Source organism: Hetaerina americana, unplaced genomic scaffold (assembly GCF_022747635.1).
Source record: "Hetaerina americana unplaced genomic scaffold, ioHetAmer1.1.p SCAF_10, whole genome shotgun sequence".
Taxonomy (NCBI): domain Eukaryota; kingdom Metazoa; phylum Arthropoda; class Insecta; order Odonata; family Calopterygidae; genus Hetaerina; species Hetaerina americana.
The window spans coordinates 20,471,023-20,759,380 of record NW_027286070.1 but is presented as its reverse complement, the minus strand read 5'-3'; the positions used below and the strand labels follow the sequence as shown (position 1 = coordinate 20,759,380).

Below are 288,358 nucleotides of genomic sequence, written 5' to 3'. Positions count from 1 at the left end.
CCAAACTTGACCTTTGCCACCAGGAAAATCGCCTAATTGCAACTTAATTCTTAAACAATTAATCCCAAATTAGCTCTCCTTCAAGACCCAAGACCCAACATTGGTATTCTCTTGGTCCTTTGGTACAATGGTGTTTCTTTTCGACTTCGTAATATTTACGTAGTGGTCAAATGTACCGGTCGGTCGCTGGGCCACTCGAGAGGCTCTTGGATTCACCGAGCCACCTAGTTTGGTTTTGAAATGTAAGGGGAAATTTCACACAGAACTTTAACATTGGATTTCACAAGGGTCACACCCAGGATTTGAAACTGGTACCTTGTAGGTCATAGCATTTTTGTATGAAGGATTTGGTTTATTTTAACGACTATTATGAAACGATTTACGGATGGAATAACCATGAATTCGGCCATTAAACAATAAACCAGCCGTAAATAACTTGAAGGCGGCGGTGAAGGTTGAGCTTATCAAACTCGGGTCCTGCGGTCAGGAGCCGACCTCTTTATCCATTCATTTACATCTACATCAATACCCTGCGAGCCACCAAAAAGGTGTGTGGCAGCCATTAGATCACCTTGCCTCATAAATTTAAAAGTCTATTTCATATTAACTTCATTAGAATATTTACCATTTTTTTCTTTCCTATAATAAGGGTCAGCGTATTTTATGGAATGATATAAATTGTATGCATGTGTATATATATATTATATGCTCTATACCTAAAAAACACACATTTCTGTATGCATACATACATACACACACACTACCAGCAAACCGATCGTTTTCGTATGTAATTTTTTTCTATTCAAACAGTGGTTGTTCCATTACGTTGCTAACTTCTCAAGAAAACTGGCCGCAATGATCTATCATGAATGAATATAGTGAATGATTCCCTAGCTAATCACTCCTTAAATGGCTTAAAGATCCATTCCTTACGTATTTATATCGACAATAATTCTGCATAATTAATTATTACCATTTTAACAGAACAGACCCTGCATTCGTCGCGCAATGCATTGATAGATACACTTAATAGATGCATTCCCTTAATAATTGGTTTTATTACGTAGAAATTGAGCAATTGAGGAACGAGTGTTATCATGAAAACGAGCAAGACTGCTTCTCTATCCATTCGGAAGGAAAATTTACAGATTTCCCCCAACCCTTCGATCCCTCCGCATGATAAAAAATGTATAATTTCTATATTTTAAGGCGAAACATTTATTATCCCTCGATCAGCATTACTTTACTTCGGCAATTCAAAAAAATAAATAGAAGTTTCCATGGTGCCTTAAATTTGTGCAGTTTTGGGAGCGGGAGAGAATGGGCAAGTAGGACGTGGGATAAGACGGAGAGGGAGAAGAGGAAATGAACGGGGAGGGAAGGGGAGAGCGACGAAAGGCACCGAAGAAGGGAGACGTAGGAGGGGAAGGGGGGTTACGGGCGGGCGGATGGGGAGAAGAGGGCTCGCCGGTTGGTTTGGCGGTTGAAGGCGAGAAATACGATTGTGGGTGGCGGTGCTGCGGCTGGAATGAGTTAAGGGTCACCCACCCCTTGCTCCTCCACCTCTCTCGCTCCCCTTAGTTCCTCTCCTCTTATACTATTCTCCTTCCCCTCCGCCGCCCGTCTCCTCAACCCTCCTCTTCCCTCTAACAATCCCCCTCCATTCTCCTTCCTACTCCTCCCCTCTTCCTCAGAGGGCAGTGAGGGTCAGGAGGTAAGCAAGTTGCGCTCAACCGTCCCACTATCTTATTTTTTCTCCATCTCTCTCCCTTCCTCCTCTCTCCTTTCTTATATTTCCCCGTGCGGCCGTAAAAAAATCATCGGGATCGAGGCCTTCCTTCGGGTAAATCACAAGTTTCAATCTCATCCGGAAAAATATTTCTCTCCTGCAAAAAAAAATAACGAAGGAAGACCGCGGTTACTCGGATCCTTTTCTTCGTTTGCCCTCGGATTTATTTAAAGATATGGGAGGTCACGGGCGTCGGGCAAAGTGGAGGAAGTGGCTGTGCGTAGGAGTCCATTTTAAAAATTTCCATCGTAAAAATTACTGGAGTTATTCTATGCAGCAGGAGCATATGCGTTGTATCTCTTATAATGGGTCATCGGAATTATTTTCTTTTTCTTTGGACTTCCAAATGTATTTCGAAGATATTTCCGCATTTGATTTGTTATTATATACTGTGCCATGCGCATGGAAGTAGGGGCGTGGTAGTTTAGGGGCTAGAGCATTGAACTATACGGAGGACCAGGTTCGATTCCAAGAAACGTCTCTGGACACCCTCAGCAATTCACCTAAGCTTTATGGTTTTATCTGGTGGCAAATCTTCCTGGGAAACCATAGCCGGCACAGGAATAGGGATTGGCCCCCCTACCCTGATGTGTGAATTTCACGTGAGGTTGGGTTTGGTACTAGCTCCACCATCACCTATCGAACGTATCTTCGGGTTGATAATTGTAGTTTGTGGTGTTTGGATTTTTAAAAGTAAATAAGAGCAAAGGTGGTCTCTTTTTAAGTGGAGAGATAAAGATATTTTCATTTCATACAGAATTTTCATTTAAAATTTCTAATCCATGTTTTCTCCCATTTCTTTTAATCACTTTCTTCTTTGGCATATTCGTTCTTTCACACATTTTTGAGGAATGAGCTAATCATAACGTTTGTATCCAAATATGAGTGGTATTAACTTCTACAGTAATTCAATTAAGCACATTTTAAATTTTTTTGATCAAATGATCTCCGAAAAGTCAGTGCAGTGTACATGAATAATTTGCGCAAATCTTATATTTACCAATATGCAGTTTCTTGGATGAAACTTGAAAATGGTTGAAGAGTCACGCCAGATGATCCAGGCGTTTCGAATTGTGAGAGGAGACTTTATTCTTTAAAACCGTTGCTATGAAATTTTGATTGCAAAACATAACACGAGCATATAACCTTTTACTATTTCGTAAATAACGTTGTTAGATTAAGAGAAAATCACATCAAGTGATATCTTATATACTACAATAATACAATGCTCCAACAGAGCAGCGATTTTCCACGTCGAAGAGCTGCTGATTACGGGCTACTCTCTCTGGTGTTAGCGTAGAATAACGTCGGTTATTCGGAAAAATGGTTCATGTTAATTTAATTTGTGAACGTTCACGTTCATGATGAATAAACGTAAAAATGATGATTCGTATTTGGTACATTGAATCGGTAATATCGGCATTCCGGAACTCTCCAAGTATTTTGGAATAAATCTATCGGATATACAGGTATCGTATTTGTATTTCTCTTGATGGGGAAGATGCATAAGGCAAGCGGTCAACCGTGTTAAAATGCTTGGATTAATTTAAACTAGTCGTTTTTTTAATAAATATAAACATTTAGTAAAAGTTATATTCTTTCGTTGTTTACATGTCATTTAACATTATTTGAGCTACGTTAGTTCGTTCTGAGAAATAGTGAATGGTTAATATTATTAGTCCTGATTCGAATGTATATCACAGTGAAGATAATTGTAAAGCATTTTAACATTTAATCTATCGTTATTATTTGAAGATATTCATTTTGTATGTGAAAAGCAAATATTACACTGAAATATTCCTTCATAATTGGAAATATATTTTTCAAATATTGCAATACGGTGAACTAAATTTAATGTGTCTCGTAGCGCATAAATTCTCTGTGTTATTAGGCGCCTCCATATTTCTTATCTCATTTAACTGGCCTAATTTTTTTCATTTTAACTGCTCTGGTATATATCGGTTCTGCTATATCCAGTTAGAAGCTCAAATGTAAAACCTACTGCAGGCTCAGTACGCCAGCAGTAAATGAATCAAGTCCTGGGTGGGGCAAGTGGTTTTTTTTCATCGCCTCCGCTTCTCCGTACTAAAAAAGTGGAAAAAATAACATGCAATAGTCCGATTTTAAAAGTTTCGAATGCACACGCACCTATATGGTAATTTATCGTTTTTCTTGATTTTTTTAGAATTGCACATTATTCATTTAGGAATAAATTCAATGGTTATACTATCCTAAAATTACTTCTTTTTAACATACACCAATATTAGTCACATATCAACTAATGCAAAAGGCTTCGGTACTATTTTTTGGCGTTATAAAAAATAAAATAAATAAGCTAATTAGAAAAGACATTAATCTTATTGATAGAACGAATGGCCAAAATGCAACTTAAATAAAGCTCAAATAAGTATCCAGTGTTTGTATTTATCTTCCGTATACATAAATATAATATATATATGTATTTATTTATATATTTATACAAATGTATATTTTAAAACATATAAATAAAGAAAGGACACTCCATTTGTAGTTTTGACGTTTCGACGACTTGACTGTCGTCATCAGAATGGCGTTCTTAGGGAAGAGCGGAGAGGATATGTGCGGAGAAAGAGTGAGGGAAGTGGAGGTTAGGGACCAATAGAAAATGTACAAGGGGGTAGGAGGGGATATGTAGGCAGCTATTGGATGCCGATTCAGTGGACTCCGTTCAGTCCGGGGGGTTTAAATGACTGGGAAACCCAGATATGCGCTATCTCGTGGGTTCTCTCCTCTATGCTGCTTGCAGATTTGGGAAGGGTTTCAATCACCGAAACGGAGAGACAGTCATCGAAAGATCGGTTGAGGAAAGTAATGTGAGTAGGGATGGGATAATTAAGGAAGGTGGGATATTTGGTGTAATAGCGGTGGTTATTCATGTGGATGGAAAGGGTGGTCGTGCATTCGCCCACGTAGAAGGCAGGGTAGAAGTTACAGGAGAGTGGATATATAATATTTTTTGAGGTTCAGGTGGGGTCATGTAGGGAGTTGGTAATAAGGGAGGTAAGGGGTCCTAGAAGGTGTCAAGCATTTGCAGCGTGGACGGTTGCATGGTGCGGACAGGGGTGGGGGAGAGACGGGGGTGCTCGCAGGTGGTTTTGTCGACTTAAAGATGTCTCGCAAGTTTAATGGGCGTTCAAACGATCGGAGGGACAATGTGGGAATAAAAGTAATGTGGACTGACTGTTATTCATAATTGGTAAGAGTTCACGGATTAAATGTTTAATTTTGTGGGTTCCGGGATAGAAAGTGGTGATAAGGTTAGGGCATTTTGGACGGTTGGGTTTGGGGAGGGGAGTGTATTGGGTTGATGGTTTGAGAATTTTACTGTTCAGTAGTTTTTCGGGGTACCTACATTTTCGGAGAGAGTCATGTGGCTGGTCCATGTATTTCTGTCGGGAGGGGATGTTGCTACAGAGACGAAAGCCACGGACTGAGAGTAGTGAGAAGGGGATGGCGCGTTTTGTATGAGATGGGTGGCAGCAATTGAAATTAAAACATTGTTGGTTATTGATCGGTTTAATGTGGACAGAGGCGTAAAACGTATTGTTATGGAGGTGATTTCGATATATATATATATATATATATATATGCATACATAAATATGTATGCATATGCATATATTTTCTCATTCAGCTGAGCAACAGAGGTGTAAATGTAGTGAAAATTGTCTTGCAAGTGAACAATATTGAATTCTCTTATCAATATTCATTTCATTTTGACTAAATGATTCTTTTTCTGGAGCGGATCCATCGAGTAGTGGAATTTTCCTTGAAACTCATTACACACTTTGTTGGCGAATGAGTAAGTCCTTAAAACGTAGGTAATGTCCACAAGTTTATCTATTAATTAGTCAAACAAATATCAACATTCTTAAATTATCTTTTCTGGTCACTCACCTCCAGTTGACCCATACACACTCGTGATATAGTTAGAGCCATTGATGCACGGTAACACTTCAGTAGTTTTTCGGGGTACCTACATTTTCGGAGAGAGTCATGTGGCTGGTCCATGTATTTCTGTCGGGAGGGGATGTTGCTACAGAGACGAAAGCCACGGACTGAGAGTAGTGAGAAGGGGATGGCGCGTTTTGTATGAGATGGGTGGCAGCAATTGAAATTAAAACATTGTTGGTTATTGATCGGTTTAATGTGGACAGAGGCGTAAAACGTATTGTTATGGAGGTGATTTCGATATATATATATATATATATGCATACATAAATATGTATGCATATGCATATATTTTCTCATTCAGCTGAGCAACAGAGGTGTAAATGTAGTGAAAATTGTCTTGCAAGTGAACAATATTGAATTCTCTTATCAATATTCATTTCATTTTGACTAAATGATTCTTTTTCTGGAGCGGATCCATCGAGTAGTGGAATTTTCCTTGAAACTCATTACACACTTTGTTGGCGAATGAGTAAGTCCTTAAAACGTAGGTAATGTCCACAAGTTTATCTATTAATTAGTCAAACAAATATCAACATTCTTAAATTATCTTTTCTGGTCACTCACCTCCAGTTGACCCATACACACTCGTGATATAGTTAGAGCCATTGATGCACGGTAACACTTCAAAAATATATTTTAATTTCAAAATCCGCTTACATGAAATCAAATTAGGTGATCACGAACTCAATGGCCCATTTTAAGGAATTTTGCTTCTTTCCGCGCCGAGATTAGGGTTGGGGTAATAAACTTGGGTTTGTGCTAGAATCCCGATGATATATTTTCTGCAGTTATTCACCTTCGTGATGATTTCTAGTTCTCTAGCCTTTCTAGGCATGGACCAAACGTAATTAAACTCGATTTTATGGATCATAAAAACGCAGTCCTCAAATAGAAGACTCACTTCATGGGTAAGGCTTACTTTGCATCACCTTACCTCTTACTGCTGCTGGGCGTCGATTAAAAATTCGTCGGCAGTGCGATAGCCAGGGCGACGGCGTACTATTTTTTCTATGTACTGAAATCGATCGGATAGATGTCCGACATATTTTATTCTGGCAAATTTATTTTACAGAATCCATACAGCAAAGGGCGATATCTTTTCTTCGGATGTTTCGATTTCATTAGCAAAATAATTTGGTAAAAAATCTGATTTTTAATTGTGAAATTTTTAAATATAATATAGATGTTCAATAATCCAACCAAAACAACTGTCTTCATAAAGAATATTTCATAAAAATGCGCATTTCTTTGAAGAACTTAACAGCTTTTCCGTTTCTTCATACTTTCGTAAAAATTTACTTTCATTACTAACATTCGGTTGTACCTCTTTCTAAACTTAATTGGACTCTTATATAGAAATATTATTCAGTTTTATATAATTATTAAGTGATCTACCGGTTAAGGCTGGTTTTGGATGGACACAACAAACAAATAAATATTTTGTGACTCCTAGCAAAACGAAATCAAGCAGCCAACTTTAAATCAAGTCCCTCTTCATCTCTGTGTACTTATTTTCATAATATTTTTGGTTAAATCACTAAACTAAATGGCTATCTTCTGGTCATGAAAACAATTTACCCTACTTATGACCCGTTTGCTATGGACATGTGAATAAGTGCCCGTATGCTTGAGAGTGAGGGATAGTTGAGGAAAACTCAGATCATGTTGGTTGATCTGAGCTCTACAATGGCATTTTTAACGTAAATTTCGTGGCGTTTGGAATCGAATTAATTAGAAATCGCAGCTATATTGCAAAAGTGTTAAAACTTCATTTGTCGTAGTCTTGGCTATGTTTTACTTTCTATGGTTTTACGATAACAATTACCGTGATTGATATGATCACGGCTGTTATTTTTACACCAGAACTAGTCCAATGCGAATGAGTCAAGCCCTCCCGAAACGAACCCACCCACTCAGATTCTTTTAATGGGATGGATGACCGCCGCAACCGACCGGTCTGTTCTCCGGGGTGATAGTTTACGATTTCAGTATGGAAGGCATTTTGACCATTAACGAGAAACCTGTACGCCTAATTATTTGCGCGTTAATACATTATTTTTTCATCCATTCCATTACCTTCATTTGTATTATCGAAATTTAGTCCTTCAACCTTTAAAAGACGTGAAACAAACCCGTTCGAAACCCGTCCTCAATGGATTCGAATGACCGTGGTCAATGTCCCGCCAGATTTGTGTGCATACAAAAACACTCTCCCTTAGGAAGATCTTGAAAACCGAATATTTCAAACATTGTGTCGTGTTTGGTAAAACTTCCACCGATCGAACTATGATTCCGTCATCATGTGCGGGCTCAGTAGTTTGAACACCAATATCCTTATACACCTGTAGATGACGTTTCATTGTATATAAGGAATACCATTTCTTTAAAGTTAGGACTTCCAACTAAAATCATATAACTGTAAAATTATGCGTCAGTTTACACTGCTCAATATTTATGTAGCTCATTTTAATTTGATTTCATTTAGAATCACTTAGACTACTTAAAATTATGAATTATTTTCATAAAACTATTCGTTAATGAATTAAATTGAGTTGGAAAACTTGAAATCTGCCACTGCTTTAACATAAGCGAAGATAAAACCACGGTGTTTAATACCACCTTCCGTATACGTTTTCAGATTTAGTATTTTTGCAAAGAAGACAGTGTACCAATCGTTCAGTAGCCTAAGGAAGCCCTTAAAGGCATTATAAATTTTTGAGAGTATTTTGGACCGGCAAATGCGTATTTTCTCGATAAACTGCTTAAATTTTAAAATCCTTTACTGTCTTAAAAATTGATATTCCTAGTAATATGAAAACTGAAGAAGTAAAACCAAACACATGATGACCTTTCCATTGAAGAGTACATGTGCAAAAGACAACGCGAATTGAATTAACTGAGGTGAGAACTTTTTCATCAATCTTTGATCAGTTACGAAACTATTGCCTCTCATTTTCAAGTCATAAATATAAACTATTTTAACTCCTATCATTTCCAGTTCTTAGAAATTCCGAAGTGTTTGCTATACGAGAGCAGGGTGTAAAGATGATTTTCTCATCGCCACCTACAAACTATATTGATGAATAGATATTGTGATGGTCTGATTTATATTTTTCACAAATTAATCATTTAAAATGTCGGTAATTTCATATTATAACGTAGTGGTACGTAAAAGTATTTAAAGGAGAACGTTGGGCAGGCGTGGTAGCCGGAGGAAAAGGATACGGATGTTGGACAATATGAAGGGAGTTAAAATTTATGCGTAATTGATGAAGGATTTTTTGCAGTGTGGGTTATACAGTAGTGAGTCCCTTGTTAGCCAAAGCTAAAAAATATATAAAGTGTTAATTCCATTTTCATCCAAAACCTACCTTAAACGATAGGCTACCAAATAATAATAGTGATGATACGATGTTTACTATTTTGTCTTAAAAGAAACCCCAGATTGGTTTAAATAGTTAATGCCACAAGTATATTTCCCAGCTATAATCACATGAGGAATTGTTATAATTTATCAGATGCTGACACAAACGAGCATATGGGCCAGCATTTTTAGACAAATAGGTGTCACCTGGTCCGCAAAAGATTCAGGTCAAGATGAATTGTTTTTGCACTCTGATATTTCTGAATTTATTCGAACATCAGAGGATAACTCTCAGAATAACTGTCGCTGTATATCCCACAGTTTTCTAATGATCCTTCTCGTTGAGGTATATATTATGAAAGAATTTTCATAATCATGGAGTAATTTATTTGATGAAATCAGTTGATACTTTCAAATGTCATAAACATAATTTCAATACGTTTACTAAAGTCGATATTTGTATACCCATATCCGTTGAATTATTTTAATTTCACTAAATTTGAAATGGGAATAATTTTTACCTTTTTGTACATATAATGCCATTGTACGATGGTTTCAATTGCATTGAATGAGTAACAAAACGAAAATGGGAATTCGATTCGAGACGAGTGACGCCAGCTAAGAGAATCCAAAATATATTTGCTTTATCTTAATTCTTAAGATATATATTTTCATGAAAAGGTGACGTAAGACATCAAGTTTTGCAAGAACATAATTGCATTTCCTGTTGGCGTTCCTTAAAATCTCATTTTATGTTAATTGTGTTTCCCAATTTCTCGTGTATTTGCGATGGTTCTTCAGCTTATTATGGTGAACATATAAAAGAAAGCATCCTACCTGTATAAATTACCAGAGGTATTTCCTCCAAGTATTTAGTACAGTAAAGATTTAATTAGATTTTAATATTTCTTTCATATTTCCATTAATCAGTCGGCGAAGAACTACTATCGAATAGCTCTTCGACCAACTTAAAAATTTCAATGCAACAATTTCAGAGTTTAAGAATCATTCGTCTTGACCGGGATTTTGCGGTCAAAGCGATTTAAAACCCGGATCCCTCGATACCCGGCCGAGTGCTTTAGCCAGTTAAGCTATTGAGACATCCTCCTAATCTCTGAAATTTTTAACGCTGGTTTTAACCTCGTAGACTGTGGCGCGTCGCGCACGACTACGAATGCCTGTGGCATTGTATGTACGATATTTCGTCACAACATATTGTTTCTTTAAAGCCCCCAAATAGAGGAAGTGCATGCTAAAAGGCTAAAATATTTTGGACTTTACTAGCTTTAAGTACGGTTTCTTACATCGCTATGAAGGTCACCCATCAGTTTCCATCCAAGCATCAAGGTCATGTGCTGAGCAGGGAAATTTACTAGGCATCATTATAGCTGATGTTTGGATAAAGGTAATGTTGGGCTATGCAAATGAAGGGAACAATAGTATCCATCTCGTTACTGTGTATTTGCCTAGATACATTACACTGGTGCAATATTTTCAGAAATACCCTCCCTCTTCCCCAATAATCCACTGTAATCAGAGACTTATAGCAAGGGGACAACTATCTTTTGTGATCTCATGACTATCGCTCTCAATTTCATATAAACCGTGAACATTTATTTGAGATAACACGCACAATATCCTCCTGAAAAACATATCTGTCTGTAGTCGAATTCCTTTATTTAGTTACCGAGTTTATCACGACGTCTTGTGCCACGAACGTTTTGAAGTATTTTTTAATGAAACGGCCACGAAGATTAGAGGTTACACTCAGCTTTTATACATTTCGTATTCCACCGGTTCCGGCGCCTCAGAAATAAAGTGATATCCCCGAACATGCTTTGATCGCGCACCAGGAGATTTTCCGCCGACCTATAAAACTTGGCAAGACTGAAAGAGGCCATCGGTGAAGTCGGTGTAGCAAGGCAATGTCAGCTCCTACCATCTCACGTCACACCGGTTAAATTTAAAAATTTAGGAAGAGAGAGCCAGTTCTCTCTCAATGCCACCTTTGGTATACCGGAACCTCTTATGTGTCCAGTAAATCTCATGCGTTGGTCTTTAACCGACGTAGGTGAGTCTATGATTCCTATATGAATCCAGAATCCTCAGGTTTGGAAAAGAACCTTCATATCCAATTAGTCATCCCGCCTGCTGATTAAGAATATAAAGATCATTAAATAAGCACAGGTCACAGATATATAAAATAATAATAAGGGAAACATAGCAATACAAACACTTTGAATACTAACCAAATTTGATTTTCTGATATAGTATCACATTTTTCTTGTACTATAATGGGAATACTTCTCTATAATTTCTCTTTCCGTCAAATAGGTTTAATGGGTTGGTCAGGCGAAGAATTATATAGGAGATGCTCGAATTTGTTTTTACGTTGCGCGATCTTGTACAATTTTTCTCAGCTCAATGGTCAATGAAATCTAGTGAAATTTCTGTTAAGTTAATTTTAGCGTAAAATTACCGTTTTTAATGCCTTCATCATGGGTCTTTGGTGCTATATCAATGAATTCCAGAGCCTCGCAAAAATAAAATACTTGCCAAAATTCGGTGCTTCGCTTAATTATATCCAGAATACCACTGCCATTTATTATTCGACGGTTTTCAATAACAAATTTTATATTTTGGGACCTTTTGAAAGCGTATTAATTAATTAGGTCTGAAAAACTGGCAATCTTAATTAAAAATATTTAGATGAACTCAGCTTTGAACTCCAAACTTTAATCAGAAATATTGGTATTTATACACGAAATTATGTTGGAACAACAATGGAGCATAAACCATATAAAGAGAAGATCCTTAAAAATACACTTTGATGACAAAATATAAGTTCATTATCCTTTCACGTAAAACTAATCAGCAATTCAATTCTCACTTTGAAAAGATTATACTTCATGGCTGTTTGTTTTATTTTAGTTTAGTTTATGTACCTTTTACTCATTCTTATGTACTCATAAAATTTGTAATTTAAATGATATGTGATGACCATAAATTTTCGAGCTATTACTTAAACGTATGATCTATCCAGTAGAGCTAGTTTATTCTTAAACGAATTTCAATTTTAGTATTGAGGACATACTCTTTAATTTAATTTTGGTGAAGTATGCTGAGCGTTGCTGATGACTTAGAGGTAAAATCTCCTTCGCAAATATCATTTCATAAAAATTTAACTTCATGGTGGTTGCGTAGCACATAAAAAATTTGATTCGCCGATAAATTCCGGCCAAAATTATTTCCAAATTTTTATCTCCCCTGATTGCTTTTAAGCGCATGTTATTTTCTAGAAGTTTCAATAACTAAATCCTGAAGCCTGAGTTCTCAGAAGGTAAAGTAAACGTTTTAATTGGGTCTCAAATGAGCCTGATCCCTTTGCTGGCGGGCGCAGTGCGATATATCCTTTTCAAATGGCACATCAAAGATTGATTTTTGTTGAGAGAAGGAAAGGTATATGTCTTTTTGTGCGCAGTTTTTATTGTATATAAATACTAATGCACGTGCCGGAGTTTACTCATCACGGTAGCGGAAATTGTAACGAACAAGGTAAGTTCTTCATCTGAAATAAAGGGAAAATTATCATAGAGTATTTTGGCTATTATGACGATAACGTTTGCTAGGCATTTTTCTTCTACGCAAATAATAGGACTATATTTTATTAGTCTTTTTGGGGACAAGTCAAACAGTGAATGCCATAACATATAGAGGCTCGGTTTGTAGAAGTCGAATCATCGATCGTAAGTTTCAAGTAAGTTGCGGACTTGGCAAAACTTTTTTCTTGAGCAACCCAACCACTCCAGAATTCTTCGTATGTTTATATCTCCTGCTCCTTACCCGCCTATTCCGTTTCAACCACCGTTGGATCAACTCGTTTTTTTTCTTTACTTTTACCGTGGTCGATAGCCAAACCCAATATTCAGGCAAAAAGCAAACGTTCTCGATGGAAATAAAAACTCGGTAGGAGAGACCCTGGGGGAAGTTATCGTTCCTCTGGCGACCACATCGCAGCCGATGCGGACTAATACGTACGGGCGTGGGTTGGGTGTCGAAGACAGATTTTCAACCGCCGGGGTCAGCGCGCGGTATGGACCCTGGGATTATCTCTTTTCAAGTTTTTTTTGCGATTTCCTCGCACTCACGCCAAATTCAGTTCACCTGTGCACGTTGCCGTGAGGCGGTGGTGGGGAATCAACGTTGGTGTGCATTTGGAGCGAGATTACGGAGAGTAAAAAACAGAAAAGAAAAACGAAGAGGGAAGAGGATCGAAAATTGCGGTGGCATTAATGCTCCACGCCAGGGGTCGGAAATTTATTCGGACGAACGAGAGAGCGCATGCAGCTTTTTTTTCAAAGAAAGCATCTTCAATGTCGGGAACCCAGGGTGTGATTGATCGGTACGAATATTTTTCCCCTCGATTACGGTGGGTGCCGTTCAGTCGGTTATATTTTGTAGCAAAGGTATGACCCAGTTCTTTCGCTCCTCTTTATTGTTGCTTCCCCCTTCCAACTTGGTTTCACATTGAGAAATTATAGTGTAGCAATTTTAAGTGTTGCTTAATTCATCAAAGTTTGAAGTATTTATGAGAATTTGGCAGTTTTCTTCAACAAGCGAATACTGTTCAGCATGTCCTGCTTATTTGATTAATTCAGGAATTTGTTCATCGTAGAGATTTATTCTTAGTTCAGCAAGTAATCTATCATAGAATAATGACTGGAAATGAATTATAGAGTAGCACCTTTACTGATAGTTTTAGATGTGTCTACGTTTTGTGAGAAAAAGTGACCCTATATGTAATGCTTATGAAATTAATCTTAACTCAATTGTAAATACAAAAAATATGTAAATCTAAGCTCTATCGACTTAAAGAAGTGCATGAGGAGATATTATTTGATCTACAGTTAAAAATAAGTGGCTCTTCGTTTTATTAATGGTGTGGCGTATCAATACGTGCCAAATGAATTTGATCGTATTACTGAACTTTGTTTGATTTAAACGGAAATATATTACACTCAGATATGGTAAGCGAATGCTTAATGTTACTGCTTATTCTGGCTATTCACTGTGAACATTATATCATGTTGGTTGAACTCAACTCCAAAATTTCCTGAACTTCATGGGTAATATGGCATTTTGATACAGCTTTATTATCACTTTCGTTTTCAGTCTAACTTTCATAAAATGAGAGAAACCCAAGTAAAATTTTAATTGAGCCTCAATACTATTGAACATCAATTTGCCAAAATTAAACTTTCATTTCACCACGCTGAGGTACGAGTCAAGTCCATTTAACGATCGGTTATGATGCCGATAAAAAAAAGGTAAGTAGTGGATCGACTGCCCTCAACCAGCCGTTCAACCTTGGACCACAATAAAACGAGGCCCGAATACGCATTTCGGTAAGTTAAGCACCAACCTGTTATAGAAAACCGCATTGGCCGATTTGTGCTCAGCCTGCCGTATCCCAAAACTCAAAAAAAGAAATTCGTTGTAGCTTCAGATTTCCGCCAAAATCCCACACCGCTGCAACTGTTTCTCATTTTTATCCACCTTTTTAAATTTAGCGGTTTCTCTTGGCGTCGTTGGAAGTTTTTCAATGACGTTATAGCACCTTCATAACAGTTACGATATTATGCTCAACTCACTTTGAGCTTTTTCAGGTCACTTGGCTTGGTTCCGATGTTTTTTCAACAACCGCATATTCTTACCCCCCTCTCCAAAAAAAGGAAAAATGTATGGAATGTTAACACGAGGTATTTCCAGTATATGGATCGGAATTTTGATTCTCAATGGCAGATTTTTTTTAGGTTCAGTAAGGAACCTGGGCGTAACGTTTATCGTGAAAGGCAACAGATGAAATATTAACGGTTTCTGTGACTCCTTTTCACAGCACAAAAGAATTGCTAGTGGTTTGCAGTAAAAGGTACTGTTCACTTTATTGGCCTGTATAGGATACATGTATCAATTTGTGTTGAAAATATACTTTACGAAATATGGCACTTAAATAAATATTTCTTTCTTGGAGTGAGCTGGTGAATTTATGTACTTAAAAGTGAACTTCTTATACGAGATTATAACATCCCCTTGGAAATTCGACTTAAATGATGGCAGTGAATTATTATGGTATATTTTTATTGTATTAATCTAATGATTAATAATAGAGTTTTTTCTTGAATGCGGTAAAATTATTTCAAATGAAATTGTACTAAATACAACAGCTTCTTGGCTAACAATGGTTTTTATGATCAGCATGCCTTCTTACCATGCCTACATCACTCTTCTAACTCTAGATTTTTATATTTCCTTCAATTCATCTAAAACCCTATTATTTTCCCCTCTTCTTCGTTTACATACTTTAACTCCCTTCTATCAATCACGTCAGAATGGATACCTTAGTAAAAATTATTACTTGCAAACACCCATGAGTTTTTGTGCAAAACATTTTATAATTATTTAATTTCTAAGTACTTAACTGTTTTAGTTGGTGGAAAAAATGGAAGGACAAGATGGTTCGATTCGGACAGATTGAACGCTCGAGAATGAAGAGCAAGATGAGCGACCAAGTAAACCACCTAGGGGATGGTGAAAAATATTTAAACAGGCCAAGAACTGTTGACAGCTTTATTGTTAAGATGTAAGTAATTGGTTCAATATTTTTATTCATTAAATGCATGAAATATCGGATTTTTGCTTTTGATATACTGAATTAATACTTTTTACCCTGAATCATTGCAACTCAAATAATCTCCAAAACTCACATCATCATACTCTTTTTTCATGTCAAAAGTCTTGAATTAATTTTAATATAAACAGCATACTGTTTTCTATCACGAAATATTATATGAATATTTTTTAAGCTTGGGAAAAGTTACATTTTATCACAATAAGGATTTTCTTAACCATATTTATCAATTGATTTAAATTTTACCATTACGAACAAGCAGATCATATAGGTGGTTATCGGTTTCATGCGACGGAGGTATTGATGAAATAAAAAGGAGATATTTTACGTGTCCTATATTAATTCATATTTCATATTAAGAAAGAAAACATGGATTCTGTGGGACGTGCGTGCGGGAGAGAAAGTGCGTATATTTTGAATGAAACATGGTCAATGACGATGATAATCGGGGTACAGATTTTTCAGTATAAGTTTCATCAAATGGTGTAAAAGCTTAACTGTTTTCCCCTAATGTATTTTTCCCAATACATATTTTAGGGAAACATATGGTGGAATGTGTGCAATGCGTGAATATCTTGTCATAAACTCAATTCTCTCAACAGTAGAAACAAATTGCAGAGATTTTTTATGATTAATAATTCTTGTGACTTTAACTAATGCCTTTCCCCCGTTTTAATCCGATTCGGTTTAGTTTCCTTATTTTTATCATTGGCAATTAAACCTGCGATTGATTTGACTCAGCTCCCCTTTCATCGACCAAGATATTCCGCCCTAGTTGCTTGTCTTATATGCTGGCATTGTTTGTATCGTTGATTTCAGAAGGGACCTTACTGAGTTCTGAGTGAGTGCTAAAATGATTCTTGTACACTATATAGTGCCAGGACTATCAAAAACTTACGCTAAACCAACAGAGGACTACTATTACTTCAAAGGTGTGTAACTGAAGGAAATTAAATTCACATAAAAAGCATGTAACAGGTAATATTTAAGTAATTTGACCTTCAGCACAGATATGATAATTATTACTAACCATGAAAAATAAAAAATATTTTTAGAAATGACGCCACGCTGAGCATTATGGCGCTTCAAGCTTAGTATGTAGAGATTATTGGCTGGAAACCACGAAAACCTCCACCTTCCCAAGCCTTGGCTCTCGCTTCATCTACTGAACAAGACTATAAATTAAGGCGTTTAATTGCCACGAGCCAGCCCGGTTGATATGGCAAAAAAATGCATTGCCTGTGTATTCAAAAGTGAGGAATATGCAATAGTGATGCTTCCTTTATTTTTAATGATGGCATTTGTTTAGGAATAAAACGCATATCAAGTAAGGTGTTGGAAAATAGCATTTGATTTATATATGTATTAAAGATAGAGGCATTTAAATGTTTTTTATATACTAAGTATCATACTTTGAGCCATGAATATTAGTAGATGCATACCGTAGTGATTGGAAAAAAAACATTTTCCTATTCATCTCGTGACTAAGAGCTTGAATGAAGATTTTATTTCAGTTCAGCCAAATATTTAAATTTACTGTATCCAAGCAAATTTACCTCATCCATCCATACACATCTACTCGTCCATGAGTCATTGGTAAAACATGTGAGGCCTAAGAATTCGACTCATTTTAATCGTTCAGTTAAAAAAATCATGAATAGAAAATTAAGAAAAATGATGAATAAACTACAAAATTCATATATATTATTTTTTTTAATCAAAATGAAATAGTACGCTAATGAACGGAGTATTAATCCGAAGGCGTTTTAGGTAGGCGAAGTTAGAGATTTCCCCGAATTTAGCTCTAATATGTACGTATGAAATGCACTCATTGAAGGTAGTTGCTGGGGACTAACCTGCTCCACAATTCGGTCTCCTTGGAAGAAAATAAAAAAACTGCATTCCTTGGATTGTGTATTCGTAAGCCCAAAGAACCGAAAATTGAACATAGGACCTTGAGTGAGCAATCGCAAGTACAAATATCTGCATGCATAACCATAAACAGGAACATTTCCAATTTCCTTTATAACCATAATGATAACCCCAACAAACTAAAATTGATTCAACTTTTCAAAAGCATTAAACTCGCTATGCACCAATTATGCCTCATATTAAATTAATATGAATGGATTTGTTGGAATGCTTTTTGAGATGTTTTAGCATTTACGATAAAAATATCATCACTCACTTATTTGGTAAAAATTGATGTAAACATTACAGACTAACCATTTTAATTCAGTTTTCATGCAAGCTGGAGCATATTGGTGCTAACTCTGTAAGAATAATTTAGTTTTTAAATGTGAATTTCAGTAGTGTGTATTGCTTACTATTTGACTCGTCATTCAAAGTTTTGTAGTTATTATTATTATTTTATTACACTTTCCTGTGATTTCATTTAATAATAATTACCGTTGGAATTTTCCAGACAAATTCATTGCTATTCCGTGAATTAATTCTAAAGTAAAATCAATTCGAATTCTAGGTAAGCATGTATATTCTGCCACGCAAAATGTCACTGGTGCATTTTCTCCGAATGGTGAGTTATTCCGATTTTGCCTTTTAATCCCTTATACCATTTAAAACCAAAATGTAATTTTTTCGCCGACTCCAAGCCATAGATAATAAAAAACAGTTTTTTCCTCCAGCCTCTATTCAATAGCTTTCTCTTGCGTGTTCTCGTTTTTCCTTCGTAACACTATTTGGAGAAAGGCCCAAGCCCATGACGTTGTCACATTCTTAAGCGGACGGATTAGGTCCTCGGAAAGGAGTCGAGAGAGTTGCCGTATATTCGCGAAGTCGAAACATAAACAAGGAGACTTCAACGCGTGTATCGAAAAGGTATACCACTTAAATGGAGACTTTAACGTCTGAAGAGTCTGGGAAGAGAGGCTTAGATATACCGCGTGCTTGTCTGTGTGCGTGTGAAGCTGTGTGCGTGTGAAGCTGTGTGCGTGCGTATATATGGTTGTTTACACGGACCAGTCGGGAGGTGTGGATTGGTGTGTGTTGAGTCGGGACCCACGATCTTTTTCGGTGGGTGCGTGACCTCGATGGAGACGCTATGCCTTTTCGTGAGAGAGTGATAGCCACTAATCATCTTACCGAGTACTTCCATCTTTTTCTTTCTCATTGCCGCTCCATTCTCCGTTTCCCTTGACCTTTATTCTTGTTCCACTACAATCAGCGGGGATAAAGGTAGGCGCGTAGGCAAAGGTATGCGAGGGAGATGGATAGGAGAAAAATGTGAAAGATATCCTCTTAAACAGATTGCCCTACTCTCGCAACGCAAGCGAGGAAGAAAGTGCGCCTTCATCAGTCATTGTAACTCCATCGATAGGGAGAGATTTCAAAAACGGGAATCGGTATAGAGGAATGGAGAAATAACTGGAGTAATTACGGCGCTATTCTTACCCCGCGACCAAGGATATGGTTTACGTATTATACTAGTTTACCTTTATAAGTTTTTCCTAGTAAACTTGGGATGAGTTTATCTACTTAGCCATGAAGAACCTAAAATAATGTGAATACATATTTTGTAAATTTGATTAATAAAGGTATGTTAAAAAAATGTTCCATATTTTTAGTGAATGAGATTTTAGTTACATAAAATAGGCGGTTTTTGAATCCCATGATTGAATTGCAATTTGGTGATAACTCATATTACTATTGCGAAGCCGTGGGTCAAAAGTGGCCAGCGTACCAAGTGGTCAGCGTACCTAGGCATCGTTCGAAAGTGGGTAGAGGGATCCTCGTGGTTCTTGTATTTCCATGTATTTTAGAAGCACGATGATAGCCGGAACTTATTGAGGCCACCTTGTGGTGGGAGGATCAGTGGGGCAGTGGAATGGGCATGGACCAGGGTGAAGAAATTGAAGGCGGAGAAGGGATACCGCCGCGTCGTGGGCGTAGCGGGATCAAGTGCGTGAGAGAGATAACGAGGAGAAATTGATTTGATTGGTGAGTTCGCATTAGCTCTCGTTGGTGAGGTTACGACGAGAGGCAAGAGATCCTCTCTCGCTCCAAACTCTTTCGTCCTTTCCATCTTCAGCCAACGAACCACCTACCCCTGTTTCCAAGCATCCGTGCGCGATGTCCAACTCATTATTTTCAACGCTCCGTTAACGAAACTACTTGCTCTCACAATCATTTTCTTGTTCCAGTGCCCGCTTGTGTTTTTTTTCAAATATAGTGCCAATAAAGTAGCAGCGACTTCTGTTCTTCTCAAACGGGAAAGAAAATTTCATATATTCCAATCTTCCAAGAGTGCACCTGCTGTAAATACTTCGTCTCTTTCTTGAAAGCAATTTTCGGTGACTCCGTTCTCCCTAAAAAAAACTCCCAGGAAGATACAACATCCATTCTGCCCATTAAATGGGATAGAGAATACATTAATACTTAGACATGAGAAAGGAGAATATTTACTTTGAATATGACCCTGCTTCACAACGCCGTCAACAGAAACGTATTCATAGGTTCGGAATATTCCGTTCGGCTTAAAAAACAGGGCTGATGCGTAAATAAGATGTTCATATAGAGGTAATTTAAGGATCACCTTAGATGATTGTAGTGCGTTAATGCATTTGTAGTGAATGTCAAAAATTAGGAATAATTGTATACTTTCTACTGAAAAAATTTTCTTCATTAACAGGAAATTCCAAGAGGTAGCTATTGAATGCTATTATACGATGATGATTTTGATATGTATTTATACATTAACTCTTTTCACCATATCCTATCGATGCCTCTCTTTACTCGTGTTAGGTATGTTGATATATTACACTGGGAATGTCTCATCTTAATATATCAATTTAATATTACCAGCCGTAATATACCAGGCTTGGGGATGATCCCAGTAACTAAGTACTTTGACCTTTCTATGCCTAACTTAGCACGGAACTAAATATTTTAAATAAATAACCACTAATTTCATTAAATGATCTAAGTAAATATTAAATGTTGTGTCATCCTTCATTCCGACCAACATTTCTAGTCCTTTTTTCTTAACTTCCTCCACATTTTCGCAATTATTCTTACATTTCCCCTATATCACATAATTCAACATTCAAACGCCCTTCAACATTCAACCAATCAAAACGCCCTGAATACACTTCTGCATACTTTTTTTCGTATAGAGTTTTTCTGCATAGGGTTTTTCTCATGCCTCTCTTACCATTTCCTCGCCGAAAGTATGCTTCATAAAACACGGGCGATGGAGGACAGTTCTGTCTTCTTCCTCATCCTGATCAATGCTATGCGATAACTGCACTTGTGCAGTCTGAAATATTCGCGGGCATTTCCCCTAGTTTATCGTACATTATTGTCGTAATTTTCTATATATTCAAATAAAGGATGGAGAGCTGCTAAACCTCTCTTAAGAAAAATTCAAAGTACAGCTAACTTTTAAAGAAAAATATTTAAGCCATGCCACAATGTATAATAAAATGGGCCTGAATAAAAGATTTGGACTAATTCATATATTTATCAATCACACTCTTAAGAGTAGTTGAATGTAGATCTGTTATTTTGGCTTTCTCATTGAATTTTCAAACACTGTTAGGGGAAATGAGCCAATGTGAGTATTTTATCGGAGAAACTAGTACGAGAGTACCTCCAGATCCGAAGAGGTAAAGATTGACCTAGGCCCTTAACGTCTCTCTTACGAGCCTGCAGCATAAAAAATTCCTTTTCCATTTTTGGACTTATTACGCTTCCATGACAGGGAAACGATGCGTCTGAAGGCTTTTAGAAAGGAACAGGGACTTCTGATTTTACTCCCGATATCATTAGAGGTTCAATATATCTGGATTATTTTTACTACCATCAGTAAACCGTTCAAGATAGGTAGGTCTTTGATGGTCATTTATCCATTATTATTCATGGTAGTCTTTGGACAGTTTATGGTAGGTTTTGGACGAACCCTTCGGGCAAAGTAAGAGAAATAATGCTCCATCCCCGATGGATTTAATTCTATCTTCAATTAAACGGTTCGTTTTCCCAATGAAATCTAAGCCAACGCTCGTGAGGATTATGTTACTTGACTTCATCACTATCTTGGAAAAATAACTTAGGCGGTTTCCTGCTCCCTTCCCCAAAAGTGTTTTTAATGTGATACAATCACTAACATTCCCGACCCGCCGGGGTCAGGCACCTTTGCAGCCTCTTCACTGAGGAACAGACGCTGCGTGGAATGCCGCTCACCTGGTGCCAGCCCTTCGATCTAGGTAACCCTACCAGGGCCAATTATATTTGCTTCCTGCCGGCACAATTCTTAGATTATAGAGCATACAAACCCTCCAACTACGTACTGTTTGTATTCCATGAGGTTCTCGGATTCACATATCAATAATTATCATATTTTTATATTAATTTGCGCGTTACGATGGACCGACAAACCTTTGGTTTACTACCAATTTCTATGTAAAAATTTGATATTTGTATTTTAAAATGATTTATCAAATTATACTTGATTTAATTTGTCAATTTGCCGTAAATTTATTGGGATTATTGAATACGTTAATTACATTTTTGAGATATTATTTTCTGGCGAGGCATGAAATCACCGAACAAGAGGAATGAGACGTTTTAGATTATTTATGAATAGCTGCACATAAGCACATTAAGATCCATTTCCTTGTTTTCAGGTTAGGTTAAAAAAGTAACTGTAGGTTTTACGTAACTTAAGTAGGGAAAACGTTTTTTCAATCACTATTGCCTGAAATGTCTGTTTTCCAAGAGTTGATGTTCTTCATTTCGATGCATAATGAAAAAGGCTTGAGCTTTTAAATTTTAGAAGAACTTGATAACATATTTGAAGAGTAAAACAGTTGAAAATGCAATATTGTTTCACTTTTTTGAAAATATGCTTAAAATGTAGTCCAAAGTTAAATTAATGGATCACCTTGGGATTTATAACACATATGTTGAAGAATTTTCGCGGAAATTGATTTCAGCCGTGTAGTTAAAGGGCATTTGAAGCTTATTTAAATCGCTCCGAGTCTTTAAGAAAGGGCAGAGAGCGAAGAGATGAATCATTCTAGGGGGGCATACTTAAAGAATGTGATTGTTTCAACGGTTCTTTCTTATTCGGAGTGATCCTCTGGCAGGAATTAGGAAAATTTAGGGATGCCGATTTTCCGAGCGCACATCAAAGCAGGCAAAAAACTGGAGAGTGCTTTACAGTTACATGGCCATTTTGATCCTTGAGAAGAATTTCACACGCCATAAGATCGTTTACGGTGAAACGTAAGAAAAAAGGCCGATTCAAAATTTCCTAAAGAAGAATTGAACTATTTACAGCAGTAAACAAGTTATCTGAAAAGCAAGAGGAAGGCTAAGCTAAAAGTTAAAATGAGAGGGTAAAATTTAAGGCAGGTAAAACCATTGATCTTTTTTGGAAGTGTTTCGGGCCAAGATGGGGATCCAAGTAGAGGGGACGGAGGATGAAAAATTACGTTAGATAAATAAGATTTCAAAAGGTAGAGGGCATTGGTGACAGGGACGTTGAGTAAGAATGTTAAGAAAAAATATGTAAAATGTTTAGTGTGGGGCATGTTTTGGTACCATGCGCGAACATAGACGTTGAAACAAGATGGTGCTAATTGGAGTATTTGGAGTTTTGGGGGGTGGAGAAAGGATAGAAAAGCTAAAAATAGACGGTAAAGAAAACAAAAGAAGAAGTACGTATTGATTATTTTGGGGGAGTTTAGAGGGTTGGGATAAACCTTATGGAGGGAGGAAAGATCGATACAGAGAATTTTACGTAAAGGACGATGAAATGTCAAAACCTGTAATATAGGGAAGGACATTAAGCAAACAACGAAGAAGTAGGAATGGGATAGGCATGTCAGACGGAATGTAAGGGCATGGAATATAAGCGGCAATAATATTGATGTGATCACCCATCAGAGGCGATCAGTGGAGTTATAAGTGTAAACAAAATATTTAATCAGATACAAGCATTAAAATCCTGCAGGTTGGAAGTGGCTTATAGTAAAAATTAGGTTTTTATATAGAAATGGATTTTAAGGATAGTGAATGAATGTTTGTATGTTTCATTACTTAGAAAGAGCCAGGTTCCTCAATACGGGTGAACGGGGAGGAGAAAAATGTGCATTGTGTGTTTGAAAAAGGAAGAACAGCATCTCCAACGGAGTGCAGTAAGTATAGTCTCAAAGGGATGGAGTAGGGTAAATAAGTCAGCGCGAGTCGTGGTGAGGGTCTAAGAGGAAGCCGGACGCTGCTGAAAGCTTTTGAGGGAGCAGATTTGGTACATATGCAGTGATGATGGTCTTCTGCGAAGGGAAACGGGTCTCACGCCTCCCAGCGGTGGAATTTCGAAAAAGGCCTCGGCTAGGTGTGTCTGTAGGTAGAAGAACGGGTTCAGAAACTGGATCACTTTTGCTCCTACCGGAGAATGTAAAAAAATGCATTTTTTTACAAATCTAGAAAATAGTTCTGATACCCTGAGAAATTTAGAAATTAATACTTTATATTGGTAGTATTTTATTATTACTAAGGAATTGGTAAAGGAGGTATTCTAATGGCTGGCGGCAGGTGCGAAATTAGATTGAGAGTTCATAAAATCAGTTTAATTTACGGATGATTAAGCTTTGATTAGCCGGCCAACCATGGGACTACTCGTGCTAGGGACTACATGGGCTAGGGAACTAATGTAAGAAATACAATGATTATGAAGTTTTCGAAGGGAATAAATGCTAAGCAAAACTTAAAAAATGGAGGACAAAACCAGATAGAAGAGCTTATCTCTCTTGGGAGTGTTCTAGACCAAGATGTTCAAAGCTCTACAGGAACTAGAAGGATAATTTCGTTAGGCAAATAAGTAAAATATGGAGTGTGTTTTCTACGCATCGGGAACGTTTTTATTGAAACAAGTTAAGCGTAGAATAGAGGCTTTCACGATGTGAGTTTGGAGTAGGATAGGAGAGGTAAAATGAACGTAAACGAAGACAGACTAAGGCGTAGTAGGCATTGTATGGAAGGAAAGGGGATTGTTGAAAGAAATTCATAAAAAGCAGAAAAGGTGTATATAAAGCATTTGGATTGGCGATGAAATATATAAAACTGTGATAGATGGGACAGCGTTAGATGAGCGCGGTAGGGAGAGGAAAATAATGGGCTAGTCGGACGAAATTATGGGGCATAGAATGCATTTAGAATTATAGAATGTTCTATTACGTTTTGGGGCATCATTTTGTTTCTTATTAGGCAAGGCCAAGAAATTCAGGAGTTTTAAGTGTTGATCAAACCAAAACCCGCCTTGAATGGTAGACTTAAGAAGCAGAAACGGTAGACTGCAACCTACCTTGAAAGGTAGACTACCAAATAACAGTAATATTGTGTTGGCAAAACCATTCCTATGCTTAGAGAAAACTGGCCAATAAAGAGACGATTTGTAAAAAAAACTATACAACTAATATGCTAAAATATAGCACCCGCTAAAGAGGACAAAACTGCGCCCACCCGTTCTCAAGTTATTGCATTACTTTGATAGAGGTCAATCAGGGTGCCATTACCTGTCTAGATGGGTAGATTTTTATACGACTTAATTCATAATAATTGTCGTATTCATTATGTATTCATATTTTTCACGAGTCAGGCGTGATGAAATATTTATACTTCGAACATATCTCAGCGACTATTTGATTTTAATCGTACGCAGCCGCATGGAGATCCCTTACGTCACTTGTTTTATTGCTTAACTTCGGTGTTAATTTTTTTCCTCGATTACAGGCTATGTGCAGAGCGAAAACGATTGTTTTAGAAGTTAGCTCATCGCAGGTCCAGCGGTAAAACGGAAAGAGAAAACATGTCCCTTAGTAGCTGCTTAGGCTCCCGGATCGGTTTGCAGTTGACTCCGAGGTTTTTCCGTGTTGATCGATTGAATCGACCCAAGAGATTCCCAAAAACCTTGAGAGAGTCTTGCATTACATCAGACGTGACTATCGTCAAATAGTGCTCTATCTTAATCCAAAACGTGACGATTAATTAAATGGATATGTACATACATTCTGGGGCAATGCCGCATTTAATATATTGGAACTGAGTTTACCGCAATGAATCCCTCGGATGTCGTTGTGAAATTCAAGCTCTTCTTAAAATTAAAATACTGTATCCATCCTCTCAAGTTACGAGCAACAATGGATGGGAATTCCAGCGTGAAGCGTGGGAAATTTTCTGAAGTTTTCTCTGGCCCTTGAGGGTTTTCACTGCCTGTGTCGCTGACAAGGGCGCTATCTTCCTCGACTAATCCGCGAAATTGAAACGTCCATAGCTGACTCATATTTCTCCTTGCGTGCTGGAGTTGACTTGGCTCAGTTTCATATGACTGAAAGCCTGACAGTATCGCAGCCCACTCAGTTGGCGACTTATTCTATCGCTAAAATGTCCCCCAACGCTCGGTAGTTGAGCATCTGCGGGATTTTACGAACCGGTATCGATAGTTCAAACTTAATTTGTGATAGCGAGAAGCTTTTATATTGATTTTATTCTCTCTCAAGGGGTTGGGTATTACTCCTTCCTCTTTGTGAAGTCAAGGGGGAGATAGTTGGTGACAGGGACTTTTGAGCAGGGTGTTAAGAAAAGACTCGTTAAAATCTTGACATGGAGCGTGGTTTTTGTTGAGTGAGTAGGAAATTCTAAGAAGACCGAAAAGTGGATGCAGGATATCCTGAGCGTTAATCGGATACTGAAAATGGTAATATAGGGGAGAATTCTGGGAAAGGGAAGTAGAGGAAGGAACAGAATAGGAATTTTGTTTGGAATTGTGGGAGGTAGAAAGTATGCAGAGTTTAAGGATGAGTATAAAATGCAGTGTAGAGTGTAAATGTATTTTCTGTAATATTGGTTTCGGCTTAGGAGTAGAGTGGTGTGTAGTTCCAGGGTTCATAAAAAACCTTTTCCAAGCCGGAAATTTCACCATTAAAAAAAAATTTACCTGAAAGGTTTATAGCAGGACCCTGATAATCATGTTTTAATAATAAAATCGAAAATAAATTGCATGTATGTTTCTGGATCCTGGCGTTTTCTTGGGAGTAGCCAACATCTTATCGATGATTCAACTCCCAGTTAAGGATCTATTTTTGCGCTCATGATCTGCTCGATTCCGCCTTCCCCACCTCTACTGTGTTCGTCCTTTATAGATGTTCCAATGCCTTTTCCTTATCTATTTCCATTTGAATGAATAATTGTTCACCATACGGCGGGGTTTCGCGTTTGAACGTGTGTATATATATATATATATATATATATATATATATATATATATATATATATATATATATATATATATATACACACGAGGGTCATCCGTAAAGTAGTACCCGTTCGTGAAATAAAGACACAAAAGTAAATATTAACAAACATAAAAAATTTTATTTGAAAGAGGATACTTTAAACTACTTCTCAACATAATCTCCAAGCAAATTAAGGCATTTGTCATAACGTGTGACAAGTTTCTGTATTCCTGCTGCATAGTCCTTCGCTGCCAGCTCATTGAGATACGCGAGGGACCCATCTTGCACAAATTTTTGCATAATGCAGATGGTGTTTAACAATTTCATGAACAATTGTTCGAGAAACATTGGGAAAATGCTCACAGATGTCATCAATTGTGACGCGCCGATCGTTCCTCACGAATTCGTCAACTGAGCTCACCAGTTGGTCTGTAATGACAGACGGTCTCCCCGAACGCTCATCGTCGTGTGTGTTCCCCCTCCCCATGTTGAAGTTGCGACACCACCGCCGAACAGACGACTCGTCCATTACATTGTCTCCATACACCTCCTTTAATTGGCGATGAATATCACATGGGCGAACGTTTCTTGCATTGAGGAATTTAATCACTGCCCTCACTTCACAACTGGCGGCGTTCTAAATTTTTTTAAACATTGTAAACAATCACAGAAACAACACAGGCAATGCTAGCGTCACGCAACTTGGCTCAGAGAAGGCAGACAAGCCACTGAAGCTATCTGACCTCGTCCAGCGGCTACTCGCGTCGTCAGCACTTCATGCGGCACGAACGGGTACTACTTTCCGGATGACCCTCGTGTATATATATATATATATATATTAGTATATATATATATTAGTATATATATATATATATATTAGTATATATATATATATATATATAGATCCTTATTATTATTAAGTAATCTACCGGTTAAGGTAGATTTTTGGATGGACACAGCTACTAAATAAAACATTTTGTGACTCCTAACAAAACAAAAAATCCAGAATCCTACTCTATATCAGGTCCCTCTTCATCTCTGAGTACTTTCTTATTCCCTTCATCCCGTCCAACATCCGTATCCTGTTCCTTCAGTTTCCTCTTTGCCTAACATTCTCCTATTAGAGTCTTCAACATCCCACTGCCGATCAATACGCCCTTCATCCACTTTTCCTGCCTCCACAGGATTACTCCCAACAAACCCCTCTCTTCGCCCACCATACCAAGTACTTCCTCGTTTGTTTTCTTCTCTGTCCATTTCACCTTCTCCATTCTTCTCCACACCCACATTTCAAAAGCCTCCAGTCTACGTCTATCCTCCTGCTTCAATGACCATATTTCCGCTCCGTACACAGCTACGCTCCATATCAATGTTTTTACGAGTCTTTTCTTAATATCCTTGCTCAGCGTCCCTGTCATCAACTCCCTCCTCCTTGTGAAAGCCTCTTTGCCTAGCGCAATTCTTCTCCTTACGTCCCTACTACTTTGACCGTGTTGGTCCAAAACACTACCGATATACGTAAAACGTTCTACCTGCTCTAGTTTTTGCCCTCCTATTTTAATGTTTAGCTTAGACTTTTTCTTTCTAGAAAATCGCATAACCTTTGTTTTATTAATTGATTCTCATCTCATACCTGTCGCACTGAATTTCCAATGCACTAAGCAATGCTTGCAGCCCCTTGGCTGACTGACAGACTAAAGCTTGATCATCAGCAAACCTAACTGATTTTACGAATTTCCCTCCGACTTTCATTCCTACCTCCAGTTCTTCCCATGCCTCTTTAATCATTTCCTCTGCATACAGGTTGAACAGCAACGGTGATAATGGGCAACCCTGCCTTACAACTCTTCCTAACACTGCCCATCCGGACTCCCCGTTCCCCATTCGTACCTGAGCAGTCTGAGACATGTACAGGTTGCGGATTAGCCTCCTTTCCCTCCAATCTATTCCTATTTTCTTCAATATACTCATTAATGTTTCCCAATTCACTCTATAAAACGCTTTTTCGAAATCTACGAAACAGGCAAATGCCTCCTGGTTGTATTCTATATTCCTCTCGATTAATAATCTCATTACTGCAATGGTATCACGCGTACCTCTCCCCTTCCTAAACCCAAACTGATCATCCCCTTAGTAATCATTCGCCCTACTCTCTATCCTCTTGTTTATGATCCTGAGAACAATTTTAGCTGCGTGGGATATCAAACGTATTGTCCTGTAGTCCTCACATGATGCAGCCTTTACCTTTTTTGGAATAGGAACTAAAACTGATCTCACAAAGTCTTCCGGCCAGATTCCTTCCTCATAGATACTATGAATCAGCCCATGTAGCCTCTTCCTCCCACATTTTCCTAAACATTTCAACAGTTCCGCAGGGATGTTATCCACTCCCACGGCCTTATTTAGTTTCATCTCCCTTAATGCCCTTTCTATCTTATCGTCGAGTATGCCTGGACCTAAGCTATCCTCCTCTAAGTCATGTTCCTTTTCTATGTCTAACTTTGTTGGTCTAAGTTCTTTACTATACAGTTTTTCTATATATTCCTTCCATCTCTCTTGGATCTTTCCTGCGTCAACAATGACCTTACCCGCCTTATCTCTAACTGCTATCATAGATCTTTCTTTCTTACTTTCCGATAAAGATTTTACTTTGCTCTATAGCGCACCAATTTCACCCTTCCTCTGCAAACTTTCCATATCCTCACACTGCGTCTTCCACCATGCTTGTTTTGCTTTATTTCTTGCCCGCCTCAATTTATTGTTTAATTCTTTGCATTTCATTTTACCTAACTCTCTGTTTACATTCTTCCATTTTCTCCGCTCATCCATCTTTGTAATCATCTCATCCGTGATCCATAGTTTCCTAGTCCTTTTAGCGTTAACGGTTCCAATAGTGTCTTTTGCGGCTTTCGATAACCCTTTCTTAATACTTTCTTATTTTTCTTCGATAGTGCTTAGCTCTTTACCATCCTCCATGATTTCTTCTGCCGCTTTTTGGTACTCCTTCCTTTTCAAACCATTTAATGCTTCTACATTCCATTTTCTAACCCGCCGCCCCTGCACACAGGTGGATAGAGAGTCCGAGTGAGCAGGTTTGGGAAACTGAGTAAAATGGAGATGTCCATTATCACCTGTTCTTTTCAACATATAGTGTCTAGAGAGAATGGAGAAAGAAGCATGGGAAGAACTGATGGTTGGATTGTAAATTGATGGGACATTAATAAAATAAAATAGGCATTCGGATGAAGAAGCTGTTTGCCAGTCAGACAAGGGTTTACAAACGTTGCTGAGCACATTAGAAAGCTAGGGCGATAGGCAGGGGTATGTCAACTCTATGAGGAAACATTGCTAAGACGCACTCCATTGCATTTAATTACGTCTTAAAAATCAGACATTTTCTCAGACGTTACTTGGTGGAAGTCTTTCATAACAAATGAAGGAAGACTAACTTAGCAGATTACACTGGACTCTTAACTTTCCGCGACCATGGTTTCGTTGACGATGATGTGCCGTGCGGCGAAAACATCGACGTGGAATATAGTAAGTCCAATGGAATCTGCAAATTTATTCTTCCTTCATTTACTCTTAAAAATCAATTAACCTAATTAATGATACTTTGCATAAAATTAAGCATTTTCCGTTGTCTTTTTGCGGCAAAATGAAGGATTTTTTAAAAAAATGCATGTATATGACTGGAACATGATATTATTTTTACGGCTCAAATAATTACCTCAAAGCCATCTCAATTAATAGTAGTATTAAGAAGATCCCAAGTTATTATTCATTCCTAGAAAGTGCGCCATTGGAAATTTGTGAAATCATTCGTGTAAAATCGAACTGAATGGCTACAAAACAGGAAGCTGTGCTACTAGCAAGATCGTCTGAATCTTTTGCGTGGGAATTTTTTTACGAAAATGCAATGTCGAATTATTAAATCGTGGATGTGGATGTGGATACTCCATGTGAGTAGTCAGTTACTCTTCGATTTAATTCGAAGAGCACTTGAAATATCGAGAGAAAGTTTTCCCAAGTGGAAAGGGTAAGTTGTGGAAAGGAAATCGGATGAGAAGTGAATGGATTAGAGGCGACGGCTACATAAATGGCTTGGGAATAAAAAGGGTGGGAATACACGTAATTTGGCGAGATGTAAGTTTGATGAGGAAGGATGGCTCGACGAGCGAATGAAGGTTTCATGAAATCAAAGATTAAGATGTTAGTCGATTAGTCACGGATGAATTAGATAGAAGCGAACGAATAGTTATTACTCCTCCGCTCAGCGACTTGGAATCACGTCCTCTTGCCTTTACCGTCCTCTTGCCTTTGCGAAAACCATGAAGGCAGCAAAATATTAAAATGATTACATCTTACGTATTTCCCACCCGCGAAGGTAATATTAAGTCCCATACGTTAGGCTGTACATTATATTTCGGTGTAATGTTAATTTCTTCTAAGCTTATATCTAGGGAAGCTATGGTAATTTCCAGATTTTTTCACGCATCTTCGGTCACCGAGGAGTGACAAAGGTTTATGATGCCGACATTTACAGAGTGGAAAACAAAAAAAATATTTCCTGAGAAGGTTTAGAGTAATTGCAAGAACTCGTTTCTAACTCGTATAAATTTTATTCCTTAATCTTGTTATCTTCAAGTTTAGCTTAAATTACAAATGTGCTCACTAAGCCACGGTTGTTGATTTCACCGCGTGTTGAAATTAAATTAAAATGGATATACTCGTACGTATTACTACTATTATTATTACATTACACTATTATATTCACTACATATATTATTACATACGCATACTAGTTCCTTTTTCCCACTGATAAATGGTGAATCTTGTACAAAACGAAAGTGGAATAATAACGTTACTGGATTGATGCTTCGCAGCGTTCCATAAAAGCGAATAATTCGGAGAAAAGTGGTTTGGGATAAATCCGGCGATTAATTTTAACTCTATTTTGAGCGCTTTTATTTATTTCCGCTGGAAAATTGTTGGCTCGGCATTTAACGGTTACTCTAACAAGTCATGTAATTGAAACATTGAAGGAGACTGATTGATATCATCGGCATTTTCATTCGGAAAACCTTGTACTAAAAAAAGACAAATTAATTATTTTGACATCTGAAATAGCCGGATATTGAATTCTATATATTTTCTATAACTACATTTAAAGTTCGCTTAAAACCGAGAAAAGGTACATTTACAAAAATTGAGAGGTAGTCTCAAATTATATTCCTTGAATCCGTAGATAATCCAATGGTGTTATTCTATCTGCACCCAAGCAATGTTTTGCAGCTCTCGCTAAGCAGCAACGCCAAGTATATCGATAACGTGCTGTTGAAAGAAAATACAGCAAATGAAAGTTGAGATAATGGAATCATGATTCCAAGAAATTAGTCTACAATGGTATGAAACAGATGGTATGTCACAACATGTATTAATGATTCGGCACATTCTTTTCAGTGGTGATCTCTCACGTGCATTTAATTTCACACTGTTGAACGTAAACCCAAGAGGCATTGTGAGTGAGGGTGACGTCTAGGTATTTAATTGAGTCTACGCAGCTTTCACTTCCCTAAAAACGGCATGATAAACGGTTTCGCCAGCCATTTTAGGTAAATATTAAAACTAGAGTTAATAATTAATAAATTTACATTATTTAAGGGATCATTTTATGAGTCTGAAGGAGTCGAATGCCAGCAGGACTTCTGGTGATCCAGAGTGTACGTTAGTGCCCGTTAGGACCAAAACTCGCCGAGTGGGAAGATCCATGTAGATGAAATAGGCGGATAGTTTTGGGAAATGAAGAGAGGATCGATTGCCGAATGGCTAAGTAGATAACGGGTCGTCGGACGTCAGGATGGAGGGTGAGATTAAGTGTGGGGTTGCCAAACATGGGAATCAGAGGAGGTAGTGATGGAGTAGAAACGGTTTTTTGTACCTTGGACATTGGAGTCTAATTTCTTGTGGCGTTCCGGTGGTGTACTCCATCCTTTACTTGAGAAATTTAACGGTTCATTAGATTTCTTACGGATCTCCATTTTTAATTTTAGTCAATTCTGTGTTTAAATTAATATTTCCGACAAACTACGCATAAAGCTTTCTTTTAATGCTAGTAAAACACTTAGAGAAAATGGAATATCTGAGTTAAATAAAAATGTAAATTTACGCAGTCCATTTGCGCTTTATTTTTTATCAATATCAATGCGATATTTTACAATAGTGTTTACACTTTTAGCTATTCGCACCGGACTACGAATCCGCTGACCCTCATGACAATTGACATCACACCCAAGGTTTCCACTTACGCTCGGGGCTTAGATGCTGCGTTGTAACTCCTACAGTAATACACGAGTACAAGTATTTTTATTAATCGATTTCTAGGTGGATTATAGTTCTACACGTCAGCGGGTCATCATGAAAGCCAAATTATAGCGTTCCTGATACTTCTTTCATTTTAAGGAGGTTACATCTAGAAGTAAATTATATACCATTTGAGTAAATTTCCCTCTATTTGTAGCCCTAAGTGTGTTCTATTAAATGGCAATTATAAAATAAGATTTTCTTGAGCTAAAGTCCATTGAAGTTGGCATCGAAAATGCCCAATATTCACGTCCTTATGGCAAAGGAGGGCTAACACCAAAAGAGTAATGGATCAATGGTGCATAAATGCAGGTATGTTTTCACGAAATCGCGATGCAATATGCACAATGTTGAATTGTTAACATAACAGTACCTACTCGCTTTCTTTTTGATGATATTTATTATTATTATTATTTACACAATTACGTTGCAATTAGGCAAATTTCCTGGTGGCAACGGTCAGGTTAGGTCAAAGATAACTACTAACAACGAAAATTACATACGAACACATAAAAACAGATAAGAGACAAAATATTTTTACATAATGACACTTCCACATCACATACAAACAAACTTCCACATCACATACAAAATGCCGTCCACATCACATACAAACAATATTTTCAAAACTACAGTGAAGTTTATTACCCAGTGGCTACTTTACATTTCAACTTAAAACTTCTAAAATTGGATGGAAAGGGCTCAAACAAACCTCCAGGCAGCTGGTTCCAATCAATAATGGTTCTATTTAAAAAAGAGTATTTTTTCTTATTGGTTTTTTGAGTCCTTATTTTTATTTTGTATTAGATATAATAGCGCCGGCAAAATCCGCCAAGTGCGTATTCTTCTTAAAATAACTAAATTTTGCGAGATGTTTTCTCTATTCAGTTTATAAATATTAGAAATGAGAAACTGGTTATCATTTTTAGAAATTTTAATATCTTTATTAATGCGAAATGCTTACAGCCAAAGAGTATTTTAAAATTCTGCCATGGCCTATTGCAATGCAATTATTCCTCTCTACCCACCGAATCGGCAACATCACCACGAGGAAATCTTGTATTTCCCAAAGGGAACTTAACCTGTTCGGGTCTCAGTGATCCGTGTCCCATGCCGCAACTCGGGTGTCATAGGATATAGCAACCAACATGTTCCCTAAGGGTATCAGAGCTCCTCACCGCTCATTACGCACAGCTTTAGCAGTCGATTACCCTTAAATTTCTTGAGTGTAGCCGAGCAGCATCATAATCTTAAGGCGTCCTTAATGCGACATATTCTTTCTTTTAAAACCTGCGGAGAAGCAGAGGGGTGGTGGAGAGCGGTAGAACTTACTTGGTTGCGTTTTCCCACACGTGAAATGCACCGATTATGGCATCTCGGTTGCCCCAGCAGCATTTTAAGCTTCCGGAGAAGCGGAACGTTGGGAGGGGCGTACGAAAATAATCGCTTCTCGCCTCGCCGAGGAATGTCCATAAAATTCACGGAAACGGTCCCACGATTATCGGAAAACCGAGAGAAGCAGCCTATTTCATGGGCACGCACCGCTGCAGCGGTCTGTTGTCCCTGCCTCCGGCTTTGGGAATAAATTTCCTTCCCTCGGAAATTTTATGACAAAATAATTCAGTTTTCCCTTTTCCGCGTAAGAATGAGGTGGAGAGGGCCACGTAGCGGTTTCATTTGATTTCCTTGTTCTGCTCCTTATGGATTATTGCGAACCATTGTAGTGGTTAAAATGGAGAAGTAAAAAAAAAGCTTCAGCTCCGTCCCCATCATATCATTCACAATATAGCCAACTGAACACGTCTTGTTTCCACTCTCATTTCACATGTGATTACTGCATTTTCTGAGTATCTCAGCCCAAGTGCCGAAGGAAATCTATAATCTTCCGAATCTTCAGCTGTGAAATCATCAGTTAATTACTTCGGTTCTCGTTAATACAGATAATACGTGCGTGTCTATGGAGCCGTAGCCCAACTAGTAAAGCATTCAGAATTTTCAATGAATTATTTATTTGTTGTAATAAGCAAAGAAACAGTAGTAATGGTGGGAAAAGAGACAAGGTCGTTGGCAAAATCATAAGAAGGCAGGAATGGTTTCCTTGTGAAGGTTTCCGCAGGGTGCAGTTGATGAAGATCCCGGTCTTCCGGGATTTACTCCGCGTCGGTTCATATTGCTGTGACCATAGTTTCGCTGGCTTTGCAGGAGTCGTCACTTCTGACCTGAAGACGCCGACAGCAACATCGGCGAAACTGTTGTATAGCAGAAATATAGACCGACGCGGGGTAATTCCCGAAAGACTTGGATCTTCTAGGCAGGAATGGTGGTTGCAGGACATTTTGATTAGCGATAAATTGTTGAAGACTCTAATAAAGAGGGTTGAACGTAGATGGACAAGGTAGGGGAAGGTAAATTATATGCACTTTGGAAGGCATGAAAGGAGTTACAGTGTACGGGGAGTTGAAGAAGGGCTTATTGTAGTGCAGGGTGGTAGATGTCTCTTGTTTGGTGGGGCCATGAAAGGTAGGCGTTAAATCATCCATAGCCTATCTGAAACCTTAAACTACTAAATAACATAAATATTTGTAATTTAAAAGGTTACACTGTTGAAGTACGTATAATTATTTTTACTGCTCGGTGAATTGAGATGACTTTGAACCACATTTTGGGAACATAAAAGTTATATGTTTTTAAAAGAACCTTTGTTGAGGTATTAAAACTATTTCATTCCGCTGTTAAGTTAAAGATGAGTATCTAGTGAACGAAATGAATACCATTTGATGAGTATTCAACATTTTTAGTGCATTCGCGTTGAGATTAGCCTCAAAATATTGCGAGTATTAGGGCACTTTGAAGAATCCTGCACTCTTTTCACGCTTCCATCTGGAATGGTCGAAAAAGAAATGAAACTGCATCATATCACACACTGTTTTATTCCACTTTAGGTGATGAAATTTCACACTTTCATCTAAACCGCTTTTTACGGGTGGGGAGTATAAAAACCTGGAACCCATTACAGATATAGCCTCAAATCCCTTTAGGAGTGAGAGCGCATAGGTAGTTCTTTTTTCCGCTCTCCACTAAATTGTATAAAGATTTTAATGGGCTTGAGGTTAAAGAGTCAGTCAGAAAAGCACCAAATGCTCAGATTTTATCGTAGCTTAAGAAAATATACAAAATTTATGCGACCACCGCAGAATTTTTAATTCGAATTTTCAAATCCATGATTTCAAATCTATGCGATGCGAATTCAAAAGTGAATAATTAATTGCGCGCGCTTCGACTGCTCGCTCAGTGCGTTTCGTATTTGAATTTTTCCCAAGGCCAATTAGTCTTTCAAAGATTAATTGGCCCGGCGTAATAACGTGCGACTTTTTGAAGGAGAAAATGTTTGGGAGAGGGCATTTTTCACGTTATCCGTTTTGTGTACGAATTGGTTCAGGCCATAATTACGATTTCATTGACAGTATTAAATTGCAATTACCTCAAACATGCCCGGGATGTGAGGCTCGAGCGTATGAGCTTGATGCCTGCTATTCCCTTCTGTTCCCAACCCAATGTCTAGTCAACTGTGAGTTGTGAAGCTAGGGGTGAACACAACAGGAAAATAATAATTCCAAATCCTTAGATGCATTGCATAGATATATAACATTATTATTTTTGGGTCACTTTGAAACCATCGGTAAGAATGGAACGTCGGAGATAAACGAAAGATTCTAAAAAGGTAATACCAAATGAAATTCAATGGCTCTTGATTTTTCCTCACTAAAAGAGTCAGCCAACCGTAAAATGCGATTTCCAAGCATGGAACTTGTTTAAGTAATATGCAGGAACATTTTTGCTTCTTGAAAATCAAGAAAATTCCTCAAAAAGCGATCAACAATATTAAGAGCATATTTCTTTTTAAATCCAAGTTCCCTTCATCAATTCATGTTAGCTCTATCGGTACTACCTAGCAGAAAAACTCAAGTTTTGTTTGTACAGTACGGAAAGTATAAGCGAAGATTATTCTTTAAGAAAAAGAAGTAGTGACCACCTAAAATGAAATCAAACGTCAATAAGAACAGTACGCAGCGATTAACTGTACGTTGTGGAATATCGTCAAAGGTTTCAAATTGTTCCGCATTATTTATTGTTTATTTATATGTCATGGTCACCGTTTATTAACTCCTGCCATGAAATAGAAGAAGGCAACAAAATTGGATTTACCGCAGGAAATCATCATTATTTCAGTTACTTCGGTGCTTCTTATGTCCGTGGGATGTATAGCATTTTGAATTATTCGTCGTAAGAAGATAGCATCCCGTTCGGAGAGTGGTCTCCACCGATAAAAAGGCACAACAGTGGAAGGCCGATCCATTTTGTACTGATGCCGGCGGAACTAGGAAGATTCGTATCTTGCGAGGAGACTCAGGCCACCACGAGGGCACTCAGCCTTCTGTCGGATCGGTCCGTAATATGTGTTCGATAGATTGGGAAAATATTTGAGGACACGAGTCCGAAGCGTATGTAGGGCAGAGAGGGACTCTTCGTGGCGCCATGGCATGACGTTTTCCGATCCCCGTATTTCCCTCCCGGTGAAAATGGGAGACTTTGCGCCCGACCCTTTCTTGCAGCTGCTTCCAGAGGATGAAAGGGGGTGTGGGCTTGCAACTGTGTTATTTCTACGCGGCTGGAGAGGCCTCCTGTTTTCATGCAGGAACGCGGATTCCCAAGTACGTTGTAAGGCTCAAGACCGACTTGGCGGAAACAATTCCCCTGAGTTATTACCTCTTCGTCGGACGCGAAAATTGTGAGCGAAAAGGCATTCTTTTGACTTCGCCACGTATTGGAATCAGATACTCCTTTTTCGGAGCCTCAATGTTGGAACTTTGTCTTCACGGAACCGTGTCGAAGTTAATATTCAATGAAAGTAGGATCAATTTCTAAGTTATAACATCGTTACGGTTGAATAAGTTCATTAATATTAAGTTTTGGTTTAAGTGCCTATCTTCGGGTGTAAGTATTCTGTAGAGGAAGAAATGAATATCAAATTGGTTCTTCGCTTCTTGACTCTGAATTGATGCGAGCGATATTACTCGAAATAGAACATTACATGCGTACCGACCATTAATTTAAGAATACAAATTAATGCATTGCCGTAAAACATCTGGTAAATAATTTTTCCAGCGAAAACTTTTGTAATGAGTGTGGTTATGTAAACTTGGAGGTTACACGTCCTTGCGGCGGCTCCCCGGTTATTATGTAGATGTAGATGAAGTTGAAGCAAGATTAGGCGAGGATTGGAGGCCCTTGAGATATGGGTGTTTATAATGATGAAAAAGGTCAAAATGAACGGATAGAAAATTAAAGAACTAGGCATGGCGGCGGAGGATAGAGCATCGTTGGGATAACATAAAAGGAGGCAAGAAAAATGGACCCAGATTATTTTGAGGAATGCTTAAGACTATGGTAAAAGGAAGAGCTTTAGGCAGGAGAGGTTGATGCCAATGACCTCAGAAGTTGGCCGTGCGAAAAACACTACATACTACTCGGAGAGTTAGAGGGAGGAAAACATTAGAACATTGGACGAGCTGAAGGATAGAAGAAAGTACGTACGTACTCGTATACAGGCTATGTAGTTGGGCATGCGAGGGTAGGGTAGAAATGGGATATGCATGCCTAAAGGGAGGTAAATTTTGGTATCAGGTTGTCTCGTTAGTCAAGATTGAGAAATGTCTGGGTTTAGTTTGTATTTGTAGGTATTTTTCGTAGATTGTCGGACGGTCATTAGCTGGTCTCAATGAAATTGTTTGGGTTCGCTGCGCTTTTAACCTTTAATGTGGATGCGTATCTGTTTCTTTATCTATCTATTTCTACACTTTTTGGCAAAACTAGCTCTCTTTCACGCTTAGACTAATTTTTTTATTCAAGCTATTATTCATTTTAGCATCAAAAAAATGTTGCCGGGGGTACATGCAACTTCATCAACCAGGTGTAATGGAAAAATAGCGGCTATGAGTAAAGTCTTCGAATAAGGTGAATATTTTGTGCAATTCAAATAAAATTCCTGTGCAAATTAATTTAAGCACATTGATGAGATCAATTTAGCCCTTTGAAAACTAAATACTGGGTAAAATATTTTCGAAAACCGATTTTTTTTGTTGAACTCATGCGAGTACTTGATTTTTTAAGTCACTCAAGAAATGTTACCAAAAGGCGTTGGCGACATAAATTCTAACAGTCTTAAAGTCTATTAAATTGAATATGTGTTACCTAGTGTAATTTATAGACCATACTATCACTTTTTTTGAGAAACCCCAAATGTTAAAAAAATCCGTGAACTCTTGATAAAAGACATGCTCAACGTGTTCGATCAAAATGATTTTCAAGCTTGCAAATACCAGTCATAGTTATACGCTTATTATATCGTAGTGTGGCAGTATTCTGAGTTTTTATTTTTATGTGAATCAATGAAAATATACTGACCGGCATTAAAAACCGTGTTTTTCCACAGCCTCTATGATCAGTGAGGTAGGAGCACAAAAAAACAATCAATACATATTTGTTTTTTGTGGAAGTCATTCAAATCCATTGAGGAATTGTTTTGCCAGGCTTGCCCGTCATTTTAAAATTCCCCAGACCAATCCTCTCTCAACGACTGGTTCCTGAAATTCACACTGAACCTACAACAACCGATATTTCTCATTATGCAATCATTTATGGGAATGGCTTCGTACGAAGTCTTTTGCGTTTTTATGCAGAAACGGGAAAAAACAAGGGGATGAGTCGCAGCAGAGCAATTTATGTAACAAGGTTTCACAGGTCATTGTCTTCAAAAGGAGCAGCTACCCTTTGCCTGAAAGCACTTTTTACGCCAACCAAATGGTCACACACAGACACATACATCAAGTCCACAAAGAATTCAGTCCGTCACGTGGGTTTCGCAGGTGGTGGTCAGTTCGATGCCCGGAAAACAAAGGACTAGCAGTAACCGATGTCGGAGAGAAAGAGAGGGAGAGAGGTTGAGAAAAAGGGACAAAGAGAGAGTGTTGAATCACTGTCGGAAGACGGTCGGAGTGAAAATACGCGGTGGAGTGAGAGAGAAGCTCTCGCCGCCCGGAGGGGAAAGAGCTCATGAAACGAAATTAGCGGCAAAAGGGGGAGGAGGAGGAGAAGTGTGTTTGCTAAAGTTCAGACGAGTGGGAAGTTGAAGGGGTACAATGAAATGGTGGAAAGGGTGCGCGGTAGAGATTGGGGAAGGGAGGAGAGACTGGCCTACAGGTTTTGGGAATGGAAAAGCACATAAAGTGAGAGGAACCTTTCCGTTCGTTAGTGCAACATAAAATCACTTTAATCGGATTAATGTTTAAATTAATGATCTGGTCGGCTTAAATCTCATGAGAACCTTTGGGAAATCAAATCATCAATGAAATGTGTTTATTTTATAATATATAGATTATTTTATAATATATGTCATTTTATAATATAATTAATCAACATATTGCTTATTGCGTGATTAAAATTGTGGAAAGATAAATTAAACTCCTCTTAAGGATAGCACTTGACAGTTCTGGTATTTCAATTTTTTTACTACTGATAGTAGATATAGATTACCACGCATTAAATATTAGTCGAAAAGCATATTTCGAATCGAAATTTCAAAATGTTTCCCTTCAGGAACATACGCGAGTATGTCTTCTAACTGATCGTATATCCTATCCACTTCTTCCTCATGATTTTTGGTGGCATGTATACCTGGACAAAGACCCAGTTCATCGTTTCTGTTTTATCTCTACTGGAAATAATTTATCTATTGCTTGTTCTATGTTAACTCCATTTCTTCCTACCTATTTATTCAATATGATGACAACTCCCCGTTGGCTATCATCCCCTCCACTGTATATTACTCTTCCTATCCATCCATCTCACCTTGCATAGACCTAAAATATATTTCCTCTTTCAATCTCTCGCTTAATATGGAGTCTGTACGAAATACTCAAACTGGTACAATCTGGTGGTCATGACGCGGACTATATATATATGATGCCCACTAGTGGCGCTAGTTGCCTGAGACCCAATGAGCCGTCTGTGCTTGGCGGATCGTATAGCTGTGCGCATGTTGCCAGTTATGTTAGTTTCTATTGTCCTTGTTTTTACGACTTATCAATAATCTAAATTGACGAAATCATGGAGCAACGAATCAAATTTAAGTTTTTGGTGTAGTGCGGTAAAACTTGTCAAGAAATTACAGAGCTGTTGACAGCTGTTTACCGTGATAATGCTCTGAAGAAAAAATCCATTTTCAATGGAATCAAATCAAAACAAAAAATCAAGAAAAAGCCGATCGAAAATCATAGTCATGCTCCTGGTTTTCTTTGATGTCGAAGGTGTTGTTCAACATGAATTTCTTCCTCAAGGACAATCAGTAAATACTGAGTTCTACCTTACAGTTTTCCCTCATTTGAGAGATCGCGTTCGTCGTGTGCGACCAAATTTGGCTCAAGGCGATGGATGGATCCTTCACCATGATAATGCACCTGCACATTAAGCATTGATTGCTCGCCAATTTCTGGCAAAAAATTCAATCACCATCCTTGATCATCCTTTTTATTCGCCAGATCTCGCCCCCAGCGACTTTTTCCTATTTCCAAAATGCAAAAATGTGATGAGGGGACATCACTTTCTAGCTCGTATTGTGGACACAATACGAGCTAGAAACGACGAGAAAACTGAAAAGCCTAATTACCAAGGACTTCCTAGGGAGCTTTAAATAGTGGAAAATAAGATGGAATAAGGGCATAGTAACGAATGGAGAGTAGTTTGAAGGCGACAAAATCGATATAGACTAAATGTTGCAAAATAAAGTTTTTATGGCCTCAGTTCGCGTATTTATTAGACATACCTCGTATGCTCCAATTTTCCTGTCCTCAACATTGCCCTAACATTCCAAGGTCCTATGCGTACTAATTTGGTCTTCTTCTCCTGCGTCTTCTGTTCTGCTTCCGTCGGTTTTCCTTTGCAATATTATTACTCATAAAATTCAACTTATTAAAAATGACATGATTTGAACGTCATAGTTGAAATATAGTGCGAGCATAAAAACATAGCTCATAATACACCTCCCTTTAATTTACATTCTCCGCTTTCATATGCTTTTACACTTTCCCCAACATTGCTTCCTCTACCCCATCCCACAGCCATTCGCCGTCAACCCAACTCACTTTCTATACCGTCCCAGTCCCTGAGTTCCCTCACTCAATGCTCTCACATGCCCCTTTCCTCTTGCCTAATACAACGCCTCTTCATTTTTCTTATTTTTATCCAGTCCACTCTCATCATTCATTTTTAATGAAGACGGATACAGCTTCGTGGAGATATAAGCAGGATGAAACTGAAATTTCAAATTGATGTCCTATTATTTCTTGATTTTATAACCTAAATAATGAATTATTTCATCTGTATCATGAGTGTATACTTGATTATGCTTTCCAGTTAAAGGAAAAAGTGACTGAAACTCTTCACGTCATAAATGTTTGCATATTTTTTATTCTTTTAGTTTTTTAGCCTTACAGGACGAAATGAAGGGAACGTACGGAGCTAAAGGAGGGTTAAACAAATTGTATAATTTCAGGCGTGATTTTGTGGAATATGAAGATAATAATCAACAAATAGTAGCAACTTACCACAGATTTTTATTGAAACCATGACCAGTTTCGTTTACCTGCATAATCTTCAAGTAAAACTGTAGCAATGTGCCGAATTGGATCCCCGTTTTAACTGGGCAGGAAATTGGATATGTGGTAGAAAGGAGGAGGAGAATGAGGGATTTGGCTTGAATGTAAGAAGGAAATATTCTGATCTTCCTTCCGCGGTTAAAATAGGTATATAAGTCGGCACATGACTGCATTTTTCACCTAAAAATGATTTACGACATCGAATCCGGTTGTGGCTTAAATAAAAATCTGTGGGAAAGTGCTATTTGTTCCTTATTATGAAGAAGGGTTCATTTTAATATGGGGTGTCAGATCGTGTTTCGTAAGGAGAGGCAAATAAATGCATTTCTGTTCAGTCTGTGTCCTTCCAAGATCTACCTTAAATGGTAGAATGCATATTAATTAATAATTCGGATTCCTTTTTTAGGAAATGGCGCTGGAAGTTGTCCAAAGAGATGAACAGATTGGACTGTATTAATGATTCATATCGGTTCGACAAAATGTTTCCACTGAACTAATCTCCGCTACGTGCTTTATCAGAGCTTGGAACAATTAATCGCTCGAAAAATTGCTGCCCAAGTGTACTTGACAAAGTGGTGTTGATTAGTGGAAACGTTTGTACGCATTTCGAACACTAAAATGAATGCGAGCATTCGATAGTTCCCTGATATTTTGAAATATTTTCTCGGAAACTAAAGTTCTGCCACGCACACGTATGATACTTTAATTAAGCATATGTAAAGCCTTGATTATAAAGTAAAATCTATTTTTTCAACTTTGGTAAATGTTGATTCATACAAAATTTCCCAATATAGCTAAGGAAGTCTATTATTCTGGGAATTATAATTAAATTTTCTACCGTTCAAGGTTGGTTTTGTTGGATAGACACAAACTTAAAACCCCTAAAATTCTGAACCTTTCCCAAGACAAAGCTTGATCTCACACTACAAAAATCATATCTGCCTTATTCTAAGAATATACTTAAAAATAATGTTTTCATTTTTTTCCTCCCAACCTTGGATACGATAATATTCTTTAAAACAATCCACTTTTGTGCAAACTTCTCACGGTGAGTAAAGCATTTATTCCTAGCTCCATTAATATCGTAGTTTTCATCTTATTTTACAAAAAGTCCACTGTTTACCATCGTTTTCACAGTCTTATTTCTAATTCTACCGGTATTGTTGGTTAATTTATGCATTCTATGCGTTTTCACTTGTACTCCACACACACCCGTCATAAGACTCAAGTATGCATGAATTACATTTTTCATGTTAACAATATTCCATCACCAATTAAATCGGGCATTACACTAAAAAGTGCAAAAATAAGCCATGATTAAATACCAAGCAAGAGCACAAACAGAGCACTTCCATGAGTAAATGTTATAATGATGACGAGAAGGAGCACTCGAGAAATAGTGATATGTAAAGTAAGTTGTCCGCAAATGGCTCATAAAATTCGAAATTGGGTTCTGAACATTGAGTGAGTAAATACCGTTAACTTTACGCACAAACGGCTTTTAAAACGGTCATAATTTGCGACATAAATGTCTGAAACAAAAGAAAATTCCAAAACATTTTCTAATCAGTTTATTTCTATCTAGAAACAAAAGGATGAATTGAAAATGCATCACTGAGAAGTTTATGTAGATTAGCCACTTTCTATAATATCTAAATCATTCAATCTTTTTATTTTTAAAACGTATATTCAAGGAAAAGAAACCCTTTATTTTAAAAAGAGTTTCTGAGTTGATTTTTTTAAAGTTATCATAAAGATTATTTTTCCATCTAGTATCTCATAATCCTGCAAGCACCAAAGCAAAAGAATCCCCCTGGTCGCTTGCAGTACGTAAATTCTCCGATCCAACTTTCGAGTTTCCGTTCAGTCAAAACGAAAGAATTATTTCTGCCCAAGAGAAGGATCTCGCTTGCGTCTCCATCTCATTATTCGGAGCAACAAGTTACACCTCGGCGGGGTCGTCACTGCTTCCGCACCCGTGCCAAAGGAAAGCACGCGATGAGACGTCAGAAGCACTTGTTTCCTACGCATTGCATCCCCTTTCACTTGGCAGCAGCGCAAATCCTTTTTAAGTCCCCTCCCCCGCGACCGGAATCGAACCTTGGCCTGAAATAAAGGTTCCTCCTCACAACGAGAAAGTTCACCATGTAACGAGGGAACGGAGATGAGACGGAGATGAAGGTGGTGAGGTCACTCGTCAAAGGAAATGCAGGAGATAAATAGATTCTTCATTCGAAAGAGCGAGACGCCCTAATTCAACGATTATAGCTCCATAAAAATGTGGCGATATGATTCCTCCAGTCTAACTGGTCACATTTCCTGGTCTTTTGCTCTTTCACTCTTAATTCTTGACCCAATGTATATTAAGTAAATATTATATTGTTTTCTGATCGGTTGTGGGTTGTATTCATTGAATGGAAAAGATGATTTTTTTTAAATTATCGCGCTAAATTAAGGAAATCTAAATTAATAAACGATATATTCAGGAGATTCATAATTTGAATAAATATAAGGGCAATTGAGCAAAATTTTACATGCAAATATACTTCAAGGGACGCGGTAGTTCAGTGGGTACAGCGCTAGGTACTGACTGAAGAGCCCGGGTTCGACACCAGGTGATGACTCTGCGCACCCCACCTCTGCTTTCATCCAAGCTTTATAATTTCCCTAGTACAAGATCTTCCTGGGAAACTATGGGAGGTGCAAGCAAAGGCGCTAATCCCCCTACCTTAAACATAAGTTTGAATTCCAAATGCCGTTAGGCTTAGTACTAGGTGAGTTCTACTCTAAATACCTATCAAACAACCTTATTCGGATTACTAATCGAGATAAATATGTTTTTTTGCCAATTTTTACGTACATTACCCAGATTTTGTCACACCATTACACCTACCGGAGAATATAATCTTGGTCATAAATAAATTCGGCTCGATAAGGCATTAATGATTCCGAGCTGTATTCTTTTCTTGATAAAAGGTAAAATAACAACATTGAAAAATTAATAGTGACGAAAGTAAGTTGATAGCACTTAGTAAACATATCATCTGGTAAGCAAAACCCAAGATAGCATCGTTAAATTCTTATTTTGTACATTAGACTGGAAGCAGTTGAATATTACAGCCTATCGCATGGCATTAGATTAATACAATAATTATCGCATAAAACATCGCCTCAATCTACAAAAATCAGATCCCTGAATCTCATATGAAATAGCTTAAAATGTATTATTATATATTATGCATGCTTGAGGTCGTGGTTCATTCTTTATGTTGGTGGCCCAGATTACTTAAAATAATAGACTTGAGGCACAACTTTTAACCAATAAACTTCTCTTAAACCAGAGAAGTTTCATGAGCGAAATTATTTTCTTTGAACGTTCGCAATGATGGCAAGCCTGGTCGCCAATGTGCTTCTGCCTCCCTTGCTACCGTCGTAATTTTTTTTTTAGCCCTCTCGTATTACGAAAAGAATTTGTCTTCATACCTTTTATTTTTAATTGTACTAATTCCGATATGAAGTAGTCTGAGATGGTGACGTCTTATAATAGCTGTATGTGAAGGAATCCCTAGCGTAACGGAGGAATCCCGCAAAAAACTGAAAAAGACTAGAATCCTAGGGAATTCGTCCTTCCCCGCCACTCATACTCCGTGCACGAGATATGCATGCGTTAATTGAGTCACCTCGGCTGAATTATCAATGGGAGGTTCGTTCGAAGGGTTCCCCAGGAGACGAGCCTCGTGTCGGCATAATTGCGCAGCGTAGATTTTAATGATCCTTCTCTTGCGTGGATAATGATCAATTACTCCTCTCTCTCCCGCTCTCTTTCCCTCTCACCCCCTCCGAAATCCCTTCTCCTTTCGTTTCTCCATAGCTCTGGGATCACCCGTTTTCCCACGCGACTTCGGGATTTTCCCTCGGAGCATGGGTAATCAACAGCGGCAGCCTATAGGGCTGCTTCTGACGCATTTCCTCTCGGGCGATTTCGAATTCCCGTACCCAAGGGAAGGGTATGATTAGAACCTCGGTGAAATATAGGTGCGTTCGACGGTATGGAATCCTCGGTGCCTTAATTATACGTAATCCTCTCTTGTTATTGACCCAAAAAACATTTTTATTCATCCGTAAAACTTAAACCTAACTTCAAATTTGTGCCTTTTCATGTTTGAGTACTTGAGCGTGTGGTACTATGACTATATAATCCATATTAGTGGTCGAATTCGGCCCATAAAGGTTGATCTCGCCTCGAAATCGATAGCCGGTTATTTATTCCTGTTAATTCTTTTGCAATCATGTCTTTGATTCGTTAATAGTGAAGTGGTAATGTTGGCAAGAATAATTTATTTATTCTAACTAGTACCTGTATTTTTTCCAAATTGAATTCTTTAGATGATTAGGAGCTTCGAAATCTTTAAGAATACCTTGTACTGACGTCCATATGCTGAGCAAAACTTTCCAGAATGTTCTTGAACATTCGAAACAGTCGCTAAATTAAAAATGGGCAAAGATCAGTTTTAAAAATTGATATTATAATGTATGAATGATAATGAATATTTTCGATCATTTAGGGAATCGTATGAAACCTTTCATACAGGATTCGTAAAAATCACCACAGCGTAATTTATGTTTGATTACTATGTGAGATGCTTTCCAAACTGTGTATCCTTGGGATTTACAATGGCGTCAGATGAAGTAAGACATAATCATAAAAGACGGCTGGTAAATAATACACCATATATTTCGACATAACATTTTATTTTTTATTTAAAAAGCTGCTCATTTTAGTATGCAACGCGGGATTCATTAGTACCGATACAGTTCCTTTAATATCCTCGTTCGTTTTAATTCCGTCTTCGACATGTTATGGGATCTAAATGTCAGTAATATGTTTGATATTCTGCTAATTCATATTTTCCCTTCGTGATATGGTGAATACACAATATTCTTAAGATCTCTCAATTTTCAAAACTCTTCATTTCCTAACCTAACTGTTCTCCTAAAAGGACAGTTTGGCAGATGTTATTAGAAAAAGACAATATTTTTTTCGAATATTTGTGGGCACCCTTTAATAAATGAAGGCCAATTAAGTGCTCTTACCTCGGATTTCGGAACAGTGACTCGTTCCAGTAATGGGACGACGGAGAGTCCCACGCGAAAATCTGGCAGGATGAAAAATGTAAAATTTCCTTAGCCGAAATTACCCAATGGTGTAATTTCGGCTAAGAAAACAGTTCAATAAATCGGGATTATTTAAAGATTGAGTGGTGGTGATTTATTTAGACACGTATTCAATGGACTGTGGATTAATTTTGTGCGGCATCGAGGGGGTAAAATAAATTTACCACTGTTATTCCAAAAGAGACAGCTCCGAGGAAGGAGATGGTAGCATCTTCGTGCAATTAAGGGGTACGTCCATATCATAATGGCAATTGATGGTTAAATTAAGAGGAGCCCATATTGAGAGAGATGGTTAAGACTAATATCGAGCGCAGCGTTGTAAGGTACCGGAAACGTACTCGTCATTCCTTTATACTATAACTAGAAATTTTAATTGTTCGTGCTACTAGTTAACTTATTTTTTCTGTTCAATTTGAACATAAAATTTACTTTGTCATAAAAAACTTATCAGAAAATTTTTAAATATGTTTAGAGTTCTTCAAAGGAGGTCTTCAAAAGGAGGTCTTCATGGGAATAATTTTTGGCTGGTTTCAATGAGATCAAAATGAAAGAGAAGGAGAAGGCGAACTCTAACGAAGCATCTCTAAATTATTCAAAGAAATAAGTGGTCTTCAGCTTCAAAAATTCTTAATTTTTCATGAGTGGAAAATTTTTGCATTAGTTTTCTTCGTAGCGAAAATATTTTTGCAAAATCAACATGGGGTTGACCAAAAAAGTTTATTATAATTGAACTAGTCCGAAATTAATTTTATAAGGCTTTAACTCCAATTTACTTTAGTTAAAAATTTATTTAACTTAACGAATTTAATTTTTAATATAAACTTCCCGTAGTTAGGGTGTGGCATTTATGGGCCTGTAGAAGAATGTAGACAATAAATTGAATGAAGAGGAAGACTAGCGACAAAGATAAAAAATATGATAGGAGAAGTGAGGGAGTGGGAGCGGGAAATCAAAATGCAAAAAAACATGCGAATGTGATATTAGGGGAAAGTGATAGGGGTAACGGGATGAATGCTGAAATAGGGAAAATATCAGGAATGTGGAGGAGGGAGAAGAAGGGAATGGACATTTTGGATACCATGCGGGCAGGTAGAAAATTATGATAACTGATCAAGGATATGATGTAGGGCGCACAAGTTTATTCGGTGGGAAATACATGAGATAAAAAATATGCTCGTAAAATAATTTTTTGAAACTTTCCAAGCACCTCAACCTGAATAGATCACATTTGATGATTCATTAACCCATGAGAAAAAGGTATTTCATCCAATGCCACCAATCGTGTTATTACAGAAGAAAAAGTATCAATAAGAATGTATGCATTGTAAAGAAAACTTAACACACCATTTGCGCTGAGAGCCTGTAAATGATTAAGTAGATTTGCGTTTGTGACCCATATCGTTGTTGACCGGTAAATGAGAAACAGCTCACACGCCAATACATCGTCGTCTGGGAAACAATAATCGGTAACAAAATGACTGTAGGTTGTTCTTTTTACTGTGGAAGACTTTACTGAATTAAATTAATCTTGAAGGCAGTAGCAGCTCAACATCCAACTTTCTCTTATTATCAATGCAACAATTTCAGAGTGTAAAAATCATTCGCCTTGACTGGGATTCGAACCCAGATCCCTCAATATCCAGTCGAGTGCTTTAGCCACTTAGGCCACTTAAACTCTGAAATTTTGGGGCTTTTAAAGGAACAAGATGTTGTGACGAAATACCGTACATACAATGTCACAGGCATTCGTAGTCGTGCGCGACGCACCACAGTCAACGAGGTTAAAGCCAACTTTAAACACTTATGGTGTTTATACTTTGACAAATTCCAAAGAAACTGCGGGAGATGCCGCAACGTAACTTTTAACGGAGTCATCAACGGAAAAGCACTCAACTGGATATTGAGGGATCTGGGTTCGAATCCCAGTCAAGGCGAATGATTTTTACACTCTGAAATTGTTGCATTGAAATGCACATTAGTGGATGACTCCGTTAAAAGTTACTGTTGCGGCATCTCCCGCAGTTTCTTTGGAATTACTCTTATTATGTTAATAAATTACAAGCTTTAGCTCCTTTGGCGATCAGAGTTATGATAGGGTGGCTCATCTCCCAGATTTTCACGCCCCGCGGTCGAAGGATTTTTCCTCCGAATTTCATAATTTTTCTAAAAACATAAGGGCTGATATTGGAAACGGAATTTTGCACGGCCATGCGCCCACTATTCTCGTGTAGGTGTTGACTCCCAGATGGTCGTTCGTAAGACTTCCATCTCTGGCACTGACATCAGCGCTGCGACGGTGTCGCTCGCCACCGGTGCAAACATCAGCAGAGCAGGCGTGCAGGTGCGTCTCGGCGTCTGTTGTCACCTCCTAACGGACAAAGGTATAAGGAGGGGGGGAAATACGGAGACGTACGGGGATGGGCTGCCGGGGGAAAACCAACAGATGGGGAGGGGGTTTCTAAGTGATAAGGCTGGGTCGGGAGTGCTTGATGTCTGATTGCTGGGTTTGCGGTGGGGACGTGTTTATGGAAAACCGAGGCGAGGGAGGGACGGGAGAGAGTGGGAACTATCAGTCGACCGACACCTCGAGATTCGTGTTCGATGCAATAAAGCCTCGAAGGAGCCTGGGAGAGGGAGGGAATCGACGCCGCGATGGGAACGGCGCAAGGCGTCTCGAGTGTGTTTATGTGTTTTAGGGACCGTCGCTTGAGATCTCGCATCGCTTCAGGGAGATAGCCCTATCCTCCCCGCTGATGAAACCGGGAGGAAACCCCGAGTTGGAAGGATAAGGGTGGTGGAGAACGAGTAAGGGGGTGCCCTAGAGCAGACCAGGCATGTACTATCCTTGCGCGATAAGTCATTGCTGATTGGTATTTCGTGGTCGATAAAAAATAATGTTTACATCACGTACCGTACCACAGGAAAGAACCGTGGAGAAATTGACTTTGTACATCAAGTGAAACGTAAATGTACTTGGAAAATTATGCAAATAAATGCCCACTCATTTTTTTTCTTTGTTCATGATTGTATGCGGTGAGAGTAAATACGAGGGCGATTAAAAAGTAAGGTCTCCAATTTTTTCATGAAATATCAAATTTATTTTCAACTTTGGGTTCATTGTTGGAGAGGTTGAGCATTTATTTATCTACATAGTTGCCATGACGATCAATCACTTTTTGCATCCTTGTAAGCAGCTTTTTAATACCGGTGTTGTACCTTTCTCCCGCCGCGTCGCGAAACCAACTCACGACTGTAGTCCACTGGACTACCACGACCCACTAATATAATATATATATATATATATATATATATATATATATATATATATATATATATATAGCCCTCCATTCTACTCTAGTTAATGGCAATGCTCAATGCCCTCAATCCTTATAAAATCCAGGCATACCCTCTCTGTTTCACGTCCTTCTTAATTTGTCTTATGAACATGTCTCTTGGTCTTCCTCGTCGGATCTTCCCTTCAATTTTTCTTTCTATTATATTCCTTATCAATCCATCATTCCTCAATGTGTGTCCAAGCCATCTGTCTTCCAACAGCATGTCGCATATTAAAAACTATTTGGTTTCAATAAACTTCTCCATGCATGTAATATATATATATATATACATATATATATATACATATATATACATATATATATATATATATATACATAGATATACTCGTATATATATAATATAATATGTTATATATATAATCTATACATAATATTCATATAATTATTAAATTTAATTTTTATTTCAATATAATATGTTATTTTTAACATATAAACATATATATATATATATAAACCATAAACATAGTAATCAACCCGAAGGTCGGTTTGGTAGGTGATGGTAGAGATCACCCAGTACTAAGCCCGACGGCGTGTGAAATTCACACATCAGGGTAGGGGGGCCAGTTCCTTTCCCTAGGCCGGTTATGGTTTCCCAGGAAGACCTGGTACCCGAAAAATCACATAGCTTGGGTGGAGCTGCAGGTGCCCAGAGTGCCTTGCCCGGGAATCGAACCCGGGTCCCTCCGGTCAGTAGTCCCCCTGGACTACCTCGACCCACATATATATATATATATATATATATATATATATATATATATATATATATATATATATATATATACATATATATATACACATATATATATATTAATGTGTATATATATATATGTATACATAGATCTATTTCAATATTTATGCATGCACTCACACAAACATTGGTACATAAATCGAGAGGGACCGTTAGGCCGGGATATTTAAAGGTGTGACTCATCTATCCCTCGAATCGCGTTCGCAGACTCTTTCCGAACGCAGGACGACGATGAGAGAAGGGTCAAGATCGACCGGCGCCAAGGTCAAGTTCAAACAATGGCGGTTATTGCGGGTACGGGGAGAAAGCGGAGTGGATTTTTCCCGGAGAACTTGATGGAAAGGCGTAATAACAGGGAAGCGATCATCTGGATGGGCCCTCGTGCAAACATACCGAGTTTCGAAATAAAGCTGTCGACGTTCTGTCGGCCGTTTGCGGATTCCTGGGTTCCGGCGCAAGGCTTTTTGATCCGAGGAGAACCCTCGCAGTAATGCTCATCTGTGGGCTGGCTTGAAAACGGGTTGGAAAATGTTCCATACGGGGGGTTCGCAGATTAAAGCGTGCTCCTCAGGGTCGCTAGTGCCTTTTTATTAGTACCATCTCATTTCCTCGCGAGAGGGAGTTTCTTGCTCATTAAAAGTAAAGGTGAAATCCACGATAAAACGAGATGCCTTAATAATGCTCGTGAAGTTAAAGCACAACATTTCTCAAGCCCTTCGGAAATTGCGTCGTACCAGCTTCTGATTAGTCAACTGAATGAGACTCTCATGAATGGTTAACTTCCGCGAGTGGTATTTGGTATCTAACATTTATATTTTTCATTAGCCTTAAAACCTGGATAGTTTTTCGGGAATTGTGTTATCAAGCGATGTCGAAATTAATGGAAAATGCAAAAGTATAACTTTTTAAGGAAAAAGTATAGGGGTCAGGAGAATGCCAATCGCGTTTAGAAATGGGAAAATTATGTTAATGAACTGTTAAGCGTTTAAAATTCTTTTTTAGACGACCGGGAAAGTCTAGAACACGGACCACCAAAAGCATGTTGCATATTAAAGACTACTCTTTGGTTTCAATAAACTTCTGCATGCATGCAATATTAAAATATTAAAACTAAATCAAAATCCGTCAGTGATTGAGAGGAAACAGTGAATACGTCAATGTTTTCTAAAACCTGTTTTAACATGATGAACAAACTGTACGAGAAACCATAAACATTCACGGTCTAATTCATCTTTTTACTCAATTTACCTTTATAATGAAACTATTTATCCTTTCCATGTATCATACAATCAATTTCATTGAAAAGAAATGAAACTTTAAGTGAATCCCTCTCCTCTTTTCCAATAATGACTCGCTTCCTCGTATCAAGTTCAGTATGCAAATATCTCTGCGTCTCCTATTAATCGCATGTGTTCGCTTCGAAATGTGTTTGAATAATTCCACGTCAAAATCCGTCTTTCCCTCTCATCTCTTTTGAGAATACTGTTAATTCGGCGCATCGAATTCTCGGGAGAAGGCATTCATGGGAAGAAGATTAATGCAGAAGTCGCACAATTAGACGTTCCCTCGCTGTTGTCTCTCGCCGAGAAAACGAATCTTCTAAGAAATGGATCCGAGGATGTGGAGCAAAAGAGAAGATTACTGCTTGCATTCCTGGCGTTCTCTTCCTCTCTCTACTCCGCATGAGATAGTGGAGGAAGGTAAACTATGGTCTTTAAGACCTAGAGCACATCTGCAGGGAGCACATCTGCGACGCAGAGCAAGTTGGCACAATCAGCCGCTCACTGTGAACTTAGACTTAAGTAATGTCTCAAACCATATCAAGGGACTTTCATATTTACAAAACTTGCGTAGAGAATATAAGAGTCGAGGAAGAAGACCTTCCATTCTTTTGAGAATTTCAGGGCATATATTGAGGTTAAACTCGTGCTAGGGAAATTAACTCCGCTCTATTAAAGTGGCGTGCGCATTTATATACTGTACTTGCGGAATTAAATGACAATCGTGCGTATTTTGAGAGAATGTCATGAGGAAATTGCAAGTAATTACCATGGACTATGCTCTACGAATTATTTTAATAGATAATATATCTTAATCACGGTTAACTAACTTTATATTAATCATTATTAATATACAGTAATTAATATACATGAATCACGATTTTATTCTGTTTCAATATTTTTAATTACAAAAACTCGAGTAAAGAAAACGTGCAGACGTTCTTCAGCAATTGGAATAAACGTTTGCAGTTCATTTATGATCAGAATTTTTCAGGAATTTGGTGAATCTCAAAGGCACGATGATGATGTGATGACTTCAGCTCTTCATTAGATGCTTTTCAATAGGTTTAACCTACAATCCGTTGGAATTTTTCGTCTTGTGAAGATATATTCCAAAGATTAAAAAAATCGTTTTATATGGTAAAAAGGAGAGTGAATTTTAGATATACTGTGGAAAGTTGGTCTAGTAATCTACATTTATTTATTATTACACTAGTATTAGTCCGAAAACAGCATATTTTGGCCTTTACATCGAACTATTAAGAACGATAACAATGGTCACATTTACAAAAACCCCAGACCTAGGTGGAGGGAAACTCACCCAGGCGGGAATCGAACCTACGACCCTTGGAATGGTAGACGAGGATGTTACCCCGCCGCCACCGGGGTCGGCAGCATCTACATTTACATCTACTCAATGCGCAGTAAATGATCCCAAAGGTGTGTGTCGGGAGCGCATGTATGGTCCACTAGATATACATGTACAAGTATTAGTTCATTCATATAGTTAAGAATACACATATATATTATGTACAAGCTCATATGCAAAAACATTTGTACACGTGAACGCATGAAAGTCTGCATGCATCATTCAGTAACTGACTAAATTTGTTAATGTTTGTCTTTCTGATGCATTAAATGTATACGGGTGGATGGTTTTGTATCATGGTGCGACAAATGGTACAAGGTTACACCTGAAAACATCGATATAGTCACTATCAACACAATTGTTCTCCTTCACAATATCCACTATCTAGTGGTCTATTTAGCTGCATAGGAAGCTTAATTCCTTTCTTCGAGTTCTTTATTTTCTCTTCTGAATCTCGTTTACCTTCCAACCACCTTGTGATGTCCGGGTATCTTGTCCTTAAGAAAATCTTTTAGATTTATTTTCTTCAAAATAAACTCTTCTAAACTTTAATAATAACTCACCTGACGGAGTATTTTTTTCGATCATGCGGTAAAAGATCATAAAGAAAATTTCATATGAAGAAAAAGAAAGCCATAAAACTATCGATGTAAAATCATTGGAAGTACCTCTATCAGGTCAACTGTGTGAGCTTAGTGCAAATTAAGTTACATACCAAGTGTTTATAGTATAATTGGTCATGAATGAAGTATGGACAAAAGATAATCCACATAATATAATGCCGTCATTCTAAGGAAAAACATTCTGCTTAATACATGGAAATAAATTTCTAACTCTGCAATGACCGTTTTGTTAAATTGTTAACATTTCGTTTTCATTATCCCTCTTCATCCCCTTATTCCATAAATTAATGTATTGACCCTCCGACGCCATTGGAATCACAATTTTGTTAATTAAGACTTAAATAGGTTACATAATGGAAACAAATGTTTCTTTTTAATTAGCATTATTTGTTTCGAAGACCCATTAACAGGACAGGTTAATTTCGTGTCATCCCTCATTAATTGAAATAGCTTGAATTATTGAATGGGAGATAGTTTTAAATCTTCTCAGTTAAATCAGTTAAAATCACACAAAAGAAAGTTCTTTTGTCAATGGTGGGGAAATGTAATGAAAATTAATTGGGTAATGAAAATCAATTGTTGGAGGATGGAGGGTAAACTGTTTTGACCATTTGTTTTTTATTGGTTAACGTATAATAACGTTTTGTAAAGTAGGGAACTTTGCCGGTATGAAATATCCGCTGTAGAAGCAGATCGATGAGTATCAAGAAAAAAGTGTCACGCACTTTTTGCAAAAATTTTGATAAACTATCAAACATATTAAGATATGACTCAACATTCGAGAAAAAGATGTGATACGTAGAAGAAAATTTAATATAACATTAATTTTGAGTGATGAAATGACTTTCAGGCTAATGCTAGGTCTATTGGCATACTATCAAGTGAACGTCTTATTAGCCATCATGGAGTGAGTGACGGTTTTCTGACAATTAGCGCCGCATCAGTTTAATTCATAGAAATTTTGTTTTTGGAATCATGCAGATAAATGTTTCACACGCCCAGTATCCTGTTTACTGTATAGCCGAATAGTTAATTGCGGTTATTCGTGAGTTGGGACCAACAGAGCAACGACAGTACTTTTTCAGCATTAATACTCTATTTTGCACCTTTGGTATTGCTTATAGCTTTCGGTGTCCTCAGTGAGCTAGTAGCTTAGCGCAATCAATAATTATTGAAAACATTTTTTTCACTCCAGATAATATTATTCATAAACGCAATTGTTGCCTAGCGATCTTTAACGCTTTCTCGTATTAGAATAATATTCCGAGTGTAAGAAAGGTAATGGCTTAAAAGGATATACAGGATAGAATGGATGAAAGGGATAAACCTATAATGCTTTAATAGAGATGCGTTCCATATTTTCCGTTCAATCGACATCATTCATGCATCCAGAGTTGTAGGAGTGTTGGAATATCATTTTTTTGGATCTCCTAGCTTTGAGGGCTATGCTTTGTGCAAAAAGCTGTTCCATGTGCTTCTATAAAACCAATCAAATTTTCGTAAAATGGTAGTGGTGTCTTTCTCATCATTTTGTTGGTACTGGTTATAGTTTAACTAAAATAGATTACCTCAAATCATTTTTGAGGCTTCCGTGGTGTAATGTAGATTAATGTATTTTTCTTCGGCGATTTGCGTTTCGTTGAGACTTTGACGTGCAGGAGTTTCGCCGCCTGCTCTCCAGACATCTTCAAGTCAAATTGATTATTCGTAGCAATTTGGGCGTCTCAAAGGGATGCATAGTCGTCCGCTGTCGAACTCTTTGCTTGGATCTTTCCTCTTCTTGGCGAAAAATCCTCTTCCACGTATGCCAGAGAGCATAACCGTCTTCTCTGTTGACTTTTTGGGTTCTACGTAATTTTAATAGCTTTTCAAATAATTCACGGAAAATAGTGATTTTCCATTGTCCATTCATCGTAGCCCTGGTAACGTCGACGTTTATCTTGTGCTCTGGTGTTGACCATGTCCGACTATGGGGAGAGACGAAACTGCTTTCTTTCCAACAAGGTATCTCCTCTGGCCAGCTCCTTCTTGTCAAATTTTAGGAATGTTTTCCATGTCCTTAGAAATAATTTACCCTACTTTAATTGTCATCGAGTACACCGTGATGAAATTTCATTTCGCAGCATTTTACTGATTATCTTTTTGTTGTTTCCGGAATCTTTTTTCTTCTTACTCTTTGGGTCATCTACGCTCCTTTACCGGACTACTGTGGTGTTTGAGAGGTCTTTGTCTTCCTTTACGACTGATTTCCGATTGTAATAAGTGGTAAAGCCTTGGTGGAATAGGCATTTTTGACCTCAAGAGAGAAGAACCGCTTGGAGAAATCAGAATACATACACCCAGCCAACGACGCTCACTTACGGGCAGCCAAACTAAATTGTAATTGTTATTTCTATAAATTCATAAAATAAAAATGCATAAATTCACCTTAAAAAACGGTAATATCACTTCGGACTAGAGTCACCACCAGGACAGGTGACACAGTATTACCCATCAAATTGTTTTAGATTGATTAATCATGATTATATTAAATTTGCCTCGATAAGAAGTATGATTTTACATTAGACATAGTTCAGAGTGGTTACTATGATGAGTCATGCGCCATCTAAATATATATATATATATATATATATATATATATATATATATATATATATATATATATATATATATATATATATATATATAGGGATTTCTCGAGAAAATAGTATTAGTGTGTAAATCTTATGGTCGTGCTTGTATCATGAGCTACAAGATTTCAGGATCTGATTTCAGCTTTTCATATGCTTTATTGAAACCCATGATTATTTTCCTTATTACTGGAAGGAAGAGAAAGTTTAAAAAATATACCTCCTATTCAGACATTAGGAATGAACATATTTTTAGAAACTCGTACAATTTGGTGAACTCTTTCTAGCCAGTTTATTCAATCCCATTATTTTTTCCACGTGCTCTAATGTATGGTGTTAATCAAGAAACTGGTGAAATTAGATGAGATATATATACTATAGGAGATATCTACGGTGATTCTGATGAATATGAAGGTTGAAATGTAAATTCCATTTATAGCCCCAACTTGGTGGCCTATGAATATTTCAAAAGCTTTCATTTTTGACTACTACTCCATCAAGGACGTTCTCTCCTTAGAATATTTTAATACATTAAGCGCTCAAAGATTTTCAATCAAATATAACACATCGTACATCCGTCCCAATTTTCTCTAAATCCGATTAGTTTTTTTTCTAACATTAAAATTTTGAATCCTGTCTTTATATTGTACCCAAATATTCGATATTTAATTTCAATCCAAATTCAATTAAACTGAAGTATTTTTTAAGATTTTAAACTTCTCATTACTTTTATTTTTCCTCTCCGATGTAATTTTACATTTTATGTACCAAATTAAAAATTGAATAGACTAATGGTTATTTTAATTCGAAATCACTTTTATTGAAATTGAATTTCACTAATTATAATCACAATAGTAGGTCTTAAATACGCGAGACTATCGTGACCTCCTTTTTACTTCATTTTGCTGAATTTCCGGCTGAATTGTAGATCTGTGATGTACGATTGTAAATATGCTACAATGTGCTGTGTACATTACCATTGGTCAGCTCATGACGCACCAAATCATATATGTATAGAATTCTTCTCAGACGGTCGTCCGATTAAAGTACGGATTACTTTTTGCGAAAAGTTTTGTAGAGATTACGGTACATATTACGAGTATACATGATAACAAAATTGAAGAGTTAAAAGCATATTGCTGGTCGCATGGTGTCGGTGGGCAATTTCATATATTTTTCAGGAAGATAAAACATTACGCTTTAATGCATATAATTAAGATAATTTATAAAACAAGACGAATAATCGTATGGATTTTAGAATAAGACGTAGTTTTTGTGTCACTCATGAGTTTTACCCATCATATCCTCTCCACGGTCTCCAAACAATTCGTACAAAAAATATATGCAGCGACCTGTGACCCTATCTAGAAAGAATTAATTAAACCGGATTAGAGTTACTGGCTGCTGCATTTTTTTGCACGCATTGATTGCAGAATGTCTATTGTCAAATTCCAAACCGTCGTAGGTATGACTCGATATATTTTCCTCAATCTGCCTTGAATTAGAACGTGTGGCGGGCTGTGTTAGGTCACCAGCCATGAATGTACCATCTCAATTATTACACCCCTACACAAATATCAGTTCAATCACATACATGAACAAATAAAATAACACGAAAGAAGGTACTTACGTGCAGGAATGATCAATAACAGGATACATTCAAGTCATGCGGGAACAATACAACAAACATATAGAGATGGGTATATTTTAAAATCACCACCTGAAGGTAAGAGCCGTCGAGACATGAGGTGTCCATCGGAGTGGACGCGGAGCGGTGCGCACGTTTTCACCTAATTTCCGTGGGCTGAGGCGGCGAAAGTCTTGGGAAAAGTAAATGTTTCATGCGGGGTGAGATAATGAGGAAGACCAAATTGATGCATCGCAGTTGTCGTTGACAAGGTGAAATTGTATCTTTTGAGTGCTATTAACTCATTTAACAGATATGAATAATGCCAGAATGATATTTTTAATGCCAAGTATTTTGCATCAGGAAAGGCCTCGTTTCAAATCCAACTTCAGATATTTTCAAACAGTTCGTTGCAGGTGTTAACCTTTTCTCTCCTTATGGGAAACATCAGTGTAAAATTAAGGGAAGTCAATGACAGTTTATGCTCCTTAATTTCCCCTGAAAGTGATATACTTATGGTGAAGAGTTTCACGTGAGCTGCATCGTCATCCGGTAGAAGATATTGTATTGAATTTCGTTCTAATATTATAAATATATTTAGGAGACGTTTAATTAGGCTTATCAATTCTGCTGCTGTACGTAAAAGTACTTTAGTACGTTTGTTCATTTTTTGGAATAATTTTCTATTGTGTATTTTTTATGTAATTTTTCCATGGCTATCTAGTGAGTGACAGTTATGTGAACATATTTTACAGCACCAGAAAGATGTAGAATAGGCCATCAAGCGAAATATTTGCATGTACGTAGTATTGATTTCGGTTATTATTCAAGGAATGGGAGTGACGTGTAATTTATATTATCTTCTTCAAAAAGTACCTTTATCTCATATTTGCTAGCATTAACATCAGATGACATTGAAAGAAGAACTACCGTAGATTTGACATATGAACTTAGTGTAGTATATTGATCTCCGCTTTTCATATTACATTAATAAAAGTATTCCTTGTTCATATAACCCGAAAAACTCTTGTATGAAGCTTGAGAAGAATATTTGTGGAGACAGGCAAAGGAGCAGGACTTTCTAATTAAGTTCTTAATAAGGGTTTTAAGAGAGGTACTATTTGTTCGCAAATTTTCTTTTACGAGTACATTCAAAACATTGATTAGGATTTCACAAAATAGAATATACTTAGAAGGTCTGTCCCAAAAGTATTGACTTTTTCCCGGATAGACGGACGGACGGCGGTTTCTCTGGCTGGGTTCGAGGGAGGGGAGTCTCAGGAAAGGCTGGAGGCCGGCAGTAGTTGGCTCCCAACCTTTTCGGAGTGTGTACTTTTCTTTTTCGAAACCTCTATAGCGTGACATCGTTACGCTCCGTCATGAGCTGGTCATTTGAACTTCGACATGCCATCAAATTTGGCGAGAAACTGGGAAATCCCGGGAAAGACACTCATGACATGTTCAAGGCAACTTATGGTGATAACGCCAAGGGTTGATCGGGTGTTTTCAAGTGGTGCACGTTGATTTGGGCAAGTAGAGAATATATTGAAGACGCCGAACGTTAAGGACGCCCTCAGACATCAAAAAGTGTCGAAAATCTTGCAAGAGTGAATATTTTGCTGGACAAGGATCGGCAAAAGTGTAGGTTTTGTTGGGCAGGGATCGCAGATTAAGTGTTCGAATGGTTTTTGATGAACTTGGCTTTCCTAAAAGTGATGTACATCAACCTGTGACCGAAAAAATAGGCATGAGAAACGTGCGTGCAAATTTGATGCCGCGAGCACTCTCGGACGAACAAAAGGAAACTCGGTGGTGGATCTTCCAAGAGATTCTGCCTTGCCTCAGTTACCCTACAACCCTGACTTTGACCCAGCAGACTTCTTCCTCTTCTCTGCCTCAAATCTATGCTGAAAAGACGTCAGCACGGTTCGGTGGAATCGTTACAGCAGACCGTGACGAAGGAGCTTAGCAGCATTCCGGGCGCCGCCTTCCAGAAGGCATATGAGGCGTGGAAAACCCGCTGGCAGTGGTGTGTGGACGCACAATGGTTCTACTTTGAAGACCCATGAGTCAATGTATCAATTCTGGCAGTAAATATTTTTTAATCGACTCAGTTCTACCACGTTTGGCACAGTACTTGAACATGTAGGTACAAGTTCGAAATTTTCGTAAAAAATGAAGGGAAAGCCTGTCTTACTCGGCTAATATTTGGTTGTTTTTACGATCATCGCCTGGAGCTTTCACCGGACGAAACTGTTATCACAGCTGAACCTCTAAAATATATAAGTTATGCAAAGAAGCTAAAAATGAGAATTAAGGCGAATAATCGGTTCACTCTTGAATCGCCCTTCCCTCCCGCTCCCCCCCCCCCACCACCTCCCATTTCCACCGTAGAAAGTGCTCTTCCGAGTGAGTCTCCCCCAATCATTTTAAAAGCATGTAATTTCATCCCAAAGGTTTTGGAAGTTTTATTCAATACCCTGAGCGCATATCCTTAACACGGCCTTAAGGGATGTAATTGGAGCACACTTTCGATCAACCTAAGGGTAAGAAATGAGTCTTAAGAGATGGAGAAGAAATGAACGAGGGAAATCAACATTGTAAAGTTGGAATGCATGAGTAGAAAGTAATATCGAAATTTGGTGAGTCATGCCTCCGGACAAGAATTAACGTGGGCACTTTCGATTCTTTTCCTTAATATCCACCATCACAGTAATCAACCTTGAAGATTGGTTCTGATTGACCCGGGCAATTCAAGTCAAGCAGTAGATGTGTAGAATGTAAGCGACTGGATGGCGTGTTATACACATTCCCAAGGAATCCAGCAGTTTTCCACGATGTTCTGGTATCTATAAAATTTAAGTGCTTTAGTTTTTGATGAAGTTGGTTAAAGAATTACTCACAGCCGCTCAAAATAGATACCCACATGGCAACCCCACCACCTTCCTATTGGGGCATAAGATGATAGGGGATTCATTTTTAAGCCCATCAAACGCCACGCATGATGTTCCATCTCTGTATGGTAGAACCCGGACTACTATGTAATTTATCAATGATAATATATGCAGTCTCAATAATCGGATGATAAAACTTTAAACAAAGCTAATGATATACATTCCATATATTATGTCGTTATATTTGCTAATGTGGTGCATAAAATTTCCACTTTACTATGAGACTTAGCTTATGAAAGTCCGCTTTTATTTTGACTCTTATAGTAGAAAAGCATTCACGCTATTAAAATAGATCTGTAATATTGTAAAATAAACCATAAACCATAAGCCAACGCAATGCTTCTCCTTATGTTCCCACAACTATGACCATTTTGACCCAAATACTTCCGAGATACGTAAAATGTTCCACCAGCACTATTTTTTGCCCTCCATAAATAGTATTCGCTAGCAGCGGCAGGACCTTCAGATATTTCAGAGCCCATGGAATCGTCAGTCTGTGAGCGAAGTCATTTACGAATACGATCTGCCAGGACTTACACATTGCGATATGCATGGGATGGAGATCAATGTAAACAAAACAGAGGTTATTTCGTTTTCGGGAAGAAGGGATGCCATGTAAAACGTTGAAATTATAAGGCAGGTATAACCTTTAATCAGGTAGAGCATTTAAACAAAACTTGAAAGTATTTTGAAAAGAGATGGTCAAGGTAATAGGGATATTGGAAGAAGAATTGGGTTAGGCAATGAAACTTTCACAAGGATGAAGAAGTGGACGATAGGGGCGCTGAGTAAGAATGCTGAGACAATATTTGTAAAATTTTTCACATAGAATATCCTTCTGTATGGCGTGAAAAAGTGGTAACTGAAGTAGTACAATGATGGCATAGATTAAAAGCTTTTGAGATGTGGGTGTGCATTAGGACGAAAAAAGTCAAATGAGCGGATAAAAAAGAAAGAAGTACTGGAGATGCTTGAGAGAGGAGAAATTCAAAGGAGGCAAAGCATTTTGATTGGTCATGGAATTTTTGAATGTTTTAACTGAGGAGAGACTTAAGGCAGTAGAGGCAAAGGAACGAAAGTAATAGTTATACTGGACGAGTTGAATGGAAGCATAAAGTGTGCAGGTAGTGAGTGACTTGTTAGGAAAGGCTCAGAACAAGGCAATAATAAATCTGTTATGCGATGGAATATTGAAGATGATGTTAGAGGGGAGAACATTAGGCGTGCAAGAAAGAGAGATGAAAAGGATATTGGACAGAAGAAATTGAGATACAGGAATGGGAATGTATGCGGAGTAGAAGAATAGTTGAATGTACTTCGGGGGTGTAGCAGTAGATTTAGGGGAGGCGACCGACAGCCGAGGTCATTTGCGATGTACTCTGGATGTCAAGGTGCGTCTTAACAGGCGAAGATAAGAAATGTCAATTTGTGGCCAACCACACCTTAAACGGTAGACTACATTATAATAATGAAAACAGGTCACGACCCCAAAGTGGAAAGTGTTTATTATTTATTTTCTCGCACCGAAAAATCATCAAATGACCACGGCAAAAGAATTAATACTCCCGGAGAAAGGCTAGGTGTCGTAAATTTTCATCACCGATATTTCAAATTACTCTTTTTTTTAGTATGACTGAGGCCGTATCTTATATTTTATAAATTTCTACTACTTAAACATTTAATGTAATAAACTTGAAATTTTATTTCTGATTACATTTTGAAAAGAATATAATCAGGAATCTCAGCTTCCTCATGCCATAAAAAATTAAGTATTCTTTCCTTGGAAATAAAAATTCTATTTCAAAGTTAAATTAATAAATTTTTCCACATTTTAAATATATTTGAAAAGTTCAGCTGTCTATTAAGTATCTGAATCCAATTCTATTACGATATGTGTAAAAATTTAATATTTTCAACTCTCTGATCAAACATTTGCGGTCACATTGGCATAAGAGTTCCATTCACTTCAATGTAATACATTTCCGAAATAGCGTATAAAGTCTCCTGTCACTACTTGGCGATGCATCGATTATTCCATAAAGGATGTTCATTTGATTTTAAAACTGCTCCACTCTCTGAACGAAAAGTTATCCGACCATTTACACATCAAATTGAAATCAATCACTGCACTAGAGCACCCAGTGAGGAGATATTTGCTGCTAAAGTATATTCCTCCAAACCCGACCCAATATTATATCGTTGAAATTCCATTCCCGTCCCATAACGATATGACGACAAATGACCCTTACATCTCATTTGATTCCGGCGAACCGGAGAGGGGGAAACGAGAGAAGAAAAAAAATACACCCTTGCAAAACACCCTGTCTCCGCGGTCCCATGTTTTCCCTCCGGCCGCACAATATTTCATTCTCACACGCAGCCGCCGCGTCCGGTTGATATATTTCCTCGGCCAAGTTCTCCGCAGCGAAACCGCCACGAAATTCTATTGTCCCGCTGGTCCACGAAGGGGTGGTTCGACAAAACAACACACGATGCACCCCCCCCCCGTACTCCAACCCGGCCACACTCCCACATCCAACCCTCCCTCGACCTCCTCTCTCTCCCTCGATCATCCGACCGAGCGGTTCGTAACTCAACTCTTATAAATGGTGGACGCACGCGTCGCCCCAACCAATCCTCTCCAAACCCCAATAACTTTACCCACCGCTCTCTTCCACTTTTCCACTCCTCCCTCCCTCCAACCATCGCCATTCCATTTCCCATAACACCCGTTCTTTTCTTCCCAAATTCTCTCGTCTACCCGTTTTGAAGCACTCGGCGGCTTCCCTCTTCTCACGGAGTGGTCGATCCGAGTAAGTCCGAGATGGCGAGTCAATGCGAAATAGAAATAAGTAGGTAGTACGACTAGGGAAAGTACGGCGAATGTCTCTGGAAGAGTACAATAGGGTCTGAATTAGAGCAAGGGAATTTGTTTTTTTTTCTCTTCTGCCAGCCAACGCAGCAAAACAGTAGTTCACGTGCCCAATTTCCCATAGTCTTAACTCGTTTATTTCCCCCATCATCAGAAAATAAGGAAGATTTCTCGAGCCGAGTTTCCTTTTTCCTATATGATCTCTCCCTCCACAGATATTAGGTGGATACAAACAACCTCCCCCCCCCCCCGGCCTCCGTGCCGTCAACACCACCTCCCTTTAAGCTTTCTTTCGGATGATCATATATACAAGTCAAAAGCAAAATGAAAGATCGTGGTCTATCAGACTTCTCGAAAAACTATTAAACGATTCTATTCTCCGAAATGAACCCTTCCAAAGGATGTGAGTTGTAAGGAACATCGATGTCTATTTTTCAGAAATTTAATTATCGCACGCTATAGAATGCTCATGTACCATACTTGCACAGGCAAAAGTCTTACACTACACCGAGCATTATTAGGTACATCGGCCATTAGATTGAAAATATCCTCAGATTTTACCAATTTCTTCTCATGCACATATTGCCAACTATTTTATCAAACTTCTTCATTTTGTAATACTCTTAACGCGTTTGTTTAAAATACGTAGCATTCCAACGGAAAATATATCTAGCGCATTTAATCAGTGTGAACTCAACCCATCACCTACCAAACCGACCACGTGGTCGCAGTGGTTCATCATTGTTTTTTTTTATGTTTCTTTAATCTATGTTATTGTAATTCTTAAAAATATAATAGACGAACATTCCTACTTTAAAGAAATCCAAGTTGTTCAAATGCACCGCTGCAACCCGTATCCTGAAATTGATAATGCCGCATGCGTTAGTGATTAGAAATAGGTTTCTAGTCACTAACGCGATAACTAAAATCTTCATCTTTCCTCACCGATATTTTGGTTGCAGACAAATATTTCCAGCAAATATTCGTACATACCCGCGCCGTTTATATTCTTTGGAGTCAGATTAAACCACTTGGAGTAGGTTGGACGGACGCTAAGCTTTGCCACGAAATTGGTCTTAGTGCTCTTAAAGCTGTGGGAACGGCGGGAAGTCAGTTATTGTAAACCTCTGCGCGCCGACCGTGTCACGAAAAAAATGGAATCGATGATCGAGCAACGTTACGCGATTACTAAGTTTTGTGCTAAACTGCTTATGTCTCTTGAGAAGACTAACAAAATGCTTCGTGAAGATTAAGAACTCTGCTCTGTCCTACTCTCAAGTTGCGAGTTTGTCAAAGGCCTTTAAGGAGGACCGGGAAGAGGTTCACGACGAACGACGCTCTGGGCGGCCGTTAACCAGCAAAGCCGACAACCATGTGGCTCGTATTCGGCAATTGTTAGACTCCGACCGTCGATTGAGGATCAAGATGGTTGCCAATGAACTGAAATTGTCTACTGTTGTTGCTCGCATCGATACTGAAGATTTAGCGATGAGGAAAGTGTGTTTGCCACAATGTGCTACGAGTCCGCGAGTTCCGGCCCAACATCAGGTGCCAATGCTGCCCCACCCTCCCGATAGTCCTGATGTCACCCCAGCAGACTTCTTTTTGCTCCCTCGGATTAAGGCAGCCCTGAAAGGACCCCGTGTTTCGTCCATAGAAGAGATCCAATCAGCCGTGACGAAGACTTTGTGAGAGGTCCCCAAAGACGCCTTCCAGAGCGCGTATCGGTCACGGCATAGCCGCTGGCAAAAATTTGTAGATACCCAAGGACAGTACTCTGAAGAATTTAAAATACCTGTGCAAATCCGTTTCATAAATAACTTTAAAATATAATTGCATTACTTTTGGAACGCACCGGAAAAGGGAGAATATTTGGCAAACGAGGAAGGGGTAGGAATAGGATAGGAGTGTTGGTTGGAATGACGGGAGGATATACTGGTAGAATATTATGGTAACTGAAGATCAGTTTAACTTAGGGTTGAGTTACCGATTGTATCTCGTCAGGTAAAGCTAAAAGCAAGTGTAGCGATATCAAGTCGGTGACAATTCAAAACCTAACTAAAACGGAAGTCCACCCAATAATATTAATATGCGACTTTACTTTTCGGAGTACACTTTCCTGCATTCATGTTTTTCGTATTCCATCAGGGCATTAAACATATGTTGTAAGAATATCTAAGAACTATTTCTCTTGAACTTCTCGGAAATAAAATTGACTGCCAAGGAATAAAGGAAAACTAGAAGGCCAGAGCTAATTTCCGCTTCCTAACTCTGGGGAGCCCTTAATGATTTCTTCTTCGTCGAAAACTACGTAGGAATATTTGAGGAACTACAGACGCTTAGAAGCTGAGAGACGATATACATGTAAGAATACTTGAGTATCCGTGGGGGGGAAGTGTGTGCCGAGCAAAGATCTAGGGCATGGGCAAAGAGAGCACTGATATGACAAAAAGAACCTGGCAGCGAAATAGAAAGAATAAAGTTTAAAAGATTTTCTAGTAATGATGTAAAAAGGTTTTCTTGATGCCAATATGGAACGCTGTGAAAACTAAGTTGGTCGGTTCAAAGAAACGAAAGAAATGCCAATTTTTATGACCTCGCTTATTGAGTGCTTTAAGGAATGATAAACAGAAGAATTTGAGCCTCGATCCCTCGGCTCAATTAGATTTTTCAGCGGGTAATTAGGAGTGGTATTAGTGCTTTCCTTGTAAAAGGGTACTCAGCAGATACTGAGGCAGCATGGAATTGACGTCTACCAAGGCGATCTGGAGTGAAGGGCAAAAAGGCAAATGATCTCGCTTCTCGTTGCGCGACGCGGTCCGTGCGAAAGGGCGACAGAACATCGTGGGAAGAAGAACAATATATTCTCTTCTTTCCTCCAAGAGAAGTCGAAAAGTGATGATTGTTGGCCTTTCTGAAAGTTTCTCAAGATGAACGCATGGAACCTGATGGTAGACGGAAAAAGAATACTTTTACTTCCCCCAGGGACTCAATCTACAATTCATTTTTCGCTCGAAGTTTGACCTTTCAAGTCTCTATTATTTTTAACATTTTTCCCAAGTTTTTAATAGCTCGGTGCAACAAAAGTCGATCCAGCAGTAATAAACTTGCCCAAGGATTTTTCTGCCTTTAGCCCGAGACTAGGACTAGGTTTTTACGTCAAAAGATATGTTTGTTCTGTTTATATTTAATGCGCCCTGAAACTTTACATCGTTCATAGACTTGACTGACTTTATTCCGGTAAGTTTTATAACGAGTTCAGTCGCTCGTGGGAGATTTTGACGATCTTATTTGCATTTTTGCTAGGAAACGAATGCAATTTGGTGTGTTTCGCATAAAGTTACTCGATATAAAGCACCGCCAGCGGCGATATGAAATGCTGAAAAAGTACCCTCCCCAACGCGAAAGGATTGAAAAATAAAATTCTCATAATTTCGCTCTCTTGTCACCACTTTTTTAAATTCAAGAATGGTAAGAGGCGAGTAGGCGAAGAGACCTGCAAATAACGGTTTACCAGGTTTTCGAAGCTAATTCAAAAGTGGGTGTTTTTTCTTGAAGTCTTCGTAAAAACAAATTCGACTTGGTTTCGGATAGACGAAGAGGCCATGAACCATGCCGGTAAACTCGACATATTCCACTGCTAAGGTGATTCATTTGAAAAAAATGTGATAACGATATTTTGTATCAAATATATCTTATTTGTCGAGGCCGGTGCTTAAGAATTTAGGTCAGACACATATAAAATCGAAATCATAAATGAGCTAAAATCATTTATTTTCAGTTGGTTTTACTCATTATCATTTAACCCCAAGTGGTATTGCTCTTTCGGTATAAATTTCTTATGCGAGAATTGGGTAATAACGAGACAACTATTTATTCATTAATTGCCATTACATAGGCTGGCTGACACCCAGGAGATAATCTTTTCAAAGAAAACTTTCATCTCTGTAATTATCTCGGTATCATAAATTTTCTTCTGAAGTGAAATATAGTAGATATAATTTTCCACTTATTTAATTAGTTTAAAAAATGCTACAGCACGTATGGCTCACCAAATTTAGTGAATGGCACCTAAATTTGTTTTAAACTCAAGCCGCAAACTTCTGAGGCACACAAGAGTGGCCATGAGCAAGCATTTATCACCGTTCATAACTCGGGGCGCTGTTGCATGTCGGGTGCTGTGCTCGTCGTGCCGTAAAAATCAACTGGAGGGCGCCTGTTGGTAGGTGGCGAACGAGACGGGGATCGCTGCCAAGGGACGTTAGTGCGGTCCAATTTCCACGATGCGTACCCAGAGTCTGGGCCGTTCGCTTGGGAGGCATGTCATCGTAGAGAACAATGAGGCTGGCGATGGTTCCTCGACTCGCCCTCCCGTTGCTGACCTGGAAATAGGGCATGCGTCGAAGGAGCGCACCCTGCAGCCTCAAACCCACCCCTCCTGCTCGACCCCTCTCTCGCGGGTACCTGCCTCCGGACTTCAACCTGCCGGCAGCACCGTCACGCATCGCACGCACTCATACATCGCTCCTTGAAAAAATGCTCATCAGATGACACCATAAATTCGAATTATTATTTGCGAAAATTACCTAACGGTCCGCATTGCATAAAGGGTCATTTTGTTACTCCCAGTTGTGTAGGCGTATTTTCAGCCTCAAAGTAGAAGTGATTTCTTATAGGTGGAAAAAGCAAAATGGACGGAAGAGAAAAAAAACGGAGTGCTGGGCATGGAGAGAATGTTTTCAGAAGAACTAAAAAGGATGCAAGAAAGTTGGAGGCACAGCGTTTCTATTGGCGATGGAATGTTGATTACTGTGATAGGAGAGAGGTGCACAGGCAGGAGAGGGAGAGAGGAAAAAAATAGTCATATTGAACGTATTGAAGGGAAGTATGAAGTGTTGCGGGTTGTGTCTCGTTACGAAAGGCTAAGAAATATGGTAGTAATAGGTCTGTGTCCGTCCAAAATCTTCCTTAAACGTGGTCTACCGTTGAAAATGTCATATACAACTAAGTTATAGTTGAAATATTCTCCACAAGAAATTTCATGGCAAAATGTTCTTAAATTAATATCCCCCTATCCTAATTATAAACTGGAGTTTCATCACACCCAATTTCAGTTTACAGTTCACATTATATTAAATTACAGTGCACACGTATTTTCCCCAATCATACTCATCTCTACGTCTCCCGACCCTAATTTCGTACCGATGATTGCGATGTATCTATGCTGAGTTATATCGAGTGACCAGCATAGAATTCAGAAATGTCACAAATCATTATTCATCCCGTACGGACCAGTATTTATTATGACATTTATATTATCCAAATATTATGGCATTTATATTATCGAAATAATCTTCACTCAGGATATTCCTCTTCCCTTCAGTTCCTAGCCGATCTCGAGAAGCGCAACGTTGAAATTAGGAGGGTAGGGTGATCGACCTTAAGCATTCGTTTTCCTTTTTTTCTAATCCCCCGCAATGTGGGAAGGAGACGTCTACTTGGAATTAAAACGGAATGCAGCTCCAAGGTTCGGCAAATCACGCGCTCCGTCGCGTCGTCGCCGTTTTTAAGCCGAAAACGGGTGCGTCTCGTTCCGAGCGATAGTCCCTAGCCCCACGGTGTATTCCCTCCTCAGCATCCTCGAGGAAGCGAAGCAGATTAAGACCCCCCCCTCACAATTGCTCGCTCGCCTTTCATTTTATTCCTCTCTGTCTCTCTCTTACCCTTTTTGCTCCATGTAGAATTCCAGGGTGGAGGGAGATGTATTGGTAAGTTTCGAGTAAGGAGACAACACGGCTGCAAATGCATATCACCCGAACGGGTGAGAGGCATGGTGAGGAAATGTGACTAAAACCGTAGGCTTCCTCTTTATCTACATCTACATAAATGCCCCGCGATTCACCAAAAGTTTTGTGGCAGGGGCTGTAAGCACCAGATGGGATGATTGATGGATAAGGGAAAGGAAAGGTCTTTAAAAGGGTTAGGGAAAGAGAAAAAAAGTTCACTAAAAATTCCCGAAAAAACGTGCATATCCATTTACATCATAGTGGAAAACTTGGTTCCAAACAATTGTTTATATTAACCAGCACTGAAGTTCTCGGGTATACGATAAAGGAGGGAATCAAAATGAACCTCAGCCAGGTATACGTTCGGCCACCACCATACCAAGAGGGGTCACGTAGAAGAGAAAAGCAAAAAGGGGCAAATTCTATTAATCCATGCTCATGTAACTTGTGGTCCCCACACCTAACGTCACAGGCAGAAAATGTGGCACCCTGCTGTTTGCAACGGACCACATGAGGAATCACCACCGCGGAGAGGGACAAAGGGATGGAAAGGGGAGCCTTAAAATACAACAAAAGAGGAAGAGTGTTGTAACGTTCACTAGGTTAATTTATCCCGCTATCACGCCCCTCCCTACTTTGGAGGATGGGAGATGATGGATAATGGTTCGGGGGACATTACGGTCCCACTCTCCCTCTTCCCGGATGGATAGCGCGTATCACGGAAACGCGGTTGGAATGATACTCGCGGAAAAGGTGTCCGCTCGAAGCGATTGGGCGGTGGAGGGTTAGCGGGAGGAGAGGAGTAATTCTTGGAGCATGTTCCGGATCCGGTCCTCCCCCGAGGACGACCCTCCTTACCATGGATCGGGGAGAGGAAAGCAGGAAAAAAGGACTTGAGTTGTTGATTCTCTGTAGGAGACTCGTCTAAAATGCATAATGCATGCGATGTTTATGCATCCTGGGTCCTATCGGGCATAGGTGAATGTTGTCTGCGACCACAGGCGGATGGGTTCTTTTGGAAGAATTAAAGTAAAAGCACTGAGATCCCAGCGTTTATCCTTCCATAGGGAAATCCAGAAATACGAGTATGGAAATCTAGAGCAGAAAAAAGTGAATGCATTTACGTCAGCTGATACTTTACAATGAAACTTCCGTCACACAACTCACTCATTAATAGCTGGCACCGCTTTACATCAACCCCTTTGATTTAAATTATATTAGTCGCATTCATATTTAATAGCAGATTATGTGAATGAGTGCAATAGTTTTTTTGGAGATGATTATATTACATTTAAGCCAAAATATCAATTATTGTTGTTTCCGTACCTCAAATAGGCAGTTGTTGTCGTGAAACTCTTTTTATTTAATTTTATATTTACGCATCAAAATTGGATCGTTTGTAAGCATGCTAAATATTTCGAGTCTTAGATTTCATTACTGGTTCATTTTTAGGGTTCACTGAGCATGACACGGTTTGAAAAAATGCATTCGGTGAACGGAATCTAGTAACAGAGGTAATTATTGCCTTTCAAATACCACGATATCTCCAATTTCATTTGTGATACTCTATTTCGATGAAAATTTTGAAATGAAAAATCTCTCTTCCATGAATGACCCCGATATGCTGGATACATTTCCAATTATTGAACTGCTAGAATCGCACGATCATTTCATGCAATAGGTTTTTTTCAATCTGGTGGCCAAAACCAATGAAGCTAATTTTAGTTGACGGACATAACCTGGAAGTGATTCAAGTAAATGAAGTGAAGCGGTAATTGGAAAGACGAAAAAAACGTTATGTCGACATTTTCGTTAGTCCAACTCAACGAGACCTTTGACCCTCTTGTGCTCAACACTATTCCCTCCGCTTTTCTTCGTTTTCAAGAGTAAAAAGAATGAAATGAATATAAGTTTGGAAGCCAGAATGAAATTTCAGCTTAACGTCTAGTCAAAATGATAAGAAAGGTCACATAAATATATAAATGTTTATTTCTTTAATATATTTTCACAATTTAACGAGTATTTTTGTTGATTATAAAGGAGATTAAAATACGTGAAATATAACGGCTCCTTATGCCTATGATATTTAATGGTCTGGCTTCCTATCTGTAACAAGAGTGGAGGATTTAGACAACTGATATTTAGGTGATATGTTTTCGTTCAGACACAAATACCGAACAAATCCAAGATCATTCGATTTTCGGATAGTTCCATAGCCTCAACGTTACCTGAGACGCAAGCAGCGGTTACGGTTAAACATAAGCAGTAAACACCGAATTTTAACTGCTACAAGCCATTCCGACACAAAGCATGTGTAGGGAAAAGCGTGAGAATTTATTTGTTGCAATATGTACCCTCTTGTGTTGAAATAGTGACTGCCACTGTGAGCATCAAGAACGATGGAGTTGGTTGTCTGTGGAGGTAATGTAATCATTTTTTTAGATTTTCCTCAATGAGTAACCATATACCATGTTGAATGGAGTTACGAAAAGTAGGTATAACTACATAAATATAGGTAATAGCGCTTAATGTAACGTGACCTTCAGAAGCAGAAGTTGAAAAACTCTGCTTTCGAGATTATTTATTAATATGTGAATGTAAGAACTTGTAGAATATGTTTCTTAACAATCTCTAGGCTCTCTTCTCTGAGAAGAATGGTAAATATGAGTATTAGGTATATCATTTAATGCTAAATTGCCCGAAAACATTAGTGTAAAAAAATGAATGGTCATTGCCGTTTCATGACGATGCTACCTCTACCAGAATCCCAGTGTTTCCCTCATTCAACACTTTAATGTGCTGTCGTCTTGATGCGCGGAACATTTTTACATAGTGCCCTGCCAGCCACCGTTAGGGTGTATGGCAGAGGCTGAATACACATCAGACTACTTTTGACCCAAAATACTTTTCCCTCCCATCGTGGTCGGACAACTTTATTCTGATCCATTATCGTTCGTGGAAAAATAACATCTTAAATCTATCTGCTCTAAATTTAATCTCTCTAAATTTATTGGCATGATCTCTCCTACCTTAGCACAATGGAATACATGCAACAATTTCAGAGTGTAAAAATCATTCGCCTTGAACGGGACCCCGGTCTGATATTGTTGCATTTAAATGTATATCAGCGGATGACTCCGTTAAAAGTTACTTCTGCGGCATCTCCCGCAGTTTCTTTGGAATTTATCATTTCTGAAGATAAATCCTTCCAAGTCATGCAAGAAATTTTATCTCTAATTTAATCTTCACGCCGTGAGTGACTCCCAACCTAACTCCTCTAATAATTTTGTTTCGCTACTCAATTTGTCACTACAACGTTTTACATATCTAGCTCCTCTACGCTGCGCACGATACAATGCGGCAATTTATCCAACCCCATGAGGATTCCATATACTAGCAGTATATTCTAAAAAAAGGCGTAAACTGTATCCTACGGTGATTTCTTTGTTTTAAGATTCGTCATCTTGAAGCTGAGACCGTGACAAATACGAGTCCCTTAAAATGAGTCAACTGCGAAAAATTGTTGTTGTATTTATTCAGTTTAAAGTAATGTAAATGAATACTATGAAATTTAATATTCTCATCAAACGTGTTAATTGATGATCACCTGCACAATGGCCATGGGCAAATCGATTTTATTTTCTAAAAGCTTATATCAATGCCTTCTTCTTTGAAACTTTGTTGATCGTTGAAATAAAAGAATGCGAATTACTAACAAAGATCTGGTCGTTAAGTCCAAATTTACTGCATTTGATTATCATTTCATAGTCTCCATGTATTAAATTGCTATGAATTTCTAAGCAAGATATCCTTCTGGAAAATCATCAGTCTGCTAACAAAATCGCCCGTTCACTTAGGTACGCATAGGCTCGGCAGAGCAGTACTTAACTCGAGAAAATTTATAACTGATGTATATCCTTCAGTTTTGAATCGAATTTCATCAGCTATCGTTCGGAAAAACAATTCCCCATAAAGTTACTTTCTCATAAGGAATACGGACTTCATTATATTATGCGTGAACCTTTTGAAATGCGCCCCAAAGAAGCATTCGCTTTAGTACAAAGTTATAAAAGGAAGGTCTATCTTCATCGTCAATTCCTACCTCTGGATATTATTTTCCCATACAAAATTCTAATCATCAAAATGCTAAAAATCTGCTTTTTCCACACTGCCAAGTCCATTAGGGATCTTTTGACCACTACGTTCTTTCCCATCTTCTTGGCATGACTTCAATTCTTTACCGACCAGGGTTTTTTTTGTGTTTCTCAGAAGGAAATAATTCGATTTTCTTTCGGTAATGTCCCTGGATGTACATTTGTTTCATCTAAAAATGTTTTATTTTTCTTGATATCTCATCTTCATGATAACTCTACACAATCCATGTTTGTCATATTTGGTTTTCATTCACTCAACCTTACTCAACGACTTCGTCATCAATTCCCTCTCCTTGGGAAATCTCGTACTTACCTATCGCAATGCTTCTCTTTTTGTCCCTACTGCGTTGGCCATTTTGGACCAGAACACTTTAAAGATAGTTAAACGGTTCCATCTGCTCTAACTTAGCCTTCCTCATTCTTTAAAAACGTACAACCTTTTGTACGAGGGTTGCTATTTATATTTTCAGCCTAATAATGAAAAGACAGTAATTTATTGTTAAAAATAGCTTTATTGTTTTTCGAAGTATTCTCCATTATAATCAATACGCTTTTGCATGCGCTCGAACCAATTTTCGTTGCACTTTTCCCACTCCGATTGAGGTACCTATAAACATTGTTTTTGAATGCATCAACGGCTTCTTCAGCCGTCGAAAAACGTTAGCCACCCAATTTTTTCTTCATAAACAAGAACAAAAAAATTCACTTGGTGCTGAATCAGGGCTGTATATGTAAATATAACTAGTAATCCTCGTATTATATTAATGTTTTAATTAAATTGTATCTTAAATTATTTTAATATCTGCTCGAATAATGAAAAGGTGGTAGTGGTATTTAGGAGAGGCGACCGACAGCTGAGGTCATTTGCGCCATAGGGGATGGATAGGAGAGGTTGAAGGGTGGAGAGAAACCCGGCGTCGGCATTCGCCTACTCTTTAACGAAAGGCGCCTAGGGGTCCGCAGCTTAACGTCCCATCCGACAAATGACGTACTCACTCCAAGTGCCCTCCACAAAGTGCCTCAAGTTGGAGACCACTGAAAAATATTTCTTGTGTCCAGGATTCGAACCCAGGCTCTCTGAGTGGGCTGCCAGTACTATAGCTACCACACCATCCCTATCATTGTGAAAAGGTATTTACATAAAAGACAAATTGGTATTTTTCACATGCAGTGGTAGTTTGATTTGAATGGGAAGTGTAAAAGAATGAGAGAAATTTATGATGCCTAAAAAACTTGCAGTAAGACATTTTTTTAAGGTAATCTACCGGTTAAGGTAGGTTTTTGGATGGACACAACTACCAAACAAATATTTTATTGCTCCTAACAAAACATAAAATCCATCATCCTACTCTATATCAGGTCCCTCTTCATCTCTGAGTACTTTCTTCCTCCCTTCATCCCGTCCAACATCCCTATCCTGTTCCTTCCCTTTCCTCTTTTGCCCAACATTCTACCCTCTATCACAGTCTTTAACATCCCACTGCCGGTCAACACCCCCTTCATCCACTTTTCCTGCCTCCATAGGATTTCTCCCAACAAACCCCTCTCTTCACCCACCATACCAAGTACTTCCTCATTTGTTTTCTTCTCTGTCCATTTCACCTTCTCCATTCTTCTCCACACCCACATTTCAAAAGCCTCCAATCTACGTCTATCCTCCTGCTTCAATGACCACGTTTCCGCGCCGTACATAACTACGCTCCATATCAAAGTTTTTACGAGTCTTTTCTTAACATTCTTACTCAAAGTCCCTGTCATCAACTCCCTCCTCCTTGTGAAAGCCTATTTGCCTAGCGCAATTCTTCTCCTTACGTCCCTACTACTTTGACCATGTTGGTCCAAAACACTACCGAGATACGTAAACTGTTCTACCTGCTCTAGTTTTTGCCCTCCTATTTTAATGTTAACCTTGGCCTTTTTCTTTCTAGAAAATCGCATAACCTTTGTTTTATTAATATTGATTCTCATCCCATACCTGTCGCACTAAATTTCCAATTCACTCAGCAATGCTTGCAGCCCCTTGGCTGACTGACAAACTAAAGCTTGGTCATCAGCAAACCTAACTGATTTTACGAATTCCCCGCCCACTTTCATTCCTACCTCGAGTTCTTCCCATGCCTCTTTGATCATTTCCTCTGCATACAGGTTGAACAGCAACGGTGATAATGGGCAACCCTGCCTTACACCCCTTCCTAACACTGCCCATCCTGACTCCCCGTTTCCCACCCGCACCTGAGCAGTCTGAGACATGTACAGGTTGCGGATTAGCCTCCTTTCCCTCCAATCTACGAGAGTCATCCGGAAAGTATTACCCGTTCGTGAAATAAAGACACAAAAGTAAATATTAACAAACATAAAAAATTTTATTTGAAAGAGGATACTTTAAACTACTTCTCAACATAATCTCCAAGCAAATTAAGGCATTTGTCATAACGTGTGACAAGTTTCTGTATTCCTGCTGCATAGTCCTTCGCCGCCAGCTCATTGAGATACGCGAGGGACCCATCTTGCACAAATTTTTGCATAATGCAGATGGTGTTTAACAATTTCATGAACAATTGTTCGAGAAACATTGGGAAAATGCTCACAGATGTCATCAATTGTGACGCGCCGATCGTTCCTCACGAATTCGTCAACTGAGCTCACCAGTTGGTCTGTAATGACAGACGGTCTCCCCGAACGCTCATCGTCGTGTGTGTTCCCCCTCCCCATGTTGAAGTTGCGACACCACCGCCGAACAGACGACTCGTCCATTACATTGTCTCCATACACCTCCTTTAATTGGCGATGAATATCACATGGGCGAACGTTTCTTGCATTGAGGAATTTAATCACTGCCCTCACTTCACAACTGGCGGCGTTCTCAATTTTTTTAAACATTGTAAACAATCACAGAAACAACACAGGCAATGCTAGCGTCACGCAACTTGGCTCAGAGAAGGCAGACAAGCCACTGAAGCTATCTGACCTCGTCCAGCGGCTACTCGCGTCGTCAGCACTTCATGCGGCACGAACGGGTACTACTTTCCGGATGACCCTCGTATTCCTATTTTCTCCAATATACTCATTAGTTTTTCCCAATTCACCCTATCAACCGCTTTTTCGAAATCTACGAAACAGGCAAATACCTCCTGGTTGTGTTCTATATTCCTCTCGATTAATAATCTCATTACTGCAATGGCATCACGCGTACCTCTCCCCTTCCTAAACCCAAACTGATCATCCCCTTAGTAATCATTCGCCCTATTCTCTATCCTCTTGTTTATGATCCTGAGAACAATTTTAGCTGCGTGGGATATCAAACGTATTGTCCTGTAGTCCTCACATGATGCAGCCTTTACCTTTTTTGGAATAGGAACTAAAACTGATCTCACAAAGTCTTCCGGCCAGATTCCCTCCTCATAAATACTACAGATCAGCCCATATAGCCTCTTCCTCCCACATTTTCCTTAGCATTTTAAAAGTTCCACGGGAATGTTATCTACCCCCACGGCCTTATTTAGTTTCATCTCCCTTAATGCCCTTTCTATCGCGTTGTCTAGTATGCCTGGACCTAAGCTGTCTTCCTCTACGTCATTTTCTTTTTCAATGTCTAACTTTGTTCGTCTAAGCTCTTTACTATACAGTTCTTCTATATACTCCTTCCATCTCTCTTGGATCTTTCCTGCGTCAACTATTACCTTACCCGCCTTATCTCTAACCGTTAGCATAGCTCTTCCTTTCTTACTTCCCGATAACGATTTAACTTTGCTGTTCAGCGCACCGATTTCACCCTTCCTCTGCAGACTTTCCATATCCTCGCACTGCGTCTTCCACCATGCTTCTTTTGCTTTATTTGTTGCCCGCCTCAATTTATTGTTCAATTCTTTGTACTTCATTTTGCCTAATTCTGTATTTATATTCTTCCATTTCAACCCGTTTAATGCTTCTACATTCCATTTTCTAACTCGCCGCCCCTGCCTTATCTTTTTGAAACGTACGCTACAATTCATAACAACTAAATTGTGGTCTGAGTCCGCATCCGTTCCCGGGAAGCTGTGGGAATTTATCACACTGTTCCTAAACCTGTGTCTAACCAGGATATAATCTAGCTGATATCTTCCTGAGTCACCTGGCATTTCCCATGTATACCTGCGTCTTTTGTGGTGTCTAAACCAAGTGTTGGTGATGACTAACCCCTGTTTCCTGCAGAACTCAACTGCTTTCTCCCCGCGGTCATTCCTCGTGCCTAAACCGTAGTCCTCCACCTCATCCCCATCTCTTCCTTCGCCTACCGTCGCATTCCAATCCCCCATCACTGTCAAATGTTTCCCTGCAGGAACACACGCGATCATGTCCTCTAACTGATGGTATATCCTATCGACCTCTTCTTCCTTATGGTTGCTCGGTGGCATGTATACCTGAATAATAAACAAGTCCATCGGTTCTGCTTTTATCTCTACTAGTAGTATTCTGTCCGTTACCTGCTCTATGTTGACTACGCTTCTTCCTACCTTCTCCTTTAATACTATGGCAACCCCTCGTTGGTTCTCGTCCCCGCCGCTGTATATTATTCTATACTTATCACTCCAGTAATCCCCGCTATCTTTCCATCTCACCTCGCATAGACCTAAAATATCTATATTTCCCCTTCCCATCTCTCGCTTAACATTCTCCAATTTCCCTGTCCTCATCATTGTCCCAACATTCCACGTTCCTATTCTAACTAATTTGGTCTTCTTCTCCTGCGTCTTCTGTCCTGCTGCTGCTGGTTTTCCCTTGCAAGGGTTTCGTGGGATGACGACCGCGGAAGCCTTGCCTCCCCCGCTGCCGGACACGACACACGGCCGATTGGGCCGAGCCCCGGGGTTGCCAGGACTCAAAATATCTCTATTGTCCACCATATTTTTCTTGGGAATGAGCAGAATTATTTTTATTCCACCAAGGTCCAGAGTTGCTAGTAAACATTAAATTTTGCTGCATCTGTAATACACATATGTGAAAAATATTACCATTTATCAGTATTTATTGAAAATGGAATACATCTTTGCAATTTACAATTTGTACCCTTTCATATATTAAGGTCATCACAAGGTATGGATGGTGAAGTGGCCTCGACTGGAAAGGAAGGTAAAGTGGCTCACTGCCGTTGCAGAGACAGCTGATATTTCGATCAAACAGCTGTTTCGTCGATGGTCCCAAAACCCGCGCACGCCTGAATGTCTCATCGAAAGAATTTCAATCCTACTATCCATTTGGCTTGATGGAAGGAAGTCACAGTTATGTTGAAAAGGTAGTAAAAATTATATTTGTTTTATTTGGCCTTATTTTAGCAAATTTTCATGCATCAACGACGTGTGTCCAATAAATAACGGGAATTTGAGTTATTTGGAAATAATTTTATCTATTCGTCTATGTCAATGTTGCCCCGTTCGAAGTATTCCCCATTAGATATCATACCACTTATGTCAGCGCTTTTTCCAATCCTCGAAACATTTCCGTAGTTCGATTTTTGGCATAGCTTTTACATCTCTCTGCGATGAGTTGCATATCTCATCTATGCTTGTAAAAGGACGGTCTTTAAGTTTCTCTTTATTTTTGGGAATAGAAAAAAAGTCACTCGGGGTCGTTTCTGGCAGATATGGAGGTTGAAATATTATTACAGTGCTGTTTTTGGCCAAAGATTCACGAAAAAGCAGTGAAGTGTGAGGAGATGCATTATCGTGGTAGTGCGAAAACTATGCATTGTTTCGCCACAAATACGGGCGTTTTTTTCTTATTTATTCACGTAACCGGCGTAATTAGTCATGTTTATTGATTGTTTGAAATTTTGGCAAGAACTCATGCTGCACTATGCGCTATGCAAAATTACAATATTCCCTTTGCTTTTCTAACACACCTCGTATAATGACGGAAGAGCCACAATGATTCCGTTTTCTTTAAAGGGTTTATATGGCCATATGATAGGGCCAATACATTTATTATAACCTTCCTTTAAACACATTATTTGTTGCATTTAATTTTAGTAGGTGAGTCACCTAAGGGGTTGAAATTATAGTCGACAGCATTAGAAAATTAGTATGATTGATATGTGTTGAGACTCAAGGTAAACAAAGGGTATGAGATTTTCGGGAAGGAGGAAGGCTAAGTTTGAATTGGAGGACAAAAGCAGGAACAGGTACAACAGTTAACCTATTTTGGAAGTAATCCAATCAGGGTTATCACAGTGATTGAGAAGAGGAAGTTGAAGGCAGGGACATTGAGTTAGGATGTAAAGAAAAATTTAGTGACATCTTTGGTATGAGGCTAGTTTAGTGCGACTCGGAAATTTGGTCGTCGAAACAAGAGAAAATATATGGACCAATTAATTGGGAGAAATCCAAAGGAAGTTCAAAGGGTGGATGCAGAAAATGTTGAGTGAGAATGGGATATTGAAAACAGGGGTATAGTAATAAGAACATTAGGCAAAGGTTACAGGGGGTAATTGGCAGGGGTATAGGCATGTTGGACGGAATGGAGGGAGGTAGGATTCTTGTATAATTGAAGAACAGCTTATTGGTGTGGGGGTTGCCAGGTTGTGTCTTGCTATGTGATACTAAGAATCATATGGATGTTGAGTTTTTGTTAATCCAAAATCCACCTTAAACGTTAGACTACCTAGTGATGATTTGTATTTAATATACTGTCAATTGTTTTCGCTCAAGAATAGCTCACTTAATATCACGCGTGCAATATCATCATTTGTTATTCAATCAGAAGAATAGGCAACTCAGTCCTTGTAATTTTCCACTATCCACTATTTCATCAAAACTTTCTCCTTCGTTAGTGGAACCATAGTGCTGAAACTAATAGAGTTAATGGCACTTGAAGATAAGCCTATCTATTCGATTCCTCTTGTCGCCCATAAGCGTCGGCACCTTTTTCGTTCCTCTCTCAGTTTTCCCTTCAGTTAGTATTCTTTTCATTATGATTCTTTTGAGTTCGTTGTGTTACATGTACTTTCAATTCATAATATCCTTCTTCCTTATACAATTCTCCTTAACGTGTTTTCTATATACGTCATACTGCTTCCTTATTTTCTAATCTTCCTGTCCATATTTCTCATCAGTGGCATAAAACTTCCCCTTCAGAAAGAAGTTTTATACATTTCAACGAAAGTTGCGCTGATTTTAATCCGTCCTTAACTAAACGGTTAAAAATTATCGACATATTACAGGTATTTGAAATAGATTTTACAGATTTTTCAAAGGCGTTTTTGCAAGACACATGACAGAGAGTTACGATATTCTGCCAAGAGCCGTCGAAAGAGATATTGCATTTTAATGAGAAAGAGATCTAAACAAGGGAATCGCGCCTTTGGAAGTCTAGAGGAAACCCAAATTCATCGATTCCTGGCCCTTAGCGGTTCTGACCGTTCATTCAGCTCTTTGGCCCCGGGGCCGTCCGTCGTCACTCTCGGGATCTCTTTCCACTTAGGCGATCGACCGAGAGAATCGCATCCATCTGATGGACGGAATAAGATCATCTCAGCGTGATTGGCACGTCGTTTTTGCCGTTCCGAGATCGTCATTGTTACGCATTCCAGGGCAGCCCCTTCCCCCAGCTCCCTTCGCCCTGTCCGATCTCCTCCGAAATGCCCCGCGCGCATGCATGCCCCGGCCGATTTCTCTCGCACTGCCGGATTTAGGATGGCTCAACGGCGAACAATGGAATGAAACGGCGCTTCCTGGTACATTCTCCCTCGAAGGTCGCCCTCGTAAATTGTTGTTTCGTAACGTCGGCAATCAATTTCTTTTCCATCACATGGAGGTATCATTTTCTTTTGATTATCCCCAGTTCTCATCGCGTCCGTGTGAAATCCGCATCCGAAGCGCAAACGTGTCTTTTCGGAAATCCTCAAACTACATTTATAAAATTAGCAGTTAAGGTAACGTTGTGCCAAAGTAAGGTCATATGATAGAAGACTATAAAATATATCCGTTGCAAATAGTCATAGCTGAAAATATTATAGGCTATCATCTTCATCCCGTGCAAATTCATGAGTGCTTTGAATGTCAATCGATTGCTAATATGTTAAAAATAATTTTTTCTTATTCACAGTTCTACGTGCACTATTGTGGTCAAAACTTTAATGCCCACCACAACTTTAATAAAATTTGACATTGGGCCGATAAAAGTAGAAAGCAGAATTTTCAAACTGATGCGTTATTCCGCCGATGATGACCAAAAAGGTTTTTGCGAGATGATGAAAGCGATGACGATATGTTAAATTTTTGCCAAAGTACTATGTTCACTGACGCAAATGAAAATAACCAGGATAATATATGTATAGACGTGGCGCCATTGACCGAGGAACACTGCGCGACGAAATATCGCAAAGGCAATGATACGTGGAAGCTTTGTGGAAAGTCACAATTGCCCCAGCAAAGTGGAACATGCTCAATATTCCAACATATCCCATAAGTTTCGGGGCCTAATTCGAGGTATTTTTCTGGGTATTTGTATTTTATTCAATTCAAACATAAAAAGAGCACTGACATCTTTCACAAATTTATCTTCGATAGATGACATTCAAAACTGCGGTAATGCTAGACGACCCGTTTTCTAATTAATACAGGAAAATGTTCAACCTGAAATACCCCTATTTTTTACTCCAAAATGGAGTAAGGAAAACCAAAGAGGCACAGATGGAATGATGAAACGGTGAAGTTTAAAGAGCACTCTTGTTCAATCGCATAGCGATCGGTACTCTCACGTTTCAATTAGTGATGAAACGTAGTCTTTAGGGATCGATAGCTGAGGTCTCTTCAGCAGTAAGCATCATCAATGATGACACAAGATAGGCAGGAAAATAATATTTCTGTGAATATTGGAAAGAATACTAGGGGTCAGCCAGCTAGAAAATTCGCTAATAAATGCCGTCATATCCGACTAAGGTAATTCCCGCCCCCCACACGACAGCCGGGTTGAAATTAGATTATCTATATAAAATCGGCCTGGATATGAACGCGTGGTCACAAAGAGAGTAGTCAGATGTCTAGCCATCATAGCATTCCATTTATAAGTTATGTTTCGTTTACCCTTTAATCCCTGGGGGTAGTCATAGCGATACCTCAACAGCGAATCATGCTATTTTCTTCCTCTCTGTGGTTGTAGTTAACCTGCTATCCAGTCTCCCTAACCATTCCGGACTAGAGTAACTCCCTTAGTATGAGATGAACTGGAGGACCAGAGTACATTATTAAGCTGAAATCCTCGGGCATCATCGATCGGCGAGGCAATGGAGCACTCCGACGCGAACGCGGTGCTTGAATTATCAACTGTGTATGTCACTGATCCTCTAGATCAAGCGTTCATATTTTATTTAACCTTTCTTTAGGCACATATTTGCAGGTTTATGAAAACAACTTTTGTCGCCAAAGCAATAAAGTTTACTATCTTCAATGTCTAGACTAACTTTCGAATCATAGGTAATTTTCAGGCCGGCATTAGCATTAAAATTTTAGTTGAATTGAATACTCGACGTGATTGAGCTGACCATTACATAATGAAAAACATCGGAGACAGGTGATTTTGCCAATGAAAATGTTACGCATGTGTGTTTGCCCCTATTGCTTTCATAGTTCAAAATTCTTGGCAACCGCAGTCATTATATCCAGGCGTAAACCTAAAAGTGCGGAATACATTTTTTTCCGCTCTGTTTTCCCTGGCATCTAGCTTTTACCATCCTTAATAGATATCATTTTTCCCCATTTAACGTCACCATATGTAATTAAATGGTCGAGATTTATGTGGTAGAGAAAACTTTGTCAACTGCTACCAGGTACAAATGATAAGTTTATGTGGTGTTCTACTTTCTGCACCAATTACCTTTTTAATGTGCCCTATTAAGGAACATACGTATTTCATTTACACAACTTTAGCATTATATGAGAATACTACAGCTTCCATATGTGTATTATGAGAGCATAAAACCATCCCTTTGCCTCGTTCGTTGAGAAAATAAAAGGCAATTAAAGACTTCCAAATAATGTAAAAGTTTAGCATGTTAATTTTCAAACATGTTTCCTTGGTTCAGGCCGTTTGATAAGTCGTCGATACTCTTTGAAATAACAATTTCTATCCTTAGGAGACACCTAGAACTAAATCGTTACCAATATCCTTCAGTAATACGCCAATTAGCACGCTGATTAATATGTACGGCTTTATGCTATAGATTGTTGACAATAACATAAATGCTACCAATCAAAATATGGCAAGCTAAACTTTTGGGCTATATTTTATTGATGTTATCATCATATGAATGGCAAATACCTTCACTTTTATCGCTTGGCGGTACGATTTCAGATTGGTTTATAAAGAACTCGCTACTTTATTTGGGAACCTGCAAAATTCAGTTTTCAAGAATTTGTAATACGAATATTCACGGCTCTTACAAATACATTAGTTACCGTGCTGATGTTGAGCATTCTCATTTTCCTGAGAGTGACGATTACGCCAAAATATGTAATATAATTGCGGCGACCTTGTTATTTCTTGGGTAATCATTATATACAGTAAGCAAGTTTCTCTTTTAGAAGTCCGTCTCTCTCAAGTCACAAAGTCCTTGTGAATTGCTCACGCAGCGTTGGCTGATAAATGTGTAGACGCTATTAATACCTGCATTCTACACTACACAGAATGAGTAATCAAAAGTTTGTTATTTTCAGAGGAGATATGTTTCTGTAGCTCTGAGAAACGGGCCCCAGCAGTCACACCTAAATATCTCATTGTATTAATCTTTCCGGTCTATATTACTTTACAGCCATAGCATACTCTGGCCCACCTAACACCACTTCACGGGATATTTTCTCATATTTCTTTATTATAAAATTAAAAAATACGTTTATTCCCAGCTCTCAAAATAGGTATATCTTCAACATACAAGGTCTATTCAAAAACCAATGAGACTGATTGATTAAATACTTGATTTTATTGGTAACCCTTTAATCATGTTTTTCACTTTCAAAATACAGCCCTTGGTTGCCAATACAATGACCCCAATGATTTTTCCAGCTTTCGAATACCTCCTGGAACGATTTTTCAGGATAGACTGAGTCTTCGATAGTTGTTTTTGCTGGATTGCTTCAATATTTTCAAATCGTTGTCCTTTCAAGGTAGATTGCAACTTAGGACATAGGTAAAAGTCCGCTGGAGCAAGATGCGGAGAGTAGAGTGGCAAGGGGATCACCGGTGTGGCCAAAAACTTGGTAAGTGTGCGCCGGTGCGTTGTCGTGATAAAAGCACCAAGAATTAATTTTTCCACACTTGTGGTCTCTTCAGCAACATGGCGCGTCTTAACTTTCTCATATCCTCTAAATAGTGCTACCTATTCACTTTTTGTCCTTTGGGGACATATTCATAATGAATAATCCTTTCCCAATCGAAAAAAAAGATCGACATTACCTTCACATTCGATCGCTACATCGTAGCTATTTTGGGTCCCGGAGAAGATGGTCCCTTACACTGTGAATACTAAGTTTGGCTTCTATAGTATATCACCACCATAAACTCAGGTTTTGTTGCCTATGAAGGTTGTTTTTAAGAAGTTTCGTTCGACGTTTGAAACGACCGAGCATTTCCTGGTTGATATCACGATGCTTTTGCCTCCGTTCATTCTCTAGCACTCGCGTCATAAATTTACGCGTGACGTACTGCATGCCTAAAATTTCTGTTAAAATGGTGAAACACGATCCAACACTAATTTCAATCTCATTCGCAATCTCTCTGATAGTTAAGCAGTGGTTTGCACGCACTGAATCATTCACACTGTTGACGTGGGCGTCGTTTGTTGACGTCAATGATAACCTATCGGCACTTCATCGGTCGAGGTTTGCCCAGACTGGAAGTTTTTGTACCGACGAAAACACTGCGACCGGCTCATATATTCATTACCGAATGCCTCTTGAATCTTCGCATAAGTTTCAGTCGCACTTTTCTCGAGGTTAAGAAAACATTCAATTCAAACGCGCTGCTTCCCTAATACCTTAATTCTCAGCGACGCAAGAATTTGTTCAGCAAGCGTGTGCGAGCTCAAACAAGAATCGCTATTGTGCGGAGAAAAGTCGAGATTTGGCTACGAGCAATGTGGTGTTTTATTTCTCACAGACGCCACACGAAGGCGATACCTCACTGTTTGTGACCCACCGAGCAGTTCGCGGTCAGGCTCATCTTTTTTTTTGCAGACCTTTTACGTAACTCTTTCGAAATACGAAGTTTTACGTCAAACCTCATACATACATACATTCTTGTTTCGATTCAGCGGGAATATTATTAGAGTTGTCAGGGCTCAACGTTGTGAAGATACAAGGTCGATTTTTTGAACTTGCAAAAAAGAATGGGTGTCAAAAGCAACATGTTGCGGTGAATGCGACTTCTGTTTTAGCTTTTTCTACTAGTGATGAGTAAAATAACGATGGATGCGCTTGACTGGAATTATTCAATATCATATACAGAATTTTATAAATCATAAATGTTGTGTCCTTAAACAAATATTATGCCCTTAAACAAGGCGAGAATCGTATCATACGCTTCGTCCTTCACACTAAAACAACAGCCGGGTTCAACGAATGCAGATAAAACTTTAAAGTTAACCAAAATATGCAACATGCTACTCAAAATAGGGTTTAAAATTAAAACCTAGGCAAACAATGTGAGAAAATAATTTCATTGGACAAGTGGCTACAATACTTAGCAAATGATAACTGATTCTTTTCTTACCACTCATAGGGTGTAATAATAGTCCATGAGGAATCAGATGCGATGGCAAATAGGGTTGGGTTAACATGGATTGTAAAGATCTAAGTTTGGGAAGAGGGTAGGGAGGAGTAGATAGTTGGCCATGGGGGACAGGGGAAGAGGGTAATGAGTCCATATGTTTCCCTTCCCGTAGGGAAAGGGTTGGAGAGAGGCAGTTGGATTGGATGGCAGGAGATGGTTTGGATTTTAGTTTTTGGTGGTTGAGGGAGGGAATGGAGTAACGAAAGGGGCGGAGCGAATAAGGAGGAAGGTATTTCTTGAACCTATAATAGAATAAGAAAATTTATTAATGAAGTTTTAGAGATTTCTCCAAAAAATACTTTGATCCAATAAATTTTCAATTATTACGTCTTTCTCTAAAATAAATAACTGAAATTATTTCCTAGAATTCATAGTTCCAGCAATTTAACATTTTAAGTTTTTTTACCTTTCAGTCTTCACTCTCATCCCAGCGGTGCGTATTTTTTTATTTCGATGCGATTATAATGGAACCCATGATAGCATGTATCGAAAAAATATCCTAGAATATTTTCAGACAAAATGTTGAAAATAAGAGCCAGCAGCAATTATTTTTATCTATTTAAGTATGAAATGTGTTCCAAAATATTTACTAACACCGATATTTCCTAGCGTGGAGCTTATTTATATAATATACTGAAATCCTCAGCGAATTAAGAGCGCCTGCTAAAATATTTTCTGATAATGAGAATACAACAGTCATTGTCGAGTTACCGAATATTCGCGATAGTCTAAGTTAGATAACTTTTTCTAAAAGAAGAAAGGTAGCATCTTCCAGAAAACTATAATTCATTGAGATTTTCAAAATACTCACTTTATATTTTACTGTTAAAATTTTACTTTTAAAAACCCACAGACCTCTTTTCGGATCAGGTTTTTCTCTGTATTAAAATAATATCATTTTGTTCATCTTTGGATTCATCAAAACTCTTTACTATATTTAAAAAAACCTGTTGTTGTAATGTTAAACCTTTGATTGTAATGTAATGTAAAATCTGTTATTGGTAATGAAGCAAATATAGTATTGAGTGCCTTCTAGATGTTGTTTCCACAAATTGCAGAGATTTTTTAGGTAAAAATAACTAAATTCTACCTATTAGGTAGCCTCTAATTTTATAAATACATATTTAAGCCTTATTATCTGAATCTGAAAGATGCATATTGTCGATTTTGACAATATGAATAACTCATAATGCCTTGTATAATTGTTTTTGGACGTTTTTATAGTTTTCACTCACCTAAAGCACATGACAGACATTTAAATCAAGTAAGCTCCAATCACGAACTACCGAAAATTCACATCACTAATAATGAAAGAGATCAAAGAACTCTTTACCTTAAATTATTTTGAAACTTCTGATTCAAACCCTTCAGACGAAAACTTCTGTTTCTCTTTGTTTTGACTGACCATTCTCGCAACATTATATTGGGACTGAGGCGACTAAAGAGGCCCTAATGGTAACATTCATTTTATTTTTATATTACTCCTATCACGTTTACTGATTCCAATAAAGTCTCCCATTTTGTACTAAAATTAAGCAATTTAATATTGGTACCAATAATATTCCAAAATCCACGTTTCAAAGAAAGAACCATTATATAGACATTAATAATAGCTTTTCCAACAATATTTCATTCGGCTTGTCATAATATGCCGTCTCTTTTGGTACATGGAACTAAAAACACTAGATTTTGATGATTTATGGATGTAGAAACTGCGACACCCTATTTCAAAATCACTTTACCTTTTCGCACGTGCTACACTGGATATTCGTATCAAAAACTAAATTTATTCCCGTATTTTAAAAATTGCAAGAAGATGTTCAAAAGTATGTTTCTCCGGAAGCTTTTAGTGTTCACTCTGGTATTCCTCGTTCAATACACATGAGTTGATAACTTAAATAAGGTCGAGGAGAGAAGATACCTTGTGAAACAAAACGCAAAGGAAGTGATGTTGAAACTAATGATATAGCATTATGGCAGTCGATAATGATAGCATGCCAGGCCAGGATAGGTAGCCAGGGCGTAGGCTTGAATCTGAATGAGAGAGCTAAAATTCATCCAAATAAATACATGAGAGTTTCTCCTAGATTGCTATGAATTCACATGAAAGCTGGCAATCGGTGGGCTGTGATTGTAGCTTATATATCTATGTCAAGGATGAACGCGAGATATAAAAATTGAGGGATAATTGGAGGAAGTTTTGAGAAAGTGTGAAACAGTTTTTAATATTGTATTGTTTGCATGAATGATTGTTGTAAGAAGAAGAAAAAATACCGATAGGAAAGCGCTAATGTGTCGATTGGTGTCACAGAATAAGAGAAATAATAGACAATAGTGAAATCATTGAGTGCGCGTTTAAATAAAGGATTATTAGTTTCTGATACATGGTCCAAAATTATAAGTTGACAAACGGGGGATTGGGAAGCGTGAGCAATGCTGGGGAAAGTTGAAAAGATTTGATAATGGAATTAGTTAAAAATGTGCGGTAAAGGTGTCCACAGAAAAAGAACTGAACCCTGGTGGAATTAGGAAGTGAAATATTCTGTCATTACAAAGAAAAAGAAAACTAACTGAGATGAATATCCACAAGCTGTAAGAAACTCGGAAAACAGCATATGATGTTAATGATAGGGTGAAATAACTGAAGTACAAATATCGTCTAAGAGTGCAAGATAAGAATATGAATACCCGATGCTAAAATAATGAGAAATAATTAAAAAAAAGGATTAAGGCTAAATCTGCTAAGATTACTGTATCCTCAGGAATACGCCTATATCTGCAAATCACTGCATCGTTGGCAAATATATCTTACAATTGACCATGGAGTTAATGTCGCTCAGGTAAAGAAGGAATAAAAGAGGTCCGATAGCATTAACCTGGGGAACACCTGAAGTAAGTTCTACTGTTTTAGAGCTAACTGTATCTATGACTACCCTTTGTACGCGACCATTCAGAAAGTCTTTGATCCAATCCAGGATATTTTTCTCTATGTCATATGCTTATAGCTTTTTACACATGCTCATAGCTTATACTTTTACGGACGCTTTTTTAATATCTAGAGAAAACTCCGTCCACTGGAATACTGCTCTCTCCCGAGCCAAAGATATCATGCGTTAAAAGGACAAATTGTCTCTCGCAGGATTTACCCTTTTTGGATACTGTCTTGATTTTTCCATCAATAACTCTTGACTATCGAGGTGTCTCATTATTTAACTAGTAGTTAGGTAGTAGTAGTAGTTTTGAGGGGAGGCGACCGACAGCTGAGGTCATTTGCGCCATAGGGGATGGATAGGAAAGGATGAAGGGTGGAGAGAAACCCGGCGTCGACATTAGCCTACTCTTTACGAAAGGCGCCAAGGGGTCCGCGGCTTAACGTCCCATCCGACGGACGGCGTACTCACTCAAAGTGCCCTCCACAAAGCACCTCAAGCAGGGATCGAGATACCTCTGAAAAATATTCAACACCGCCGGGATTTGAACCCGGGCCCTCTGGGTGGGAAGCCAGTACGCTAGCCCCCGCACCATCTCGATCCCCCCTAGTAGTTTGGTATTCCATGACATTGCATGATACGGCTGTGAGAGAAATATGTTTGTCTCCTTGCTCGGTTCCTCCCTGTCTCCATTATAAGTGTTACAATAGCCGTTTTCCAGTCACTGGTAACCTTGTTTTCCACTAGGGACTTCTTAAATATGGTTTTTAAATACAGTGCAATTTCTGATATTAGTTCCTTAAATACATGACTTGGTATTTTATGGGGCCGAGAGAATTCATTACGGTTAATATTTTTCAGCAAATTTTCTATTCCATTATATGATAATTCAATTTTGGTATCGGTTGGTGGAAGCTTTTTGGCAAGCTATCAGGGACATAGGTGAAGACATTTTAAAAGAAGGAATTTAATAAGATGGCATTTTCCACACTGCGGGGTGCGCTTTCTTCTCTATCGGTTGTTAGTAAATTGACTGTAGGCTTATTTCCCTGAACCTCTCTGACATAACACCAAAATAATTTTGAATAACTTAAATTTTCCAGCTTAAATTTTCAGTTGATGTTTTCCTTTTGAATTCGCTTAACATTCCCGTAATTCTACCTCATTCGACCTAGATGCCTTATAATTATAATCTCGTAAAGGCTACCCAATTAAATCTATCTTTCCAATTAAACCTTCTCAAAATCCACGAAACAAACAAATACATCCTGATTGTGTTCTATGTTGCTCTTTATTAATAACCTCATTATTGCTGCCTATCTCCTATAAGAAATTAACTTGTATTTCCGAATTTGACAGATTCAGAGTGTAAAAATGATTCTTGAATTCTAGGAAGTATATTTAAATATATTCAAGAGGGTGAGCCAAATGAAAAACTTTAAACTTAAAAGCTTTTTATTTTGCAATGTCTAGAAATAATTAAGGTTCTCACTTATACAATTTCCATATGCAGTCCTATAGGCGTGCAACAAAAGTATTTTAGCACTTCGAAAGATCGCAAATGCCTAAAGAAAAACCATAGTTATAACTGCTTTAAATAAATGCCGTCACAACCCGGTGTGTCCCTCACCTGGTCGAGGGATGGGTGATACGGAAATATGTAAGACTCTTTTAAAACTGTTGTAGAACAGGTTTCATTGTTAAAATGAAATGGACGAATCACCATTCTGAACTATTATTTGTCCATGAATTCAGTTATGCTTCACCCCCCCCCCCCTGCTATTCCTAAATAAACGCATGAAAGATTGACGTTTCTTTGCATTTCATGTTGAAAATGGAACGACCATGTTTACATTATTTTTGCCTTCTGATATGCTGCCTATAGTAGGTCACTCATAAAAACCATGGCTATCACTGTGAGAAACAAAAATTTGTATTGGCACAATATTCCGAAATTGTAGCGCAGTTTTAAGGCTTCCATTTGGCTCACATATAAATTGTCGATAATACCATAGTATTTCATTGGTATAGGGAGCGTACTATTTGATTTTTTCATTCGAGAAAGACACATGCCATTATCAATAAGGTGGAAAGAAGCGTAAATGCTTGCTATGTCATAGTATGAAGAGAACGAGAATTCACACAGTTCCACGTAAGGTACACATTTTAAAAATATTCAAGGAAATATAGGGCTGACGTAGAATGTCGCCATGGCTGTTCAATGTCATTGCGGATAAATATACATTAATAAAATAGGTGAACGGATATGTATTAATTAAACATGCACATTCGTGCCTATTCTCTAATACGGTGACGGTACGGTACTTCTGGATGATAGACTGAAGCAACATTAAGGGCTCTCCTAATACCTGTGAGATTACAGAGTGAATTTAATCGAGCATAAAAGCGCCCAAACTAAAGCAGTTTCATTTGATGTGAGCGTAAATGGCGAAATATGAGCATGAAAGTTCTGTGTGCTTACGTTATGGCTGTGAAGGTGATATGATAGATGAGATTAAAACAAGTATGAATGTAGTTAGTACGGATGTTGGTAATGTGAGGAGTATATGAAAAAATATTCGTCTAGATCAGAAAAATATGTCAAGAGTATCAAGTGCACTCCTCCCTAGAATTGTGTGTGCGTATTAAAAGAGTACTCCAGAGTAGGGATGTATTACTATATGCGGTGGGTGGGCATGGTACAGCTGAGTATGCATTTACTTAGGAAAGGTAGGAAGAAGTAAAAAATATTGATTGGATACTTCTTCAACTCTCAATTACTACACGATATTGATTAGCTGATATAGTCGAGAGAATTGTTGAGTCCTTTCACCGTACAAGTACTTGGAGGTATACCTGTAATAATAGTTACGCTATACACATAATAAATATTCTATATCTCTCGATTCTTCTATAAGTTGATCGCTTTTCATTTTCCGCGAAACCGCTGAATGCCTCATCATTTCCTGTCGACAGCTCCTCACACCACGGGGAAACTTTATCGATGGATTTCTCCTTGGAAAAGAAAGATGGCACATTTAATAAATACATTTGGTCATAGATACTCCCAAGAAAATTCTGGGGCGTTCGACGGATGTGTCAATAAAAGCAACGCTCACGTCACCGCCCTTTTCTTTTCGACGGGACTCTTCTCGAAGGAAATATATAACCTTCGGTCACAATAGATTCAAGAATTGTTCCATCAAACGAATTGTTTACTTTTGCCCGAACGTAAATCAAACTAAATCTTACAATCGTCAGCGATCTTAGAGCTGCGTGTTTCCGTCATGGGATATTGATGGAATAGTATACCTTTTGAGAGGAAATGTAGGGTTGTGCAAGCAGTGAGTTTATATCGTCATAGGAGCCATCCAGAGAAAAAAAATTTGAGTATTACCTGGGACAAAATATAATAATAAGATTAATAAAAATATCTCATCAAACGATTTTTAATTTTATTAATAAGAGAGAAACACTTTCCTGCTAGACCAAAAATAAGCATTTCTTTGACTGTTGCGCCGCGTAAACGTAGCAGTGTAAAGAGTGGCATATAACAAAATAAAAATTACAACTTCGAAATTCTCCTGTATCTTGTTCGATTCCCATTATATCTATTGTTGAGCATATGGGAAAATAATTAAGTTAGAATTATGTTACAGCCGATGAGAAGCTATCACTCCATAAATGAATTGATTGATTGAGTCTCATTCATTAGACACATTGGGATTCAATGGTTGTGAAATTTGATAAATTTCTGCTGTTGATTCAAACCGAATGAAGATATTTTGTGAAGAAAATATTTATTTTGTAAGCATAGTCTCGATATGGTGGAAATAGAATAACATCTCAATCCCCAAGGCGTAAAATATCCCCATAAATAATAATGCAAGGGTGTTGTTTAAATTAAATGCACTGAAAAGTACTATGTTTTGTGGTTTGAGAAACTTATCGGGGTATTGGAGTTTTGAAGACAAAATTCCAATGCCTCTCGTTCAAAATACGAGTATGTCTTAATTTAGCTCGACACCTTGGTAATTGTGAAAAGAAAAAATGAAACGGCAAACAAGCTTGTTCATTCAGAGGGACCTAATTTTGTACACTTACAAATAACCAAGAAAATGCTTGAAAGGTCTTTCAACATAATTCAATGTTTCAAGAAACTGCGGGAGAGGCCGCGACAGTAACTTTTAACATATTCGTATGCTAAGTGGGCATTATATTGCAACAATTTCAGAGTGTAAAATTCATTCACCTTGACCGGGATTCGAATACTTCGATGTCCGGCCGAGTGCTTCGGCCAGTTAAGCTACAGTGGCGTCCTCTTTAAACAACGCGATTTGGGGGTGTTTTACTTGACATTGTAAAAGACATTTTTAGCGGATGACTCCATAAATCAAAGAAGAGGCCCAGATATAATTATTGGGACAGAGAACTGTTTACCCACTAATATTGCCGACAGTGAAATTTTCCCAAAATCTTTTTCCATTTACAGAAATGACAGAATAAATAGAATCAGGGACGGGGTTTTCATTGCAGTTAAAAATTGCTGAGTCAGCAGGGCAGAGGTAATTCTAAGTAATGGTTTGGAAAGCGTTTGGTGCTCAATTTAAAGGCCACAATCCAAAAGAATTTTTGTGCGCGCATTTTACAGACCACCAGTCGACAGAGACAATTCAATACTAGAATAAGTTCAGCAAATCAAAGGCTTCTAATCGCAACACAATGATTAAGATGTTATAATCGATGGAGATTATCGGAGGAGTTGTGTTATCTTTCTGGTTAGGCCTCATTTAGAATATGCTGCAAGTACAGGTATATGGGATCCTCACAAAGTCGGATTGATTGTCAAATTGGATCGCGTGCAGCGTAGAGGAGCTAGATTTGTGAAACGTTCTTATGATAAACTTAGTAGCGTATCCAAAATATCAGAGCAGCTAGGCTGGCAATCACTCCCGGAGCGAAGGTTAAATTACAGATTTAAGATCTTGCATGCATTGGAAGGGGGTCTCTTCATCAGTGATGTTGAATACCCCGTCGTACTACGGTAGGAGAGATTATGTCAATTAAATTTGAGAGATTAGGTGTAGGCCAAATCTACTATAGATGCTATTTTTTCCACGAACGATAAGGGATCATAATAACATTGTCCGACCGCGGTAGGGTCATGTTGAGGTAAAAATTAGTCTGGTGTGTATTCACCCCCTGCCACACACCCTAGCGGTGGCTCATAAATAAATGAAAAATACAGTTAAAAGTTACTGTCCCGATAGCTCCCGCAGTTACTTGAAATTTGCCAAAGGTAAAGCACCCCTAGTGTTTAAAGTTGGTTTTAACCTCGTGGACTGCTGCGAATCGCGTAGAACTACGAATGCTGTGACATCGTACGTACGGTATTTCGTAACTATATCTTGTTCCATTTTTAGCTCTCTAAAATTGTTGCATAATTCAATGTCTTAAAGCAATCTCCAAGTTGCATATAAATGGCAATTAGATCTGGTCGGGATAAAAAATTCCATGAGTGTGGCTGAGGATCATTTATTGATTTTTTAAATATATTAATTTTAATTTACTTAAAATCTATTAAATATATTTCTAGTACCCGGCTACCTTATGTACAAATACAAAAGTGAACCTTTTCTATTAAATAGGTCATCCTGCAACAAAATTTTTACCAAAATATTGAATTCTAAAAAAGAAAATACTAGATAAGAGAAGAAAAATGTGTACCCACTGCAACAGAGGTAGAGACGGTGGAGGAAGCAAATGTAACAAATGAGAATTTACGGCAGTAAAGCAACTACAGTACACAGAAGGGGGGATATAATGGAATTTTATAGTGGTGCATAGCGGCGGACAAAAATGTGTATGGGATGTAGAAAAAGAAATTTTGGGTCCTAGACATCTTTATACATTATTTCCCGAAGTGTTCACAACACATATGTATTCGTTTGTGGACTATGCAGAAAGGATAGGGCATGTCCGCCAGCAATCGAAATGCAAGGTCAAGTCACGGCATAGAACAGATTGACGGAGCATTTTCATGAATAAAGTTAGTAACCAACCCATTAAAATAGATTATTTGAACAAGGTAATCCAGATCATATTGTATTAGATTTGAATTTTTCGTGAGTATAATACTTTCGGATGTAATATTTTTGTAGTTCGTTTTGATTATATTATGCTGTTAACTAGAAAATGAAGTGTTTTATCATAATATTGTAATGAGTAGTGACTGATATCAGTAGTACCATTATTACTTGGACATATAAACCAATTGTATGGTGTAGAAATACAGAATAAGGTTTGGTTTTTTGTGCTTGCCTACAAGAAATTATGCTTGCTTGCCCTTGGCTTAGCATGGAGTTTATATCAGAATAACGCATCATCAATTCCTTCGCTAACTTTGCAATTTTACGACAAGCGATGATTTTCAGCGTCTTTACTAATATTAAGAATTTTGAAATATATGCCTCAATTACGAGGGTCGTTCAATAGCCATTTAGGGTAGATGGAGACAGCAAAAGTGGGGAACTAATGGAGAGGTCCCCTCCAGGACAAATGCTGGCAACGTCATCTGACACACGTAAGAAGTATGATTATTCATTTTGGTGGTACGTCGGTAATGATTTTGACAGAAGAGGAAATAGTAGTACATGAACAATCAAAGTAAAGAAGGGATTGGAAATTTTATACAGTTAATAATTCCCCAGCACAAGTTCCAAAAAAAATACCAATATGAAAAATTTCAATTAGTCCTTAAAATTGGAAAAGAAAAGGGATTCATGACGGAAACTGGGAGCATGGATGAGGAAAATCGAAGCATCCACGAGAAGTTTACGTAGGAATAAGGAAGGTAAAATACGAGGAGTTCCTCGATAGCAATAATATAGTAAATGTAAACACTATATTGGAATAATATGAGCGCGGATATTACACATAGAAGATACTGGGGCGACGGCGTAGGATAATGAATTGACCACATGCGACTATATATTCATCCTTTACAAAGGATGAATATCTAACGATCTTGAATGGAAGATCAAAGGGCAAAACAAGAATTAAGATCAGAACTGAATACAGTCCGATTACGAGAAGGATAAAGGGACAAGAGCACGACGAATTTCGAAGATTAGCATAGGAGAGGGAGCATTACAAGGAACGAGAAATGTAGAGAATAGAAACCACCCGCAGAAGAGAAACTCCGAATGACCTAAATGTATATACACAAGAAGCAAAAGAAAATAACTTGAGTAGTAATCAATCCAAAGGTTATTTTTGACAATTGAAGGTAGGTTCATCCAAAACTAATCCAAAAAGCATGAGCGACCAAACACTTAAGGTGGATGACTTCCTTTTCTTTCGTTACCATTTGGTTCTCCTTTAAGTCTTAGGAACTAGAAAATTAGCAACAGTAGGAATTATCTTCATATTATCATTTCTTGCCTCTACCTCGCTTTTCCAGCATTCTCCACTCTAAGGCAGTCTTTAGCAACCCATTCCCTCTCCGTATCTTCTCCACTCACTCGTCCACAGATGACACAGCAATTAAGAGACCTAATCGACGAAAAAGGAAAATAAAATAATCTAACAAAAGAATTCATTGAAATCTATTACTAGAAGTGGAGAAAATTAATCAAAAATGAACAAGGTCATACCGACATAACATACCAGCAAATGAGAAGTTGGTAACTTCTGGAAAATAACCAAATACAATAGCATCAGTAAGCGTAAAATGATTATGACCGAAGACGAAGCCATATAAAACACATTGAAAGACATCGTACTGTTCAATCATGGATAGAAATCTCTAGGAGTAAAGCTGAATGTGATATTAAAACGATGTGGAAGGGGAAGATCATGGAAGAGGATGTACTCAAACATGAATTCTACATAACAGCGAAAAAACCTGAAGATGGATCGGAACGCTGATTATCCGTCCAGGACGACTAAAAAAACACGGAGAAGTTATCAACAAGAGCAAAAAATCTCATAATGGAAAAATAAGAAAATCTATACAAGTAATATATTGCATTGATTAAAGTAATACATGGGTGAAGTGATTCGATACGGAAGAAAACGAGAAATGAGAAACGTGAGGAACACCAGAGATAGTTAATGCGTATAACAAAATGCTGTTGTTTGGAACTTGAAATCTGCGTGGTACTCTGTATATCACCGATAGGGTGAGTGGCAGAGGGTTATTTAACAACAAGCATTCAAAACATTCGCAATTTCAGATTTGAAATTGTTGAATACATTTCATCGGAGAGTAATACTGGGACCAGTATTCTGGAAATGGCCAGTTGGAACCCAGATATTGAAAATTGCCTTCAACTCTGCAGTCTCTACACTATAGCAATGCCAATAGGTCTACCAATTAAGTCCACTTAACATTGCAGGATTCAGTAATATGTTAAGCCGAGGATTCCTTGTGACATCTCGTATGCTACTTCATTCGAATGTTTCAGTCAATTTTTGACCTATGCACAAATTGGAAATATTAATATGCTTACCTTGTAATTTGAAATAAGTTGATAAATTGCGAGGTTTTGCACAGGTAATCAACTGACTTTTTTGGATGTCGTAGGATTTATGAGGGAGGAATTTGATCGGAAGATTTCGTTAGATGAGTGTTAGCTGCTATTCCAAAAAAGGGAAATACGACAATATGTGAGGACTACAGACAAACGATAAGTCTGATTTCGCACGCAGCTAAAGTAGTTCTTAGGATCATCAATTGCGTTCAGGAAGAGCAGAGGCACACGTGATACCATTGCAGTAATGAGGTCACTGATAGAGAAAAACATAAATTACAATCATGATGCTTTTTCAAGTTTTGTAGATTTATAAAAGGCGTTTGATAGAGTAAATTGGACAAAACTAGTGATCAAATTGTAGAAAATAGGAATACATTGAAGAGATAGGAGACTTATCCGCAACCTGTACAGCCCAGGCAGGAGTGGCGGATAGCGAGTCTAGATGGGCAGTGTTAGGAAGAGGAGTAAGAAAAGAGGGTCTATTATCATCTGCGCTGTTCAACCTATATGAGGAGAAAATGGTTAAATAGCTATGCGAAGAACTGAAGAGAGGACTGAAAGTCTATGGATATTTCATGAACTCAGGTTTTCATAAGACCACGCTTTGGTTTGTCATCAGCCCAAGGGTTGTAAACTTTGATGAGCACATTGAAAGGTCAGTGAGACAGTTTTAGGATAAAAATAAATGTAAATAAAACAAAGATAATGGGGTTTTCCAGGAAGAGGAAGGCTAAGTTGAATATTAAAATAGGAGGGCAAAAAATAGAAAAAGTGGAAAAGTTTACCTATCTGGAAAGTGTTTTGGACCAAAATGGTCTAAGTAGTAGAGACGGAGGAAAAGAGTTGAGTTAGGCAAAGAAGCTTTCACATGAAAAATAAAATTAATGACAGGGACTTCGAGTAGGGATGTTAAGAAAACGCTCGTCATAACCTTGATGTGGAACGTGATTTTGTGCGGCGCGAAAACATGGTCATTGAAGTAGGATGATAAGCGTAGACTAGAGGCTTTTGAAATGTGGATGTGGAGAAGGATGGAGAAGGTGAAGGGGACAGAAAGGAAAGCAATCGAGGAAGTGCTAGGTGGGGGAGGAGTGGGGACTATTGGGAGAAATCAAATAGAGGCAGGAAAGATGGATGCAGAGCTTGTTCACGGGCAATGGGATGTTGAAGACTGTGGCAGAGCGGGGGAGGATGTTAGGCAAGCGAGGAAGGGGCAGGAATATGATAGGGATGTTGGACGGAACGAGGGGAGGAAGTATATGGAGTTGAAGAGGGTGTAATGGTAGAATAGGATGTTGGGTTGTGTTTTTCAGGAGCCAGAAGGAAAAGGCCGTTGTAACGTTTGGTAGCTTGTGTCCATCGAAAACCTACCTTAACCGATAGACTACCGATAATAATAGTCACATTTTATGAAGATTTAAAACACATGACTAGAACACATGAATTTTAGATTCTTGAAAAACAGATCAACTTTGGAGACCACACACTAAGGGGCCTATTACGAACCGTGCACCACCTGCGGAGATCCTCCGCCGGCGGTGTGATACCGTCCGAAATGAGTCACTGCTCAAAGCCATTACGAATCGCTCGCCGGCACCAGAGAGACCGCTGGGCAATATCAAGTCGCCAGCGATGAGTCTCACCGCCCAAAGCAATTACAAACGATTTTCGGGCGGAGTCACACCACGACCAGCAACCCTGCCTTTGTAAAGCCGCCTGGCTACATTTTATGCTAATATTCAGATGTCTTGTTAAAAAACCTTAAGTTTGAGGATAGAGGGGCGTTCAACGCTATCATTTTAAATTTAATGGAACCAGAACTGTTGAGGAAACACGTAAAGTAAAATTTGAAATTTAGTGTCGTCAGAAATATTTAATAAGGACGTCGAGTAAGGATGCTTTTCATACTCGTAATATACTCGTATATACTCGTAGTATACCCATGAATACTCGTAATTAAATATACCCATTTCTGGAAAATGTCCCACGTATCATTCCATCTGCTATTCGGCTGCTCGCCATTTGCTCACGTTTTAAGGATAACATAAACACAAATTTTTCACGACCACTAAAATGATCAAACCGACCAGTCGGGTGGTGAGACTCCGACCCACCAACCCCGTAAATCTCGGAGCACAGAGTATCCCCGTCGGGCGACATAAAACAGCCTGGCGGAGTGACTACGAACTCAAGTTCGTTATAGATACGTAAGAGTAAAGGTGGAAAAAAGACGTCAAGTCATTGCATCAAATTTATTCTGCACCAATCGAAGCCATTCGCGGGAATAATGTCAACTTTTCAAATTAATGGGCTAACTTGTTAAGGATAACAGCGAAGTTAAAGAAATCCGTCAACTTGAACAACGACCTAGTCGCCACATTGCAAATGAAATTCTGAAAAAAATACGAATGAAATGAAGAAAGGAGTACGAAAAGAGGAGTTAAGATTCCACTAGTACTTTTCAAAACCTATTTATAAGAGGCAATTAAAGAATTGCAAGAAAGGGGAGAAAATGAAATGTAAGTGGATGTATATGAAAATAAGATACGACAAATTGCGAATGATATGGCAGTTAGAGCAGAGAATCAGAAGACATGCAGAAACCATGAACTCAGTAGATCAAGTATTTGAAACATTCATATTAAAACCAACACGGAGGCCTACCTAATGATAACTTGCATGAAGACGGTCGTGTATTTTTAAAATTTGATGGACCAGATAGTCGAAGGAACATTGTGAAATCAAAGTTGAGAAGAGTGGATATCAGACACGTGCTTCTACAAAAAACCGGAGCATATTTTTAGTTAGTGAAGTCATGAAAAATTAACAGTGAACGTCGGCAGCGTTATGTAGTATTTTCTGCCATCGTCCTCAAGCTCCAAATGTTAAACATCAGTAGCTCAACATTTAAGATTGATTTCTAGCAGTTTTGTATTCGTCTCCATTCGGTTATAATTCCCTTACGCCCTGTTACCTTTTGTTTCTCGCATCATCGTCGATTCGTCCTATGTACTTGTCAGCATCTGCATGAAAGAAATAAAGGGAATGGGATTGGTGCGGTGGCCAACGTACTGGCATCCCACCCAGAGGGCCCGGGTTCAAATCCCGGCGGTGTTGAATATTTTTCAGTGGTATCTCGATCCCTACTTGAGGTGGTTTGTGGAGGGCACTTTGAGTGAGTACGCCGTCCGTCGGATGGGCCGTTAAGCTACGGACCCGTTGGTGCCTTTCGTAAAGAGTAGGCTAATGCCGACGCCGGGTTTCTCTCCACCCTTCATCCTCTCCTGTCCATCCCCTATGGACGGGAGATATTATACGAAACAAATAAATGAAATGAAAGGAAATGTTTTATGTGTGTTTCAAATTGAATTTAGGACTTAACGGCTAATTTACTCTTGTCAAGTCATGAAAAAGTGCCAATTAAGAGTATGGCAAAATTGAGGCCCTGATCTAAAACAAAATCTATTATTGAAACAAAAATTAAAATGGGTTAATCAAGAGGTGCAACCAGAAGAGCTTTACCATTTAGGAAGTAGGAGCACTAGCAATTTGAAAAATCAAAAACTAGTAGAATAAATCTACATCTTCCCCATGATGAATATTCACCCTAAGCATAAAACATAAGCAGTAGAGAAAATATAATAGGGGCAAGCTTTTGAAGCACATTACAGAGCGTTGAGTAGAGATGACAACCGTGGAAGAACAGAAAAAATAAGATTGTAAACTATCAAAGAAATGAAAGGTACCGCTGGAGGTGAACACAGATGCATCTTGAAGATATCTGGTAAAGATGCATCTACATCTACATAATACCCTGCAAGCTGCCGCAAGGGCGTATGGCGGGGGTGTTAGTTTACCATCACCTTTTTCCATCTGTAAAAAGGAACAATACCACATGCAAAAACAACATGAAAAACTACACACACTGCAGCGCACACACTTATGCAAAAAACCCATCATCCAACACTCATTCAAACAAATATACCTTAAACCAACAAACAACTGCACCCCAGGATGCTGCACTAAAGCCATCCGACAACACACAAGCCAGGACAAAACAGGCAAGAATGCAAAACTCCACCACCACATGAACATGCAACATAAAACACTCTCCCCTGAGGAGACAGTGAAAGGCAGGGAATGCGACCCAATGTTGCAGGTAATGGGCAGATCCCTCTGGGGAGAGGGATGAGGGAAAACATGCCAATCCAAGGAGAGGTGAGAGAAGGAATTATAAAAAGGCATATGAATAAAATAAAAACTCATTGAATGAAAGTCATTGAACTGGCTGAAAACCAAGAAAAGATGTTTTCAGATCTAATTGAGCAAAGATTTGCACCAAATCAAATAGAAGATGAATGATTATTGATTAAAACATTGTTAAAGTCTTATACTGCCCAATGGAAGATTAAGTACACTTATCAAGAATGAGTATTATTTATTAAGTGGAAGTACCAGGTGTTTTCATTAATCATAAACAGACTATAAGTTATACTATATAAATTCTTTCAATTATTTGGGCAGAAATTCATCTTAATACCAACTTGGGATCAGAGAAAATGCCTCATTTTTACATTTGATTTTGCTTGCATTGCACCAATCCTAAAAATTTGTCGTGTCCTTGACTGGAATAATGCAATTTATTATGCCCAAGTACAAAAGAACAGAGTATAGAAAGTGAATAAAGTATAGAGAGTGAACAAAAGAATTAGCTAGTATTTGGTTTTTTTCAGTTTAAGTCTTCAAAAGAGGGTATTTTCAAGGGAAAGGCATGTAATATTTGTGAAGTTCATTTTGGTCTAGGGATGTTATAGATCAGTTGTTTGTACCTCAGTAAATGCATGATAAATGCAGAATGTATTATTTGGAGAAAGTATATAATGACATCATTGAAAAATAGTTGTGGAAGATTTGGACGGAATATGGATTGAATAAGATGTTAGTGAATTTCATCCTTGCAATTTATGAAAATGGAGAAGAAAGTGGCTATAACATTTTTATTGACCACCTTGAAACTATGCTGAGTGTAAAACAAGGATGCATAACAATGCCAAATGTATTCAATGCTATTATGAACCATGTGATAGATGGATTCATAGATAAGATAGGTCATAAATACACATTCATATCCTTTTATATCACAATGGTGGAGTATTGGTAGTTGGGAGATTACAATAAGCTATGTATAACTCATATGAAGTGATTGGTGATCAAAATGCATTAAAAATGACAGTTTATGTGCTTGATTAGGCCAGGTTTTGTTGTCTCATTAAACTGTTACCCACAGTTATGGTCGAAATTCAGTTTATCACTTATTGAGACATGATAAAATTGGTCATTAGAGAATTTAAAGAATGACAGGATCATAAGGGTAAATGGTGAAATATCTTAGCAAGGGAATATTTTGTGTACCATGCCAGAATATCTGCAACAGATGGTAAGATGTCCAATGAGACTGAACAAGTAGAAGTATGGCATTTGCTGGTAGTACATGCCTGATATAATAAATTGTCTAAGGCAGCAAAAATTACAATGTATAAAAGTATGTATTCCTCATCATATTATCATACCAGGACACCTGCTAGGTTTCATCAACTTGTAGGAAGTAAATGTGTACAGGGTATATATAGCATATGTATACAAGAAAAAATAACAACAGGGGGAAGGCCACAGTGAAGGATGTGTGAGTCATGAAATAATGAGGATTTCATGCCCTGGCAATAGGTTAACATTAAAGAAGTGCACTGTATAATGTATTAGTTGAGAGTATACATTGTCCATTCAATTTTTATGTAATATAAAGAATTAAATGTATTCAAAAGAAGCTTTTAAGAAAGGGAATAATAGAAGAGCATGTATAAATGAGATACAACTGAACTATGCACAGTAAGATGGAATAATATGGAATAAATTAGTAACAACCTTTAACCTAAAATCATATTTCTTTCAACCAAGTCTGTGCTGGATGGAAAATGAATGAGGGATTGGCATGCATTAATTGTACAGAAAAGAATAACACTACTGTTGAATCCACATGATTATAAAAAATATGAATCTGACATTAATTTTAATGGAAACATACAATTGATAAAATGAAAAATTGCATAAGAAATGAAACAAAAATTTGGATTTGAGATTCAGGTTTTGATGGTCTAGGGATTTGGATTCAATAAATTTCTGTATTTCACCTATGCTTAATACTTATATGGTATCACTACATTTCATGGTTTGGAAAAGAAGTCCTGGCCAAGTTTAGTGGAAGCTAGATATTCACTACAAGCTCCTAACCTCAACTGATCATCAAGTAGTAAGAGAGGTCTTCAAATATAACTCTAGTCCATGATGATAAATAATAGGTTTCCAATTGAAATAAATCAATCTAATTGAAATAACGATATAAATGCCAATGAAAACTAAAAAAAAAAGAAAAATTGGGAGTTAAACTATTACGTTCCCTTGTAGCCACTAAATGTTTTCTCTAGTCTAAAATAAAATTACCATTTAACACAAATTGTAAACTGATTTGAAATCACATGCAAAAAATTTCCTGATGAACTAACTTTTACAAATTCAGCAAATACCCACACTATGAACTAAAATCCAATGGAGAAAAAAAAATTTCAAACAATGACTCCAATATAGCCACTCTTGAAGCAAAGTCTGGGAGTCTCAATTTCAAGCATAGTTAAGTTCTCCAGGAGAGAGAAAAAATGCATTTTTTCCACCTATTCATGGAAAATGTGGATGCAAGACTTGAATAATGGAAGGCTAAAATTTTTTAATGAGCATAAGAATTCCATTATGCTTTCAAAATGGAGACCCAATTGAAGACACACAATACTTGGATAAACAAATAAGTAATAAACATAATACCTTAGAAATTATAATTCTAAGAAGTTAATAGGGCTAGATAATACAAATATTTTTTATGGATTAAGTGAGGAAAATTAAATCCAAATAGTATTAATCATTATCCATTAAAGACATCCAAACCCATCCGCAAATATGGAATGCCAAGTATAGAAACCTTAACCACCCACTGCTCATTGGACAATAACAAATTTACCTGCAGATCCACATAATAATAGCAACAAGGTGCTGTGAATATTCCAATATGTAATAAAGCCATAACGACATATCAGGATCATATCAATCAAACAGTAGATGAGAGCGGAAAACATCAGACCAATTAACCGACCTTCAGATCATTTATATAACTTAAAAGAATATAATGTTAACAATATGAGTAGTTTCCTCTTATTATAAATATGTAGGCCCAAAAGTATATTTTGTAGGGATTCATTTCTGAAGTACAAAATGGCAGAGATCAATGACAATAATGCTATAAATCTGAAAAATATCGTTTCCTTAATATCAAAGCTTAGGAAAACATAACTCAAGAAGGCACACTAAGGGTTGTGTAGGCACACAGTTTTGTGGTGTTTCAAAACCACGTTTTACTAAAAACTATATTTGTAGTGAAAAAATTTCTCTAGCTGGCAGTGCAAAATTTCTGCATTCAAAATCATTCAGTTGATTTCAGGAAGAGAATGTGGCTAGTGAGTGAGTGAATATTGACTGAAATATTTCACGACCCCAAGTTTTTCGAACTGAATAAATTACACCAATAGCTATATTCTCGAATAAAATGAACTCAATGGTTTCGCATTAATCAAACTGTGTTTAACAAAATTATGCTACAAACAAGAACTAGTTCAATGGCGCCTTATGCTATACTTAATGCTCACATTAACATATTTAGTCAGTCAGTCTCCACTGCTAAGAAAAGTGTGAGCGATAAAGTTATTTTACTCAAATATTGGTGCACCCATTACTGTGAATTACTATCAGAATAAAAATACACCTTGTAGTTTACCACAAGCTTACCACAATTTAGTAATTTCGGTGGTGTTATGCAAATATTCGCGAAAATATTAAAAAGCATAAACTTTCATAAGGTTTTCCTTCAATGTACATGGTATCACATTTCTGTAACCTAGTGCAGAATTACGTTACCATGAACATAGTATATCAAGAGAAAAATGAATTTATAGACTATAAAACTTTAAGACATTGTTTCAGAGCTTAATATTTTCAGTTTTTTCAAGGAAGCAAATGACCAAAGGAATTTTTTTAATACATGAACTACTAGTATACTACCTATTACTACTACATATTAATACTACTAGCATACTATACTACTAGTATTTACTTTTCGAAGCATTTATGTTGCAAATGTAAACAATCTCCATAAATTATATATAGGACGTATAGTATATCAAATTATATTCTTAAAAGTTTTTATTTCACCGTCTGGTAGTATGAATTTATACGCAAAAACACTAATCCTTCATCACCAACATCCTTAAAATAAAAGTAAACCAGAATGAAATTAAATCATTACGATCCTGGAATTGGTCAGTATCCATGCAGAATTAGGTATGAGGTAATGGGAGTTGATTTTGCCACTCACCGAGCTGGTAAAATATTTTCAATAATTATAAACCTGCACTGACAACATAAAAATCAATCTTCCAGAATTACGTGTTGTGGAACAGTACTACACACCACGATATTCTTATTTGTACGGCGAAGTATAAGCAAAATCGACTAAAATTTAACTTCAAATCTCATCACAAAAGTCTGAACTCCGACATTATAATACGAGAACACGAGCACGGTTCTACATAAATTTAAATTTTCGAAAGTTAATAGTTTAACACAGTTTTAGATAGTTCAAAATAAACCTATTAACACACGAATGGGATGAGGTACCTCTTAAAAAACAATGCTACACTAAGGACCCTATATGTTCACTCCTAGACGAAGAACTCATGGAAAACATGTAACAAACTATCGAAGGCATGCGCGTAATTACGAACTTTCCTAGCACTCATTATAAAAACAAGCTAACATAGATAGTGACTCACGTCCATGTAGAATTGTAAGTTTACTTTCATAATCTAAAACTATCAGAACAATGACATGTGACAATGACCACTAAGAATATTTCTAATTTATAGTCACAATTATAACCTTTTTAGAGTGGAAATTAACTATTAGATTCGTTTTCAGAATGCATTTTATTAGGAATCATCTCTCGCGTCGACCATTAGTTTGCCCTTTATTAATTTCAATAGTCTTATTCATAGCGTATTCACCTTTTGATGGTTAAATTGAAAATGTAGCACCAACATTGAATTAGATTCTTAAAAGAGATTTTTTAGGGTACAATTGAAAAACAATAAACAAATAAAAAATGTCGTTGATTAAATGCTTAAATATCATTGAAAATGAAGAATTGGGAAAACTTATAAAGAGGATCAATTCAAAGTTAAAATTGACAACATGAACAAGATATCACAATTACATCTTTTAAAAGATATTGTATTAATTCATTTACCTTTTGGCATACTGAATACTTAGGAGCTTTTTTGCGTCATGTTTCCCTGAAATGGATGCAGTAGAATGTGTGAGACTGCAAGAATCATTTATTCGAAAATTTTCGAAATTGAATTTTAATGTTATTCTAGAATAAAATACTGTTGAAATTATCTTACCGGAGCGATTCGTGATCTGGATAACCCCAGACCATGAAATACCTGTACGTTTCATTGTCAGTCACAATTTCCGGGCGAGCGTGCAAAAAAAATGGTTGCGATGATTTATCTGAACAAAAGACTTAGAGCTAACTAATATTCTTTCTATTTAATGCGTAAGTGGTTAAGATAACTCAGAGCCGGTCCCTGGCACGGAAAAATCTTCGCCGTAAACTGCTTCAGGCTAATCAGTGTGACTGTGTGTATTTTTCATTTCCCGAATACGGTTCCTGGTAATAGGATATATTTCCTTGTAAACCTATTCGGGAAATAACCCCACTTGTGGAAATGTGAACGTCCTCCTATTTTGAATGTGTATCTGATCACTGTCGAAGGATTAACTTTCCCCTTATATCACCGCACTACTCTCAATTTTACCCTCTTTATTACTTTTAAAGTGGTGTACAAAACCCTATGGCTTACGGAAATATTATTTAAAAGACTAGCAAAATGCTGATATAATACTAGGTCGAAATGGGTGATTCAATTATGCTCGTAAAATTCGATTAGCACTATATTTGCCAACAAATGCCCTCATTTACTTAAACAGTTCATTATTTTCGCGATAAAAATAAAAATACTTTTCTACACTTAAATACTTAATTATTTATAAAAATGCTTTCTTTGAAAAAATAACTAGCACTAAAGGAAATGGAAAATTAAATTTTATTGCTTTCATTTATTTAGTGACGTGAGAGCAAATAAAAACATTAATACTTATAGGCCATGCTGAGAATTCTTGAGCAGCATCAATACTTTCAAGCAGGTTAAACTCATTACGGACAACTTTCCAAGTCTAATAGGCAATTAAATATTAAATATATTGATAATTATGATTTGATTAGAAATTTAAAGCAATAATATTGGACTCAAATCTTAATATTTCTATAGGAAAAACAGAAATTCTTCCTTTCTCCACCCACAATTCTTCACATTTTACCTTTAGTTGCCTAGTTACCTAGTTGCCTAGCTTCTGGTACTGCTGAATGAGTTTTTTTTAGAAGAAAATTATCAATTATTAATCTACAATATCTTCAGCGCCTCTGAATGGATGTAAAAACTCTGTTGTGAGAATACAGCCTTTTCTTCATGCACAATTTTATAAGCATATTTTATTTCCCAGCTTATCTATATTTGACATTATACTACATATAAATTAACTTTGACGCTACGCCTTAGATTAAAAGACTTTGAATATCGGTCGCCTCTTCTAATGACTACTACCACTACTTGACTTTGATAAAGTAATTATTCAGATATCATTTATGGTGTAATTCGCTTTTTGAGTCTTTATAAGACAAATCAGCTTAAAATCTTTCGATTTACTGCTTCAAAGAGCTGCGAACGGAATAAAAGGAAAGGCTTTTAAAAAAACAATATCACCTTTATATTGCTTAGTATAAAAATATTTATTCTTTCTAAAAATATAGCAATATCGCGAATAAAAAATTATTGCATATTAGAGAAATTCTTTTTGTTTTGAGTTAATAGAGTAGTTTCTAACCAAAAAGGAGATGGCTAAATTTTTGTGCAACTTTTCACAACTCTGATAATAGCTCAAACATTTTAATGTCTTTATTCTGACTATAGTTTTCAGCAATTCAATTCATGACTCGAATCACATTCGCGTGATTTCTGACGCCTCGTAGTTCAGCGGGACACCATTTCAAGGACAAAGGCCGCCAGGACTCGAAGCACTTGAGAGATGAAACGAGAAGCTTTGAATTCATGGAACTGGAGCAGTCGTAGGAGGGAGGAGGTTGGATTTTTTGTGGTGCATGGATGTGCTGTCCAAAGGATTGGTGCATGGAAAGTAGATAGGATGCTAGAGAGAACTCAATTGGCCGCTGCAAACGGAGTATATTGGAGACGGACTTCTGGGCAATGATATACGAGAGGAAAATGGGAAGGTAGATATGAGAATACCGGATGGTGGGAGGCACGAGGTTTCAATGGCTTTCAAATGAGGTGATATATGAGCAGAGAAGTACGGGGATGGTGCTACGCCTCTCCGCCATAATGCGATCGATTTGCATAGAATTTGGGGAGAAATGAAGACGAACAAAGAATATCCCTGCAATATTTTTCAGGCAATACGGAGTTTTGAGTTCCCTTTCCTGCCTCTTGCGGCCGATTTTTTTTCTATGAATGAGAAAAAAAATGATTCATAAAATTAACTCGCATTACAGCTGATAGCGTATGGTTTCTTCACACTCTGGAATAACAAAGATTTTAATTGCAAGACTCCACGGACTCACCGTTAAATAGAGAATAAATCCAGAATCTTTAATCCATATGAATGTGAGGTCGTGGTAATTCGCAGGGAGGCAACCAATAGCTGAAGTCTTTTGCGTCATTAGGACTTGGGGAGTAATTATGTGAGAGGTAAGATTTTCGGGAACGACTAGAGAGAAGCCCAACTAGAGGACTTGTAAATGGCCACAGAAGAAGGATGGAGAGATAAATGGTGTCATCAATAGCTTACTCTCGACGAGAGAAATTCAGAAGTCCAGTGTTTAACGTCCCCTCATAAAGACGGAGCTTTTCACTTGATATTCTCCAAACAAGGCACTACAGCGAAAATAGAAAGCAATGTAAAATCCTCCTCGGTAAATGTTTGAACGAAGGTCGAGATTTACAAGCATGAAAACTCAACAGGCATAATGCTAATCTCAAAAAGTAAGAAAATTGGAATACTCATTCGAGGTTACTCGCGATTCTACACACTTCAGATAGCATATTCAATCAAATAAAAATACTATGATTGAATGGACATTTTTTAAACTTTTTTTACCAGCAGCTTGCATTGCTATTCTTTGAACCAGACAAATAACTGAAAAAAAATGATTTGACTTGTTCGTCGATGCCTTGATAAACTAACTACATGAAAGTTTTGGCTAACGATAGGTTATGCATAACTTGGAAATATAGCGTAAAAACTTCATTTTTTGTGAATAATAGCATTAGTAATAATAATGTGTGAAGATAGTCGTATTAAAATGGGAGGCGACCAACGGCCTAGGTTATTTGCACCATTAGGGATAGGTTGGTGATTTGGTAGGAGTAGGTGGCACTGGGTAGGAGGAGGGGCGGATAAAAACCCGGCTTCACCATTAGCCTACCCTTGACAACAAGCGCCATGGGATTCACAATTTAGCGTCCCATCCGACAGACGGCGTATTTCAGTTGAAGTGCGATCCGCATACAAAGTGGTGCAGGTAGCACTCTAAATGGGCATCAAGATACCACTTCAAAACTCAGCCACCTCCGGTATAGGTTGTCATATATTACACAATCAAAGAAAATTAGTCTCGGTTCATTTATATCTAGGATAAAGGTTTAAACGCATGTTGAGACTTTTATTTTATATGAATTGAAACAAATATTATTTTCCTCGTTTAAATGATATTAACTTAGGGTTAGACTGGGGTAAAGCATACTACTCCAGAAAGAAGAAAAATCTTGACACGCATAAAAACGACTGTCGTCCGAATTCAAGCTCCTTGCGGTCTCAAACGCAGTGCGGCGAAAAATAAGTCAAACGTCTGCAGGAACAGCGAAAGAATCTAAGAATGACAGTTATTAGTGACCCAGGTGACTTAAATGGTCGAAAAGACGTATAAGAGGCTTAAGAGGTAAGGAATTAGTTCCAATGGTACGGTTAAAACGAGCATAGAATGCTTTTGTCGGGTGAGGAAAAATGGCACGCGATAGATTATTTTCTGCAGAGGAAAAATAATTCAGGGTTTTCCGAGTCACGCCGGCTGCGGCGTTCTTGGGGGACCTTAAATGCGATCAATCACCAGCCGAGAGAACCTCCCAGCTCTCCCATGCACTCTGGCGACGAAAAACCTGAAAGACGCCGAATCCTAAATCTTTAATCTTCGCCGACAGAATTTTTCTCTCGATGCAGTCCATCTTTCCGCGAGCCCCAAACCTGTTCGTCTTCCATTATTTAACTTCTCAATCTCTGAATTATGATCTAATTTACCTCTTTAAAACGTGGCCATGGCTTTTTAGCATCTTCACTTTTGATTGAAAAATGCATCTTGAATGCGTGCACAATTTTTGAGTCAAATGACTAAATTCATGCAATGTTCGTTATTGTTAAATCACTCACGGTACGTGCACAAAAAACGTAGGCACGCTCGAAACAGCTCACCACTGCGTTATTAATCACGCTTTGGGCTACCCTTGATTGGGAGAACAAGTGGCAGGATTGTAATTAACTATGTTAACGTGAAAAGTCAAATGGTTAGGTGGACGAAGTAAGAAACATTAAACTATCAAAATATGCTCTAAATGTTATTATTTTCATACTTTGTGTACCCATTATTATGTTTTAAATCGCACATAATAGTATCAAGTGAAAAAAACAATGAAATGGTAGACCAGATACGTATTACACGTCCATGTGTGTATTTCTAAATGCGGGAAAGTAGAGCTATGAATTTCTTCTTAAATTAGGATACCCACGCATTGTTATGTTATTTCCACAATAAATATCAATCTGATAATTCCCGAGAATAAACAATTTATTATTTGATAAAGGCATTTAATGTTCTCCGTTTATTTTTATACATATAAATACAGAACATTGCGAATTCATTCACGCAATGCTTTCTAAGCCTATTTATTTATTATTTTTATGAAAATATTTGTTCACATTTTTATAACATTAGTGTTAAATGACATATTCACAATTAACATATGTTAGATTATAACATAGTGCATCATTATTTTTATTTCATGAGTGTTTTATAATGATCTTTTTCCCATTAAATATAAAAAATTGTGTGCATAATATTTTTAACAAGAACTGCGCCGGTAAGAAATATTGTAAAGCACCAAGTCGGACTAAAAGCAAGCCCCATAATAACAACCTGCAAACATTCTCGTTTCAAAAGACACCAGATCAGATGTAAATATCTTTTGTATTGTCTTTTCCCCTTTGAAAATGTTCTTCTACTTGTACACTAATCGTGAGTCTTAATTACTTTTTACATCCACATACATACACAGTTATTCCTTCATATACATTTAGCACTCCACTTCTACAAGGGAATTTTTGTTACCTCTCATCTCATGAATGCACAATAACATCGAACCAGTGAACTTATAATAGTTTATATAACTTAAATACAATTTTGGACGGAATATTTAGAAAAAAAGGCACAAAATTTCGTAAAGTCTACCTTGAATTCTTCAAAATTTTCTCATCGAAAACAATATGTTTGATTCCTAACGACACATCCAAAAACGAAAGCTCTTACCTCCACGAAAACTATTATTTTCTCATAACTGAATTACATATATGCTGACAAATTAATATGGAGTATGGACATGTTCATGTGATCCATTCCCGGGAATGCAAATTCTTTTAAGAGTATTCTTTCACATTTTAAAAAATTCTTGTCTCAAAAAATTTATTAAATACACATAAAATCATCATGGTAAAAAACTGCCTCATTTATGCATCCCAGCTTGGATCGGCTCCAGCACTTGCAAGACTCTGGAAAGAAGAGAGAGACCTTCATTAGCTTTAATAGCGTCATTATTTCTCATTAGCCTCGTTATTATTTTAGTAAGAGAATATTTTTCCTGTCCATTGAACCTTACTAGATTATTGAAACGACATTTTCACTTGTTCAAATTTGAGAAATTATTACGCGAATAAAAATAATTTAAATGACGACTCTGCTTGAACAATTATAACCATCTCCAATGGCAAATATTTAATAAATAAAATCTTTACTCTGACTGGTTACAGTATTTAATCAAAGATTAAATCCAGTATTTTTTACCACATCCGAAATGTATTGGGCGTATGTCATACCTTCCTCCAAAATGGAGACTAAAATATATTTCTAAACATTATAGTATCTTGAAGAAAACTGGTTTTCATTTGTGTTTTTGTATCAAAATATCTCTCTTTGATTTTTATATTTTATTCTTTTTTTATCAAATTCATATCTAAAATTATCAGTTTATCACATTATTATTGCCTGTTTGTTTTGACACTTAACCGCACATGATGAGCTGCTTTTCCTCTCCTCTTATGATATTCTCTGTCAGGGCTTTCCTTTTTGTTCTCAAAAGCTTCAATTTTGACCATTAATCTAATCTTTTTGTATTTAAATTGTGCAATTAGTGCATTACGTCATTCATACAGTGGCGGACCCAGAGGTTGTGGGCAAGCAAAGGGGTTCAGGCATCCAAAAAAAAACTCCTAAAATGATATGATATTCCTGAAATTAGGTTTTAGTATACCCTTTAAAATTACCAAGAACCCAAATAATGAATAAAGTTGATTCTACCAAAACTGTTTGGTGCGTTTCAATTATAACTGACTTCAATCTCATCATCATCCACCGTTCAACACTGGGGGTAAGGATTACTCCCTATAGAAATTCATCCCTGGATCCGCTACTCATTAATAAGCAGTCTTTAGTTTTCAATTTTTCAATAAATTTTAAGTAATATGGGAAACGTACCAAAAACTTATATAAATAATTTTATTTTTGAAATTCTAGGTTAGCAAATAATCAATTCCTTCCATGATATCAAAATTGAATGAGGTTTATTATTAAGGGATAGCAGCATCAGCATCACTCACCTCCTTCTTGATCGCCAACAGAGTTTTGTGAATATTTCTTAGAACCGTTGGAGGTACAGACTGCGTAAGAGCACGATCAAAGGTCTCGTGTGCCGCTAAGCACCGGAAAACCTGCTTGGCATACGTCCTAAACAAGAAACAAGAGGCATTAGTACCATTAAAACTATGCGTTGTTTATCAATAAGGTCAAAATAAAACGATCTTAAATCGCCCTAGCACATATAAGCGTGTTGTGTACACTTTTATGCCCATCAATGATCCAGTTAATCTTTATATATGAAAGCAATATTTTTTAACGATTCGTCACAGTGTTTGGAATGTAAATAGGCATAGAACATTGAAAATAATAAGCCTTTTCCGAATTAATTCTATTGCAGAAACATAAAACATAGGTCTTCAAATTTTGATATCAAATTGAAGTGATTTCAAACGTGATGAACAAAAAGATATAGTTGTTGCAGGTCACTTTCTCAGGCTTAACGATGTGGAATTTCTCCACGTTATAAGGAATAGTAAAAAAAAACACTGCAATGCCATAATCCACAATTTATATATACCATAATCCACAATTTATATATACCATAATCCACGACCATGGTTTCGCCAACGTGCAGCATCATCAAGCAGGCTAATCTGATGATGTTGTCAGGCAGTGAAATCATGATTGTGTGTTGATACACTGTGATTTTTGAAATTGCTGGGTTTTTGACCATTCCTTACGATATATTAGTTACTAAAAATGTTATGAAGTTACCACTAGCAACATTCCATTTCCACGAAATAGTTTTTCGATTACGATGAGGATATCATGAAAACGTCACCCCAGTAAAATATTTCATACTTGGCCTTTAAAATACCGTCCAAATAATATTTATATAAAATTAAGTGAAATGGAATTATATGGTGAAGTATCTAGAGCAACTGAAGAAAGACACAAAAATAGACGAATACGTTTCCCTCACTAGACACAAACACAATATGTATATGTTACTCATTTTCTCTTTTGATATGGCATTTGACAAAATAAATACAAGGAACGGGTTGAATAAATGTAGTTAATCGCAGTTTTAATATGCCATCATTATCGTATTCTGTAATTGTATTTCCGTTGTTCTTATAGATTGTCGTATTATAAAGAGCGACATTGGTGCGTTGAAGAAAATCACGGGCCAATCGAATGACAAACAAGAGAAGAACAGGAGAAGAACAAAAACCGCATACGGCCAGGAATTATGAGAGGTTAACGAATCACGAAAATATGAAGGGGTAAGAATGGAAGGTAATGCAAAGTTGCCCAAAACTGTTCTCTTCATTTTCGACTGCAGATGATAAAAAAAATGTGAATTTACCTAGTTTGAAGACTCCCTTCCATTAAAAGATTGGCCCCAGACCGCAGCACTTTGGCCCGTACGTCCTTGTTCAGTTGAGTCATTACTCGCTCTGCACCCAACTTGGCAACAATGGTTGCCAGGAGGCGAGCGGTGACTGTCCTCACCAAGGCGTTCTGGTGCCTGCATGGGAAATAAGTAAGTCATTATAAGGCATAAAATATAAAATATTCACGAGCTTAATCCTAAGTCGCTTACGAAGAAATGGAAGGAATATATTTCGTTGCATTTATTTCCCATTATCGAGCAACCTGCATTTGACAAACCTACTTTCTACAGTACAAGTAATTATATTTTTCCCTACTTTTACTTTGATTATCTAACTTGAATTTCGTCAGGCGTTAGTCATTCAGAGGAATTAGTATCATGGGAAATTCTTCATATTCTAATTAGGTGAAAGACTTAAAGAAAAAAAGATGAAAGAATGGGAAAGACCAGTAGCATGGAAAAAGTTGGACGTTAAAATGCTTTTTTTATTTATAACTCTCAAGATAAATTTCCTCGATAAAGTCCTACTTTTCCTTTGACATTCACTAACAATGTCGGGACGTTAATTATTTACACCTAATGAACTCCAACGTGAAGTCTAATTACTTAAAGAGGTATTCTAACAACGTTGGCGAATTTCTGGAGTTCAATGAATATCTTAGAGAGGACTAAGATAATGGCAAACTTTGTATTTGGATTAGAATTTTCGTGACCTTTAAAAAAATCACTTCCTCGTCGCAGTAATCATTGAACTATATGTTCTTGAACTCAACGTTTTATTTCTGCTATGTCACTTTTCAAATACTACAGAATTTCACTACAGGTCTCATAATTAAGTTTGATGTAGTCATTGAAAAACACTCGACTACCTACATCCATATATTCCATGAGATATCTTAAATTAGGCTCTTTTCAAGGTTTTTTTATAAATGAACTGCTATTTTAGCTTCGATTCAGCTAGTTTTTATAGAGACGTCGATCAGAAAATGTTTTTGCATGTTTTTACGAAGGAAATCACAAGGAAATTGAAATTGTATTGAAAGGATTTTAGTTTAAAGATTCTGAATCGTTCGCTTCTACAAGAAATGCAACACTCTAGGATTATGGTAGACGGTGAAAATTCGGAAAAAATTAAGTGATGCATTAAAATACTGTTTACCCTGCAACATGCTGCACCGAAACATGGTATATTTTACAAAATTTAATAAATTGAAATTAATTTCCGACAAGAATATAATGCTTATTTCAAAACGCAGCAATATGTAAATGCGACCAAAATCTTTTGCCTAAATTCTTTTATTAATATGTCTGGTGCCTTCAGTTTCAATAGGCCTTTTTACTGCATCACCTTACATGTACAATCGAAGAAAATTACTCATCGCCCTGTTATTTTGGGACGATTCAAATAAATATTGTAAAATGTTTCCTAAATATTAATCAGTTCTCCCTTTTTTATCCTTATCAACTCCTACATTAGCATTTATTTCCTCGAATATTGCTAGTACATATCCTACTTTGAAAATTTAATTTTTAAACAAATCTCCATTCTACTAGTAGTATTGACGACATCAACATTGATTGACAATGGAACATACACACATTTATGGATGATCGCCTGAGCATTTAAATATGTCAGTGCACGTTTGTAAGATTTTACTGAAACAGTAACCTGATTTGCACGTGAATTATAAAATAATTAATATGCCAAAAGAAGAATGACAAGCTTTACATTCGATATAATTGCAATCAAATAATCTCTGTAATTTGAATTACTCCATTTGACATTCTGAGGCATATTGCTAAGTGCGAACTGGTTGAGACATCAATGAACGGGCCTCAGCTCCATTTCCTTTTGTATCCTCGAATAAACCCGAATGGGGAATCAGGGGACGAAATATAGTGAACTGGCAAACCGGGACACTCACGTGACTCCCTTGGAGAGTATTGGCCCGACCACCCGGCTAGGACCCACCCCTGCCACGAATCGGTCCAGGGCCGCCACACAGTCGTCCCGGAGGAATCGGTTGGTGTCGGCAGACCGGTGGAGTAAGGGCGCTGCCACCTCCTCCAGATCTGCCTCCAGGGCCCTCCGCAGTAGGGAGGTGCTGGAGACGGAGGAGTCGGAAGCGACGGAGGTGGGCGAGGCGGGGGCGACGCGGGGCAGGGCTAGCTCGCCGCTTGCCTGGCACGCCGCCCGCGCCACCTGTGAGCGCAGGTTGCGGATCTGGCGCGCCAGCGTTGCGATCACGCGCGTCAACTCCGCTTGCACGTAGGACGGGTGGTGGCGGATGAGGCGGACGAGAGTCTCCAGGCCCTTCATCGCCACTTCCCTGCGGCGGCGAAAGATGAGTGAAAGGAGAAGAAATTTTAGAGGACGGAAGAAAAAAGCGAGTACACTTGTATTTTGAACTCGGATAAGGATTTCACCCGTCCTCAATATCGCGAAAGTATCCATACTGCTAGAAAATAACATCAAATCAGTCGAGTAGAAAATACGAGGTTTAGCTTTTATCTGATTAATAATAGGTATTAGTTCCATAATGTTAATTGTCCTGCTTTATTCGCGTACTTGCCCCAACCCTTTAGTACGAATTATATTCGACAAGTAAGTGCCATTTTCTTATATTTAAATACTGGCGGGTAACAATGAACCCATACGCATCTATCTATTGTTTTCGAAGCTACTGTAGTTATTATTTCCATTTCATAGTCATTTGTCCGCTGGTTAATGCTGGAACAGTGTTCACGAAAATCGTATCTCCCGTCATATGCGCACTGTGTGCTGTGATTGAATTTTGGTGTGCAAAAGGATCATTAGCTGCCCAGTTTAATCGTGAGTTGCACCTAGATTATGGACCTACAGTGATCAGTTTAGGAAAGGTTAGAAAATAGTGTAGAGACCTAAAAAAATGACCGCACAAATGTGCATGATGAAGAGGCATAAGAAGTGGCAGGGAGGGCATTTCACACCGATGAAATCGTTCAAGGAGGGGACCAAGAACTGTGATCTGATCAGCGATTGACGATTAGTGCTCTGGTCTAATTTCCTCTGGTTGAGCGCACCAGTATTTAAACGAGTATTACGGAAAAACTCAGATATCACCAATTGTGTGCACAGTGGGTACCGGAAATGTTTACCGACCAACACAAAGAGCAAATAATGTTGAGTGAACGAGCGTTTTTGAACATCTATTGAAAAGACTGATTTCACTTATTTTCTCACATTGTTTCTCGCCCTTGACAGTAGTAGTAGTAGTGGTGGCTTGGTGTCCAACGGTTTGAAGACGACATGGAACTCAAGTCCACCGTTGTCAACTAGTTCCATTTCCAGGTGGTTAACTTGTATGCTGAGGGATTAAAAAGCTGGTTCGTTATGAAAAGTGCTCAGAAGTGAGCATCGATTATTTAGAGATATACAGGGCACGGCGCTTAAATCCGGACAAATGAAACTTATGTTTAAAAGCAAATTTATTAAAAAATACAGATGTGAATGAGAATCCTTGAACATACAAGTAGTGGTATCCCTCAAGAGTAACATTACTCAATTTAACCCCCTTCAGCTGCAATGACCGCCTACAATCTTGTCCTGAATCGATCATACGCACTCTTTAAAACAGCGCTGTCCATATTCGCGAATTCTCCTATGATAGTAATGCGAAGAGATGCAACATAAGGGTGTTTCGTCTTATTGGTAACTCTTTCGTCTACACTGCAAACATAAGAGTCGAGGGGGTTCAAGTTTGGCCTATTCGGGGGCCAGAACATGTCAAGTGACCAAGTGCCCTCCAAGTATGTTTGTAGGGAACTAAAACCGTAAATTAAAATTTTTCTAACGAATATTTTTTTAAATTACCAAGCGACCCTTACTTCACGAGTATGTCTCGTATTACCTCTCAAGCATTCAGAACGCAGTGTGGCCAGGGGGGAGTCTTGGATCGCCAAGTAAAAGAAATATGAATTAGGAAAGACGCCATTGGCATAAACACTTTGATCAGATTTTGATATCACAGAACACTTTTTTTTCCTTAGTCCTGCATTAATTCTTATTCCCCTTTCATCTGGCCATCATTCCTTAGGTGTACTCCCATTTCCCCTGACGAGCACTACCAAACGCCTTTGAGTAGTGTCAATAGCACTCATTTTTCGGTGTATTAGTTATGTCATAATGGTCTAAAAATCTTGTTGAAGACCTGTGTAACATCCCCTATGCATGATTTTCGCTATCTTCATTGATATCTCCTCCAGAAATAAATCTAGGAACGTGTCTTTGTGACTCAGAATGTTATTACGCTCCCAGTTACACCATTAAGTGAATTTTCCGAGGAGATTGACTTAAAGTAGACGTTCCACCCGTGAGAAATTTGCTTTGGATCAAGATGATTAGGTGACACACGTGGTACTATATTTGATTGGCAATTTTGTTTCAAATTTCAGTTAAGTCAAACGATGTTTTTTCGAAGAGAGACCCTACCCATTCCAACATTTCTACATTTAATTGATCCGATAAGTAACTATATATATATATATATATATATATATATATATATATATATATATATATACACAAACTGCTCTGGAATTTCATTTATTATTTCTTCAAAGTCAGACAAAGCGGGAGCTGTGAGTTTAACTTGTACCCCTGCTCTTTCACGGTAATCAAACGCATAAGTGCGGCGAGAGGAAGGTGAAATCGATCCAATGAGATTGAAGGACAAACAATTAGTGAAATATTAGGCGATGCTGGAAATTAAAATAATACATGTACTTAATCCTAACTATCTCAAAATAATAGCAACACAAATGCAAGACAAGTAAGGTAATCAGGAAAGTAATCTTGTACACGATTTGTGGACTGTATTTTTATTTTTTTTTTCATACGCCGTAAGTTACATTTCAGTTACATCTCAAATTCATAATTCATTTTGAATATGAATTTATAACCGGTTAAATTTGATGCAAAAATGGAATATGTTCCTAAATTAAACACTGCATCGATAATTATCACAACACTTGATGACATTTTTTTAGAAATATAATCTATTTGAGTTCATTTATAATTTCTTTAAAAATATTGCTGTTTTATTCCCATACCTATTAGCTACGTACCCATTGACTATGTAATAAAATTAATTTAAAAAAAATGATAAGGTTGAAAAATTATTTTATGTCTATTCTAAAACAGTTTTAAAAGATACGTAGGGATGACATTATCCAAAGTTAGCACACAAGAAATTCGTGTGTAACAGTTTAGCAAATATTTCACTAGATTTGATGCATTTTTACGTAAACCTAATCATGATGACACGATTTATGCTAATACGTACGTATATCCTCGAGACATATATTCAACCTCTCATGAATGATAGCTGGAAATTCATTGCGGATAACATTGGCTTCAGCCATCACCAAATTCATCATCACTAGAGGTAAATATACTAGCGTTAAGATTAAGAAGGTTCCTGTAAAAACGAAGAGAGAGAGGAGTGAATTACTCACCAGTCGGGGTCATCCATATTCTGAAAGGATTGCCTCAGTGCCTCCTTGGGGTTCTTCACGGGGGGCAGCGACTCTGGGAAGAGGGCCGTGGAGGTGGAGGATGACCTGTTGGGGTGGACGGAAGGCGCCGACGCCGTGGAGTTGATGGACTGCTTGGATACTCCGTTCCTGTTGGGAAGGGATCGACGGCTCTCCCTCTGCTGCTGGCTGTGAGTAATGGGAGTTGGCTTGGTTATAATACCCTCGCGTGAACCACGGGAGAGAGAGAGAGGAGGGGGGCAGCGTTGAAAACCTCAAACACGAGGTTTTCAACGCAGAGTAGGCGACCATAGCCATTTGGAACACAAGCGCTGGAGGACGTGCGTCGACCGCCAAATTGCATGTTTCTCCAGAGCACTGAGCATCGGTTACATTTAATTATACTAAATGGTTTTCGAATTGGAAAAAAAAACTACTGGATAAATCCAGTAACTGAGAAACCATTTTCCTGTATATTCTCATTTCCATTTACGTCTTCATTGAATACTAATTAAGAAGTTATTTTTAACTGGAAACTATTTTAATACTGAGAGCAAAAATGGCAGTGCATGGGTGTATATATTACTCAGTTAGTTAATCAAAATTCTCTAAATGGTAACTCATATCAAAATCGATTACGTGGACCATGATATGGGGGGTGAGATTTGCATATTGAGGCGCTACATTTAATCAAAAGTAAGAGGTAAAAATATAACATAGCAGGAGGTGCCTTTTGATAGTTTTTGTAATATACTGAAAAGGTAAGTTGTGATTTTGAGACTAATTTCTGAAAAATGTCTAAACGTTTAGTATTTATTCAACAATGTCAAGCTAGATTGATATAAAAGTAGTAGACTTCATATATATTTTCCGAAAAAGTGATATATGTTTTGTACGATAGCAAACATTCTCAAGATTCTTATGAATGCTCCATTTATTAAGTAACCTGTATATACCATGGGGAATTACCAAAGTTGTACGAAAGACAACACTAATTCAATTATTGACAACATTAAAGATACATATTCAGTAATTATTAGTTCCTAATTAATTTCAACATATTTTACGCCAAAAATAATGCCTCTTTATATGCCTTACCTTAGCATTTACATCCTAATAGTGTCATATCTAAGTTATTCTCTACTTCTATATTAATGTGTTTTTCAAAGCTATGGAATCTTGCTTGTGGCGCCATTAACTAGTTTGCCATATTAAAGTTAAGTGGAGAATAAATTCTAAGAAATAATCGATCAGATATTGGCCATATTATTCAATACAATATTCCCACGAGTAGCATTATAGCATTGGGATACACACCAGTTTTATTTGAGTTCCTTACTGCTAACGTTCACATATGATATTGAATATTTCATACGTTCCAAACTAAAATTCACTCTTCCTCTCACTTACATTTTCCCATTCCTTGTTTGACCATGATGTTTTGATCCGTAGTGTGCATTCGAGTTAGATGAGTTCGGAGGCATAGCAGTACCATCTCCTCCTTTGATGTTGCTGAGGGGAGGAATGCCAAACGACATGGGATCCTAAAAGATAAATATTTAAGTAAAAATTTGTTTTACCGTAACGTACGATTCGAATAATTGATGCTATGAAAAGTTATGGCTCCCTCAGTATCGTCACAGGCTATAAGATATAGAGACACGCTGACTTTCATATTAATGTTTTCGTTTAGTAGGTTAAATAAGAAGATTTGAAAATTTAGGATGTCACTTGGAGTAATGAGAGCAAATAAAGCCATCTACTACCCTACCATTATTACAAATTTTTATCAACAAAAATATGGAAATAAACGTGCTCAATATTTAAGTGAATGTATGCCATTATCCTTGAACCGTAATACCTACGCACCTAAACAGAGCTGCATTTATTGTGGTTTGTAATCATCACCTTAATACCTTAAGCAATGAACAATATTGGAAATTTACCAAATTTACATTCCATATAGCTAACAACTTAAGCCATTTCAATGATTTCAAACAATTTCATATGACTTAATTATTTCACATTAAATTTCTTAAATATTGAGATAGAGATATATAAAATTAGAATACTATATATCTTTAAAACAACCTTTTATCATTTCTTTAATTAACTGTAAGTATTAAAGCGTGAATTTTTGGTTGATAGTCATTTACCCTCAGTTATTTTCTCAAAGGATATTTCTAGTTTAAAAGTTTATCAGTAAGAAGGAAAAAGTTTGTGAAAAAATCTGCATTCTCTTATCAACTTCAATGTGGTATCTGAAATTAAACTGTTGGCATGATGTTCAGCGGTCAAAATGCACATTTATCTTTGTTTATATTATCTGACTTAACATTGCGGAATTCGATAGTCAGGAATGAAAGATTCACAGAATTCCAAGGAAAATCATCAAGTATTATTTATTAATATTAACCGTTGAATGTTAATGGGTGCTGTGATGGCTCATGCGATTTTGAATTAATATTGTGGTTGTTGTTAGTTATAAGGGAAAGAGAATGGCATAGGAGATTTTCCTAACAGAAGTCCATTGGGAAATTTGGCGGTAGTTAGGGTTCAAAGGAGTGGGATCATCCTCATGGGAAACCTGGGGTTGATATTAGCTTCCTTTTGGATGAAAGGTGAAAATCAGTCCAAAGTTGGTCCTCCGCCCAACATATGAAACAGTGTACACATAAATATCACAACACTCATCCAAGTAGGTATGGGAAATACAGTGACAAAGCCAAAATGAGATGGCCAATGACTTATTCCCTAACGGGTAAAGCCATCGGTCACGGTACTAGTTGGATTCCCAAAAGGAGATTACAGTAAAAAAACAAAATAGAAATTCAGACGATCTTTTTACCTCTTGGAGATCCTCCGGTGAGAGATGGAGGGCACCGCTGGGATAAGAGCAGGACATGTGCTTAGATCTCGGCGGTGGGCTGTTCGGGATCTCTAGTGGCAGGGTGGTGAAGGAACGACCTTTCTCTTGAGCTTCTCTCAGCTGTTCATCAATATCGGCGTCCAGGAGACCAACGGACAGGTCAATGGGGACTGCAATTGATGGCATTTGCATCGGAATCAGCGATTTCCCTCTCATTTACCCTCACACCCCCCACTCCACTTTCCCACCACACAACGCCCATATCCTCACCGACGCATTTGCGGAGCCGCACGACTGAAGCATCGCGCGGCTCCGTGGCGCAAGACCACTGGGCGTTAATTATCAAGGCACACATGGGTTCCGAGCGAGAGGAAGCGTCACGGGCGCCACAGCAGACGCAGATGGTAATTGGGCGCGCAAATCGTGTAGTACCTATAGCTAGCGATATTATGCGAGTTATACAAGGGGAAATAGATTTGGTTCAATAAAACGTTCCAATTCGAACAAGCAGAGCAATGGTTCAGGCGTAATCCACTGACGAAAATTATGGCCCAAAATGTCCACTTGATGAGAATGCGTTCGTGTTTACGTCATATATGACTAACATTGATCTGTCAGTGACTTTTTAATGAAGATTAATTTAATGTCTCTCAGGAATGTCTTTATGATTGAATGTCCATCAGAATTTTTCGACGAAATTTATTCATTGAGATCGTTTCATGTACGTTTCTCCCGACCTTTGGATTTTGGATCATATGATTTCCAAAAGTAATGCTTGTGAATTTAATCAAAGGAATGGCATTTGTATTTTTCTGTGCACAGCAACGACGGGCATTACTACTTAGCATTTATATTTATTAATAATCTAATTTAGGAATGAGATAACTTCGATGACACTTGAACGTGAATACATACGTTGACAAAATAATTAAAATAAAATATTTTTAATTAAATTATTAATTATGAGAGACAATAATCAAATAACAATATTATTACTGACAAGTATAACTTTCATCTATGTAAACGCTAGCCTGTGTCCGTTTTTTAAGCATGGTCTTGCCATTTCACGTGAAAAAAATATTGAACGAACGTAGAGATATTAATTAGTAGGAAGCTACAGCTTTTATGTTTCAGAAAGGTTTTCATTGTACAGAACTAGCCAACTACGTTTAAAGGTTTCTCATAACTTTCTCAGTGGAAATTTAACTTTAGTATTAAGAGCTTATCAGCTGATTCTGTGTATTGAACTCCTTTTGCATGATTTTGTAAACTTAAATTCATACAGAAATCAGCACTCGGAATGGACACAAACTTTGACTTCGCCTAGTAAATCGACTTAGTGCAAATATTTCATTTGCTGCTATAACTTCAATTTACATATATTTTTATTTGTTATTATTAAGTAAAACCCAACACCATGACACTCTTGGACAACTCCTTAACCCTTAATTATATGTATATGCATTAATAAAAACACTAATACATCATGTCTTAGAAAAACGCAAGTGCCCAAAATAACTGTATTCGCACTTAAACATGCAATATTTATTTACAAAAATATCAAGCAAGAAATGAAATATTAAAACATCTGAAATCTTAATTAAAAATAAAAATCATTATTTCTTTCCAACTGTCAATAAATAGCATTTGGGGTGGAAATAGTATTCCACAGTTCTGTCAGGAACTGACACCTCACTCCCGCGTTTGAGGGAGCACTGGTGCAGGGTTTGACAGCGGCGGAGGCACTATTTTTCAACCAAGTGCTTTTATTTATGAAGAAGCATCTCCGTCGAACTTCATGAAACTCAGGAACACTGTGGAAACAAATCCCTAACTGCAGAAATTCAACTTCTTCTCCTCCGTTCCACCAAAAACTCCTACAGAAAATACTCAACTTGGTGCAATCTGAACTCACTGTATTTTTAGTTTCAGTGAAGATATCTCTTCCATGGACCATTAGATTTTAACGCATTCCATTTGTGATTTTAGAATTTTTGACCGAAAACATACATATCAACCTATTTGAAAGAATACGATCTATGGAAAATATAGTGTTTGTTTCGAAATAAAAGAGATCTTCAATAAAAATCAAATGGTTTAATACTTTCAAACCCCTTGATAACAGAACCGATGAAATATCAAAGGTATATTTTCAAAAAATAGCCATGTTCCTTTCACATTTCTCTTGTGTACGCATGTCCCTGTCATTAAAACATATTAAAAGAATAAGAACAACAGTTTAAAATCCTGCTTTAACGTTTAACTAGTTTAGAACGCATTTTTATAATATTGTAATCGTATATTTGTTTATTATTCTGCAATAATCAAATAAGTAGGCGAAGGAAGATATTCCTTAAAAAAATGGCTTTTAGATGAATTTTACGTTTACGACCTACATTTTCCTCAAGGCTCCTGCCCAGAAGGAATTACATAGGTTACATATTCATTTATTTGTAATTTCCTCTTAAAATTTCGCAGAAAATATAACTTTCTCGATTTTCATTAATCGAATTCAGCAGCCTTAATCAAGAAAGTCCCTTTGTCATTTTAATAAAATATTTCCAAGATCAAGGAATGATAAGAAGATTCTAATATACATGAACAAATTCTGGAGAAATCGTTCCCAAATTTTATTACCCATTCTTTTTTGCCACGCGTATGTATGCAAAATCAGTAAAATAAATACCTCTACAAACTCGTACGAATAAATTTGAGTCACTAGTAAAAGAAAACACGAGCCCTCTGATGTTCAACTCTAACAGGGAAAAAACCGTATGGAAGTATCCCGTATTAAGGAAATGAAATAATGTCACCACTGAACCCTCCCCACGTATTCCGGCCGGAGTCTCGAATGGAGTCGAGTAAATTACGTTTCCGACAGCTTCGTTCCGGAAGAAGCGAATAAATTGAGAGCAAAAGTAACGCACTGCGCAATAACCGATTAAAAAAAGAACTCTGGAAACAGGAAATAATGGAAAAGGGGGGGACGTCGTAACACTTTCCTTCAATGTTTAAAGTTCCTATTTTGGGCAACTCCCATTTTATAATGTGCGTTTAAAAAGGGAATGTGCGTGGAACTCACGTGCAGAGCCTCCACAGTTGCTCTCCCTGTTGGACGGCCGAAGGGCGTCGCTTTGGTCTGTCTGCACGCTCGGCGCCTCCTGCACCACGGCGCCCTTGGAGCCTTCGCCGCTCCCAGCGCCCTCCACCGTCCCCTCCACCTCCACCACCTCACCCCCCTCCGCCGTCACGCTTCCCTTCTCGCCACTCTCCTCTCCTCCCTTCTCCACCACCTCCTCCTCCACCATCTCCTTCTCCTGCCCCTCGTCCTTCTTCTCCTCGCCCTCCTTCTCCTCCCCCGCCGCCTCTCCTCCCCCTTCCACCGCCTCCTTCTCCTCTTTATCCACGTCCCCCTTCCCCACCTCCTTCAGCATCTCGTTGTTCGCCTCCTTCTCCCCCTTCTTCCCCTTGCCCCCTTCATTCGCCCCCTCCTCCGTCTTCTCCTCCGCTCCCTCCGGGACGCAAGGGTGTGTCGGTAGGGATTCTTCCTTCTCCTCTGTAGCGGGTGCCGAATCACCCTCAGGGATAATATCCTTCTCCGCCGTTCCTTCACCTCCTCCTGCGTCTCCTGATCCTCCGACGTCCACCGGAGCACCGATTCCCCCGTCGGCGGCCACGACCGCAAGGGCGGCGCCCAGCGCACTGCCCGCCGCGCCGTCCACATCCTCGAGTGGGTCACCACTATCAATGCAAGGAAAACAAATTAGGGAACATTTCTCAGCTTTTAAGAACGAAACCAGAAAGTTCATGAATTGGTGGGGACAAAGTGTTTAAAAATTAAATTAAACATTACGAGCACACGTTATTGAAATAACTAATTCAACAAAATGAACAAATTACCATTAATGACATGCTGTTTTTATTTTCGTGATTATACGATAAAGTTTTCATCAGTTCAGCAAATGGTGAGAACAGGCTCGTTGGTGCAAAACAAAGAAACAAGTACACTGCACTGAGCAAATCTGAAATATCGAACAAAAAGGGCATGCTAGGTAAGAGCGGGGAAAAAATGAAAAATAGGCATCATTGCCGGTGCGAATTTAACCAGGATATATCTACATGAAATTCAATAAACCGATAAAAATAATTGTCGCAATGTTTTTTTTCTAAATTGATAAAAAATACCGTTTGAGGGATAGATTAATGCAAACTTCTTAACTAATATACCGCATTTTTACATTGCTCTTTCTCTAATTAAATAAATACTAGTATATGTGTAGAATAAAAGAAGAATGCTCGCATTTTCCACGAACTTTTTATTTGGTACACCTATTTTTAATGGATAGGCGTCACTCTCAGGTACTGAGTTACCTGTTGTAATTCAGGTGTCTGAGGATGACGCATATGCGTTGAAACTAGTTGTATCACATAAAAAGTTTGTGGAAAATACCTAGTATTCTTCATTCAAAATGAATTTCCACGTGGTCAAGCCTAACACCATCGAGTGACTTAAATAGATAAATAATATATGCATAAAAGATGTGGTGAAAGAAATATACACATTAATTGGCATTTACTCGACTCTAAGTTTGCGTGTGTGTGTGTATATATAGTATACGCGCTCATATTTAGAGTCGACTAAATACTCTAAATACTAATTCATACATTTCTTTCACCAGGGTCTTTATTAGATACACAATCTATATTTGACTGTACTCACTATTCCTCATCTATAACATAGTTTTGGAAAACAGTGAAGACATCAAAAGTTACATTAAATTAGCAATAAAATTTCTCTCCAGGAAAACAGTCGTAAAAGAATGGAGAGGAGGTAAAACCTGAGAAAAATGGTATGGGTTTGAGAGGGAAGGAGGGAACAGATGAAGGAAGAAGTCGTACCAATACAAATGACGGCATTAAATGCGGGAGGGGTGGCCTAACCAACGCAGTTTTCCGAAGAGCCAATCGTGTCATAAAAATATCCGTCTCTTCAGCGGAAGAAAACCACTAAATCTTAGTCTGTGAGGGAAAGACATGGTGATCGTTCAACGTGACAAGAAAGAGTTACAGCAGAAACGACTTCAACGAGACCGGACTTGTAACGTAGCACACAGTTGACGAAGACAGTTTTGAGGATTTGGTCCTTGGAAAAAGACTTGAGAGAGTAAGCGATGGAATAAGTCTTTTGCTACTCACATATGAAGGGAAGATACCCATATTGGTATCTATGGCTATATACAGTAGCTACAGAACTAGAGAGGATATATAGTATGACGTATGGATACGCAGGGACGTTTTTGCACTTTTATTTAAAGGAAGTGAATGGAACAGATTGGAGGATATGGGATGAGTCCATAAAATATTTATAATCGTTATGATACATAATTGTATTCCTTTGTCTGTTATATTATTCTGAATTCTGAACGGTACGCTAATTTTCTCAATGTTATCAGGTGGGTCGGCCAGCTGGATTGGTTCAGCGAAATTTACCTACAACAGTGTGTATAATAAAATGACATAAAAATATGATGCTTACTTCAATTATTTTTTGAGTAGGAAAAATTAATTAATATTTTTAGGCGAAAATTTTTAAATATCCACCTAAATATATCAAAAAAGGAGCAGTAAAAACAATTTTCTGACCAACATTTCTTGGCTAAAGCGTAGTGCTGAGTTATATAAACCTGGCCAATACCGATTGCAATTATAGCAACAAGGATCAAAATTTTTTTTCGTGTTTTATGCACTTTTAGGACCCAATTAATAGATAGTCGGACTTTGGAAGTTTTGCATAACATTCGAGTAGAGGTTAAACAGGGCAACACGGAATGGATGGCTAATGCCCTGTATGCTGTGTATTCCTCGGCATGTCTCCACGGCGCAACGTGCAGACCAAATCGTTGCAATCCCCCCGTGGAAATACTTGTCACCACCGAGATCTTCACAAAGTTTCGATGGAGGAGTCATGGCGGAGGATTTGCGCCGCTAAAAAATCACTGGAATGATTCCGTTGAGCTGCACGAGTATGGTTTTTTGTTACAAGTCGAGGAATATATTTACGGCGATAAATTGCTCCACCTCATTTAACTCATATCTGCAATTTTATGCAAAGAGCGACACCTCCGCAATACCCTAGGTTGCACTCAAAGATGAATAGTAGTTTGCAATGGTTTATGTAATTTTATGCAGTTACCAAAAACATCGAATGCATGCCAACAGCAACTGAAATACGACTGTAATCTGTAGCATTAAGAATACATATTGATCAACAGTATATTCAAATAGTTTGCGATAACCTAATAAAACTATAGATATATCAATCAAACGCAAAACGCTTCAAAAATCGGAAGTTATGTTGCAACAACCTATATTAGCTATGGCGATGCCATTTGGTTAAATATAATGACCATAAATTTTAAGGTCTGATTACATAAATGTAACAGTTTCAGGCGTGACTTGGTGGAAATGCTTCATGATGAAAGAAGACACTTTGCTTTTCGACATAGAATTTATTTCATTACGAACTTGGGTTCGTTAGAGCGCAATATTTTCAGGCCTGAAGATGTTACGCTGTAACAAAACCTATGTCGTAATAAAAAATTTCTATGTGAAAACGCATAGTGTCTTCTTTCGTCTGATTATATGAAAAATTATTTTTTTATTTAAGCATTTCTGCAATATCTCAAACCAGTTTCACATTTTTCTTCATGGGAATTTTGGTGGAAAGAGTGGAAATAAATCTTCATATGTCCTTGTCTGATGCCCTGGCGAGGTAAGCCGTATCGCACTTCCGGTGAACTATATTTCTAGAGAGATCTGAGAACTTATACGTCTCGTATATTCTGTGAAAAAATCAGCGAAATTCCTGGAAAAATTAACGCCAACCCCGATGGCTCAACCATTTTTCACCCGACAGCCAAGGGGAAAGAGGGTAAGTCACTTCGATATTCCGAATGGATCAATATATATACACTGTGTGCAGCCTTAATGAAACGACGGAAAAGTAGTGAATTCCCACTATAAAGGGAGTCAGTCTTCGTTTCATATTAGGATAAAAGCTCATATTCCGGCCTATACGTCTGCATGTATCACCTGGAAGTAAGGAGATCGATGGTAACATATTAACAAGTTGAATAGTGGAGTTATATCCTACACTTTTGATAAAAAGAGGCTGTGGGCCTTCGGCCTTTCAAAAGTATTTTTTATGGATGCAATAAAAACCTTTATTGACAACGGATTAAATTATTTAAAATAAGAGTTTATAAATCATACTTTCGGCATAGTACTAGTTCATATTATGTGAAATAGTTAGTTACTATTTATTAAAAATGAATTACAGGCATGCATGATTAACAAATTACTTTCTAGAGCATTCTTGTTTTAATTCTTATTTTTCTTCTTTCGCTAAGCATTGCAACCCCTATTCCTATCATGAGGGATTCTCGAAGTTGAATATAGATTTTGAAGAGACAAAGGTGGAAGACCGATGGATTTCTTACATTAAAGAAATAAAATGGAATTGTTTGGAGATACAAATGACTATGCTTCGTCCATATTTAAAAAAATAATTACTAATTACTTTCATTAATAAAGACCCAAAGTCAGCAATTTTTCAAATTACCATTAAATTTTCAAAACATGCTTACCAAAATTTCTTTCCAAGAAAACAGTTGGTCTTTAACTTGATTTCATTCGTATTACGTTGGGGTTTTGCAAAGTATTCTACATTATCTCGATCAAGGTTCAAATTTATTTTAAATTAGCTAAAATACCGTGTTAGCACAATCGCTAACGACAGGATTTGAGACCGTAATTCATGAAAAAATCCGACGATCTTTCATCCTTAAAGATTTATGACAAAAGCATGGTTGGCAGAATTAGCAGCGAGCGAGGAATGAATCACATCCTTGGCAGGCACGTTCGAGATAAAATTCTCCGAAAGAAACTTTCGCATGAGATTCCCCTTCGAGGTTTTCCACTATTAATGAAATTTCTCCCGAATCCTTACTAGTATTAAACACACACACACACGCGCGGACACACATACAAGAAGGGTGGAGAATCCAGCATTAATATGACGAACCCCCATCACCCCCCCCCCGGCTCCTCCCTCCCCCTAACCCCACCTGATTTCCTGGCGGATATCCAAAATATATCAGCTTCGCTAATGGATGAAAGTGGGCCGTATTGGAAATCCACCCCAGATGCACTTAAATTTCCTACACGCATCAATCGCCCGAAATCGGGCTACGCCCATTAATGACCCGGATTCCGCCCTTCCTAACTCTTTTCCCACGTGATATGTGGCCATAGGGACCCACGAGTTAACCTACTCTGATTCATTCTTACGAAGTCCTCCGTGTTTCGCCGCTTCAGATTCTAAGCGCGTCGTTTTCATTCCGGTGCTTCGAGGGACTGAAAAATCTAGCGCAAGACATTTCTATCTGTCAGATCGCCGATTTTCATTCCCTTTTTGTGGTCATTTCATGCGTCCACCACGAGAACTTCATGTGACTCTTGGCGGTAGAGGCTATTTCGAAGAGCTTGGTAGCACAAACGCTACATTTTTTTCACTTGAAATGACCGGGCGCTTTACCTTTGATTTCGATAACGACTAATTGGATGAAAGCAAATGACGCACTCTCCACTAAACAGAATCCTTCCAGTTCAACAAATTCAAAAATAAATCTTTATTTCTTGTTTCGCTGAGTGCAAGCATTAATGTTGGAATGGTGGGGGTGGAGTTCAAATAATGACCTTAGATCTTGGGTTTGATTCCCGATTACGTTAAACAGCAGCAGCTCAAGCTGTATGAAGTTACAAGGACTATATCGCCCAGGGAAAACCGTAAAAAATAAAGGGGAAGGAGGAAGTATTACCTCCCCCATGCCTTTCCTGTGGTGTCAATTTTACTTGCCGTTTATAGTATGGTATTGGTGAGCTATACCCTCACCTATGAAGAAGGCCTTCGGGGTGATTATTGTGGTTTTGTTTCAGCATACACGAGATATGCATGCACCCGAGATACCGTTTATCTTCCCAGAGTAATTTCTGCAATCTATAGTTTCTTTCATAACACTTTGGAGAGACATTTAATATGAAATGCTACCCAAAAAGAGCACACTTAAGGATATGATCTCAGGATGTACGAAATTGCAAACTATTTCTCATAGCGTGGTGGCAATAAAAAATGAGTTCATTGAAATTCCTCTCCTTCAGCATGTATATCAATTGGTATTCATCTTAATACGTAAGGTGTTAATCCTATAGCCAATATTGAATATTTAAGAAATACTCTATACCGATACTTCGGTCAACCAGGTGACCAACAACTGAAGCGGAAATTATTACAACGGAGAAGACAACAGTAGCGAAGTACTGCCCATGGTCAAGTGATTTGTCAATGGACGACTTGAGCTCGGGCAGTACTTCGCTACTGTCTTCCCCGTTGTCCAAAGTTCCCGCTCCAGTTGTTGGTCACCTGGTTGACTGCAGTAGCTGTACAGAGTATTTCTCTTTAATAAACTTACAATAAATAGTATAGTTAATATCTAAATCAGGAAGCTATTGGATCTACAGCCAACACTCAGCGAATGGCATCTGTCCTAAGTAGGTAGAATGTAGAATATAGACTGTCTGCCTCTCCTTCCCACCCAACAATATCTCCTACGAGGAATAATCAATTAATATTAATTCATTGGTTATTGATTGATTAAGTGATTAATAGCCATTAATTATTCCCACGCCTAGCTGAACAAAAATGATATTTTCCTATTGTATTTTTTAATTGACTTCTCTAACGATTTCATACCAGCCTAATGGGACATCTAGTTGTAATTCGATTTTATTATTTCTGCATCTTTTTTACGTCCTCAGTAATATATCCATATTTCCTCTTACACTTAGTTAATGTGGGGGGTCGAGATGGGGTACCGGCTTCCAACCCAGAGGGCCCAGTTTCAAATTCGGCGGTGTTGAATATTTTTCAGAGGTATCTCGAACCCTACTTGAGGTGCTTTGTGTAGGGCAATTTGAGTGAGTACGCCGTCCGTCGGATGGGACGTAAAGCTGCGGACCCCTTGGCGCCTTTGTAATAGGCTACTGACGACGCCGCGTTTCTCTCCACCCTTCATAATTTCCTGCCCATCCCTAGTGGCGCAAATGACCTCAGCTGTCGGTCGCCTCCCCTAAATGCTACTACTTTTTAGTACTAATACTTACCCCTAATTATTAAGTAAATTTTCAATCATGGAGCCTACGTGAATGGTCCTGTATCTGTCGTTCACTTGCGCCTAAGATGTCTAAATCCATTCTACACATATGTGCCTTAATATTCCCTAAACCCCCATGCCCCCAGTGACATAGCATTCCTAGTCCTGATCCTTAGTTGTTTGGCGGATTTGTCTGACGTATTCTATTGGGTACTTCGCCGATCAAAGTAGTGGGATTGAGCGGTAGATAGAGTTTCACCTCTTGCTTCTGTCAACAACAACGGTTTGTTGTGGGAGTAAATCGCCGAGGTTATTTTTGTGTCGAATTTTAGCAGTAACTGATTTCTTTTTTTGCCATTACATCATATGGATTAATATTTTTTAACTCACTCAAGTAGGGTACTCAATCCAATTACAGAGACTCTCATTATTTCATATTTAATATTAATCCCGTATCAATTCAATCGGTTGATAAGGATAATCCTACTTCCAAATTGGTACTAGTTGTACAATGCTTCATGTAAAGCAATCGTGAATCATTAAAATATTTGTTTAAAAATTTCCAAGGACTCATTTTTCACTGCTTTTGGAGATATATAATCGTAATTAGTTTTAAATTAATATCAGCATAGCTATTAATGTAATATGATTATGGTTTACGAGAATGATTCGATTGCCGTGAAGAATTACTACCCTCTATTAGGATATTATCCTTAGTAAAATCATTCAAACAATACTATTTTGCAATTTGAGTTTAAGTGGATTATGTCCAATATCAAGATACCGGAGAGGATAATTTATTGAGCATTTAATTTATATTATTTGATGGTTTCTAGAATAAGGGATCACTGTATTTACTAAGCATGATAAGAGTTTTTTTAGAGATTTAACAGTTTCTCTTGTACCTAATCAATTCAAAAATCCTTTCTATTGATTACTTAAAATAATTTTAATGCTCAATGATCAATTAACTTGGAATATTTTGATTATTTTCGAAGTGCAAATAGCACCGTAATTTTTTTCCGATTGCAGTGACCCTTTAACTGGCCCATTCAGGTTTCAGGTCAAATTTCTACGAAAAAGCGTGAGTATATTTTTGAACCTTAATCGAAAATTAAAATTAGAATTCGGAAAGAATTAATTCGAGGTGCTGAATGAGGGAAATTTGAAATGCACAAACCTGTTTATATGAAAACGTGATTTGCAGTAGATTTAAAGTAGAAAGCCTGAACAAGTTCAACAGAAATGTTATACAAAACAAAACGAAACCACTTCGATCAATCGGATTGAAAGGGGAGTAGGGAAGGGAAATGGGAGTGAAATTGGAGCAGGCGCCTACGCGGAAGAGCTCGGGTAGCAACCTTACCCCTCCTACAGTAACGAATCCACCAAACAAGTGAATAGAGGAGCGCGTGACAAATGATGGACGATATGGGATGAACTCCACTCCAAACCTTCCTTAATACTGCAGCCTTGAATATAGTCGAAAGCACCTCCTGCCAATAAATCGACTAAAAGTATTTTTTTTCTTTTTTTTTCTTTTTTCCCGGACGCTGGTAACGAAATTCGGAGCAATTAACATGCGCAAGCCTCGCTTTCATTGATTGGAACGATCACTGAAGAACGTGAAAATTAACGTCGTCCCTTGGAAAACAATTTATGCAAGTGATATTGACGTTTGGGAGGGAAGGGGAGGATCAGGAAGGGGAGGAATGGTGGACGTGATTCGAAGCACCGTTTGATCTGGAAAACACATGGGAGCAATAAAATCAGGGTTTAACAACTTGAAATACTGCAATATTATTTCTACCCACCCACTCAATCCCTCCTCATAGCCCCACGTGCGTATTTCTCCCTCCACTCTCCCTCACCCCGAGCGATTCGGTTTGACCGTCCGTCGGGTGGGAAATGTGAAATCGATGAGAGAGGAAAGCGGCGATGCAAATATAAACACTCTTACGCACACACACAAACTCGAGAAAGTCTTGCTCCCGGAACAACCGCGTCGCTCCAAAATAAACCACCACCGCGGATTTACCGCTAAGCACTCTTTCGGAAAATAATCGCGACCCGCACGGTCGTGCGTACATAATGGATGGGACGCCCGGCGAAAGTCAAATGACGTCACGCTGCGACAAAATAACTTGGCCGGGAGCATTTGACACCCGCGGGCGAAATGCATGGCCGCTGTCGCATGGTATCCGGGAAATGGAGTCATTCATTCTGGTCCGTTACGGCGGCGTACCACTGGCATTCGGGATATGCCAGAACGTGCAATCAAGGCGAGGTTTTTTTGCAAGATCCTTTCGCGGGCAGGCTATACCAAGAGAAATCCCTTCTCTTCTCCATTCCTTCCCAATTCTCTCATTCTCGGCCCCCCACCCCCTCCCCAAAGGAGAAAAACCACCCCAGTCCGCCTGCCTCCCACTCACACGCCATTCAAGAGACTTTCTCTCGACCCTCAACGTTTGCTCAAGGTCAAGCCCTTATGGGAAAAAGGCTCAAATCGACTGCGCACTTAAAACACCCTTAGCCGTGTCCTGTCATGGGAAGGTTTGATGAAGGGAGAATTGATTATCGGGTAATTTTGGTGACAAGGAAAACTTTACCCTAATACAAGAATACTCCCCTTCCTTCTTTGGCTAAACTGAGGTTTCTAGATCGCTAGTTAGTTTAAATGAAACTAGGAAAAATAAACATTATTTTTGAGTAGTTCATGTATATGGGTGTGTTGCACGAAATTATCAATATTGCTGAGAACATGAGGACGATTGCTTTGACAGTAGAATTATTTATATTAGGTACGCGAGGGTAATTGATTGCAGTGACTGTAAGTGAAAACTAATAAAAACTATTTCCTCAATCTCGGTGTCCTGTTTTCGGAATAAGGGCTATGAGAAGTTTAGATAAGCGTAGATTGGAACCTTTTCAGATGCAGATTCGGAGAAAACAATTCGGAAAAGGAGAGAGACAAAGTAGGAATTGGTAGATTTGGTTGGGGAAGGCCAGGAGATATTTTAGAAGGCATTTTAAAGGACATTGAGACAACAGACGGGAGAATTTGAGATTGAAACAAAGTTGAAATTTGAACGCACTAAAGGAAGAAAGGAGAATTTCTTTCTAGGCAGTGAGGAGGAAGATAAAGAAATGGATCGCGAGTGGTACATAACGATGGGCTACATATGGCAGAAATAGAAGAAAGAATGGAAGAAGAAATGGAAGAATTAATGGAAGAAATAATTAATAGAGACTAAAGACGTTTATTTCGTGAACTCCAAACGATACTTCTGTATTGACTTTTAAGCATTATACTAAAGCTAGTTTAACCGGAAGACTTACAGTCAACTTAAAAATATCCGGAACGACTTTGGTTCTTATTGCAGCATTTAGATACTCAAGAAATTTCACAGATATTTTTACAGAATCTCATAAACTCGAGGAGGATATGGGGATCAGCTATTAGGCATAGCAGACCTACCAGCCTATGGGCATGCTCCTGAAGGCCCCGCTGCCAACAGATAATCCCAGTAATACAGGTATCTAATCAGTAATAATATGGTTATTCGGAACTTAATTTAAGTTGGCACAGGAAAAGGAACACGTCCCATATAATTACAAGTATTTCATAATTATAGACGCGTTGTGGCTTTGTACCCAGTAAGCTCTACCCTCGCCTGTCGAACTGATGACCTTCGAATTGATGATTTTTATTTTTTTTATTGAAATGGCGTGTCTTTTATAAAAGCGAAAAGAAAAAAGATTATCACCGATTTCGATGAATCTCGGTCAAATTTCATGAGATATATATCACAAATTGTCTCTTGAATAGGTCGAGGGCATGGTCTTAAGGACCCCGCTGATATTTTGGAAATAATATAATCATAAAATTAATTTCCTTTTAGTGATTAAAATAAACGAAAAACGTAATATATGAAATATTACCATAAATTGGGTTTCATAAAGATAATAACCTTTTACTACAACATCAAAAAAAGATTTGCTGAAGTTTCTGTAATATATGTCTTGTAAATCGAAGTTCATACCAATGTTCGCAATTTTTTGTTTATGACGGTCAACAAAATAAATATACATAAAGCGATTGAGAAAAATAGGTTGCTGTTTGGAGAAGGTATGTTTACGAGATCAGTTGTTACTGTCGCTGAGTTTCAAGAAAAATCATTCATCTATTGGACAACGTTATTCTTTAAAATGATACTTGAGCCGACAATACTTGTTTTGGCGAGCAAAAACCTCACATTAAACGGATTAACAGAGAAGAAGTCAAGTTTAGGCTACTGGTATTTTTATTTAATGAGTGAAATTTATTTTATATATCCACTGAACAGACTTATTAAATAAGATAAAATTTCAGCAAACTATCTCTCACGTCTCATTACAAAACCAGGAGCCATCACAAATTCGAAAACTCAATGTTTTTACTTAGCAGCAAACTATATTGTTTCCACGAAAAAATACATAATCACAGCACTTTGGTTCGCTATAAACCTATAAACTTAAACGTCTATGCTAATCGTTTGAAATCGTTGAATTCGTCTCCTCCATATAATGGCTTGTAATAAAATATGAGAATGACGTAAAAGAGCATCTCATAACGTGTGTCATAAGTTTCGGCTATAAACTCGTCTTGAAATGAGTGCTCACATCTACGGATCGGCGGAGCCTTGGATGATAATGCGCCAAATGATTATGCCTTTCCTGTCACCAAGTCAAGCGGCGAAATTTGACACTTTCACGCGGGTAATGAGATTAATGACCCTACGAATAAGTGCATACCGCAAGATCACACAGGAGGAAAAAGTTTTGTTTTGCTAATCAAGACAACACTTGTTTTCATACCTTCGTCGTACTTTTCTTTAGCCAAGCGTAATTAGCAAAACTAAAGGTAAAGTACTTTCGCCTGAAACACTTGTTTCTCTTTCGGTGTCGTGCCGAGTTAGATATTTCCTCCTTCCCCACCTCCCCTAATGTGAACGGGAAAGAGTGGAAGGACATCTGGTTGCATACTTCCAAGGCGAACGATCAGGAGTAAAGTCCGAGACATGAAGGCAAATACAAAAGTGTTTGAAACAGTCGAGCACATTCCCCGCGCACCAATCAGATCTTCTCCGCGATAGAAAGTGAAGCGATGAGTACAACGCGCGTCGTAATAACATTTCGGAGAAGAGGACAGCAGTAAATAATTTCTCGTGCGAGAGAAAATACGTCCGATTAAAAACTCCCCGAGACGGTACAGTGGAAGGTGGTGAGGTGGAAATGAGACAAGGGGAAAAAAGGAGAGTATTTGGCGTCTTCGCGGAAGTGGGGAGAGGGTGGGGGTTCTTCAGGGAAGGAAGAATGGGCGAAAGAAATTAGAGACGGACGGATTGTCGGGATGGGGTAGTGGAGAGGGATGAGATTGGAGTGAGGCGGGAGGATCTTCTGGATCGTAATGGGGACGAAGGAATCAAAATGAGATGGGGAAAAGAAATTGGTATTCGGGTGAGAAGAAGTGAGTCAGGAATGCATAATGCGGCGACATAAGGGAAGAACGGATGCCGGATGAGGGAGTGGAGAGGACCGGTATGGGTTGGTGAGTTGGAATTGCGCGAGATGGAGAGCAGCTGATGTGCAACTATACCCCTAGGCCAAGGTTGAAATTACTAGGATTCCGGTCAAGATACCGTGAATTTAGAAAGATAGTTTTCCAGTTATTTATAAAGCAAATTTCTTTCATCAAATTTCCTGAAAACTAAAGGAAATTTCCCAGATGACGGGTGAACTTAATGAAAAAGTTAAGGAGTAATATTTCATATTACTTTGTCCACATTAAGAATGCTTGTCAGGTTCTTGGGAAACATTTAAGAAATCTTTATGTAAATTCGTGATACACTGCAAAAAATTCAAACAAACTGTTTCTACCTTGATAAACCCGGAAATTAAACGAAAATTTGGCACGGAGGTGGATTATGATATTAGTTTATTGAAACTGTTAGCTTGAGAAAATAATTCATATTAATTATAGGAAATTCATACTATAATACGAGTATAATATAAATTGTGTATTATTTCTTTCAAATCGTCAGGATACTAGCCATCATGGGGATAGAAAAGAAAAATTCAAGTTTATATAAATACCAGATTTAAACCAAATTAAGGACTGCAGTCAAAGTAGGAAATATCATTTTCAAGATACGCTCATAAAGGGCACGTTGGAAGTGGATGAATTTCGTTATTTAGACGCCAAGATCTGCAGCGCAGGACGCACCTTCCTGCGCTGAGGGATAGGGTAGGAAGAATAAGAATGAAGAAGGAGGCTTACTTTAAAGAAGCAACTACTGACTCAAGCCAAATATTAATACAAGTAGCATTGGCGTGATGAAGCAATTCATTAAAGCCTATACATGACGTCTATTACTCTACGGTCGTAAGATGTGGACGATAAGCAATAAATATGTATTTTAGGGAGTTGGTTAGAGATAATCCTATGGAGGATACTTACAAAAAAAGAAGGAAGCTAAATTAAAATATCCTGAGACAGGAGAGTTGACTAAAGACCATAATTGAAGGAAACATGAAGGAAAAAAATAAAAGTGGAAGATTAAGGATGAACGAGGAAGAGCAGGTGATCTACGTAAAGTACCGGTGCAAGGAGCCGTAAAAGAATGAAGAGATTTTCAGGGAATATGATGATAAAAGAACTGATACAAACCAATAGTAAGATTGATAACTTGAGACGATGATGATTTCAAATGACGTGGAAGTAATAAGTTACGGTAGATCAAGTATCACTTTTGTGGAATTTTTCAATATAAAGTAGGGCATACAAGTCTTGTATTTAAAATGAAACTTTTAAAAGCAAGAATTTAGTAGGTTGGGCTACAATCCCTCTTGGCCCATTAATTCGCTGTAGTAGAAACCTCTCTGGTCTAAATGTGAAAAAGTTATGTATGGGCTTTCAGAGAGGATCACGGAATTTGTGTTTACACGAGTATATTTGGGAAATATTAGGACACGACGCAATCTCGGTACATTGAACCGCGGTCATAAACTATAGGAAATGGCTCGTGTTAGATTTAAATAAAGAGTGCATGCTTCTCTCGCTCGAATTGAAAAAAAATAATGTAAAAATCCGTACATTTTTTTAGGCATAGATTTGTAGTTATCTGCTTTTTTCTTCCATGAATACGCCATAAAACAATGTCATAGTATCTTGCAATCACCTCATTCAATTATGGTTTGGTAATAAGCATACCATTGTATGCTATATTTATTATGAAAATGTAGATAAAATGCACACAAAAACGTGTTTGGGATGAAAAATAAGTAGGAAATAGTTATAACCTATATGGTTCCGTGAATACGATACATTGCAGACATACGATGGTTTGGATTGAAAAATAGGCCGAAATTATATACAACCTAAATGGTAGCTTATAATTTATAAACAACAACCCTAAGGATACTTGTAATGCAACAATTTCCGAGTGTAAAAATCATTCGTCTTGACCGTGAACCCGGATCTCTCGGTGCCCGGTCGAGTGCTTTCCCTCCGAAAATTTTGGGGCTTAAAAAGAACAAGATGTGACGAAATATGTAGTCGGAGTGTATGAGGACGCCTTGGTAGCTTAAACCAGCTAATTCACTCAGCCAGATATGGAGGGATCCAGGTTCGAATCCCGGTCAATGCGAATGATTTTTTACACTCTGACGTTGTTGCATTGTTATCCACGTTTAGCAGATGACTCCGATAAAAGTTACTGTCACGGCATCTCCTGCAATTTCTAGGCATTAATAACACTTAGCCATTAAAGTCCCTTAAACCAGAGTTATTATGTTAACCAAATATTATGTCACTTTTAAATAAATACCGATGAAAACAAACCAGAATTTTGCAAACACGAGCTGAAATAAACAGAATTATATTTTTGTGAATAGAAGAGGTGCTTTAATTTAACCTAATATTATATTTAAATGTATATATTATTAATTCAATTACGATAATACCACCTATGTATGTTACTACCGTGTTTTGTGATGTTAAAGGGTTTACTTATTACATATTTTATTACTCATTGTTATAATAACTTGGAGAACAGTTATTGACACAAAAAATTTACGAATGAAATCGGCAAGTGAATTTGAGGCTTGTTAATAGATCTAGAATAAAGTGTAGGGGATATGTAGGAGTGACCGCGGAAAGCAGAAAGATTTTAACTATCTTTAGTATTTCATTCAATCAGTGGGATCATATTTCATTGAATGAGTAATCAACCTCTTCTTAGACACCAATACTGACGAAAACCTGTTTAGATTTCAGAAAAACAATGCAGAATATAAGCAATTCTGGCATTGAGTTGCTTGTCGGAAAGAAAATGGAAAAGAAGCAAAGGCATTCATTTTAACTTTGGATCTGGAAAGTTTATTCAATGATGTCACGAGGGATTAAATTCTTGTTATTCTGAAAAGTATAAGAGTATCTCTTTATTATGGAAAAGTGACCAACCATTTTGATTTTTTTCTAGTGGTTTTAATAAAATCCAGGCCCAGAACCGAATAAATTCTAATAAAAAAAGGGACACTCTCACACACGTACACTTTATATGTCCAGAAAAATATAAATACTATCCAAAAACAAGTTTAAGGAGTGAATCGATTATATGTTGAGTTTTTTACGCCGACTTATTAGTTTGGCAGAGAGAGTAGTAGACTTTAAGAAGGTTTTCAACCTACAATAGTCGGTGGCAATAGGCATTAACTGAAGCTAAACGGAAACAAAATTAAGTTCAGGCCTACCGTAGAATAGCAGTTGGTAATGACAGATTCCCCAGTTATTAAAGTAGGAAATCAAAATATAGAATAAATCCAAGATTTCCTTTGCTTGGAAAGAAGAATGGTGACCAAAGAACCTAGAAGGAATTGATTATTAGATTTACTCATGCAAAGACGGCTTTCTCGCGGAATCAAAGTCTACTAGCAGCTGAGTAAACAAGCCTGGAAGTTAGGGAGTGCTACATTAAATGTGCATCTAAAGTATTCTTCGCTGCGGTAGTAATGAAGGGGCAATTACAACATCAGAAAAGAGAAGATTATAAATTGTGTGCAGCAGGTTAATAACGAAGAAAAAAAGGACAGATCAAGTTACTGAAAACCCTGCAGCTTATATGGATAGTTCAATACACGACGTGCTGATGAAGACGGATAGACTTAGGATAAACAACCCGAATGAGACACATGGGGCACATGACGAAGTACTTCAACAAGGAGAAATATGCCGATATGAACAGGTGGGCTCATTGCATTAGGTTTTCGATCGACACAGACTAGCTAAAGCTACCTAATGATGTTTAATTTGAAAAGAGAGTTTTCTTACGTTCTAAAATATTTCACTTTATCAGTGGGATCAGATTTCATTTAGTGAGCAATGAATTTATCAATCTCTTGTTAGGTATTATTAATCAAAATCATTTCTATTCTAAATCATCCCTTGTCGTCGCATAGAAGTAAATTATTTTTGCTGAAAAATAATACTACTAATAAAATGAAACACCTTTCCTTATTTTGCTCGATAGCAAGCTAGTAGAGGTGGATTCCATAATTAATTGCTTTAGAGATCAATGTGAAGTGTATTTATTAATTTTTTTCACTATTAATTATTCCAGTCAACGAAAAACCGGACTTTAGAGCAGGACACAAAATATATATTAAGGATTTACATCAATTTCGTAAAAAAATAGAATAAAATGTACTTTTTCGACTTTCCTGGTTTAAGTAGTGAACTCTTCTCTGCGCCACAAGAATTATTATTTTGAATTTTTTATATAATCTATATTAAATCATAATCCGCTGAAAAGCACCTGCTCAAAACCTCGAATTAAGTTTTTATTATTGTCCAAGTATTTTTACCAACGGGTGCATCTACACCTATTACAGGGTGAGAGTTCAATTTCTCTGGTATAGAGTTCCGGAGTCGAGATTTTAGTCGAAAAGGTAAATGAAGTTATTTATGGCTGGTATCTTGATCACAGTGCGATTAATCAATACACGGTATTTTTCACATTTTTTTCTGTGCAGCTGGGTTTATATAAACTGAATTTTCTACGTGCAAATCGGAAGAACTTTTTAGCCCAATATTTCTTGCTAACTCATCACAAATACTTATATTTAAAATGAAAAATTCATAATACTGCATTTATATATACAGTTCCCCCTAACTAATATTACTGAAAGCCCAACACTCTATATATGGAAAAATAGGTGTAAAAACAGCTACCACGTTAAGATGCGCACATTTCTCAACATAAAATGTATCCGCCTTGAATAGGGGTCGAACCCAGATTCCTTAGATTTCCCAATTAAGCTGTCGAGGCGTCCTCTTACACTGTGAATTTCTATGTCCATCAGCGGATGACTCAGTTCAAGTGACTGTTACAGGATCCTCCCCAGTTCTTTGAACTACCATGTTAGCTAACAAAAAGCATTAATCATAATAATTAAGCTTAATTATCCAGAAATATTCAAAATTATAATTCCAGGAATGGAATAAATAGCTGAATCGGCCATCTGAATTATTTTTACCTGTGCAGAGATGAAACAAAAGCATTAATTTCGTTGTATATCTTTCAAATAACTGATCACTGGATAATATAAAATTTTAAATAATGACTGCGCATAACATATAAATATAAAATTAAAACCACCCGAAGATGGAGTGTTAAGGTCAAATTTTAAATAGATATTTGAAATAGCATGTGCCAATTATCGTTAGCCATATCTACATTTCTGCTAATTTTCTTTTCATCAATGCATTAGCAGTGATAAATACGTATAGTGACTAATCAAAAAAATATGTACCATATAATTTGTTATAGCATTCTCACGTATGATTCCAATGATGATAAGTGTATTTAACTAAAGGCATAACCACTCTCGCGAGTTACTAATTATATTTAAGATTACAACATTGAAAAATCTTATTTGTTCAGCCCCTTACTTTTTCCGTGTTTCTGGTTCTAATGTATAAAAAATTGAATTTTATAACATTAATAATAAATTGAAAACTGGCATAACATATTACTTAACTCCAATGATACAATCGTTTTTAATAAAGATTGTTTCCCCAATACATCGCGTACACGCTAATGCCACGAAGAAGGATCAATTAGTTTATTATATAATCCCTCCTCACTGACTAATTATAATCTAAAATTTCAATTAACATTATAATCACAGAAAATACATCCTTTTGCTTACTAGTGTTCATCAATCCTGTAAGTGTTGATACACGCAACTGATAATTTGACTCAATTACGTGTTGCCTACCGATGCTAACTCTTGTAAGCAAAAATTCACTAGTTACGCAAATGACATAAATAAGCGATTTCTGTCGGATTATAGGAGTGAAATTTGTAAAAACATTTATTCATTATTTTAAATATTATTTGAGAATTCATTTGCTTCAAGTATTTTCTTATTTAGTTAGGTTTGAATTTCAATTGTGCACCTCCATGAAGATCAGTTTCTTTATAAGTTCGCCATATTTGACGAAGTTTTATGCCTGTGTGCAACAATTAAATTAAAACACCTTTGAAACTTGGGATTTTTTTATAACAAACCTACTAGGGATACAAAGACCAATAGTACGATATAGGAGACATTTCGCAAAAAGGCGGCTGCTACTAACTGTTTCCCGACCGATCAGTTACAGCAAAATAAAAGATCAGCTGTGCAACATAAAAGGCTTTGGAAAACATTAAATCTTCAATTTTTAAATTTACTGATGACTACTACAAGGTCCTATCATTTCATCTGGATCGATTTTAGTAAAAGTTTAATCAAAAGGAATAATTCAAACAAAAAGGGTCGCAGAACTATAAATCAATTTCCTTTGCTTGTGTGAATATTATTTGAGAAATAACGCCCATAAAATATCAAATTGACAAAACAATGCAAAAAGACACTTTTGGTTTAACAGTCAGCAAGGTACCTAAAGAAAATAATTAAAAATTAGGTGCAAATGTAGTATATTATTTCGTCGAAAGATTAAATTTGCAAATAAATGCATATTAAAAGATTCATTTACCAATGCCTATTCTAGTACGAAGAATAACTAATGAGCTCGTTTTCCTTGAAAGGTGCCCATATGACATTTAGGTCAGAATGATTTAGGTTTCTGCCCTTTAATATTTCTCTCTCTAGTAAAATATCACCTATCGATAAATTCAATAAAACTGCCGGTGATACTGCGACAGTTACTTTTAAGGGAGTCAACCGCTTTTGCGCATCACAATGCAAAAACTTCAAAGTGAAAAAAAAAATTATTCCCCTGTCATCAAACCCGGTCAAAGGAGAATGATTTTTTAAACTTTGAAATTTTCGCATTTTTAGTTATCTATAAGAAAATCAACAAATCACACACCCTATCAATCAATCTCACCCTTTTATCCCACTATTTTGTACTCTAACAAAGCTCCATAAGAACGCTATCCGCTCCCCCACATCACTCATTCGAGTAGGTGAATCATGCGGACGAGTCAATTTTTAGGGGTTCCTGTGACCTGACCCGCCCCGTCACGATGACACCAGAGCATTAAACGAATGACCGAATGAATCTTTCAACAAATGGCTTAATTGTCCCTCCCGGCCCACTCCGTTCCAACAGGGGCGTTGCACCATGATTCATTCGGCTCTCAGGTGGTCGGGAAGGGACACAGGGGAGCCAGTTCGCAGGCCCGGAAGGCCGACTCAATGTCCTGTGGCGGGGAAAGAGGGTGGGGTGTCTGCGAGACACCCGGGGGTACGGGGACACCAAGAGGCTCGTGACCTCGATCGGACCAGGAAGAAGAGAGAGGGAGAGAGAGAGTTTTCACGCCAAGTGCCCTCTTATCACATAACATCGTCGGCTCACAAATAAATCGTGCCTATTTGAATAAAACATCTAGTCCAATGACCGCGTTCATAAACATCCTGTTTCGGCGTCACGTTACTATATCGATTGATTTTTCCTGGAGTGGGAGTGTCTCGTTCGGACACTTCCTCCTCCTCCAACGGGCATTACCATTGATTTCCGGGCTACTTCTTGAATAAGAAATTGAATTTCATAAGAATATTACGCAACAATGACCCCTTGCTGCCAAAAATTCACTACTCTCGCTTGTGGAGAAAAACGACCGATATTCCTATCCTTTTTCTCTTCAAAAATTAATAAAAATGAACACATTGTCTTGAATGTTTTTATAAAACTTTATAAAACATATTTCATAGGATATTGAAAATTGTGCCTAATTTCGTCGAGTCAATAGCATTGATCTACCTGTACAGCGCCTATGATTTCATAAGCATACAATGTGGAAAGATGTGCGTGGTATTCCAGTGGATAGAACGATGGGCTACTGACTGGAAGACCCAAGTTTAATTCCCAGTGACGCATCTAGTTATACTCAGCCTCTGCCATACTGAGAGAGTTTTCGGGAACCAGATCTACCTGGGAAACAGTTGGCGGCAAAGTAAAAGGAACTCATCCCCCTACCTTCATGTGTGAATTACGCTTGCCATTGGAATTAGGACTGAGAGAGAGAGCTCTAACCTCACCTATAAAACTAACATTAGGGTCAACTATTGCAGCTTAAATAAATACCATTGTGTTCTTAGGTAACGTACTCTCTCGCGCAGGAAGAGAAATGCAATAAATTTATTGTATAATTTTGAAAAACTACTGACAGCTGTCACGGTATAGCAAATCTATTTTCGAGTAATGTCTCCAAAAGCCCATTTGTTGTGTCCATGTGCAATGTCCGCTTCCTCCAAATCCCATGATAAATATTCTTACAAAATGCTACATAAATTTTAATTATTGACAATCTCGTTCAAACCCTGTTTTCTATTTGTTCAATACCCTAGATCTCCCGTATTTGCCGCGTCAAGTGAGGAATAAGGGCTGCGGGTAAAAAAATGTCAACCATTATTATGCACGTAATGATTAAAACCCTATTCCAAATAAAATATCAACTGATAATGTTTTAAACATTTCCTCTTTTGAACTGTCAGTCTGTGCAGAAAGAACCTTTGTGTCAGACATTGTGAACCGCTTCAATTCATATTCCATTACACCACAGTGCCAAAAAAAGAGCTTTTTCGTACTCGTACTCAAGCTACTTTGTCGTTAAAGCTGAACTGATATCTGAAACTGGTTACCCATTGGGGAAAAGAGAATATTAAAGTTCATCGCCATAAAAATCCATGCAAAAAAATTAATAACGTTTGCCATCAATTAATCGATAGCACCGTTGAAGTGTCATTTCCAACTGCCAAAGTAGAAAAATGAGAAGGTCGGAAACTCAGCCCACCATAGGGAAAAAATGTTTTCAACCTTCTTTCACAAATATTCCGTTAAAATGAATGAATAGCATCTATGACGAGATTTTGTGTATCGGAGCACTTCAATTCAAAACAATTATGTTATCCTAAAATTATTAATTGCATCTATATAACTGAAAGTCATTACTGTACGATTATCCATCATTGATCAACCAATAAAAAAGTATGCGACGCTTTGACAAGCGTTCGCCTTAATAGCTTCAGATGTTCTAATTACCCTGAAACTTTTAGGTGGTTGGTTAAAAAAATACATCAATAGGTAAAAGTTTAAAGCGACATGCATCACGTTGCTTATATATTTAATAGGCAACATTCGATGCAAAATTTTCTCTCGCTGATGTGTGCTGCAGATTAAACCCGTTCAAACCAGTTTTTTTATGGGATAACTCCTATTTTTTCAATATGTATTCGAAAATAACAAACGTGTCTGTTAGTTATTTCTGAAATCGGAACGAGTGTAACAATAAAAGGATTAATAGGTCACATACATGCATTGCATATTTTGTCACCGCCATTGTATATCATTCAGCATTGTAACGAAGCTTCATTTAGACGGCCCATCGACAAATACGGTCCCATTTCACACTAATTTTCTCTATTTATATTGGCACGTAATTTTGTCAATTCAAAATCCCATTGTAAATATTAATTTTTTCATAAATTAATCAATTTTGTTTGCTCTGCAAGGCAGTTTTAATGAAGAAATAACAATAAATATGATTCTAGGATAACGCACAAATGGTAAACTTCATCAAAGGCTTATGAAATAGAAAAAAGCTGTTGAATTGAAAGAACTGAAATGTCTCTTAAAATACCAACGTAATTATTGGTTACCAACGTTCAGTTACTGAGAGTTTGAAACCATAATCAATAGCAAAATTGCCATCTCATGTGAATTATATTCAATATAAAAAAATGGGTCCCAAAGGAGAAGAAAAATATTATGACGAATAATTAACTGAGGCTCAAATGTGTTCACTGCAAATTATTTATATATATATATATATATATACATATATATTTATTTATTTATATATATATATATACATATATATTTATTTATTTATTTATATATATATATATATATATATATATATATATATATATATATATATATATATATATATATGCAATTTTAAGGAAATCATATGGAGAGGAAATATTTTAAAAACTCATTTCGATATTATGTAATTAGTTATTCGGAATATCAATAATTAACGTAAATATAGAAGCATTATTTAAGAATACATATATGGTCTGTTACTTAAAATTTGTTAATGAAAAGTCCTTATGTTTTATCATATAATCATTTAGTGTAGTTCTGACATATATTTTCATTTTAAACCCGGAAGAAGATAAAATCGATATCTAGCTTGAGTATTGAAAGCAAGCGATTCTTCCCATTTAAAACTGGATTAATAATAAGCTTTAAAGAACTAATTTTTCGGCTACATTAAAGTTAGTAATGAAATCAGATGATAAAATGTTACTTTTTAAGTTGAATATATAACATTCAGCTATTATTGTGTTACAGTAGCCATTTCATTTTTATATGATGATTCTACGATTAGGGTTTCGATGCGAAATTGCCAAAATCGAATTAGCTGAACGGTGTTAAACAAACACCAGCAATGCGCATGAATATCCGAATCAATACATAGATGCACTTATGAAATAAGTGCATCTATGTTCAAAACAAGTTCACGGTGCAAAGCAGCTTTCGCCGATTCTCTTGCGCAAATTACTGCACTCAGAGCGTAATACCGCCAATTCATTGGAATCCGTCCTATTTATGGATTCAAATTCCTACAAGATCATTTGGAACATTCCATTCCTTTGCTATAACCCTCGGCATATGCCCCGACACCATTCCTCCAAATTCTCCATACATCCATGTTCTCTAAAGCACAATTTCTTCAAGGGCTGTTCATTTCCCAGCCCTCTCCTCCTTTTATAAGGGAAGGAAGGAAGAGAGAGAGATCCCGCCTCATCCGACCCGTCGCGGATGGATACGTACTCGTCCAACTTGAAGCGGACGACTGGGGTGCTGGAGTAATGGATCCCCATGGCTTCCCTCCTCTTCCTCTCCCTCCACTTCCTCTTCTCCTCCTCCGTCTCCCCCTCCGACCCTCCTGCCCTCTTCTTTATCGCGCTCTTGGCCACCACCACCTCCTTCTTCCCCCCTTTGCCGTTCGCAATCACCACGGGCGCCACCGAATTGAGCCCCTTCTGCTTGCGCTCCTCGGGATGACCGAAGGGTGTGCAGCAGCGGCAGCGGAGGCAGCAGGCGTAGCAGCACGCTGCCCTGGTCGCCGCCGCCACGACCGCCGCCGCTCTGCACTGGAAGGGCCAGCGCCCGCACATGCGCACTTGTGTCCGCAGGGCGAACGGAGATTAGAAGAAGACCATACACGCGGCCCTTCCTACCACCTCTCCCCCACGCGCCGAAAACACAACGAAAAATAAACGACAACCCTATCACCAATCACAAACACAAAACATAGCGAGCGGCGAAGCACTGTCTGTGCATGCCCCCCAGGCGTATCCTGCGGATTTTATGGTATCCATTGGGAAGACAGGGTTTCCGTCCATCCGGGAAGTTCCTATTCAGGTCACTCACTCCGGTCGAACTCGAATTCGTGGGGCCGCATGGCGACCGCGGCGACAACCGTTGTAAGCGCTTTTAGTCGCGTTGAGAAATCGTTCCGCTGGATGAAACTACGGGAGGTGGGGCTTTCCAGGTGTTATCTGTGATAGTTCAGGTGTTTCACTGAATGTCCAGCGTGGCTGTACCTTGGTGCGCTCCAGTGGTTGTGCAAGACGACGACGCGGTTTGCTTGCTGGCGAGGAAGGGAAGGAGGCATCTGGAAAGAGAGACTTAGCGACCGTTTGCCCGCCGTCAGTCCAATGTCACTTCCGACGCGCACCCTTATCCCCGTTGGCCCAAGGCACCTTTACGGTCCCGGGAGGCGCGGAGGAATGGCAAGGGCTCCTGGGAAAAGTATAAACAGGCGCCGAGATGGGCGGGCAGCTCGAGAGGCGTCGATGGCCGGTGGAAGGAGGGGGAGCCAGGCGGGGGGGGGGGCTTTTCGGGGAACCTAGAAGGGGAAAGGACGAAGGAGGAGTAGGCGGAGTAACGAAGGGGGTGAGGCGAGGTTTCTAAGGAAGGGGTTGGGGAACGGTGGTAGGGGTCTCGTTACGTCACGCCACTGTCGGACACGCAGGCAGGAGTATTTTAAAAGGTAGGTGAGGAAGTCCAATTGATTGCCCTACCCCTTCTACCACTCTTACAATTCACCCGCCTGCTCCACTAAGGCCCGAGGAAGTTGGTGGGGGTTTAGGAGGAAGAATTGCGTGCCCTCTAGCGAGGAGTCAATGCGTACAGTGGTGTCATGGAGAAGGAAAAGAAAAAGCGTTAGGGAATAGAACGGGGGAATAAAGGAGTTTTTTCTGCACGCACAGATGGGAGAGACCTTTGTGTAAGTTTTGACCCGCAAGGAAAATGAGGTCAGGACTATTATTTTTTAGCTGCCAGTGTGCAGCAATTTTCTTCCCTCGGCTTGAGAATCCCCTCCATTCTTTACGGTTAGTCGTTAAGCTTCGCCATCAGGGTGTTAAGTTAGTTACACGAATGAATCATGGGAAATTTTCACGGTTATACTTATAAGGTACATAAGTATGCATACTGCTGAGGTATCCTAAGAGCATTGTGGCGGCAACATCGCGAACCTAGTCGGGAGAAAATTGATTAAATCGAAATAAACAAAAGTAAGGACACAACAATGTTATTTCGCTTTATTTGAGTCAACTAAACCTGGGTAATTGCATAATTTAAAAAAAAATTAACTACCACAACTTCTTTGTCAAAATTCTATTATCCGGATTAGTAACAGTGGCAGTTTTTTTTATTTCTGACAAGCATTCATCCTATCGTTTTTATAAACCAACATAATAATAATAATGATTTTAATATTATTAACAAATCCTTTGAAACCAATGTGTACAATATACGTAGGTTTATCTATTTAGCTGTGCTTCATCGAAATTTCCATATAACTGTACTCTGTTACATCCTACTTCATTGTTTTATAAAAGGAGAAGGTATGTCAATCGTGCTTTAAAAAAATGAAAAATCGAATATATTGGAGAAGGTTCAATTTCATTTTCATTCAATTTAATGGTTCCTTTACGTGCCTTTTTAGCATACATATTTTCTACGAAACTTCTTGCATCTAATATTATTAATAAGTATGATACATATGATAGGGCCTCAAAAGATAAAAATCTCATAACTATTCATCATATTTTGGTAATTTTAAATGCCTCAAGTCCGAATAATTTAAGAACTAACAGTCACTGGAAACGAGAAGTGAAATTACTAAATATGTTGAGAAAAGGAAATTTGTTGATCAATGAATAAAATAAATATATTTAAACTCTTTCAGACACATAAGAAAAAACTGAACGTGATTTTAGGCGTTTTATTACATTTGAATATGAGTGCACTGTACATACGATTCCGCTTGGGGTTAACGTAGATCAGAGAATGATACGTAATAGAAAGTCGTTCGGAGAATGGTAAAATTGGAGGGCATATGAAATCCCTTCACGAAATGTTAGAAGTACGAGGAAAAATATTCAAATAGTTGAGTTTATACGGGAGTTTCGATCGACTGAGGTGAATTTTAGTCCAAGTTGCACTAGGTAAACAAGATCCTTGCCCTTTAGAATCTTGATAAATGACATTTTCAATTCCAAGACGCATTTTTCCTGTGACATTTATTATAAGCAGATAACTAGAAAGGAACTGGAATAGATCGATAAATTCCATTTGCTTCAACAAAGGCGTCGACATTTTTTTCGTGCAGACATAACCATGGAATAAAAAGAATATTTGCACAATTCCATCCACACGCAGGCTCAGGGAAATCCTTTTCCGCTCGAAACTTTTTCCCTCTCGCACGATCCAACCTTTTCTTTATTTTGAGGGAGTCGCGACCCAGGATCGGGGGACGAAAAAGGATACATACCTACCTTCGGAAGGGGAAGAAGAAGCTTTCGTTTTCACTTTCCGAATTCCAACGCGACGCCACCGGAAAGGTGAACAGAGGGGCGAGTCTGCACGACAAGGGAAACGAATCGGCGAACGATGAGAAAAAAATAAGAACGGGTAGAAGTGGAAGAGAAAAATAGATCTACTTTTGAATGGGGCCTTGGACCTAAGGTGGGGGAAAAATATTTTGACAGTAAATAGAAATAAAGAGTGAAATCGGGTAGTGTGGATATTGTGCTTAAAATTCGGAAGAAAAATGGATGACAGGATAATCGTGGGAGACGTTCTTCCTACATGAAGGTCTGCTGCCTAATTCCTAACTCAAAGCTCAACGTCAATTCTAAGAAACGGAAAATGATCTACAGTGAATCCGCCTCGATGTTCACGTTTCCCTCCTCTTCATATTTCCGCAATTTTTACGATAGCATTGCTATTTGGCGCTGAAAATGATAATACTGTTGTGTATTTCAAGATTTCCTCCTTCGCATTAATCCCTAGTATTCTCCATTTCATCGCTTTTATGATGGTATGCCATTAACATAAATCACATTCTCTAGTGTCGTGAAATTATACTCGTATCAAGCTGAACCTAAATACTAACCATTACATCTCCATGTTAAGAAATAATAATTTAAGTGCGAAATATCACCTTTTTCCATTAAACAAATGTTCGCTCAGGCTCTGAGTTTGTGGAATAAGGTATCGACAAATACAATGTTTGAGGATATATAATATGTATTGGGATTCATCTCTTGATTTACCCTGAGTGATTTTCTATTCCAGCTATCACGTTTATAGAGAACAATATCTTAATTGAAGCATACGAATAAAATTTGTATTCGCCCAAGTTACGCCGGATATAATTACTTATAAAAATGTTGGTCAATTATATCAACTGCAAATTGTACCCATTATCTCACTGGGTACAATAGCTTGAATTTGAATTCCCTAGTGAGACTTTAAAGCTCTTATACTGGATCGATCAAAAATTCATAAACAGTTATCCAGACCCTTAAACATAAACACTATTATATTTGCTCTTTGTCTGACGAACCTGTAAAATAAAAGTACGGAAGGATATTTTTCTTGTTAATACTCCCTTATTAACCATCATATGCATTACCATTTCTTATACACCATATTTTAATTATCATTGAAAGGTACATTATGTCAATTTATATAAGTCAATTTCTTTGAAAAAGCCCCCAAGCCAATTTGAGTCTCCCAAATCAAGTGTCAAGAGTGAATACGTGCGTAGAAAATTGTTTGGAGGGAACCATTGTTTGCATGACTGTGGCCATTCATCGAACCAACGCATAAATTTGTCAGGTGTTCCCATATTAAGCGTAAGATTTCACAGTCCCTTGATTTTGATGAGTAATGCGAGTCAATAAATCTTGATGAGAAATTGGGAGTCTTTCACAAAAGCTCTCACTTTTGAAAAGCGTATTAACTCTTTTATGTATGATAGAGAGCGGAGATAGGGAGCGATTGATCCATTGCACAGAATACAATGCTTAATTTCATAGATATGGTACTTAGTTATTACTGAACTCCTATAATATTTATTACAATATTACGCAACAGCAAAATAGATTAAATACTTATGCCTACTTCATTCATGCCCGCCGCAAAATTTTATTCACCTCAATTGTTAGCGAATTGTGTTAAAATATATTTTTCATCCTAATGAAGCGATTGAACGTGTAATTAAATCTGTAATGTTAATGTTCAAACTGGCGACAATTAAACTCATCATAAATTCTAGAGAGTCATGGGGGGGGGAATTTTTGAGCAATTAGTAATATATTTATCGACATAATGTTACTTTATAATAAAAATTTGTTTTAAACTTTTAAGAGTAAAGAAATTAACTTCCTTTCCTAATTTAATCAACAAATAAGCAAGGCATATCAAGAATATTATTCCGATATTGTATTTAACGGTGGCAGAGTCTCTAAGACGGAAGAATAATTTACGTTTGATAAAAAAATGCTTATGCACATTGATCAGATTAATTACTTGTAATTCAGTCAATGTTATCAATATTGAAAATTTAGCCGAAACAATATCTTATAGTGTAACTCAAAAGACATCCTTTTGGAAAAAGATTTGATTAGACATTTTTAAATTTAGGCTCAATTTTTCGTGAAATACGCGCACCTCATTTACGTTCGTCACGCGCAGGCATTAACGACTGTATTTAAATATATGTAGCTATTAATGAAGTCGGATTTTAGGAATTATTTTTTCTTTGCCTCCAATGCGATACTAACATTACTGTCCAAGTCGAATTACACGTTTCATGTTGTCCCGAACTTAATAATTAAATTAAATCATGTCTAAAGTTTCGGGATTAGCACAAGAATGATTGTGTCTTTAATGTCCCTTATACAAATATTGAAGAATGTTGGAAAAACTTGCATCTAATATTAATGCTAAAACCATTAAGTGGTTTTGAATCAACCCATAAAATAATAAATAATAACACACATAATATATAATAAGTAGCCTATCAATGAGGAGTGAATGAGAAAGGTTGATGCTGGACGGTTATTTTAAATAAATTATAATGGTAGGAGATATTCCTCCTCAGTTCCAAAAGAAGAGAACTTCCACTATTTCAAGAAAGAATTAGTGCATTTAGTAGCGCTGGTGTCGAGAAAACACATACATAAACAGAGAACATTTCGCTAAAAATAAATTTTTCTTGAATTAATAAATGAACAAAGAGCTTTATTGTTTGAAGTGATAACCGTCATGCTCAAAGGAGATACGACGAAAAACAATAAAGCCTTGCGTGAAAAGCGTTTTGTGATTCTAGAATGGCATTCCGGATAGGAAGTGTGGTTAAAGGATTAGAAAGAGGAAAAAACAACTTTTTAAAAAAACCCAAAAAAAGCCTTGCTAATCCATGTGCATGCTAGTGGAAAACCTATTTCCGAAAAAGTGTATATTTTACCCACTGCAAAAGTTCTTTTTCATGCAAAAAGTAGGAAATAAAGTATTATATTTTATTTGGATGACTCGGTTTAAGTAATGACGCGGTATTTCCGGTGATTTTTTGAAAGTACACTGAAAACAAAATTTAACATGAGTACATATGATGCGAAATTTTAAAAAGATGTACTTTCACTCAGATAATAACATTTCAAAATAATATTTCAGCGATGATCTTCATAGTGCTATGGAAAAACAGCTATTAACTAATTAACAGCTATTAACCAAAATATCTTTCAGATTTAAGCAACCAGCACATTAACTACGTGTATTACGATATGAATATTAGCTAGCCACTTCCTCCGAAGACTCTAATAGGGACTATTAGATACTAAAGATGAGATTGCTTGCCTTCCTCGCAGTATGTATTATAACTCAAGAGGTATTCGGGATAAAAGTTAAACGAATACATCTCAAGTGAGAGAAAAATAAGATACGCATTTTGACTGTGCGTGAACTGCAATCGTGAAATCACTTCACGGACGGATAGTTATCCGCGTTCAAATGCACGCATTGCCGAGTTGGTAAACACTAAGATCGTATACCGCCCAGGTGAACACGCTACGAGATTTTTCAAGTGCTTAGTACGCGCACTAACAAACTGCCATGTAGAACAGAACGTAGTCTTGCTTTCTTTTTCTTACAAATGATTCACAAGTTTTTCTTAAAAACAAGTGGTTAAGAGTTGCAGCCACCATCTCAAGAGTATCGAATATAAAATGATCAGGATAACATTCATTTCCATCCACAAATATTTTCAACATTTCAAAAATTGAGTTGTGTCTCCATTTTTCAATGATATCGATGGGCTACTAACCCACAGGAAAGTAAAAAAAAATAAAAACCTCTTGAGATGGCGACTGCGGATTGGATCGTGAGAGAGCAACAGGCGCGCCGCGTTCTTTCGTTCAAGATATGCAAACCCAGCCGTCGGACATTGGCCCTTGTATGAGTGGAGAACACCACCGACACGCCATTCGATCCGGAAAACATGGCCTTCGATGAAAGGGTCAATCTGCCGACGGCGTTCCCTTACCCGCAAAGAGGTCCTCCAACCGCACGTACACGGGTGAATAATTGATGTGGCCACTCGTGACTCCTTCGCGACCCTTGGCATTTCGAGAGTCAGTGACTCCGAGCCTATCCATTACAGGGATAAAATGAGTGTCTTCATCGCGAAGAAAGCGAGGGAGAGTTTCAAAATGCTCGCCAGGAACATCCACTCAGGCAAACTGACTGGGGCCCGCTCCTCAAGTGCTGCAATTTAATTTGCAAGTCCTAACATCTTGAGCATGCTGAATCTTCTGATGAAAATCAACAACGCGGAACGTTTGCTTTTGGTAGCGCATGTGATTGAGAGGTTTTAAAATTAGAATTGCGAATTTTTTATATCCGTTTTTTACCAGGATAAAACGTAATATTTTCTGTTTTTTTTATATTCAGTCGAAGCTTATTTTCCGATTAAAAATTCTGAGTTAGAGGATTAAGGCTAATTGATCAATAAATGCGCAAATGTTTGGCATTGAACTAAATGAAAAATAAATGGAAAGCCTGGTCAAAGAAAAATATACGTAAAAGAAAAACAAATTTCCCAAGGCTACTAAAAATAAAAAAAACATAATGCGATGAAGGTTCAAAGACAAAATAAAATATATAAAAGACAGTTAAATCAGAGAGAATCTTGTGACATTCCCTGAGCACAGTGAATAAAATACTGTCAAAACAAGCGGAATAAATTATTTGTTTTCCTGCCCCATACACATATTTGTCGACCAGAAAACATGTGAGTAAACATTAACATATCAAATAATGCCTCTCTTTTACGGGATTTTACCCATTAAATTCCATTAAAAATTCCATCACATCCCTTGAGGAATGGTGTCGTAACGATTGTCGAGTTGCCGAGCAGTTATGTAAATATGAGATCTGCCTAGAATATGTGTGATAATAATATATTTGTATATTTCATAATTTTCCGACGCTCGGTGTAACTTTGAATCCGAAAATTTAAATTTTTAAAGGATCAAGTCAATTTTGAGACAATAACAGTTAAAAAGTATACAAGTAAAATCTATTTTCCATTTGGACAGAATTCTATTGAATTTATTCCAGATTTCTTACATTGAACTTGTTTCTACTCGAGTCAAGAAGGATTTTAAAAAGTAAACCGTTTCATTACATATATTAAAATATGTTTTCAATGAGTCATGGTAGTCTAGGAGTAGAGCTTTGGACTTCTGGCAGGATAGCTCGGGGTCGATTTCCGGGTAAGCCTCTCTAAGCCTCTCTCAGCTTCACCCAAAGCTTTGTGATTTTTCGGATACCAGATCTTCCCGGGAAACCATAACCGGCTCAGGGAAAGTAACTGCCCCCCTACCCTGATGTTTGAATTTCGCACGCTGTCTTAACTTAGTACTGAGTGAACTCTACTATCACTTACCGAACTGACCTTCGGGTGTTTATGTTTTATATCCTCTATCTCAACACTTGAGATTGTGTTCATATTCCGGGAAGAAATGTGACATGTGACTGTGAATTTTAACATGCGCTCAAGAGCATTTCGTTTCAGAGATTAATTCAAATCTCTTATTTCCATTACCCGATAGTTAATAAAATGCAGGAATTAAAAAAATAATTTGAATTATGAGCAAGATAGGTTAGAAATTGCGTCGAATTATTTAACCCAATATTTCCATTATGGGGTTCAGAAGATATTACATAAATCTTCTAGACACTTGCACCTTTCTCTAATTTGAATGAAATATAATTTCCACTGAAATTTGACTTCGTGGCCATAAAATATCTCCAGCACCGCAAATTATCTAGACTTCTTTCTCTTCATGCACGCACTTTATCTTCTGAGGCTTGCATACTTCCTGCCTCTCGCCTCTACAATCCAAGTAGTATATCCGGGTAGTACAGGCAGTAAAATTCTTATAAATATTTTTTTAATTCGAACAAAGAGCACGTAAAATGTCTTGGAAATAATTCTACCACCAAATTTATAAAAAATTTTACCGAAAGTTCAAAAAAATCAAGAGTTTCCTGCGTTAAATAAGCTAGCTCCATGTCTTCGCAGTTAATCCCGACATTAATGGTAGTCTTGAATTATGAATAACATGAATAATACCTCCTATTAGATTTTTCCGTTTCAAATCAAGATTTTTACATTGTTCAGTTAATAAAATCAAGCATTCAGATAATTTATCCTTGAACAAATAAAACGATTTCATTCCAATGGCTGTGTAATCCATGAAATCTGGTTTAAATTTCCCTACTTTCATAGCTATTCGATGATTCAGATTAGTGTAAAAAATAATAAAATGTAAATAGCACTTTTTTCCCTTATTGTCCTTAATTCATCGCTTTATTCTGTTGGAGGGCAATAGCTTGTAAGTTTTAGTCATGCATTGAGTATAGCACATGACCCCAATTCATTTTCATCCCAAGTTATATCTCCTCAAGGGTATTCCATTGTAAATCATAAAGAAAATTCTCTTTCTTGAGTTGCAAAGAGTGAATTAAGTGGAATTTTTGTTGTTCATTGTATGTTTTTCACTCGAAGAATTCATGCATTGGCACTGTAGATTTTGCCTTTGCTGAATTTTTAGCAATCATTTCAAACTTTTCCTCGGGTTCCTTGACTTAGGTTTTTAGGCACGGGGTCTGTGCAATTATGTAATCAAGACAGCATTCCCTTAACGGAGGTCTCCCAAGGCTTTGATATCCCTCTTAAGGTAGAAAATAATGGTTGGACTATCGATCATAAGAGTGTGATAAGATTTTTGTGCCTGGCTAATGGCCTTCTTGCCCTAAATTTTCTCTCCATAAGATGGCTTCACCTACATATTCTCGAAGATGTGAACTTTTTGAAATGCATGCAAAATTATTAAATTTATAAACGTTTTCGGATTTAACAATTTTTTTTAATCTTTCCCTGACAAAAAGGGAAACTTTGGTCTTCAAACTTTTCTAAATTTTCAGAAACAAAACAACTTTGCTTTCGGTTTTATAACTTCTACAGGATCTCTAAAGGGGATTGTAATTGCGGCGCCTAATTAGAGCCTAACTTTAAATTTGCATATGCATGTTCTCAAAGTATATTCAGGTAAAAAAGTTTGTTAAGTTTCCTTCTAGGATGCCCCACTTATTCTGGAGGAAAAACAACTACAGTACCAGGAAAAACTTCGCAGCATAATTCTATACGGATAGACGATAATTTGAGGCTCTTTAGATCACCGAGTGTTTAATCGAAAAAAATTTGCCTGACCAAAACCAAGCCTTGGTGACACGATGAATGGCCGAAACTGACCAGTTAAGATAATGGATGGTAAAAATGTGCATCCTTGTACGCCTCCTTTTATTTTAAAATAATGCGATCGCAATCGATATCCCGCCCAGCATTTAACTTCAATTAATTTGAGCGAGTAACGTTATGCAAATTACATCTATCGTCACTATTTCTTAATTTCGCAAAGAATTCCGGATAAAATATTTGGATTATATTCTTAAGACATAATAATCGCCTCAGGAATTAAGACGAGGGAATGACCTTGCAAATGAGACATGAGCTTTTAGAGGGTTTACTTTTATTTATCTGTCATGCATGGGCTGTAGATCTGGACTCCAGATATTTTTCCGGTGTCCACATTTGACCTCGCTGCGTTAGGAATTCTTGATTGCCAAAATAAAAAGGTAACATACGAAAAGGGGACAAGAGCTGACACACAACGCGGAGGAGAAGGGAGAGAAAGCAATTCTGGGGCGAGCACGTAAGGTTACTTAATTAGGACCCTTTACACAAATAAAAAATACGATTAAAAATAAATTTGCACTTCCGAGTGGTCTTACCCGTGAGGTCGGCGTTGGCTGAGGTGGTGCCGTGCACTCGTAGCGGGAATATGTGAGAGGAAATTTGGATGCGCCGTAACGCAGAATGAAATAGGAGCGAAACCGGGGGAACATGGAGTTAGAGCGCCTATCTCCATCGCTTTAATCCCGCTGCCGCCGCCGCGAAATGCACTGCCATAAAGGCGGGGGTTCTGAGTGAGCGGCCGTGAGCCAGGGGTGCACTTGGTACGGAGAACTCTACAGAATTATGGGTGGGATAAAATCTCTCCCGCTCCCTCTCTCTCTCTCCCTCTCTTTACTAGGTTCAGCGTTAAGTGTAATCCTCAACAATTTTATTTTGATTACCTCTTCAAAAGAAAGTCAACTATATTTTTGAAAATTATGACGAGCAATTTCGTGTCCAAAATAAAGTTAATTCAAGATAAGATAATACCTCGAAGACTACCACCTTTATCGCTTTTTCTCACCTTTTAATACGTTGCTCTTTTAAAAATATATATGCACAAGCAGCAATCAAGGTGATACTACGTCTAGGTTGATGAGTCGGCTTAGGTACGAAAACTAGTAGTTTGCTGGTTATTTCGTTTGCGTTAAATACGATCGAGCAAACTCACACACACACACACATCTAATTAATTCATAAATTTAATAATTATTTTGTTTATTTGTTCGTTTATTTGAGAACACGTCACACCAAGACAGTACTTAGTGAAGGCTGTTAATTTTTTACATAATATTGTAAAAATACACAAAGTAAAATAGGCTAGGTCCGATTTGGATACACTCGTCTGGAAATTTTTGAGATCGGAAAAAATCTGCTATATGAGTATTTTTCACACAGATGGCAGCACATGCTTCACTCTGAACTTTGATTTCAATTCATTCACTTAAATAAGGAACGACAATTAAGTTGATGAATTCTTTCTCCAGCTATTATATCATTTATAAACGTGCATTATGATTTATGCCGACGCCTTAGCAGACCCTTCGTACATTTCAAATATCTGTATAATAGAGGAGGGTTTGACTATGTTTATTAGGACTTCTTCAGAAACCAAATGGCGGACTCAGACAAAGAAAATTATTCCTTACCTTGAATGTGTGAATTTCACGCGTCTTAACGCTAAATCAGGAGTGACCTCTAGCCTAACAAATATTCGCATTAATTACTGTGACGTTGTAGCACCAATTTATCTTGTAAAGGATGTGGAATTAGAACGGCAAAGAGGAGAAGGGTGACTTAGGAGGAGAATGTGGCAGGTGAAGATACAGGAGACACCTGTAAGTAATAGTGTTGGTAATGGAAAAAGCTAACCCCCAGATAATAACGTACTAATTTTGGTCAAATTCTTTAGAGCAAAGTCACATGATATGAAGAATTTCTCTGCGGAATGAGACTTGTCGTCACCCTGTTCCACAGTCACCCTATCCGAGAAGATCCTAAGATAAGAATGAAGCAAATTATGTTATCGTTAAGAAAGCCAAGGAATCTAGATCTAACTTGACTCCATCTGATGTATCAATAGAAAGACAATATCTTTTATGACTGCTTCCAACATTTTATGTTAGTAACTTCCACCAAAGGAATATTTATTATGTGATTAATGCACTCTATAATGTACGCTGGGATGAACATGGAAGACGGTATAAAAAATGAAATGTAGTTGCATTAACCAAAACGACAAGAGAGGAGTATCAGAAGCCTTTAGAGTAAAATCATGAGTGAGAAAAATGACCTGGGTACAATAGGCGAAAGATGGGAACAAATCAAATAAAAGGATATCAAAAGCCGCAAGCAAAACAATACCAACTGTCAATAACAAAAGGAAATCATGGATTCCGGACGAGATGCTTGGAGAGATAGACGAGAGAAGGCAATGGAAAAATACAAACACGGAGTATGTTGGGAGGAAGTACAAAGAGTTAAATAATATTCTGAGGCGGGTGACATATAGAGCAAAGTAGCGTGGTGGAAAACTTAGTTTAAAACTTAGAATGTTCAAACGTTGTCAGTGAGCAAGAAGGAAATATCATTGAAGCCAATAAAAGATAAGTCTGGAGAAGTATTAATTGAACCAGAGAAGATCCAAGAGAGGTTGAAGTAATATATTGCGGAACTGTATGGCAAAGAAATTAGGCTAACGAGAATAGACATGGAGGGAGAATATTACGTTGATGAAGATAGCTTGGATCTAGACCTACTCGATGGCGAGATAGAAAAGATACTAAGGTAATTGAAATGAAATAAGACCTTGGGAGTAGAGGACATTCCCACTAAACTACCCTAAGGTTTAGGAAAAGGTGGGAGGAAGATTATTATTGACTAATTCGTAGCAATTATGAGGGAGGAATTTGGCCGGAAGGCTATGTCAGTTCAGTGTTAGTCCCTATTCCAAAAAAGGTAAAGGTTACATTTTGTGAGGACAACAGGATAATTAATTTGATTTCGCACGGAACTAAAGTGGTTCTCAAGAGCATCAACGAGAGGATAGAGAGCAGAGAAAATGAGTACGAAGGGGATGATCAGTCCAGCCCTTATGTCTGCCGTGCAAAACTGTATTTGTTCGCATTGGATGATTTTCTGAAGTTGAATGTCATTTCTTATATATCATTTCACTTGAACGGGAAATATATTTAAATCACCTCAGTGTACTGTACGTGATTCTCAACACTTAACGAAAGATACTGCATCGAGGCACCAAAGGTTAGCCGCACCCTCGAGACAGTCGTAGAATAATGCAAAAATGTATTTCCTTAGCTAAAGATATACTGGCTCTTTTCTCGACGAAAATTAGCAGCTCTCAGTTGTGATTGAGACGGGAACTAATAGACGTAGCTCGCACGCTATCGACCATCATGCTTCTTCGAAACTCTACCAGATTCAGCAATCTTGGATTAACTAAAGGTCAAAAAAATTTCTCTAAAGATAAAGCATGTGACAAAAAGGAGGCTGAAAGAGTTGAACTTTAACTCTTTATAACGCGTGTGGGCGGGGAACTCAAAAATAAAAGGAAACTACTTCTCGCCGGGAGGGCAAGAGGGAAGGGGGAGGGAAAATATCCCACAGTTCCCCACTGACCAATCTCCACCAACCTCCTTTTCCTCCTGTTCGCAACGCCCCCTTTCCTCCCCACCACCGACACCCTCCCCTGGATAGGCGCCACCCGCTCTCCCAAGGAGGGACCCCCCAAGAGGGGGTAGGAACGGTCCCGGTGAAGAGGGAGTGAGGGAGAAAAGGCCTTGACGCATGAGGCCGCCCGCGATAACAGGTCCCTTGCCCCCTTTGCGTGGGCGGAGGGAACGACTGTGCAGGGATTAGGGAAGGCATCGAACCTTACCCCACCACTTTCCCCACCCTGTCCAGGGGAAGAGGGGGGCCTGGGTCGAACTGCGGTGGCCGGGGGAGACAGAAGAGAGAGGGGAGGATATCCTGCACGCGAGCTCTCACACCTAAGACCAAACCGCGCCTCCCCACCCCCCTCTCTTCCTCACTCCCTTCCACAGGGCGACCCCCAACCCCTTAGCCGAGGCTCATGAATCTCCGAAGGCTCATTTGCATTTGGCGCCCATTAATCCCAAAAACCCATCCCACATCGCGTCCGCCTCACTCGGGGTTTTATTTTTCATTTCTCGATTTATTTTTATTTCTCTACCCTTTCCTCTAAGGGGGCGGTCCTCTGCCCTCTCCAAGAGCCCACTCATACCACCTATCCTTCTCACCCTCCTCCTCTCCCAACCTCTTACCAACTCAACCTTCAGACACAACCACTTCTCGCTATATTTCCCTCCACCTCTCTCTTCACCCCACCAAATGATTCGGCGCGTATATTGCTTTCAGTGTTTTTTTTATATATGTGACTCCCCGGCTACGAAATTGTCCTCGTGCCTCGCCCCGCTCTAATTGTAACTAAGAATGCATTTTTAGGGCTTAAATATCCGGTCGATTCCCGAGCCTAAGACTAATTTTTCCGGGATTCTGTTTTCGTACAACCTATCCCAAGCCCACTTTAATGGCACCATTTGCTCAACTCTTCCACTGATCCGATAGTCCATATTAGAATAGCCCTAATTTCTAAATGTGGCTCTCATTTGAGCACTTCCCAGGTATTTTTGGCAGGCATAGATTGGTATTATGGTCCCAGTAAGGTAGATAGAATATATGCAATACTTACGAACAGGTCATTGTACTACGCAGAATGGGGTTACAGATATTTTGTGTTGAATTAATCAGAGCTTATAATTACAGTGATTTATAGTCCCTGGGGTTTATCAAAAACTTATCCTAATTTGATAGAATTCTTCTAATAATAATAATTACCGTTTTACATTGTTTCTGACCTCTGGAAGGGTAACACGAAAAAAAGTTCCGAGGCTATCGAATATTTTTTTATTTAAAAGACCTTAGTCCTTCACCTAAATTTGATAATATGTATGTTAGCCTCGTCCTAGATTCACCTCAGAGTCATTTTCCTAAAAGGGCTTCTCATCCAAGTCCAGATATTGTCTTGCCAATCAATTTCAAAAAAATGAATTGTTATATTTTTTTTCTAGCTTTTTTATACTTTCCTATGTCTGATGAGGAAATCGTTGATATGCGAGTTATCGGACTGAATAAATATCACCATGAAGTATATGTATAGTGTTTGGATAAATGGCTCTATTGGGAAATTTTCCCAAAAAGAAACGCAAATAACATTTTGTACCAACTTACTTTAAAAAACAGTGTTAAAATGTCTTTTATTTTTAATAGGAGTGGTTCTAATAATTTTTTGTCATAATTAAATCCACTCATTCACAATGAAACATGATGAGCCATCAAAACAACTGACGATAGCGAAGATACGATGCATAAACGATGGTTCTGACTTTCTCTGAACTCGCAATTTGATCTGAAAAGTACCGTACCGTATTATATTTTGGCAAGCAGCTTGCCTAGATGCACTGATGTGATGTAAAAAAGTGGATGGTATATTGGAAACATTATATATATATATATATATATATATATATATATATATATATATATATATATATATATATATATATATATATATATATATATACATACATATATATATATATACACATACATATATATATACATTATACATACACATATTTCATATAGTATACATACATACCTCAATGAAATTTATGCTGATTCTGAGATTTGTTATTAATCAAGTAAATCAATTGATTTTATTGGGATTTACTGCGGGGCATCATCCCCCTTCATAGGGGACTTTCAGATTTATGCCCGATCTTAATTCACGCCAAGTTAGAGGAATTTTTCATGTTGCATGGGTACTCTTTAATGTACATCTGCGACACCGTAAACTGCTTTGATATTTTCAGGACTCTTCTGGTTTGGTTTTCCGCAGAGCCAAGAATATAAGTATCCCGTGAACTTAAAAGGATTGGGAAGCCTTTATATTAAGAGCTGACGAAACTTTTTTTAAATAATGAGCACCATTCCATTGGGGTACTTGGTATAAAAACCGTGACGCTAACGACCTCCTAGCTTTTCCGCAACTAAGTCCCATGATCTCAATTGCCCATAAGTCGTGTTTATGAGGTTTTAATTTCAGTGGCTTCTCCCAGAGGGCCGTTTCATCCCGCAAATGATTGAGGCCGGAGAGATCAGGCTTGACCACGTTGCCCTACTCCACGGGTCATTCTTTGAGAGAAATGGTTTTTTTACTTAATCTAAGTTTTATAGGCCCGCTTTATTATTTTAATTCTATGATACATGAAATCTATCGTTTAGTTCCTGATGTAAAGCATCTTGAGCTCACAGTGTTGAGAAACTTGTGACTCTTTACATCTACTCTAATACGCAAAAACCATATGATTCTTTTAAATTAATACAATGATAAAAATAGTTTGAAGCACCTCATCAGTATTAATACTCTAAATTTGAACGAATTGTTGCATTTTTATAGAAATTTGTAGAAGGCTACAAGGCATCCGAGACTTTACGTTCAAAGACAGTTCTAACCTCAAATACAGTTTTAATGGATTCAGAATTAAATTCTCATCTCTCATTCTCATCATTTTGTCTCGATTATTCACTTTTTAGTCATTTGTAAGTGCTTTCCAAATAATTTAGCAATATTAGTTTCTTTATCGGGGTTATGAAAAACATTAGTTTATTGAAAAAAATTAATTCATGATTGTTTAGAAGTCTTGGAGCCTTCAATTCTTCAGTCACTTTCATCTGCCAAAAAAATATTCGATTGAGCTTTAATTTGTATATTAGGCAATTTTATTAACATAAATTCACACCAGGAAAATAAAGAGTCAATATTGAATTATGATGAATCCGGCAAGTATTCATTTCTTCCTCCGCCTCGTTCCCTCATTTTACGTCGCGCTTCCTAAATGGTGATTTTGGTGCTAGGAATATCCTTCTTTTCCAAATGATATGCCCCGAATCTTAATTAAGGAGAGTTGGTGCTTCATTTGCACGCTCATATATTACCCCATTGGATAATTTGGTAAGTTATAGGTTGAACCGGCTCTAATAAAGTTATTTACAAAGTATGACTTCAAAGAAGTGAAAAAATATTTAGCAATACTTCCCGGTGAAAATAAAAAATTAAGCAAGGATACCACCTAAATTAGTACCATTTTCCAATGAAAACGATGAAAAATATATGATGTTTAGGGGGAAAATGTGTCTTACTTAATACTATATTAGCCCAAATAACACTTTATTTATGCATAATATGATCGTAATAGTCACATTTTGGATTGGGCTTGGAAATCTCTGCATCATACTTCATTTATCGTAACAATGTCTTCAGTTTCTGGTAACACTTTCTCGCCTTTCTTCTCTTTAAAATGCTTTAATATTTATAAAGATGGTTATGATAATTTATTATATTTTTATAACGTATTAATTATGTTTTAGCCCGACTGCGGATGAAGTGGCATGTTTTCTTCTAATGAACAATTTCTATTATACCTTTCCTCTCCTTCCATACCTGGTTTGATTCAAAAAGTAGATACATGCCTTACATACTCCTACTTTGTCATCTAACTGTACTCCGAGCTCATGGGTGCATAATTATATGACAGATTTCAGAAACAAAGAACAATAAATTTCTCTACACTCTTTACATCCCTCTCCATACCCATGAGAAATAAATTGAAATTGTGTTTATGAGAACATGTTAAAAGTCAGTGGCATAACCAAGGAATAAATTCTTTTGGAAGAATCGGTTTGTATATTTTCGCCGCCATGTTTTGCGCATGTATCTATTTTCAATTTTCAAGAATGTCATGTCACTCTGAATTAAAGTATCAGTGCCTGCATATTTTTATCGGTGAGACCTAAGGGATTTATTCTGCCAAAATAACCGAAATAGCGAAAGTTTGTTCCCACATGTAATTATCATATATTAGAAAACAATAAATATCCCTAGAGTCATCACTACAACTCCTATTCAATATTTTAACCTTAATAGATGCAGCTAATAATATTTAAATGGCTTTACGTGTACTTTTCTTTTGCGTTTCTCATTATATTTTAATTTATAATTATTATTATTAATATTCTACGTAGTTACTAAGGTATGTTCGATAAACTCGAGTTCTAAGAATAGTTGCACTTCTGAGTCCTTCTTAGCATGGTACCAAATTTCCTTAAATACCTAATATTATACAGGTATATTACAATAACTGTATATATAGAATTTATTGCATACGCCACGGATCTCAAGTGGTTAAAGCACCGGCCCGGCCAGGTTAAGGCCCGGCAAAGTCGAAAGATCTGTGGCTCAATTCCCGGTCAAGGAAATATTTTTGCACTTGTGATCTGCTTGATTCCGCCTTCCCCACCTCTCTTGTGTTCGTATTTTCTATGCATCCCCATCCCTTTCCTTATATCTATTTCCATATACATGCATACATATGTACACATATATATATGGGATGCTGGTGAGGGGGCGAGAAATGATTACGCAAATGCTGGGGATGGGTAGGTTGAAAAGAAATAGAGACTCTTCGCTAACTTGGCCAATTAGAAGAGCACAGTGTATATGTATATGTATGTATATATATATATATACAAACATTATATATTATTATGAGGGCAAAATAGAACACAAATAACATAGTTAACACTTAAAAGGACTATTTCCTATTTTACACGACAACGATGCAGCCTCATCCTTACTACCCCAATGCCCATCTCTCGCATACAGACGACCCGCCCTTGTTGTTGGATCTCAGAACAAATTCCCTCACATTTCCCTTACTTGCAACCGCCCCTGATGCAAAACATTTCTACTTATCAGATCCACTCCCCTCTCCCCGCATCCCCTCGTTACCCCTCACCTCGTTCCCACGCTAATTGCCTCTCAAAAAACATTATTTATCTTTTGTCATGCAAACAATGCACTTCATATTACACGCGAATGCATTATCCCCCTATCTAATTGAGTGAACAATCACCGCAACTCCTGCAATTCTGCCTCACTCTCTTCTCTTCCTATCCCTTCACACGCAAATTCCCACAACCTTTCATTCGACCAGGGTTTTGCCCTTTCGATCCTAGTATCCCTATCCAAGTCAGCCATCAATATAGAGGTGAGAACTCGAGAATCCGCATATATACTGGCTTTCAGATCTTTTAAAATTCCCATCGCCATCTTTAATTCTCCTCCCAGCATTCCCTGCACCTTCCCCTTTCCCCCCACCCCGACCCCTAACTTCTCTCCGAAAATTTTCAGTCTACTTGAAGAAGGCCTCGGAGAAGGCCGAAAGCTCAAACAATCTACAATGTGAATGTCCTTTTAAGAGTTATCCATGTTATTTGTTTTCTATTGTGCCGTGCAAATATTATACTGCTCTTGTGAGTGTTTCTATATCATCGATATATATATATATATATATATATATATATATATATATATATATATATATATATATATATATATATATATCGATGATATAGAAACACTCACACGCATACAGAAAACACAGAACTCTATAACTTAGTCAACAAATCTTTCATCTAAAGAATAATATATTTGTGCGGTTTTCTACACACCCTGGCACATCCATTCTTAAATCCTCTTCATTCAATTCCTATTCATCGACATTCTTGAAACGCCCCTACCTTGCTTCTCTAGGCCGACCTGGCTGCTCGCTCACTTCATACACACACATCTTGTAGATTATTGCCCCCTTAATGTTGTTTCCATGTTTTCCGTTTCCTCCTCCTCCTCTTTCACCATATTTGCCTTTATTCTATCCACTTTTTCCCTCTTCTGTTCTGTTTTCTCCCATAACCTGACACCAATATCTCCTTATCATCTTCCATTTGTTTCCCACCAGCCCAATTCAACTCGGTAATATAGAAAAATTTCCCTTCCCTTTCAATGTATTCCCCTTATAGTGGGAACGTTTCTCTCAATGTGTACCTTTATATTGCTTTTTAATAATAAAATATCATATAGACCTTTCAGGAGTTGAATGCATACTTTTAATATTCCTCGGCTATGTACACTACAATGATGCGATGCGTATAATAAAATACACCACAATTCAGTTCCACTACATTTCATTCTAAATCTTGTTCGTGTATTTTAAACAAAAAATTAACACATTCCTTTCTCAGCTTTATTGGGCTAATTTAATTCATTTAGACTTTTTTAACTACTTCTTAAATCATGATCCATTCCGTTTTAACTCTCCAGTCATGGAAGAGAAGGATTACAGGGATTACTTTGTAATAATTTTGAGAATATATAATGGAAGACGAGAATGTGAAAAATATTAGCGAATGAAAAGACGGACAACAGGAGAACGCGGAGGAAAGCTGGAACTCTTTCAAATCAATTATTTGTCTTCGTTATTTTAGACATTAACTGTTATTTAAATATTATTGATTCCATATGAGTTTGGTAAACTGATAGAATCAAAAAATGTCATGTACAGTATGAAGGATTTTAAACATGTAAGTACACAGAGAAGACATAAAGCATACTTTTTCTTGTAATAATCTGGGTTCCTATCTTAATCTTTCACAAATTTCTCACTGGAACACAAAGTTATATGTTGCTGAAACTGGGACCTTAATCATAAAAGTTGAACGCTTTTTTAGCGCAATAACAAATTTAAATAAATTAATTCAAGCCATCTCGTTATGTAAGGACGTACATTTCTACAATACAGAATATTTAATTTACCCTCTGAAATGTATGATCAAAACAAACTATAAGGTATATTGGGCTGGATAACTTAGTATTGTTTTGACATTCTTGCTAATGAGAAGAACTTTTTCCTATGAAACATCTATGAAATTAATTCACTCGGTGTAAATAAAACGCCATTTTCGATTCAGTGCACGTACTTTAATCATGATTGCGATATAAACACAGTCTCTTATGAATTATTATCAGTAAAGAATATGGTCTGCTCGATTTCGTTATTGTTCCTGTCTGAATAAAAACATTTTCTCATAATTTCATCAAAAAGTAAGTTGCATTTCGGCCAATGGGTTTATCAAAGAGCATCTAAATAAAAGGGTTTGGTTTGTGAGAATCCCACAAGCAAAGTTCCAAATGGCACGTCCAACCATTACGACGGTTCTCACGCTAAAATATTGTCGTAGGAAATAACACTTCCAAAGGAAAGCACTGCTGATCAACATAATGCAATATTTAACAATACTACCCCACAGACATTTCTTTTGGGAGTTTAAATTATAGCATTTGCCGTCAAAACTCTCAAGATGAGGCCCAATTAGAAGTCTACCTTATGGAACGGACATGGAGCGAAAACTGGCGACTTAGGAGATCATTACCCATGATTTTGCTCAAGAATGAGCGAAAGCTGAATACGCAACTTCTAGTCGAAGTTGATGTATTGTTATACCAGTCTTTCCTCCTTGGGCATCGTCTCTCCATAGCCACCAAGTTTTACTTCCAGATGTAAATTTGCAGGGTGGACTTTATTGTTCCCCCGTGGGGTATTTTTTCCCTGCTCTTGAATCGTCATCAGTTCACCCCACTCAGGTCCTTCACCCCACTCCCCTCGAAACAACTTGCACACTCTCCTTTGGTACCAACCCTCGATGGTTAATGACCCGTGCATGTCCTTTAACCACTCAACCAACCTCTTTAAAACCTATGGCAGTGGCGGGATTGTGTCCCTCACCGCGCCCTTCTGATTGGCCGAGTTAGCGGGAGTTGGTCGGACGAGAGGAGGAAACGGAAAGACATAGGGGGGGGGAGAGAGAGAGAGAGAGAGAGAGAGAAAGAGAGAGAGAGAGGAGCCTCACCATATCTCTCCCAACTTATCCCTCCCTTTCGCGTGCGTGAATCACTTCCCCACCCTAACTCCCGCCATCACCCCGACGTCCATGCCGAAATGTCACATGCACACTCGAACCCCAGGCGTCGTGCTAACGTGCCCACAGCACACCGCGTCGTATTTCTTCCTCCTTTCTTTCCTCCAGCGGAACGCCTGTCCGTGGCAATGGAAATAAAATCCTAATCCCTTTCGAAACACGGAGAAGGCCTCTTTTTCTCCCACTCCAATCTTCGCGATCCGACTCTCCTACCCTACCTCAAATTACTTTCTCACCCAGCCCCCCCCCCCCCCGCTCTCTCTCTCTCTCTCTCCACCTCCTCCTTCTTCGAGGTGGACCCTATCTGCCGAAATCTCTGCACACTCCAGCACACCCAATCATAGCCTACCAACCCCACTCAACTCTCATTTCCTCCCCCCACAGCAACACTATACTCCCTCCCGGACCTACCCCCGAATCATATTCCTCCCATCTACGTACCTGCTGGAACCTTTTGCCATTTTACGAATCCACACGGGCGCGAAACGCCCCGCGCAATTTTCTACGGGATTACACGAGAACCTCTATTAAATCCTTCTCCCTCCCATCTTCTTCGGCAATTAAGTAACTTCCTCCCTTACCTTTCTTTCGCTACACCCTTGCTGGATTTACTTCCCTCACGGTCCTCTCCCGTTCTTTCCCCACGCATTCCGTCTTTTAGCTTCGGGATAGTAATGCAGAGCATGGATTTTTATGGTAGAATACAAGGATGGGATAAACAACCCTCCATATATCACGTAACTCCGTATCGATGCTGGTATAAAACTTGAGAGAACGTTTATCGTCGCGTGAAGTAGCCGATCTCACTCTTATGTGCTGTGAAAGAGCAACAGCTTCGCTTCAAAGAGGCGTTTGATATTACTTGTCACGTCCCCAAGTGCGACCCAGGTGTCTATAAAGACCTGCAGACCTCCAAGAGGAAAGATTTATAGATACCATAGCCATGCAAGCAAATGTGCGTTGTCATCTATAGGATATTGCAAAATGTCCCTTCTGTAAAATTTTCTCCTACTGCCGCCCTACAGTTGCTAGAAAACTGACAAATGAACATTTCGTATCCAATTATGGGAAACATCACTGTCAGTAAAGTAAAAATAAAATTGAAAAAAGAATTAAATCCCGTATTCAAGTATATTTCATTCTAATATTAACAATATTTAGCGTGATTCTTTTATAAATGAACATTACAACTTTGTACATAATCTTTGTGAGTGGCATATAATGCAATTTTATTCTGTTTAAACTGGCAAATGTGCCCCAATGGCAACGATTGTTCCCCCAATATAAGCCTGAAATTTTCCATGGTCACAAAGTAAAATTTAAATGATGCTAACTATTACTTGCTTCGTAAGCGTCTATGGAGATATTATTTTTATCACAAAAAAGTTACAAGGGGTTTTCAATTAGCATTTTGAGCTCTTGTGTAAACTTTTTGGCCATTTACTCGTTTTTTCGCGTTTCTCACGATATATAAATATAAATAAATAAATATAAATTTATACATATATATATTCATATATATATATATATATATATATATATATATATATATATATATATATATATATACATATTATATATATATATATGTGTACATATATGTACATATATATACATATATATGATTTCGTCGAAGTAACACGGAATTGTTGAACAAAAAAATTGGACAGCAATAAACAACACAAGAACACATAAAAATAACGCTCACACGTTATTTCTTAATAATTTCGACGGAATTTAGCTCCGTCTTCCTCAGAAGAAACAGTAGTGTGCGTGTGTGTGTATATATATATATATATATATATATATATATATATATATACATATACATACATATATATATATATATATACTCATTTATATAGAAACAGATATATAGGGATAGGAACACACATAAAGGACGAACACAATATATATATATATATTCATTCACTCGGAAATATATAAGGAAAAGGAAGCCGGAACACATATAGTATAAAGGACGAACACAGGAGAGGTGGGGAAGGCGGAATCGAGTAGATCACAAGCGCAAAAATATTTCCTTGACCGGTCCTTGAACACTGGATCATTCGACTTGCCGGGTCGCTTAACCAGTGACGCAGAGAAATAGACGAATAACAAGAATTGTTTTTGTGCTTGTGATACGCTCGATCTACGCTCCGTATCCAAGTTTTTACGAGTATTTTCTTAATATGCTTACTCAACGTCCCTCTCATCAACTCCCTCCTCCTTGTGAAAGCCTCTTTGCCTAGCGCAATTTTTCTCCCTACGTCCCCACTATATATAATTATATATATATATATATATATATATATATATATATATATATATATATATATATATACACACACACACATTCAAACACGAAATCCCGCCTAACGGCGAACAAATACTCATTTATATTGAAACAGATATAAGGAAAAGGGATAGGAACACACACAAGGGACGAACACAGGAGAGGTGGGGAAGGTGGAACCCAGCAGATCACGAATGTAAAAATATTTCCTAGACCGGGATTCCTTTGTGTGTGTTCCTATCCCTTTTCCTTATATATATATATATATATATATATATATATATATATATATATATATATATATATATATATATATATATATCCGAAAAGGACCGTTCCTCAACGATGACACAATAATATAGAAACTTTGATTAAACCATTTATACACAGGAACACAGAGAAAGGACACTCACATATCTAGTTGACCTTTCGACTGTACCACCGTTAGCACCAGAATCTGATGATAACGGCGGTGCCGTCGAAAGATCATCTAGATATATGAGGGTCCTTTTTCCTACATTCCTGTTCTAAAATATATGTGTTTGTATGTACAAGGTCTGTCCCTAAATGAGTAGGACTAAATCGACTTTCAAAAAATGTTTTGGCCAAATTGAGACATTCGCTCAAAAATCTTCGAATTAGCATCCTTGTGCGTCCACACACCGCTAGCAGCGGGTATTCCCCGCCTCGTACGACTTCTGGAAGGCGACCACCGGAATACTGCTAAGCTGCCTACTCACGGGCTGTGTTAACGCTTCCATCGAACCGTGGTGACATCCTTTCAGCACAGAATTGAGACTGGGGAAGAGGAAGATCTGATGGGGCATGGGACATCGTCAGGGTTGTAGGGTTACTGAGGTATGGTCAAGAAGCTCTTGGCAGATCCGCGTGTGAGGTCCCTTCTGTGCGTCCAAGAGCACTTGCGACACCAACTTCGCAGCATAAGATGCTTTGAGTGTTACACGAGTCTCAATGTAAATAATATATAGATAGAGACTGTTTATATAATATATAGAAGATAGTTGACTTATAATCATAATAATGTTTGGTGATGCTTTTTGCGTATACATTACATTTTCAAGCAGGGATACCTGCAGTGATATGTAAAAGTAATGGCACTAAGACTGTTTTATATTTCACGTCATAACTCAATTACATCCAAACCAATCACCGTATCTCATTTTTCCCGGTCCAATCTACTAGCAGTCTAAAACTGTCCCGAGTATGATTTTGCTGGCGTGAATTTTCGTGAAATATTATTTTTCTTATCCATTTTATTGTTTCACTTCCAACATGGAAGTTTCTTCCCCTCATTCGCTTCTTGGAAGTTTCCTCTCCCATTCTCGTGGGAATTTCCCTGCGTGGGTTTTAACTGTGACAGCGAATGCTAGTACGCCGTTGGTTTCCCTACTAACTCCTCCGCCAGGCTTTTAGCTTTTAAAACCCCTTTCCTTTGAATTTACTGCTGAAGTTTTCATTTGACCGTACACATGTCAAGTCTGTGTTTATTCACACCACGAAATGACGGAGAGGAGTGAAGATAATTTCTATTGATTATTCTTTTGGATTCGTTTCTGTTTTTCGAAAATTTTTCAAGCACATTTCTATTTATCCTATATTTTTTAAATTTTAATTGATGATGAATTCAATTATTTTTCTCTTATGATTTTTTTTTACAATTGTAAGATAAAAATACTTTGAGTTTCAATCTCATTTTATCACTGCCTTATTAAGACCATGAGCCTCCATGTTTATAGCTCCCGAAATCTCTATACTCAGCCCTAATGATAAAAATAAATTGAGCGAGGAAGTTAAACTTGGGATTTGCATCTTCCCATTCCCCAGTAATGATGAAGTATTTCCGATAAGAACAAAAATTCCATTTAATATAAATTTCCATGCATAAATATGTAAATTTTCAAGTACTCGTTGAAAAAATTTCTTGTGTCCGGATTCTATAATTAAGACGGTGTATATTGATGAGTTTATCCTCTTGAACAAAAGCAAATATTCAATTATGCACCATGAAAAAAAGGCAGGAAAATAATATTCCGTTCTACTTCACGCGGTTGCAGCCGTTCACCAGTTTGACCTTGACCTTTTTCTTTCGCATTTGCCGCCCTTCTCCTTCCAGATTCCTGTTTCTCTCCTGAAAACATTTTATCCTGCCAACTGTATTATTTTCTTCTCCTTTCTCTTACCTCACGCCACTCCTTCCCTCGGAAAGAATCTCATTTCTCTCCGATTCTTTACAGCGATCACTTGCCCATGTCATTCGATCACCACGCTACTTCTATCCTTTAATCTCGTTTCGCCCTGGATCTCTCTCTCTGTCCGTCAATCTAGCATGCACCTGACTTTTATTGCTCTTTTAATTATTTATCCCAATGATTCCGAATTCACCCTCTGTCTCTTGAAAAGGTTCCTGTCAGTAGAAACTAGGAGTATGAAATTAAGTTCTGTATAGAGGAAATTTAATGACACATAGTTTCTATCTTCTCAACGTTTCTTTTAATTGCTTCTTATAGTCATCTTTTACATGTGAGTAGATCGAAATCGATGAAAATCCTTTTGTATAAAAACTAATACAGTAACTTTTGCATAAAATTCTTTTTACGTATTCATTTAAGATGCGAACTGCAGGATTACGATCTTATATCTTGTGCATTTTGTTGTCATGCTCATATAAATAAGCATCTAATGGCTTTTTAAATTAATTTTCTGGGTCAACGACAGTGAGACTCTGCACATTGGCTTTTTTACACCCTAATACATGAATCATCCTTTTATGCAATCCAATTCCTAATTCCCGAAAAAATTGTAATAAATCTACTTTAAATAATATTCCCTTTGTATTGTTTTAATTTTTGGAGGACAATATTTTATACATTTAATCATGGGACAATTTTTTCCTGAGAGCAGGCAAAACAATTTTGATTAATGGGCAGAAACGAATGAACGAAACAAGCATTTCATACCCTCTTTATGAGTGATGCATTATGGGATTTTACATGGTATATGCAAAAAAATTATCGCATAGTTCCATTGACTTGTGAAAATAAAATCAAAAGTGGTGACCCTATAGATACGATGTATCCCGCTCTTTGTAGCTTTCCTTTGTCAAGTTGCAAAATAGTCTCATTTAATTGTTTTAAATTAAGTTTTCAAGCAAAAATATTTCCGCGGACCTAGTGGAGACTGTAAGATGGCTGACTCTTGACCTTCTTGTTTCCTCTCGCCAACAGCTCCTTATTTTTGTGACGATTTCTCCTCTCTGTGCCTCCCAACAATTCCCTCTGGTTTCCTCTTACCCTTTTTGCGTCCGTAAAATGTTCTCCTTTCTCCCTTTCTTTAGTCTCATCATCCCGCGTTGCCCTTCCTTAAGTCATCTCTTCTTTTTATGGCACCCCCTCCAATTATCTGCCCCGCGGACGGTTCACACAAAATTAAGGTTGGCGATGTTCAAAGAAGTCATTGTAGGGAACTTTAATCCTCCCCTGTCTCTCCATTGTGTGAATACGCCTGTTTTCTCTTTGAAAGACGAAGGAAAAATATATAGGATTAGCCTCTCCTCCGCCGTGCGATTATAGAGGCACTATCACTCTTAACTGCTTTTACGATGCAGTTCCGCCCTGACGATACGGAGCTAAAAACGTTTACGGTAGGTTACACAATATGAATCAACATATACTATTTCGCTGCCTTCACCCTTAATTTTAAGGTTTTAAGCCACCATTAATAGGTAAATAACATAGGGTATTCATTAAATTTATTTCCTCCGCATAGAATAAGTGTGATAGAGGTGGGTTGAGAATCAATCATAAGAAAACGAAGGTTCTCGATAAGGAGGAATGCTACGATAAACATTAATTTTGGGGCATTAACTGGAACAGGGAAAACAGTTTAGCTTTCATAAAATCTTTTGAAGGAGGACGGGTGGAGTACTAGGGATATATTAGAAATAATTTCACTAGGTAAAGGAGCTTGTACAAAGAAGCGGTAGTTTTTCGCAGGCATCTTACAGAAAGTTAAAAAGATGAATATCGAAAACTTCAATATGAAGCCTAGTTTTGTGTGGCACGGAAACCTAGCCAATGAAGCAAAGGTATAAACGTAGATTGGAGGCTTTAGAAATGTGGTTATGGACCTTAATTATGTAGTAACTAAAATAGATGGAAAGGACAAATAACCAAATTCTGAGCCTGATAGGATGTGCATGGGAGTAAAGGCGGCTGTTGGTAAAAATTTAAAGCAGGCAGGGCAAAATGGATGCAGAAAAAACGGATTGGAATGCTGATGGGATAACACTATGAGTTGGGAATACCGGGAATACTGGGAAAGTGAGGGGATCGAGATGGTGTGGGGGCTAAACCAGCGGCTGGCTACCCTAAAAACTACTTCTACTGGGAAATTGAGGTCGATGGAGGAAGAGTAAAGTTTATTTTGGATGCAACTAAAGGTAAAAAGAAGGTATGTAGAGTTAAATAATGAGTTATTTCAATGCATGGTAAGAGGTCTAAGAACTTTTCATTTCATGATAGTAAGGATTACGAGCTCAATAGTGTGCAGTCGAAGGATTAATCCAAAACTTATTCCAGGCCGACACTTTTCCCTAATTAAAAATAATACATGTAATCCGCATTAAAATAAAGTCTCCAATGAAAAATATTACAGCTTTCGGTTACAGATATAATACATAATATACAATCGCTCCATATTTCTCAAATAAGTGAACTTATCAGATCAAAAAGTTATTTCCAGCAAAAAATATTCTTCGTAAATTCTATGAATTTGTTTTGCTTGAGTTTACTCATTACATTTTTAGTTTTGTAAGGACTAATCAATACAATTTGAAGTATTTTAAAACACCAAATCTCTCCGTTCTTTTTAGGTCTATCATTTTTTTGACCATTAAAGGGTTTTAAATTTAAAAATGTGGCCTATTTCGAATAGAAAACTCAGTCCATAACGCATATTAATTACTTGGATTTATTTCTTTCATTCCTAACTCTATAGGAGAACGCATTTCTAAAATTAAAACTCTACATCTCCAAATACAGAGTGGCCCAAAATTAAGACAAGGCAAGAGTTACCTGCACGGGTTGTCAATTTTATTTTCACATTCATATTCGCATTTAACAGCGCTGAATTTATTACAAAGGAAAGAAGGTGCCCACACCAGTATTCAGGTTTAATTCTGGTAATTAGAGCTGGATCAAATCAAGACAGACTTCGGGAAGAAAACTGGACAGGATTGAAAATAAGGCATTGGAATGAGCACCAATGCGAAAATGTATTTCCTCCACCTCTACTCGTGGGCAACACTAAAATACTGGAGCACACGGTACCAAGTAACTGCTGCCTCTTTAAGGTTCAACCGCTATCGACTCGCTCATATCGCCCGACATCCGCTGTAATGAACCCTGAACCGTGTCGCGTCCAGCACGTGACGTATCTCACCATCCAATGCCTCCGACCAGAGGTACCTTTACGACCTTCAACTCTCCTCGAGGGAAAAAATAATTCCATCCCTCCGAGGCCGCCACTTCGCTTCTTTCCCCACCTCCCCCCTCCCACCCACCCCTCAAAATCGTACCGATGACGGCCCATCATACTCTCCCGTCCGTAACGGCGCCCCACACCCCTCCCTGCTCCTCCCTTTGGTCATACCCTCCCCCGAGCACTAGAGCTCTCCCCCACCAACCCTATAGCCCTCCATACCCTCACTAACACCGCGACTGGTACACAAACGGCGTGACTTGTGGATGCCACGAAGCGGCATCACGCTTTGGGCGCACCATGGCTTCGGGGGAAAAAGAGAATTCGCAGAAATTGTTACCCTACAACAGCATCGGCAGGGGCAATTTTTTTCTAAATATGGCCCAATGGGACCGGCATGCAAAACATGAAAGAACATTCGTTCCCTGAGCGCATTTTGCCGCGAAATTCCTTCAAAATAAATACCAATGGGTTTTCGAATCTCTTTATTTTGGTTTGGTCAGCCATGCTCCCATAATTTCACTTGCTATTCAAACACCCCGCTTTGAATAATTCACCAACTCTTTGTTACCTTCATCAACATTAGTATTGAGTTCAAATATACGTGACTACAACCCTCCACTCTCCTACAGTTCATCCTAATTCCTTCGACCCTTCCCAGGTCTACTTATAAATCAAAATTTTATTTATTCCCGCCTCTTTTGTTCACTATTACTCAGCTAAATTGATGCGCTCACGTTATCGGAACGAAAATCTTATCTCTTCATCAGAATATTACGAGTCAATCGATCGACTGACTATTTCGAAAAGTCGATTTTTATCTATGTATATTCCTGCATTATAAGGGACCACTTTCAATTATGACGAGTGTTTTTTTTATATTCGTCAATGTACAAGATATAATTCACAATGTAATTTTCGTTATCAACAAGCGTGTGCATAAAAATGGCATAATAAATAAGGCAATAGAACATACCTAGGTAAAAATAGAATACAGCATATTATATCCTAAAATTTCGATCAAATTTGCCATTAAAACATGTTTTCTTAGTATCTCTTTCAATCGTGACGCTGTCATACGTTATCTGTTGTACATGATTATGCACTTAAAAAACTGCTGCTTATTTCAAAACATTTCCAAATTCCAAGCAATTCAACGCAAGTATTCCAATAAAACTCGCAATATCCAAAAGCGCGAGACTTATTTCACCGATTAGACAAAAATTGTTATCGTAAATCAGACAGTAAATATTTCTTAAATTATTACTAACCGTGTGCAAATGAAAAATTAATTCTTTTCAAACAGAATGTTGAATCCGATCTCATTTCTGATTTCAATGTAAACGATAAGATTCCCAGCAAAAATATTTTGCTAGCAACAAGCTTGTTTATAAAAATGAACCAATCAACAAAAATCGAAGAAACAAAGCGATCAACAACTAATGCAGCATATCTAAGAATCAAGTAGATCACAGCCTAGTATAGGATATCTTATAACACTGACTGGAGGACTCTTACAGAAGTATTAACTGAATGAAGTGTCCGAATGAATTCTTTCGCTCTCCATACGAATCTGCAAATTCATTCGTACAGCATTTATTTCTTAATCCCACGTTATGCAGATTCAGATATTGGATTTTTATTTCAAGTGATAAATATCTAAAATACTAATCCCGATACAGGTTGAGCAAAAATGTTTCAGTGTAGAGCTATACGTTACCATCCGATTGGTTAATATGTTGGCAGAAGATATAATCAAACAAAACTCAAAACTTGGCTTCGTTTCTACAATAAGCAAGCACGGTAAACTGAGCACGGGCGAAAGAACGAGGAAAACTCCTTTGACTGGGTTCCCGACTGCCTCAAGAAGTAAAAGGTTAAAGGTTGTCCACAGGAGAAGTTTTTTTTTATGATCCGATTGATCATTCCTCCCTTTCACGAAACGGTTCCCGGTAGTCGACGCGTTATCAAAAATTCGTTTTAAAAGGTGCTAGTCAGGAGTGTACCGCCTCTAGGGCGCTGGGGAGCGGAAAGCACACAAAGAAGTAATGTCACGCGCACCGTCCCGCCTCTGTCCTGAGCCCACATCATCCCATCCCCTTCTCCAACCCCCTTTACTCAGAAGGACCCCCGGATCGGATCACACATCTTCCCCTGGCGATGACGTGTTAACTTTTGTTCCCAAACTTCCCACGCAGGGTTCTAGGAATCTCACAGGCGAGAGACAAAGAGAGACACTTAAAACTTGGCAAAATTTAGCATTGCCATAAGATCGCTTCCAAAACGTTAGTGCCTGGAAGAGGAGAGCGGGGAAAGATTTTGAGGTGCCCACATATATTCCCTGAGCTCAGCTGAATATTCCGCTATCCTGGAATTAATAGAAAATGTATTTGTGGCCACGTGGACAGAGTAAGGGGGAGTATGTAGCATTAGAGGGCGTAGATATAAAGTGGGATTGATGGACAAGTACTCATAAAGAACTACAAGGTTGGTCCCAAAATTATTAGGACTGAATCGATTTAAAAAAAATATTGCCAGAATTGATACATTCCCTCAAAAGTCTTCAGGGTAGCATCCTTGTGAATCCAAACACCGTTGCCAGCGGGTTTTCCTAACCTCGTAAACCTTCTGGAAGTAAACGCCCGGAATGCTGCTAATATCCCTCGTCACGGCCTGCTCTTACGCTTCCGCCGAGCCGTGGTGATGTTCCTTTTGCACGGATTTGAAGCGGGGGAAGAAAAAGAAGTCTGGTGGAGAATTTTCTAAAAAATTCGGATCCTCACTCACATTATACAGAAGTTCTTGGCACATCCGAGTGAGAATTTCCTTTTGCTCGCCCGAGAGCACCAACCTCGCAGACACCTTTTTCATGGCCATATTTTCGATCACAAGTCGATGCACTTTTACGGAGGCCAATCTCATCAGAAACCTTGAAAATACTCAATCTACAATACCTGTTCAACAGTCTTCACTCTGGCAAGGTTTTCGTCACTTTTTGAGGTCGAAGAGCGTCCTGAAATTTCGACGTCTTTAACATCTTCTCCACCCTTCCGAAACATTTTTTGCCACTCAAAAACACCCAATCTACCATAAAGTTATCACCATAAGCTGTCTTGAACATGTCATGAGTCTTTTTCACAGTTTTACCCAGTTTCACGCACAATTTGATGGCGTAGTGCTGTTTCCATAACTGGTTCATGATGGAGCGTAACGATGTCACGTTAGAGAGGTTTCACAAACGAACGCTATTCGGTAAAAAAATAAGCCAAAATACTTTTGTGACAGACCTTGCATGTGTCGTACATGGAGGAATATAGGGTGTAAGTAGTAGGGTGAGCGGCGTTTTCTTTTTATTTGGCAAACTTCAATAAAGGGAAAGCTCGTCCTTTTTTCAGTTTTAATCAAAGTCCCAGGGCTTCCAGAGATAAGGGTCCATCACTCTCCTCCGTCGCAATAAGTCGCCCTTGGAATGGGCGCCGAGCAAATCGTTGGAAGCCTGTGTGCTTTCCACGGGAGCGTAAGTGGTTAGGGTTTTCCTCAATCGGGGGTCGGTATTCGCAAAATCGCGCGCGCGTTTGGCGAGGGGTGTGAAGGAAGAGAGTGAGGGGTTTAAAGTGATCGTAGGTCGAAATAAAGAACTACGACAGCTAAAGAATTCCAAGAATCACTTTTTCATCAATGGAATTCAATGAAATTTCCCGGTGGAAATAAAGAAGAATCGAAGGGGCATGTTCCAACCTGGATACTCTGTGAGACCTGCTTGACTTGATAGTCCATGCGTTTCGTAACTTCAAAAATTGGGCCAATTATGGAGAGCAATTGACTTTTTGTGCACTTTGTCTGTATTTTGATTAATTAAGATACATTTTCCTGGAAAGCTAGGGACGTTCAGTTGGATTTTTTAGTGTTTTCTGAAACGTAGGAGATAGGTGATGCATACACTTGCAAATTAAATAATGTAGACACACGCATTTAGATTCCTAGTCTCTTTTCATGTGTTTTCACCTTTTAAGTCTAAAATTACTGTCACCATTTTTAGCAGCTTTTAAAATTCATATTTTAAAATAATTTTTTACAATGAACATTATTAAATATTCTATAAAATACGCACTTGGTAATATTTCAACGGCTTGAAACATGAAAAGGTTGTCATGAAAACAAAATTACCAGATCACTATCGGGAAAAAATTGGGAAACGTTTGCCTAGAGATTATTAAAATAAATTTTCTCCGCTCGTATTAAAATATACTTTCCGAATTATATTTTTGAAAAAAAGGTTATTAAATAAACAATTTCTCTTCGTGTATACCTGGAACTGGGATAAATCTTGTGTAACGATAGATTCAAATTAAATTGAAGAAAATTTTATTTTTTGCTACGGTCAACACGTAAAGGATTCATAAATTCAAAAGCATATGACGCAATTTCAAACAGTGATAGATTTATTTGTTCATATGAATGCATGAAAACAGATATTGTTCATATTTGGCTGAAAATTTTGTCGGAATCAATTTCAGAAAAAAAATGCAATCCGTTTCCTCGTCTGATTTCGATGACATAAAATCAAATGCGCCTGTAAATTTTAAAAATTCACCCTTCCACTCATCAGGGTACGTGGGGAGAGAAAAAGAGATTTGGGATACGATTCTGAGCGCGGAAGAGGGAAGTGCATCGGTCAACGTCGCCATCCGGTTGGGTTATAAAATGAGTCAACTTACGAGATATTTCAAAGATAGCAATGTGGTTTTTTTAAAGCAGAAGTGCAATATAAATAGGAGGTCGAATTCGAGGTATACGTAAGGGCGGTGATAAAAACGCTCATTCTTAATCTGGGGTGTGTTGAAACCTCCCATCCCTTATTTTTATGTCTTTTTTTATTAAAATATTTGTACACGCCAATTTTAGTTGGTAAAAAAATCCTCTTTCATAGATTACTAGCCAAAAGGTTTTCGATGGATCAAATATTTAAGCATTGCTATATTTCAAAGTCCCAACTGACACGGCAAGAAAAGAGTACTCTAAAACCTACATTAGGATCAACTAAGCCATTTCTAAAGTTATAAGTCACGTGCAAAATGTGAATTCCGGAATTTATGAAAGAGAGCTGGGTGTGCTGAATATCGTCTACAATTGCAATATCCCGCAAAATGCCTCGAGGGCGTCGTCGTTCTTGTTTGGGACCCAGCCATACACTAAGGAATATTAATTTATTCATGCCTTTGAAGATAATACAATGGCTAATATTTAAAATCTCGCGCGTATACATAAATCCATGCCTATAAGCACTGTGCAATAATTGGTTTGTTTGAAAAAATAATCAAATCATAGTTTTAAAAGACAATATATTCAGGCGTTTGGATTAGTTTTTGTCATGATTGATTATCGTGTGAGGGTAGAACAAATGCTTGAATGTGTCATATATGTTGTCTGTTTCTCTTATTTTACTCCAGTGATCAAATCTCCTCGAACCAAGATAATTTCCAGTGAACCATAGAGTAGTAGTAACCCGTTGATTACCTCAGTGTTGAAAGAACCGTCTTAAATTCGAAGTCTTTCCTGTTCTCTTCATGAATCAATAGACTCTCCACCAAATTCTTGCAGCACACATATACGTCACGCTAAATATCTTCCCGTAGGAATATTTTTTACAAACCTTCCGGATTTTCTTTAAAACTTTTCCAAGTCCATAATTAACATTTTCTCCTATGGATCCCAAATGGTTTCTGCAGATACCAAAAGTAGCCTAACTGAAGAGTAGTTACTCCTCACTCTTAGCAACCAACGCGTAAATATTTAATTCGAATCTATGTTTTGTCACTATTTTTTCCACTATTGCTACAACCCCTCTTTCTTCATTTTTGATCATATTTTCCTCAAAAAAACCGAACAATGAAACCGAGCTTCTTTAACGTTGACCCGTACATTCTTTTGATGAGTGTACTCAATGAAAGGATTGATTAATCATATGGTCGCTCGTAAAGAGTTGATTAATGGGCGAGACAGGAATTTAGAATTTTTCTTTCCATTTTGGTTGGGCAAGGATAGTTTCAGGTAACCTATCAAGCAGTGTAAATAGCATAAATCTTTGCTTATCAATTTTGAAAGCGATGTTGCCGTGGATATATTAAAAATACTTAAGATTTTCCCCACATGATTTCCAATGTATATATACTTTTTCTAGTTTTTGTTAAAACAAAATTGTGAAAAATTAGTCTTTTTTACGAACTATTACTATGCTATCCCATACAAATATATAAATATTACTAGAAAAATAACAATATATTCAGTGTGTACTGTAAATATTTTCCCCTTTCTTTGAACGACCAATGCGTAAATAATTACCTCGAATATAGATGTTGCCAATATTTTCCCTTATTGCTTTCATCGAAAAACCGTCACTGTTCACGTGTTTTTTCCTGGAGCTCCGCAATATCACCTGTCCTCCAGCAGATGCAGAAAGAGTTTCAACGAAACAACAGGATAATTTCATAAGTTCATCCAAAGGGAAGGGAAGGAAGTCTTGAGAAAAAAACAGCATCCTCCATGGACCTCTGCTCGTATACGGGATCAAAGGTGCGACCGAGTCACGTGGGAGAGCATCCTTCGCACAAAGTCACACATAATATACACAGGCACCCAAACTCAGCCTTTCCCATCCTCCTCCACCTACCTGAATCCACTCGCCGATCCCATCGACGAGATCTGGAGGAAACGTACTAAAAAAATTACAATCGAAGCAGAAAAGCAGGAAGGGATCCGGAAGGAGCACCCTGTTGTGCTCTCAACCCCGTGCTCCTTCTTCCCGTTCCTTCTCTCACATTTACATATTTCTTTTTCTCCTCCCCCGCCCCCCTTTGTTTGGTGAACTAGAGAGAGGGGCATGCGTCTCAAAATGGGTTTCTCGTGGGAGTGAGAAAGAGAGAAAGAGCGTTCGCGTCGCTCGCTCAGTTTGCGAAACGCTTTGTTTATCCACATGCTCGAAGCCCCTCTCTCCAAACTCTAAAAGGAAAAGCAATAGAACGAGTAGACAGACATAAGGGGGAATTGGGAAAACAAAAATATGAGGAAAAGAAAACGATGGGGAAGATTGAAGGGATGGTGACGTATGGCGCTCGCGATCATATTCTCCTCCCACGATGAAATATGAAGAAAAGAGAGTCAAGGGGACGTGAAGGGGAAAAGACTGCCAAAAATTTCTCCTGGTCAATGATTTTCATAGCCAAACCCACTCACGTATTCACGAGTTCGACAATATTAGACGTAACCTACAGTAGACGATGCTGGGTAAATCCCCCTGATTTTCTTAAATGAATTTTTTGCTCACTCTATTGTTCTGTTACTTTGAGTGTTCTTAGAGGAAATTCTGCTCCCACGTTTCAATGATAGATATTGTGAGGGGACGAATTTTATATAATTTAATTATAAAATGTCGAAAACAATATCATATCGTCATTATAACCAATGAGAATGTATCATGTCTTAGTGTTACATAAAATATAACATAAAATAAATCAGGAAAGATAAACCATATATTTGAAAGTTATTTTATATCTTTACTTTAAATTACATACCTCCCCCTTGAAAACGATAGAATTTAAGTTTCTATCTGTATGATTCATTGTATGCTAAAGGAATCCTTCACGGATTAAGAAAGTAGTGGACTTGACTGTTTTTCAATGCTTTATATTTTCATTAAGCATAGAAATAACACTTTATCTTCACATTATTCCTAACTAGAATGAATGTAATTTCACACAAGAAACCGAAGTATGCACACCGAATAATTTTCGACACTAAGTCATTACAAGGGACGGCAATGACCCCTGAATAAATCGAGGCAGTTATGAAATTTCAAATTTTAAAGATCTCAAAACTAGGATATAAAGGGGAACACTTGAATATGCATTATCGAAAGTAAAATAGAATGCACTTACTTCCATAAAAGATTATTTCACGTGACACTCAATAAGAAGATGAAGTACAACACAAAAATTGCCTCACAGGAAATCGAGCCCGCGAACAGCGTGGGAAGTCATCATGCTCCCTGCGTACCTAAGCAATCCAATGCTTTACCTATTGGGGTTAAAATTTAATAAGAGGACGACAATTACCAAACATACTACCTTGATCAAAAAGTTCCCGGAATAACCACCGTGTGGCGCTCCCATCGTTCCGATTTGAGTTCTGTTATTTTGTTAAATTGGTACATCTGTTGTTGATATTCCCTTTAAATCTTAGTGTCATAACTTGACATTTGCAAAAGTTACGGTCGGTTTTCGGTATGTCCATCAGTGCTTCCTGCGATTTTTCCATTACTTCCTCTCGGCTGCTAAAACGCGTTCCCCGTAATGGTTTTTTAACTCGATTGAACAGAAAGAAGTCACAGGGAGCCAAATCAGGTGAATTCGGTGGCTGTTGGATGGTATTTGTTGCATTTTTCGTCAAAAAATTACGAATAATGATAGCACTGTGCGACGGTGCGTTATCATGGTGCAAAATGCACGAGTTTTCTGCCCACATTTCTGGTCTCTTTCGGCGAATTGCTTCACGCAAACGTCTCATAACGCCCAAATAATACTCTTTGTTTACTGTCTGGCCTTCTGGCAAAAATTCATGATGCACTACACCGTTGTAATCCATGAAAACCGTCAGCATTGCCTTCTTTTTTGACTGAAAACGACGTGGTTTTTTTGGTCTCGGCGCATTTGGTGAACGCCATTCACTTGCCTGATGTCTGGATTGCGTGTCGTACTCATAAACCCACGTCTCGTCTCCAGTAATGATCCTTTTGATGAATGTGGGATCGGATTCAGCCTCGCAAATCATGTCTTTTGCGACGTCAACACGGTCTCTTTTTTGCATGAAATTGAGGTCTTTTGGCACCAACTTTGCTGCTACACGACGGAAACCCAAATCATTAACCACAATGTCTTGGGCGGATCGATAGGCAATGTTCAAGTCCTCCGCTATTTCTCTGATGGTTAATTTGCGGTTATTGACCAACATTTCTTTTACTTTATCAATTTTTTCACCGACTTTCGATGTCGATGGTCTGCCACTGCGTTCATCATCTTCGATTGACTCACGACCACTTCTGAACCGCTCGTGCCACTGGTAAACGACCGTTTTTTTAGAGAATCGTTGCCGAAACACTTTTCCAACATTTCCAACGTCCGTGCGCCACTAAATCCGTTTTTTACGCAAAATTTAATACAAGTTCGTTGTTGCAAATTTAAATCCATTTCTGAAATTGTAAAAAATCGCCAACACACACAGAGATAGATGTACTCTTGGCTACGTAACTTTTGCAAATGTCAAGTTATGACACTAAGATTTAAAGGGAATATCAACAACAGATGTACCAATTTAACAAAAAAAACAGAACTCAAATCGGAACGATGGGAGCGCCACACGGTGGTTATTCCGGGAACTTTTTGATCAAGGTAGTAGAATAAACTTATTTTACTATTTAAAACGAAATTGGTAAGATCCATCCAATATCCAAAGCAATTTAATCAAAATTGACCGAATCTCTTCAGTTAAAATTTAATTACCTCATACGGCCAAATCCAACTGTCGTCTACACTACCCTCTCCCCAATAAAATACAAAGTACAAGAAGACTCAATACGGTTAGTCCTTAGTACATGGGTTCAAAAATATTCCTACAGATTTCAGAAATAACTCCAGACTAATTTTATGCCAAAAAGCGAGAGGCATGCTCGTAAATATCATCGCATCAATTTTAATTTGGCCAAGATTCATTCGCTTAGGGAAAAATATTCCTACAATCTTTGAAATTATAAATATTTGTTCTATCTAGTCCATTTTGTGGTCTAGAGGATTATTTCATAAAAGAGCAAATAGGATAATTAATGTGCGCTTCACCAAAAGAAATGACGGTCCAATAAACTTTCTGATCAACATGATGCTGGAGATGATAGCTTAAATTAAAATAATGGTTTACCTTGTTTAAAGAAGATCACTTTTTCTTGAAAGAAAACAGCCCTCTTTTGTTATTGAAATTACCTGCGGGATGTTTCTGAAACATTGACCTTTTTGAATAAAAAAATATATACTTTAAGAAAAAACTAAGTGATTTTAGAACTTCTAAAAATTAGTTTTTTATATGAGAAAAATAAAAATAAATGGTTTATAAAACTTAAATCAATTTTGAATGCCCATCTCTGTTTTATCAAACATTTTTAGCCGAAGAAAACGATAAAAGGACGAAATACCTGTAAAATTGGCACGAGGTAATTCTAAGAAAAACATGCATATTCATTAAATTACAAAAAGACAAAAAAATAAATTATATCAGCGTCTAATATGTTGCGTGAAAGTTTCATCAAAAACTGGTGATTTGAAGATGGACAAGCTTTTCTGGGATTAATTTTCTTTTTCACCCTTCTTCTTCGATAATTTACTTAGGTTTCAACAAATATAATTCCAAATTTTTGAATGCATTATAAATATATTTTAATAAAATAAAGGTACAATCTCTCACTTGTAGTAAAATACCATTTTCGTAACTATCAACTTTTCCTGATCTCATACACACACACACATATATATATGTATATATACACATATATATATATATATATATATACACACACATACGTATATATATATATATATACATATATATATATATATATATATATATATATATATATATATATATATATACACATTCAAACATGTAAACCCGCCATGTGGCGAGCATACTTGTATGCTCATTCACATGGAAATAGATGTAGGGAAAAGGGATAGGAACACATAAAAGACGAATACAAGAGAGGTAGAGAAAGCTGAATCGAGCAGATCACAGGTGCAAAAATATTTCCTTGACCGGGACTTGAACCACGGATCTCAAGTGATTAGATCATCAGCCCGGCAAGTCGAAGTATTTTTGGACGAAGAAAGTTGGACAAAACGAAGGGAGAAAGAAAGTACAGTCAGTCCTCAAGGTTTTTTGTTTCCCGCGCAATCAGGCTGAACACTATACCCGAGTTTCACGTTCAAGCCATGTCAAAAGACAACCCACAAAGTAAGTACATTAATTATTCTGGTTTGTGATTGAAAAAAATTATTTTAAACTGATAATCAATTAACTATTTCAGGTATTTTTGGGAGTAAAAATTATTTAAAAAATACAAAAAGTCGTAGATTGGATTTTTGCATGATAATATTGTGTTAAGTTGTACCAAATGTGATTTTCACTCTAGAAAGTTAATATTTGAAGTAGCCGAAAATATATGGAAACAAAGATAACGAAGTTTTTTAGAAAGAATTATATTCTACGCAATTAAAATTGAAATGAAATGTATGTATAACTATTAATGGCAATTGTTAAAGGAGTCAACAGCGATAAGGAATTGATAATTAATTAATTCAAATCTAATGTTATTTTATGAGGAACCTTTATGGTTCAAAAGATATTGAAATTTCTGAAACTACCGCGTGTTAACCAGGACGATTAATCACTGTTTTCAAAAATATTAAAATTAATCATTGGATAAACAGCAATTGTAATAATTCCGAAAACCGTTTAAAGGCTAAATTTTATTCATGGCATTTATTCATACGTTGACTTTTTTAGATTTTTTAAATGAACTTTTGGGTGCGGTGTTGAGGAAAGGATTCGAGGGACGACCAAAGCGAGCCACCGCTTGACACCACGCCAATGCTTTAGCACCATACAGGCAATTATGGCAAATGCATGCTTTCTAAAACATTCCAGACAGGAAGCGGCAGATTTGACGGAAAATTGATTGATAGCCGGCGCTGCAGCGATTACTTCCTCCGTTAACGAACGACATGTTACAGACCGCAAGAAGAAGGTAGCGAGAGAGAGAGAGAAGGCGATATAACGAGGGGTAGCAGCGAAGATTAATGACATATTGTAGCAAGGTGATGCATTATCGTGAGATATTATTCTCTAGGCGTAACCATGTCCCATAGCTCAGCGAAACTATTCTCTATCCTACTTCTCCTCTCACAACGATATATAGAAGCGTCGCAGATTACTATATCTCCCGAATATACGGGAATCAGTTTAAAGTAAAATTTGTGACGCGCTCAATCGCATCCATTGAAGTGACTTAATGTTCATGCCTACTATCTCGATCGCCGATATTTTAATGAATGATGAAGTAGGTTTAATCGACTTGGTTTTCCAAGTTTTATCATCGATACACAAAAAATATAATGCACCAGCATACCCGCATAGATTAAAACTCATTTTACGTTCTCCTCACGATAAAGATTCTCTTGCTAATTTTCTTCAATTTGAGTCGGTTTGATTAAAATATTTCAAACAATAGATTATTTTTTTATAATATAAAAATATTGATCAGCTGAATTTGTTTTTTTAAACTATTAGGTTTAAAACTGAGAGAATAATAGACTTGTGTGAGAGACAATTTTCATGTAGTTTTCATTTACTTCGTTTATAAACTCAGACGCATGTTTCTCTGCTCATCTTTTTTTGGTATGGGTACATCACTCATCATCGTTCAGTAAAATAAATTGGAAATCACATCAATCGATTGAACTAACTGCCAAAATTAAATGTTTTTCTTTTTCTTCATGGACTCTTTGATTCAGTATCTTCTCCTGAACTACTCTTTCTTTCATCGCTCTGTATCCTAATGATTATGCAGCCCACCGAACACCGTTATCTTTCGTTATAATTTGTTTGGAGAACCAAAGGGATGAGGACCATCATTTTCTAGAAACTTGACAGTTCATTAACGCTCGTGGCTCGATACCCCTGAGTTCCGAGAATATCAATTGGGAGGATATACGTACATAATACCGGAGGACGTAAGAAAATATTAAAAGGCAGCAGATAATTCGTGGATTGATCTCCTTTCGGTATTTTGTCCAACAACCAAACAATCACAATGGTGGCATTAACACCTGACAATTATTAAAAAGTAAAAACTGAATGATTTCATTGTTAAAATTTTCCGATGAGTTTATCAATAATTTATGAATAAGCGGACATTTCAATGAAAATTGTCCGTCAAACAATCTGAAAAACAAATTTTCAACCAAAAGAAATTCAGTAGAAACTGATTCGTATTATTATAGATAATAATGTCTTCTCGTTTATAAAAAAACATTAACCACTATAACTGAGATCTACAATACTCATTAAAACTTGATTTAAAACGATTCTCGGTACTCTTTACCTAAAATAATACCGCAAATCTGATACGCCATCTTGGTAAGAGTCCAAATCTCCAGTCACGTGACGCTATTCTAAACAAGTTCTGGAACGAAGGCAAATGTTTACCATGAAAACTCATCACAAAGCAGTTAAAAAGGAAATAATGGGATAATAAGAGGATTATACCCAATTTAATTTCATTATATTTCCGTCCACGTTTAAATCATTATCATTGAGCGAGGAGTCAGCAGCGGAATTCGTGCTAAGTAAAAGGAACAAGTCTAGAACCCTTAATTGGACCCCCAAATTAGGCATGAATGAATCAACAATATTGAGAGGAACCACACGAGAATGAAAAGAAGGGTAAGATAAAAAAGACCGCCACGCGGTAGGGAAAGAGGAAAAGGGCGAAGAGCGAGGTCATTATCTCGAATCGAGCGAAAAGAGGATGTTTCGGTAAGGATACACGAAGGTGGGGGAAGGATGCTGTCCCCCACGGGGAAAAAGGAGAAGTAAGAGAGTGTTGTCACAGGTAAAGAATAAAAGGACGCGCTTTCCTAATGGCAAGAGTGAAGAGTTTGCATGCTTTGCCTACCTGATTGCGGGAGACTTCACGTGACCTCTATGAAAACAAAGAACGAGTAAATGGTCAATAGCGCTGTTTTTTCGTTAAAATCGCGTGCACTAAATGAGGTAAAAAACAAAACTTAACTAACGGAATCATGTTACGAAAAATCTTTGCAAGGGTTGGCCAATTTAACTGACTCGTTCTTCCCCTCGGAGAGAGATTTTCTCTTCAAAGTCACTTCAAATGAGCATTATGTGTTGATGGCTTCCCACGGATACGCAAAGTGATGAAAAAAGGTAAATGAAATAAATATCTATTATTATGTTATATAGACCGGAATTTGAACGAAAACACTATATCAAATTAATTATAATCAATAAAAATATTCCATCATAGTTGGAAAATTTTTATAAGAATAAGGCGTTTGTGACATCAGTCGACGATGACTGTTGAATTTTCATACTCTCAGGGACCCTTATTGTGACCATTTTCTATGGTAATTATTAACCTTTAACTACGTGATAAGCATTAAATGTGCATTATGGCTCTCTCTTAGGTCATCAAATGTATACTGTTAAACACCCAATTAATTTAATTTTGGATGAGGCCTCTAATCTAGTATGTGTTAAGCCTGTCGAGCAATTTGGTTCTACTTCAGGAAGTGCAATACGGTATGATAAAAATTCAGTCAATCAATCGAATTCCTTTACACATTTTAAATTCAATCATTATAATATTTCATTTTTATCAGTACAATAGTATATTTTGAAGGACACTAGTGATAATGCTTGTTGATCAGCTGGATGATTTAACGAGTCGAATTACTACCAATCTTCTCACATTCACGAAAGCTAGCTGAATATTATTTCAATCTCTCTGCTATTACTCTGTTGAGTTGAATTGCATATTCGGAAGATTTAAAAATATGTGAGCGAGAAGTGAGTGAGAGTGATTTAATCAAGTGAGAGAGTCTTATCATAAGCTAGCTTAACACAAACTCGTTCCTGCAGTACTCTCTCGGTTTCTGGTATAACCGCTGTCTTTCATCGAGGACTATGTTCATTACCTTCTTCATTCATTAGGTATCATCATAATTCTATATTTTTAACTTTATTTATTAGAGAACGATAATGGATTTTGGAAGGAATGTTTTGACGTATTTTTCAAAGGATTTAACGGATATTGCTTATTTTACCAATGATCCAATTCCCGTCTTTTTCTGATTCATCCTCATTTTTTTCTACAACCCACCACCACGTTGAGACCCCATCACTAATACGAGGGTGATTCCAGAAGTATCCGGCCCAACAAAGAAAACGATGCTCACTAAGTTCGATACCATTTTTATGATAAGAACTGTCTTCTCCTCAAAATAGCCATTAACTGCCGACACTACGTTTTCACGTTTGGAATATCTTTGACCACCGAGCCATTTTTTTCAAATTTGCGGACAAACTTGTGGGTTGATGCATTGTCTTCTTCTTTGCCAAATTTGGCCACTTTTGCTTGATTTCTTCGCGCAAACGTTTCAATAAGTTTGCGTAATGCTCGCCGTTAATAGTTTTCCTTTTTTAAGATAGTCAATGAAAATTATCCCAAAAAACCGACGCCATAACCTTACCTGCAGATGAACGGTCTTCGCCTTCTTTGGAGGCGGTTCTCCCCTTTAAATCCATTGTTTTGATTCTTCTTTTGTCTTGGGTGTAAAGCAATGGACCCATGTTTCATCTATGGTCGTGAAATGGCGCAATAAATCTGATTTGTTGCTGTGAGACTATGCTAAACACTTAATTGGAACATACAGGGTTCGTCCGGAAAATAAGTGTACTGAGCTCAGGAAAAAAAATTTATTACACTTTTACATATCTTAAGCTAATATTCCTCAAAATAGGACCCTTGTGAGTCGATACACTTGTTCCAGCGGCGTTCCCATTCCTGGAACGCTCCCACGAAGGCATCATCGGGAACCTCTCAAAGACTCGTCGTCGACCTCTTCTCTGCCTTCCACGAACATCTTGTGCCACCGAAAGATCATGTTTCTGGACATGGCTGACTCCCCGTAAGCCTGGTTAATCACACCGACAGTTTCAGTGGACAATTTCCCAAGCTTTACCGCAAATTTGATGGAATAACGCTGCTTCGGCATCGCGTTCCGTGACGTGGGTCGAGCGTGGAGGTTCGCGTTAACAGAGCTCCTCACTACACCACAGCTCAGAGCCGACTGCCTTTTTCAGCGTCGCTTGCCAAAATACCCCCCTCCAATCGCAGCCCGTCAGAGCGGTGCTGGGCGCGCCTGGAGCGGCGCGCCCAGCCCAGGAGTCAGTACACTTATTTTCCGGACGAACCCTGTATTCACGACACCGTTTATGCTCGACTGTAAGCAAACGCGGCACCCATCTTGCACACAACTTTGTCATGTCCAAATTTTCAGTTAATATGCGATGTACCGCACTTTTTGAAATGCCTACTATGTCTGCTAGCTCGTGCAATTTCAGCCGACGATCATCCAGTATCACTAGGTGGATTTTCTTCGCGGTTTCTGGAGTCGTCACTTCATTTGGTCGACCAATGCGATGCTTGTCTTGACAGCTCATACGGCCTTGTTTAAACTATGCTACCCAATATTTTACTATGCTAAACGAAGGAGCAGACTCACCCAGAGTAGAATCCAGTTTATCTTCCATATTGTGTGGGCTGAGGCCTTTCAAATAAAACTATTGTATCACATAATGATGGCCAATTTTCTCCATTTTCACAAATTCACTGAAAACGTGCACTATCGATGGTTGCCAAACAAATACTACATGACGTAGCTCCTGCCAACTTGAAAAATATGCTTAATAGATTGCTTACTTTCTGTTATAGTGATGTTTTTCTAACGACTACCACCATCTCTACGTCAGGCCGGGTACTAATGGGACCACACTCGTATGTGTTTCTTTCCAAATAATCCCTCAACTATTTCCTATGGCTGAGATATGCAGTCGCCAGAGATTTTGGCCTCAAGGACAACAAAGATGACAATTTTGAATAGAACGAGCGAAAATCACGAAACACGTCTTACTCGAATGGCTGCCAAATCCAAACTAACCTTTAAATCAGCCTTAAATTTGTTTCACTGTCGTTTGATAGATGGCAGCACACGATGATAACATAAACTTTCCTCAAGAACGCCCTTTGTCGTCAAACACGGGTACTTATTGAACCGCCCTCGTAAAGCACGATGAACGAGTCAAAGAATTTGCGTTTCCATAAAAACAAATTTGAATAGCACGACTCAGTAAAAAGAATTGATCAAAGCACAAACATCAACGATTAAATTTTTGTCAAGGTCTATTGTGTCCATATGAAATTATAATTACACTTTTTTAATATTTATAATTTTTTTATTTGAATTTGTTTTTCTTGCTTTTTTTTGGAAGTACACCGAGGGCCTTCTCATACACTACAAGTGGTCAAAGAAGGCCCTCTGGCTGGCGAGCACTGGTAAATACTGGTTTTTCTTTCTTTTCCAAACAAATTCTCATTGGTTTTACCGATTGGCTTGGTTTTTTTTTAATCCACTGGAGAACCACTGCTTGCATAGATACTTGCGTTCTGCAACTAACTACAGGGTCCTTGATTCAACTGCCCGAGCTATTCCCACCGCACGTGTTTGTTGAAGCATGCTACAACATTCAACATATACGCCGCCGGGCTCTTGAAATCACTTGCCAGACTCCCAGAGCCTGTCATAGGGTCCGGTTACTCGTGATCGGCTACGCAATCCACAAGTACGGGAAACCGGAGCACGTCGTGAGGGAACTTCAAAAGCTCGGGATAGCGTATGAGCACGACACCTACCACGGCCTACTTTTAAATCCCCTCCCACCTTAGGAGCCGGATAAGTCATTCGTCGCTTAGCACCTAGTTCGTGGCTAGGATCCACACCAGACCATTAACGGACCTCGGAGAGCGTTGACTGTGGCGGGTTTCCGTCGTCATCGCCATCAGAAGAACCTCGACTCACAACTTCAGTAATACTACTTATAAGTCATATTTGCAAATCTATCGTGAGCTTATTTTACGTAACTTTTCCATTAGTCCTCGTGGTTGTAATAATTAATGAGTGAATCATCAGAATTTGCACTTTTAATCAATTTTTTTTATCAGGACTAGTGAAATTGAAATAAATTAGTATGAGATACAGGGAAAGTGCAAAACATTTTCAACGTACATATAAACAAATATTTTCACATACACAATACCAGGGTTTTGGACAGAATCCAATTTTCAAATCTCCTCTGCACAGTCACCTAACTTCCGGCTTATTGACTACGGTTACACAAAAATGGAAATCGGTTCTGCCCCAGAAGTTGATGCTGGAAATATTAGTTAAAGTCATTTCTAAAGGTCAATTTTTCGCCAGTTTCAAAGCAGTTAGAAATACGTGGTTGATCCTAAAATACGAAGGCACTTTTTTTTTCAATATAACAAAAAGGTGGTAACACTGTAGACTTCACAGGGATTGTATTGCTGCTCCTTAAGTGATAAACTTTTATCCGCAAGACTTAAAATGGTGTAATGCAGTGAACAATAATTACCTGAAATCATCCATTTTCCCTACTCACATGTTTTAACATCTTTCGGATTTTAACATAACTTGAGTGTGAGGCATGTAGCAACGGTCTCATATATATATATATATATATATATATATATATATATATATATATATATATATATATATATATATATATATATATATATATATATATGTATATATATATAAATAAATAAATATATATATATTTATATATATTTATATATATATAGTAGTAGTAGTAGTAGTTTTGAGGGGAGGCGACCGACAGCTAAGGTCATTTGCGCCATAGGGGATGGACAGGAAAGGATGAAGGGTGGAGAGAAACCCGGCGTCGGCATTAGCCCACTCTTTACGAAAGGCGCCAAGGGGTCCGCAGTTTAACGTCCCATCCGACGGACGGCGTACTTACTCAAAGTGCCCTCCACAAAGCACCTCAAGTAGGGATCGAGATACCTCTGAAAAATATTCAACATCGCCGGGATTTGAACCCGCGCCCTCTGGGTGGGAAGCCAGTACGTTAGCCCCCGAACCATCTCGATCCCCTTATTTATATATATATATACATACATATATATATATATGTATATATATGTATATATATATACGAGTATATATAAAACCATGAACACAGTAATCAACCCGAAGGTCGGTTTAGTAGGTGATGGTAGAGTTCACCCAGTACTATGCCCTATACGGCGTGTAAAAATTCACACACCAGGGTAGGGGGGCCAGTTCCTTTCTCTGTGCAGGTTATGGTTTCCCAGGAAGACCTAGTACCCGAAAAATCACTTTAGCTTGGGTGGAGCTGCAGGTGCCCAGAGTGCCTTGCCCGGGAATCGAACCCGGGACCCTCAGGTCAGCAGTCCAACGCTCTACCCACTGGATTACCGCGACCCACACACACATATATATATGTATTTATTTATTTATATATATATATATATATATATGTATATGTATGTACATATTTATATATATTTATGTATATGTATCATATATACACACATATAAGATATATATACATATATATATGAAAGATGTGCATTCGTTGGTGCGATACTTCAAAGAAGGTCGGACATTGAGAGATAACAAACTCAAGAAGCCTCGGCCACGCAACAGCCGGTTTGTGCAGTGCGCAAAAAGGACCAACTACAGGGATATTATGTTAAGAAGTGGTGGAATTTTTCAGCTATTTGGTGCAAATGCTTTGATCACACAAAATAGATCTTAACACCCGAATGAACCTCGAATATGTGTCCCAAAGCTCAACCATTCTATTTCCACTTGAAAATGCAGCATCGCGTAATTACGCATCGTACCAATGAAATTTCTGCGGAAAAGGTTATTTTTCTTTCCTTTTCGTGTTATAGAAATATTTTCAGTTCTCTAGGAGCTCCTTCGATGGAGTATAGCTTTTTCTTTGAACTCTAAATAATGGAATTGGAGCGTGTACCCTTTTGATTAGAAATGGAAGTTGAGTTGACCGAGGGCCTTCTTCACTAGCGACTTCGATGAAGATGGTAAGTGGAAAAACGTTCAAAGAAACTAGAAGGCAAAGCCTGAATATGAGAAAGAAAGAGAGAAAATGGAAGGAAATAGGAGAGGGAAATTAAAACGTGAACCGAGTTGTTAAAGAGTGGGAGAGAGACAGAATTGGAAGATGAGGAACGGAGGAAGTAGGAGAAAAATAGGGTAAATGGTTTGGAATCATGGGAGGGGGAAGAATGAAGTAAGATTGAGTGGCAATGGGAATTGGGGAATGATCTAGAAGAGAAAATGAAGGAGGAGTCGAAACTGGACGACGCTAACTGGACCGGTGAGGAAAATGGAACGTTTTCCTCAAGGATCTCCTTCTGCAACAGTGAGCGGACACGGTGCGTGGAAACATAACAAGAGGGTGTGAAGTACCTTTGCCGAACATTCTAGAGTGGAACACATCACTCGAGTCCAATAAACATGGAAGAAAGGCGGGGGCGGTAATAATTGCGCGAAGGATTGTTTGCAATGGTCCGGTGCTTGTTGTAGAAGAAGAGCAAAACTTAATTCTCACCCCCTGACCAGGGATGGATTTCCTTCCCCGAGTGATTTTTCTACGACTGAGTGAGGTTTTTACGATTGGATGTTCAGCTGTTGGCAACCTCGGAAAACTTTCCGGGGCCGCTTCTTCTTAACTTCCCCTCAACTGAAGTTCCATTGGCGTGCTCATCCGGAGTACTCATGGGAGTGAAACGAATGAGAAACTTTATGATCTGTAGCTGATGAAGAAAACCCAACCATTGTCCGAAGGGTGGATATTAATGCCGCCATCAAAACAGGAGAGAGCTAGAGAGCAAATGAAAAAATGAGTTACGTTTCACAGAAGATTTTCATTGTTTTAACCCACGAAATTACGAAATATGTCAATTATATCTAATGACATTAATTAGCTTCACCGTCGTAGAGACGCAGTAGCGGTTCCGTCTTTGAAGTACATTATAAACGCGTTAGATTTCTTATACTTTACGATAAATATTTTCTAACCTGAACTATATAACTTGTTTTTTTATAGCTGTTAAATATAAACGTGGACAACTTAAAGGAGATTGGAAAACAATTTGTTGAGCTCAAGAAAATATTCATTCATTTATCTATGATATTCACCGATCCCTTCCCGTTACAGTAGATTATTAGTTTCGGGGAGTACATATATATTATATATAACGCAAAATAAGTTGTGCATATTATATTTATAAACTTAACTCTTTAAAACACAGATTTTTAATTATTTACTCCAATCTCAGTCTTCTTCATGACCCACCTAGGTATTGACGGTCACTAATAAATGTTTTCCTTTTATGTAATTTTAATTATAAATATTAATATTATTATTACTAACTACTATACATAATCACACTAAATTGATTTAATTATTAATATGTGCGAATTTAATTACTACGCATTAATTCATGCATACTTGTATCTAAATGATTGGAAATATATCCTGCAAGGTACATTTTAAAGACTAAAAATAATTCCCTTCGGGTGTATAAGTTCTTTGCCAAGGTTTTTATCTCTACAAACACCTACTAGCTATTCATACCAAGTAGGTAAATTTTAAATTGGAGCATATGCGAGTAAATTAAATGATTACACCGATGTACTTTCATTCCAATTTTTGAAATTTTCTTAAATGTTACATCCACTCTACTCTCTTGCTTCTGAACAAATCGTGAAGAGTGAAACCAAACAGAGGAAGCGAGAAAGAAAGAAGATTAAAATCCCTGGGGGTACAAAGAGGGAAAAAGAAACGAGAATTACGCATTAGTTTTATCAGACATTCTTCAATCAATTCGTGAAATACTTAAGCTTTTAACGGCGCTGTGCTATTTGCTTGGATCAACTTAACCCTTAGCTGGAATCAAGTAATTTGAATCATGTTCCGTTTCGATCAATCAAAATGCTCAGCTACATGATGCAAATTTGAAGTCTAATTGGCACTTTTCCTATCGTAGATGAATTGGCAGGTAAAGCTATCGTATACTGCCACCAATTTTCTAGAACCCAAGAGCCACAATGAAAACTTAAAGAGAACCGTACGATGATGATACCATAATCTGTAAAATCCTTCAAATGTGAAGTCAAAATACGAACCTTTTAGTACTTTTTTGTGGAACTGATATAGTCATCTTTATTCACGGAACCTTCGAATTAACATAAAATTTATATCCTAAGAAAATAATGAAACCCGCGAAAACTGCCCCAATTTGCTCCTATCCGTTTCTGGAAAATCAAGCGTAGAGAAAACATTACATCATGTTTGGAAATTCTAAGTGGGTTACCAATAATGTTTTCAACAGAGAAATAGCTCAGACAACTCTATAGCTTTTACCATCGAGATAAAGAGGACAGCCTGCAAGCCGTGCGTGAAATCACTCCTAACGACCTCGCCTCACTTCCTCCCTCCACACTCGCCGCGTGTCCTCACACTCAGCCCTTTTGCCCTATCGTCCATCTCTCCTCGCCATTTTGTCTCGCCGCGTTTGTGTGAGTATTCGATAGGCGAGCGCAATCGATGAGAGGCGGTAGATTGCAGAGGAGCGGGAGAGAAGTAGTCAGGAGAGGCCAGGAAGGAACGATAGAGAGGATAAGGGAGATCCCAAACGCATAAATCGTACGTGTTCGACCTCGCCCTCCCCAAATTTCCACAGTTACATTGAAACTTCTCTTTGCCTCCGCCGTTCCCGTAACTCTATGCGAATATGCACATGGATACGGAAGAATATGACCAAGGGAGGAAAATAGAGTAATCACCAATAATAGGAGGAGGATAAATTAAAATTAAAGAATAAAATAGGTAGGTTAATACTATTATTATACTAATACTATTATTCCGAATAAAAGTGGTAGGTTAACTCTATTAAACAAAAATGGTACTGGGGTAGAATCAAATAGTTTTCATCTGCATATACTGCTGCATTATAAAATTTATACATACATTCACTTCTAAGGGTGTAAGTTTCCATCGGTCAATACTGACTACAAAGAATATTACGTAAAGGTCAACTAGAAAGTACCAATTGTTGGCGAAAATTTTCCTCCGATGGAACTGGATTAAATAAGAGTGAATGCACATTTTTGCTGAGAAGATACGAGCCAAAGATGAAGAGTGATGATGCAATCATTTTTGAATAATAATAATATTTGAAGAATAATTTAAAAAAATATTGAGATGAAAGGAGCAGCATTACAAGTTTAATGTGCTAGCGAGGCTGCATTCATGCACGAATAACCTATAAATTATAGTTCCTAGTTTGATCGATGAGCATTAAAGGATCTCACTGTAAGTACCGAGAAAATTCTCAGGATTACGAGCCAGACAAGCACGCGAGGAAAATATCCAAGTGGCCGGAAAATAGATTCGAATGCAGCTAATCAAAAAAAATCGTTTAGTATTCACATCATTATTCCGAAGAACATTTCTCTTATTTCCTCACCGTTCTCCAAGTCCAGGGAACCTGCGATGATTCCGCTGTTCCCGGTGAATACATATCGGCACGGTAAACCTTAGTACGTGGTTTATGAAGCTCGATGCATTAGCGAGGCTAATTAATCCGCATTTGTCGTCATGAAATTACCCTCCTTCGAGTAGCCCCTCAAATGTTGTCGGAGTGGATCCTACCTTAAAAATGAGCACTGGAGTTCCAGCTCAGTGATTCAATTTCAATGTCAAAATAGGGTTAACAGTATGATCTATTCTACACGCGTTGATCATATTGCGAATGCATTTTAGAAATCTAAGGCAATAGGTTAATAATGTACATAGATTCGATGAGTTTTTGTCTGAATTCATTATTTATTAAGCATTATTTTTATGGAGAAGGAAATTGGATTACTTACGGAACATTTTGTCTCATATTTATTTTTCAAGAGTTTATTTTATTAAAAAACGTAGGAAAATTAAAATTAATCATTTTTAATACACATTTATGGAAATCAAGTTTCTTTTCATATCGGGTTAACATAGCAAGATAACAAAACATTAATTTCTTTCTGACATATGATGCAATACGCTTTGTCTATTTATACGAGGCCTTGGTAAATCAGCATAATTTTTTTCAAAGCTGGGGACCACCTTTCAATCAATTACACGCGTGATTGTAGATATCCTGCATTGCACGCAACCCGCATCTCAAGGACCACCTCTGAGATCCTTTAAAACTGTTGGTAGTTTCACATTAGGCACGCTGATCCCTTATCTCTCTTCTAAAGCATCTTTAAAAGGTCAAGAATGGATGTAAATATGACCATAATCTATGAATTCATTCCATCGTCTATCTATTGAATAGGTTAGCTTATTATTGCGAATTGAAAATTTATCATTCTATTGTTCTTCAAGATATATTAAATATTTAATATCCTTATACGCATTATATAGATACACATATATAAATATATATATATTTATATATGTGTATCTATATATATATATATATATATATATATATATATATATATATATATATATATATATATATTCCTTTCCCTGCGCCGGTTATGGTTTCCCAGAAAGATCTGGTACCCGAAAAATCACATAGCTTGGGTGGAGCTGCAGGTGCCCAGAGTGCTTTTCCCGGGAATCGAACCTGGGACCCTCCGGTCAGTAGTCCAACCCTCTACCCCATGGACTTCCACGACACACACGTGGAAGTCCAGCGGGTAGAGGGTTGGACTACCCCCCCCCCACACACACACACACATATATATATATATATATAATTATTTATTTATTGAAACGATAAATACAACATCTACGTTACACCCACAAAATAAAAAAAGGAGACTCGCTTATGTAGTAATTCTGTAACAAACACCTTTGAGCGAGTGTGAGCAATTTTTTTGAGGGTAGAAATGGAGAATTAATAAGGGGAAGTTTTGGAGTGGGTAAGGATTAAACTAAAAGAAAAAAATATTAAATAATAATATTTGAAATTACTAAAATAATAATAAACTCAGTGTACTGAAGCTTATCAAAGAATAAATATATTTCTGGCATCTTTTCAGTTGATTTTTTTCTTTTATTTGGGTGTTGCCAACTGCTACATAGAAAATTTTTTTACCATCACTATCCAGTCCAAAGTACCAACACACATGCCCACCAATTCCAACTCCGGACTGTGGTCCAATCCATAAATTTAACGTGGATTTGAATTTATCTCCTCTTTTTATTTCTCTACTAGCTTAATTTTGAAACATATCTGTGACACGGTATCAATTTCCGTGTGCCATACCTCTCTTTACTTCGCAGAGGGGTAGAAATAAATCGGTCCGGATAGGTTTCCATGACACTGCATTTATATTGATATGTTTTGATCTTCAAATAATATAATTTTATAATTTCAATTGGATTCAAATGCAATAAGAAAATTAATACTTTAAAACAAGTAAGATCCCTCTTATGGCCAGTTCTTCAGCACTAATAACAGATCTGATCGGGTCTTCCAAAATGGAAAATATTGGTGCTGCGTGTAAACAGGCGATGTACTGCTGGTGCTGTCGTGGACAGGTTTCCAAAGCAAATTCACTTGCCGGCAACGCGGTGCACGTTAGCAACCAAGTGTCCGCGTTGATTAGCTGCCTCATTGTCGGATCCAGTGTCACCCCATTTTGGGTATGAATTCACAAATGTCAGATGCAAGCAGTGTATGAGTGATGACCCAGAACCGGGATACAGGTAATAGAATTAGAACAGTGGAGAAATTGGTACCTAAAAGCTTCGTGCACAGGTTATCAATAATTTCCAATTAACCTTTCACAACCATTACTGTACCTAATTCGAAAATCAAGCCACGCGTGATAATTTTAAGAATTATATCTTATGTGGTTAAAAAAAATTTAATGATAGGTGATAAAAGTGTCCCTATATGTATAATTATGCGGGAAATTCGAAATTTCCTGTGAAATCCGATGGAAAAATGTCTTTGTCCAGGTAATTAAACTGATTTGCAAAATTTACACCATACAAGTATTTTTTCACAAAGCGTGTTTTTTATGAGGGCGGCTCCACGTTTTTCACTCACATGGGCTAGACTTTCAATGACAAAGAGCACAATAATTTAGAATTTTCTATTTGATCAGAGAAATTCATTTACTGAATTGATTTACTGATGGCAAAATACTTATCGCAGCAGAAATCCTCCTGTTGACTTAAAATTTTCAGGGTCACTTCAAGCTGAGTTGGGCCTGGGGAATGGATGCTCTGTAAACACCGGTTGATAAGTCCCAGTGATACCTAATGAGGAGCCAAGAGCGGTTTATCTGGAACCTATTCGTTCATCAAACCGGTGAATATTTCCATTGAGTATAGAACTATGCCTATACCACTAGATTCAGCATAACAATTTATACTTATTAATATCCTTAAAAGGGTATTTTAATATAATAAACAGTCGTGGTATCTTTGCGGGCATATCATTTACCTTCTAACAGAAAGCTGAAATAAAAGCAACAATCCTGGAAACGGATTCATCCAAGCTGTGTAACTTTGGAGATATCAAATCTTACCATTTCTGTGAAGTGTTGAACTTCACACGCTTTCGTAGTACTTGGTAATAAATGAGGTCTACCATTACCTTTCCAAGCAAATATTCGGGTAAAGTACTGTTTTTGAAATATAATAAACACGTTTTTCTTAAAATTATAATTGATGTACCAATTGGAAAGTGTGAAAAGCATTCGCTTTGACCGGGATCTCGGTAAAGGTCAATTACTTTTACACTTTGAAATTGGTACATCTGAATGCATATCAGCGGACGACTTCGTCAAAGTTACTTTCGCGTGATCTCCTGCAGTTCTTTGGATAATAATTAATAATCAAAATTCGTTTATTGACATAATTTAGATCATTGAAGTTCAGTATTAAGGATTAATATTTTTCTCCCAGCAAAAGATTCAAATTTCACTTTCTCTCTTTTCTTTGCAGTACTTACTTAAGTATAATTAATGCCAAATACTGGTAACTAAAATATCACATGTTCAGAAAATATTGCTAAACGAGAAAAAAAATAAGAAAAATATGTATCAAGAAAAAAAATTGAATAGGTAATCATATTTCTGTATGAGAAGCAAACCTAATAGTTTGAGTAGTCTAAATGTGCATAAAAATTTTAATTGGTGTTTTATTATAGAAATTTTAATTCAGTGCCAGAAATATGTATATTTTTCAGTGATTATGTATTTCCACGAACCGGAGCAAGAGATTGCTGGAGTCAATGTATTTGTAATTGTACAAGAATTAAGTCCCTGAAGTAAAGTGGCGTCACACAAATGAATGATTTGTATCGGAGAAATGTTTCGCTTGCCCAAAGCCCCAGTCAAATCCAATCGAGAAAATCCTCACGCAGAGTGCTCGCAACCGATTGGATTAACCCCTTTAACCCTCTTAACCGTCCAACGACCATTATGTCATGTGGATATATATCCTTATGTTAGGAAAAGGTTTTGGAGGTGGTGGTTTGGGGGGTTTGAATTCGCGCACATTGATTCAACTCGCCCCCTCGCGATCCATCCGATCACGATTCATGGAGTCGACGTTGAATGAATTGCAAAATTGTGAACATTAAGACAAGAGTGCGAATTCGGTGATTTTCGACCCTTGAAACGACTGGGAACGGCGCACAAAGCTCCAATTCAGTCGTCTGGTTGAATTTCAATTCACGGGAGCCCCTCGTCCGGATCCGTGAAGTCTTTGAACACCCGGGGAAATCAAATTTTTCCGACTACGCTCGAAATATCATCACTCTAAAAATATGTCCTCTGGCAATCGAATTTAATAACAGCATTTCATCAAGTGCACAGAGAGATAGGGAGATAATAAAGATTGTCGCTTTTATCTCCATTTTTAAAAACTCTCCTAGGTCATCCCAGTCGTTGAATTCAGGAAAAAAATAGAATGCTCTTACGTATTTCCTCTGATCACAAATTCTTCTAGCGCACTGTTCCTAAATTAGATCTTAACTTTCGCGAAAATATTTGTTAGGCCATGGAGCTGGGCATGGAATGAACTCGGAGTTCCACATAATCTCACACTAAGGTAAACTCCACACTACTTCGTATATGTGTGCCCTAAAAACGCTTCGCTGAGTATGACAAAAATAATATCTTTTTATTTTTCAAGAGGGCGTCTCTTTTGAGACAAAATTTAAAACTGGCACACGATCTAAAATGGAAACTAAGTCCCAGACCAACAGAACGCATTCCGAATACTGCATGATTATTCCCAAACGCACGACTAGAAAGTCACTTCACAAGCTTCTTTTCTGACGACTGAGTTCCGAACAAACCCGTCTAATCTGCATTCTATGGGTGCTTCCACAATTCACGGGACAAAAGAGATGGGACGTGATTCATTCGACACAAAAAGATTCACTAGCATGCACTCCAAAACAAGTGCAAGTAATATCATTACCAAATAAATTCGTAATACCTTGTTTTCGTAAAGAACTCAATAAAAAACTTTAAACACAAAATTAATCAAGGGATAACACTAAGTTTCCTATAGGATTCCTCTTAAATTATTATTCTCATAATAATAGTAGTTCATAACATGAACACCTTTTTTTCTGCATTTTAAATTAAAATTTCAAAATATCAATGAAAAAGAAATACTATAGATGCGGCTATCCGATCTAAATCCAGAAAAAAATCAATAAAGTTAGACACAACGAAGTATTTCTATAGGCATTTTGTTATATGGCACGTATTCTTTGATATTCCGCTTAACGTTTGCTTATTTTATATTATCCATTAGAGCTCAAAATTTTGAAATAGGTCCATGATTAATTGGACCCTCTTACTTCATTTCTTCAAAGGTTTCATATATATTTATATCATCAAATCGTTTATAGAATGAAAGTAATGAAATAGAATGAAAGGAATGCAGCCGTGTGACAGCCCCAGCGATGATTATGTCAATAAACGAAAAAAGACAAAACTAGTGGTTTCTAATAACAAATTTAAATGTTTAAGTAAAGAAATTAATAAGGTGGAGAAGTTACGTCCAATCTTGATAGTGAACCAGACTAAATTCCTTTATCATATAGGTCTGCAATTACAGTTATATAGATAGGGTGAGCCTTCTCTTTTGGCCCTATCGAGTTCGTTTTTAATGGCAGTGTTATGATCTTCGGAATTGTAAAGACAATACTGAAGAAGAAGCACGATTTCCCTTATGCCTACAAATTTATTTGCTCCAGTCGTTTCTTCTCTGTATTACTAACACAACGTTTTTAATAATAAGGCAAGGATTTATATCAACGGTGAGGAATTTTTCCTGGGTCGTACTTGGGCGGGCAAATAAATTTCCAAACATCTGAGTACAAGGAGCTACTATACGAAGACATAAATTTTAAACGATAATTATAATTCAACTTCAATCATACCATCCACATTACGTGCCCGAAGTGTGGCAACTACTAATGTCTGGAGTGGCATGGATTATCGCCGAAATGTGCGCAAATATTTGTCGAAAGGGCATCGTTTGATATAAATGTTCATAGTCAAGTTTATTATGAACTATAGTTAAATATCTCCTTGATATCAGTTATTGTGATAGGCATCAATGATTTTAAAGATATTTTATGTTTTGTTAGTCAGGGCTAATGAGCACAGCAACGCGTAATGCCAGGGTCCATCTTAAACGAACACCAACCCTGGTAAGACTTTAACATATTTTTTCATAAATTATGGTATCTAATTTAAATTCCCTGGAAATGTTTGAAAAGGGTGCAGCATATTCTTCGTAGTGGCTCTGGTGTTAAATGGTCCAATCCAAAAAATTCCTAAAATATATCACTCAATACTGGGTAAATATAAGATTGAAATTTGATGTTATTCCCCACAGCAAATTCTGCATTATAGTGCAATGACTCACGAATAGCATGTCCGATTACTACCTTTTTGTACAAATATTTCGTGATTAACTATCATTACGCGAAGATTTAGCGAAGTCTTCGACGTGGTAAGAAAAGTAAAATTAAAACAAAAGGCGAGAGTCCATCGGCAGGATACGTTCCGAAGAAGAAAATGGAAGAAAAAGGTTTTTGTTTGTGCCACTCACCCCTTCGCGGCCTCCTCCATCGCCTCAGAAGCCCCAGGGTCAGCGCCGGGCGGCTCCTCGGCTTCCTCCATTGCCTCCTTCTCCACCGTTGCCGGATGCACTTCTTGTTCCCCGTCTGCCTTCTCGCCGTCCTCCGTGATCTCCACAAACCTCGGGGAGCCCTCGTCCTCCTCTTCCACAGCCATCACGAGGGCCACTGCCATCGTCTCCCCTTTCATCGGCCTCCGACCCCTCGGGATCTCCTGGATTTCCATCACCGAATGCCTCCTCCCAGACGACGAGTCACTCCTGTACGGGGTGCTCGACTCATCCGACGTAAATATCCTCTCCTAGAATGCACCGAAAAAATATGGTTTCATTTCATTATCAGAGTATCTTTTGGTTATCATACGAGCGATTTGGTTACATAAAAGACTAAAAATCCATCAACTGCGAACTCTCCACTGATCAACAGTCGTCGAGGAAGTTTGATCTCACGTTTCGATCAACCCTACCTCAACCTCCATTCTTTTTGGATACAGGAGAAAAAATAAATGGTTTTTGCGTTGAGTAATTGAATTACCATAAATGTTTTTGGTAATTCAGTCCTATTATAAAGATATTTTTTCCTTTGAATGCCATCAGGCGTACCAATTTACTAGAAACAGGATAACGATAAAAATAAATGAAACATTTCGTCCGCTACCATTGGGGACATTTTCTAATTTCAAATGGTTTTTTATTGCAAACCTTTAAACAAAACCACAAAGAAATAAGAATTCACAAATAAAACTCTAAAGCCAGGTCGTGATTAATTTGTTAGGGTCGTTTTTAAAATTCACATTGAAAACAATTTAAAAAAGGAAAAAATAAGAAATACCGTTTTTCATCAATTTAAAATTTGAACGATGAGTAGATTGTGGATGCGTTTTTAAGTTTACGTAGTTTTCAATCTGAATCTTTCGAAAAAGATTTGGAATTACCTGGCTTATACTCTTGCATCAAAATATTTCCCCCGGTGTGAAGAGCTAACAAAATATTATCTCCTCTGAATGCCGGATAGCTAATATTTCTTCTTCATCTACGGCACATAAGTCAATTAATAAGTCAAAAAAGAATAACCTGAGTATTTATCTTACAAATGTTTACATGCATATTGAATGTAAACACATATGTAAAAGCTTATCTTCCAGTTTTTTCCAAAGTGACTCACATTAATTGTGTAACTCAAAACGTTAATGATTGTAAATAGTCTAAATGCACATTCTGCAAATATCTTACGGCCTTGTAGATAGAGGTGAGAAAAACAATATATTTTTGGTATTAGATATACTTATCGATGTTTCTCTTTTGTTGCCCATAGGCTAATAGAATTTCAACAATTAAAAGGGATGTAATTACAAATCATAGGACAGAATTATCACAGGCAAACTAGTTTTCTGATAGGAACGGAAAAGGTAACAAATAACTTAAATGATCTATTATCATTGATTCCCAAAAAAAATTGTTTATGAAAATTATTTTGATTCAGAAGAAAAATATTTCTACGGAAAAACCACTCCTGGTAACATTATTAGCACATAATTGGTATTTCGTTTCCAATCAGTTAAATAATCACAAGAGATATGATGAATTCTTAGAGCCTTAGAGATACACATATGGTCTTAATGGCAGAAAATATTTTTTTTATGATTAACTTTCAAAATAACAATACTTTTTGAATAGAAAGAATCGCATTCCTAAATGTTACACGACAAATTATGATCTATTTGTTTGGTTGAATAGCAAGATAAGTCGTATGGAATTTGACTGGTTCGTAAAATAAATCGAAAGATTTAATATCGAAATAGAATATCCGGTTATACAGAAATCCTAACGAGAATAATGTATTCAAAGTAAGGTAGTGTAAATAAAATTTTTGTGCGCTTATTAATGGAGTTAAAATGGAAACGTATGAATTCACGAATGAAATATACGAATATTGATTTTTATTAAGTTTTGGGAGAAAATATTTTCCTGCTACTCCGTTCGCGCCACTTCGAGATGCTGCGAACCGTTAAGATATACAAAAAGGGATCTTTCGTGGATCACATTACTTAGTAAATTGGGGTTGGGCTTAGAAACTGTAATAGAAAAAACGTAATACAAGAATTGACTCATACGGCGCCCAAGGCGTTAACCTACTTACTGTCACATCGATTTTATATTCCCTCAGGGATTTCGCCACCCAATGCAAGCAAATGCGAACAAATGGTACCATCGCTGCGAAACAAGAGGGAAAAGGAAAAAGAATAAAAGAGAGAGAACCCTTCTCAAAAAGACCGGGCCGTCTAAAACAGAAAACGCTGAACGGTAACGCAAAAAGTTCCTAGAATGAGGAAAAAACATTTCTTAGTCCAATTTCATCGCTTTGAAAAACTTTGGAATTAAAAAAAAACACACAATGCAGTTCTGTTTTATACCGCCGCAACCCAAACGGGAAAAATTCAAAAATAATAATCTAAACGCATGCATGCAATCAAGTGGTGATGGAAACAAAGAATTTAATTAAAATAGAGCCTTCATTAATCATTCGGATAATTATACTGACGATAACCTGACGCAACAGATACTGGCAGGTCTAACAGCGCGATAATGCTATCAAACTTTGAATAGGCAAGGAAAAAATTAAGAGAGTTAGATCAAACATACAGTATTTTTAATGGTAGATACCGTGATGACAGTATCATTATAAGCTTTGATCATTAAATTTTACGATTAAAAGGCTCCCACCTTATTCTCAATAAATTATTGTGACAGATGCAAATCTGTTTTCATAAGGTATGTGTTTTCTTTCTTAAGTAGTTATACCCTTGGAGATCAAACCTCCTCCTGACATGCTTAATTGAAATATTAAATGACTACGATCTTTGGCGTATAAACTGTTTATGTAAAATTATATCCTTTCTTTAGCTTATTGCAAATTATAATATACCTTTAGATTTCCTGTTAATGTGATTAAATATGCATTTTTAGAGAGGTATAATTTCTCTAACAAGATATTTTGTTCGAAAGTTAGAACTGCAATCATGCTGAAGATGTAATTATATACTCGGTTTAAAATTGCCTTGTAAGAAAGAAAGCCTTGTTACTTAATAACAAAAATAATTCTGACGAGCTATTTGTGTTATCAAGTAAAAACCATATAATTCTATTTGTTTCCATTATTTTGACTAGGGTATTACCATATTTACAATATGTGCATTATAAGTAAACTTACTATATAGGTCTTTTTGAATAGAATATGCCAACAAAAATTGCAAAAATGTGAAATATTGACTGAAAGCTACAATTTTTTTACCGCGCTCTGTTAAATGATTTGCTTAGGTATTAGAATTTTTAAAAGGCCGTCAAAAAACGCCGTGATCCCAGGAGCGTAGACAGAGGGATTCAGGAGAGGTAGGTCATAAAAAATAATAAGCAGGGGATAGTAAAATAATATTTTAAAGTTAAAAAAAAATAATTCTTTGCTTTATAAAAATAGAATTAACGTTCGGAACCAATAAAAAAAACTCGAACCCTATGACAGTAAGTACTACTTAAAATACAAAAATAAAATATTTGATTTTCTCCTAAACTTGAGGTGAAATTTTATTTTGTTTCGGTCATAATATACTATATATTCCTAAAATTGGTTAAAATTGTTGAAAACAATCTCATCAAAACGGAATTACGTCGCCTGGAAAGAGAGAAAAATGCGTGAAAATAAAATGTGTAATCTCAACTTAACCTTCTTATTTAATAATATAACCAACGTAAATATAGTAACCTTGTATTTTTTTTAAATCAAATCCGAACTATTCCCGTCGAGAAACTTCATTTCTGATCTCGGCATTACGCTGCCCAGGGGTAGAAACTGGAACCTAAATAAATCACCACTCAGCAGCCTCCTGTGTAGTTTCACGAACGAATACGTACACATCGCCGGCCTGCACGACCCTTTCATGTCTTCAGTAACCAATCCCCGAACTCCCACGCTTCCACCCCACTCGCTACCCTGCCGTTCCCACACCATCCCTGACCCACCCTTCCCCCCCGAACGTTCCATTCCATCCTACCGGCACCGTTTGGATACACACCCTTCGCCTGGGGCGAGTCGCGGTGTGTCTCACCCTCACAACCACGGCCACCCCGCTCTCTTGTCACAAACCATCCCTTAAAGAGAGAGTCACACTTCCTCTGCCAGTTCTTCCCTCACCTACTACCCCTGCCGTGAGACGGACCGGGTGGGATGGGTGGGGAAGAGAGAGAGAGAGAGATGGAGGGAGTAAGAAGGGTGGTCGATATTTTTACCAGCGTGGCATTTGCCCCAGTTTTCAAAGACGACGTCGAGCTATAACGGAGGAGGAGAATAAGGAAACGGTGAGCGCTCGTTACTGCCCTACTCTCCTCCCTCCACTTTCTGGGCCAACAATGCTCCCCACCCCCACCCCTCAACCCCTTCCCCCGAAGATCCCGCTCCCCACGAGGGGTTGAAGGCGTGAGTCGCTCCCGGCACGCAACCGGGGGACGCCGCTTGTGTTTCGTTCGAGTGAGAGGCGTGGCACGAGCCCGCACCCTCCCGTATGCCCTCAGCGAAGAGAAGAGAGGTGAGGAACGGGTACGTAAGACGCGCAGGCCGTGGGGGGGATCGGGAGAGAGGTCGGCTAAGACGAATGGCATGCACCCCTTGAACGAACGACGGAAGGGAAGAAATAAAAATGACACGAACTCGATGTGAGGTGAGAGAGGCGACCAGACGAAAGGATTTGGAACGGATACAAGGGGCGAGGGAGAGGGGTTCGGTATAATGTTTTGGCGCCGTTGTTTTCTCCCAGCAACGCTCCAATTTTCAAGGAGCCAACTTTAGGGACGCACGCAACCTTTGACGTTAAAATTCATACTTAATCCAGAGCTGCAGTAGGTAGGGAGAGCTTTTTGAGAGTGACAAGGAAAAGTATTAAGTCAGCAGAGAGTTATATCAGCACATTACATCTTGAATAATGAATATCTTAAGAAAATGAGGCGAAATGATTTCCATTGGTTCGGAATACATAGACTCGAAGTAATAAAAGCAAACTATACTTATGAATAGTATAGATATGAGACATGCATCTCCTTAATCTTAGGTATGTGTTGTTAATTCCATTTCAATTGAGTGAATATGTTCAATAAGGATTTTTCATTCAAGGTTCTCTACCTATTGAAGGTGGGGCGGTCGCCGGTAACTACCATTAACATCTAAAAACCACCATGAAGAACTTCTTAGAACCACATTCAAATTAAATGTTCAATAAAATCAGGAAATATCCTTAATAACTATGATTCACCTTATTAAAATAACGCGTAGGTTTTCCTGGCGTAACATTGTGCTCAACGATTAAATTTGATGCTCAATTCCGGCATTGAAAACGAAATAGCAAGGTTTGGCTAGGCTGGTAATGTAGTCACTCGCATGGTGACCCAAATGTCGCGGAATACATTCCAGCCGAAGCAAGGGAATCGGGAATTTCAATTTATTATTGAAAATGAATGTAAAATATCACGTGGTATGTTCACAGCTATCAAAGCGCATTAAGCACTAATTACAAAATAAAATATAACTTTTAAGTGGCGGGGCGAGATAATTATGGAAATATGCCGTTGTAGTCGGCAGCAAAAAACCTCAAAATATCCGGATAAAGTGTCACCGTAATTTTTATTCCAAATATTCTCCCAAGCAACGTCCCTAAATTCAATTTGCAAATAATTTAATGATGATGGGGTACATATTGACAAACAAAAAGCAATTATAGCACATCACACGTTTAAAAAACACCACACCCTTTTTAATATACCGGCATCGATTTTTGAATCAGAAACGAAAAGGGAATAATTATATAAAACTGTGAAATGTAAAATAAAAAAATATGAATGGTCTTATCAAAAGTATAGGTAACCGGTGAACAATTTGATTGTTTGTATTTTTTATTTTTTACATCCTGAGAACTAAAAATGTAAAAACATTGAGATCTCCACATTTTCACATTTCCAGAACGTATTGAAGTACATTAGTTTTAACGTTCGTACCAACTATCGCGAAGTCATTATGGTCATAATTATATTTAAAAATTCGAGTGCGAAAGAGGAATACCAAATACACAAAAAATAAAGATCTTGAAACTATAAGACAATTTCATTAGTACAAGGCAAGCTCAGGATCCCTGTTATTTGTTTATTAGGGGTCTATCTTGCTCACCGGATCCAAAATAGTTTCCTCGTTGAGACGCGATGGCATTAATTACTATGAGAATTAAAAAAACACCGATTTTCGAGGAATATTTGTTAAAATTAGAGCATATTTACCACACATATTAAAAAAACAATAATTATTAGCGATTTTGTATACTTGAACATAAGCAGTAACATTATTTACTCCCATCGAAATTCGCAATCCCTACAAACTCACACTGTTGACGATGAAGAAATAAATGACGAAGATTTGTATGAATGTGGTAGATTTCGCCCTAAAAAATTCGCCAATGTATTCATCCCTATGATAATGGCTTAATTAGCGAATCAATTGCATTTCATTGCATTCAGATCCATCTGTGATGCTGTATGTATAACGGATATACTAATTCACACTATTTCTTGATAAATGCCATGCCTCCAGCGAATTATCCGTCACTAGTTAATAAGAGGCAAATTGTCTTGAAAAAAATTCAATCAATACCGATTAATTACCCACAAAATAAAAAATAAATAAAATTTCGGTAAGAATAACTTCGTAAAATCCTAGTTGAATCCTAGAATATCTGATAAACACCCGTGGACGACGTAGATCATCTGTTACACTGCACGCCGTATGTAACGGGGAGATATGATAGTACGTACAATCCACGGAATTTCTCGAGAATATGCGCATCACGAATGATGGCGGAGTTCCCGCATATGTAAAAAGGAAGTAGGAGGAAGAAATGAAGAAAATAATAAGATGCTCATACTTGTGCCTATCGGGAAGGGGCGGGGGGGAGATGTTTGATCAAACAAGACCCTCCTCCCGCGGTTGATTACATTATCAAAAGTGGATCTGCGACGCCCTTCCGACAATAACAGGCGGACAGCCCAGCACGGCCGGCGATGGGAACTGCTGGTCGTTTTGTTTCCCCGTCTCATTCAGCCAGTTCATTCCACCAACAGTCGAAAGTGAGTGGGGAAGTGGGAGTGAGGAAGGAGGGTTTCCATGGATTTTCAGCCAACACAAGGGAGAGGGGGAGAGAAAGAGCGTGGAGGAAATGGCTTTCAAGAGGGTGGTAGAGATACACAAGGAAAAAATAGGTGGATAGGAGAATGAGGAGGAGGTTGTTGGGGAAAGGGGTATGTATGTATACGGTTTTCAGGCGAGAGAGGGTGTGACGGCAACGCATAAATGGCGGAAGAGAAATGGTCAGATGGTGCCACGCACCCATTCAGACGCGGTATATATGTGCCCATCAAGGGATTGAAGCAGCCAGTAACCCGTAGTTACTAGAGGGAGGTCAAAAAAAAATGAATCGACGGAATCGTCCCTTTTGAATGTCCGTGTGATAGGATCGTGGATGGTGGAGCTCGTTCTGCTTCAGGGTTTCAGAGGGGAAAGAGAAGGGGGTCGTCTAAAATTAAGGGTGGGGGGGAAAGCTTGGGTTTGAGAGGAGGGCATTCCGGACACTAGGGCCTTCAGGGTATTCCCAAAACGACCCTCCGCGTGGGTCTTATGTTTTTTTTTTCGCGCCCTTTCCATAAGGTGTTTTCGCTCCATTCATATGGGTTATCGATTTCCATGGTTCGGAAAAGCTCGTCGCGATTAAAGTGGAAATGCAGCTCTTACGCATGGTGCTGGGAAGTTATCGAACGCCTACCAGAGGTGCAGGTACTTTGAATTTCGGAGGAAAAAGGTTGTGGCACATCCTCCTATTTCGTTTAAATAATATTTTCTTCGAAATCATTTATTTCACGACTGAATTAATAATTTATTTTCAATATAAAATGCCCTCCTAGTCAATCGCAAGGTCGAACACCAAACCAAAGAGAAAAAAGTTAAATTTCGTGCATAGAATTCATTAATTGAGTGGTGTTAGAGAAACGAACATTTCTACAAAATCAACTAACCTAAAATAAAAGTTAATTTTTATTAAGTATATCACCTGAAATTCAACTGTCATTTTTTTCAATTAGCAGAAACTCTTACTATTACTTCAGTGCACTATAATTTCCCCGCGTCAAATTTAATGGTAAATGAATCAGCGGAGGCTGGATATTGTACGCACAGGTAAGGACAAAATATAATGAAAAACTAAATTGGTTAAAATTGGGTACGATTTTATAATTTCAAGAAGAAATATGGATTATTTATCTCTGTCATAGTTTTGTTTACCCTTTACTAATGTAGCTCGAAAAAACTAATATATATGATAATATACTTAAGCATAAAGCAGCTGAAATATTAAACTTAAAATCGTGAGATCCCAATATGGTTTTGAGTTCCTCATTCCAGCTTATTCGCCGATACTGTTCTTGGTATTTGAGTACTCGCAATATGTTGAATGATTTTTTTGTAAATTTGTTTACGGATAAATGTTTTAGCAGGTGGAAATAAAAGGAAGATTGTAAAAATAATTCATTACTTTCGAGCATAATCCACTCGAAATGCCAACGAAAAACCCGCAAAAAGCACTAACTTTAAAGCTCTCACGTCTTGGGTTATCGCTACGCCTGCAATATAGAGGGTGAGTTCCAAGGGTCCTCTGTAACTGGTCCAAGCTCATGGATTTGTAAGTATAAAGGGTACGCAGCATAGGAGTTCAAAGTATACAGCCTAGAACCCCAGAGCTAACAGGCACAGTAAAAATAATAGCCTTAGATTTACGTCTATCGCTACACAATGAGCTATATGTTGATGAGTAGTTTCCATGGAACCGCTACCAGTGGGCAAAGAGGCAAGGATTTGGGCTGAAGGAAATCGCTACCAACATAGCAATAGAATGTAATAAAACTCTTCTCTAAGTATTTGGGCAATTATAATTGAAAATATCTTCTTTAATAACCTCGTCAATTTAATGGGAATAATGGAAATTTAAGTAATATTCTCATTTAATTAATTCACACCTCGGTTTAGCCATTCGTGCCTGGAAAGTGTTGTTGAGAGAGCTGAAAAGCTTTAAGAAATAATCTCATATAAGCATTTGTACTAGATGATATTCGCTCATCTATGAATTACCAAACTGTTCTCCGATGTCGAGTTTAGCTATGCGTACCGAAAAATATCCCATTGAAACATTCGATAAAGAAGCCAAGCTTTCGAACTCTCTCTCAAAACTGAATGAAAATCGCACCGAAGAGTTTGTTGGCTACACAAATTTATAAAAACAAACTTTAACTGTTATTTTAACATGACTATCATTTTAGATTTTATTGTATTATTCACAAACTTACTGGACTTAAAAATGATACAATGGACCGATTCAAGACTCCATGATCTACTATCCATGGATAATTGCAAACATGATTTTTATCATGAGGGAATAATTATACCGCATTCAACATGGCAATACAGGTATGTGATACATGGCAATACAGGTCCTGTATGTCATATGTTTTGGATTAATAAAAACATCTTACGACTCGTTTGAAATAATTACAGGAAAAACAAGCGGGTGCTGCTTCGATTAGTCCTGTCAACTCCGCGATCCAGGCAGCCGTTCAAAAATTTAAGCGAGTTCTCTTAATGAAATCTGAATGGATAGTTTAATTTTCACGTATTTCAACACATTACACGCTTCGTATGCGGAAAAATTGATTTAGTACTTCAGAAAAATTTCAAAATGAAAAGCCTGAGTCCATGCTTCGTAAAATAAATAACTCACCCGATTATCTACTGTGCCACAAAACAATTAATACAACGTGGTTTGATACCTGCATCACCATTAGGTTTCATTTACTCCGTTTTATAAGGTCCCATATTTAAAATGGTCATAATTTCGACAACCATTCGGCAAACTACTTCAAAAATAAACATCCCGCATTTGTTGGGTAAAATTTAATCATAAAACCTAATGTCTCGAGAGATACCGTCGCATGGCTTCGATACTGATTTTTCATCGTGCTGGTGTTCAACTTTAATCATTTATTATATTTTCAATGTTTTATTATTGCCGATTCTACGAGTTTTTCAAACGCCCTTTTAAACCTTCGTGTATTTCAACCACCTTTGAATAATTAAATATGTCCTGGAAATTATTTTCCTTAAACAATTCAAAAGGTCAAGTGACCTTTGTAAAAATGGAAATAATTATACACCCACGCATTTTAATATTAAATAATCGTAATAGTTACCGAAAAAACAGGCAGATTTTAACGAAATGCCATTAAATATTTACTTTCCACCTATATTACGAAATTTTTAAGAATAAAGAGTTCAAATTCCAAAGAAACTGCGGGAGATGCCACTACAGTAACTTTTAACGGAGTGGGTTTGAATCCGAAAGATTTTTACACTCTGAAATTGTTGCATTGAAATAAAGAGTTCGTAAAATGTTGAATACCGGTAAAGAACTTCATCCAGCGTACGTCAACTGAGACCTCAACTTTGTAACTTAAATTGTAATACTGTTTTATCCTATTTTATAAATGTTCTTTTTTGAGAATAAATAACAAAACAGGTTGTACTTTTCCACCGTACTTTCATTACAATCTGCAATACATTTTGGCGTCGATTCGTGTTGCCCCTATTAAAGTGATAGGGTCATCATGGAAAAGTACAAACCTAATTTATTTACTCATCAAGAATTTCCACGAATAAGCCCTTTCTAATTTATCCGAAATCCAATGAATTTCAAACGAGGTCTTTAGTATTTGCCTAAATTTTGCTAAATTATATTTGAAAATATGATATTTCCAACAAAGGTTTTTAGTAATTGGGTACACTATGTTTGCCTACTAGAAGTTTTTATTACTAAAATATGCAGAAATAGCAAAATTTTCCCATCACATTAACTCGGTAGCTAATAACCATATATATATATATATATATATATATATATATATATATATATATATATATATATATATATATATATATATATATATATATATATATATATATATATACATATACATATATATATAACTATTTTTAAACCATGTTCTTTCAGTTTTGAAGACTAAAAGTAGCAGCACTCTAAACCGATGTAGTCAAAAATAAAATATTTTTTTTCATTTTGTAATATATGAAGTAGAACGTAGGAATACTCGAAACCAAAAAAAGCTGGAGTCAACTTCTTTTTGGGACGGGAGCGTCCTCTCTAGCAACCGCTTATAACGCACGTAAGTTTCTTATAAGGTTTACATGATAATAACCAAAGAAACATTTATATTTTAAGTCGATAAAACTTACCAATGTCAGTAGAATATTCACCATGTATGCGTATTTTTCAAGTCTGAATACTTTATGGCCGTTTGGCGTACGTTGCCCAGATTAATAATGGGAAAATAAATGTTTTGATTTCCTATAAGTAAATTGGAAGCTATGGAAAAATTTATATACAACGTGCATTGTTCACATTTATAAAAATAAGGCAGTTTTCATTTTAAGAGGTTTAAAACATAAACCTGCTTGGTGGTTCTGTTTGGTCAGCTTCTCTACCCATAGTATTAAGAAAGTCGAAAGGCGCATATACTTGGCATAAGATTTTTCTCATGGCTGACTTTTCTAGGGCACTTGTTTTGATAATTTTTGCTTGCTATTTTTTCCTCTAATCCATTATACAACAAGTTAGCCGAAACATTTCAAAAATCGAGACTTATTTCCAACAACAGTGAAAATGTATATACAATAACATGATTAAGTGTTGAAAAGAGATTGAAGCTGTGCCTCGTATTAGCTATTGAGGCGACCAAGTTATGCCTTAAGAATGAGAAATGCATCAAGCGTACCCTTTCAGATGGCAGTTTTGAATTCATATTAAGCATAAAGAATGTTCCAGAGGATGCTTTTTCTTCATATCTATGACATTGAAAACATTTGCAGCTATTAAGAAAAACTCTTTAATCCTATCAGAACAGTGTATGGAAGATAAAATATGTATTATATATAAACTAACGGAATGATAATAATTATTTACAGTATTTCCATTACAAGGACATATGATCAATGCATCTTGAATCAACTCCCAAATTAGAATTACGCTTTTTTGAAAATGATAAACTTGCCACGATCGTTGTGAGAGGCCGTGTCTATAGAAAGCCCTACCCCTCCCTAGTCATTAGAAAAATTGAATTTAATTCGATGGATAATGGTGAATGCCTAATTCTTAAAATGTATATCAGAATGCCATCAAATCTGAACAAATAAAATGTGTAAAAATATGAAAATATACGTAAATCATGCATAAAAGGTAACGTAATGATAATAATTTTTACAGTATTTCTAAAACTAGAATATGTAATCAATTTAAATTCAATTTATTTCACTTTATTTTCTGTTTATAAACATATTATCGAAACAATTAAAAATTGATCGACTTGTAGTAAGATGTAATATATTATATTATTTTTAAAAAAGTATTCTCTAAGATTTTTTAATGAATTGTCCACCAACTTGCATCCCTATCGCCTGTTCTACCCATGCCTCTTTCACCGTTCCCTCCACAGATGCGTTGAAAATCACGGGTGACAATGGACAACCTTGCCCTAACTAACCCTGCACATCCGGACTCTCTAGCAACCACTCACACCAGAGCGGTTTGAAACATGTACAGACTCTGGAAAAGTCTCCTATCCCTCCATGCTACTTCTATTTTCTGCAACACATTCAATAATTCTAACTAATTCACCCTGTCAAACGCCATTTAGAAATACGAGGGTCATCCGGAAAGTAGTACCCGTTCGTGAAATAAAGACACAAAAGTAAATATTAACAAACATAAAAAATTTTATTTGAAAGAGGATACTTTAAACTACTTCTCAACATAATCTCCAAGCAAATTAAGGCATTTGTCATAACGTGTGACAAGTTTGTGTATTCCTGCTGCATAGTCCTTCGCCGCCAGCTCATTGAGATACGCGAGGGACCCATCTTGCACAAATTTTTGCATAATGCAGATGGTGTTTAACAATTTCATGAACAATTGTTCGAGAAACATTGGGAAAATGCTCACAGATGTCATCAATTGTGACGCGCCGATCGTTCCTCACGAATTCGTCAACTGAGCTCACCAGTTGGTCTGTAATGACAGACGGTCTCCCCGAACGCTCATCGTCGTGTGTGTTCCCCCTCCCCATGTTGAAGTTGCGACACCACCGCCGAACAGACGACTCGTCCATTACATTGTCTCCATACACCTCCTTTAATTGGCGATGAATATCACATGGGCGAACGTTTCTTGCATTGAGGAATTTAATCACTGCCTTCACTTCACAACTGGCGGCGTTCTCAATTTTTTTAAACATTGTAAACAATCACAGAAACAACACAGGCAATGCTAGCGTCACGCAACTTGGCTCAGAGAAGGCAGACAAGCCACTGAAGCTATCTGACCTCGTCCAGCGGCTACTCGCGTCGTCAGCACTTCATGCGGCACGAACGGGTACTACTTTCCGGATGACCCTCGTACTATATATCAAGCAGACAAAATTATCCTGATTGTATTCAATATTCCTCTTTATTAGTGACCTTATTATAGTTCAATATTACGATTCGTATATGCATAGATTGGAGAATTTCGAAATGTGGTTGAAGGATGGAAAAAGTGAAGTGGACTGAAATGCAAAAAATTAGGGAGTGCTGGGTATGAAGGGGAAGGAGAGGGGATGGTTGTGATAAATCCAAAGGAGGCAGGAAAGTTGGATGTTCCGCATTTTTATTTGCGATGGGATGTTTTAGACTGTGATAGAGGGGAGAACGTTAGGTAAACGAGGAAGGGGTACATATAGGATGGGGATTTTGGACGGAATGAGGGGAGGAAGGAAGCCACTATGAATTAAAGAGGGTCTTATTGTAATGTTGGATATCATGCTATGCTGCTAAGAGAGACTAGGGAATTGTCGCTGTGCCGTTTGGTTCCATGAGTCCATTCAAAGCCTACCTTAACCGGTAGATTACCAATTATTAATAATATCAATCATTCATCATGGTTATTAATCATTTATCATCATTAATATAAATTATTAATAACATCTTTTACGTCTTCCATATTTTTTGTGGGTCACCAAGAATTTTTTATTAATTTTATTTTTTTATTATTCTTTAATCATCAGGACTTTAATTAAGCATTGCCCAAATCACTCCGCAATCCCGATAATGAAGTACCCATGGACGTCAGGCGGTAAAATCGACTCGATCTAAAATACCGCTTGAAGCTCCCTGAAGATTCGCGTTAGTTCCTTACCTGGCCGCTAAGGGTCCCACTCGTGCAGTCGTGATTCGTGGTGCTAGTGTCGCCCACGTACTGCTCGGACCAGCGACCGCCACTTGCGCTCCATCTGCCGGGAGCGAGAGTAGCTGTTTGGGTGTGTATCGGCAGAGGCGCGGCTGAAGACGAACGATGCGGAGGAATGCTGGAATCGTTTGATGTGGGGGAAGATGGCCTGGAATCTGAAACAATTTTCGAAGAAAAACGCAATCGATAAGATAAAATACTAAAGCTCGGAATATGAAGTACATAATTTTATCAACGCATCGACCCGTTAAGTTCTCCCACACAGACAGTAACATGGTTGCCTGCACCCAATATTGCAAGGTAAGTAGGCAGTTTCTCCTTCTCGGAAAATCCCTGGGTCGTCTGTTCTTGCAAGTCGAGATAAGTGTAGGCAATCGAGATATTCCAGGAAACCCCTGAAATGGTTTTCGCGGGACTTAATCAATACTATGAAACGACGTGAAATTTAAGTTCTGCGAACGTCACATTCAATCTGAAACCTCTAATAAATCACTATCTAACCCTTTTTGTAATCGAAACCGCTTCTTTTGTGGGTAGCTGGTCACAATCTTAGGCCAAGGGTTAACGTTATAAAAGTCCAATTAATTTCATTTATATCTTTTGACTCATTGAAAGTTCTTATTTTGGCGCTAGTACCCAGGAATATTTTATTGAAAGATTTTGACCAACATTGGAATAATTTTGAACTGTACATAGATATTTTAAATGCTTATTATGCTTCGAGAAGTGAAAAGTGCTTTGTTTCAGAAGACAGCCTCCGCAAAAGTATATTGAATCGAAAGCGGATAAATCCAAGGATTAGGGATTATTTGACTATTCCAAGGTACATCATCTAAGTATTTGGCATCAGAACATTCGGGTATTTTTAGGCAGTTAGGCATATGCGTAAAGAAATTGAAGTGATTATAGAATCATATGTTTTTAACTCCTAGAGTAACTTTAACTCCGAATGCTACATGCTTATTTGAGGAAAAATTATTCGTTTTTCGCTTCAGCTACAATCATATTGTATCGAACCAGATCTGATCGCACGTTGACGCACCCCAAAGTGATTAGGGACACGCAATAGTTATTTCTTTCCAAGGATCTCTTCCTTTCCTTCGATTCTAGTGCTTACTAGTTGTAGCCATTTGAAATTAGGCACCAATACTGGCCCATTAAACAGATATGATCATTCATCTTTTGATAGATGAAATTACTTTTTAGGTTCTATCCGCGTAACCCATTTAATTCAAGCGAAAATATTCTTTACGACTAGAGAATTTCAAGCTCCATACCAATCTCATAGCAAAGGTTTAGCTTTAAGGTTATTTGAAAAGATCGCACGTTTATTTTCAATTTAGTGAATTCCATGGGTATAAAACACCCGGTCGAATGAATCATCAGTCCCAATACTTTAAAGCATCAAATCTAATGCGTAATTTGATCTCAAAATGAATTAATATAATAAATAACCCTTTAGGCTTGATTTAAAACTTGTATATTGAAAAAAGTGATAAATTCAGCATGTTCTAGCGTTTTTTAGAATATATAATATACTTGTCCAATTGTGACAACTTTTCGGTTTGATTTCGTATACATTAGTTTGGAAACTTCGAGGATTATAAATAGAAGTTATGTAGAGTTTTTGATATTTTTAATTTATACTTACTTCTCAAGCTTTTTTGAGGAAACTACAAAAAATTAAAGATATTCGTACTTTCTACTCTAATTAATGTTAGCTAGATTTTGGAAGTAAAAAATAACAAATAACACGTTGCACATGAGTAGTTTTTATGTCATGGGTACTGATTAATATACTTATTTACATTATATTAATGCATTCTCTGTAACGCAATGAGAATAAGTTTGAGAAGGGATGAACGACTTACTTAATGAATAAATACTATCATTATTATACTACGAGGGTCATCCGGAAAGTAGTACCCGTTCGTGCCGCATGAAGTGCTGACGACGCGAGTAGCCGCTGGACGAGGTCAGATAGCTTCAGTGGCTTGTCTGCCTTCTCTGAGCCAAGTTGCGTGACGCTAGCATTGCCTGTGTTGTTTCTGTGATTGTTTACAATGTTTAAAAAAATTGAGAACGCCGCCAGTTGTGAAGTGAGGGCAGTGATTAAATTCCTCAATGCAAGAAACGTTCGCCCATGTGATATTCATCGCCAATTAAAGGAGGTGTATGGAGACAATGTAATGGACGAGTCGTCTGTTCGGCGGTGGTGTCGCAACTTCAACATGGGGAGGGGGAACACACACGACGATGAGCGTTCGGGGAGACCGTCTGTCATTACAGACCAACTGGTGAGCTCAGTTGACGAATTCGTGAGGAACGATCGGCGCGTCACAATTGATGACATCTGTGAGCATTTTCCCAATGTTTCTCGAACAATTGTTCATGAAATTGTTAAACACCATCTGCATTATGCAAAAATTTGTGCAAGATGGGTCCCTCGCGTATCTCAATGAGCTGGCGGCGAAGGACTATGCAGCAGGAATACAGAAACTTGTCACACGTTATGACAAATGCCTTAATTTGCTTGGAGATTATGTTGAGAAGTAGTTTAAAGTATCCTCTTTCAAGTAAAATTTTTTATGTTTGTTAATATTTACTTTTGTGTCTTTATTTCACGAACGGGTACTACTTTCCGGATGACCCTCGTATGTAACATAGACGTGGTTTTTGTTAATAGTCATTGAAATGCGTATCCACAGAAATTTGTATAAGCAAAACAATAAAATACTAGCCAAGTAGATCGTTTGGATGTAGGCTGTGACGACACAAGAGAGTAATTTGAAAAGTTCTTGGAATAAAATAGAAATAAACGACTTTTCTCAGTATTTTTTTTTTATTTTTCAATGTAGCTTCCCTGTACACCAATGCATTCGGTCCAGTGATGTTCTAATGTGTTGATCCCATCTCGAAAATTAGATTACTTCAAGCCTGTCCACTTCGGCTGTTAGTTCTTTGTTTGAAGAGCATCTACGTCCACCGAGGAAAATTTTAAATTGGGGAAGAGATGGAAATCTGATAGAGCCACATCAGACGAACAAAGCGGGTTTGGCAAAAATTTGTAACTTAGTTCACGGATGTTTGCCATGGCAACGACACTTGGGTGTAGCCGTGCATTCTCTTTGTGAAAGATGATTTTCGTCCTTATCAAACCGGGCCTTTTTTTGTGTATCTTTTGCTTTAGTTAGCCGAGGAAGTTAGTGTAATATATTCCAGTAATTATTTGACTTGTGGGAAGATAATCTATCAGCAGAATCCCTTTCGCATCCCAGAAAACTGAAGCCGTTACCTTTCCAGCCGACCGTATTGCCTTTGTTTTCTATGGTGGTGGTGAATCAACGTTTCCACTGCTTTGAATGCTGTTTTGTCTCTGGGGTATACTATACCCCAGATCCAAGTTAACTCTGTGGTCACAAAATTGTGCAGAACATCTTGTTAGTTGCTCTTAAAATGGGTCAAATATTATTCGGAAATTTCCATTCTGATGAGTTTGTGATCCTGCGTCAAGAGTCGCGGCACCCATCTAGTAGATAATTTTCACATATCCAATTCCACCATTGAAATGTGATATGCCAGACCATATGACATCCATGCAGCTTCAGCGATTTTTCACAATTTCAGTCGGCGATCCTCCATGACCATTTTATGCATTGTTGCCATAATATCTGGAGTGGTGGCATATTTTGGCCGACCACTACGTGGATCATCATCTAAGCTGTGTCGACCAAGCTGAAACTCGTTTTTCTACTTTATAGCAGTTAAATCTGAAGGAGAAGAGTCTCCTAGAGTGTTCTGAAAGTCGGAATGAATTTCATTGGCTTTTCTATCTTTCTTTTCGAAGTATTTAACCACTGCTAGAATCTCAATTTTTCCCATCTTCACAAATCACTACACGGGAATAACAACAGAGAGCCATCCGCAACACAGACCTCTTCCCTGAGCACTGACGTGTTACGTGTATACCCATAAGGAATTGCCTATTACTACGCGGGAAACTCGTTGCGCCAGCACTGATATTTGGTGGTGATTTAGGAACCTTTTAAACGACCCTCGCACTCCCGAGAAGTGAGTATGTGTAACCAGGCGATAAATATTTAGGGGTATGGTAAGTCTAAGAAGATTTAGCAAGTGTGGAGAAGGGTATTTGAAGTTACAATCATTTGTAATAGTAATAGGGAATGCTAAAACGTTTCATGTGGTACCACTCCTTATGTTCTAATAATTTCAGTAATCCAGAACGCCTAAAACTACGAAATATATTGTGCAGAGGTAAAAAAATAAACAGATCCAAACGGTGAAAAACAATTATCCTGCTTAAGCATGCTATGGCTATGCATATCTTAGGATATAACATAAGTTAAAAAAGATTCCCAAGGTGATTGATTGAATCCTGATACCAGCGAATGATCCTACGCATGATAAAGGGTCGTAATAATTTTATTCCGCCTAACCCACAAAATGTCCTGTAGATTTCATGTTATGAAAACTTTCGAATCCGGCCCTCTAGATTACTTGAGCGGAATGCACTGCAGATTGGCCACATACCAGAGACCTTCTCTTGCATGTAACTGCGGTTGGGTAAACTGTTAAATCATATATGCAAATAGAGTAACTAAAAGGGTTGGGAGGATTTAAAGAAGAATCAACATTGATGGAAATTAGGCCACTGTGTAAGGGTTACTTTTAAGAAGGCAAGTAGCGGGAGAAGAGTTTTGAATTTATTGAGAGAGGATATAATGGAAGATGAATATAAGTTAATTCAGAATGAAGGGCTAAAAGAATATTATTACGACACCAAATGATATTGTAAGCAGCTACTCATTGAGGTATGATGTAATTGGGGATGGTTGAAAGCCTATCTAATTAAGGAAGACTAATGAATTACAAAAATTGTTTCCCTATCCTAACATACCCATTTAAGAGCCTTCGTAATTTTTGTTTAATTTCACACTATGCAACTATTTTACTTTAATGCGGAGTCAACTGGAATAATTTTGAGACACACTGGGAAACGATGAATGCGGTCGAAGGACTTGCATTATGGTTAGGAGAAGGAGAGGATATTTCGAATGGGGTATTTTGGTGTGGGGTATTGCGAATGCAAGAGCATTAGAATTAAGTGTTGCTTTTAAAGAATGGTGTATTTTTTTTGCAGACATCGACTGCGGAACGTACAAACAGTTAACTTGCAAATTTAACTGACTGCATTGACTTGCCCAGGAGAAGAGAAAAAGGAATCACATGTGGTAGGAAAACAAAAAAAAATACCCGGTCTTGCATAAAAATACCCGGCATCAAAATCAGATCAAACACTGATTGAAGTGCCTATAATTTGCGGAAAATAATGATTTTAATCCTATGAAACCCACCTTTTCCACATGATTACGCCTTAACCTGCTGGTTACAATATCTTCAAAAGTAATCAAGTAATCGAGTTAAAAAATACTTCAAAGTATAAGAACTGTAATATTTAAATGCAACAATGATTCCGAAAACTTTCCTCACTTAGCCCATCATTCTTTACTCGTGAAGATCATGGAACACATTGATAAACACTCAAATTATGCTTAAAATTTATAAATTAAAACAACTCAAATACCACTCATTGCCAACTATTCCACAATATTGTATCTAATCAATTTAATATCAAACATTTTCATGATACGTAAGCTGAGCTGAACTATGTAAAAGAAGAAGGAAATGTCGAATACCGAAGAGGATACATGACTAGATCGAGCGCCAACTTGTTGCAAGTACGATGCGAGAGCGATCAACTCTAAATATTTAAAGTACTTGCGCCGCCAATAAATTCTTATTCTACCATTCTTCCTCACATAATGCAAGAAGTTTCAGGTCCAATCTACAATATTTTACTTACAGCGAATTAGAAGCAATAAGGGTAATAATTTCGAAGATTTGCCTTTGATTCTGCCGAGAGTGAAATTTTGAAATGTTTCATTCGAAATTGTACTAAAATGAAATGGGAGATCGTCAGACCCCGAGCTCTTTTACGATATTGATTAAATTTGAGATGTCATGTTATTTTTCCAAGACTTTTTTTGTAGTTTGAGTTTGAGCAAGACTTTTTTTGAGTTTGAATGTAATACTTGGGATTCGTGTGCCATCTGACATTGTCTATCTGCTCATGTGAGTTTTAATAATACGAGGGTCATCCGGAAAGTAGTACCCGTTCGTGAAATAAAAAGACAAAAGTAAATATTAACAAACATATAAAATTTTATTTGAAAGAGGATACTTTAAACTACTTCTCAACATAATCTCCAAGCAAATTAAGGCATTTGTCATAACGTGTGACAAGTTTGTGTATTCCTGCTGCATAGTCCTTCGCCGCCAGCTCATTGAGATACGCGAGGGACCCATCTTGCACAAATTTTTGCATAATGCAGATGGTGTTTAACAATTTCATGAACAATTGTTCGAGAAACATTGGGAAAATGCTCACAGATGTCATCAATTGTGACGCGCCGATTGTTCCTCACGAATTCGTCAACTGAGCTCACCAGTTGGTCTGTAATGACAGACGGTCTCCCCGAACGCTCATCGTCGTGTGTGTTCCCCCTCCCCATGTTGAAGTTGCGACACCACCGCCGAACAGACGACTCGTCCATTACATTGTCTCCATACACCTCCTTTAATTGGCAATGAATATCACATGGGCGAACGTTTCTTGCATTGAGGAATTTAATCACTGCCCTCACTTCACAACTGGCGGCGTTCTCAATTTTTTTAAACATTGTAAACAATCACAGAAACAACACAGGCATTGCTAGCGTCACGCAACTTGGCTCAGAGAAGGCAGACAAGCCACTGAAGCTATCTGACCTCGTCCAGCGGCTACTCGCGTCGTCAGCACTTCATGCGGCACGAACGGGTACTACTTTCCGGATGACCCTCGTAATAATGCCACTGTAGTCGAGGCTTTCGAGTTGAGAATTTAAAGGAACGTTGAAATGGATCCTATTTTTCCGCCACCGATGGAAGCGATCACTCTGCACCCATAATTGAAAGTATGCCAGTGAATAAAGCTGCCATAGCCTAGGTTGGAAGAGAATTAACAATTCATGGTTTATCTGACAGGTATCCACTCCGACTAAATGTAATAATGATACGATCGTAGAGTTGGCAGTGGTTACTTGAGCAAAGGGATGAACCAATCAAGCACACATTTTGTTTGGGTATGTGACGATTGATGGTCCAAATATTGAATGCCACAATGCTTGGGTTTAGAATGTAATGAGAGATAATACTGTAGCGTTTGCAATAACTGAATCAATTCTCACCATAAGTAAAGGGCAGAAAAATTCGTATTTACTAGGTATCGTATCTACTCGCAAATCACCGCAATGTTGTGTTGCAGAAGGATTAGGTGTAGTGAAAATGTGTTTCGAGAATTTTTTAGGGAGATATGTAATCATTCCCAAGTGTATTAGTTTTCTAAATATATGTATATTATATGAGAATGGAATGGATATCCCTGTTCGACGGAGTACCTCTTTCATTTTCCCTAAATTTTTAAAAAGACTGAGAGAGTAACCACACCTCGGCGTCGACATACTCTTAAAAAAAATTCGACAATGGTTCTAACAGTTTAACATCTCATTCGACGGATACTGTGCTTAAAGAACTCTCGATGCGGCATACAAAAAGGTATTGAGGTGCTATCGAAAGATTCGGCACCAGCGAAATTCATGTTAAGTGTAGTGGAAACGCGTGTTTGAAGAGGAGACTTCTAAAAATAAAGTGAGCACATTTTTGAGACCTTTTAAAGGATCGTAAATCGCATGTTAAAGTTGGTGGAGATAAAGAAGATCAAATTTTGTTTCTATATTATTTTAAAAATTTGTATTGAAATGGTACTGGCAAATTAAAATATTACTTTTGGGACAACAAGAAACATCCTTCCTTATCGTTCTCTCTATATAAAGGAATTCTCAGGTAGAAGACAAGATTTTTATTATATATGGATAGTGTATGCACACCATATATATGTATGTATGTGTGTGTGGTGGATGCATAAAAACACTCCTCTAATCTCCATCTAATTGACGTTTCGACGACACGGTCGTCACCTGCAGAAAGGCGAATAAACTATAAGCACAGTAATCAACCCGAAGGTCGATTTGGTCGATATTAGAGTTCACCCAGTACTGATTAGTGAATTTCACACATTATGGTAAGGGGACCAGTTCCTTTTGCCGGTTATGGTTTCCCAGGAAGAATTGGTACCCAAAAAAACACATAGCCTCGGTGGAGCTGCAGTGCCCAGAGAGGCTTGCTCAGGAGTCGAGCCCGGGCCCTCCGGTCGGCAGCCCAACGCTGTACCCCTCGACCATCGCGACCCACAGAATTATTATTATGAGATATATGGCAAATTATATACACTACATATACACACGCATATGTATTCATATGTATGCTCATATGCATACGATACATATCGTGTATTACCACAGATATATTGATGCTCGTTACGGGAAACATTTACAAAAATGTTTCCTATGCTACTTTGCCTACTATACTATATTGCCAAAAATTATTATTATTCTCATTTCATTTGAAATTGCTCTTGGATTAGCAAAATCATGGAAGTTTAAAGTTTGAAGGACCCTTCCCAGGCAACGTGACGTTTGCTCGAACGACCACGAGCACAGGGTAAGGGAGACGCTCCCGAAATGGAAGCGATGAATTTGAATGCGATGATCGATTCTACCTGTGGACGACTGGCGCTGGACGGGAGCGAGGCCCCTCCTACTCCTGCGACCCGAGGACGGGGAAGGAGACCGTATCCGCCGTGAAGCTTGGATGTTGCCCGTCGACCCCAGGATAGGAGGCACCGCCTGCCCGGGGGACGTAGCGATCGCGTTCACGGGTATCATCTTATCCGGCAATATAGAAAACCCTGGGGAACAGAAGAACAACAGACATTCGTGAAAGCAGTGAATCATCTTTACTGCACTCATGACACCGCATGTCTTCGTCATCATTGTCTGAAAGTTTATTCATGAATAAAAACTCTCGCCAAAAACTTCTCTGGTCTTAACAATATCTCCAACTGGGGAACTAATTGGAGGAAAAATAGTTTTTGAGAGCTATACATTATCATAATTGGTGGTGAATTCCTAATTACTCCAATTTCAGCCATTTTAATTTTTTTACTCTCCATTTTATATGATCCTTGAGCTATGTGGAAAAATATTGACCGGATTTTTGACCTGATTTCAACGTTAAAATCTGTTTTTTATAATAATTTGGCTAATTATCACTTTCTATAAGTTTTCTGGTAATAGAGAATCGAGAGTTTTAATACTTTTCTATGACTAAAGTTAGTTACGGAAAGTATTGTATTTCCTTTATTAGGATGAGTACATATCTGAGCAAAGTTACATAGGTGAAATTAAATGGATTTTCCTTTCTGCTATCATGAATAGCTGACGATCAATCAGAGATATTTGAAAAGTACACCGAAAAGTACTCACCTCTTTCAGTCACTACGTCCTCTATGACTCCCAGATGGCGTGGTCCATTGTAAACTGGTCGGAAGTAACCTGCATTGGAAGTTGAAAGCGTCAATATTATGCGTGCATTGCCTTAATAAATCATAAATTTTTTGATGAAATTTCGTTAATTAATGCATTATAAGCAGATTTCAACTTATTAATTCAATAGAATTTATTATTAAACGTTAATTCAAAGACAGATAAAATATGTGAGGGTGAATCCAATAACAATTACGTTCATATAATCTTAATAAAATTAATTAAAAAACTTTTCCTAGTATATTTTTGATTGTATTGTGATGTTCTACTCAGTATTAAAAATTATTATGCATGCAAGGCCATATTTTAAAATATTCTGCCCCAGTTTTAGCCATTTAAGGCTTTAAACCTTTTATAATTAACCTTGCTCTCCTAGAGGAAAGACAAGAAGATACCGTATAAAATACTTTATTTTTTAAATGTATGTATTTTTTACTTTTAATTACACTGAACAATAAGCTAAGGAAAAATTCTAGAAAATTAAATTTGGAACTTAAAAAATATTTTTAAATAAAAAATTGAACATTTTTTCGACGAAAAAACTCATCAATAAAGTTTAGAACCATAATCTGAATTTGAATTCCAGACAATGATCTATTTTTATTTATAATACATCAGTAAAAATAAGACAAATTTTAGCCCCCTTAAGATGAATTGACGTAAGAAAGACATTGATAAAAATTTACAACAATTTTTTCAAAACTCCAGGCTCATTTTATTGGTCTTTTGATAATAGTACTCAGCTTCAAAAAAAAACCCTCGCGTTACAATTAATGCTTTTGCTATCGATTTGCCTTATTTTTGTTTGAAAGTTAGAACCTTCTTCAAATAACTAATTTACTGCTGGAGACTTATCCTAACTGACAATTTCTGTGAGCCTTGTTTATAATTTTATTTTCCTTTACTATTTCCAATATTTTTATCCAAAATTGAAGATTTTACGCCAAATTTCGTGTTCTGAGAACCATTTCCTGACTGTCTCTCTATTTGACGTGGCATATTTATAATAGAATCTCACAATTTAATCAACAGACCGCAAATAAAAACGTCCCTTGAATAATCTTCAACATAACGGACAGTTTAAAATATCTCCACTAAATGCTACCGACTTCAACTTTCTCTCAAAATATTTACTTTTTACTTATTTCTAATTTTATTGGCCACTTTCTATAGGTACCAATGCCCTCAACACCTATTTTCTAGTTCAGTAAATAAAATTGGTGCGCACTTTTTCCTCATTTGCCATATTACTTCATATTAATACACAAATGATTAATTGATGACTAATCTCTTCCAGCGCAATATCTAAGCATAGTAGGTTGATGGAGGGTTTTTTTCCATTTTTGGGAACCTGCAGCGTATAGTACAACTCCGACGGCTGTGAGGATTGACGTGACACCTGCGAAAATGAATTTTTCAAGTCAATCAACTGATTTTGGGCCTCAACGGAGAAAATATCCGAGAACGCCAAAAATCAATTTTCTCTACCTACCTGAATATGTCGAAGTTCGAAGTAATGAAATGGAAATTCGCAAAATTTAGATGAACGACATGTCAATTGCTCTTATGGATACGCCGAGCACACGAGGTTACACAGAAGCATAACGAAACGCTGCCGGACGTCAAATATTAAGGTTTGATGTGTAAACTTCCACTAAATTTCTTAATAAGGATTTAAAAGTACTTCAATTGAATGGAATACCAACTAATCTAGATTTTTCGTAAAGAAAAAGCCTAATATCCATTTTCCCGTCAATATTAACGTGATAATATGATATTTTTAAATTTACTTTGCGCTAAGAGATTTTCCAGATTATTATTTACGTTTATTCGATAAAAGAGAGTTTTTAAATGATTTTTTGTCTCCAGACACTCTTGATGGTCCGTGTTAACCTTGGATCCCGATATATTAATACCTATATGAGTTGCCCGTAAAGAAAAAATGGATAGAAAGAAGGCCAAGGCTAAAGGATAGGCGCTATCATTTGATAAGAATCGATATAAGGGTGTCTGGGAGAAAAAGTAGGAACTATGCGCTGGTGAATTATTTATGACAATCAATATTTATGATCTCCTTACTTCAACGAATTCTGAATGTCTTTGCTTTCTCTTAGCTCTTGATTTTCCTCCACACAAAAGATGCAAAAAAAATTCGCACTAGTGCAGTCATTCAACGACTCTTATCATGAGGAAAAATATGTAAGAATTCTTTTTTTCAGCATTACTAGTGACCATACTCCCATATCAGTCGAATTTCAACTGAGAAGTATCTTACTACCAGTAAATAGTATACAATTTAATTTCTTTATTTCAAAGTTACCATTTAGTAAACCGGCTCCCCTTATTAACCGAGCTATCGCACTTGTTACTGGGCTTTTCACAGTCATTGGTATTTTGTTTAATAAATTAGGTAAAGTTTTAATGAAAAACAAGGCTTTATGTTAATTATCTAAGATTTGCCCGGGTATATTTAGGTCAGCGTTCAACTACATTCCCCAAGTGCAAAACAAGAAATGAATCAGCAAGAATTCGATGTAAAAATTCAACACATATGTATAATTTCATATTATTCTTCCACAAATGAACGGTATTTTGCATCAAAAGGATAAAAAAAAGCATATCGGGAGAAACGCAGCATTGACGTTAAAAATACTTTTTGTTCACTTCCCTTTCTCGACGCCGTCGAATGATTCACTCTGACGGCATTTACATCTCATGTCACTCGGAGAGGATTTTCTAGATTTTGAAGGAGAGATAAAAGTACAGTCCTCCACTGCGTAATATTCGTGCTTGCCTTTATAATCCTACAACCGGGGAGTGTGAAACTGTAAAGAGGAGTTATTTCGCGTTTTTTCGACATTGTTTGGCAGAGTCTGTTTTAAATCCTGAATGCTGATTACTGATCATTTGGGAACCCGAAAGGCATGAACTGATTTATGAAAGATCAAAATTTCGAAAAAGGCTGTACGTTTCGTAATCTCCGGATGTTGAAACTATTGAAATGCCTGGGAACCTCCATAGAACGAACCAATTAATCCACCGGACAAGGCACAGTTAAATAGAGTCCTTAATACCTCGCACAGCTGATGATTACGACAACACATAAAACCACATCAATATAAAATGTCACCTAAAACTCCTCCTTATTCAAATCATACGTAATAGCTCAATGGCCGGTAGCAAAGCACTCCCGGCCACCCCTCTATTTGTTGACTTGCGGTGTGATGTGTGCATTCATAACTGGATTCCAGGAAATTATCACCAACATCTTTGACTAAATTTGTATGTCTTACCATATTTTCCGAAAATATAGGGACTTGTTAAGGGAAGAATTTGCTGAAAAAATGTTCCTTAAAAAAATGCTGAAACAAACCCTTCGCTCACTCTCACAAACCTGAATAATCACTTCACAAGGGGGAGAGCAGTGCCCCTACTAGTACTGAGCGTTGTCAGGGGCTCTACATACACCTAGTAGAACGAATTGCCATCTTGGAGGAAGTAGAGTCTCAATATTCCTTTAATGACCTTTTTAAAAAGCACATCCTTTGTATTATCAGCCAATAGATCAGGCCCCACCAAGATTTATCAATCAGAGTCCCGGGCCAATATCAACCCACACACGAGTTTTGAGTAACGCGATAGCTAGAAATCACACGAATAATCAACTCCCTTCGACCAGTGTTCTTACCTATCGTGGGTGGATTACTAGTGGAGGTGTTGGAGGCGCCGCTGGAGGCTGACGAGTTGGACGACGTGGAGGATGAAAAGGAGGAGGACATGGAGGCCACCTGGAGTGCGGGCGCCAGTCTCCGACCCTCGCCGCCCTCCCCCCGGTTGGCCGCTGCCCACGGTGACGTTGAGGCGGGGCCTACTACTGCCGCGCCGCCGGTGCCCATCGAGGGGGAAGAGGCCGGCTTGTTGGCATCCTGAGGGGTCGGGGAAGGAGAGAGGGAGAAAGGGGAGAGGGGCGGAGAAAAGAGAAAAGAAAGATCAGCATCGAATTTACGACGGAAAACACTGACATCCATCCGAGAAATCATTGATTAATCTGTCTCTGATTGTAGTAATAAAATGACTTCTGGACATGCTCTTGCGTTGATAAATCTCTTTGACCAGTTCGAAGCGAAAAATTAACTTAAAAAAGACGACCGTTTTCATTTCTAAAGTAGCCGAGCAAACCTTTCATAAATAATTAAATTGGTTTTTAGCAATAGGAAATCTGTGTTCTGAACTCAGGTGTACTATTTTATCTTTTTTAAATAAGCGATTCAAGTAACCTGACGGTCGAGAATAAAAAAATGAAATCACAAAAAATTAACAATTATCACCGTTATCTAATTGAGGGAGCGTTTTTGCCGTATCAAATAAACCATACTGAATACGTTAAAAGTAACGTGATGAGTTTTCACTCACATCTTTTCTGTATTTTTTTACAATTCCATTTGAATGCCAAGTACTGATGGAATGATTACTTAATGATTAGATTAAGTAAAATGATGGAATTTTAGCAAGGAACACCAGAATTAAGTTATATTTTTTGCCTTTTTTAAGTGTTTTAAAATATATACCTCCTTAATATTTTACACGATTCGCCTAAAAAGGACTAAAATTTGATGATATTTTAGCAATGTTTTTTCGTCCAAGCTGCTCTATCCCGTCCCATATCGCTTTCAATAAATCTCTGTATTTAAAGTAAGCTGCGAGGAATATGAGCAGCCTGACAAAATATTACTGTAGGAAAAATTGCGTCATCACTTTTAATGAAAATCGTCTTGAAAGAAGAGCGATGGAGATTACATTCTAGGTTACCAATGATTTTAAGTCCCATACGTAGGCACTATTTCATGGATTAAATTTCTTGAATAAAGCAAGAGGCAGAATGAATTTTTACCTGAATATCCTGGAAATATCGAGCGTGTTTTTCCTCCTACCGTTTTCGATTGTAAACGGCCAAAAAATGAGGAAGTTTATCTTTAACATTTAAATCTAACTTTGGAATTAAGTAACACAGTTTACTTGGGGAATTGTTAAAATGACTTCATTCATGAGTGATTTCAAATTTAATTAATGGAAAACGGGGAAATTTTCATACAAGCATGCTCTAAATCAGATGAGTATTGAGGTAACACTTATTTTAAATATGCCAGACTTCGAATATTAAATAAATAGGCCATCAAAACCTAAGAAACACTTTCATAATCCAGAATCTAAAATTAAAGAAAAGTTTTATACGGGAAATGAAGTTCACTTCGGCGAGTGAACAAAATAATTCAATGAAAAACTTTTAAAATTCAACCACATAAACTTCAAAGTTGGTGAAATAGAATATAATATAAAAACTTGGTAAGAAAAACCAATAAGTGTTAAAATTGAAAAATAATTTCCTTTTCTTCATATTGATTATTTCAGTTATCTATAATATTCGATCAAAACATTAGTCTTATAATAAATTGCCAAAATTTTAATGGATGAAAATATATTACCCGATAAATCATAAAATATTTTAATTGCTTTAAACATGGCGCATTGAGAATACTCTCAGTGACTTGGAAATCAAATTACACAATTGTTATCTGCCAAGGGATTTACTCACGCCCTTTTCGTCGATTTCTCTTACTTATCGTGTTCAAGAGTCGTTACCACTTGGGGCTCCCACATTTCCATAATACGATATGAAATATTTCGATTTTCGAAAAGCTAGCTCCTTGGTTAACTTTGGGAGTTTTTTCTTGACAAAGGAATAGAATATATTGTAACGTTATTATGGTTATTCAATTATAACAACTATCCTGAAAAGCACTTTTTAATTTTAATTAAAAATACGTAATGTGGCAAACAATGAAATAAATATGAATGGCAAACAGTCAACGATTCAAATTTGCTTTCTTTCAATGCCATTATTGTTTTACAGCTGATTCATAAACTACATTTTGATTCATTTTCTTTGGTGGATAACATTATTAATCAGACTGCGTCCTGTTAAATAGGTTTCTTCCAAAGAAATATTGCTAATTTTCAAATAAAGTTACAATGACCAGATGCCCGTTTCTCAAAGTCGCAATTCAGTTGAAATTTCCCTGTAATTTTACGTACATACACTAAGTCTACTCACGGCAATAATAATAAAAAGACTTATTAATTGCCCAAATTAAACTGTGCAAATTTACAAACTTTAATATTGTATTTAAGACTGTTGACGGAGAAATTGTAAACAAATTGAATTATAGCTTTGATGAAAGGGCTCCAGGACAGTTTGAAACCTGTACTTAAATATGCTTATAAAATGAATTGCCACTACTGGGTGAGCATTATACTCACTCCGTTAATGATAGATACACCCAGTGAATTTTGGACGAAGAACGATAGAGGCGATGATAATCTTGTACAACGCGTTATCACATTTGACCTTGAACCCGTTCGTGACCGGTCTAAGAAATTATTCGTCTGGGCCCACACACTGACCGCAGACTGACGTCCTTCTCCGCATTGAAAAACCTTTTGCGAGGCTTACCACGCAAAGTTTGATAATCCGCAAGAAATAATAAAGAACTCCAGTCTATTTTTAATCCCATATACTTACAAAAAATCTACATCATAATTTAACCATATCAGAGCATTTTATCCAAATAAAAATGACCGGTCCCTGCCATTTCCCGAATTTCGCAGAAGGAAGGTCGTTAAGGACGGAGGTGCATTGTTCTGGGGACGAGGTTATTGTCTCGAGGTTTTGAGACTCACTGGCGGTCTGAGTTTAATGAAACGCCTCTTGAAAAGGAACAAATAAAAAAGAACTCCTTTCATGGGTGAAATATGAGGGAAAGGATTAATGGGGTTTATTCGCAAGAGACCCAATACTCCAGACGACCTCTCGGAAACGTTTCAAGGTCATCGGATCCCTAGGTCGATGGCATCCATCACAAAAACCCCTTCGCGTGTTAGGGAGGAGAGTGAAGTGTCGGCCCTTCGGCTCTTCTTCTGCATCGGAGTACCCCGGCGCCCTCAACCCCCAGCCCCCCCCCCCCACACCAAGCCCCCATCCCACCGCTCGCTCGCAAACAGCGAATGCATTCACATCCGCAGAGACAAATTACGCACATCCCACCCCGCCCGTGCGTCACGATCAAGATTTCACTCCCTTGATGATCGTTTGAGATCGGTGACCTCAACTGAAACATACACCCTGCACGGCAATATACGAAAATTAATAATGATCTAAGGGAGAAATTAAAAGCGTTAAGGGTTCGGGCATTGGAGATGACCGCCCTATTGCCACCACAGTCATCAATCTGAAGGTTGGTTTGATCGTTGGTGGAAGAGCTTACCTAGTGCTAAGCCAACGACGCGCGAGATTTAAGAATCAGGGCTGGAAAGAGGGGGGCAGTTCCTTTTCTTTTGCCGCCTATGGTTTATGGCTATCTATATAGTATCCGAAACTTCACAGTTTGGTGAAGCTGAGGGTGCCCACAGTCGTCACAGTGAGTCGAAAAAGGGCCCACCGATCAGTAATATAACGCACTACCCCTGTACTACCACGCCCTCAGACCGATAGCGTTTTATTAAAATTTATTCTCCCCATTGAGCTGGAGAATTCTCCCTTTCGAAGCTTTCAAGTAACGCGGTCCGTTGAGATATAATTTGAAGAAGGTATTAGTGTATGAAAAATATTTTGTGGCTTTCCACCAGAAGGGGGATCGGGTTGGTGCGGTGGCTTATGTACCCTCACCTCAAGGGTAAGTGTTTGAGCCCAGGAGATGGCAGAATTTTCAGTAGTATCCTATTTAGGGTGCTGTTTGGAAGCCACTTCATATGGAGTATACAGTCCGCGCGATCAGACAATTAATTTTGAACCCCATGACGCCTTTTGCAAAGATTAGGCCCTTACCGACGCCAAGGGTTTTATCCGTACTTTACTCCATTTCCTGAGCATCATGCCTCTAATATAATTCATGTAACCGAACTTTAATTTGTGGAAACGTTCAATATCATAGAATCAAAGAGTTTTTAACAATTTCAAACAATTATTTTACTAGGCTATCAATGTTGGCAGTAGCTGACTTTGTAGTTGACTGTCCTTATCGAGGTATAACAATATAGTTCTGCTCTCATATATATGCCATGCATTCCGGAGGGAAGGAGTGCAAGGGAAGGGCAAGAGAGAAGGGAAAAAAGTAGGAAAGTAGAAAGAAAAAAGGAAGAAAGTAGGAAATAGTAGGGGTAAGAGTTGGGGTTATTAATGACTAACTTCCTACGAATAAAGAAGAAATGATTAGGCGGCGTTGGAAGGAAAAGGTCAGGAATGGAGAGGGGGAAGGTATTGTGAGTCCAGACGTATGAATCATTCTGCTGCATTTTGTGCAGGAAGGAAAGTAGACAGCCAAGGGTTACAAAAATTTATAAGAATGGTAATTAAACAAACACTCATGTCTAGGACTTACAATTTGAATCATTTCCAAGGAAACGGTTCATATTTAATTAATATGATTGTAATTTGATCATGAAAGTCAATAAACGAAATCGGTATCACCGTAATAATACAAGTATGGCAAATCACAAAGAATCATTGTTTCCATAATCCTACCCCTACAAAATTTACCACCTAATCTGCGATGGAGTAAATGACCTAAGCCGTTGATCGCCTCCCCTAGTAGTTGCAGTAGCCAACACTACCACTACGAGTCATATCAGGATTCCCTCTTCTTTATTTTTAAAGTAATTATGATATCCAAACCGTTAAGATAAATAATACAATACCTTGAAATAGTACGAATGATTTCTTTAATTTTTTTGTTTACTAGTTGGTATTTTAATTAATATAATTTATTGTAATAAATCAGATGCCTGGTTACCTGATGTTTACATAAACATCAACGTAAAGGGTAAAACAGAAAATTAGTTTTAAACTAGTTATATAGTTAGTATATAGTATAGGATATTAAATATCGTATAATCAGGAAATTACACATTAATAATGGAGAAAATGCTTGTAATCACCTAAATCTTAATTATTGATTAAGTAATCGAGTCATGATTTAGGGTTTAATGTCATGAGTAATGCAGCTAACATATTAATTGCACGTCGGGGTTTTGTCTGGGTCTGGGTGCTTATGGCTCGGCTTTGGGAAAACCACTGACTTGCCACGCGTGTCTCATCGGGTTCTTAGAATATACACGAGCAAACAGAAGAGTTCCAAAAATATTAACGCCCAGAGGTTTTCAAGAGTGCCCACAATCGTTCCACTATTCATTTTACAAAGCTCTTCTTGAAAAACCGAATGCATGACTCTTACAAATTCCCATGTTTCTAAATAATATTTCAGTAAAGACACTAACATAGAGCGCAGCACTTCGGGGATGAGAAACCTAGTCTTTGAGGTAAGACGATGAGCGTAGATGGAAAGCTATTGAGATGATTGCGAACAAGAATGGATAAAATAATATTATCAAGACAAACGCTGAGGTTTCAAGTAAAGTGGGTGATGAGAGAGTGTTATTTTTAACGTGAGATGATTAAGTTAGTTGAGTCTTCATATTATGAAGCAATAAATGGGGAACAATACAGCCGAGGAATTGCAGGTGTCACTGAGTTCTTTACAGGGGCAATTCTAGAGATGTAAGGGATGAGACTTAGGTACAAGAAAAATAAATCCTATAATAAAACCCTGGATAATATTAAGGCAAAGTTCAAAATTAAGTAGTAGGGAATAAACAAGAGATAATTGGAGCAGTTAATGTATTTGGGCGGTATTTTTGAGAAAAAGATGTGTAGAAAGTGGGGACATTAAGAAGGGGAATTGCGTTTGCGTAAGAAGCATTCGCAAGAAGGGATTGAATGACAGGTTCGCTGATTAAAGACGTGAAGAAAAGACTTCTAAGGACTTGAATATGAAGCGTAGTGTAGTCTGGTTGTGAAACCTGATCTTTGAGGAAATAGGATTAGTGCCGATAGGAGACTTTTTCGTAGCGGTTGTGGCGAAGAATGGAGAAAATATGTTGGACGGATACTAAAATATCGCCGATATTTTAAAGAGATTGGCTGACAAGAGTAACTGGGGTATATCCGAAGAAGGCAGAGAAATTAGACGGAGGTTATACGTGACTGAAAGACAGTGGCTCGTTGAAGGCCGTCATAGAAGGGAGAAAATATTGAATAAGCGGGGATAGAATAGAGGAAGGAATAGAATAGAATACGCTTTATAGACAGCATGAAGACGGACAGAAACTGCAAAGTAATGAATATTGAATGGCAAAGATTGAGAAAGTTCACGTAATTCCTAGGAGAAAATAGTCGTTAGTTACTTTTGAAAAACCTACCTTTTCTAGGTGGAAACCATGGAATTAATGAAAAATATGCATTTTATGGGAACTCAAATTTTCCGGTGATATTAAAGTTATTACGTTTCTTTCAGTGAACTTCAACATTACCGGAGAATTATGGATGCATTACTAAGTTGTTAAACAATTTAAAATAGACTCCTATGAGTTACACCACGGTTGTGTTTTACTATTGTCAATAATGCTATTTGTGCATTAATTAATTACTAATTTCAACGAAAAAATTTGCTTTAAATATGACAAAATGAATGCGTGTCACCATTTTCCACGTTATATTAAATGTGCAACCATAATGGTAGTTCACATTCCTTAACTTTTTTAGTAAGTAGTAAGTATTTTGAAATGCACGGCACAAAGCGAGTCCCAAAGGCACGTTTTAAGAATTTTTTTACCGCTTAGAAGCATTTTTACAGCCAAGAAGCACGCGGAGGCGGATTGCCGAGCCGATCATGCGTTCGAGATGTGGGGAAATGGGCCGCCGTGTTCGCTTAAACTGCCTGACGGAAAACTCACTCTTTTCCTCATAACATACCAACCTCATTTGAGGAAAGATAATTTTAATCAAAATGGCTACACTTATTACACCAAAAACAATTGGCATGAACATATTTCGAGGTTATTTCTTATTTTCCGAGGTTTCTTTTCAGTTTGATAAATCATTATAAATTAATAAAAATAATTTTTCATTAGCGTGTCGGATTTATCCTAAAATTAAACCTTGATTAAACGAAAAGTTAATGCATTATTGCTGGGATCACTGTCACTTAGCACTATTTTAATACTAGTTGGCTTCCTTTGAAAAAAACACAAAACTACGAAAAGGTAAGAATTAAATCGAATATTTAAGTTCTTAGGATATAAGGGGCCGCTGGATTCTAGGCAATGTAAGTGATGATCCTGAGAAATAAACTTTTTTTCCATTTCTTGAAGAAGTATTTGCCAAATATAAATAACAAATCTATTAAGAATGCAGGTATACACATGTACTTATCGAAATAAATAAGAGAAATTTTGACTCATAAATCATTAACATGTATGAACAATCTTATTTGTCTCTGTTGGAAGGCACCATACAGTGAATGGAATGAAATCGTAATACAAAACAATGAAGAAAACACTTTTATGGCACAGTATCCGCAGTAATATCCTCAAATATTCTGCCAAGTATCCAAACTCAATTTGAAACTCCACAGGTTATATTATGAAAACATAGTCAAATATGTGCTAATAAAAGCACTCAACTTCCATTTAAATATATGGAATAACCTTCTGTATAAAAAAACATTTTCCTGAGAAGACAGAAAAAAATGTATATATATATATATATATATATATATATATATATATATATATGTATATATATACAAATATACATATATATATATTTATACACATGTACATATAAATACACATATACATATATATATATTTTTATATAAATTGATGAATACATTTCAATGGATAAAAAAAAGGTTGAGAGGAATTAGTGAAAGATAATGATAAAGAAGACAGAAAATGTTCATATGGTGAGTTTATAAAGATCGAATTCACCAAGAAAAACAAATTTTCTACCCTGCCAAAATTCAGTTGAAGTCGGAACAATGCGTAATTATATGGCTCAAGGCATTTATTTCTAGTATTGCTAAAAATTATCCAAGCTAATTTTTCCAAAACATAACACGGTGGGATGGTTCTTCTCATTTTCAGACTTGTTACATTTTAATATATTTTTATAATCCTCTGCTTAGTTAATTTAAGTTATTTATTTTATTTATTCAATAATCCAGTATTGTCATTCCAGAAATATTTGGTAATGGGAAAGAAATCTATTACCTCAAGTCTGCTACATCTGGAATAAACCATTTTTTTACCGATCACTTTATGAAAAATTCGTTATTAAAAAATTCGTAAGAATTCATTTCCAAAACAAGTGCAAATTCATTATTATAAAAAAAACATATATGAAATTATGCTATTTAGAATTTTGCGTAGAGATAACCTACATTTTGATATTCGCATGATGGAAGCCGTATTATCTACACCGCCGCTTTAATTCATTTTTTCGAGAACTTCTTCCCTGAGAAGGAATCGGAAATCGAAAAATATTCCTCGCGGTGGGTTTTCATATGAATTTCGACTCAACCTTGGTTCTTTTATTTATAGATGGCTTTCTCGCATTCCATCGGTCAATAATCCTTGGTTTCTCGCGTTTCTAACGCCAAAGACAGACAGCCCAATAGGCTGAAAAAAGTTGCAAATGCATTAAAACATAATCGTTATATTTTTAAAAATTAATGAAAGCCAGAAAATATGTAAACATATATCATTGGCATTACGATAAAACACAAACAGAGTTCGAATAACATGATATTTTATATGAGAGCAAAAAAATCACTCAGTGTTTATTTAATGGGCTTCCTAATAAATTTAACTCTATCAGTCTTCTGTCTGGAATTTTATTAATATTTATAATGGACACATGTGAAATTGTCTTCTAATTTTCTTCTAAAATCTATTTTTTAATCTTAATTTTCGTATTAATCGTATTATGTCCTGCCGACCCATGATGGTGATAAAACTTGGTTTATATTAAAAGAGAGTTATACCTTTATTTTTGCATATAACTGAATATTCAGTACTCTTTTTGAAGGTTCCATAATACGGTTTTATAAATAAAATAATTACAAGAAAATGTAACAACCCTTCGATAAAGTGCTCATGATCGATTCCAGATTTCATTTGATAAAAATATTCAACAATATGAAAAACTTGATGAAAGAAGGCAAAAAAGTTCTTTGAGAAAACGTTTTTACTCCTTAAAAGCGTGTTACCCATTATTTGACCAAAATAAGGTCCAATCATTCAAAATTATTCCAGAACAAACATTTGATCGAATTTCTGTATTAACTTCTAATCATATGCAGTGCATTCTCTCTCATCGTCTCCATTACTTTCATTGTTCTCTCACTGATGCCGAATCAGTCAACTGAAAACTTGAGGAGAGTCATATTTTCAAAACTTAAGAACCATATCTCCCTAATTTTAAAATTAGATCAGATAGAAAAATAGGAGAGATGTTGTCAATTAACAGCAAAAACTAGCATGTAAATATTATTATCTTAAACTGATTGCGTTAAAATTTTCACTCATAAACGATGATTGATGCTAATTTTACAACCTATGCAGAAACATAGACATGTTATCATTAGTAAATACGAGTAGTTAACCTTCATGAGGGAGTGATTAACTTCAATTACTGATAGGAAAGTTCTGAGAATTTTTCCTACAAGTTCGAGTTGTACTTTGTTTATCAATGATAAATTGACCAGAAAAAATTACTCAACTAAGAATTGTACAAACTTAAGAACCATATCTCCCTAATTTTAAAATTAGATCAGATAGAAAAATAGGAGAGATGTTGTCAATTAACAGCAAAAACTAGCATGTAAATGTTATTATCTTAAACTGATTGCGTTAAAATTTTCACTCATAAACGATGATTGATGCTAATTTTACAACCTATGCAGAAACATAGACATGTTATCATTAGTAAATACGAGTAGTTAACCTTCATGAGGGAGTGATTAACTTCAATTACTGATAGGAAAGTTCTGAGAATTTTTCCTACAAGTTCGAGTTGTACTTTGTTTATCAATGATAAATTGACCGGAAAAAATTACTCAACTAAGAATTGTACGTGGAAATATTCATTGGTTGTTTAATATAATTTATGTGCCAATAGTGACATATTTTTTATGTTCCCTTGCAGAATGAATATTTTCGGTTTAAATTAGTCATTTGGTAGAGTTTCATGGTGATCATATTTATTTAAATTTTCGTGTCCGGCGCAAAAACTTTTTACCAAAAATTTTGTGGCGGAGATTTCCTCGACTATTGATAAAATAATGTATGAGACTTGCATATACTAAAAAATTACTTAAATTTATATCAGACCTGACAGCTACCCAAGAAAATCTCCAGTATTGGTGAGGATAGTTGTCTCCCCACTACAAATTATGTTTTCTGGGCAAAAAAATTACCGGCTATTGCAAAAAATATGAATGAAATAATCTCTCATTGAGAAAATAACAAACTTTGGTTTACTTTTTTACCACAGAACTTATTTAATGACAAGAAATTCAGTCTTTACCCAAACCTCACTTGAATAGGGTAAGGCAATTATGAAGCATTCATCGGGAAATGCGGCACATTCACCCCAATATTTTTCTCACGCATAGTAATGAAACCAAGTAAAAACAAATATTATGATCAATATCACTTCACCAAATGATACATGGAAAATTAGGGACATTTCTACAACATTGACCCATTTTTTTCGGGCTTTTGCACTCCCATATCAAGGGGTTTGCACTCCCTCTTGCATCTTGTACCTGCAAGCGGCCGCACCAGAACGCCCTCAGAAGGAACGGGTGGTGTAGCAGGATATTATCGTCCTTTTCAGAGTCCCTGTTCAACGGCAAAGGCGAAATCTCCAGGAATGGAAGGTTAAGGCGAGGTCCGCGGTCGAGGCACAAGACGGCGCTCCCGCTCCCAAGCACCTGCCACATGTTCCCCTCAAAGCAACCACCTACATCGCGTGCACCAAGAGATGAGCGCCAGGGTTGAAAGCAAGGCGAGAGAATACCGATCCACACATAACTCAACCCTACTCAAAACCGATCGCAATAGAGCATTTCCTTATTGCAAGCAATAAAAAAATATTTTCGGAGGCATTAAATTGAATACAAATCTAAAGAGGAAGACAAGCATAGCCAAAGCGAAGCGTGGAAAACTTCTACGTGCATGTGAATACACAAAGAGTGATCACCCAAGTTATAAATTCCAGTTGCCAATGTAACGTAGTGGTTAACTACTAGGGTCTAAACAGAGAGATGAAAGCGATGCCATGATCCAACTTGAAGGGGTATTTTGACCTTTAATGTATAACAGTGTTGGCAAATGGTGAAGTGTTTATTGTGCTGCAGAATACTGGGTAATATCGATGGAAATAGAATGACTTCTGAGAGAATGATTCAAATATTTGTGGAACTAAATCATCGTGCGTATTTATTCTATACTTTTTTACCTTTCCATTTTAGCGGCAGCTAAAAAATCTTTCATGAAAAAATTGTTGGAGCCCATTCCATCGGATTAATTCATTGTCATTTCGAATCATTCGAGAAGAAAATCGTTCGGGTTGGTGATCAATTTCTTAGAAACATTAATAAAATGGTAGTCTGAGAAGTAGGTAACTGTGTTTTTACCACCTAGAATTAGGTTGTCGAATAAAGAAAATTGCGAGTTATTTTATGTATTATCTAAATATGTCGTTCCCGAACAATGGAATGAAATAAGTGATTTAAAAAAAACACGTTTCTTCTAACTAATTTCGCAGTTAGGTAGAAAATACACTTTTAGTTGCACAAACAAGAGAACATTCTGCTTATAAACATTCACCTTTCGCTGCAAATACTCGAACTGATGACTTTACCATTGAAACTTTCGGTAGGCTAAAACTATATCAATTTTTTTCTATCAATGAGCCTCAATATTTTTTTCTCCTGCCAACCCACAACTTTGTCTGAAATCAAACATACTTTATATCTAGCTGATCTACCTAGCTGTACGCTGCACCCCATATCATGCGCCATATGAATACAATTTTGGAACATGAAAATTCACGAATGTTAGCAAATTTATGTGTGGTGCAAATGTTAGTGAATTTATCAAAGAATCAACTCACATTTCATGCAGCATAGGACTACTGTGATTTTTGCGATAATATTATTGTGTTAACTCACCAAAGGGTATTTGAAGATTAATGTGGCGATTCAATTCAACTTAAAGCGCAAAAAAACCTTAATGTAATAACAAAACATCTAATGAGCCCAGGCTCTTCTTTCTCCGAAGAACTTGAAATTAACCTTAGAAAACCGCAATGCATAAATTTATCTGAATCGAAAGCGTGAGTTACGTGATATTAGACTGTAAAATTGAAAGCAATGGTGAGAATAAACAAGGTGCTGAGCTTTTCAGCAAGTGACCATACGAACTTAGTATGGTAAAAGCATTGGATAGCAAAGCCATTTACTCTTTCTAAAAACCAAGCCTTACAGCTATAGCAAATAAGCAAAGAAATGAATATGCGTTGTTAGATGAGATTTTTCTCACCGAGCAGTTCGCGAATCTCATAATTCGCCGAGGATATTAGCAATGCGCTCATGTAAGAAATGCGCACAATGCGAGAGAGCGAAGCAGACTTCCTTCACTTCCCCGTGCGATTCAAGCGTGAGATATTTGTGCTTTGGAAACCATTTGAGCTTACTTCCTCGTTGCAATCACCTTCCCCGGGCCCGTGTGTGTGGCGGATCGAAAGAAATCGCCAGCTTGCTCGCACGTGGAGAAACGATAACAACGCCGGGCGACTGCGCTCTACTGGGTCACGTCGAACGCGAGACACGGGGCGGGAAAAAAATGGATTGAGAGAGAGAGAGACCAAGACTCTTCGAGAAATATCTGGAAGAACGTGGAAGACCTTCCCAACACTGGAGGGACGAGAAGGGAATCCCAAATCACACGAGTGTACTTGCGCAAAGCATCGAATGAAAGGGGGAGAACACCCTGCAGGAGGAGAAACGAAAAACACAGCAACCCAACAAGACGCTGATGAGAAAATGGAGAGCCTTTCCCTTTTCGAGAACAACAATTGAACGAGGCAATAGGTACACTATTTTCTTCCACTTCCAACTCTTCGTTTTGCTCGGTATAAGCTCGGCTAAATCGAATGCGTAGTCCGAGAGAGCGACGATCAAGACAACCTCTTGGTTTCAGCCTACGCGGTCGTCTCTCTCCTCACCGAAACATTCGACCGGCAGCTTGGGAGCTTCCCTCTCTCCCTGCATTTCGCGTGCTTTATTGCCGCCGTTATAAATTCTCCTGTCTCACGCTGCCCTCTGCCGTGAGAGTCAGAAATACTTCGGTGCCAAGCACATTGTTGCGCGACTGAATTATGTACAGTGAGTGACGGTCCGTTGAGTCGACCGACAGTGCAGACATCTAGGAGTGAGCCGGGGAGTGAAGGGAAAAAAAGAGGGAGAAAAGGAGAGTTTAATAAGGAGAACGATCGAATCAATCGGGGAGAGGGGAGAATGGAGTAGGGGATCTAGGGGTTTATAAAGGTACGACAAGGTGTAGAGGAGATGGAGTGGACGCGGTAAAGGAGGAAAAAGCCAATGAAATGTGGGGCAGTGTGGTAAGCCTTTGCAGGGGTCACGGTGGAGAAGGCACGATAAGCCAACCCGCCCATCGCCCCTCCCTTCTGGCTCCTCTTTCCATCGCATGGCATCCTAGATTCACCGTCGCCCGTCATTCATTTATTTTTTCGATTACAGAAACGTCGGGGACGAAATGGATGGGAAGGAAAACAAAGGAAGCAACTTTCGCGCACGGTCTGACATGAGCCTCCCTCTTCTCCCTCCCCTCCGCAGTTGATCGGTTTTCGACTGCAATTTACTAGACAGCCAAAACAAAGTTTCCGAACTGAGTCGAAAATAATTCGCCCTTGAAAAAAGTCCTTGCCGAGCGGAAACATTTTGAGCAACAGTTCAGTTGATGGTGTCTCAACAACGCTCCAAGCGATGTAACGCGGGTGGGTATTCGTTCACATTAAACATAGTGTTTTGTCAGCGCTATGTTCGGGAATATTTTTTTAACCTAATCCTTTAAGAGACATTTTCCAAAGCCAACCAATGTCCCTCCATTTTTTACAAGATAAAGGAAATAAGATAATTATAGTAGAAAAGAAGGAAATATAGAATGCAATATATATCCAATTTTAAGAATTACAAAACTACATTCAGAGTAAAAACTTAGCAACCTCTCCGGAAGGACATGCTGGGAACGCTGTTGTCCCTAAAATGTCCTACATGTGTCCCTAAAGTGAATTACTCTGAAAGGAGCTTTTATATATTCTGGAGAAGTTTTTCATGAAATAGTAACATCGTTATCCAGAAGAGAAGACTGGATAAAGTACGTTATTTTCAAATTTTTGAACAATTCGTCCTTGACACTTGTTATTTGTCTTGAAGAATATGGCATTTATGTTAAATAATCAGCATAAACGTCGAAAAGTAATATTTACACTTTGGCAATTCAACGGAATACAAACTACGAAAGTTGAATTCCCTAGAGGAAAACCGAAAAGAACCCCGATTATCATACTGGTTTGATTAAAAATGGCTCCTATTTAAGGATTTGGGGCTACCCTTACATTAATTCGGCAGGTGTGTGTGCTCCTAAGTTTCCATTGTAATTTTTGCGTGCGCAGATGGCATGCTCAGAAACTGGGCATCAGGGCAAAAAAACGTAGTTTTTCAAATGACCGTCGTGTTGAAAATAGTGAAATTATCCACTGAAAGTCAAATTTCCTTTCATACCAAATTTATCGGTTCGCCGTTGATAAACAATCAAACATTTGCTCAACTTTATATTAAATACAGTGATGTTTCTACGTTTAATATATAATCAGAATACAACTATTAACACGTAGAAAAATTGTAAAAAGAACACACACGGTCACAGCTTAGTATTCTTTATTCGTTGTTTCTATGAATGAGTAGTTGTACCTGGCATTTAATATCTTGTACCACACCCCATTACCATTTTTTTCAATTGTTCATAAATATATAATACATCCATGTTTCTATGATGAACCACAGTTTTCAACAAAAAGGCAAGTTTGATTAATGTGGAAAGAGCCCACCCAGTACTCAGCCCAATGGCGTGTGAAGTTCTCATTACGGGGTATGAGGGCCAGAACCTTTCCTTGTGCCTCCCATGGTTCCCAGGAAGATATACCATCCAAAAAGTCACACAGCTTGAGTGTGTAGCTGATAGTTCTATGATGTGTCACCCGGGATCGAACACGGGTCAGTAATCCAATGCTTCATGATAGCGCATTCAATTACTGGCCTACAGGACTGACCTGTATGATGAGGCCCCCTAAAAATTACTACTGAAAACTGGCCTTAGATCCTATTTTTACCCATTTCTTTATAAAAGCTTCAACTTCCCTGCAGAAGTTTACCTTTTCCAGAACTTATCGGCTGACCGTTTCTTTCAAAGGAATTTCAGAGCCTTGTATCAAGATCAGTACTTTCTACTTGTGAAGTAAGAAGTATTTAACCTAGTTAAATATAAATGTAATAGCCTCAAGCCTCTATTAGCTATGTCTAAATTCTAAAAGACTGTATATTCATGCGATCTTGAGCTCGGAATATCTTTGCAAGACTTGGCGTATGAAAAAATATCTAATTTATTAAAATGTTGTTAAAATTGGGCAATTGTCAGAGATAAATTAGTAGTTGGAATAAATTTTGAATCCAATTCAAATATCCCCCGATGTTTCAAACTGACGGCGATTAACGAATTTCATTGATTGCCACATGGTCAGCAAGCCTACGTCACAGCCGAGGGGGGGATCGATATGAATTGCAATGCAAATTTCCAGACTCGAGAGAAGGTCTGAGAAATACCACGTGACCATGGAAACCATACCAAACAGAAACTGAGTGACGGTTTGCTAATCTTTTTAATGCAAAAAGAGGTCACTTTTATGTGCAACCACTTGAGACACTAATGCTTCGTGAAGATTTTTGATTTCATATTTCCCGGAATTGTTAACCGTAGAGTCTTAACTAGATAATAGACGGATCTCATATAATCTTATACTTTCATGTTGCAAAATAGTATTCGGCAGAGGTTATCACATATTATTTAGTCCATTTTCTTGGAAATGAAAACTAAGTCCACGAAAGTAATCAACGACGGAAAGGATACCTAACCAATAAGAGAACTTTAATCGACAATGAGAGAAATAAAAAATACTAGTTACAATTATTTAGGTTGAAAACCCATACCTCTTCCATATGAAGTGCTCTTAAATTTTCCTTGAATATTTTTAAATGTGGCGGAGTAGGGAAATGAATTCCATTTAAATGCAAAAGTGGTAACAAGGAAATAAAATGACACCGGGGGAATATCGCCAATGAGTTCAGTAGGTAATGATGATGTCACTTAAATTTTAAAAATAGTTTGGAGGATAATGACAAAAATAATGACGTCCGTAGTTGAGAAACTCTTAAAATTCTGGGCAGAAATAAAAACAATTACGTGCAAATTCAGACATACATTCGACAGTAAAATACAGCGCCAGTCTTTAAAAAAACCATACATCATTTTGGTTTCACGTCAAAGGTAAATACAAGGTTCCCACTGATATTTATTCAAAACTAGTAAATACATTTTGTTCGTTTTGGTTGTTACACACGGAGTATTTCAAAAAAGCAGTCAGTAAAGGCAGTATTTCAAACAACTTCAACCATAACGCCTACACCAAAAATATTATTACAAAAAACAGAGTCTCTCGTATAAATAAAGAGCATGTGAGAAGAATATTATTTTTCCAGGGAGAAATAGAATAAAAATCCGAAATATAAGAGCAAATAAAGCCCAGGAAGATCCAGGAAAAATACCCTAAAACATAACGAAGTCAATTTCTGAAGTTTTTGCTGCTTACAGACTTTTGCAAAAGTATAGAAGAAAGTTCAGTGCCTCGCGACTCGGCAGACACGATAAATCCCCCTTTACAAATAAAGAGGATTGTATTTATTACAATAAATCGATTGTAATAAATGCAATCGATTTATAGTAATAAATGGATCGATTTCTTCACCATTTAGTATAGTGTATACGGCATCGTTAATAGCATAATTTGCTTTTTTAGCAGCAGAAACATACTCCGGAGTAACCAGTGTGGTTTTAGGAAAAGAAGACCATGTGAGACAGAACAGGATGTTTTTCCTTATGGTAACCTGAAATTGGGGATGCTGCATTTTTAGATTTATGAAATCCTTCGAATAGGTCCCCAACAACAAACTGATAGAAAAACTAAAATATTATAGTGCTAATGAGAGTGTAAAAAACAAGATTAGGGAATTAATTTGCGGTACGGTGCGTATCTACTAACCCGTGAAAATAGTTTAATTTTATTTCCTCTTCGAATCGTGTTTTAAGAACCGTCCGGTACAGTACAACAGTGTTGCTAAACAAACGCTTTTAGCTGGATAAGCTCCAGGACTAATTCAACTTCTAGTCTAAAAGGTTCCCATGCCGGCAAATAAAAAATTTAAGTCTACTACAGAAATTTTTGCTGCTCTTATTTCCAATATTCAATGATGGTGCGGGGGATAAATGTGACTGTTTCTGAGTGATCTCATGTAATCCTCCGGGTTCATGAATTCTTTTGGCATTATTCTCTCAAATTAAGATCTATTTATCTAACAAGTTCGTTGTTTCCATATCAACAGAAATTAAAGGTGACTTCAGTCTCTTTTTGAACGTACTAGAATTGCTACCTTTAGTCCCTGACGAAACGGAAAATCCATCGTCTAATTTATGGCGCTGATATTGATTTTTCATAATTTCATCTTCTTAAACCAAAATCACTTCAAATACCAAGGTTTTCAGAAGATTAATAACGAATAAAATGTTTATTCTACTACTTAAAGTTTCAAAAATTTTCAGCTTGATTTTTCAATGGCTGTTAAACTTACGAAATGGATTTCGGGGGAGGATACCTTGAAATTTCTGATAGTAAAATTATACTTGAACACGCCATTCTGTCTGTAGCGGCCATTATAGTTAAAAAACTGACTAAAAATATATAAAAAATGGTATCCATGATAATTAAATGGAAAGAAATCTCTTGCCGGTGATGATAATGTATACAATATCCTAATAGACATCGCCTACCATTTTCCTTTCCAGTTAAAAAATAAAATAAATTATGGTATCTGTATCGGAGATATCGATACGACTACCCTGTATCGACATATCCGTATCTACTCAAGGAATTCAACTCCGATAGGTAAGGATGAATATTCTAGAGTTTAATATTACTTCATCCTTATGGAACCATAGCGTTAAATGGTTTTCAACTACATGAATAAGAAGCCATGTCTTATTCGTGTAGAATTTCCACCTTCTTTGACCGAGAAACACATTCTTTAGAATACTACAGGTAAGTAATCATTTCAACTCTAAGAAAATTTCTTTCATGTAACCAAAGAGTTTTTTAAATAAAATTGCTAGTCAATTTATCTGCATTTTTTATATTTTTCTCACCTCATTAGGTGAACTGGAAATCAAAAGTATAACACAAAAGAGGAAAGGCTAGCGGATTGTCGTAAAATTTGGTAACTTAATGACTAAAATCACCCTGCCAATTTATATTTCAGAAAATTACACAGAAGTCAATAGCTGAGCGCATTATTAGGTTAAATTACACGCAAGTTTTACCTTTATTATCAGATTCCATTAAACCCTGAATTTAGTTTGACTTTGTTTATGCCAGGTACCGAAATCTTTAAAATTTAAACCTTAAAATTTGCACAAGACAACTATCTACCAGACGGATTTCTCTAAGCGGATTTCCCCTACAGAATCATTGAAATGGTATGTGATATACGGTGGGCCTGTGGTAGTTTGCTTTTTTATTTCATTTGAAATACAATATATTCAATGAAGTTAAGTTGAAATACATTTAATTCATATGAGCCTCAGGTAAAAAATAGTTAGATCTCTCAGACTAGAGCTCACCCGAAAATATTACCGAAAGATGAATATTATTTATTCGACTGAGGAAATTGATTACAAAAATATAGACCTTTGGTAATAAGATTCTTTTCAGAAATATTAATATTTTTCTGTTGAATAATATATTTTTGGTAATTATAGTTATTAAATCCCAGCACATTTAGTTACATACCGCTCCGCGATTGGGACGCAAAAATCTTTCCCTTTCTGTCAAGAAAACGTAATTTTCGCGCAAGCAAAGGAATCAGCCAAATTCTCACCGCTTCACCGCGCACTGTGGTTTTCTTTACAGGAAGATGTTGCGGGAGTTGGCGGAAAGTTCTTTCAAAGTATACGCACGTAAATTTCTTGTAAGACTTTCAATCCTGCCTCCCAAATAGGTTATCCATCCGTAAATTTCCGCGTGGAGGAACTCCTTTGAAATTTTCCCGCAGTAAGCACTTTCGCTCATTCCTTCCAAAAGTGATAGTGTCCTTAACCTTGACATCCTCCAACTTTCCTTCTATCCTCGGCAAATTCTAACCAACTTATAAGCTACCAAAGCTTCAAAAATTAAAGGTTGCTTCCTGTTAGCCAACAGTAGGATTTTCAACATTTTCCCGCTAATTTCCATTTCCAAGCTTAAGAAAAAGCACGATTGACTCAACTTTTTGTAGTTACTGGTGGCAATTAAAATAATTAAAAATTGCCTCAGAAGGAAAATAAAATAGTATCGTATGTTGAGGAAAACGAATGAACGATTGGTACGGACAGTTCATGACAAAGGAGTAATGGGCCCCCATTATTATCACACCAAATATCCTAAGATTCAATAATAAATGTTAAAATAATTTGTAAATTAGCTCTGTGTACTTTCCACCACCTATTATTCAATCCAAAATGCCTTTTCCTTTCTACCCTCTACCTCGCCCTCCCAGCATTCTCCCCATCTATCACCACTTTCAGCATTTCATAACAGGAATTACTTTTCTTCAATTTAGATATTGGCTTAGATTTTTACTTCTTAGAACGTCATCATTGGTTTTTATTTTTCGCCCATTTTAAAGTCTGAATTCTTTTCCACACCTACATCTCGCTAGCCTTTATACAAACCCTTAACATCTTGTCTCAACGACCAAGTCTCCGAACTATACAAAGCTGAGCTCCAAAATGACAATTTTAATGAGAAATAATTTCAGACAAAGTAGAGGCTCCCATTAAAACGGCCACTGTTACAGCAAAAAGGAAACGGCTTCGATATTGTACTCTGTGGAAATCAACCACAAAAATACAATGGAAAATAGCAAGGAACACAGAAGGTAATTTTAGGCCTAATAATAAAGGCACAAAAGCTATCTCATATGCTACCTCTTACGTGGTGATATTCAATGAAAGGCCTGTGGGGAGATAACTTGGTGATGCCGAAGAGAAGCTCCTTGGTGTTTTTTAAGTTTCTTTGTCGCCGCAAACCTTTTATTTTATGAAAAATTGATCTTTTAACATCATAATGATACCCTACTTCAGCAAATTTTCTTTGAGAGTCATGTAAAAAAAATATAGAATGAATCACTTTATAATGAAACAATTTTCAATTTTGCATAAACTTTTTTTTCTTAAGATCTACCACTTACACCGGGGTTTTCAACAAGAGGGAAATCAACCCCCTCAGGTGAATTTTATGATTTATAAGAGAATAATTGGGACCTCTATTCTGCAAAGTGTAGATCATGAACAATCTTTAAAAAATTTAGTTTGAATAAAACTGTTTGAGGCGTCACTTTGTGGAAGCGATTCATATAAGAAAAGAAAATAGTTTGTTCTTCCGCATATATTTTATAATGCACGTCCTGTGTTTCGACTTACATCGTCATCGTCAGGTGAAGTACTGAGGACACACGGTTGTATATACTAGATGGTGAAGAGGAGGAGGAAGGTGCTGGTAAAGTAGGAGGATGGGAAAGAGAAAGGAAACTGGTGTGTATGTAAGGGTCGAGAGGGGGAGAGGGTGGTTAGGTATGGCGTAAGTGGGAGATGAGCTGAGGAGCAGAGGATTGTCCAGGAGGGGGGAGCGGGAGGAATACATCAGGTCATTAACCAATATAACAAAATAATGACTGTTCTTGGACATTTCTAAGCGTTTCAAGGCATCTTATCCTAAACCTTTCTTCTCCAAGTGTAAAATCTCAGGAACAAAGTTTCTTATGTGGTTATTTGTCCATTAGGTACTTGGAAAAATGGGAAGAAGGTTTTCTGTTTTTGAAACAGGCGTAATGCTCTTTCACACGTTCACAGAACTTCCTCTCGGTTTGTCCAATGTAAATAGAAGAGCACCCACAACGCAATTTATACACTCCACTCTTTTCCGTGATGGAAATTTTGTACTTGCTGTTTGATAAAAGGTTCCCCGCTAAAAGGTTCCCCGATAAAAGTTGCCTTTATTATAGAAGGCTGGTTTTATTCTGTTCTCTGGAAAGCTTCTGGTCACTTTACGAGATAAATTCCCCAGAAAGAGAATTCTTTTCCATTTCGATGTGTCTTTCTTCGGGATTGATTTGAAAATGGATGTGACTGCTATTTTTTTTCTGATACAATGTTTCAACCAATTGGGGGCAGAAACCGTTATTTCCAGCCTCCTAGTGCTCTCCCATTTTTTTTATTTTTCACTGGTTTGACAATAAAAAGGCAAAAATATCAATTTCGAGACATTTGGGAACGTTTGAAACAGCAGGGAAACATAACTGCTCCCACGCTGAATGTATTCTTCACAGTAAGCGTGGCAAGAAAAGAGGATCAGTCACTGCTTGCAATTGTACAGGAAAGACAGCTGCACGGTATGAGTTTGTGATATTGCAGGAGTGAAAGTGAAAGATTTCCATGAGACGGTATTAATTACCAGCCGTGATGGTCTTCGCGTGACCCAAGTGAGAGGGAGATGCACAGCAAATCCGAAAAATGAGATTTTGCCCCTATGGGAACCGTGGGAAGAGGAGGGAGAGAGTTCCTTAAGGGCGTAGAGGTGTGTGGATGTGAGCAGGCACTGCGCTTGGTCGATCAGAAGGTTGAAATGAAATCGACCGAGAGTCTGTGTAAAGAGCAACTTGCCCATGTCACGCACACATTACTCCGCAATTTCATGAACCACCATATAGTATCCCACTGCGGCACTCTTGCTATTTTAAGCCCTCATTAGATGTAAATCCATGAGAAATTGAATAAGAAATTCGGTTTAAGTTTGATCCGGATTAAACTCAAATGCTGTAGATCGTCTATTGAACTCCAATTTTTAGGGATAAAATATCAAAATAAGAGACCAAAAAAATCTATGTGGTCGTGAAATTCTCAGAAATATTCCTTATTTGAAAATGTGATGGAAGGAGTCCTTTATTTGGTGAAGTATGATCGTCTAATGTCACTTTTAGTCTTAGACCTTCCGACGTACTAGGAGGAATTCGGGAAAATATCGCACAACTCTTGAGTTAAAAAGTTTACGAAGAAAGTGAGATGACCACTGAGCAACAATATTTCGTAAATTACTCAGGTATCTAAGGTGTTTCGAATTTCTCCTGTAAATTTATATTGAAAATTAACTTGATTAGTTCATGGACTACTTTAAAATCGATATAAAACTACTTAACGAAAATTCATCGATAAATTTTCTCACTTAAATCTTCACATACGACGCACATTTTGAGAGGAAAAAGTGCTACACTACTTGTCCCAATCAGATCACCAAAGAATAATTACTTAAAAATCCAAGAATGAACTCCATTTGGACGGGCGATGGAATGCTTTAGACTACGGTAAGTGCGAGGACTTTAGGTAAGGAAGGAAATGGTGGGAAAAGAATAGGTATTATGGATGGAAAACCTACTTTAAACTATAGACTACCAAGCAATCTGCAAGGAATCTGCTGACATCGAAAACAAAATTAGCTATTTCTACCATAATTGGTGATTTTGGTGAAATAATTGTTTGATAAAATTTGGTGATTTTGGCTATTTTAATAACAAACTTAACATAATTGAAGGTGTTTATTTTACCAAGGGATTTTTCAGTAAAAACACATTTTTCACTTAAGAGCACTGTCATATAACCATAATTTAAATTTAAAGGCTGTCAACGTTTATCAAGCGACCTCAGCTCGGTGCAGTCAGGTCAGATCGATTTGTTAAACCAAGGGAAGATACCCAGATCGGTCGGGAAACCATTCGAGTCAGCACGTTTAGAGTAGCCAATCTGAGATTTTAGAACGACCCGGAATGTTGGGATTGTGAATTTAAAACGAAGCGATCTGATGAGCGAGGATGCGGACTGCGGGTCTTATTTGCCAGCGAACTAGAGCAGAAATTATCGTAAGAACGCACGAAACGTGTGCGTAATCACTTGGAGTGAAGATATTTTTGAAAAGAGCACTAGATAGTACATCAATGATGACATCATTACAAATAAAAACTTTACGCGAACGAAATTAAATCACATTTAATATAGCGGCGAGTGCACCGAAATTTCGACAGGTAAAGACGTATAAAATCCGTGCTAATAAAACCACAGGGCTCGTTAACTCACCACCCCATTCTCAGATCGGGTGGTCTTCAGACAGAACTTAAAACCCGCTAGGTAAATTCAATGATCAATGGCTTATTTAAAAACCTAGATTGAGCTCAATTATTCACAGGTTTATCCAAAATTTTTAGCGGAAAGATACGCTGATCATTTCAATTTTCACGTCAAGATATACATTCGTTCTTCTTTCTCTGTGCAAAGAACTTTCATTTCGCCGTAATAATATCTCAGTCATATTGAAATGAACGGTGGCATTAGTAGTTTCACGAGTCATTTTGAGAGTTTAAAAAATCGCTTCTGTTCCAATAGTTTTCGGTTGTTGGTTCAAATATGGGCGCTACAAGATATCGATTTGATTCTTCGGAATCGTTATCATTCTCTCCGTCTACCCCATGGTCTCTCCCTTCGTATCCAAAGGAGCTAGTTCCACAAAACTGCCATAGGTAGCAGCAGCGTTTGGAGTGGACAGACCTAGTTTTCGCACGGCCTTTTTTTCAGAAGCACGAATTTCGCACGGCACATTTTTGTTTGACGCGTTCTTCTAGTGCAAATCGTGAATATAATTTTCAATTAGAATAAGAAAAGAGAAATATAATAAAAATAATAACAAGGGGAAATGACGCTTTGTACAGGGTAGGGACTGTGTATTTCGCAGAACCCGGTAATTCATCCACAGTCAAGTAAAAATCCAACCTAAACCTATTATTTTGAATACATATATATATATATATATATATATATATATATATATATATATATATATATATATATATATATATATATATGTATTCAAAATAATAGGTTTAGGTTGGATTTTTACTTGACCTATTATTTTGAATACATATATAATTATACACATATATATATATATATATATATATATATATATATATAATTACATATGTATTCAAAATAATAGGTTTAGGTTGGATTTTTACTTGACTATATATATATATATATATATATATATATATATATATATATATATATATATATATATATATATATATATATATATATATATATATATATAATATATATGTATGTATATTCAGTAGTGCCCAAAAATATATACTATTTAATAAAATATATACATATATAATTTATATATAATATATATTATATATATATATGCATAGAGATAGGAGAGAAATTTCGACGATAAATGGTTCCACACAGAAAATTATGAACACATATATAAAGTAATCTACCGGTTAATTTAGGTTTTTCGATGGAGACAACTACCAAATAAATACATATTATACGTAGACTTGTCCCACAGAAGAGGATAGCGAAAAATCAACGGGCATTTATTTCATTGGTGAAGAATGTTTTTGACATGGACTGGAACATACTATGTCTCCTAAAATAAGCTTAAATACACTACAATTAGAGGGTAATTGTATGGAAATTGTAAATATTAGTGCTCAGATGAGGCTAAAATAAATAAGCTGAAATGTAAAAAAGTAAGACAAGACAATTGCAACAATTGACGCCACCACCCTTCATTAATCAAAAATCGATTTTTGTCGGACTCTTCACTCTACAAATGACATTTTTGATGATGAAATAAACAGATAATCGAATTGAATGAAACAACCTGTTATGGAATGCTTATTTTCCACTTCCTAACATTATTTCGTAATTAACTGTCCAAGTTCTAACAAGTGATTTCGGCAAATGTATTCATAAATATAAAAACCATTCGAATTTCAAAGGTGACCGACAGGTTTTTGCATTGCCTAGCGCTATTGCTCTTCATATATCCTGACTATTTTGAACATCTTGGTCCTAACACTTCCCAGGCAGGTAAACAGTCCCAAATGCTCTAGTTTTTGTACATCTATTTGAATGTTCTATTTCACTTAGCCTCCTTTCTGGAAAACTTCATTGCCTTTGTGTGGTTTATAATAATTCTCACCCCATACACATCTCACTGGTTTTCTAATGCGCTAAGTAAAGATTGTATTCCCATGGTTAACTGGATAAAATAAGCTTTATCACCCGCAGACAAAGAGTTTTAAATTTTTATTCCCCGCCAAATTTCATTTACAGCTCCAGTTTTTCCCATACCTATTTTATTCTTTCCTCCTTGCATTATTTAATAACCACGGTTGCAATTGGAAAGTCCTGACTTACTCCACAGCATAATATTAGGAGAGACCTGGGCGAGTTGCAACAGTTTCTGCTTTATGAAGTTTGTATTTTTTTCCATCCAGCCAATATTTTAAATGGCGCAGTGTCCGCATTACCGCAGACGGTCACTGGAAACTATATTATATTTAATAAATTTCATTTCTTTTTTTTCGTGGTAATGTCAATGTTTCAACTCGCGAGTTCAAACAGGAAACGGTATATTTTACAATATCGCGATAAAAGAATTGTGAGGGAAGTACTTTCGCAAAATATAAAAAGCTTATCGTTGACCTACAATGGCAAGTGATGAAGCATAAAGTTTTTAATTCATTTTTTTGTTTAAATTTTTATCATTTTACAGTTAAAAGGGGCACCATATATTAACACCCATGATCGGGAGAGTGACTCTCATCCAATATGTCACAATTTAGTTTTGCGAGGCGAATTTTAAATGGTTAATAGCATTGAGAAAATTCGACCATCAGTTATAGACTAAAACAGTATCCGAGTGTCATCTGATGAAAGATCAAATCTTTCGGTATATTACCGTTAATGATAAAATAAACAAGCATCTAAAGACATGAAAAATTATCAGAATTTATGGTTCACGGGGTGACTGTAGGCACAGATCCCTCGCAACATTGTTCCACGTTCATTCACGCATGCCCGTGACATGTTACAAATTTTTCCTTTGTCGACACGTTCGAATAGGATACAGGTATGGGAAACTCTTACTCACTTCATTCCGCCCAACATGCCTATCCTTTTCCTACCGCTTCCTCACTTAACTATCGTTCTCCCCTTCATAAGAATTTTCACCATACCATTGTCTATCAAAATACTCTTTCCACCTTCCCTGCTTCTTCTTGTGGAGTTTAATTCTCTTTAATCTCTCCTCTCCCACTTTATCTCCTCCACCGTGACAAAAAAATATAATTAACAAAACACGTTTTTATGGATAAGTTTGATTATCCTGTAGCTATAAAGGATATACTGTTTTTCGATTGGCTTGAGCGTTGCGGAAAGAGCCTCGATGTCAAAACACACACAAATCTAAATTGCTTCCTAAGATGACACCATAAACTATTGATATTTCCATGGTACCTGCCCTATTAAAAATCTCATAACTTCAAGCATTGTAAGTATACATAGAATTAGAAGATTCACCGTTCACAGTAACATTAACCCCTGTTGCAAATCTTTCTTCCCATTCCAGTGGATTGTTCTGTCGCGGTAAATATGTATATTTTAGACTTCTCTCCGCTTTCATCATGGTCTTTCATGGAGAATGTGCATACAACCAACGAGTAACCTTAATTCTTCGATTGATATCCTCATTATTTGGAAATGTATGCTTTTCTAGCCCCAGGGCATATGATTTTATTCTAATGTGTCCATTGAATCATCGAAGCAATTTTCAAATTGATCCGGTAAAATTCATTTAAATTGTATATGCTGTATAGGCAGTATGTTTAAATTTTTTAAATTTAAATGAAATGAATGAAATTAATTTTTTTATTATTTTAATTAAACTTAAATTTTTAAACGCTGTGACAAAATCAATATTTTTCACGGCATTGATCTTTTTATCAATTTCCTTCTTCCGGGACATCGAACAAGAGCTTTTCAATTAACACGGAATGCATAATAATTTATGATTTAGAAACGGTAATTGACACATTCGCTTAACAGAGTTATAGGTATAATTTAAGCATGTAAAAAAACGTTCATTGTGTTTTTGGCCGGATGAAATGCAGTCAAAAAAGAGCCCGTTTCACTTTCAGCCCTACAGCACTCAACTGCCACATATATTGTGTGAGGTCAAAGAATATGAGATTGGAAAGTTACCGACAATCCGTTAGATCATGCAGATATACACATTCGAAGCCCTAGTTGACAGAAAACATTATTCGTATAAAATGCAAATCCCGAAACCAGAACACAATTTTGACCACATATTTTTATCAATAACTATCAATATACACATAAAAACTTACATATCCCTAGGATGCCTTAATGGTGAAATACACTGGATTCTAGAAGTTGATTTCAGCTATTTTTAAATTGTTAAGATATATATATTTCACCAGTAGCATTGATGGACAATGTTATTTAATTTTGAAATGATTACCGAGCAAATTTCAACGAAATGGAGATATTTTATGATCAGTAGAATATACAAATAGGCATAAGGTCGTGTTTTTAATTTGATCTTTTTCTTTTCACATCAAAACGTAGACGCTCGGAGTTCAAATAAAAAATTGTTATAAAGAATCACAATTATAAATACACTACTTATACTTGCCTAAAGTTCATAGATCACCATATATATTCGTGTGGATTCCATTAAACTACAGTCAAATTTCATTTTAAGGATATATTTAAAAATATAAACAGCATGGATAAGCTTTGCTGTTATGTATTATAACTAACTCATGAAATGGAGTAATACTTTTACCAAATCGCTTACTTATACAACCAGTCTGCAGGGGTCACTGTGTTAAAATGAATTGGGCATAGTGACCATAAAGAAATAAATTTTCCATATTGAACACAAAGCAAGTAAATCAACAAAAAACGAATTCTAACCGAGATTCATAGACAAGGAACAATATTCTGAGAAGAAATGATGACCCCACCCCAAAGGTACAACCCCTGCATGTGAATCAAATTTCACCAATTTCGCAAAAATATTAAAATCTCAGTACTTCGAAAATGTCGCCTGCACCTGAAGACAGAGTTAGGAAATGATATTGTTAACAGTTCCCCGACCAGTCACCATTATTATGAGACTATGAAAACTACATAACATGCGAAAAACGAACAAAGCTTAACATTCATAAATTAATTCAGTCGTCAATTACACATCTTCATCTCTTCCGGGGTCTGAGGGTTATATCACACAAAGAGATAGACGGACTGACAAAGCGAAATATAATTGCATTAGTATGACGTACAAATACACCACAGAACAGTTAGAAATGTGTCGGTTACAAAGCAGACATAATCGCTGTCAATACAGAAATTGATTCACACAATGGATACCCTCAGATTGTCGCCTCAGTCGAAGGTGGTCATCGACTGACCTCCCCAGCATATTTCCCACGCCGCCTGATAAGAGATCATCACGCTACGGTCGCGTGAACGGCAGGTCCTTTTTGGTCGAGTTTCGGAGCTCATTTGTTTGCAATGGGAGCGTCAGACTGCCACGTTTATTTCAGGCCAGAGCCGTAGCTGTCTGTCCCACGGTTACGGGTGATATGGGAGAGCACAGGGCCAGAAAAGTTGAGGGCAGTCGCGGTCGAAACGGTTCAGTAAAACTCCCACCGAGAAGTGATGTTTGTGCGTTTCGACAAGAATGGATTATATCAACCAACTCACATACTAATCTAGGAAAGGAAGAATAAATGAATTACTTCACAGAGGCATTAATCAATTTCCAAATTATGTTATAAAAACGCTCAAAAATTGCAGTTCCGAAGAGAAAAATAGTTTCATACATGGTCAATCATTAGCATCACAACCAGATGACCTGAATTTTTAATTGGATACGTGTTATTGCGGAGATTTGCACCTGCTTTCATAATTCACTCGTCGACATTGAAATATACATGTGTCATAAAAGTCACAGAGAGATGGGAATATCAGAGGAAAGGAGTTAGTTGTCGTGTAACCAAGCTACACCCAGGAATACGGCACTGGATACCAACAGCGTGACCATACGAGGAATGAAATATGAAGTCTGACTGTGAGCACATGATATACCTAAATATTATTAAAAACAAGCACGACTCCTCCCCCTTTAGTCAGATGATTAATTACGCTGATAAGGACTTATCAGCATTTGTAAAATATTTCCGAACATCAGTTGTGAAATTTATTGCTGAATTGTTTAAAAGTTAATTTTATTCAGCTTAGGAATTTATGCACGACTAGTAATAATACATTAAAGATTTTCACTACCTCAAAGACCAAAAATAAAATACCAAAAAGTAAACATATTTAGCTGTTGAAATAAAATTGTTCCTTTCACCATTTTAAGTATAATTTTCGCAATACCATGGGAATGGAAACGCAAATGACAACTTACATCTATAACTGCACGTTTTGCATCCTTAAAGAAGAAAATAACAGTTGGATTCATTTGTTTTTTATTTTGAATATAATAACATGTGTTGGATTTGTATTTGAACAAAGAGATGGATAGTAGTTTAGATCGAGAAATCTTCGAAAGCATGATTCAACGTTAAGAACGAGGTGCCGTCAAGTTCTTCAGTATCCCAATTTTTCAATCGAGACTGAGGGTAACCAGAAAGTTGTGGGTAAGCGTAAAATATGCGCTGGTTATTAATATAAGACGCAGATGGTTGCACTGCCTAGTGAAGAGAGGTTATATTTTAGCTATTTCTAGTATGAAATGAAAGGCGTTTTTAAATACTTAAAATGGAGTAGTTTAGTATGCACGAACACCGTGTAATCATCCGTTTTCCCCACAAGCATGTAATCTTAACGCCCATCGAATTTCATCGGTATTTGAGTGCGTGATGCGGCGATGGGTGAGAAAAATACGTGTTCGTGGGTGCGTGACAGTCCACAGGAGACCACCGAACGTCGTGTTACAATCACTAACTATACCATGCCATAAGAAGCCATTCCTATCATCATGAACCACTTCGGTGGATTCCAAGAAGGCAGAAGATGAAATCATAAGGTAATTCTTAATTTAGCTTGAATATGTACTTCACTCGTGATTTAATGGAGCAAATTCCTATTGGATAACAGTCATTAAATGCCGAGTCGAAGCGACGACATCTTTCCGAGCACTATAACCGCTGTATAATTTAATTATTTCGCTTACCCCGTGTATCAGGGGCTGTATATGGTTAATTTATTTACCGGCTGACCTGAAATAAGAAATAATCCTTTCTAGTTCCATATCTTTGAGTGGGTTGGAATGAAATAAATCCTTTAAACTAGGCCCTTTTTCACTGGATCGTTATGAGCAGTCAGCATACCTCTACATTAAAAGTTTCGGGAACTCTACGTGACATTTGGTGACTGATCCTCGAGGTTAACGGTTTTTAGCAACCATTTTCTGCCTCTGGCTAGCAAGTTTTACATTTTCCAGATAGGCAGTAACTTAATCACCCGCTGACCACAAGTTTTCTAAAGACACCCATAAGCGCGTCATTATGGGAACCGGAAGTAGAGTGATAGAAATTTGCACACATTCGCAGGGGTCGCTGACCCAAATTTCAATTCACAAGAGAAGAAAAAAAAAGCTAAGCGGAATGATTCATTTAGTTGGCGTGACATTAACTGCTCCAATTCCCGCTGACTCGGTGATTCTTAAAAATATCATGGAAATACATGTGTGTCTGTGTGCGTGTATATGTACGAACTCATGTTTATATATACACATATATATATATATATATATATATATATATATATATATATATATATATATGTCATAGGGTCTAAGGAATAAAAACTGTATCCTAAAATATATGCCGTCTAGATTTTATTCGTTTGTAACGTCAATTTCAACACTGATATCGTTGATCTGGCGGCAAGGGAATCGATAAATAGCCCTCATTTACAGGCTATTTCTCGCCCAGATGTGTTTTCACGGAGCAGCGTTTAGTTTAATGTTTCTTTATCACATATTTTTGCCCCATTTTTTTCTACTTTTACCATGCCAAGATATTAATAGGAGATAGAAAACAGCCGGTAGTAATTCGCATTTTTAATCTGATACTTTCAAATCGCCGCAAAACCATTTGCTAGCCTAAAAACATTACTGCAAATAGGTCAGATGTGAGCTCCCTTTCTGATTCATTATGTGTGTGTGCAGGTGTCTACGTGTGCGTTTATATATATATATATATATATATATATATATATATATATATATATATATATATATATATATATATATATATATATATATATATATATATATATAATTTATTTATATGTAAATATATATATTTCTAAGCACATATTCCTTGACGCCTTCTTGCCCTTTGACACCTTCCCTCGATAGGTGAAACCATGTAGAATTACTCCGCATTGAAGTAGATTTCTCGAAAGTAGATAAAACTAAGAAAGAACTGAATATCCAAAAATTAAGGGAGAATAATGCGATGGACTGGACAATAATTGAATAGTATATCTGAATAGTTAATGGTAGAGAAAAACAGGAAAGAATCTGCAGCGCTTTTACTATTAAGATTTCAATAATTAAACACAGTATCTCTTAAAACAGATAAAATAATACGCAAAAGATCAACCATGTATAAGGCATATTATATATATATACATAAATAATAGCGAAAACTCTGATTATAAATGATACGACAATAAGATAGCGGTGTGGAGGAATTAAGACTTCAAGCATTAGGATAAATGGCACGAAAGCGGACCTAGGGTCTAAATCCCGGTCTGGGAAAACGTTCACATTGATAGCGAGTTATAAAAACTCCAGGTGTCTCATATCTCGTTCTGAGGATAGCTATCAAAACTGCAATACAATTTACAAATCCTCATGAAACAATTACAGCTGTAATATAAATCTTTCAAGAACATTTCATCTTTGAAAATTAAACCTGATAATTGTTTTAACATATTTATTTCCACCTGAAGCTCTTACTAGAGTAAACTAAGTGGACTTGAAAATTCACTTGTCCATTTAAAAAATGTGGTATTGTCTATGTATATGTGTGTATCCGTATTAATCTAAGAAAACAGAGAGATTTAAAAGGATAATCTTGTCGAAATAAAATTAAATAGCAACCCTTCACGAGGAAACGACAGTTTAGATCACTTTTTATGGACTCCAAACGCTCTTTTCCCGAAAAAAAAGAGCAGATACCCATCTTTTTTCTAAGAAAAATAATTAGACATTAAAGAGCTTGCATCCGACAAAAGGAGACAATAACATCAACCTAAAGAAACTATTTGAAAGGAAACCGTTGGATAAAAATTTTTTGATTGAAATTAAGTGACATTGACGATTTTTTAATAAATACATTATGATATATAAGTAATAGTATTCATTTATTTTTGCTCTAAATGAATCATTGATACCAACCACTACCATCCACACACTTCTCTATCTTAAGATTAAGAATCTATTTTAAACCTAAATATATTTTTATTTTCGATGACAAAAACTCAAAATTAACATATCGGTGTTTACTCTATTGATTTTTCTGATACCATTTTTTTAAATTTTGCATTGAATAAATGTGGTGCTTTGAGAAAAAACGATCCTTTGCGCCATAAGGGGAGGAGATAACTTAGGTACCTCCATAAATATTTTACTTTTATCACGAGACTTAAGTATGCCAATGCTTACCTTAGAAAAGAGAGAGAGATAATTAGCTAAAACTTTAATTACTCCTGTCAAGTTAATACCGAGAGATGCCGAGATTCATTGGTCGTGCTTTTCATTATTCTTCTGATATATTGTACAGCAACGGCGAGCCTCCAAACTATGCAACCCATCAACCTTGTAGGTAACTTTAATATTTGCGATAATTTGTTACGAAATTTAAAACGTTGGTATTGCGAAAATATTTAAGAAGAAAACTAGAGCAATATTCGAGTAATATCACGTATCCATACGAAGTTAACATGAAGTCGAAAGAAGTTGCAAATTTGTATATGGCAATAACTGCAAAAAACACGTCACGGAAAATGTGACCGGTATGTGCAATTTTACGATACGATGCAATTGCGACGCACGATATGAAAGAAGATGATCAATTTGTGTTCGCTCAAAATTTGTGCAGTTTTCCCATACATCTGAAGGATTGAGGTCCATCAATTTGCTTCGTCCTATGATGTCTTTTTCGAACGCCTTAAAGCACTATATCAAACAGGATTGGCAGCAACATTTGACCAATGACTATTAATGATCATCCCGAATTATTTTTCAGAGACTGCCTATAGTTTCAGGCTAGCTTTTGACATTTTTTTCCATGTCCACAGGACCCTCGAATCCAATCTCCCCGAGAAGGAAATGCGTGAGGCGGACGAAGACAAGTGAACAGCACGCGACCGACGAGTCGATAATCGAGGCGAGGAAGCGTCACGATCAAGCCTGCGTGTCTGTGTGTATTCCTCCCCCTCCAACTCCCTTTCTCCAACCCCCAACCTTCTCCTAAAGTCCTCTTCCCGCCTCGGGAATCCCAGAGGGGCATTATGTCCGGAGTGCGTTGACACGGTCTAGAGGCTATATGGGTCATCGACTGCTATACCCGTGGAACGCCATGCTTCCCGAAGAGGGGTTGTAAAAAAGCTATCAATGGCGTAGGGGAAACCTGTTGTGTGGGCAGAGGGTGTAGCAGCATATGGGGAAGGGCACATTTGCCGAAGCGTAAGGTCCAAAAAAAAAATTCAATTCGTTATAGTGGGACTAGAAACGCTTTCGATGAGCGTGTTATTGGCCTAGTTGGCTTCAGCGAACAATTTGCCGTGGAGTGCGATCCCAAAAAAAATGAAATTTCCTATGTCCATTGTTATTTATCTATATTTTTATGTAATTGGATATTCCCTACATTATTGCGAACTAATTTTCACTGGTATGAAAGATCAAAAAGAATGATAGGGTGGGAATAATACATAAATAAAGGTAAAAAGACGCCTAAGAGATATCGATTCAATTTTAGAGATGTGACAAAAGTGTGGGGCGAATTGCCATGGAAAAAAAATTTGACGCTAGGTATAAAGGTCAAGTAGTATTAGTAGGAGTTTTAAAGGAGGTGACTGACAGCTAAGGTCATTTGCACCATTAGGGACGGATGGGAAATATTTTTTTTTTAAATAGCAGCTGTAACAGAATCGAAAGTGAAAGGATTGAAAGAGTAATACAAAATGACAGATCAATGAGAATTAGTGGTGACGACAGATATATCCTCAATACAATACTTAGTTTATTATAACATGGTACAATTCTCAAAAAAATACCGACTAGAAATGGCACGATTTTTTAAAACAAATAATAAGAAATTACTCTCAGTTTGAGCGTAAATCGCTGATAAAAACTACAAATGTCGAATAGTATTGCAAAAGATAGTACGAAATAAATTTTAATTTTTAATATTAATACGTTATACTCACAGATGTTAACATATGGGTTAAAATTTGAATGTAAGAGTCAGAGAATCTGACCAGAATACATAATGGGGATTAGGACTTATGACATAAGGATTAGGTTTAGAATGGAACAAATAGAGAATTACCTGTATTGCCACACATACTCGTATTAACAAAATCTCTGCAGCCCTAACTGATTGTTAATATTTTAAAAATTGATCGAAATTATGAAACACATCCGAGAAATTAAGGGAGTGACCGCTCTGAAATATTGGTGTGCAAATGAAAAATGAAAGATCCAATTTCAAAACAAGAAAGCACTGACTATAAACCGGAACAGCTAGGCGGATGGAAGATAATGGAGGATACCATTCGTAATGACGTGACGTGGTCACATGAAAGTTGAGTAATATATCATCGTGTCGGTTTTTTGAGGGAAAATGGGTATCAAAAATCGTACTACTCGTACTTCATTCTGAAAGCTTCATTAAAACATAGAGAATGGAGGAATTGCAGATTTTCAGCGTCGATTAGAAAAGAGAAAACATACTCAGGGAAGTCCTCCCAGTTCTTAAATTAGCATCCAATAACATTCCAGTTATAGGTCGAGAACTAGATGCCTCTAACCAGTTAGATAGTTACATCTCTTCCATTCCATTCCCCAACTATCTCATGCAATCCATTGAAATATTCTTTATCAATATTATAAGCATGCATACATACTTTATATTATGTATTCATAGTCTCCATCCTTGAATTTTTGGAAGGCCTTGTGTATCTTTATTTTCCCTCAAATTTGATGAGGGAACCAAATAAATTTTACTCATGATAAATTCAAGTTAGTGACTGGAGGTCAGCATTTAAACGAAAGCAGGGAGAGTGCATAGGCGAGGCGATGGCCTAACTTCGACCCTTGGCCATTTCAGGAGGTATCCATCTCTTTGGAAGATAGCGGAAATCCACCTAAACTAGTGTCCCGTGACAACGCGATGGACACAAACAATGGCATAATGAGCTCTGGCGGGTTTCAGCCCGATTTCAACGACCGTTGTACTCAGTTTGGAGTGGGGAGTGGAGTTCCACTGCTCGTTCTCCATCACGTGAAATCACAGCTTATTCACGGGAGCATTAAAGCTCAGTACAAAGAACATTGTGACTCCTGACATATAGGTCGAAAATTTGAGGATGAAACTGAGATTAGGGAATTTTAAAAACATCGAAATATAATGAAAGCCTAGGTGCGTACATTATATTTCGATAATGGAATGAAAGCATAGGTTGAAGGGAAACTACAGGTATAACTATAGAAGCAAAGTTTGCGAATAAATTTAAGGGATATGAGAACAGTAGATAAAAAAATTGAGGTAATCAAAGTTTTGAAACAAATGGGAGGAATGTCCTCAAATACGGAGCAGCTGAGTAATAAAATATTAACATTGGAGATAAATCTTATCAAAATATTTGCCTGCAAGTCAGGTGCTAACGTCAACAGATTCATGATGCTTGTAGTCAGAGGGTAGAAGTAAAAATTTTACAGGATCAATCAGAGGAAGTAATTTAGATTTTTGCAGGAATAAAACCTTCCATGATGTTCCAGGAAGTAAACACTCAATCGGAAATTTATGGTAAGCAAATGGAGTGAACAATTTAAGTGTTAAATCAAATGTTTTCAAGGAAAGTGATGCATTCTAAGAAATACCCGGCTCAAACTCTTTTATAATTACATGGAAAATGCGTGGAAATACAGGAAATACTTATTCAAATATATGATCAAATGGTTAGAGAAGGTATATGAACACCATCATCAAATCATAAAGCTACGCGGAGGAATGAAGGATGCAATTCAGCTCATAATCTAACGTTTTTGTAGCGTCAATTTTAATTTTGAGATATTGCTGAAGTAGAAAAAGTCAATGACTATGAACTGTCGAGAATTTGTCAACTGTCAAAAATCTACTTGAAATTGAATATCAGTGGAGTCCAACACCCAACTGATAACATGTTAAGTGGAACTTAATGGAAGATAGCAAAGCGGGAACGGTTGTAAAACATTTTCAAAAAGATGAATTTAGAGTTGAAGAAGAAACAACAGAAACGGAAATGATTAGGAATCCATGAATATCGAGCATCTGATTGTAAATATAAGAGATATGAAACTGACACAATGTAAAATACATGGTTTTGGAGGGATATGGTGACTCGCTTGGAGGAAACTAACAAAAAAATAAACATTGATGAGAGACAAATATGGCAAATATCACTTGTGAAAAGAGGAGTGAAATGGAATGGCGGAATTTTAGAGTAACGTGTATGTTAACAGAGACGATGTTAAGTTAACTGATAACATGTTAAGTGGAACTTAATGGAAGATAGCAAAGCGGGAACGGTTGTAAAACATTTTCAAAAAGATGAATTTAGAGTTGAAGAAGAAACAACAGAAACGGAAATGATTAGGAATCCATGAATATCGAGCATCTGATTGTAAATATAAGAGATATGAAACTGACACAATGTAAAATACATGGTTTTGGAGGGATATGGTGACTCGCTTGGAGGAAACTAACAAAAAAATAAACATTGATGAGAGACAAATATGGCAAATATCACTTGTGAAAAGAGGAGTGAAATGGAATGGCGGAATTTTAGAGTAACGTGTATGTTAACAGAGACGAAAACTCTTGCAATTTTCCACTCGATAAAGATTTATTTGTGACTAGTTTTGATGCATCACATCATTTTCAAATGCTAGAGAATGACACTTGAAAATGATGCAGTTGATTGAGACTAAAGGCAAATAAATCCTTATTAAGTGGAACATTGCAATAATCTTCGTCCCTGTTATTATGAAAGAGTTCCACCACATCACACCTGAATCTGTAATTTATATTTTAAGTGTTAGATAAGACGGACAAATAAGGGTAAAAAGAAAAATCCTTATTAAATGCAGACAACATATGAATTTTATGAAGCTCTTAGTAGGGCTATAAAAAACTATTTAAGCAGAACGAAAACAGAGGATATCATCTTGAACATATAATTTAAATTATTTCGTCGTAAAATTCACCCTGTGGCATGATCTGGACTTTTAATCATTGCGGTACTGATAGTAATCTGTTTTCTTTCCTTCCTTGATTTCCTTTGGGTTGAACCCTTCCCTGTTATATCTTCATAAAAGTCTCAATTCCATATTTTCGTTCCTATATCCTATCTGGATAGCATATGTACTACCTAGTGAGCAGCGTAAGAGTGATGGAGGGATCAACCAAATCTTTCCTAAATATCCCAGGACTATTATTGAGGGCTCTTATCACGCAGGTAAAGTTTGTAAATAGGGCTGGGAAGAAATGCAAAATCAACGGATCAGGGCAACATATGTGTACACTGGGGAAATATTTCCAGGCGAGATACTTTTGTGCTAGAAGGAGTATATTTTATGTGTAAATCCTCAGAATTATCCTGGTAAAGTTATTTTTTCAACTCCTTCGCTCAACCCTGATGTTATTAGTCCTGATTTGATTTTAATAATGAATCTAAGAATTCGCTTTCGAGGAATTACATTAGTACTCATACTTTTGCTATATACTATGATACATTATTGACTTCACTCTTACGAAAAGGGATTAATTTTTCCTTAAGTTCTTCATCAAATATATTTTTTCGCATTTATAGAGGAAAAATAATTCAAGTTTTAAATGATTTCAATAAATGACATTTCAAATTATTTCAATATATCGGTGAATTTCAAGTAACATTCGGTAACATGTGAGTACTAAACGAGAAAAGGCAAATTCACACATTTTCTGAACGAAAAAATAAATTTTACTCCTTGTCTAAGAATATGCCTAAGAAAATTTTTTTTCATAATAAATGCAAACAAGGCTCGTTAGAGTGTTTAGTTGACATATTTCTCTAAGTTAGAGGTTGAAGACATATGTTCATAGACAAAAAATGCTTAAATCAATATTCCCTAACAACCCCAGAAGTTTGACACAGCGCTCTTTAAACTCCCTGTCAAAATTCTGAGTTTGGATGCAATGTGAAATCCTCCCATGCACACAATCTCGAAGTGACTGACATGGTACCGTGTAAAATTTTGAATCTCTGTTAAATAATATTATTCTGGATTGTACCGGAGGAAATTTTGCACGTCGTAATTTTTTTTCGATTCAATTTCAATCCTAAATTCGAACAAGATAGTCATTATAACTTAAGTTCTATTGAACCATAAGTTTGATTCCATTTGCAGCAAAGTTATTGCAAGGAATTGCTTTAGAAAGTTGTATAACAATGTAAACAGTTAACTGATACCATTTTTACAATGAAAACATAAATAGAAAGAAAGAAGAATACTCTAGTACGGATGTATTTTCATTTATCCTTTATTATACGAGGGTCATCCGGAAAGTAGTACCCGTTCGTGAAATAAAGACACAAAAGTAAATATTAACAAACATAAAAAATTTTATTTGAAAGAGGATACTTTAAACTACTTCTCAACATAATCTCCAAGCAAATTAAGGCATTTGTCATAACGTGTGACAAGTTTGTGTATTCCTGCTGCATAGTCCTTCGCCGCCAGCTCATTGAGATACAGGGTCACTCCTTCTTTAAGTTCTTCATCGCTGTCAAATCTTTTTCCTGCCAAAAAGTCTTTAAGCTTTGTAAAGAGATGAAAATCTGAAGGGGCCAAGTCCGGGCTATACGGTGGATGGTCGAAAGTTTCCCATTTGAATTGCTGCAAAAGTTTTTGTGTTATCCCAGCTGCATGAGGCCTGGCATTGTCATGAACGAGAATGACACCAGTAGACAATAGACCTCGCCGCCGATTTTGTATTGCCCGCCGTAATTTCTTTAATGTTTCACAATACGCATTGGCATTAATAGTGTCTCCACGGGCCATAAAATCTATAAGCAATACACCTCGTCGATCCCAGAAAATGGTTGCCATGAGTTTCCTGGTGGACAGAACTGTCTTGAATTTTTTTGGTTTGTTTGGTGAATGAGCATGATGCCACTCCATTGACTGTCGTTTACTCTCAGGTGATGCATAACAAACCCATGTTTCGTCACCAGTAATTATGCGAGTCAAGAAAGAGTCTCCTTCATCAGAATAACGTCCCAAAAACGTCAGTGCTGCAGCCATACGCTTGGTTTTGTGCTCATCTGTAAGCTTGCGAGGGACCCATCTTGCACAAATTTTTGCATAATGCAGATGGTGTTTAACAATTTCATGAACAATTGTTCGAGAAACATTGGGAAAATGCTCACAGATGTCATCAATTGTGACGCGCCGATCGTTCCTCACGAATTCGTCAACTGAGCTCACCAGTTGGTCTGTAATGACAGACGGTCTCCCCGAACGCTCATCGTCGTGTGTGTTCCCCCTCCCCATGTTGAAGTTGCGACACCACCGCCGAACAGACGACTCGTCCATTACATTGTCTCCATACACCTCCTTTAATTGGCGATGAATATCACATGGGCGAACGTTTCTTGCATTGAGGAATTTAATCACTGCCCTCACTTCACAACTGGCGGCGTTCTCAATTTTTTTAAACATTGTAAACAATCACAGAAACAACACAGGCAATGCTAGCGTCACGCAACTTGGCTCAGAGAAGGCAGACAAGCCACTGAAGCTATCTGACCTCGTCCAGCGGCTACTCGCGTCGTCAGCACTTCATGCGGCACGAACGGGTACTACTTTCCGGATGACCCTCGTATTTTGATAGCATACCAAAATGTTGAATACCTGACCATAATGAGGACAGGATTGATTAAGTGGTTGGAATTAGTGGAGTGGAAAATTCTGAGAAAGATGCTGGGACCTCGAAGATCGGATGTTGGTTCTTAAGAAAATGAGGAGACCAAGGCATAATTAAATGGAAACTATTTCAGATAGCATTAGGAAATGAATAGTTGTACTATGTCAACACACCTACCAAATGGACCAGGGTATACTTACAAATAGATATTGAAATGCTTTTAATCAGAGAACCAAGAGTTTCAATAGGTTGAAATAGACATGCAGGAAAAGGTGTGTAGGAAACAGACCTGTGCAACGGAAAACCTCCAAATCCAGAATTGAGAGCACCAAGGGTTTCCGGACCCCGGGTCGTTCAACAAGTTGCCCAGTGTTCTACACACTGAACTACCACGTCGTTCTGTTTAAGGCGATAATTATCGTATATTCTATCCGAGGTTCTACCATGGTCAAAAGAAGTTAAGGCATCATCTTGGAGCAGGATGGTAAGTTATCAGTCTAAATCCTCTCATTCTATAGATTGGATAGGGATCGATTCCAGTTTCAAGGTTGAGAATTGGATGGTGTTGATAGGTGTTCATATTCAAATGCAGCCGTTACATGGACGACATGGTTTGCTTAATATTGAAATTAGTAGTCATTCAAATTGGGTAGATAATACAAGGTTTGCACGCATAAAATTATCGGGAACAATATTTTCCTGATCTGTGCGTGAAGTGCTGAATTCAGACCGTCGGTTAAGTGTGCAAATAATCGCAGATCATATTGACATTGATGAGATGACAGTGCACACCATTATCACTGAAAATTTGGCGATGCGATGTATCTGGGCTAAACTCCTCCCAAAGGGCTAGAGAGTTTGAGCCTTCAAGGTAACCGACTTCCTGACGAAAACATACATCGCAACGATTCCCCAACCCCCTTACAGTCCCTACTTAGCACCAGCAGGCTATTCCCTATAAAAGTGAAATACTCCTTGAAAGGACACCACCATGGGACCTTGAGTGCCGTTAAAGAAGCTTACACGTGAACCCTTAAGGACCTTCTGGAATCCACCTGCCAGGGAGCCTTGCAGTCGTGGAAAATCCGCCGGTAAAAGTATTTCGACGCTCAAGGAATGTACTTTGAAGAATTTTGAGACATTGTAGCGACATCTGAAATAAATTTAAGTTTTCAAAACTTTTCCCGATAATTTTTATACGAACCATGTGATTCTATTTTCCTAAAGAGGAACGTCATAAACGGGACCCAATGACAGAGTTTGTAAATAATATTTTTTGGAAAAAATATTTTTTCTCAAAATAAAACTCACTATTTCCCCATATTGTTTGAAAAAACGCCTCATGAAATCCTTTGCCTTGTTTTTCATAGGATCTCTTTAAAAGTTGGACTTAATTTAATCATCTCTTTTTTCCAACATTATTTTCTATAACTTTCTCCTTTCAAAGCCATTAAGTTTCCCTATGGTATGAATGTTTTCCACGATGAACAAGATGGTGTCACAAATGATTGGTATCCTTTCCTTATTTGAGAGAAAATATTACCATAATTTTCTTCTAGCGCTCAAATTTTCATTTTGTTTGATACTGAAAAAGAGTTAAATGTGCAATGCACTAGTATTTTTATAATAACAATTATACACCTAAAAATATATTATTTTTATAATAACAATAAACAAACAATTATACTCCTAAAAGTAAACTAATTTTATGCATTCGATTGTCCGGCAATTTTGGCATTTCCCAAAATATTTTTCATCATTGTTACAATTGCTAAGAATTCCATTGCAGACCGTTGTGTTGGACAGAAGTGGAATCGTCCCCATATAGTTCCTATTAATGAGCCAAAATTCATTGGTAAATATATTTAACATTTCCCGATAGGAATCCCTTGTATCCACTCACCCGCACGCCACGCAGCGGCACGTAAGTGAAGTTATTGGTCTCGGCGGAATGCGATCGCTGGTCTGCGGCGCCGATGGGGCCGACCACGGGCGCGAGGTTCGATTGGTTCCTCCTTGGGTCCATCCAAGGAGAGTTATGGTTCCACGCAACCGGGCTGTCCGGCCTGAAATGTAAGGAGATGCACTGTCAAAGAGGGACATTGAAGAAGAATGAAGTTTGAGCAATGCATGCCTGTATATTTCATGTTCCCGTTTCATTGAAATTTTATGATTTAATAGGTGATATAACTTTCAAAAATTTACTTCAACACATTATTATAATTGTGTAAAAGTTTCATTCAAGGAACACTCTACATGGAATAACAAGAGAGTAATTTTTGCTTCAATAGTATCATAAATGCCGTCATAACATCAAAGTGTAAACATGACTTTTGAGTAGAACAAAACATGAATTATTGGAATGATTTTGATGCAGTAAATAATAACAAAATATCACTGCTGCAAATAAATTGAAATTATTTCACTTCTTTACTGTATTGCATAAATTTTAAATTACAATGCGATGTATGTATATGGCTTGTTTGAAGTTTTCTCATTTATTAAACTATGATTTATTAAACCAAAAATTTAATTCATTTCATGATATAATATGTCTTCTTCATGTGATTGGCCACTTCGGTCAACACTCTCCTAAGGTGTATTAACACCTTAGGAGGATTGTATTATATAAGTAAATTCTATGTCTGGCACCATAATATGCTTTGAAAAAGCATTAGTACCAGTTCACTTTGCATGCAAAAGCTACTTTTAATGATATAAATTCAAACCGTTGAAAGAATCACTGAAACGTTTTTTTGAGTGAACTTCGGGAATAACTATTTTCAAAATTACCTTCAGACAGATTCTCAATCTTGGTTAAACGTTTTAAACAAGCCAAAATTCGGGATACAAAAACGGACATTTCTAACAATGCATCCTCCCTCCCACCTCCCCCTCCCCCCTCTCCCTTCCCCCTGCCCCAATTTCTACACCACTCCTCTCCCTCCAATTTCATTACTCGTTTGACATCGAAGAGTGCTACCGTACTGGCGTCTTCTCGCTTTCAAGCCCTTACTCGCCCCGCTGATGGTCACCGGCTGACCGAAATAACGTCATTGGAGCCATCTAAGTTTCTATTATTGGCTATATGAATTAACCTAATTTCATATCAACAATCGTTTAAACTTGACAAATTTGGCATTGATTTAGTTATGATATTGAATACAAAACCTCAAAAATTTTCCAGTGCTATGGAAAAACTTTTTTTAAGAGATTTACTATCACGCATTTTTTTATCAGACTCATGAGTTCAAAACATTAAAGTTTAAATGTAATAGTTTATTTAGTGCATCAGTTTTAATAAAGTACGCTCAATTGCAAAATTCGTATGAGTAATCATTCGTTAAGTCATTAGCCAAGTTAAATCAAGGAAAAATTCATACTTCAGACTTCCATCCAGGAATTTTCGATTGTGTGTGGGTATGTATCAGGATGATATCTGACGATGACGGCCGTGCCGTCGACACTTCAGAACAATATATATGAGAATCCTCTCTTTGTGTTTCTGTTTTAAAAATCTATATCAGTTTCTCAATATATTTGTGCATCGCCGAAGATCGTTGTATTTCGAAGAGATATAGTAAAGGTATATATAATGACATATATATATATATATACACATAAAACCTTTCACCGCTCCTTTATGCTCGCCGATGTTTTTACCTTCATTCAGAAATAAGCATAAAGAAATATGGCCAAGGAGAAACATAGAAATAAATATAAACAAGCGCTAAACAAATTAGAGGATAGCGTATGGTAAACCTTTTTTATGATTGCTCCTGTCTCAGCAAATTTCATATGAATTATCCACTTAATACAAAACCGAGTTAATACCAGAAGTAACTCCATTTTTAGTATAAATTTTATTACGAAGTAGAAATAAATTAATACGATACTTCATTATTTTGGCATTCGTTACAGTTTAAAGAGCTACTGGAACTTTTGTTTAAAATATGTATGAGAAGAAGGCCAAAGTATATTGATACAACAAATGACAACAGTTGAAAATTATCGAAAAATGTAAAGGTAGTAAGGAAATTTCTAACATTTTATGAGAATTTAATTTACGCTCTGACCAAAATTTAGGCTTCTGAGCAGGTGAACTTAGTTTAAAAGTATGATTAATGTTTTAAGTAAAATGCAGATACTGAATAGCCAAAAATTGGCTAGAGTCATCGGACATGCTTACAAAGATTCATTCTTGCATAATAATTATTACATTCATTATATGTATCATTTTTCTTAATATGAAGTTTGTTACATTTATTTCTCACAAATAGCAGCTGAGACACTCTGAAGAAAGGTTTGACTCAAGTTAAATAAGAGGGTTATTTTTCAAGTTAGTTCCGTTTGGCCACAATATAATACATTTGTTAGAAAAAGTTTTTATTGACGGTATTTCCTAGCTATGTAAATTCTTTTACAATTGTATTAATATCGCCTCGGAATTCATGTATATTTTTTGCTAGGAGGCAAACAAAAACCTTTCTGGTCTAGACAGATTACCCGGGTGTATATTTTTGGTGTTTAAGAATATTAGCTTATAATTATTATAAAAAATCTGCTCTATAGAAATAGAGATTAGTTGATGCTATATTTTAGGACATGAATGCCCACTTTTACATTTTCCCCTCTTCCCATTACAAAACATATGCACTTTTTAATTAAAAATCTAATTATAATGAAATACTTCTTGTCTGAACAAACAAATTTTCTCCTTTTTCGATTTTTCCACGAATTTGGAGACTGAAGGGAAAACTGATCAGGGAAATTAATAAAATTTAAAAGAAAATGGTTAAATGCTTGGTGTTTTACAATCCGTAACCTGTATCATGAAAGTATAGCACCCAGTGGACAAAGCAAGCGATGCATTATATCTTTTTTTTGCAACGTATTTGACTGGCATCAGATTACTTTTAAATGGAATAAAAATAAGAACTGGTGTTTGAAATGATATTTCCAAATGTTAGAAAAGTATAACTGAATGAATAAACAAATTATAAATACGAACTCGAGAAGAATAATGTATATTGCTCAGCATACTACCGCAGTGAGAAGCGTTCATTATTTATGGCATGTTAGGGCAACGGGTACATTGAACCTCATCCCTACCCCCCCCCTCTAGATTTTCGACATTCCCATAAATTCAACCTTATTGATTTATTTTCACAGTTTGGCCATTTAAATCTACCAAGAATAATTTCTCGCTGGCGTCCCAAAAAAGAGGCATGGAGCAGAGGTAATGTACGCGTAATAAATAATGAGAAAACTTTCGTCTAGTCTATCCTTTCTGCCATCCCCCACTCCTAGATTATGTATAGGCGGCCGTATTTTGCCGTTTTTCCTCTGAATTCGCGGCATGCAGCACTTTTCAATTCATCCATTAGACCATTCATACGAAACTCCCGAGCCTGAAGTATTCCGTTTAGAATAGCCGCATGCAAGGGGAAGAGTTTTGAATAATTGACAAGTGACAGGCGAATTCAGAAAGGTTTGATGGGTGGGGTAGAAGTGCGACAGGAGGTTCTTCACCCTTCACTCGCAGAGCGCAGTCACGGGAAGAGAATTTACGGCATCGATTTCTTAAGTATACTTAAAGGGAGTGCAATAGTCCCCATAAGAACGGACAAAAGGTACAGCCGACGGTCGGTGGTGTTGAGACATCACCCGTATGTGGATGTGGCGTGCGTACGAGGATATTTAATGGCTGCCAAACCCCAATAGGTTAGTGTTGCGAGAATGGTGCCTCAAGTAATTTTCAACCATTACAGAGAGAACTCCATTACCCTCATCGCCGTCGTCGAGAGAAGTGTATACTGGATAGCAACACATCATAACATCCAAGACAGCCATCGATCCAATTTACAAGGAAAACGAGTGCAACAAGTCTCTTTCATGTCGCTGCAAAGTGAATTCTCGAAGAGTGCTCAAGGAAAAAAAACGATAGGCAATGACTATGAATACTAGGATAGACTTAGCTGCCCTCAAGCTATTAGGTAGTTTCGAAAAGCTCCTGTTCCCGCCGCAATAGTTTGTAATTTAAAAAATATTTTGCATGCAATTTATTTCTTCTCATCTCGTTTCTTTATATCTTGCTTGAGGTGTTGGATAATCAAAATTATTTGAAGATATTATCATTCTAATATCGGCACGGTCCTTCTATTAGCATGTACAGGAGCAGAGTAGCAGAGGGTGACGTTTGCTGATTCCCTTGGCAAAAGAATTTCAATGCATCTGAATTTTCCGCAAGGACCCTTCTAATAATTAGAAAGAATTTGTATTTAAATTTATGAGACCCAAACCAAAGATGAGATGTGTTTGATTTTATAGAAAAATATGCCGCTGTGCATCTATTAAATCTGGTTTGTCAAATCCTTTTGCTCCATAAAAGTAAAATAAAAAAAATAATATTTCCATTGACTCTCAAATAAATTATATATATATATATATATATATATATATATATATATATATATATATATATACGTATAAATATACATATATTTATTTATTTATATCTACCTCTGACCTCCGTATATATGTATATGAAAGATTAGGGTTAGTCATCACCAACACTTGTTTTCAAAAAGGCCAGGTTAGTCAGAGAGGTATCACATTATATTCTGGTTATGTATAGGTTCAGAAACAGTGTGATAAAGTCGCACAGCTTCCCGGGAGCGGACGCGGACTCAGACCACAATATAGTTGCAATGAAATGTTGAGTCCGTTTCAAAACGATAAGACAGGAGCGGCGGTATAGGAAATGGAATGAAGAAGCATTAAAAGGATTGACAAGAAATGAGTATCAGCAGGCTGTAGAGAAAACCATGGATGACGGTAAAGAGCCGAGTACTATCGAAGAAAAATGGGAATGTATCAAGAATAGAATATAGGAAGCCACAAAAGAAACTATAGGAACCGTTAATGAGAAAAAGACAAGGAAACTATGGATCACGGATGAGAAGATTAGGAAGATGGATGAGAGAAGAAAATGGAAGACTGAAAACACTGAGTTAAGGAAAGGGAAGTACAAAGAATTGAACAATAAATTGAAGCGGGCAATAAATAAAGCAAAAGGAGCATGGTGGATGACGCAGTGCGAGGATATGGAAAGTTTGTACAGGATGAGTGAAATTGGTGCGTTATACAGCAAGGCAAGAGAGATGGAAGGAATATATAGAAGAACTGTATCGTAAAGAACTTAGGCCAAGAAAGTTAGACATAAAAAAGGCACATGACGTAGAGGAAGATAGCTTAGGTCCAGACT

At 37.4% G+C, this 288,358-nt stretch overlaps 1 protein-coding gene across 1 annotated transcript; it reads right to left on the bottom strand.

Moving 5' to 3' along the window:
• Nucleotides 1-114,244: 114,244 nt before the first annotated feature.
• LOC139700283 (uncharacterized) lies at nt 114,245-251,360 on the bottom strand. The gene is made up of 14 exons (XM_071598918.1): nt 251,281-251,360; nt 240,246-240,483; nt 236,498-236,566; nt 235,732-235,920; nt 226,944-227,149; nt 212,542-212,870; nt 129,057-129,715; nt 125,954-126,144; nt 124,516-124,649; nt 123,088-123,294; nt 119,517-119,921; nt 117,565-117,726; nt 116,216-116,342; nt 114,245-115,111 (listed from the first exon to the last, which is right to left on the bottom strand). Exons 2-14 carry the CDS (start codon nt 240,451-240,453, stop codon nt 115,070-115,072), a joined length of 2,928 nt encoding a protein of 975 aa, XP_071455019.1. The 5' UTR covers nt 240,454-240,483; nt 251,281-251,360; the 3' UTR covers nt 114,245-115,069.
• Between the last annotated feature and the right edge of the window lie 36,998 nt (nt 251,361-288,358).

Excerpts from the sequence above, each read along its gene's own strand:
- LOC139700283 (XM_071598918.1), bottom strand. The coding sequence starts at position 240,453 with ATGGGCACCGGCGGCGCGGCAGTAGTAGGCCCCGCCTCAACGTCACCG. Across the intron at positions 126,145-129,056 it reads CAACTGTGGAGGCTCTGCAC|TCCCCATTGACCTGTCCGTT; the intron begins GTGAGTTCCACG and ends CATCAATTGCAG. Across the intron at positions 123,295-124,515 it reads CAAACAAGGAATGGGAAAAT|CCAGCAGCAGAGGGAGAGCC; the intron begins GTAAGTGAGAGG and ends CATTACTCACAG.